Source organism: Lethenteron reissneri, chromosome 39, assembly GCF_015708825.2.
Source record: "Lethenteron reissneri isolate LAM-NWPU_2019-01 chromosome 39, ASM1570882v1, whole genome shotgun sequence".
In the NCBI taxonomy this organism is placed as follows: domain Eukaryota; kingdom Metazoa; phylum Chordata; class Hyperoartia; order Petromyzontiformes; family Petromyzontidae; genus Lethenteron; species Lethenteron reissneri.
Window position 1 is genome coordinate 1,744,884 of NC_083817.1, and position 288,358 is coordinate 2,033,241.

Genomic DNA, 288,358 nt, shown 5'->3' on the forward strand with positions numbered 1-288,358 from the left:
TATATATTTGTATACACTACAATGTTACACGTTATCCTCTGCAACAATGCAGAATGAATATTTGGCACTGAACGGGTCCCGATGGAGGCTCTTGCCAATGACATCTGGCAATACAGTGGCTTTTACTTGACAGGCTCGAATCTCTTGATGAGAGCCTGAATGTTGAGCTCTTGTCCAGAGATAATTACTGAAATCACTGCTGCTGATCCTAATGGCGCAGAAGTCCATTGGCTGATGAAACTCAACCCTGGACTGCTGCCCACGACGCTTTCACGAATACATTTCCTCGCTCACTTATGCCGCTGCCAGACTTGTCACACTGCAAACAACACCAACAAACTAAAAGCTAATTGTAATGACGCTAGTTGTGATGACTTGCGAAACGTCGTACTCGAATTGTAAATGTTGTGGGTTTTACTCTCCAACACACCAGCGCGTGCTGTATTCGTAACTAATTGGCATGTGTTGTTTACGTGACAAACCTTGCTAATGGGCTGCGTCGGGTTGAACGACGCATTTTTATTTACGCGATCTCACCCAAACAAAAACCTCCATTGTGATTTAATGTCGGTCGCGAAAGCCCTCCAACTCCCCCGTGTCAAACTAAAACTTCGCATTGATAAGGCCACGTGCAAGCGGCCACGCGCCACGCGCTCCACGTGCCCACGCTCGACCAATGAGAGCCGCGATGCGACTCCTGCCCCCAGCCGGGGAGGGGGGGGGTCACCGCTGAGCCAATGGGAGGCGCGTGGGGGTGGAGCCAGAGACGGTGTTGGTGGGGGGGGCTGCTACCCCCCCCCCCCCACTTCGCCACTGTGCGTTAAGCGCTCGAGTCAAGCAGCAGCAGCAGCGGCTGGCGTGGTGACCACCCCGGCTTTATAAACATCATCATCATCTACAGCATCCCGAGTCTACAACATCGACTACAGCAACACAGCAGCAGCAGCGAGGTGAGTCAACTTTGGTTGGGCGCGTGGATTTCATTCAAAAGATCGAGTTTGAAAATCGGCCCCTGTGCGGCTGATGGGATGTGTCGAGAGAGAGAGACAAAAGAAGGCTGCGAATGACTGTGTGTGGCTGCGCATCGTTTCAGGTTGTGTATCGTCAGCTGAGTTTGTTTATTTGTTATTTAGATTCTACGCGGCGGGGCGAATTGGTTGTTTAGTGGGGAGTTGTTTTATCGTTTTGACTCGAACCCCCCCCCCCATCTCGTTCAGGGAGGGGTCATTGGGGTCAAGCGAGGCTGGCCCTGCGGCTGATGAGACACTCAATGTCGAAACCCGGACCTGTTGCTCTGCATTGAGACAATGCTGCTGGAATGATGCGCTCTCAGAAGACCGTGCGGGCTGATGGGATGTGTTGACAGAATAGTGTTGTTCTTTGTTATGCGGAGGGACAGGTGTATGTATTAGTATTCTCTGCTTATTTAATGTGTCGGTTTTGTAAGAGTGCACTTGAGTATCTTCTTGGTTCTTTAGGTAAAGTCACGTAGAATGGAAATAATAAAATAAAACATAATAAAATAATTCTCACGACGTTTCGGCCACAACGCAAGCAGCCGTCCTCAGGTGAAGACCAGGTCTGTCGGGGAGACAGCGTCTGAAAAAATGCACTTGAGTAGTTGAATGGCAGTGCTGCAATGTACTCGAAGCATGCAATTCGTTACAGCAGCTGCCGCTAAGACGTAGAGGTACAGCCCTGCAATTCCCTGCCCATGCCTCTTGCATTCAGGCTTGCACGACTGGTAAGCAGTAGTAGCCATAGAGAGAATATGCCCTCTCCGGGCGGGGTATTTGGGCTACTCTTTCACGCTGGCCAGAAAGATGTTGGAAAAGGGTGCCAAGAACATTTCATTGAGTCTGTTATTTATTTCAATCCATGGCTGTGCTCACTCTCAGCTTGCTTAGCGCTACACGCACGTGTCAAGTGCCACGCTATTGACCAAGTTGTGAGTGTGGAGTTCCTGTCCTGTACCCCACATTATTATTCTGTTTAACCGATGGTAATAAAAAGGCATCTTGCAAACGTGTTTGTTGCTAAAGTCTTTCAAGAGAGTGATTATCTCAAAAGGTTGGGGTTGTCTTGAAGAAATGAAAGACGTTTCTTAGAAACTGGTGTAAAATAATAAGCAATGGTTGAGTCACGCAATTTTATATATATAGCAATGTACAGCTTTCCCCATGCCACATGAGGGTTGTTCGACCATACTTCACCACGCCGGTCAGTGCGGACTGGTCAAAGGTCGTGGGATTCTGGACCGGTTCAGAGTATCGCTCGCCACTGATGTCCGCCACGGCTGGGAATCAAGAGAGAAAGGCAATTAATTCTAGATTTGAAGCTTTCGTGACTGCAAGGATTCATACTCTTAGGTTTTTTCGGTACAGTCACGTAGATAAAAAAATTAAATTATAATAATGATATATAAAAATAAATCAATTAAATCACGACGTTTCGGAGGCAACACAAGCTTCCTTCATCAGGTGTTGTGCCTTTTTACATGTGACTTTACCGAAAAAACCTAAGAGTAGGCAGGCAATTGTTATAAGAACGTTGCATAACATCGCCTGTGTGGCATTTCCGCTACCCTTATTTGGGGAGGCCTTCATCCAGCAGTGGCTGATGACGCTGATGGTGACAAGTAATATTTTTAGGGGGGGGGAAATTTGACTTAACCTGGGCTTTAATAACATCCTGGACTCACATGCTCGTGTCGGGAAAACACATTCAGGAGGTGTAATTGTGCGTTATTGGGTAACGCGGGGTTGGGATGTGAGTGCGTGAATCACTCGCTTGATGATTGATTACATCTCTTGCACAGTAACCCCTGGCTCTACACCGTCACGTTAGGCAATCCCCAGTTTAACTTGTCTGACCCATACGCACGGAGATCATTGAACTTTAAGACGGACTGTCAGCGAGCACCTATTAAGGGCGTGGGCGACACAACGTGTTAGTTTGGGGGGTGTCGTCGCCTTTGTCTCTCGAATTCTGACGTTTACACGCCGTGCCTGGGAATAATGTAAGGCTGAGTCGACCTAGAGGAGGTCCAGGACAAGTTGAAAGTGGACACCACTTTCCACTGACTTTATCTGTGACCGGACAGGTTCAGAGTGCAATTTACAAACCATTGCCCAATGGCATTCCACAAGCTCTCTCACCTTTGCCTGTTTAACCCCCAGCTCTCCACTGGAACATATAATAATACAGAACTGTAGTCCGAATTGGTTGTGGGTTCTAACTTTTTATATGAAGGCTATGTACGTGCACACCAACTTTGACCCACACATACCTACAGGTGCATGCACACATTAAATAATACGTTCACAAAGACAAAGACCCCCCGTATAGCCTTAACATACTGTTGGGGCAAGTGCTGTTAGCGAGCAGCTATGAAGAAGGCTGGCACGGCACACGAGGGGGTGGCTGGCCAGCACCACGTGTACAGGCACACATAGCCACACATACATAGTCTGAGAAACAGTGGAGATTCATTCACGAACAACATCCTGTTTGTAGTGAGTTCTTGCATGGGTTTAGTATACAGTAAATACTATAATTTGTTGTTTTTGCTGGTGTAAGGGGCCGTCCATAAATGACGTCACGCACCTAGGGGGGAGGGTCAGACATTTGCGACGATGTGTGACGAGGGGGGGGGGGGGGTGAGAAATGTGACGTCACATCAAAATGCGCAACTTTAAATAAACAGACAACACGTTCTACTTAATTAAATAGACTTTTAGATCAATATTTTCTCCTACAACATCAGAGTGCAGCGCCACATTAAATACGCACTACAATGACAATAGTTTAAAGCGATTTGAAGCATATTTTATATATATTTTGGGGGGGGGGGCAGAGCTTTGTGACGTCATATTTGAGGGGGGGTCTGACTTTTTTTGGGGGGGGGGGGTCAAAAATCGTCCAAAATCGTGTGACGTCATTTATGGACGACCCCTAAGCACACCCCCCCCCCCCGCCACTCTACCCGCTGTGGTCTATGGATATTTATGTGACTCTGAAATGTTTATGAAACTAACGATCTCCAGTATATATAACAACTGTTAGATGGCTATGTACTGTAACTTTATGTAACGGCAATATCCTTTGACCGCCACCTCTGCCCACGGTCTAGGGCTGCGGTCGTCTCTGTAAAAGAGCTGCCAAACTCAACGGGGGCCTCTCTCTTGCCAGCAGTAGGTGCCAAGTCTTGTTGAGTCTGTGCTGAACTCTGCTGCAGACACTGGCGTGCTGGTGTCACAAGCACGAGCTTTAAACGCGGTGCCAGTTTCGTCACCGAGCTGAGTGTCAGCCTCCGTTGTGGAGGCAACCTCAGTCCCAGGTGTCAACATGCCATGTGCGACTGACCCTCACGACCTTTGACATGGTGAAACCACCAACGAATGACCCCGTGTCAAACAACGGGGCCTGGGTATTTTGCAAGGCACGTTACCGTCACTTTTGGCAGGTTAACAACTTGACGGCTTTGGAACGATGATACTGTACAGTACAAACTTGCATTCTGTTTGTTATTATTTACAACAACAAAAAACATCGGATGCAGTGACGTCACTGTCTTAAAGGCAAAGGTGCAGCCCTGCAATTGCTTCCACACGCCACTGCAGGTGAAAGAGTCGTCCACTCGAGGGAAGCTCTAGGGAAACCCACTACACAGTGTATTTGGCCTACTCTTCCACGCTGGCTAGATGTCTTGATAGAGATAGACTTACCCATAACTATACTCCACCACAGGCATGTGCATTGTCTTTGAAACTATCAGAGGATGTTTTTTGTTTGCATTCTGACCACAAGTATTGTGGTTAATGCAGACATGATTCCTTGTAAAAGGTTTCATTTGGGTGTTTTAACATCTTAAAGTCTGTTTTGTGGTCAGAAAAAATGGGAAAACCTGTTCTCATGCTTTGTTGAATTTGGGATTTTGGCAAAGACGGCCACAATGTTCTTCAGTGATATCTTTATCTTTACTTATTTCTCTATTCTGTCACACGATCTCGTATATTAGCCAGGGGGCAAACTTAGATAATCGTCCTTTCCGGATTAACGAAAAAAGGACTCTGTTGTTGTTATACCCTTTAGCCCGCTGTGGGAGTGAGCAATTTTCATAGTGGGGCAAGAAAAATGACCTCCGTTGGGGTTGCCCATGAGTCATCTGTGTTTGAAAACGACTTTGAATGCATGCCACGAGTTAAAAGTGTGGATTATCTGATTCAAATGCAATGGGTGGACGGGGTGGGGAGGCATTTGGCCAACCTGTTGTGATGAATCGGTTCTCGAATGTTAATTACGTTTTTTTTTGGAAGAACAAACGAGCTTGTACACTTTGTTCTTCATTCCTCTGAGCGTGAGTAGGGCTGCAGTGCAGTACAGGCTGCTATGTTTAGCTGGCGTTCATGCTAAATTGTCTAGACACACAGACACGGCATCTACCCCACACGTGATGACAAGTAGTACGTCTGTGACAGCAGCAGCATCCGGATTTTGCCACTCGGTGACATCTACATAAGTACATATGCCAGGCGATGTGTACTTAGAGGCCATGTGAATATCAAGGGTCATTGGAGAGATCCAGGTTTTCTAGGCCAGTTTAACAAATAGGCTTTCGCGACTAATATCATCCATAGTATAGGTTTTTTTGGGTTAGATCACGTAAATATATGAATGTGTCGTTAAACCCGCCACCACCCGACACAGCAAATCAGTAAGGTTTGTCACGTAAACAGAACGTGTCAATTAGTTACGAGTACAGCACACCGGTGTATTGGAGAGCAAATCCACAACATTTACAAACTGAGCACGAAGTCTCGCCAGTAATTACAAATAGCTTCATCCGGTGGACAACCAGATTTGATATTATAGGTCAACTGACTGTGACGCGCACACAGACTATGGATTTGCACTGGCGGAGAAGAAAATGCACGTTTTGTCGTTTGTCCGTGCGTGCATTTTATACCGTTCCAGGTAATTTGCCTGGCCGCCAACGTACTTTGTAGCATCACCACTTGTTTATAAACCAAGCCATGTAACTCGGACTAGGATGCGTTCCACCATGCTTTGAACTGTCCGCTCAGCACCTAGCCACAGCATAGCCCCAAGCGAAATGCGCTGTAAATCACAGTGCACAGAATTCGTTTCTCATTACCTGTCGAGTTATTATCCTCCTTGTTTGCATGTGTGAAAATATCTCATTTGCGTTGAAAAGTGTTGTGTGAGTAGGATTTTTGGTCAGATCTTTTTTTTTTTAAGGACGCATCTTAGATCATGTAGTGAGACCTTATGCGAAAATATGTTTCGGTTTATGATTTTGTCACTTTTACGTTCAGGTTTTTAAGAATGTCTGTGCGCGCGAGGTATTGCCCAATATTAGGGTCTAGCGAACGCACCCAGCACTCAAAGCCACAGCAGCACCGATTGAGGCTTCGTGCTGTGTATTGGTGCAGCGAGCCAAAATGAATGCAAGGCAGAGAGAATGTGCGTCAGAGGCAGCAGAGTGGCCGGTGTTGGGTTTCTAGCGTGGGTGTTTATTGCGTGCAGTACTGTAATGCATTCCAAAATCACAAACTTATCTATGCATGTATATATGTAGAGTTTGATTTTATTAGATACGTGTGTTTATCTGATGAAATCGCCCAATGATGCTGGATGTAATTACCAGCGAAACGTCACGGTACTGAAATTGAAAACGAAGTAGTCACTAATTGTCACGATTTGTTGAGTGACAAACTTTGCTGGTTTGTCACTTACTGTCGGGTGGTGGCGGGTTAACGACACGTGATATAACCCCCCCAAAAAAAACCTTTATTGTGAATCATATTGGTCGCGATTGCCTACGTGTCAAACTGACACGTGTTTTTATGAGACCCTTACACTGAGCGTTGAGGACAGGGCTACAAGTCGCACAGGGAATGGCTCTGGCTCCTGCCTGGATAGCTTTACTGGGGCCAGCCCATCATCAAGGATCTGGATCCTAATTTTCAGTTTAATCAGAAGAATCTGAAAGTTTCGGTACGGATGCGAAGCTTCGGATGCTCTGAAAAGTTGTCTGATACTCATTCAATTAAATAAATCGATTTATTTTTTAGACTAAAAACTCGCCCCTAATAAAAAGGGCATCGCAATACTTTACACTATAAATTTAAGAAAGGTCGTTCTACCTATAAAATCAAGACACGTATAAAAATATCAAATTGAGAGGACATACTTCAGGATTGATCCAAAAGTATGATGTCAAAGGAAATGACATCGCTTGCATTGCGTCACTGCCATGCTTTTCCCACCTAAAGTACTGTCACTTGGCATCGAGCAAGTAAGGGAATTGGTGAGTGTGGTGGGAGGTTCAATGGGGAAATTGGTGAGTAATTGGGTGGGGTAGAATGAGTGAATAAATAAATGGGTTTATCAGTTGTGTGAAGAAGCGAGTTGCGAGTAATTGTCAAAGAGAATGAATGATTGTGTGACAGAGCACGTGCCGAGATGAGAGACTGCGTTTGGGCACTCAATTTAAAGAGCCCGAATGACAATTCGTCTGTGAATAACGATGTAACAACACCTCGAGATAGAGTAACAGCCCTACCTAGGAGGCTACCACAAGATACAGGAAGATCAGCCTACTTAGCTCTTCCGTCTTCGGGACCTCTTCCTCCACTTCCTCTACCTCGCAAGTTCTCCAACTGCTCTTACAATTCCTCCACCTCAAACTGTACTGTATTGTGCAATTTATTTACGTATTGCTATGTTTTTGTTAACTATCTGAATGCGTTCATGCCTTCGTGTGGGATAATGTCTATATGAGTGGTTCTGTCAACGGGAGTGCTTCTTTACGTATGAATGACGATATCTCTGCGTGTGTTCTTACTTCTCTGTGTTCTTGTGTCTCTGCACGTGTTATTGTATGTACGTAGGCGCCAATTCCCCAAGCTATGTGGCTCTATACTTATTAATAAGGAAGAATTCGACATCTGTAAACAATATATCCGTGTTATACCTAATATACAAGCGTTTATTTTTGTTTGTCCAGCCCATTATGCCAGATAATCATTGCGTTTCTTTTCCAAACTTGTTCCGCAAAAAAAAACAACGGAACAAACCCAAACGGGGCACGCAGGGAAACTGGTCGGCGGCGTGGGCGATGATGATGATCACGACGGCGGTGGCGGCACGGCTCTCAAAATAAATATCAGCTGCCAGCTCGAATTGTTTCACAAGTGGAACACGATCTGCCTGGATCGCAGCACGGTACACACCCCTCGCCCGCCCGCCGGCCCGTCCGCCCGCCGACCCATCCGCGTGACCGCCACCTTGCCGAAATGTCCCAGTGTAACGTGCGCGGCGCAAACTTTCCACGGCGCACGGAGCCAAGCAACCACGAGGACCTCCCGCTTTTAGCAGCACCTCGGTTCACCCGCCGCTCACGGGTGAACCGTAGAAGCACCGGAGCACTCGACGGAACAGCTGCTGCCTGCCGTGTCTCTCTCCGCGTGCCTGCGTGCGATGTGTCTTCCACGTGCTTAGCTCCTTCACGTGCTCCGTCGTGCGCAAGCAGCTGATCCGCTGTGTTTATCAAGCGGTGGGCTTGGGTTGAGGTTTTCATATTCACGCTTTGGCTGCTGCGAGCAGTTTCAGTTTCTATCGGGAGGCAAGCGGGAAGCCAGCTGCCTCTCTATATATAAGCAGACGTTTGCCTCTGATTTAGTTTTTTCCTCTGCGACAATTGACGTCAGTCTGTGGAGCATTTTCATAATTCTCTTAAGAAAGGTGCAAGTCAAAATTTCGGCCGGATTTCAAAGCAGCGTCTTCAAAATAAAACAAGCCTCGAAGGAAAACGTTCACGTTGGAATACGAAGTAGCGCTGCTGGTAGCTTGGCTCAAGTTATTTATCTTTCGGTTTTAATTTATTTATTTGTTAAAACAATCTTCAAACCCGTGTTGGACAGCCGGGACCCACAACCCAGGTGTGTATCTTAGCGGATAAGACCTGTTAATTTTTTTGAGTCTTGTCTAAGCATTGATTATGTGAAGTTACTGTATATATATAAAAAACAAGACGCACTTTTAATCAACCTTGATTTGAAGCTTTCGTGACTGCAGGAATCCATACTCTTTGTTTCTTTCGGTAAAGTCACGTAGGTTTATGGATCTATTATTATCTATTATTGTTTATACCTAAGTGACTATACCGAAAGAACCAAAGAGTATACTCTTAATCAACGTTTGCTAAAGGAATGCTTGGCATTACCATTGGCTGGTGGGTTACGGCACACAAACGCAAAGCTTTTCCAGCCCCTGTTAAGCACGGATGAGCATGGTGGTGTTCAGCGCCACCGCCGCCGCCAGGACATCGTGTGTGCTTACAGAAGCAATGTTCCAGCAGCGGTGACAAAGGTGCCCTGTGTATTAACAAAGCCGCTTTTGTGTGGCCTGCCAATTAAACTCTGTTGCATTGTGGGGGTGCTTGCGACAGGAATGATGTCTTTAACACGGAGTAGGCTTTTGTCCTACAATTGAAGCTTTCGTGACTGCAAGGATTCATATTCTTAGGTTTTTTCGGTAAAGTCACGTAGGTAAAAAATTAAAATTAATAAAAGTAAAATAATAATCAAATAAAAATTCACGACGTTTAGGAGCCAAAACAAGCTTCCGTCTTCAGGTGGAACCGTCACAGCACGATAGCTGTATCAAGTGAGAGGCTTTTGTCGCTCATATTTTTGACTCGTAATACATTTTTGGGGTTCGGAAATGCACTGATCAGACAAAATGTGTGTGGCTGAGAACCCTCCACCACCCGACACAGCCAAACACGTTTATTGTCACGTGGTGTACAAGCGTTTAGTGTGCCAATTATTTTTGGATCGGTGAGATGTGATGACACCCTGGTCTTGGGGCGGTGGCGGCAGAGCGGTGGGGGGGGTCCCATGACCTAATGGAAACAAAGAAGCTGCGGTCTTGTGACTTATTCTGGGCACCTGATGTTTGGGTTTGACCAGGTGGATGCGAGCTTTCCACTTGTTTGCGTGGAGGGAGCGGTTCAAGTTCAAGTTCATTTATTAGGTATAGCCCTGTGAGCCATTCGGCTCTTGAATCGGATGCAACCGCAACAAACAAAAAACAAAAACATGAACAGAAAAACATCTTAAAGTGAATTTGTGACTGAGTGTAAACAGAAAATCCAAGAAAAGACAGCAAAATATTGCAGAAAAAAACACCGTACACCAGCGGTGATGCGGTGGTCAGTGCATTATTGCTCTATGAGCCCAGACACCAGGGTTCAATTCCCGGCCGTGACCATACCAGTGGGGAGTGATCTCTCAACCAGACCTGGGTGATCTCCCCGTCAAAATCCCGGTGCTGACCAAGTACGGCCGTACAACCCGCATGAGTGACGCAGCAATCGTTCATTCAGTTGTGCAGCTCGCTGACAATTTTCTCTCTCGACCAAAAGGTGCAGCGGCAATCGCTTTGCTCCGCGTTGTCGCGGGGTGTTTCAAATCGCCGTGGTTCCGGAGTGCAGATCTGGTGCTGTGTAGTTATCCATTTTAGTGCTGCACCACGTGCTGTACGGAGCTCCGCTCGAATTCCTGCAGAAGCTGCCCGCACGTGGAGCGAAAAACGTCGAACATCACACATCGGAGAGCTAGGAAGACAATGTCTTCAGACACAGAGCTAGACATCCTGACCATTGGCGTGGTTCATGAGACCAGCACAGGTGGTGTTTGTGCGTGCAAAGGGAGCGGTAGTGTCGTAGTTCATCCATTGCGCGAGGAACCCAGCAACCCAAGTTAAGTTCTCACCCACGGCTAACATCGGAGATGAATACCTGTACGGGTCCTGGGCTTACATGAGAACCTTGTGCAGTGTGTAAACATCACCAGCCACCCCCTCGTGTGCCGTGCCACTGACAGCACTTGCCCTGACAGTCTATTAAATAGTTAAACACGGGGGCTGGGGGGTGCTGGAGTGTGTGGTGGGGGGGATCTTTGTGCAGAGTGAGTCACCATGGCTGCTCCAGCAGCTGGGTGGGAATGGCGCGGGGGGGGGTGTCTGGGGTCGTAGTGCGATGCCCGCTGGTGGACTCTGCGTGTCCTTGCAGACCGGGCTCCATGCCATGTGGGCCACTGTCAACGGGTCGCAGCTCCGCGGGGTGATGGGCAGGTGGCCGCGAGTTTATCTCGGCCGTGTGTTTACCCGCAGGCCCGATTTGTACCACGGGTAACCCGGGTTAAGATACCGCTCCTCTGTTCACGTGTGCCCCCTGTCACACGTGCCGTGTGCACATTGAGCTAATAAGTTTCGAAAATGTTATTCCTGTTGGATAACATTTTCGAAACGTATTATGCCTCGAGCAGGTAATTCTACTCCGGCCCCTCTCTGTGCTTCTTGATCTCGACATTTCTCTGTAGTCACTGGTTGAGCAACAACGTCAATTGGAACCCAAGCCCGCTTTCCACATCCACGTTCACGTGGCCAGAGCCCTTTGTCCCATCGCGTGGCCCTGTAACCTGTTACGCTGTGTCATCCGCGCCCCCACGGCTCTCCGCGCTCTGCCACTGCCCTTATCCGCCCCCACCCGTTGTAACCCTCATGGCAAACCCTGGGAAATTGAATCGCGCGGAAGAATCTAGGTGATGGGATCAGCGTGGTGGGCGGAAGTGGTCGTGAAGTGGAGTTTTGTCAACTTTTATTGCGACGGAGCTGAACCAGAGGGGAGGATAGGCTCATGTATGGATGTATGTTGAGCGTCTTTCACACCGCACGTAGCCAACCGCGCTAATCGTCACCAGCCACTACTGGGCGAAGGCCTCTCTCAGCTGTCTCTGCGTTGTAATAATCCAAGTGGTGCTTGTAAACGAGTTGATTCATCGCCTCTCGGAGGTGTTCCATTTCTTAGCTTGCCACTCCGATCGTCATTCTCGACCGTCGGCCATCGTCTCTGCAATTGTCCTGCCCAAGTCCCACTTCTATTCACGGATATAAAGATCTACGGTGATTGTAACATAATTACAAACTTTGATTTAAAACTTTCGTGACTGCAGGGATTCATATTCTTGGTTCTTTCCGTAAAGTCGCGTAGAAGGGAAATAATAAAATAATACAAATATAAAACAAAAATTCTCACGACGTTTCCATTGCAACACAAGCAATCATCATCAGGTGTGATTGCTTGTGTTGTCGTTAGAATTTTTATTGTTTTATATTTGTATTATTTTATTATTTCCCTTCTACGTGACTCTACCGAAAGAACCAAGAATATAATTACAAACTATTTGGAAGAGTGGGGCTTGGGGCAGGGTACGTCACTCGAGAATGGATGATGGGCGATGGTCAAGAATAATAACCGAGTGTGGCAGCCACGAAACGGAACGCATCCAACGGGACGTCTACCTCGGAGATGGACTAATTAAATCAGTCCATGTGCAGGTGCTGGGTGGATTGTTGCTTCACATGATCGTGGAAGGTGGCAGTGGCCTTCACCCAGCAGTGGATTGATCACGGCTGACGATAATTATGTCATTTTCCTGCATATGTTGTCGAATCAACGTGCACCCCTTCCGTCTTTCAGTATAATTCTGAGCGCGTGCATCGTTCCATCCCTGCCTCTTTGCACACCTGTGAGTGTGTGTTCAGCTATCAGTGCAAGAGATGCATGCATTTGGCTTGCCACCATAACCTCTGTACGCAATGAGGGTGAACCGATAAGCTGTGCGACGATATCTCTTGACTCCAGGCCATCCGCGACAGTGGTGTGGCCCATCTCACGCAAGGTAATTTGGACGATTAAACCGCGCGTAGCTCGGGAACATCAGAGCGTAAAAGGGGGCAACCCCTTTCATCTGAGAGTGCTTGGGTGCAGCCGATGCCATCTTCATGCCACCACAAATGATTGTACAGCTGATTGTACCCACCATTGAGCCAGAGCAAAGTCCGAAGTCTGCTTGGGTTCAGAAAGAAGCAACTACCCAAGAGACACGGTGGTAATACTCGTGCCTCACACTAACAAGTCCCGAGGTTCAATTCCTGACTCGGGCCCCCTGTCTGTGGTGGAGGGTTTCCTCCCGGTTCTCTGCTTTCTCCCCATAGTTAAAAATAAACACAATGTAAGCCGTGTTGGGATTATACGAAGCGACATCGCCTCCTACTGAGAATTTTTGCTGTTGTCAGGATCCACTTGAAAATTAATCTTGAGACTCGGCGAGGTTCTTTCCATAATTCCGAAAACACCACAGCACCCCTGGCACTTTGCAATGTTGCATGGGACACCGGTTGCGAGGCACTCGTACAATGCACCTGATCTTACCAAATCTCACCAAATCTCACCAGATCTCGGAAGTTAAGCAGGTCGATAGCTCTCCGATGCGTTTTAAGGCTGCGCCCCACCTTGTGCGGTTGAGCATATATCGGTTACCGAAAAATGCAGTTCCTAAATAAACTCCTTGCACACGGATCAAAACCCCTTGACGCCGTGCCGACCAACGCGCGGTGCAACCCGAAACACATCGGGAGAGCCGTGCAGGACAACCGCAAAATCGTGCGCGGTCGTGTGAGCAGGGCTGAACCCGAATAGTGCTTGGATGGGCGCCAACCAATGCATAAAGTAGGTGTTGCCTGCTGCTGCTTGCTGCTTATGCTGGGCTATGTTGCTAGCACATGGCAGAGCAGCAAAATCATTGTTGTACTGTACCATATTTCTATGTCTTCCCTTCCCTGCTTTCTCACCGACCCGCATCGCCCAGTGTGGTGAAGTAGGATCATAGAGCCGCTCAGACCCGCACAACTGTTGGAGTGTTCTCGTCCGGCAATGGATTGAGTATAGTGCTGTGTGCGCGTGCACACCTATCCGTGCAGGCCGTTTCTGTGTGAAACGACTGAATATCACATTTCTGATTCCCCTCGTGGCTACTCCCACCTCTTCCAAGACGTCCTGGACAGTGTGGAAGAGCAGGCAAAAATTACCCACGAGTGGAGGTCCTTCCACCTGCAGTGGCATGAGCGGCAGTTGCAGGGCTGCCGCTCTGCCCACGTAACTCCCCTTATCTGCACTGCGATGGGTTCATTCTATTCGAGTGTTGTTCAATACCTCCGATGGATATGGTGATTATTAAAGATGGGAACAGTATGTACAACCACAAGGTTGCTTTTAAAGGTGTGGTTTGCTAGGCCTGATCACGTAACCTTGACAAACCAGTTGAGAGTAAATTTCAGCTTACTCCTCAGGCAAAGAAAGAGACACACTCACTGCGCAGATCGTCGCTGGTCGTTCGCAGCCGGCGGTTATTTGTAAGTCTTAACGATAATAACACCGATTAAAATTAATATCAACGTGCTGCATTATACTCGATGAAGCGATATGATGTAATGTCAAAGTCATCGTTTTGAAGTAGACACCGTTAAACTAGTGTGGGTTAAAGCATGTGCAGTAGATCCTAGCAAAATGACAAGCAACCCCCAGGGCTAACACAGCTAGGGAGGCATTCATCGAGCAGTGGATTTCCAGGAGAGCTCAAAAACAGTGCCGGCAAGCGATGCCAAGTAGTTGCGACAAGAACAGCTCTCTGATTATGCAAGAACGGGACTTTTGCCCCGCCTTTTGAGCAACCTTTGCCCAATTCCACGTAGGCTCCGAGAAGCCTTATTATTATATTATTATTAACGCGAAGGGCGCGTTCACGAAGTAATCGTTGCTCGCAATTATTTTCTCATGTCGGTCATTTTCATCAGAATGTCATCCCACCCCGGAGCACCGACTCCCATGGAGAACGGAGTGGACCCCGCGGGGGTTACGCCCAACACGCGGGACGGGGAGACGGAGGTTCTGGGCGAAGCGGAGGACTGCAGGAACCCCACGGAGGTGGAAATGACCCAGCTGGTCATGCCGTGTCACGCCAACCACCTCGGGGAACTGAGCACGGGTCAGATGCTCAAGTGGATGGACGTCACTGCCTGTCTATCTGGTGAGCAGTTTCACTTTTCTTGTCGCTGGACTGTCTTATCGCGACCACCATCCTGTCGCGACTCTTCCCGTGAACTTCACGCATCGATTCCTCCACCCGTGTGGAGGACTCGGTCTGCCAGACACTGTTTTGTCTCATCGACAACGTGTTGACGCGCCCACTCACTCACAACAACACTCACTCCTATACTCACTCATCCACTCACCCGCCCACTCGTCATGCTGCAGGTCACAACAACACTCATTCCCATACTCACCCATCCACTCACCCGCTCACTCACCATGCTGCAGGTCACAACAACACTCACTTCCATACTCACCCATCCACTCCACCGCCCACTCACTCACAACAACACCCACTCCTATACTCACTCATCCACTCACCCCCCACTCACTCACCATGCTGCAGGTCACAACAACACTCACTCCTATACTCACTCATCTACTCACCTGCCCACTCACTCACAATAACACTCACTCCTATACTCACTCATCCACTCACCCCCCACTCACTCACCATGCTGCAGGTCACAACAACACTCACTCCTATACTCACTCATCCACTCACCTGCCCACTCACTCACAATAACACTCACTCCTATACTCACTCGTCCACTCACTACCCCACTCACTCACCATGCTGCAGGTCACAACAACACTCACTCCTATACTCACTCATCCACTCACCTGCCCACTCACTCACAATAACACTCACTCCTATACTCACTCGTCCACTCACCCGCCCACTCACTCATCATACTGCAAGTCACAACAACACTCACTCCTATACTCACTCATCCACTCACCTGCCCACTCACTCACAATAACACTCACTCCTATACTCACTCGTCCACTCACCCGCCCACTCACTCACCATACTGCAAGTCACAACAACACTCACTCCTATACTCACTCATCCACTCACCCGCCCACTCACTCACCATGCTGCAGGTCACAACAACACTCACTCCTATACTCACCCATCCACTCACCCGCCCATTCACTCACCATGCTGCAGGTCACAACAGCACTCACTCCTATACTCACCCATCCACCCGCCCGCTCACTCACCATGCTGCAGGTCACAACAACACTCACTTCTATACTCACCCATCCACTCGCCCGCCCACTCACTCACCATGCTGCAGGACACAACAACAATCACTCTTATACTCACTCGTCCACTCACCCGCCCACTCACTCACCATACTGCAGGTCACAACAACACTCACTCCTATACTCACTCACCCGCCCACTCACTCACCATGCTGCAAGTCACAACAACACTCACTCCTATACTCACTCATCCACTCACCCGCCCACTCACTCACCATGCTGCAAGTCACAACAACAGTCACTCCTATACTCACCCATCCACTCACCCGCCCACTCACTCACCATGCTGCAGGTCACAACAACACTCACTCCTATACTCACTCATCTACTCACCTGCCCACTCACTCACAATAACACTCACTCCTATACTCACTCATCCACTCACCCCCCACTCACTCACCATGCTGCAGGTCACAACAACACTCACTCCTATACTCACTCATCCACTCATCTGCCCACTCACTCACAATAACACTCACTCCTATACTCACTCGTCCACTCACCCCCCACTCACTCACCATGCTGCAGGTCACAACAACACTCACTCCTATACTCACTCATCCACTCACCTGCCCACTCACTCACAATAACACTCACTCCTATACTCACTCGTCCACTCACCCGCCCACTCACTCACCATACTGCAAGTCACAACAACACTCACTCCTATACTCACTCATCCACTCACCTGCCCACTCACTCACAATAACACTCACTCCTATACTCACTCGTCCACTCACCCGCCCACTCACTCACCATACTGCAAGTCACAACAACACTCACTCCTATACTCACTCATCCACTCACCCGCCCACTCACTCACCATGCTGCAGGTCACAACAACACTCACTCCTATACTCACCCATCCACTCACCCGCCCACTCACTCACCATGCTGCAGGTCACAACAGCACTCACTCCTATACTCACCCATCCACTCGCCCGCCCACTCACTCACCATGCTGCAGGACACAACAACAATCACTCTTATACTCACTCGTCCACTCACCCGCCCACTCACTCACCATACTGCAGGTCACAACAACACTCACTCCTATACTCACTCACCCGCCCACTCACTCACCATGCTGCAAGTCACAACAACACTCACTCCTATACTCACTCATCCACTCACCCGCCCACTCACTCACCATGCTGCAAGTCACAACAACAGTCACTCCTATACTCACCCATCCACTCACCCGCCCACTCACTCACCATGCTGCAGGTCACAACAACACTCACTCCTATACTCACTCATCCACTCACCCGCCCACTCACTCACCATGCTGCAGGTCACAACAACACTCACTCCTATACTCACTCATCCACTCACCCGCCCACTCACTCACCATGCTGCAGGTCACAACAACACTCACTCCTATACTCACCCATCCACCCGCCCGCTCACTCACCATGTTGTCGGTCACGACAACGCTCACTCCTATACTCACCCATCCACTCACCCGCCCACTCACTCACCATGCTGCAGGTCACAACAACACTCACTCCTATATTCACTCACCCGCCCACTCATTCACCATACTGCAGGTCACAACAACACTCACTCCTATACTCACCCATCCACCCGCCCGCTCACTCACCATGCTGTCGGTCACGACAACGCTCACTCCTATACTCACCCATCCACTCACCTGCCCACTCACTCACCATACTGCAGGTCACAACAACACTCACTGTCGTACTCACCCATCCACTCACCCGCCCACTCACCATGCTGTCGAACACGACAACGCTCGCCACACTGCAAGGCCCAACACCTCTCTGTTTGCTTCTACCCTCGTGCTGTTCCGCTTGGGAATTCTCTCCCATCGTCTCTTTTCCTAAAATTGTAATAATCCTGCTAAATTCAAGAAAAGAGTTGACTGCACCTCCCGTGGTGCTGTTTGCTCCCGGCCTGTGCTCAGCGGCCGTAATGTAAATAAACAAAGCCACCACTGGACAGTTGAACAACCCCGGTGTGTACTGTGCACGATATGCCTCTTTACTTGCAGAGTCACACGGTGTTGCCACAGTGAAGTTGGACACGGGCGGCAGCTGTTCACGATTGCAGAGGAAGCCCCCTCCCTTCTGTCGCACGTTCACTTATCCGTGCGTCTGTCTGTGGCTTTGCGGTTCTGCAGCGGAGAGGCATGCAGGCCTGCTGTGCGTAACGGCCTCCATGGACGACTTTCAAGTAGAGGAAGCCATAAAGTAGGTGTCCTCTATACTCCACGCCTTGCATGTGTTTAGTCAAATACGTGTTCGCCTAGAACAAGCCTCCGCGGAATGTCAGGACTGTATCGTGGCGTTCTTTGGCGGTATTTGTGTTGTGTTTACGCTTGGGAGGGAGAGCATGCGCGGATGACGCACGAGAGTCGGTCGCGGCATCGCCACCGTATGTTGCCGCAGTGTGTTCACAAAAGTTACGAATCGCGTGTCTTCATTAATTCACGGTTTTGCACCTTGTAGGAATATTAACCGGGCAGGGGGAGCAGTGAAGCACGGGTTAGTTTCATTCCTGCTCACGGTAGTGGCGAGTTGGATCCAAACTCATCCCTCATTAACCAATACTAACCAGTGTGGTGAAGTATGGTAAAAAAGAACCCTCACGACTGACATAACACGGGAACGCCTAATTGTGATTGTGGATTTACAATGGATTGTAAATTACATAAGAAGAAAATATTTGTAAATTTTTGTTGTTGAATGCCTTTGATTTTTGTATGTGTATCTTGACTAATTGAATATTAGGCTTGCGGTTCACAATAAAATATTCATTTTGGAAAATTTTCGGATTTTTTGTAAATTTATGGACAATTTTGAATATATTTTTCAGATATCCCAGAGATTTGTATTTTACTGTAACTGGCAATGGCCCAAACATCCCAATGCTGAGAATGTGCCTGCAAATTACTCAACTTGGGATCTTACAAAGTGACATTGCCCCCTACTGCAGACATGTAAAGGACACTCCAGAAAATGAGTCTTGGGCAAAGTATAAAAAAGTAAAGTGTGTGTAAAACATTATATATAATGTGTATTATGTATAATGTATTATAACCATACTGTATAATGTGTTCCACGGTTGTGCAATTCTATCGTTTACAAAGTAACATGGCACCGGTCGGCTTCCGCTCCGCCAGTTTTCAGGCGTGAGGCCAACCGTGATTGAACCCAGGGCCGGCGCTAGGGGCGGTGCTGGGGTGGCACTGAAGCCACCAAAACGGCACTGGCGGCCCTGGGGGTGAATTACTGCCACGGTGGCTCCCCCCAGACGACCTCTCGACTGTCTTCCCCCCTCCCCCCGCTATCCTAGAGGAGCTGGAGCTCAGCCTGATTAAACGGTCTCATCATGGAAGTGACCTTAGCAAGATTCCAGTAGATGAAACAAAAAATAATTATAATTATCACTGTACTAAATGTCAACTTGAAACCAGTTTGACAAGGAGGACATGGTGTTTTGCCATTGCAGGGTTGGCCAGGCGGTGTACATCAAGGCCCAGGTGAACCGGGCGTTTAACACCAGCATGGAGGTGGGTGGAGTGAGACGCACGCTGGCCCCGTCCCGCTCGGTGTGAAACGTGGGCAAAGCGGCAGAGGGAAGTCAAAATAATAATAATAATAACGCTCACGTCAGGAAATTGAGCAATCGGGCTCGTCTAAAAGCATTGAAAGATGTGAACAAAGCGAAAACCAGTTGAACGCTACCCCGTTAGCAGCGGAGACGCATGTAACCCGTTATATTCGTACACTTATGTTTGCATCCTTTGCATAATAGACACTACGCGATGGCGTACTAGCGCTCCGATGTGTTTTCCGCATGCTATTCGGCACGAGAGCTCCCCGCGCACGGAGCGAAACGTTGGACATTGTGCTGAACAACACACGGCGCAACCCGAGAACATGTCGGAGAGCTGTGTAGCACAACCGTGAAAACCTACGCAGCAGTATCACCACGACGCACTCTCACGACGTGTTATAGTGGCGAACTATAACACGTGATCTTCAGCATCCTCGCAGAACCAATCAGACCATCTTAGTACAGCATTGTCTGAAAACCTGAAGTGGAATACTTGGAGAATGGTCATTTTTGCAGTTCATCTCACGTTCATCTCACGCATTGCGGCTAATGTACTGATTGGTGTTGTTGTTTGCAGGTGGGGATTGATGTTCGCGTTGAGGATCTGTCAACCGGCAACCAGAAGCTGGTGTGCATGGCCCACTCGACGTTCGTGGCTCGATCGCTGAGTGGCGAGAAGGTAAATCCTCTTGACACACCGCCCCTGCGATGCTTTGTGGATTACAGAACCAACCCTGTTTTACATTGTCGCGGCGACGGCGACGCACACGCTGACGCCATCGACGCGGGGCGCGCTTTGTGCGCGGGCAGGTGCAGCTGCAGGCGCTGATACCGCGCACGAGCGAGGAGAGGCTGCAGCACACGCTGGCGGCGGAGCGGCGCCGCATGCGCCTGGCCCACGCCGACACCATCCTCGAGCTGGTGCACAGCTGCCCCTTCCAGGACGGTGAGGCCCCCCCGCCCCGCGCTCGTGCTGTCCGCCGCTCAGACGGGCTCGTACCTCTCCCGCGTGGCTGCGCATACTCGGGAGTTTGTCGGGGAATTGGAATTGGACGGCAGAACACGCACCACGGCACTCGGCTCACGACGATGGTGTTGTTGTTGATGACGTGGGCCCCGCCGCCCTCTGCTGCGAAGTTGCCACTCTGCGGCCCATTGCGTACGGGAGTCCTCTACGCGATGCTTTAAGCGATCCTCCACCCCTTGCTTCCAGGGCGCTGGGGGACTAAAGCACCACCATGCCCTGGCTCGCGACGATGATGATGATGACGGTGGTATACCAACCTTTTCCGCCGTGTGTGAAGTGACACTGGGGCCGAACGTCGACTACGGGAAGGAGCTGGTGCCCGCGGCGCGTACGCGGGTGCACAGCGTGGAGCTAGTGCTGCCCCCTCACGCCAACCACCAGGGCAACACCTTCGGCGGGCAAATCATGGCGTGGATGGAAGCCGTCGCCACCATCTCCGCCAGGTGAGGCTGCCCCCTTGAGGTCGGATGCACAAAGTAATACGCACCCTGAACCTTGTGGTCAATTTGAAAATACAATTCTTGTTATGCGTGCAAACAAAGAGAGACGCAAGGCCGGTGAGGGCTCCCTTGTTTCAATTGCAGACAAACTTGAGATGTTTGCACATCAGCTATTTGGAAATCTGATTAATATGTGTTTCAGTAGTATTTGTTGTTGTTGTTTGTGTGTGTGTGTCGAAATATATATGTTTTAAAAGGGAACAGAACAAAACAATGAACAGGGAGTTGTGTGTCCTCTTTTATTTAGAAATTAGAAAAGTCAACAGAAAGTGGTGGTCTCATCTGGCCGTAGTTAATCTGGGTTCTGCAGTGCGGTGAATCTGTCACTCGGTCCAGTCAACAAGGATGGCACAATAACATCGTCGTGGTAAATTTGGCTTATCATGGCCGCTTAACCTTGTCCACGCAATCGGTGGCAAAAATAACCGTCAATGAAGGGATTTACATTTTTTTTTATATTAGTCAGCAATGACTGGGAGTGGATTCGAGCCATCAAGAGTGTGACGATGATTAGGACTCTACAGACCAAAGACCAAATCACGGCTGACTCTGACGAGCTGAAATTAAGTTGAATGAAGACACAGACCAAGGTGATTTCGGGCCTGACTTTGATTCTCGGATCGTGTGCCTCTGTGGGTAGACTGTGCATGTTCTCCCCTAAGTACTGCGGCGGTTTCCCTCGGGTCTGACCGTTCCTCCCATAGTTTGAAGAAGAAGAAAAAAGTTTAACACGTAGGAGGCTTTCGTCACCAATATCATCCAGAATAGAGGTGTTTTGGATTAGATTGCGTAAATATATAAAAGTGTTGTTAAACCCGCCATCACCCAACACAGCCAACCAGTAAGGTTTGTCACGTAAAACAGAACGTGCCAATTCGTTACTAGTACAGCACACCGGTGTGTTGGAGAGAAAAGCCACAACATTTACAATATTTAAGTGATCTAACCCAAAAAAAACCCTCTATTATGGAAGAAAATAGAAACATCCGATATTAGCCAAAACATCCAAATTCTAAAAAATTACTCAATTGGGATCACACGGCAGCAGCAGTAGCAGGACCCTCTTGAAAACAATTCTCAAGACTCGGTGAGGCTTCTCTGAGTAAACAAGTGTAGTAGTAATATGTATGTACGTATGTTTAACTTTTTCACCGTATGTAGCCAACCGTGCTAATCAAAGGTTCTTGGAAGGACAACAAACTAAACACAAAAAGCAGTTCTAAAGAAAAGAGTTTTTAATCTAGATGATTTAAACGCGCATAGCTCCAGTGGCTTCCTAATATCGGAAGGAAGAGCTTTCCAGTTGTTCGCAGAACCGCATCCGAAAGCGCGCGATGCTGTGACAGTCATTGTTCGACGGCCAGCCAATATCCGCTGCGTGATGATTTATGCTCCTTAACTCGATTACACGTCGCCAATGGCACGATTGGGGGGTAACGGACGCAGCGATGCGTCGTTTGCATGCCGAGCGGTGGCCGCCGGCGCGAGGATGACACTCTGCTCGCCCCGCTTGTGCAGCCGCCTGTGCCGCGCCCACGCCACCCTCCGGGACATCGACATGTTCCAGTTTCGTGGGCCGTCGCAGGTCGGCGATCGCCTCACCCTCAAGTCCATCGTCAACAACGCCTTCCGCAAGAGGTAAGCACATGGCGCGCGCGAATCATACGCTAACGCCGATTAAATACGTCCACCGAGGAGATGGAGCGGCGGACTCGGTTTGTGCGTGGGTGCTGGGTGGATTAATGCGTCGCAGGATCGTGAGAGGTGACGACGACGGCGGCTTGGGTGTCCCTTCATCCAGCAGCGGATTGATCATGGAACGATGATGATGAATAACAACGTTATTTGCGAAGTTGCATTTTCATTCCTATTTAATCAAGAATTCTCTTGTGCGGGGTGTGACCCGGTGTGATGTTGCGGCCTGTTACCGGTGTGGTGTCTAGGCAGTGTGGGGATGCAACGCGGTGTACTGTGTTGTTGCAGCATGGAGGTGGGGGTATGTGTGGAGGCGTACCGCCAGGGAGACTGCAGCCCCGCGTCTCTACGCCACATCAACAGCGCATTCATGACGTTCGTCGTGCTGGACGACAACGGCGATGCGCGCACGCTGCCACGCATCAAGCCCTACGCCGGGGTACGATCGCTCTTGCACTGCGTTTTTATAAAAAAAAATGGTGTTTTCCGTACGGTGCGAAAGAAGTGCAACATACATAATGAATCAGCCACTTGGAACTGAACTTTGCCAGCCCAGGAATGGCCCAGGGCCTGGGTCAGTTCAGGGCAATGTTACAAAACAAAAAATAGTTTTGAACAAAGTTAAGCAAAGGCCTAGACTATGTTAGCATAGTTGAGGTGTTTTTAACACAAACGTGGCCAAGAAGTAAAACGATGCGAGTGATTTCGATTTAAAGCTTTCGTGACTGCAGGGATTCATCTTCTTGGTTCTTTCGGTAAAGTCACGTAGAAGGGAAGTAATAAAATAATAAAAATAAAACATAATAAAACAATTCTCACGACGTTTCGGCCACAACGCAAGCAGCCGAGGCGACAGAGTCTGAATGAAACAGCACACGGGCTTGGAGCATATATATAAGCTGGGCGCATTGACAATGGAATTTGCATATCAACAGGAATTTAGCATATTTATTGGAAATGCAGGAATGTAATTAGTACTGCATATGCATGTGCATTATGCAGGATTAACAGCATCAAAGGGAGCTGTAGTTACTGCTGCTGCAGTAGTTGCTGCTGCTGCTGCAGTTTCTGCTGCTGCTGCAGTTGCTGCTGCTGCTGCAGTTGCTGCTGCTGCTGCACTTGCTGCTGCTGCTGCACTTGCTGCTGCTGCACTTGCTGCTGCTGCTGCAGTTGCTGCCTTATCCATTTTAATATAACACTATGTATTATTCTACCCACCCTAATGTGTATCATACTGCTATATGTTTACTGTACAATTACGACACCATGCGTTGTGGCCGAAACGTCGTGAGAATTGTTTTATTATGTTTTATTTTTATTATTTTATTACTTCCCTTCTACGTGACTTTACCGAAAGAACCAAGAAGATGCGAGTGATGTCGCGACGCTGCGTGACTCACCTGGGGAGGGCCGTTGTGGAGGCCCATGTCCAGCAGTGGATTGAACAAGGGCTGTGCATGCGCACGTACAAACAGGAAGGTGACGTTTGCTGCTCTCTGATGAATTGATGTGGTCCCACCTCGCAGGACGGTGAGCGGCGCTACAGAGAGGCCATCGCCCGCAAGAAGATTCGTCTTGACAGGTACGAGCTCTCCGGCCAGTCGATTGACATCAACTACATCATCAACTCTTTCGACATCCACGTGCACAAGTCCGCAGTGGAGGAGGTGGTTAGGCGGCTGAGAGGCCTGATTCTGCGTCAGAGCACCGAAGAGGCACTGCTGAGGTCCTGGTTTCGAATCCAGGGCAGCCGGTCGTGAAAAAAAGACGTTCTCCCCCATGTAGAGAGTTATATGGTCTTGACTGTAAAACAAATTGTGATGTTGAGTTTGGTTTTACGAACATTTTCGGTGGTGTTGTGCCACGATTGTCCTGCACTGACGCTTTACTCTTCTTACATCTATTTTTTTTTACTTAGTCCTCTGTGCCAGATAAGGATAACTATCAAGATACCTTTTATACCTGTAGAAATTATTTATCCAATTTTTTATGTAAAAATATTTTTTTTTCATTATTTTATTTGTTTCATTAAGAAAAATAGCCCCACCGCCTGATAACAAACTACGCACGGGCGCCATTTAGCGATGGCGGACAGAGCCCTGGGAAAATTGGCCGGGCTGAACTCTCAAGCTTCACCCCCACACAAGTGTCGCCTCCCGGAGGGTTCAGCAGCAAACACCTCCATCCATCTTCCATTCAGGACATCCGGGGAACTCCGAGCACCCAATCCATTATCCGACTATTCCCAGCGGAAAGGTCGCCCGGCTCCTTGCAAATCGGCTGAATGCTTTCGAAATCCTCGCCTCATACATCTATTGTTCCACTCGCTTGAACAAAGTAAGGCAAGGTCGAGGGAAGGGCCTTCTTGTCCACGCACGTCTCTCTCCCCGGACACTGGGACCTCGCCAGGACAGATGGAATCAAATCCCAGCCTCAAGGAAGCTGGGATTACCAGTAGGAGATGGGTGTCTGGAATTCCCTTCCCCCGAGGAAACGATGGATAATGAGAAGAAAAATATCCTCTAAGGTCAACGAGGTCATCTGGGGATACCACGAAGAGAGGGAAGCTGGGAAAGAGAGGAAACTAAGCAGACGGAGAAATAAACGCACCACAGGAGCTCGCCACCAGACGGCGCCACTTGCGTTTCTCCGAGAGAAACGTTGATGATAGAGCACTGCACCTTTCTAAACCTCATCGTCGTCGTCACGGCACTCACTTCCCGGGCTCGTGGCCCGGCTCGTAGAGGGCTCCGCCACGCGCCACACATCCCTCGGCCCCCTGCATCTGTGGACCCCCTCGATGCCGATGCCGTCCTCCTGTCCACGTCTCGGACACCCGGACACGGGAGAGCTCATGTTGAGAAAGAAATCTCCGCGAGACAAAGGGCACTTCCGGCGCCGAGCTTGTCCGGCTCGAGAGAGGAAGAAGAGAGAGAGGGCATCAAACGGAGCGAGCTAAACCACGGCTGCAAATCCCAGCCGGGGAGAGGACTCGCGCAGAACTCAATTCCCGAGTCGACTCGACGGGAGGACGTCCTCACGGGACGGCACGCTACGAGCAGTGCCCCCCCTCCGAACCTCACACACGACGACTCTCAACCCCAGACACCACCAAAACGCTCCTCACCAAATATACCATCACCTAACCCCCCACTTTAACCCCCCTTCCCACCACCGTGACCCAACCTCTGTAGACCCATCCTCAAAGATACTCCACCAGCAACCCAATGCGAACCGCCGCCCCTAACGATCACCAGACCCCCCCGATTCCAATCCCACCAATCGCTTCGCTCCTGTATCAGAGGTTGTCTGGCAACTTTTACTAATTATCAACGACACTCAACACCCATAATTATACATTTTTATTATGAATTATAATGGTACATTTTGTACCCGCGGCAAACGCCACACCTATGCCACACCTTTTCTGAGAAAGCCACTACAGCTATGCACTTTTCAATCTTTAGAACTGTTTTTTATCTTTAGTTTGTTTTCCTTCCCCAGCACCTCCGATTGGAGGCAGAATGTCAAGAGTAGAATTGTGTTACGTTTGTTGTGAGTTCGTCCTCTTACGATGATCATTATTTACCTTCATCACTCAATGAAAGATATATTTACGTAATATAATGTTCATCTTATTTGTTGTAAGTACATACCTTAAGCACCACTTTTGCAAATATGTATAAATTTGAAACGCAGTGAACAGCAATGAAAGAAACCTCACTTACAGTACCGCAGCACTGTTAAATCGGGTATTTAACAAAGGCCCCACCAATACAATTACGGGAGATTAAAATATTATTATAATTTATTATATTAAAATATTGTATGGAACAAACCCATGAGGCCTGTAGACTACTGCAACTGCAACTCCCTTTTTGACCACGCAATGGGATGGAATTTGGACACATGTATTGTGGCATTAGTGCAGCACCACTTGGCCTTTATAACAATTCTCCTACACGGATCCTATCTGCCTCACGGCAAAAAATGGTGAAATATGACCCTAATACATCCCCGTTTTGTGCAGGATGCCCGATATGATCCGAAAATTGGACTCCTAAATAATTACACTCTTAAATATAATTAACCCTACCACACTTTCACCTTCCAAGCAAGCTTGCCAGGCCTCAGACAACAGGGACTATCTTGGTATAAATTTAAACTATATTTTACACCATTGCCCAGAATATTTTTGTTACACCATTGGAATCTCCACGACCCCCTCCTCAAAAACCCCTCCAGGTCAATCCCCTTTGCCACCTTGCTATGCCAGAACACCTTGGCAACAAAATCAGAATCGAGATTATCAACAAATCACATTTTATTCTAAACATCCCCAATTTATTTTAAGCGTCCCAAACCACCCAACCCGAACTGTGTAACTTACACGAGCAGGATAACTGCTCACCAAATAAATATTCGTAAAAAAAATACGTGGATATAAAAGTACTTTTTTCCACATCCCATCCAGCCCACGTGGTCTTCTGGCAGTGCATCATCTCAATAGCCTTGGTTCAACACAAGCTAACTGTGGACTGGTTTCGACATCCATTGTCTCATCAGTAGTCAGAATAACTGGGATTGGGATGTGTTCAGGTCCTCATATCTTCCCCCCATATAAGTATACAAGTGAACCTTATGGCGGTAAAATTTTGACTTATGGCGGTACCCCAGGGTACCATAGTACCCCGGCTCTCGCATAATGTCCGTGAAGCAGTCATTTTTAGTCTGTTGATGGTCGGCGATGCGGCAATTGACTCATCTCGACGAGCTGTACTCACGATGCACTGTGGTGCGTACTGCGAGCGTTTAGGGTTTCAGCGCAATCGTCCTCGCTGCATTTCGACATTGCAGAGTAGCACTGATTCGGATTGATTGGTACCCCAGTCGCGGAGTTAAGTACACCCTTGGAAAAAATAGTGTCCCAGAAATACAATATTTAATTGCCTCGGCCATTTTGGATTATTTGGTACCCCGGAGTACCGCCATTAGGACACTGTAAACATATGTATTGAAGGATATCGCTTTGAACGCATGCACTTTAAAAATCTGCAATGTACACTGTTGTTTAGTCATAACGTATTTATTGCCGTGTCATTTTATTATTGAAATAAAGAAAGTACTACCTTTGGTTTTGCACTTAACTTGGCTAAATTCCAGCTCTCGGCATGAACAATGTCAGCTTGTCTCAGACAACCAGCGGGAAGTACCCGGCGTCGCCCGAGTCTTAAAAATATTTCAAAACTACTCTTAAAAATCTAACAGCAGTGCGTACTGACTGTGGTGGTACCTGCTATGATTACAGCAGTGCATACTGTGGTGAAACCTGCTTTCACTGCAGCAGTGCATACTGTGGTGGTACCTGCTATGATTACAGCAGTGCATACTGACTGTGGTGGCACCTGCTATGATTACAGCAGTGCATACTGACTGTGGTGGTACCTGCTATGATTACTTCAGTGCATACTGCTGTGGTGGTACCTGCTATCACTACAGTAGTACATGCTGACTCTGTAGCAGTATTTATCGACTCTATAGCACAAAGTACTCACCTGACAGTGTCGTGGTGAGGCCTAGTCCCGTGCAGAGCCTCCGGCCTCGCCTAGATTGTCCAGCCGGCCAAGGTGGCACCTTGGCAGGCTGGGGCTGGGCTGCTACCCCTGACCCCCCCCCCCCCCAGCCACGATCTCCCCGGCCGCTCTGCAGCAATATCTACGGCCTGTAGTGGTAGCATCTAGCGACTGTATATAGTAGTAACTGCGTGCATCGGGGTGGGGGGGACATCACACAGTGAAGATTTAAGCTCAGCGTTTAGTGTATTTCTATACCATTTTTTACGCGAAAGAAAATGTCCCCCTCACTCCCACTGAAGGTGTGCGACTTGGCATGGGCCGCCCCCCCCCACCAAAGGCTCGTGAGTTGGTATGGCCGGGTATACGTCATAAATAAATAGATAAGCGCACAAAAATTGCACTAAATCGCTACTTAAACAAATTTAAAGTTGACGGAAGTGAAAAAGGAATAGCGGAATAGCACTTGCTCACCGCGGGGCGTACGGTTTGGTACCTGGATATTTTTCTTTACATAAACCCCACCGTTGGAGAGGCAAATCGTTCGCAAGCGCGCGAACAGACACAAACCCACAAACAAAGCCACAAACAGACAATTTTTTACTTTAATATATATAGATTAACATGTGTGGCAAAAGCTCTGTTATCCGGCATCCATGGGGAATGGACGGTGCCGGTTAATCTGAGAGTTACACTCATGGTGCACCAAATTATCCAAGAACATGAAACGTTTCAAGAAAAAAAAAATACTCTTTTACAGAGGTACTCACCGGTCAATTGTAGAACATTCTAAGTTTATTGTAGAAAAGCGGAGCCTTTTGCTGCATATCACTGTCATGCAACAGCCTTCTCTTTAGCTGGTGACATGACGGAGTGTGGATAATTATAATCGGCATTTTAAGCGATCTCGGTTGTAGTTCTGTGATATCATCTTCCAGAGGATTATCTCGCGTGGAGGAAAAAATAATAATGATGTTGTAAATCATTTAAGTTACTATGAGCTATATCTCATAATAATAATATACATTTTAGCATTATGCATAACAAAATAGACGTTTGTCCATATAAAAGTTAGTATTTTATTTCATTAGAGCATTACTTAAATTTGCTGACAGTCCAAAAAAATCTGTGAATGTTTAGATGTGGCACCACCGTACATTATTCAGTGACCGCTCCGTGGATTTCCCCCACCCCCCCGCATCTCGGCCATGAATTTTACAAACAATTACCATAACAAAATCTTAGCCTTATCTATCGATATCTGAAGATTTTTTTACATACATTTGGTTGACTGAGATGGGAAGGAACTTAAGTTGCAGTGTTTCCACGCTGCGCTGTGGATTCCTGTGCAGTGCCAAAGAGTTTTAGGCCCCTTGGCAAAAGTGCCTTTTGGCACGTCTCCTAAATATGGAGCACTTCGTGTGGTTAAAAATAACTTGCTGATGGCACATCACCCACGTATATTCTGTCACAAGGGTGGATCTACGTGACTCTGTCCTGTAATTGAGCCGGGGCAGCAGTTATTCCACCTCGTGGCGTGTGGAGGGCGGTACGACGCAGCAAGTGTTAAGTTGTTAAAGGACGCTGAACGCTAAACAGAATGAGTAGCGATACGATCCGCCTTTCTCCCTCGTGCATTCTGCTGTCTCACCCCCTGGTGTAAACGAGGAAAGGCTGCGACACCCATCGCGTAATTGTACACTAATAAAGTAGACCATTGATACAAAAGAGATGCCGATTCTCAATGTGTTCTGTCTTGAGTAAATATTAGAGACGTCTCAATGAGTTGTAATCTGTCCCATTTGAATGTGCCCTTCATAGGAAGTACATCTTGTCGTGCAAGCAGAACGAAGTGCCGCTGTCTGTTCCCTGGGACCCCAGCAACCAGGTACACACCCCATACCGTTCAAGTCATGTAGAAGGGAAATAATAAAATAATAAAAATAAAACATGATAAAATAAAATTCTCAAGACGTTTCGGCCACAACGCAAGCGGCCGTCCTCAGGTGAAGAAACAGCTGAGGAAGAAACACATGAGGACGGCTGCTTGCATTGTGGCCGAAACGTCGTGAGAATTTTATTTATTTATTTTTTATTATTTTTTAATTATTTCCCTTCCACGTGACTTTACCAAAAGAACCAAGAATATGAATCTCTGCAGTCACTAGTATTCAGAAAAATAACTCAACACTTCGTCAATAACACTGTGGCATTAAAATAAAACATGTATGTTAGGCGACTATTCGGGAAATGTTCTTTCTGCCTAGCGTATTATGAGTAATTTTACCAGGTAAGGCCCACTCAGCTGTAGAACTTTTTTTCAGAAGTGACCTGGCCACAAATGGTAACTCAACGAAGTGGCTTATCACGTGGGAATTTATAGCAGCCAAATGTTCTAAAAATCCACGCGGCCACGGAGAGAACATGCAAACTCCAAATGTACAGGCGTCAGGGTCGGAATTGAACCCATGACCTCCTGTATACCAGGTGAGGGAAATAACATCTCGCCACCGCAGTTTCCCCATTACACAATGTGTAATGTAAATTATTTTCCGTCCTTTGTAAAGCCACTACTGGATGAAGGCCTCCTCATGCCATTCCAATTAAAGGGTGGTTATTTGACCCAAGGGGATGAGAGGGGGGGGGATTGTTTGACCACTCTTCACCACGCTGGTCAGTGTGAGTTGGTGAAGTTAGCAATGGCTGGGATTCCCAGGACAAGGTGCAGCCTCGCTATTTCACCACGGTACCGTTCCACCGCAAACACAAGGTGTGGTTTATTATTTAACTTAAGGCTCTTTCCGAGGTCAGCATGCCCTACAACAAGTGCCAGGTACATTGTGTTAAACAAGCAATGGGGAGACGTATCACCGGACAGATTGTGCTGTCCAAGCTGTCACGACACTTGCCCCACATAGGCTGTGCGGTTAAACAGAGGATCTTTATCTCTGCTCTTCATGTTCTTTTCAGAATGTTCTGGATTGGATTTAAACGGGCGGACTTGATCTTGACTGGATTCCACGGGCAGGCACAACTCATGGGGCATAATGGCCACATCACCCCTCCTGTGCGCGCGGGGTAACAGTGGTGGGCACATCTTCGTCCGCTCCTTATGCAGTTCCAGCGAACTCGATTTTTAAGGTAAGAGCCACTCAGGGAGTGGCTCTTACCTTCTGAAAGTGGCCGGTTCCAATCCTTTTTTTGTCCGATAAATAAAACTTTGTCCGAGTTGGCGGTTGTGGGTTTTGTTACTGTATACGAAAAAAAAACCGGTTTCCTTGATGTGTTCTGGATGTACTGAGTAATGTAAGCTTCTGTGTGTGCGCGTGTGTGTGTGTGTGTGTATGCGTTTACACATAGGTCTACTTGAGCTTCAACAACGTCTTGGCTCTGACGCTATTGGCCAGCCGAGGGGCATGGGAGCTCGTTTCCGTCCAGAATGGGGTAAGGTGCTCGTTTCGGATTTTTTGTCCTAAACACAAAGTAGTCATGGCTGATATATCGTGCCACGGCCGCTCATTCCACATCACACGCACCGAGGGCAACCCCTTCTATTGAACCACACGGATTGTTGCGTCTGGTGAGTGAGCGTCTGGTGAGTGAGCGTCTGGTGAGTGAGCGTCTGGTGAGTGAGCGTCTGGTGAGTGCGTGGTGCGTGGCCACCGGTGAGCAGCGAGTATTGGTGTCTGGTGGGTGAGCGGCGAGTGACGGCTTGTGTGATTTCTCACACGCTGTGCTGCGGCTCTGCCGTGACGGTGCAGATCAAGCTGTACAGCTGCGAGGAGGGCGGCCTGCTGTCGTTCCGTATCGAGATGCGTGCCTGCGTCTCTGCTGAGCAGGCCTTCCTCCTGCTCTCTGATCTGCAGCACCGCGCCGCCTGGGACAAGCACTACCAGTGAGCCCCACGCATGCATAGAGACAAAGAACCCCCGTGCAGCCTTAACAGACTGTCGGGGCAAGTGCTGTGAGCACGATGACAGCAAGGTGCACGAGGGGGTGGTCTGGCGAGCACCGCGCCCAACCAAATGTATTTCCCCATTTGCAATGTTTACACACGCCGTGCCAGGCGACTCACTTAAGGCTAAGTCGGCCTAGAGGAGGCCCAGGACCCGTTCAGATATATTCGTCACCATGTTGGCCGTGAGTGGGATTTGAACTCGGGTCACCGGGTTCGTAGCGCAGTGCGCTAACCACTCCGCCGCCGCTCCTCGTACATGCACGCTTAGAGAGATAAATGTATATTCTGAATCGAGTGCTGGAGAAAATTCCGTGCGCGAGAATCGACATCTAAATCTAAAACTGTTCGCGTTACAAACATGCGCGCGCGCATCTATTAGTAACAATCGTTTGCGTCCGTTGTACAGGAAATGCAGTCTGATCCAGGCGGCGGATGAAGATGATGCCATTTACAGCGTGGAGAGTCTGGCCATCCGCAAGGGCCTCAGGCCTCAGGACTTCGTGGTGCTCATGTCACGCCGCCAGCCCTGCCAGACCAGGTTAGCAACGTCGGCGTCGTCGTTGTCTGCGATGCAGCGAAATACAAATCCCTAATAACAGTGTTAGCTCAGTGGTCAGCGCGGTGGTCAGTGCAGTTGTTATCGCGGCGTTCTACGACCTCGGTTCGGAATTCCCAGCCACGGCTACCATCCGTGGCGACTGATATTTGAACGCTCACAGTCAGCACTGTCCAGCATGGTGAAGAATGTTTCAAAGAGCCCAACATGACCGATTGGGCATTGGGAGGCCTTCATCCAACAGTTGATTCATCATGGCCTTTTCTTATTCTTCTCGATTGTTCTGCTTCATGACAGGCCTTTGACCCAAACTCCCTCCATCCTTTTGTATGGTCTTGTTTGTATTCTTTGTTTCTTTTGTTTTGTTCCATTAGCTGAAGTAAAGATAACTTATTAAAATTAGGTACCATCTGTATAAATGGTAATTTATTCTTCCATATGTATTTTGATACGTGTGCTATTATGGTAGGTCGATTTTATTATAATTATCAATAATTGAATGGTCACGTGCCGAATAAACAACACAGTATCGCACACTCAAAACATCTTGAGTCCCTCATCATCATTAGACCCTTTTGGCGTCCTCTGGTCTAGCACCAATTGGGTCGAGGTTCAAGAGAAAGCCGTCCCTGGTGTGGACCAATCAGATTCAAGGACAATGCCAATATATTATCATAGTGTGTATTTGTTTGCATTTTGACCACAAGTTTTGTGGTTAATGCACACATGATTCCTTGGAAAAGGTTTCAGTTTTGTTGCCAGAAAAAAGGGGAAAAACCCTATTATTATATCTTGAGTCCCTCTCGCATCGCCGTGTGGGACTGAAAAGCGCCCATTTGTGGCTCATCCCGGCCACAATTCGCACAGCTGTGATCAGAATGTACAAACTGCAGCGTGGTGCAAGTTCTGCTCCGCGGCCTGTGAGGCGTTGCCTCCTGGGGGCGGCGGGGGGGGGGGGGGGCATTTGACGAGACCGCACGCGATCGCGGCTTCTTCTGCCGTGCGCCGAGGAGCTTCCTCGTTGCTCACCGTGTCCGGCGCTCTCTAGCAGGGACCCGTACGTGATCGCCTTCCGCTCCGTCACCCTCCCGGCGGCGCCGCCGTCCCCAAACTTCACGCGGAGCGAGGTTCTGTGCGCCGGCTTCATCGTGCAGCAGCTCAACAGCAGCGAGACTCGGGTACGCTCGCACACTCGTGCCGTTTGTTGCTGACCGTTTGACGTTAATGACATGGGGGGCTCGGCAATTATTAAAATACAAATCCAAAACCCAGCACGCACTCACAGGCTTCCTGTTCTAGTCCTGTGGCATTGTGGGCTGTTGGCACACAACCTTCTCCTTCGACGAAATCTCCTTGCAGTCGCTTTTCACCTGAGCTTCGATCCCATCCACTGTTTGTACTCCCCTCGGATCAAGGTCCTCCCCTTCCCCTAGCACCTTCGAGTGTTAGAGTCACCATTCACCCCATGTAACCTGACCAGAATATTGTAGCTTCCCATTCTTGACCTGACTCTGTGTCCTTGAGACTTTGTCCATGTCTATTCTTTCCAGGACTCCCTTGTCCACTGCACGCTGATTTATTCCAAATGTTAACATCTCTCCGGAAGTGATTCTCTTATTATATCATGAATATCATAATATCAATCAACCGTATGTAATTGTTATTCATTTAATAAATTGGCATTACACATGGCAATCATTGCCTCCTTACTGAGAAAAGTTGGCAGGACCCTACTAAAAAAAGAGACTAAAGTGAGGCTTTCCTGGGTAAAACAGGGGTGAATGTAATTTTTTTATTGAATAGAAATGAGCTTTGAAATTGATGTATTTATTTCTCCGTTCGTGTTGCAGATTTCTTATTACAACCAAGCCACACCGGCCGTGCTGCCGTACATTTCCAAGGACATCGCGGGCCTCTCGGTTGAGTCCCATGCACTTTTCCTGGCCTGCAAAACCTTCCTGGAGAACAACTCCAAACTGTGATCGGCGTGCGTCTGTCCGGGTCGGGGCGTGTGTGGGGCACGGCGGGTTGTAGGCCCCCGACTCCCAGCACCTCGCAGACACAGAAGTCACGACTCCACGGAGAGAGAACTTGTCGCTGGTCTTTGTCCAACGATGGCGACGGTGGGTGTTTTCAAACGTGGTTTGTGTGAATAGAATCGAGGAAGCGATTGCAGCCGGAAGTTGCAGTGGCACGGACTACTTAAGACCGGATCCTTCCACAACTCGTGGAATGTGATGCAGACAAATGCATGGTGCAATTTTTTTTTGGATGAACGTCATGCAGTTTGAAACAAGGGGAGTTTGGTGCCTCCAGTTCATATTTGCAACGAGTTCCACCTGCGGATTTAGTAATTGTTAGTGATGCGTGCTGGTGATAATTGGAGTTGAGCACGGTAGAAACCACGAGGTCAAGATGTGGGGCCTGAGTATAGAACGACTTAGGCAATTATATAATTTGCAGAAGATAAAACTTGACATAACTCCCGTTTCCATAAAACATTTATACAATTAAGCTTCGTAAAGTTAGGAGATAGTTTATGGGTGGTTAGGACTATCCGACGGTTGATTGTCATAGTGAAAAAAAGGAAACCAATAAATCACCGGGCGATGATGTCATGGCGACCACGTTGCAATGGGCGACGTTACGATGGCGATGTTGCATCTGGTTGCTTCCTGGCAACTGATTGGCTGGTGTAGTGGGAGTGATGATGCAATCGCTAGCAACCGCTGCCACACCCACATCATTGCTAACACTGGAGAACACCTGCATTTTCCTTAGATTTTGTAAATACATTTTCTCTGTCATTTCGGACCTTGCTACAATCGCAGCTTGCCGGATTTACTCAGGCACTTGCTGAGTCGAGCCCTTGTGTGCTGTATTACACATCATCTCTGTATGTCCTCAAAATGGAACGTAGGTTTTTAAAATGAAATAATCATAATAAAGTTAGCAATACTATGGCAATTTCTGTTCAGGTCAAAGGCAATAACTGGTGCTAGTTCTCTTGAAAGGCTTTGAAGTGTTTTGTCTGTTGGGCCCTTGACAATACAGTGTGGGATCCTGGCATCGTGTGTCATAGAAGGGCTTGTCAGATAATAGGATTCGTGGGGATTAGGGTCACGGATAAGAGGAGTTCTACTATAGCAATGCATAACCCAAATATTGAGAGGCCCCTGCTCGGCTCTCTGGCCCCTACATGAATGTATCCAGCAGAGGGCCACTTTCTTCCAGGGTCCCCTGCTCGTGCAACAATCGCACCGTTGTTGATACCCGGCCTCCACAGACGACACCGCATGCCGCGTGGCAATCACTGGTGAAAATACACACTTTGTAGTAATCGGTAAAGATAAACAAACATATTTTCACGTTTACAAAAGTAGAATGAAGGTGACTGAATAACAGTTTAGGGAATCTGTCAAGTTTTAACTGCCGATAGCTTCAGCGTTCACAATAAATAATGTTTTAATTTTTTATTTAGACTGTCCAAGCGAGACCATCACAGGCACTTTAGGTAACGTGATTAAGATTTCAGCGACGTGTTCATGGGTTCAGAGGCTGTGTTTATATTCACACACACACACAGCTACCTCCACGTCCATCCTCAATGACCGCTCCTATCGGCTTCCTGACCGGAAGACTTCGGACATATAATGTACACTTCTAATACTGAAATAGCTAAAGGTGCATCCCTGCAATGCCTCGCTCTCGCCACTGCTGCCGGATGGCCTTAATAATGTAATGTACTTTTAAGGCAGCAATTATTCACCCTAGGGAACGCGAGGCACCAGGCCACCTCATCCCGATGACAACCGCAGCCTTTAAACCAACTGTCTGTTAAGTGTACATAGCCTTGACTTAAAGCTTTCGTGACTGCAGGAATTCATATTCTTTGGGTCTTTCGGTAAAGCCACGTAGATAGAAAAACTAATACAAATATCACGACGTTTCGATCGCAACGCAAGCAATCGTTATCAGGTTTTTTGTAGGTTTTTCACCTGATGACGATTGTTTGTGTTGCGATTGAATCGTCGTGATATAAAGACCCAAAGAATATGAACATTGCCTTTTTTGCTAATGCCCATCGGTAGAGTCGAGAAATTACTTTTGCTTAATTGTTTTTTGTGTGTGTTTTTTATTGAGATGTTATAGGCGTGGGAATCCGGTGGATGCATTGTGTGTTCGTGTATTAAGTATATTGACGCCTTGTGGATTATTTTATGAAATCAGGCTTGTGCTTTGTCAAGGAAAATATGTTGCCACACACTGGATATTAAAATGTAAAAAAATGTTGAACGCACAACTTTGATGGAGCCAGATCTAGCCACTGATTGTAATGTGACCTTTTAAACGTATTCACTGTTACGTAACGTTATCCCTTATGAGGGAATCATCGCTTCAGTATTGCCTTGCTGTCACTAGCCACAGCAGTGCCCAGGGCTGTTGTACAGAAATTTGAGGTTTTGAAAATTTGCAACGGTGTAAAAAATATTCACGCTAATTTGTTATCGATGTCCTCCGTGCATCGTGTACACGTGCCTGCTTTCTTGATGCGGATCATTTTGCTGTTCTTGTAAATATGCATTCGGAGTGACGTGGAGAGGCGTGCTGCCTCTGTTTTCTGCACAAAATTCCACAAATGATGATGAGATTTATTGCGCATCTTTGTGAAATTTAAATCGCGTTATTAAAAGCAGGCACATTACCTCTAAGTCCTTCTAGATACATGGTACTTTATAATGACATCAGAAAATGTTGTGAACTTATTTTCAGCAAACACTAACATGAAATATATATTTCTCACACCATTGTGGAGAAATCCCCATATTCCCTTCAAAGATATTTTAACGAAGTCTCACAGATTATATTTTTCCAGAAGGGAATGAGACATTGTAACAGTTGAGTTTTTATGAACTCGTAAACACTTGCTTGCATCCCACACGTACACAACTGCCTAGTTCAGATGGACATCTTCAAAGACTTAATGACCTTTTTAATCTTCTTGGTTCTTTCGGTAAAGTCACATAGAAGGGAAGTAATAAAATAATAAAAATAAAACATAATAAAATAATTCTCACGACGTTTCGGCCACAACGCAAGCAGCCGTCCTCAGGTGAAACCCAGGTCTGTCGAGGCGACAGCGTCTGAATGAAACAGCACACGAGCTTGGAACATATATATCGTGTGCTGTTTCATTCAGACGCTGTCGCCTCGACAGACCTGGGTTTCACCTGAGGACGGCTGCTTGCGTTGTGGCCGAAACGTCGTGAGAATTATTTTATTATGTTTTATTTTTATTATTTTATTACTTCCCTTCTACGTGACTTTACCGAAAGAACCAAGAAGATGAATCCCTGCAGTCACGAAAGCTTTGTTTGCATCAGTAAAAGTCTCCTTTTGACAAGTTGATTCTGTGTTCTTGTAAATTGGGCTCTTGTGAATCTACTTGTTCAGTAACTTGGCGATTCTACCCTTGTATGTTTAGCTATCTCCGTACGGCGGAAGTGGAGGCGCACTGGCGAGACTTTGCGAGATATGGTTGCCGGTTTTTGATGTTCTCTTTCTCCTCGGTGTGTTATGTATCGGCGTGTTTTTCTCAAGTCGGCACACGGAGTCACAGCGTTGACTCCAGACCGCGTCAAACACTGGCATTGCCAACTTTCCCCATTTGCAAAACGTGGCCAAAAGGGTAGGGGGCAGGAGCTGATTGCTTAATGGAATGTGGCATAACGATTTGTGTGTTCATGAGTTGACTGTTATAGGGCATCGCTTAAATGCCTTGGCAACTCAAATGCGCCTTGGCATCACATCCCATCTCCACCATTCGAATGCCTTGTGGCAGTCCAGCCGAGGGGAGCCCCAAGTGGCAGCCGCCCTTACGTGGCCCAGGGTGCATGCAGTACCGGCATGCAATTGGGCAGGAGTCTTCCAGTAGGGGTTGACTCTATGGATGGACACGTCGCTTAGTTAGAGATGGCTTTGACTGCAGAGTGCGGCCGGATTCAATGCTGTATTATTATTGTTGTAAAAATGAAAATATTTCACGCTTAAGATGTCCGAGTGCAATAATCAACTTTTAGATACATATCACGAGAGGGTAGTGTGCTAACAAGTGTAACTGCTTCGACACCTGATGTGTGAGCATTGCAAGTCAATAGGCCATTGATGTAAATTGTAATGAAGTTGTATAAGGGATAGAAATAGTGCAATTTGACACAAAGTGAGGATTGTTGCATATTAACAATGGCTATATTGGTCAGGGAAAATGAAATTTTGGAAATACTACAGTCAAATGTTTAAGTAGAGATCAAAATAATGCTCCTTTACATTTTGATGACTTGATAATTGTTTTTTACCCTTTTATCTGGCAACAAAACTGACACCTTTTTTTTACGAGGAGTCATGTTTGCATAGAGCACAATACCTGCAGTCATAATGTGGACCAATCAACTTCAAGGACAGTGCATACATTATCAGAGTTATGTTTTTTGTTTGCATTATGACTGCAGGTATTGTGGTCTATGCAAACATGACTCCTCGTAAAAAAGGTGTCAGTTTTGTTGCCAGATAAAAGGGTAAAATAACAATTATATTTTTTACTGGCAAATGAGGTTCCAATGGTGTAAATTTTGATGACTTGTTGTTTTTATATAAATGGATATCTTGTAAATAGGGACGATGTATGTGCTGTATCGGTTCATGTTAGAATGTCTCCCTTGAGCCGCTGTGGAATGTCTGCTTAATAACCGCGTGTTTCATTGGATTAGAAAATGTGAAACCTAGCAACTTTATTGAATTTAGAAAGTTACGTCTTTAGAATAAAGGTAAGAACAAGAATTATGTTTACGAGACTTGAAACATGTCAGGATAACAGCAATAAAAAAAGTAAACATGGAACCCATGGAACTGCCGCCCGTTTTTGTTTTGTTTCACCTCATGCATGTGACCAAATCACCCGGAATGTGCCCAATCTCCTCAGACCTCGTAGGCTCAGCAGGGTCGAGCTTGGATCAGGGTTATCGTGGGTGGCTTGGGCAGACCACGATCCCCCCGTGAGGGACGATCGCCAATGGTCAAGAATAGTGATGGAGTGGCAGCCACGGTTCGGGGCACGCTCTAGAGGACGCGGCGTTCCGAGGAGACGGAGCGATGCAATCGGCTCCTGTGCGGCTGCCGGGTGGACAATTATATCGCGGGATCGTGAGAGGTGGCGGGGGCCTGGGGAAGCCTTCATCCAGCAGTGGATTGTGCAAGAATGATGATGAATGTTTGGATTGAAGCACTCCTCCCCCGAGACATCTGGCTGCACACGCACAATTAAAAACCGTGAGTTTGGGGTAATTGTTTGTTTACTGCAGGATTCGTGGAAATGCATACAACTGGGACCGCTTAAGTCTCTCCAGTAAGTGGAGGAACTTGCTATGCATAAACAAATATCCACAAGGGAGATGAGAGGCTGTGTGTGTGTGGGGCCATGCCGAGCACTGGCCATCACACGCAATGACCCTGGCCCTGCTTGGCCCCCGAACTACATTTGGTTTGTTTTGTGAGGCAACGTATCACGGTTTGGTTGTGAGGGCCCATGCCAGTGGAAAAGGGGGATATGAGGTGCCAAGGGGTGGTGCTCATGCACACGGGGTGCAGAACACTGCACTTTATTAATAACACGTGTGTTCTAAAGACGCCTACATAACCACACAGTGTGATCCAGCTGCACGGCTGTGGCTAGAAGAACATTATAATCGCGAGAAACAAAAGGTGTTCATAAAAACAAAAACACTTAAGAACTGCATTGGTGCAAAAACACAGCTATAAGAGAGTGTGATGAATAATTATAGATTTGAGGTTTTCGTGACTGCAAGGGTCCAATACTCTTTGGTTTTTTCGGTAAAGTCAGTAATTTTTCTGTGACGGTGCCACCTGAAGACGGAAGCTTGTGTTGCCTCCGAAACATCGTGATTAAATTTATTTTGGATGAATACTCTATGTAGCGGAGATACAGAACACATCATTGGTGAATGAAATTTGAACCAGTCCTGGCCCCCATTCACCAACCCGCACTGACCAGAATGGTGAAGTATGGTCAAAGAGGCCCCATGACTAGTGTCGTGGGGAGGAGGCCATCTGGCAGTGAATTGACAAAGGGCTGTATTTTAATATTGTTATATTTGACATTTCCCTTCAGAGTGGAGAGGGCAGCAATATTGTTGTATAGTTGGAATTTGCAAGTTATTTGAACCTTCCCTCATTGTCCTGTCTTACATCCTGCCTGGGAACAGTCTCATCCTGGAATGGTTCTATTTCCTCTAGGTAAATGTTATACAATAGAAGTATCATTCACTGACGTCTTCGGTTTGAGAGTGCACGACCTTCTAAACTCTGGCATCAATCACGCTGAAGTGTGTGTGACGCCTTGGACTTGTCATTTATCTCGGGCTTCCGTTCTCTTGACACAGGTATCACCTGTACAGGACCTCATTTCTCCATCAGTGGCAGGCCCAACTTAACTAATGCAAAGCTCTCCTCTACGGCCTCCCCAAATCCCTAATCTCCAGACGCCGGATGACGCAAATTCCACTGCCAAACTTCTCAACTGCACCCCTAAACGAGGCCACCTCACCCCAATACTCCGATCTTTGCCACGGCTCCCGATTAAATCCTGGAGCAATGTCAAGAGCGCATCTTTAAGATCATCCACGAAATTGCCCCTGCCTACCTCTCCCCTCTCACCTCAATCTGCTCGCACTCTCTGCTCCAGTCAACCTTCACTCAGTGGGAGATGGCTCTCTTTTTTTTCTGCTGCCCCAAGAGCCTGGAATTTCCTTTCCACAGCCATCCATTATGTAGACTCCCTGGCCCTGTTCAAACCGAGACTCAAGATAATTTTCATCCTCTGCCTCTGCCTATCGAATAAACATACCACACTGAATATTGACTTAAAGCTTTCGTGACTGCAGGAATTAATATTTTTTGGGTCTTTCGGCAAAGCTACGTGACTTTACCGAAAGACCCAACGAATATGCAAACCACACTGCTTTAGTAAAGTGTCAAAGATATATCCTCAGGGTTAGACGTTACATCAAACTTGATGATTCAAACTAGTTTATTATTTTTTATCTTACAAGGTAAGGTCCACTGAGCTACTGTATATAGCTATTTGTCAGAAGCGGACTGGCCACAAACGAAAGCTCAAGGAAGTGGCTTATCACCATGTGGAAATTCGTAGCAGCCTAATTCTTTAAACGCACGTTTCTTCATGTGGAGGGGAAAACCGGAGGACCCGGAGAAAAATCCACGCGATCACGGGGAAAGAGACACGCAAACTCCAAATATACCGGCGTCAGGATCGGGATCGAACCCACGACCTCTTGCATACCGGGTGAGGGAGTTAACATTTTGCCACGGTAGCGTCCCTGTATTAACTAACGGCAGGCTCGTGTGGTGGGGTAAAAAGTCGGCGTTCCCATCTCTTCCAAGACTTCTGGCTCGCGTGCAGTAGGAGGCCAAGTGCCCTCTAGAGGGGCTGCCTCGGACTCCCTCAAGTAGTTAGAGGCCTCTTCTGGCAGCAGTGGCATCAGCAAGGATATTTTGCATGGCTGCATCTGCCCAGGAATAGACATCACGGATTATTTTGCGAGGGATTAAAGAGTAAAGTCATTTATCTTGCTAACCAGTGCACCGTTTGTACAGTGCAACCTGTGATTGTGGTGAGCAAAGTTCATTTTATGGGATGTTTAGGATGTTTTAATTAAAGTCTATCACTTGTTTAAATTATGATTAGATACGTTGCTGCAAATATCTTAGGTTGGTCAGCCCCGGTTCTAAGGTCAGTAGAGGCTTCCCGCGATCCTATTAAATGTGCGCGTGTACACACAACCCCATCATATACCGGATACCTATACAGCACACAACACATGCAAGGACACAATTCTAGCCACAGCCTTCGAGACTGTTGGGGCAAGTTGTGTGATCACTGCTCACGATGGGTGAAACACTGGGACAAAATCGTGAGCGCTCACAGAATAACAACGACACAAACACCATCTTGACACTGTCGTTGTGAAGCAACTGCGTCGTGTCAGATGTGGTTGGGACGTCCCCCCGTTACCGAGGGACGAATTGGACATTCACACAACTTGTTGATGGGAAACCACTCAATAAACTGCATGGCTGGAGAACTCCCGTCCACCGCACGAGGCCCACGTAGTGACACAGAAGTGGCCGAGTGCAATGACAAAACGCGACATTGCCGAGTTCAAAGTGCCTTCGCCTCTCCGTGCGCCTCGATTAGTTCGGCTAACATTCTTCCAGGGATGGATACATGCCATTTGGGGGGCTGTTTCCAGGCTACCGGCAACCCTATCGCCTGTGTTATGAAATTAACCACAAAAATGATATCCAGGGTGGTTGTGGAAGTGCCTATACAGCTCGGCATGAATTCTGGAATTAACGCACAGGTAAAGAAAAGGGGGAATATCGTATTTTTTCGTGTACTTTGTTTACGAATTAAAAGCCAATGTTTCACTCTGAAGACCAGTCGGAAACGTTAGCCTGTGAATGTTTATGTTTTAGGGCGGTGGTTTACGTGTTCGTAACATAAGGATGTGGTATTGAATTTCTTCTGCTATTTTTAGTAAAACAATGCAGCGGTGTAAGTTTGTTATCTTAGTTGGTCAGTGCTGCTAATTGTTATTTTATTTGGCTCGTGCTGCTAATTTGTGTTACTTTGTGTTTGTTTAATGCGCCTGACTGCTGATGAGACCCCGGAAGGTCGAAACCTGTTTGCATGCGTAACAAATTCTGGTGGACAATGCTCTGGACAGCCACTAGATAAGGCTGATGAACTACAACTTAATAATTATACCACATGTTTGTATGTGGAGAGACAGAATGTAAGTAGTTCTGCTTAACTTTGATTTTGCTATCCAGGGTGCCTTACAATCTGGAGAATAGGGAAAGAGTGCAAATAATCACCGTAAACGAATTTTGAACGACTCTGTAACTATATATTGTTTTTACTCTGAATGATTGTTACAATTTGTCTGAGCCAACTTTAATTCCAGGATACACATGATTAGCATCGTTTTGTTTTTGCTAGTTCATCCTGTAATGTAGTTGTGTTTTTCTGTGATTGCTATTTGGCTGTTTTTTCATCTCTTCTCTGATGTCTAATTGCTTGATTGTTGTGATTTCGTTGTATGTTATTACTGTTGTCATTTTGATCCTGTTCAGGTCAAATTCAGAACCCAGAGCTCAAGAGAACTAAAAATGTATCACCTGGTTTAACAAAATACATTTCAAACGCATCAATAAATCCATTTGACCTTTGTGCACAATGCAAACAAAAACATCAGCGGCTCCTGATGAAGGGCATTTTAGTCACCGCAAGTATTGTGGTTAATGCAGACGCTATTACTTGCAAAGGGTTTCTGTTTGGTGTTTTAACATTTTAACACCTTTTTTTATTGCCACAATGGGTAAAACTGATTCTTACAAACCACCACCACCACCCCACCCCCACCATCATCACCCCCGTGCTGATGTAAAAACCAGCAATAAGTTCAAATGCGTGGCAGTCCTCGCATTAAAATCGTCTTGGTAAAGAACACCGCTCTCGTGTATATATAGAGAGAGATAGAGTGGGGACGTTGTCTTTCTTGTCTTTCTAGACCGTGAGTCGTTCCCAAGATTCCTGCGGGAGGTGGAGACGATTGTCCACCAACCCACCCGCTGCGTTGATTGTCGTCGATCGCTGCCTGGCGGTGGAGGGAGGAAGAGAGAGAGGAGGAGGGGGGAGCAAGAGGGAGGAGGAAGAGGGAGCAAGAGGGAGGAGCAAGAGGGAGCAAGAGGGAGGAGGAAGAGGGAGCAAGGGGGAGGAGGAAGAGGGAGCAAGAGGGAGGAGCAAGAGGGAGCAAGAGGGAGGAGCAAGAGGGAGCAAGGGGGAGGAGCAAGAGGGAGCAAGGGGGAGGAGGAAGAGGGAGCAAGAGGGAGGAGGAAGAGGGAGCAAGGGGGAGGAGGAAGAGGGAGCAAGAGGGAGGAGGAAGAGGGAGCAAGGGGGAGGAGGAAGAGGGAGCAAGAGGGAGGAGGAAGAGGGAGCAAGGGGGAGGAGCAAGGGGGAGGAGGAAGAAGAGGGAGCAAGGGGGAGGAGCAAGGGGGAGCAAGGAGGAGGAGGGAGCAAGGGGGAGGAGGAAGAGGGAGCAAGGGGGAGGAGCAAGGGGGAGGAGGAAGAAGAGGGAGCAAGGGGGAGGAGCAAGGGGGAGGAGGAGGAAGAGGGAGCAAGGGGGAGGAGGAAGAAGAGGGAGCAAGGGGGAGGAGCAAGGGGGAGCAAGGAGGAGGAGGGAGCAAGGGGGAGGAGGAAGAGGGAGCAAGGGGGAGGAGCAAGAGGGAGCAAGGGGGAGGAGGAAGAGGGAGCAAGAGGGAGGAGGAAGAGGGAGCAAGGGGGAGGAGCAAGAGGGAGCAAGGGGGAGGAGCAAGAGGGAGCAAGGGGGAGGAGCAAGAGGGAGGAGGAAGAAGAGGGAGCAAGGGGGAGGAGCAAGGGGGAGCAAGGAGGAGGAGGGAGCAAGGGGGAGGAGGAAGAGGGAGCAAGAGGGAGGAGGAAGAGGGAGCAAGAGGGAGGAGGGAGCAAGGGGGAGGAAGAAGAGGGAGCAAGGGGGAGGAGCAAGGGGGAGGAGCAAGAGGGAGGAGCAAGGGGGAGGAGCAAGAGGGAGCAGCAAGGGGGAGGAGCAAGGGGGAGGAGCAAGAGGGAGCAAGGGGGAGGAGCAAGAGGGAGCAGCAAGGGGGAGGAGCAAGGGGGAGCAAGGGGGAGGAGCAAGAGGGAGCAATGGGCGGATTTGTTGTTGTCGCTGCTGCTGCTGAGACCTATAAATAATGGCACGGTCAGGGTCCCCGCTGACAGACGCCGTCGCGTCCGCTGCCAGCCCCGCGGGGAGTCCGCATCAGCCATGAGCGTGGCCAGCAGCAAGGAGCTGGAGGCGAAGAGCGTGAAGGAGGAGGAGGAGGGCGAGTGGAGAGGAGGCGGCGGTGGTGGTGGCGGTGTGGGGAGGCGGCAGAGAGAGAAGTCGAGGCGACGGTTCGCCGCCATCGCGGCCCTCTGCGCACTCCTCCTGCTCATCGTGACCGCGCTCGTTCTCGTGCTGCTGCTGCTCCCTGGTGACGATGGGGGGGGGGGGGGGTGATGGGGGTGGTAGGAGGTGATGGTGATGGGAGATGATGATGGGGGTGATGGTGATGGGAGATGATGGGGGTGATGGGAGATGGGGGTGATGATGATGGGAGATGGTGATGGGAGATGATGGGGGTGGTGATGATGGTGATGGGAGATGATGATGATGGTGGGAGATGATGATGTGGGTGATGGGAGATGATGATGGGGGTGATGGGAGTGATGATGATGATGGTGATGATGGGGGTGGGAGATGATGGGGGTGATGATGATGGGGGTGATGGGAGTGATGATGATGGTGGTGGGAGATGATGGGGGTGATGGGAGTGATGATGATGATGGTGATGATGGGGGTGGTGATGATGGGGGTGGTGGTGAGGGAAGTGTTGTTGTGCGTTTCATTTTACACCTCTGTGTGTTTTTGGGTAAGGGCCCGACAACATTGGTGTTGTGATGGTGCGTGACCGAGTTTCTCAAACTGTGTCTCTGAACCGGTCCTGGGCCCTCCCCTAGGTCGACTCGGCCTCAAATGAGTACCTGGTGGCGATGTGTAAATGTGTCAGCATCGCCACTTGGGGAGACAAAGGCGGCCGGGCGTGGTGTTGGCCACCCACCCCCTCGTGTGTGTTAACAACACTCGCCCCTAGTGTGGTAAAGACTACACATCTTTGTATGAGTGGTGATGTGTGTGTGTCTAACCTCGTGTACAAAGTAACGAGGTCTTTCATGCTTTAGATTAAAGATTGGGCAATGTGTATTATTTTATTATTACACGCTTTCTATTAACTCACTCTGTTGTTGTATCCTCAAATCTTGTAACTCAATTTTAACCCACTTCCCAATGTGGTATCGACTGCAAACTTGGTATACTTATTTTTAAGTTAAGTAAAAAAAACGTATTTTAAAATATTACTTATTTTCTGCCTGAACTGGGCGATGTATAAACGGTATACTTATGTCATACTGATGACAAACTATATTCTATCATATAAAATGAAAAAATATATATTTTTACATTATTTTTTATATGTTATGTTTCGCCTTGGCTCTAATTGTCCACGCTCAACTCACGTTGGCTGTAAATCACCATGGCAAGCTTCGGGGCCACTTCCTGGAGTCGTGGAGTTCTCCCATTACTAGTAGGGTACATTTAATAAAAGCGTGTTTAGAAAAATAAGTATTTTTTAAAGTAAGTTAAAAAAAGCATTTTAAAATATTACTTATTTTCTGCCTGAACTGGGCGATGTATAAATAACTGGGGGTGGTGGTGGTGGTTGTGATGTCTTGGACAAGAGAGATGAGGGGGCTTGTGTGTCTGTGATTCTCTGCCATGGATTCCACATCGTGATGTGGACGTGTTTGCTAAACACTGCCACTCGCAGTGTTTAGTTCATCGAATCACGACCTGGGAACGATTCCCTCACCACGACCAACACGAGTGGCAAGCGATATCAGGGCCAGGTCATGAGCCTTCCCCTATGTCGAATCGGCCTTAAATGAGTCGATGGTGATGGGTGTAAAAATAAAATCGTCAACAACTTGGAAGACAAAGGCGGGTCGGGCATGGTAATGGCCACATCACCCTCAATCATCCTTGCTAGGAGTACTTGCCCCAACATGCTCTGACCAGTGCCGGATTAGGCTAGTGCGGGACTTGTACCATATGTGGTTATAAAGGGGCCCTAAATGTACAAAAAAAACTAATATTAAAACACACTTTTTTACTTGCACAGTAAAGTAATTGTATTTTTTCATTTGCTATACAGCCAGATAATACGACAAATCGCTAACCTTAATCACCCAGTCGTTCATAAGAGTTGAAGGCGGTATAGTACTATAGTAATAGAGCAAGTGCAGAATCACTGAACAGGAATTGATAGCTTGAAAGCATTGAGCGCGGGGCCCTTGATAGTGAGGGGTCCGTAGCACGTGTAGCTACTTTTGCTACTGGGATACTCCGGCACTGCTGCTGGGTCTGCCCCGTGACCTCCTGCCAGCGGACGTTCGACACTCTCACGTGGCCTTAACGTGCACATAGCCTGGCACAAGTGCTGTGGTGACGTCACCGCCACCTATTGGCGAATGGCGGTCGTTGTTGGCTCCCAATTGGCCCTCACGTGTTTTAGAACGGAGAAGACAGGGGCAGTGTGTGTTTGGTCTATGCTCATATTTCCCAGAGCCCCTAATCCAGAAGTGGATTAACAAACACAAAGAATCGATTGTAAAGTGCGCGTGTGTGTTTTAACGTGAGTTATAAAGCAGTGCCATCTAAAACTTTTCACTTGAAAGATAGGGCTGTGAGATTATGTATTAGTCTGGTCTTGGTTATATAGCATGGACCGATGTGGTGTTGTAGACAAAAATATAGGCAATCTGTGCCTATGATTTGGTGATAAAGTGCTGGACTATGATGTTTTAGAAGTTATATGACGATACTACGATATCGTACAATATAGGATCGATGATAATCGCATCAATTTTTCTAAATATTGGTATGTGGAGGTCATCGTTGCCTGTGATATTTGTCTTAAATATGTTATTCCCTTACAAAATATTTATCAAGTGAACAATTTTATTTGTAAATAAATAGCTATTATCCACTAAATTCATGCTTTGGAAAATGTTTTCCGGAGTAATTGATGGCATGGCGATAATATCACGACCCTAATTTTCGTAGTTAATTTTTTTTAATGTAACTAACAGCATGTGTGTTAGTGGATTGTAATTCGAAAAATCTCATGTTGGGTGAATTGCAGTTAAAATTACTTTGGAGTCATTTTGTTAATTAATGCTAGAAGTTCAGCAAAGCGCAAATAAAATAAAACGAAAAGGTGAAATACATTTACAACGATATTTTAAAAATCGACATCGTTTCATTTTCTGAAAAATAAACTTGGAGAAACCCCAAGTATTAAATACGAGAGATAGGGTGGCAGTGTGTTTGCGCCTGTTTCTGTCTGACAGAGGTATCTGACAGAGGTTATAAAGTGATGTTTTAAACAAGAGATGAAACGGTTTGTGTGTCTGAGCTGGGTTATTTATAAAACACTGGAGTCTCGTTTTTTTATGCGAGAGAAATGGGGTTGTGTGTGTATCTTATCCAAGATATAAAGCATTGAGGTTTGTTGTTTTACCCTAGACAGATATTAATGTTTTCGTGTGTAGTCGCCTTGCTTGAAGCGTACAAGTTTTGTTACGTACTAAAAGTTGTATTCCTGTATGTACCACTTTGAATGTGTTCTATTGCAGTTTCACAACACTCTTTAATTATCCCTGAAATACTGAAAATCCTACCTCCATGTGTGGATCATGTAATCATTGTATTATAGCACTATATATAGAATACAGAGTGATCCATTGATAGATTTCTCTCAAAAAGAATTTGCAGAAATAGTATAGAAAACGTTATTAATTCAAAGCCTCAACAGGTCTCCTCTCAATGGGACATCTTAAACTTTTAACACTCTTCAGTACATAATTGATCATGCTTGACGATCCACATTTGAATCTTGAGCCAGTTTTTTTTAGCTCTTTCCGAAGAAAATGAACATCAGGAACACATTTTGATGACAAACTAAGCCCATGCGATCTTCAAATACTCAAAAAGCCACATTCATGGAATAAATTTGCGGCGGTGCCTACGTGACTCTAATGGCTGGCATTGTTTGTGACGAGAAAGGCAAACTTAATATGGTGCGGGTTTTTGCGTGCAATCATTGATGACCAGCTGCACATGTAAACTTGGCACACTTGAGAACCAAGTTTAATCGCCCAGATTCGTATCTGTTGTCTCAGAGGTGTTGGCTGCATGCTTTGACGTAGTTCGTATCCAATATGACCACCAGACTACCCTTATCTCTTGTTTCATTTATCTCAGTTGGCTGGCAGGGTGATGCTTTGCTTCGAGACCTTAACTGACATCTATTGAGTTCAAATCTGAGTCCAGGGTCATTTCAGTCTGTTGTTCCTACAGGATTTGATACAAAGATTGGATAAGATGAGAAGTCAGCATTGATTACCCTATGGATGGACTGGTCCCTGCAATGCAAATGTGGAATTTATACTATTTGTTAAGGTCTGCCAAAGAAAATTAACATTGTCCCATGTTTGCATTGGCAGGAAGATTATGTTTTTTTAAACACAATTTCGAATTCCTGTATTATTTAAATATTTGTAAACTAAACAAGCATGCAATTTTCCTGCTTCTGGTCCCAAGAGGCCAAAGTGGCATGCTCACAGAAACAAGTTTAAAGTACATTTTCTGTAAACAGGTGAGAGCTGGCTGACCAAACTGGTTAAAGAAAAACGAGAAAACATCTTATGCCAATGAAACAAATATAATTCAGAACAAAATCCACTGTGACAGGCCCTAACACCTGCACGGTTGGTGTTGCCTTAGTAGAGCAAAAGCATCCAGATTCTATGGAAAAGCAAACACTCTGAATACAGTATTTTTTTTGGGAAATCTCAATTATTCAAATTGTAAGAAGAAAGTCAGTGGGCTTGGTCCGCACACTTTGCTAGAAGAGACGATGGCCCATCGTCAAGAATAATAACGGAGTGGCAGTGAAGGAATGGAATGCATGCGAGAGGATGTCCACTGAGCAATGAAATCAGTCCTTCTGCAGGTTCTGGATTGATTGTTACAACGCAGGATTGTGAAAGGTGGCAGTGACTTAGGGAGCTCTTCATCCAGCAGTGGATTGACCATAGCTGATGTTGATTATTCAAAAAATCTTGGATCGAATGTTTGCCCCAAATTATAGAAATGTATTGAATCCAGGAGTGGAGAGTATTTATGTCAAACGGAAATACTAAAACGAATGACTTATGAACTCTTCTCTTCCAGATAAACCACGGTTCGATTCAGGCGGAGACATGCTGGACTACTTGGTCGAGCGGGGTGTTCTGCAGACACGCGATGGCCTCCACGTGGGATGGGCACACGCTGCCAACAACAAAGAGGAAATGAACGCTGCGCTCAGCAACAGTGAGGATTGTTCACTTTCACCTTTTTATTGACATCTTTTTAACACATTCCTGCGGAGGGTGCTGGTAGGAACGTTGGGTTGCTCGGTCAATGGCCAGGGTCAACGGCGGCGTGGTGTATTCCGCAAATATGCCTGACTGTGAGGGCGGGCACAAGCCGGCGTGAGTAGGTTAAACGTTGAGTTTTATAAGGGCACCACGGGGTGACCAGCCAGACTTTACCGAAAGAACCAAGAAGAAAATTATTATCCCCGTCCTGGCCTTGTTTGGCCCAGAGCCAGATGATGATGATGTCTTGGAAGTCGGGAGTTTATATGGTTTGGTTCTTTCTTGGCTTGGCAAATAAGCAGTGGAAAAGCACCCGTGCTGTGAGGGTCACAAGCTGGCGTGGCTCCGATGTGCTGGTGGGCGAGGGGCACTGGCTCGCCTCGCCAGATACTCCTGGCCTTGACGAAAAGGCCCCGGGCCTGGACCTCAGCCTCGGTCTCCCTCCTGGGTCACGGTGATGACGTTGGACTGGTTTACCAGCAGATAAAAACTGACCACATGTGCATCAGTGGACAGAGTTTGCTTACTATTGGCAAACTTTGCACCGTTTTCGACACGTGGATTTGGGTCGGTTTGGTTGCCAGGTGAAACGTTACAGTTATATGTCCTGCAGTATAGTGAGAAATCAAAGGGCTTGTTTTGGTGAAACAACTGGTATCTGCAATATCTTAGTCGGTAAAGTTCAAACTCTTAGGGGATAAAGAAACATTGATAAGATAAAGAATATAATAAGGCAAAGTTCAGATCTAATCATTGGTTTACCACTTGGGGTGTGTACTCGCATATCCATCGAGCTTCTCGTATCCACACATTGTACACAGGCGTCCTGTTTTTGGACACTGACCAGTAGTGTGTTCGCTGTAGATTTGGTTAGTCCACGATGCTATGGAAGCCCCCCGCCAGGTGTTTTTTTTTATGTTGGTGCATTATTTGTGGCCTAAGTTGTGAGCTGCAGAGGGCAGTGCAGCAGAATCTGTTTTAGTGCTCTGTGCGTGCTATGCTCACCCGTCTAACTGGTTGTTTTCCCCAACCCACACTGGTCAGCGTGGGTAAGTGTGGTCCGTTAAACCCCACGACCCGCACCGCGTGGAGAGGCCCTCATCTAGCAGTGGATTGTCAAAAGGGCTGCACACGTGTGTTGGAAAATTGTGCCCTGGCATTTCTATGTGACCACCTACTGCTGAACAAAACTCCAGCTCAGCATTGCCATCTTTATTGCCTCCCACTGATAATAAGAGCAGTAGCTTTGACTGCATCTCTGTGCAGGGTTTTCCCTGGCACAGTATTATCTCAAGCGACATTTCTCCTTGAGTTAAACGGGCCCATTCAGTATCCAACTATCTACAAGATAACGCTGCCCTTGTGTAATGATTAGCGCAGTGGAGCCTAGCGGTTGCCGGTACGAATTCGATTCCCAGGCTGGGCCAACATCGCTGGTGAATAATCGGAACCGGTTCTAGCTCCCACTGCCTTCACCAACCCTCACTTACCAACGTGATGAAGTATAGCTCAACACCCCCAGTGACGGACACGGGGGGTGGGGGGGCGTGTAGAGGCCTTCATCCAGGTGTGGATTGATAAATGCCTGTGAATTATTTTACAATATGCATGGAAAGTTTTTTTGTTGTGCAGTAGCAAACTACGTATTTTACTCGATTTGGAGACACGCCAATCATCACCCCTACTGCCAGCCTAATGTCTGTTTGCATGCCAGATTCTGGAGTTACCTTGTACCCACAGGGACAGTTGCCACTGGGGGTGCCCTTTTAAATTCTTTGACATGAGATGTGATGCAAGTTGCTCGTCGTGTGTAGAGTGCCCTGAGATACCGCCGGTGTAAAGGGCGCTCAAACAAAAACAAATCATTCCTTCAATTAACTTCCTTGCCGTTGGCCGTGTCGCTGTTTTGCACCACATCCGCGCGTGCGCCCCTAGGAGAGGTGATGGTGCTGGAGGCAGACGTGAACATTGAAGGATTGGGCACGGCCAGTGAGACCGGGCGACCCATCATGGCGCATCCACCCGACGTCACGAGCGACAACAGCCTCTCCGACTGGCTCTCCGCCGTGCTGAAGAGCAATAAGGGTAGGGGCCGCTCGTGTGGTATTTGGGGCGCTGGCATGGCCCGGCGGTAGCGCATTCGTGGTTCGAATCCGGCTGGCCGCCCTGGTTATTGCTGCGGGTGTATTAGCCTTAGAAGTGCGTGCCCTCCGTTTCGCAGTGGATATTAAAGATCCCCGAAACGAATCGGCCATCTTGTGCCAGCGTCACGATCCAATTTTGCCAAATTTGAAAAATAATCCCCACATTACCGAGTTGAGATTACACATAGTAACATCGCCTACTGCAGACTGTCTGTTAAACGTTGCACCTTTCTTTAAGATAGCTTTGCGCTGAGGATGGCGTGAATACCATATGTACTAGATTATTATTGGAGACTCCTTTAATGATGCACAGTCAATTCAATACAATGTAAAGGCATCTAGCGTCTTAGTGCGACTACATCTTAAGACACTGTACAGAAATAGTAGGCATATTTATTTCTAGAGGCAGTCAGGCAGATGTAAAGATCAAGGTCTGGAGCCTGAACTTGAACGGGCAGGAAGTCGACAGCACAGATGGCAGGGAGGAGCTTTCCAGACTGATTTATATCTTTGTCAATAAAAGTGTCCTTTTAAATTTCGTGGTAGCAAAGCGACATGCTAATTTATATTGGTGCCCCCATTCTTGTAGGTCTTCAGTACAATATAGATGTCTGCCCCTATTATCAGCGGGGGTTCTTTAACCCTACTTGCCCTACTTCACCATGCAAGTAATTTCGTGTTGGTGGAAGTGAGGAACATAGGCATGGGAGAGTGGCAGTAAGCATCCTTGGTCTTCGGAAGAACAAGATCTTAACAGCGCAACATTAGCATGAGACCATCATTCGCTAAAAGTGCGTCTGTGTCTAATTCCATAACGTTTCTCTCAATGGACCATCACAAGGCTTTAAGCGTCATGTGCAAGTGAAGGTGTTTTCTACAACTCCAGGCAATGTTTAACCATATCCGACGTGTATGTCTTATGGTTGTTCAGGAATCAAACTGGACTTTAAGAGCCTCAAGGCGTTGGGGCCTTCGTTGGACATCCTGCTCGAGCGGGTCGCTCGGGCGCCCCTTGACCGCCCGATCTGGCTCAACGCAGATATCATCCGGGGGCCCAACGTCCCGGCATTCGTCGATCCCATCGACGCCACGGGGTGAGTAGCAGTGCCACGGTCACGCAAAGCTCCAGTCGCCCGTGTCGCCAGTTACGATGCCCATAGGGTTGCCACCAAATATGCACTCGATTGATGATCCAGCACTCACTGATTCACTCAAGTCAATCGCTCACTGGTGGCCAGTCGCCTTCCTATCACTCTCCTGTTGCTACTACCCTGGTTAACGGTCGCCGTGAACTTCACTCGCTAATTTCTCCACCCGTTCCACGAGGCTGACTGTTTTGTCTCATCCACATGGTTATCACTCGCCACACTGCAGCTCACAACAACCTTTAGTTCTGCTTCTTCCCTCGCACTGCTGCACTTCGGAATTCCCTCCTCCCATGGTCTCTCATAATAATAACCTTTTTCGATTTAAAGCTTTCGTGACTGCAGGGATTCATCTTCTTGGTTCTTTCGGTAAAGTCACGTAGAAGGGAAATAATAAAATAATAAAACGAAAACATAGTAAAATATCAATTCTCACGACGTTTCGGCCACAACACAAGCAGCCTTCCTCAGGTGGAGAAACAGAGCTGTCGGAAAGACAGCGTCCCAAATAATAACCTTTCTCAATTACACAAGCCTACGTGCTAAACTAACCTTGCCCAATTACACCGCATCTATTACAACTTTGATAGGGCTCCTGGTTACTGTCCCCAACTTGTTTTGCGCCTTTGGGCCTGTGCTCACAAACTGTGTGTCTCACAACTTTGTAATTGAATTAATGATGTTCTGTTTATGTTGGGTCTTTCGGTAAAGCACTTAGATAGGTTCAACGAAAATAACAAAAAGTTACGACTTTTCGATCACAATATAAGTGGTCGTCATCAGGAGGAAAAAAGATGACAATCGCTTGTGTTGCGATCAAAACGTCATAGTTTTTTGTTATTTTCCCTTTAGCTTCGCAACATAAATCCTCCGCTATTGGTAGCATGCCAATCGGTGTCGTAAACCTCCTGAGCCTCGGCCTCCTCATTCGTTCTCGGCCGTGAGATGTGGATGGGCTTCACATTGCTCACGTTGGGAACCACTGCGAAATATCTAAAGGGAGGCATGAAACAAATCTTCTGCACATGAGCTAAAGCCATTGCCCGACGCCATGCGAAAAATAGTCGGCCCCGTGTGCCCCTGTCACGATCCAAGTGTGCCGTTTTTAAAGAGTGCTTGCAAATTGCTTAATTGGGTAAAACTATCAAAGCACCATTGCCCCCTACTGGCAGAAGACACTCATCTGTGAAACATAGCACCTCCGATTAGCATGATTGTCCGAAAGAAGTTCAACTCATGTATACAGCGCATTTTCATTTAAAGAATGACACCGAGACCAAACGTAGTCTGGTATTATTACCATGAAGATGAGCTGGTAATTTCAGAACACTTGCACCTCAGGGTACAGCTGGGGCTAGAGCTTCAGAAGCACTGGGCTGTTAGACCACTCCGCCATTTAATGACCATGGCCCAAACACAAGTCCGACTCCTTGGCACAGGTCTGACCCCATGTTGCTCTCTCTCTTTTGGTATCGCGCTCCCGCAGGTTTCTGTCACTGATCACGAAACGCTTCCCCAACGTGACGCTGTCGCCCGGCTGGCTGGTGGCGTTCGTTCCGGCGCTGGGCCTGAACGCGACGTACACGGCGGCGATGGTGCGCGACATGCACGGGCTGGTGGCGGCGCTGCCCCAGCGCGTCACGTTCCCCGTGCGGGCCCCGCTGCTGCGTCGCGCCTGGACGCACTTCCGCTGGCTGCTCGACCAGAGCGACAGGTCAAAAGTCAAAAAGTTATTTCCTGCTTACCGCCCTCAATGCCAAATTCGTAAGCTATTTGTGTTTATTGAACAACGGTCGCTCGGATTACCACAGTTGCATGATTTTTAAATAAAGGGATTTGAGTTGGTGGTCTCATACCAGTCACCAATGAATGACTGCATAGAAATCCATGTAATAAAAATTTATTTTGTGCAGTTAATTTGGCTAAATTTTAGCTCCGATAATTAACATCACGTTGACTGCCATGTGACGAACATTACTCTCGTGGGCAGAGCAGATGGGAAGTGCTGCCCGTTCTCCTGCGTGGACCAAAGGGAACTCGAAGGTAGCTGCGGTATCCGATTCTGTCTCAAACGTTGATAATTGTGTTGTGGGTGGGGTGCGTCCAGGTTCTCGCTCACGCTCTGGCAGGGCAAGTCGGATGTCATTGCGCTGGAAGACATGCTGTTTGTTCGTGACGGCACTGACCCCAACGAGGTCTACTATGACATCTACGATCCGCTGCTCTCCGAACTGCGCGACGCTGACAGTGAGTAAAGTAACATTCGCAGAGGCTGTCGGCGAATTAACAGAAAGTCTCACCCAAAGAACAACGCTTTGTCCTTTTTATAGAGGCTGTCCATCGCGGGTTTTAAGCATCTGTCATATAGTTGTTAAATAGCTTTTGTGTGTTATTGATAATCGCGTGAAAATAACGCAATAGACATTGATTATCGGTTTGTGGCACGTATTGAAATGTCTTTGTGTAAAGAAGGCTGCTAAATTGGGTGCAGAAAAATTTAGAGTAGAAAAAAGGTCATGAACAAGCAGCAGTTTGAGTCATCTGTCAGAGGGACACAAATGGAGAACACAGCAGGCGTGTGTACCTAGGATGGCGATTGAAGGCGTGGTTGTCCTCCTGCATGTGCTGTTATTCCTTCTCCTTTGTTCAGAGAACGCTGAACGGCCCAAGCTGTTCCACACGGCGGTGAGTCTACTGCGCTATTTTGGCACGCGCGATGGACTGGATGTCCTGTGGCACCAGGAGCCCAGCTCTCTGGGTGAGTGGCACTCAGGGTTGGGTTGACTTACCACGTGCTTTTACTCACTGGTGCCATCTGTAGAATTCTTCTCCAGGATACGGGACAAGGGTTGGCTACGTATGTATGTTATACTTCTTTCGCACCGTACGTAAGAAGTTTAACATACACATCAATGCGTATCGCACGGTCACACACAGCTTGGTATCTACCCACAGTCGCACTATAGAGCCCCTTACTACCATGGGCAGAACAAGAGAAAGAGACAGCCTTTAACGCTTAGATCATGACGTTTGAGAAGCCAGGTGTGGTGACACGGTTGTTCTGACTTCCTGGTATTTTAATTCTGATCATGTCCTGGTGAGATTTGACGTAGTTTCAACTGGAATTGTCGCATCTGCTATATTTGTTTGTTAGAATTGTTCTTCAACTCCCCGGTGAGATGAATCGGCGACAATAATTGTTGCATTAAACGCTCGTACACGTGTTTAGCTGCATGAGTTGGTGGTGGCTCGTTACGGCACGAATTTGGCTAGATCATTACTTGGCCGAGGCTAAAAATCAATTGATAAAATGAGGGTCACCGGTTCAACAATTTGACTTGTGTCACGGTTCTTTTATGAGCGGGCTCTGCCCTCTGTGGTGCTGGCGATGCGTGTCCCGTCGTGTGTCCCCACCCACGCAGGTCGTGGCCCGGGTGGCATGCTGGTGCTGAACGTGCTGCTGGGCCCTGGCGATGCCGGCGGCGACCGTGCCACGGCCGTGCCCCGGGTTGTGTTTGGCAACGCCAACAGCAACGCAGATTCGGCAGCAGCTCCGATAACCCTGAGCGGCTACCTGGACTACATTGACACTTTGGTATGAGTCTCAAGGATAGTTTTTCTAGAAGTGCCTGCCACGGAGTGTTTGGCAAGTACCACTATGCACGAGTGAATCGTAATTTATTCTTTAGTTTGGGCTACGTCACAATCTGGCCAAATGTATGTCCTTAAGAACCCTGCACAACTCGACACAGCCGAACGAATTGATTGTCACGTGTACAAGCGTTTCACACCCCATTTGCTATTGTTTCAGCTCCGGAATAAGCTGAAGAACATCTCTCACAACCAAATTTAGCAATTGGATACACTGCTATGAGTAATACAAGTGTGCAGTAGGTTTTTGCTTGGCACGATGTCCGACGTTTGGCTCCGCGTGCTGGCAGCTTCCTCGGGAACCGATTTCCATTCCGAACTAACTTCAGTTCCTGTAACCGCACCGGAGAGCTGTAACCCGCACCACCTCGAAAGTCCCCGCAGTCGTACCGAAGAATCCATGCTCTTGCCCACGACTTGACGATTTTGTCGTTGTCTCTTGTTTTGTCCTCCGACCTACAAAATCCTCGTCACGCAGGCTGCCGGCTCTCAAAAAACTGCCCTCTTCCTGCGGATCCTGAGCCGCGACGCCCTGCGTCCCACGCTTCAGGTGCTGCGCGACCGCGCTCGCCCGCTCGCCCGCCCCGTCTGGCTCTCGGCTACCGTCGCTCCCGGCGGCGGCGGCGGTGGTGCCGCCGGCGTTCTCGGCGCCACCGAGCTGCTGAGCGCCGTCGCGGAAATTTTTCCCGACGTGACTCTCGCGCCGGCCTGGCCCGAGGCGGACGTGGCGGCGACTTCGGCGGTCGTCGGCGGTGGCGGACAGCGATACGGCGAGGCGTCGCTTGCGGCTATGCGGGACGCGTTTGCCGACGTCACGCAGCCGGTGTCCTATCAGCTGGATGCGGCGGGGGGGGAGCTGGCCCGCGGCGGTTACCGCCTGGCGAGGTCGTTGCTGCTGGATGGCACGCCGACCCGCTCGGTCACGATCAGCGTGCCGAGCTACGAGGAAGCGTTCGAGGTCCTCACCAAGGTCCGCAATCATTTTCCGGCCAGCGCCGTGTTTTACAACGTGTCGCCGGACACGCATAACAAATTTGCGATCAGTGTCTTCTCGTCGTAGGATTAAAAGGCGGAGGGTTGTGCGCATGTCGGCTACTGTTTTGCACCAAACTTGCTATGCATTGCTGTAGATGCTGTAGAGCATTATGGGTAAGGGCACTTATGAGGAGATGTAAGTTCCGTGTCTCCACATATTAAAATATTTTTGAGTGCCATTCGCTTATCTTACACCGAGCATTACGCTGTCAAGAAAGGAACCGCCACTGATACCTAATTTCTACCTTTGCATGGGGCTGCCAAAGACCTGCATTCATTGCAAGGACAAAATGTTTATTTTTTTATCGGATGTAACAAATCGATGGTCTTGTCTGTCACCAATGAATGGGCCAATGAATGCAGGCTAAATAAAAACCAACGTATCAATTCGGTTTTGCACTTGATTTGGCCAAATTTCAGGTCTGAGAATTAACAATAATAATAATACAGGTCTGACAGTTGGGCAACACAATCTCATAGCAGAGTTCGTGGGGAATGTGTGCCCCCTAGCGTCTGAAGGGTAAACAATCCCCCTTCTCCAGAGAAGTCCTGTGACAGATGTCTTCCATGGACCGTTGTGATACTGCTATGAGATTTCTTTATATAAACAGTAGGAGGATGCTCGATCTGTGTCCAGCCTTTGAACTGCAGTATTCTCTGGATTATAGGGTGCACTTTTTCCCCTCTGTTTTACAACACAAGTTGGTTGATGCATCTTATAATCCAGTAGGTGTGTGCGTGTGTGCACGAGAGAACAGATTTGCATAACACTACTGATATCATCGGGTAAAAGTTTACTTTCCGGAGCGTCTTATAATCCAGATCATACGGTAGAAATTCCCAACGTGCCGTCTTGGTCGTCGGTGCTGTCACACAGCATCATGCAAATGTTATTGAAAGTAAAAAAGGAAAACTTTTAGTAAACTTGCAACAATTACAACTGTCTATTGGTTTATAAAATGTAAAAATACCCGGTGGGCGATTTTGTAAAAAAAAACTATAGGTTTGCAGGATAAAATGTTTATTTGGATGTACTTTTTGCACTTTTATATTGGCAAAAGTATTTCTAAACATTTTGTAAACGTTTAAAAGCTGTATCCGAATACAGTGCACTGTTAATTTGGACGTTATTTCTTTTACTGATGTAGTTCATGTATTGCATATTGTATTGGTATTAACATGAATAAAATCTGCATGTGATATGTAACAGACAAACATGAGAAAGTCATATAAAATGTTATAATACAACAGCACAGAGACAAATACATATGCATTCAAACCTGTGCAGCATATTGGACTTGTATATACCATAAATTAATCGGAACATGCCGATATTGCCACATTGGCACAGCCAAGGTAAGTGCATGTATGTCTGTGACCACTTGTTAGAACAGCCTGATGTGCCTCGCCCCGTTGGTGGGCAGCAGAGGGCAGTGCAGCCAAATCCATCATTGTACGGTACAAGGTTTTCCTTGCTCTGTGCGGGGTTGGTTTGTACAATTCCGCGTATATGCCGCTAACATTTCTTCCCCAAAATCGCTTCGTGCGGTTTGAATTCACGAATATGTGGCTTCAGACGGTCGAATGTGGGACAGCATTGTGTGGTGTACTGTGGGCGCTCCTCGGCGGGCAGCTGTCTCGCGCGGTGCATTGTGCGGTGCATTGTGGGTAGGTTGACTGCTCCGTGCTACTGCAATTTCGCTTTGCGTGCCCCCTGTTTTTGGAACCCATCTACCGCATAAAGGCGAGACAAACCTGCATTGCACATCTATATTGCCAAAGCTATGCTACCATTACCCCCATTGACACAACACCGAGTGGCACGAAGAGGGCTATAACCATCACCATAAATAACCAATGTCTCTTTTTGTCCCTTCACAAATAAATAAAAAAGAGTTTTTTTTACACATCCCATCGGTGATGTGGCCTTTTGGGGAGCGCATAGAAATTCGGCAGCATTAGTTCAACGCAAGCAAATGATGCACTGGTCTCATCGGCAGAGATTCTGTGGAAATTATGCAGTCCTGGAAGGTCGTGTGGCTGATGGGATGTGTGAAGGAGGCAAATTTTGTCTGTTAAATTGATTGCGTGACTTCTGTTTGCCACAAGGAGGCTCGTGGTTTGTGTTGCGAGCACAGCGCGGGGTGCGGGCCGAGTTGGTTGCACGGCAGGCTCGCGTTGACCGCCACGCTTTTCGGTACCTTGTGCGACACTTGTTCTGAACAAAACAGAATATGTATTCATAGTGGAGGAATGCGATGAGCTATACTGCTCTTTTTCACAGATGTCCAGTAGGCAGTAAAACAACAAAGCAGCGCGATTTTCAACGTGTTTTATTTACTTGGGTTACATGAGCGTGAGCGTTACGTTGTTGACATTGTAGCGGTTAGTCTGTACGAGTCTGCAGAGCTATCGTGGAGTTGAACTCTTCAAGAACGGTGGCGATTGCTCTTCACTCAGGTGGACTCCAGCAAAGTGAAACTCTCAACTAACTTTTTGTTTTAGATGTTTGCCGTGTGCAGAGTACCTGCCCGATGGTGCGTACATTTTTAAAATGTAACTTTTCTCATCGATTTCGTTTTTTAAGCTTTCGTGACTGCAGGGATTCATCTTCTTGGTTCTTTCGGTAAAGTCACGTAGCAGCCGTCCTCAGGTGAAAACCAGGTCTGTCGAGACGACGTTTCGGCCACAACGCAAGCAGCCGTCCTCAGGTGAAAACCAGGTCTGTCGAGGCGACCTGGTTTTCACCTGAGGACGGCTGCTTGCGTTGTGGCCGAAACGTCGTGAGAATTGTTTTATGTTTTATTTTTATTATTTTATTACTTCCCTTCTACGTGACTTTACCGAAAGAACCAAGAAGATTTTCTCATCGATGTTGAACATTTGCTCGACTTGGTCCCTGCGCTCGCTCTCTGACCAGGTGGTAAAGCGGCAGAGTTGGGGTGACCGGCACCAACCGGGAATAATTCTGACGAATATGAAGAATCCCCACTCCCATTTCCTACGCTGTGGAGTAATGTGCCGCCAATGGTAAAACGGTTAAAGGTGCAGCCCTGCAATGTCTTGCTCGGGCCCCTGCTGGCGGGGAAGGGCCTCCACTCAAGAGAGGTCTAGAGATGTTCTCTCGAGGGTGTGTGGCCGACTTTCTTCACGCTGGCCAAATGCTTTAGAAAAGGTGTGAGCACCCACACGTTACCCCGACACACGTGACCTGCCAATCGCTGCTGCTGCTGCGTGGACCTGCGGGGAGATTTACAAAACCTTGATGCCCATTGTCTCAAGTGCCGGGCCAAGACGGCGGCGATCTGGCGACATCTGGATTGCACGTCGAGTGATGAGCAAACCATCACAGTACGGCAGCTTCCTACTAGCAATGGGGCAGATGAACAATTTAGATGTTCATTGTGCGTCAGTTATTCCTTTCAAAGGTCAGAATCTCCAACTGGTCTTTGGGTAATTTCTTCGGTGGTCAAATCCGCAATGAAAGGGAACAACACGGCTAACAAGTTTATTCTCCCTAATGAGTGTGTTGATCTGAGAATCCAGTAACATGGTTTCTCCTCCAAAGTATTTAACTTAAGACTTTTTTGAAGTGAGATTTCACATGGATTCGAGTGCATATAATGTGCACTCTTAGGATAGTGAAAGTCCACAAAATCACCTGGAGCGATGACGCGAGTGCATCTGCAAGAGCTTTGGGCTTGTTGCATTGCGAGGCCACGAGAGATGGTGGCATCCTGGGGAGGCCTTCATCCAGCAGTGGATTGGTCATGGTTGACGAGGATGCTGATGATCTTTACCATGGCCCGGCTACTACACAACGAACACCGTAGACTACAAAACGTAACCATTTGTTGTGCGTATATAATATTAAATCATTTGTTAGTCATCACGAGTTCCTAATAATTGTTATACAGACATTCAATATAAATATATGCAATGAGGCAGTCTATCATCTTGCATTGAACACTGTGCACGCATATGTAAAGGTGCAATCGATATATATATAAAAGGGGCAACGCAACAAGATGTAAGAAGACGTGATGAGCAGGGCTAAGGAGAGACCACCGGTGCAGGGAGGAGGGAGTCGTGGAGGGCGAGGCTGGAGTTTGGATCCAGATGTGAGCGCGGAACGTGCGACTGGAGTAGAAGAGGCGCGGTCTAGAAGCTCCGTGGGGAGAGAGAGAAAGCGCGAGCAGCCGACCGCGTGCGACGATGGAACCTCGTGGCTTAAGAGGAGGATGAGGAGGGGGGGGGGAAGAAGCAAGAGGAGGATAATCACAGCGGTGGGCACTGCCGTCATGGCCAGGAGCTCTGGGAAACGTTGCAGCGTGGCTTGGCACCATCCCCACCACGCTCAGGGTCCCTCCGGTGCCGGCTGCTTCCTCTGACCCTTGCGCCCTCTGCGCCGTCCTCCCCGGTTCAGTCGTCTCTTTGGGTGCGGAAATAAATGAAAACAAAATGCAATGTGACAGTGCGTTGTGTTCGGCGCCGAAGTGATCATCGGATTACTTAAAATGTATGCAACTGTACTCTGGTTCTTTCGGTAAAGTCACGTAGGTACCGAAAGAACCAAAGAGTATGGATCCCTGCAGTCACGAAAACTTCAAATCTAGATTGCATGCAACTTTCTTAAGAAGCCAAGGTGCAGCCCTGTAAATTCTTGCCCACGCCACTGTTGGCGGAAAGGACCTCCACCCTCGGGGGCTGTCGAGATGTTCCCTCGTGGGAATTTGCCCTCCACGCTTTCCAAGCTAATGACGAATGCGTTCTGATAGGTTACCCTGTCTGGAAATAAATCAGGTGGAAATATGTTCAAAAACCAAATACATTCCTTTTGCAAAAGGTATATATTTCGTGTTTGAATGTCTTAACACGTTCTGTTTTATTGCCAGAAAGGGTAAAACATTATTCTTAGACTTCATAATTTTTGACGCTGGCAAAAAGGTCCCGCAGATACTAATGACTTCGTGCCGAGTCCACAGCGAGTGTGCTTCTGTGCACTAAACAAGTTCCGTCGTCAGCATTCATGTCACCTTTTAGAAGGTGGAGAAAATAATGCAGACTCGAGAAAACCACGATTTGCTTTTCTTCTGAAACTCTGCGGCCGTTTCTTAGCCAAATCTAAACACAAACCCTCGCTTTGGCTGCACTGCCGCCGCCACGAGCCACGTCTAAGACTCCCTGGCATAGCAACACCTCGAGGCGGAGCGGTAGCCCAGTGGTTGACGCCCTGCTCTTTGAGCCCGGTGACCCGAGTTTGATGCCTGGCCACGGCTCTCTGCATGTGCCGCGTAGGCGTGGGGAGACAAAGGCGGCCTGGCGCGGCGCTTTGGCCACGTCACCCTCTCGTGCGCCGTGCCAGCCTTCATAGGTGCTACTCGCCAACAGCACTTGGCCCAACAGTCTGTTCAGACTACACGGGGGAACTTTGTCTCGGTGTCTGCGTGGGGAGCAGTGCTGAGTGGTTCACGCGCCGTGCTCCCGTAGCTCACCCACGAGTGGGGGCTGGAGGGGGAGCGATCGCCCCTCCCCCTCGGGGCCCCGAATATTGGTATTGATATTTAGCAGAGAAAGACAAGTAATTATATACTTACCTATTGACGTAGGGCTCCATTACAAAGCTTGAAATTTCTGGACCACTATCCCCTCCCCCACCTTGGAAAATGTCTGTATCAGATTATGTTGTACTACGAACAATGGCCACTTGAATTCGAGTCCCAGCCACGGTTAACGTCAATGGCGCTCATTATCCCCTTGATCTTAGTAGCTACCTTCCGTCTCTTTATGGCGCTTATTGGGTTTTACCATAATCGAAGTCCCATGGATCGGGAGCATTTTGCGCTGCTTCAGGGGCATCTGCTGAGACTTCTGCTTGAGTGCTGGGGGAGAGAAACGGAGAGAGCGGCAGGAGGATTTGGCTAAGAGGCAACTGGTTTTGCGAACAGCGATGAAGAGATGTGTAGATGCTTCACGGCGAAGTGGGAAACAATTTTCTCCGACTCTATTTCAGCAGTGGCGGCTCTCGGCATAAGCAACCAAGTAAAATATAACGGCCCCAAGTAGCTAAAGGGGGGCTCAGGACTCGTGACAACATCCGGTTGCACCAATATCAACTCAATTACACATCCGAATGAACACAAGCCAATTCACATAAAACGGTACATTTATCTGTCTCCACGTCACTCAATCTCTGTCTCCTGTCCATCGCTTGTTGTCTCGTTTGAGTCTCTCCCCTCCCATTACCACCTCTCTAACTTTGGTCCTAATATTAATCGTCTCTGCTACAACTCTATCACTTACAACTCTATAGTTATCATCTCGCCAGGAGTTCACGAATTGAAAGGGAGGGCCCTCGAAATTAATTAATTATTTGTGTGGAGGGCTCCCAATGGCAGTGCCACCAATGCTGCACAGGACCTGAATGAGATGTCACACGCGGGGCATCGGCTCGGCTGATTTCAACCACAGCGCAGCTCTTGACGAAGGTTTGTACATTTTTCAAAAGTGCTACAAATAGCCGTCGGTTTCCTCTGCTGGCGATATCAAAACAACGATCGCGAGCAACACTCCACAAAGGCCGACGACGGTGATTGTGCGAGCTTCCGTCGTTGGCGTGTTGCGGGCATGCCGACGATTCCCACGTGTGCCCGATTGTGTAGAAAGCCTGCCTGATGTGTGCGTCGTATTTATAATGAATGTTTTTGTTTATGTTGTGCATTCGCAGGTCGATGAGTTTTGTTCATTTCGATGCCCATTCGTTAATTTACGATGTGGGCTGCAGTGGGGAACCGCAGAAAACAATCACAGTTGTACTCTACTTCTATGATCCCCACATAATACGCTGCCCGCCCTCAACAGTTCGCACTGGCCAGTGTGGTGAAGTATGGCCAAATGACCGCCACGTCCCGCACGCGGCACGAGCAGGCGCTCATCCAGCAGTAGATGATCAAATCGAGTCATCTGCTGCAGGCCAGGTGTTAATAACCTTCGAGTATAATTGTCAAGATTCGGCCGTTCTGTGCTGACATCAAAGCCGGATATAGAGCTCTGCAACGACCTGCGGTTCGCGGGACGTGTGTGATAATGCCAATTGCGGTGGCTGGGACCCTTTCAAAGGTCCCCCTTTAGAGAAAGGATAATAAATCTCACGGGGCTTACGGCTTCAAAAGGTTACCGAATTCAAGTTGAATCGTAATGCTTTCATAAAAAGTGTGAGTAAATCTGCTTCTACCTACAGCACAGTAATTGTATTTGGGGCGCATGGCGTTTTTTCCCAAAATGAATTTCCACTTCTTGCGTCGTGTGGGCACAATTCCCCCATTTGCTCGCGGGCCACTGCCGGCAAACGAGAGGAGACCTCTGAGGGCCCCTGGCCTCCCTCTCCCACGCCTGTCGACCACGTTGGAAGAGGTCGGAGTTGACCCACCCTCTCTACCCCAAAGATCCCCCGTATCGCCTGAACAGACTGTTGGGGCAAGTGTTGTTAGCGGGTAGCGCCTATGAAGGCCAGAACGGCACACGAGGGGGTGGGTGGCCAGCACCATGACAGGCCGCCTTTGTCTCCCCAGTGGCGACGTTTTTACGCACCGCACCAGGTACTCATTTGGGGCTGAGTCGACCTAGGGGAGGACCAGGACCGGATCAGATAATCGTCGCTGATGTTGGCCGTGAGCGGGAATTGAACTCGGGTCACCAGGTTCGTAGCGCAGCGTAGCGCTAACCGCTACACCACCGCTCCCCCACTACCCACCCTTTACCCCACCACACATCCTGCCGATCGACTGACAGTGATGTACCCTTTTTAAATGACTGCGTTGTCTCTCTCTCTGCTTGTGTGTATGTCTATGTGTCTCCGTGTCTGTGTTTTGTCTCTATCAAATTTAGCAATCTTTGGAAGAACGTAATCAACCAGGTAGGGTGTTGACTGTTGTGTTAGCCGACTCTCTGTGTTGTATTGCATTGTATTTCTAAGTTTACTAGGTTTGTTTTCTCACGCATTCCTACCTGATGACGATTGCTTGTGTTGCAATCGAAACGTCGTAGTCTATTATTTAATTTATTTTCTTTCGACGGGACTTTACCGAAAGAACCAAAGAGTAATTCCTGCAGTCACGAAAGCTTAAAATCATACTTGTTCCGTGTTTAATTGTGTCGTCCTTGCCCCGCACCTCCGATCAGCGCGTTTGGCTACGTGCGGCGCGAGAGAATCCCAACACGCAGCACATACATCTCAACAACAACTGCGAGATAAATTTCGATTTAAAGCTTTCGTGACTGTAGGAATTCATCTTCTTGGTTCTTTCGGTAAAGTCACAAAGAAGGGAAATAATAAAATAATAAAAATACAACATAATAAAATAATCCTCACGACGTTTCGGCCACAACGCAAGCAGCCGTCCACAGGTGAAGAACAGGTCTGTCGGAAAGACAGACCTGTAAAGTCACGTAGAAAGCTGTCTTTCCGACAGACCTGTTCTTCACCTGAGTTCGGCTGCTTGCGTTGTGGCCGAAACGTCGTCAGAATTATTTTATCATGTTTTACTTTTATTATTTTATTATTTCCCTTCTACGTGACTTTACCGAAAGAAGGCGCCCTTCCCCCCCTTCCAACCCAGCTTTAATATACGCTCCAAGCATGGTGCTGTTTCATTCAGACGCTGTCTCCCCGACAGACCTGGTCTTCACCTGAGGACGGCTGCTTGCATTGTGGCCGAAACGTTGTGAGAATTATTTTATAATGTTTTATTTTTATTATTTTATTATTTCCCTTCTACGTGACTTTACCGAAAGAACCAAGAAGATGAACCAATAACAACTGCGAGATATTTGACGCGGACGAGCTCGGGCGACGATTCCGCGGCGCGTGCATGCGCGCGCTACCGGGCGCGGTGCTTGCTGTGACGGTGCGGCTCCACTCGCTCCAGTGGCCCCTGCCCCCCGAGGAGGAGGAGGAGTGGCGGCAGCGCAGCTCCACGTGGTGGCGCGTCCCGGCACGCAGCCCGTACAGGCCGTACGTCACCTGCGTGCCCACCTCCTTCGTCTGTCCACGCACGCACGAAAGACAAAGACGCCACCCCCCGTGTAGCCTTAATAGGCTGTTGGGGCAAGTGCTGTTAGCGAGTAGCACCTATGAAGGCCGGAACGGCACACGACGGGGTGGGTGGCCAGCATCACGCCCGACCGCCTTTGTCTCCCTAGTGGCGATGTTTACACACCGCGCCAGGTACTCATTGTGAGGCTGAGTCGACACTGCAACACACACACGACCCATCCACCACACACACAAACACCCCCCCGTGTAGCCTTTCTCAGACTGCCGGGGCAAGTTCTGTTCACGAGTAGCACGGTTGGCTGCAGTACGGTGGCGATATAAGTTCAATCTACGTACGGCACACCTGGGGGGGGAGGGTGGGTGTCCCGGCCGCTTTTGTCTCCCCAGTGGCGATGTTTACTACACACCGCACCAGGCACTCATTTAAGGCTGAGTCGACCTAGGGGAGGCCCAGGACCGGTTCAGATAATCGTCACTGGTGTTGGCCGGGAGCGGGAGTCGAACTGGGGTCGCCGGGTTCATAGCGCAGCATAGCGCTAACCACTCCACCACCGCTCCCCTAAGACGCGCACGCAGGTCGTGGTGACACATTGGCGTCGTCGTCAGCCCTGGTCAATCCGCTGCAGCCACCACCTCGTTGTGAGCTTGCGAAACGACGATCCGCCTTGCAGCGGCACATCGCTCCATCTCCTCGAAGGAGGCACTCTAAGGCACGTTCCCTCCTTTGGCTGCCGCTATGTCGTTAGTCTCAACCACAGCGTCATTATCCCTCCCTGCGAGTGACGGTGTCCCGCCCACGTTGTTTTATTGCGACAACCTTTCCAATGCCACTTTCGTATCATCATTTTAAATGTTGGTCGACTTCTTCAGCCCCTGTGGTTCACGGCAGGACAATCACAGACCTGTCAACCCCGTTTCAGTGCCTACCTTATAACAGACCAATTCAGAACTTATTGGTCATCCCGTGACCTTATAAATCTCAACGTTCACCCGACAAAGCCTCATCACAAGGGGGAAACACAAACAAATAAAAATGTTTGTCCGTATTGCAACGGCTGTATGCCGTGTCGACCTACAAACTCAATTTTCCTGCACAAGAATACGGGGTAAACCGTACGGGTTTACAACTGTGCGATCAAATTTCGATTTAAAGCTTTCGGGACTGCAGGGATTTATCTTCTTGGTTCTTTCGGTAAAGTCACGTAGAATGGAAATAATAAAATAATACAAATAAAACATAATATACTATTTGATTATTAATAAAAATAAAACATAATAAAATAATATAAAAAAAAATTGTATTTTTATTATTTTATTATTTCCATTCTACGTGACCTTACCGAAAGAACCAAGAAGAAGCTGTGCGATCATCTCACCTGCCAATCAGAAGTGCCGTGCCTGCGGTAGCGCAGCTGGAACTGCAGGGGGTAGAAGGAGGGGTCAGCGGCAGAAGGGTACGTCCAGCTCACGTCCAGCTGCTTGGGGTATTTGGGAGGCCCAACCACAAGCACGTTGGCTGGCGGAGGCGGCTGCGCTGCAAGAACACACGGGCACGACGATTGTCACTTCACCCGTAGAGACGACCAGGTAAAGCCCACTGGAGCTATAGAGCTCTTTTTCAGAAGCAACCTGGCCACAAATGTTTCGTGTTTTTCTGAACTATCAGGAAGGTTATGCCCTACAAATATTTGTTTACCCATGTCTGCCTTTCAAGAAACTTCCTGTCTCTATGGGCATGAAGCAGCTTCCATAGAATGAAGCCGAACTACCCATGACCACTGCCGTGTTTGGTCCGTGCGAGCAAAGGCGCAGCCCTGCAATTGCCTGCTCACGCCACTGCTGGTGGAAGGAACACTGGAGGTGGAACACGAGAAAGCCCCTCGAGAGTGGTACAGGATCAGATGCTGGCCAGGATTCTTAGAAGAGGTGGGAAACCCCCCACACTTTACCCCACGACCCACGACATACCCATTATTCACGGTGACGGTGATGCACCCCTGTGCACTGCTGGGTCGTCAGAGGTGGCAGGGGGGGGGGGGTTAAGAAATGGTCTCGTTGTTACAACTTCCACGCCAGGCTATTGGACCGGCGACAGCGTCCAGTGTGCTGACCATTACAGTCCAGTGTGTTAACCAATCCAGTCCAGTGTGTTAACTAATCCAGTCCAGTGTGTTAACCAATCCAGTCCAGTGTGTTAACCAATCCAGTCCAGTGTGCTGACCATTAACACAGCGGCCAAGGCTGTAAACGTCAGTCTGACGATGACGATCGTCGGCGAGCGAAGGTCACTCGCGCCCTCGTATGTTTCACCAAACGACGGCAAGACCGACCGACGTTCATGGGGTCGACGGACAGCACCGCCGAGGTGGCGTTGCCCAGCAGGTTGTGGGCGACCACCCAGATCCTGTACGTCACGAACAGGTAGAGGTTTTCCCGTCGGAAGAAGCACGAGTTGGCCCCGCTCGTCTCGTAGTCCTCGCACTCGGCCTCCGTGCCGTCTCTGCCGTGAGATGAATGCAGAAGAGTTCACCATTGGAACCTCATTTGCCAGTAGAAAATATGATACTTGGTTTTTTACCCTTCTATCTGCTGTCTCGGGTGTGGACCAATCAACTTCAAGGACAGTGCAAACATTATCAGAGTTATGTTTTTTGTTTTCATTATGACTGCAGGTATTGTGGTCTATGCAAACATGACTCCTTGTAAAAAAAAGGTGTCAGTTTTGTCGCCAGATAGAAGGGTAAAAAAACAATTATCAAAGAAGAGTTTGTTGAGGCCCTTCGAGGGAGGGGGCATCGCAAGGCCAACATTTATTTGGCAGATTTGGAATCGTGTGCATTTACGTTCTGATGCACTGCATTTGTTTCGTTGCCAGTGATCCTCCGAGACAACACTTGATGATGCGTTAGTTTGTTTCTGCACTGTCAAGAGCCCCGTAGTTTACATGGAGTGCTCTTGCCAATAACACCCACTGGCTCGGCAGTATTTGTTTAACAAGACCGACTGCCTTCGTAGATGATTAGCATTGCACACGTAGTGGGATTGCATTGGAACTAATGGTTAAAAAACATCATGGGCGAATATACAACTCATAATAATAATAATTTGCAGCCATTAATAAATAAAATACTGGATGAAGCCCTCCCCCAATATCGTGTCAGCCGTGGGTGTTGTTATAACCATACTTCCCCACACTTTTCATTGGTGGTATTTCTCTCCACTGATGCTCGTGGCTGGGAATCAAACCTAGGTCACAGGACTCAAAGCGCAGCGCGCTATACACCGCACCAGGACCGCAAATATACCACTGGACAGGGAGTATGTGATGTGCTGTTGGTGCCAATCTGGTCGGTGATCTGCCCCGGTGGGCCGTAATGGGGTAACGGGCAGAGACAGATCCGAGGAGGGTTAAGCTCCAGATTTAGGGTCGCACACAAATCGATCCAGAGAGGGGGGAGATGGACCAAGGGTGTTTAGCGAGGCGTCCGCAGTAAACAACCGGGACGAACGGTCCCTGCCAGCGCCAGAGAGAGAGAGCAGCTTCGCCCTAAATATGTGATCAGGAAGTCACAATTTACATTCCGCTGCTGTTGATGCGGAACCGTGAGAGGCAGTGGCATTGGTCAACGAACTGCGCTTTGAACGTCTGGGTCCAGCCACCCCCGCCACCCCCACCACCCACACACCCCTCTACCAACACGCATAGCGCAGCGTGAAGCATGGTGGAGCAACCCCCGCGCCCAACGCGGTGGCCGTGTGGCTCTACAAAGACCCTCAAGGGGAAGGGGGTGTATGTACTCTTAGTTTTTTCGGTAAAGTCACGTAGGTAAAAAAATTAAATTAAAATTATTTTTTATTATTTTATTTTTTATTAATTTTAATTTCATTTTTTTACCTACGTGACTTTACGGAAAATTAATTTTAATTATTTTATTTTTTATTAATTTTAATTTAATTTTTTTACCTACGTGACTTTACCGAAAAAACTAAGAGTATGAATCCTTGCAGTCACGAAAGCTTCAAATCTAGAAGGGGGTGTAATTATCATCCACCCGCACGGGCGATTCGATGAAATTCCGCGATTGAGGGTTCGCATTAGTTATTTGTTTGTTTTGGTTTACGCTGCGGGTGGAGGCAGCAGGCCACCGCCGGCTTCTTGGCTGTGGCGAAGGTCATCGCAGTGAACCTGCTGGTATCAAACTGCTTCACCCGTCGCCGAGCCAGGCGCGCATCACGATCTCGAGGGTCGATGGAAGAGGGGAGCTCGTTTTGGGGGGCCTCGTTTGGGTGCTCGGGGTCAAGGTTGGGTTGCCGAGGAGTGGGTGCTCGAGGTGCTGTCTTGGCGTTGCGCCCTCACACCTCGCTTGATACTCTCGGCAAAATGAGTCACAAGAGATACGCGAACAATGCCTCCTTCGCCTCTCTCTATCTCTCCACGTGGGTGTTTTTTTTACACAAATCCAATCAACCACGCGGCCTTCGGGGAATGTATAAAATGAGCAGCATTGATCCAGTACTGCACTACAAGCAAACTCTGGATAAAGTTCTCAACTTCCAGAGTCTCAGGAGCTGAGTCAGGCTTACTACAAAATCAATGATCGGGAACTGCCAAATCTCAAATTATCAACGCTAAATTCTTACGTTAAAAAAAACAATTCGAAAGACATTGGTTATATATTCCTTGAGTTTTTCGGTAAAGTCACGTAGATAGGTTTCTTTGAACCTATCTACGTGACGTAGAAGGGAAATAATAAAATAAAAAAAATAAAAAAAAAAATTTCTCACGACGTTTCGGCCACAACACAGCCGAAACGTCGTGAGAATTTTATTGTTTATTTTTTATTATTTTATTACTTTCCTTCTACGTTACTTTAAAGAAAGACCCAAATAATATGAATTCCTGCAGTCACGAAAGCTTTAAGTCAACATTGGTTCTATGTCATTTACATCCTCCACGAGGACGCTTATGCTTGTTTTGTAATTATACAATTATTGCGTCAAACGATAGAATCGATATCTTAAACAGAGGCTCCTTGCCAGCAAGATCTGGTAGTTCACTCGCATTGATTCAAGTGAGCCTGCCTGCTGATGAGTCAAACGCCGTTCCGCAGTGTTGTTTGCGCTGATTCATTGCTGCTCAAGTTGTGTGCCCCTCGAAGACGACTGTGGGTGCTGATGGGATGAGTCAAGCAGACTTGTGCTTATTTGTTGTTGTGTGGTGGGAGACCGCTACGTGAACTGGAGACACTGCTCGTTAACTTGGTCTCTTGGGAGAATAAAACAAATATACGACCCTTTGACATTATTATTCATTGTGAGTTTAAGCATGAAAATCCAGCTTGAGAATATGAAATTGGATTATTTTTCCTTCTCGGCACGCAGTTTGCTGGGCGGTGACTCCCACGCCTCTGGGCCCGCGTTGGAGAAGGCGCCCTGCCCACTCTGGTCCTGTGGACGTCTGCAGGGCGAACAGCGGCCAGGCCGTGATATTTGAGGTCCGCTCTGGGCGTGAGGGTGTGAGGGTCTCGCGTGATGCGTTATGCCAGGGTGTGCGTGGTGTGGGTCTCCCGTGATGCGTTATGCCAGGGTGTGCGTGGGGTGGGTCTCCCGTGATGCGTTATGCCAGGGTGTGCGTGGTGTGGGTGTGGGTCTCACGTGAGACGGTACGCCAGGGTGTGCGTGGTGTTGGTCTCACGTGATGCGTTATGCCAGGGTGTGCGTGGTGTGCGTGGTGTGGGTCTCACGTGAGACGGTACGCCAGGGTGTGCGTGGTGTTGGTGTGGGTCTCACGTGAGACGGTACGCCAGGGTGTGCGTGGTGTGGGTCTCACGTGAGACGGTACGCCAGGGTGTGCCTGGTGTGGATGTGGGTCTCGGCCGAGGGTCTCCACGTGCACGTCATGTCCTCCGACAGCTTCGAGCGGCACTGCAGCTCCGTCGGAGCCGTGGGGGGCTCTGCGGGCGGCACGTCGCGACGTGAACAACGTTCCCAAAACAAAACATTGAACCGCGTTACTTTGGCCGAGTCTCAATCCCGCGCCACCCGGCAGGCGCTTGGCTCCATCGGCTTCTCGCTGCATTCGCCATTCTCTCACGCGCTGCGAAGAAGTGGCACTGTGCCCCAAAAATGTCGCCCGTTGTCTCTCTCTCTGTAGAGAGAGCCACGGAGAGAGACTCTCTTCGTGGCCACGCGGAGTTACCGACGCGTGGCCACGAAGTGTTTTCGCGCTCGAGTGGAATGCAAAGTTTTTATTTAAAATTTGTAATCGCCGGCGCGATCTCGCACCTTCCCCCGGCCGGTGCGATGGCTCCGGCGGGCGGCGCCACACCAAGTCGGCGGCAGTGCCTCCTGGCGCAGCGCGCCCTGCCACAGCCAGTGGCAGCGGCTGTGGGTCACTCGCAGCCAGCGGTAACTCAATCCTGAATGCGTTTGTGTTAAAGGCAGACCCTTGACTGTCTCTGTACATTGTACCTTGATGGCCATTGTGTGTGTGTCGTAGCCCCGCCACTCTTTATCTGTGCCGGTCGCTCTCCGCGCCTCTTTGCTTATGCGTCTATCTCCACGTCTTGATGTCTCTTTGTGTATCAATGTCTCTCTGCCGTCCCCCCTTTGTCTGTCTGTGTGTGTCTCTCTATCCACGTCTCCGCCTGTCTTTCTACCGTGGCTCTCCGCGGCTGCCTCTGGCTCCCCGCCGTTCTCTATATCGTATCACCCCAATCCACAGAACACTCCACAATCATCCTATTCCAATCTTGGGAACCATTACAATATCGCCACACGGTCTCCAACAGCGAATGGGGTTATCCATGCCGAACCTTCCCATCTCAACTCATTACAGTCTCCGTGCTCCCCCCCATTGCCCCCTACTTTAGCAGCCAAGGCCTTTTCTTGACACGATACAATTTGGATTTATGGAGCGTGTAAACGCACCTGGAGATAACCGCGCGATGCAGCGGGACTCGTGTGCTCGGGCCCCTCTCTTCTTCTCTCCCCCGTGTGCTTCCTTTGTCAGACTCCCGCCAGCCAGCCAGCCACCCACCCACCCACTCACCTTCTGCCCGCGCGAATGTCTTCACCCCTGTAAAGCGTCTTGCGATGCAGTTGCATTTAGACACGGCGTGCATTGGAATTGTTTGTTGTTGTTCATCAGGAGGGGACATGGTGGGGTGTGTGTGTGAGTGTGCGGTACACGTGTGCTCGTGTAATAGATTTGACGGTCAGTCCGAGGCAGAGGAGGAGAGGGAGGACTTAAACCCGAACTTTAACAGGGGCAGGGAGTCAAGTGCTCTGATGGCCCGGGGTTAGAGTTCAAACTATGGGACCACGAGACAGGCCCAATGCCCCCCACCCCCAAGCCCGCTCCCGATATCACGGAAAATCTACCGAATGGCAACGGAACCGCTTTTAAAAAAAATCCACCGACGGCGACACAAAAGTTGTGGCGAGCACGGCTCACCACACCAACCACGGACTTCACAACGCACAGCGACCTGGAGACGTTTAAATCACCAGCATGCGGAGGAAGTGGGGCTACTCTAGCAACCCACTCACTCACTCCCACTCACCCAGTCACACACTCACCCACCCACCCACTCACTCACACTCCCACTCACCCAGTCACACACTCACCCATCCACCCACTCACTCACACTCCCACTCACCCAGTCACACACTCACCCACCCACCCACTCACTCCCACTCCCACTCACCCAGTCACACACTCACCCACCCACCCACTCACTCACACTCCCACTCACCCAGTCACACACTCACCCACCCACCCACTCACTCACTCCCACTCACCCAGTCACACACCCACCCACCCACTCACTCACACTCCCACTCACCCAGTCACACACCCACCCACTCACTCACTCACACTCCCACTCACCCAGTCACCCACCCACCCACTCACTCACACTCCCACTCACCCAGTCACACACCCACCCACTCACTCACACTCCCACTCACCCAGTCACACACTCACCCACCCACCCACTCACTCACACTCCCACTCACCCAGTCACACACTCACTCACCCACCCACCCACTCACTCCCACTCACGCAGTCACACACTCACCCACCCACTCACTCACACTCCCACTCACCCAGTCACACACTCACCCACCCACCCACGCATTAATGCAACTCACGTGGAGCGAGAGTGGGCAGGTCAGAAGTCAACGTGCACAAGGGCGCACGTTGACAGGGGCCAGGGGGCGTCTCTGACCCAGCCGCCTCCTGCATTGAGGAGGCCCTCTTCGGGGCTACGGACCGAGCCACGTCAACGTCATCATCATGAGCCCGATACTAAATCAACATATATGACTGTGGTGACAGGACGCGAAAACAAGAAGATTGTAATTAATTGGTCATGAAAAGCAACCCGTCCACCCGAGATCGATTCCCGTTCACGGCCAACACCGGTGACGATTATCTGAACCGGTCCTGGGCTTCTCCTAGGTCGACTCGGTCTCAAATGAGCACCTGGTGCGGTGTGCAAACATCGCCGCTGGGGAGACAGAGGAGGCCGGGCGTGGTGTTGGCCACCAACCCCCTCGCGTGCCGTGCCGGCCTTCATAGGTGCTACTCGCTAACGACACTTGCCCCAACAGTCTGTTGAGGCTACACGGGGGATCTTTGTCTTTGTGTGGGGGGAGGGGGCGGTGTGGGGGGGACAGCTGAAACGGCTCGACGTCATTTCTGGGATTACCGCAGGATGTTGCGAGCTCGTCGCGAGACGCCTTTGTGTCTCTCGCCGCTCAGCAGCAGCAGCAGAACAGAGAGAAACAAACGACAGCGCCTCTCGCAGCAGCAGCAGCAGCAGAGAAGCAGAGAGCAGCAGCAGAGAGGAGCAGCAAAGAAGCAGAGAGCTGCAGCAGCAGAGATGTAGAGAGCTGCAGTAGCAGCAGCAGCAGAGAAGTAGAGAGCAGCTGCAGCAGAGAAGCAAAGAGCAGCAGCAGAGAAGTAGAGATCAGCAGCAGCAGACCAGCAGCAGCAGAGAAGCAGAGAGCTGCAGCAGCAGAGAAGTAGAGAGCAGCAGCAGAGAGGAGCAGCAGAGAAGCAGAGAGCAGCAGCAGCAGAGATCATCATCAGCAGCAGCAGAGATCATCATCATCAGCAGCAGCAGAGAAGCAGAGATCTGCAGTCCCGCTGCTGGGTGCTCGTGCAGCGGCCCTTGGGGGTGCAGCTGCAGCGCCCTGCGCTACGAACCCGGCGCTGTGAGTTCCGCTTCCCGGCCACGGCTAACATCAGTGGCGGTTGACCTTGACCGGTTATGGGTTAACTGCGGTCTTATAAATGAGTATCTGATGCGATGCGTAAACATATAACTATTGGGAAAGACAAAGGTGGCACGGGCGTGGTGCTGGCCACAGCACTCTCCTGTGCGTCGTCGTTCCGGCCTTAATAGGTGCTCGCCAACAGCACTTTCCCCAACAGTGTGTACGACTATAAGGGGGATCTATAAGGGTGCCACGTTCATGAGATGTTAACTACCTCTCCTGGTATACAGGAGGCCGTGGGTTCGAATCCCGACCCTGACGCCTGCTGTATATTTTGAGTTTGCATGTTCTCCCCGTGGTCACGTAGAATTTTCTCCAGGTCCTCCGGTTTTCTCCTCCACATTGAGAAACGTGCGTTTAGAGTATTTTTTTCGATAAATGTCCACATGTTGATAAGCTACTTCATTGAGCTATCATTTGTGATAGTCAGGTCGCTTCTGAAGAAGAGCTATACAGCTCAGTGGGCCTTACCTGGTAAAATAAAAAAAATACTTTAATAGTTTCGCTTGTCTTTGTTCTAAGGGTTCGTGTTGTCCTCACCATTGTTACTTTGCACGAATTCTGGCCCTAGGCCAGGTGCGGAGGGGATTGCATCGTTTCAAGTGGGCGAGCCGCGGAGTTTTGTGTCGAGTTCTGGTAATGACAACAATATCCTTTATTTATGCTCGGATGAAAGTCCATTGCAACTGGAAGCCTCCTTTCTTTTTTAATGGAGCTTTGGGACTAACAAGCACCAGCATTAACTATGATGAGTTGCCACTGATTCCTTACGGGGCACATTGAACAAGAACAACAACAACCGTGTAACAAGAAAAAAGTGCAACAGAAAACTTTACAGCAATGCGGCAAACAGGGTTACATCAAAACGACGCAGAGGTTGAGCCAAATAAATTACGGGCAATTGAAAGTACACAATCGGGTGTTCAACAGCAGAGAGTGAAACTCGGAGAAGACACAAACAGTCCTGTATTTGGGAATAATAATCAGAAGTTTATTATCCGAGTAAATTACCTATTGAGCTATAGAGCTATGTTTCAAGGGTGATTCGGCCTGCAGACGGACACGGCAGCAAGAGTTAATGAACACAATAAGCCACGAGGTATTAGTGCGCAAAGCACAAGTCCCTGGGCGTCAGCGTTGGACGAGCGAAATTTAAAAGACCTCTCTTCATGAAGCCCAAGCAACGAGTCTGATAACTCATCCAAGCGATACGGCAGCCTTAACCCTGCCTGGTTTCAGAGACTCGCCGAATGGATTCCGTCGAATCGTGGGTGATTTGGTCATGGACCGATCCATGAATGTTTTTTGTAAACATATTCACATTCGCATGATTAACATTTGCAGCATTTTCAAATTTGACGATTGCGTCCCAATTGTATTGTTCGTATCTGGGCACACACCCAAAGCAACCCGATCCACTGTGGTTCGCCCTCCTTCCACCATCAACTGTGAGACTGCACCCAGACACATCACCCACTCTGGGGCACTCACTCAACAAATGCATCTCTCAGCCTCATTGCCCCAACCGTGAACCCCCACCGCACATTTCCCAACATCCTCTTTCCGATTAACTACGCAATTCATTTCGGCCCCATCGCCACCTCGTGAACTTCCAGTTTTATTTTATGACGGTCTATTGTATTTTTACCAGATTAAGTCCATGGAGCAAGTATGGCTCTTTTTCAGTAGCGACCCGGCCACAAATGATACCCTTTTACAGCAGCACAATACTCTAAACGCATGTTGATTCTAACTGTGGGGGGGCGGGGGACTGGAGGACCCGGAGAAAAATCCTCGCGACCACTGCGAGAGAAAGAGAGAGAGAGAGAAAAACATGCAAACTCCAAATATACAACAGGCGTCATGGGGTCGGGATCGAACGCACGACCTCCTGCATACCAGGCGAGGTAGTTAACGTCTCGGGCGGGCCTGACTCACCGCCCACGTAGACCACGGAGCCTGCGAGCAAGACGTCTCCGTCGCGGTGCACGCACAGGAGGTTGTGTCCGCTGGGCAGCGAGGGCGCGAGCGCCGTCAGGGTCACCTCGGAGCGCCGCGCGTCCAGCACGCGGACTGCCGGCGCGCCCAGCGGCGTGGCGTTCAGAACCCAGCGCAGATCCGCGGCCCCCAGGCCCGCGCCGTCACGCACCTCGCACACGGCCGTGAGGTCGTGGCCCACGCGCACCGCGCTGTCCTGCGGCGAGACGCTGGCCTGCGTTCTTGTACCTCGCTACGTTTGGGGGAGGTGGAGGTGGGGGGGAGTGTGAAGGAGTGGGGGGGGGCAGTGTTAATGAGGCGGAAAGGGTAAAGGTGCAGCCCTGCAATTTCTCGCTCGCACCACTGCTGGTGGAATGGCCTCCGATTTGGCACGGTTGGCTACGTACGGTGCGAAAGAAGTTCAACATACATACACGAGCGCGAGCTCCGTATTAGAAGCCCTTGCGGAGTGTGGCCTCGTCTTCCACGGTGACTTTACGTCTTAGAGGAGGTGGGGTTGGCCACGCTTTACCCCACCAGCGCGACCTGCTGATCAACCACGGTCTGTCTACTCGGTGATGCTCTTGCTAAGTGGACATGCGATGCGAGATGGAGTTGTACCCTGCGACTTCTGCTTTGCAAAGTCCAGTGTGACACGACCCATTATACCGTGGCAGCATCCCTTCATGTCACGCCATGAGTTAAAACAATATCTTGATTTGAAGCTTTCGTGACTGCAGGAATCCATACTCTTTGGTTCTTTCGGTAAAGTCACGTGGGTAGAAAATAATATAAATCACGACGTTTCGATCGCAACGCAAGCGGTCGTCTCTCTCACCTGAAGACGGCCGCTGGCGTTGCGATCGAAACGTCGTGATGTATTATTCTGTCTACCTACGTGACTTTACCGAAAGAACCAAAGAGTATTACAACAATATGTACGTGTATTTATATTGGGTTGCTATTATAATTAATAATAATTTTAAGCCCACTGCTTTCCACTGCTGGATGAAAGCCTCCCCATTTCGTGCTGGTCATAGGAGTTGTTTGACCATACTTTACCACGCTCGTCAGCGTGGGTTGGTGAAGGGTGCGCGCAGGACTGATTCAGGTATCACTCGCTACTGATGTCAGCTGTGGCAGGGAATCGAACTTTGGTCGCTGGTTTCGCGTGAACCACTCAGGCACCGCTCGACACCCCTGATTATGCTTTGTCTGAATTGTTCATCTAACAGCATTTTAATGCTTTTATTGCTCAGCGCTAGCAAGTCAACTGAGTGCCATCCTTATTAAAATAAAGCTTTTTAAATTATAATAATAAGCATGACATTTGTGTGACTTCATCTGTTAAATTATCAAAAAAGTGACCTTACAAATAATTGAGGCTACATGGAGGCATTTATTAGTTTATATATATATGCACAGTATGTATACTCTATTTTAGTTGTTTTACCACATAATTGACTCACGATTCAAAGAAAAAAATCCAAAATACTTGGTGGATTATTCTAAGAAATGCGACTATGTTTGGACACGTCCTGCTCTTGCGAAAGAGGCAAAAGAAGGCTTTTAAGACCACTTCAAAACAGCTGACATCGCTGCCTTAATTCCAACGAACCAATGGGGGGGGGGGGGGGGGGGGTGACGTTGCAGATGTTCGCGGTTCGAGCCTGGCCGGCCACCCTGGTCAATACTGCGGGTGTAAAAAACTATACAACTATTTATTCTTCTAATTTTACCAGGTAAGGCCCACTGAGCTACGTAGCTCTTTTTCAGAAGCGACCTGGCCACAAATTACAGCTCAATGAAGTGACTGATCATCACGTGGACATTTCTAGCAGCCCAAATTCTCGAAACGCGTGGTGATGTCGATTCTAAATGTGGAGGGGAAAACCCTGAGGACTCAGAGAAAAATCCACGCGACCACGGAGAGAGAGACGTGCAAACTCCAAATATACAGCAGGCGTCAGGGTCTGGCTCGAACCTACTACCTCCTGCAAACCAGGCGAGGTAGTCAACATCTCGCCGCTATAATAACCGTAGATAGTCCAGGCGCCGTCTGCTTCATAGTTGACCTCAAATATCCAGTGACGTCTTTCTGAACGAGTGGGCCACCGGCTGCCGGCATCAAGGTTTTCCCGTTTGCAAAAATAAAAAAACCGCAAATGACTCAGCTGGGATTACGCACAGCAGTAATCATCGTTCCCGTACTGGCAGTCGAATGTCCACCTGCAGGCGAGCCGCCTTGTGCTGCACGTTCTGTGTACGTGACAAACCTTACTAATTGGACGTGTCGGGTGGTGGCGGGTTTAACGACACATTCATATTTTTACGCGATCTAACCCCACCAAAAGAACCTGTATTATGGATGATATTGGTCGCGAAAGCCTCCTCCTCGTACTCGGCGTTCAACTTTACCAACCATTATTCGATTTAAAGCTTTCGTGACTGCAGGGATTCATCTTCTTGGTTCTTTCGGTAAAGTCACGTAGAAGGGAAGTAATAAAATAATAAAAATAAAATAAAAAAATAGTATATAATTATAATATTTAATATTTTATTATGTTTAAATTGTATTATTTAAAATAAAACAATATAACATAATTATTATATTCAGATTCCAAAGAACACAGGATGAGATGTTACTATCCTTTGTGCAAGCACTTCCAAGAGTTCATGAACAGTGAGCCTGGTGAAATTTGGGGAGCGCATCGTCAGTAGTGACCCTTTGGTTCCTAGGGTGTTTCGGCCTTTCATACTATACACCCTCCCCAAAGGCGGCCAGCGACAGGGTGATCAATCCTACGCTTGCGTCCCATTCCCAATTAGTCATAGGAGTTGCCTTGTTGTTGATAGCCAACATATACTTATTATATTATTTTATTATGTTTTATTTTTATTATTTTATTACTTCCCTTCTACGTGACTTTACCGAAAGAATCAAGAAGATTTACCGACCATCTCACCGTAAGCGTTGGCCGACGCTCTTCCGTGCAGGTGCAAGACGACGAGGGCCCATGCCGCCAGCTGCAGTCCGCTCTGCATGGCTGCCCTCTCCTTCACACAAACAAGACAAAGATCCCCCGTGTAGCCTTAACAGACTGCTGGGGCAAGTGCTGTTAGCGAGCACATGTGAAGGCAGGAACGGTACACGAGGGGGTGGGTGGCCAGCACCACGCCCGAGCGCCTTTGTCCCCCCCGTGGCGATGTTTACACACCGCACCAGGTACTCATTTGAGGCCGAGTCGACCTAGGGGAGGCCCAGGACCGGTTCAGATAATCGTCACCGGTGTTGGCCGTGAGCGGGAATCGAACCCGGGTGGCCGGGTTCGTAGCGCAGCGTAGCGCTAACCGCTGCACCACCGCTCCCCACTCCTTCACAAGACACTCGCACACGTGGGCGGGCGTCACATTTCTCACACAATGATTTTGTCAACGTGCTCTGTGAAAAAAACAGCGCAGATCAAACTGGTCGCGGTGTAATCTCAGAATCGAAATGGCACCGAATAGCAAAATGTCAAACTCCGTTTGTGCCCCAATGTTCTTGTTATTATAATAATTAGTGATGTATATTTTTTATTTTATTTATTTTTCTACCTACCTGTACTTTACCGAAAGAACCAAAGAGGATAATAATTGCGGTACATAATATGTTAACTCATGGAGGAAGGCTACCCGATGTGATGTCGGTCATGGGAGTTGTATGAGCAGACACCACCACGTTGGGCCGTGTTGGTGGGCGAAGGGGAAAATCCCCAAGACTGGTTCTATATAATCATTCGCCACTGATGTCAGCCATGGCTAAGAAATGAAACTCGGGTTTCCGCTTTCATAGCGCATGTGCCATGAATTGGACGACCACGCCGCTACAATTAGCTTGAGAATAATTCAAATGTCTAATGCGAATTACATCCTCGGTTCCCCGTGTGCAATGCATGAGAAGCAGGGAACAAATATAGATCCCATGGGCAACCGACCAAACTAAAGAGGGGAGGCCACTTTAGAGAGATGAGCTTTCAAAGCAGACTTAAACATTTCGATTTAAAGCTTTCGTGACTGCAGGGATTCATCTTCTTGGTTCTTTCGGTAAAGTCACGTAGAAGGGAAGTAATACAATAATAAAAATAAAACATAGTAAAATAAAATATTTCTCACGACGTTTGCGTTGTAGCCGAAACGTCGTGAGAATTATTTTATTTTATTATGTTTTATTTTTATTATTTTATTACTTCCCTTCTACGTGACTTTACCGAAAGAACCAAGAAGACAGACTTACACATATCTCGTGGGCGCTGCGAGACGACTGCGCACGAGAGGGGACGGGTGATAGACGATACGAACGGGACGGCGAAATCGAGACGGATATATTGTGTCGTAGAATCGCGACTCAGGATCATCAATTCATCATCGCCCGGTGGCAAATAGGAGCGCGGTGAGTTCACCACTCGCCAAATAGCAACTAAGGTGACGGTGCCATTTGTTCAGTGGTGGCTACGCTGACATCGCCAGCATCCTACAACGCAGTGGGAGACACGTCCCCGTTGTCATCGGACTGGAGGTTCAATTTGTGCTCGTCATTTTCGCTCTCACAAATACACCTGTGATCATGGGCTAAAGGCTAAAACGAATTTAAAAAGAGAAGCGCGAATAACGAATTATGTTTTTATTATTTCATTTTATAACGACGCTGTCGGAGCGAGTTAAGACCACCATCATTATGCCAACGATGGAGAAATTGGTTTGTAGTGGTGAGCACCCGTCTCGATTCTAATACGTAATTATTTTACATCAAGGATTACGATTGCGCTGATGTGGCGATGCTAAGACCCATGGTGCGATAAGAGATCCACGACACTCGATTCGTCCCCTTAATAAAATATCCTTGTATCTTGATTATCATTTTTTTTGTTAAACATTTTATTCACTCATAATGTCTGTGTGATACAATTACATTTCACAAAAGTAATAAAATTCCGAAAGAAAGAGCAATTTGTCCCCCATTCAATTAGTGCTAATTATTCAAAATTTTCCGGATAAGTTGACCGTACCATATTTGTGTGACGTGCATTTCGTAAATCAATTAATTATGCGCTGTGTAACTGACAATGTGAGTTACACAGGATATATAGGTTATAAAGGTCCACCTGTTATCGGACTTTCAGCGAGCTGCAGTTGGAAAACTATTGAACAATCTCCACGTCTACTCGAAGTCCATCAAATCACAAAATAGGGAATACACAAAATCACAACGGTGAGAGGAAACTATAACGTTGATAATCGTCATGTCGTCACATCGAATATCGTTACGTACCATGTCGTGATCGTCGATTAGCACGGTTGGCTACGTACGGTGCGACAGACGTTTGACATACTTTACGTACATACAAGTGACATTGCGGCAATCCCACGACAACTCACATTGTAAGAACACGCGGTAACATTGCCCACCGCCAGTGCAGAGACGGACCTTCAAACGACCGATGTATTCAATTGTCCAACGCAAAACGATACTCACGGCGGAGCGGTGGTGGCTTGGGTGGTGAGAAAGCCGGCACGCCGAAACTCGACGTGACCTGGGGTATATATTGCCTCACCAGGACGCCCAGAACGACGAGATTATTTCCTTGTTTTACAATGAGTAGAACGCTTTCGCTTTCGGTTCAGCTTGTAAGAGCCACTGAACTTCACGAAACACGCAGTGGCGAGTGATATCCGAACTGTGACCCGGCGTGGTGAAGTATAGACCAAACAATCCCCCCTCCACCCCCACCCCGTGACCGACACAGCATAAAGAGACTTTCAATCAGCAGTTGATTCACAAAAGGCCGCACAAAAACTAAACTGGTAGTATCACTGGACAGTAAGTTCATGAGTATTGAATTCCGAGCGAGTAAGCGCTGACTTAATAATACACATACTCTATACCTACCGACCATGCATTCCAATAACATCATTGACCTATGTGACAGTTGTATCGATTTCTTCGCAGTTGATAAAACACGCGGCTTACAATGGGAGGTAAAGGTGGAGCCCTTCAATTGCTTTCTCTCGCCACTGCTGGGGGAATGACCTCTCCTAGCTGAAGCTCTAGAAGCCGTGTTCTTCACTTCAAGGCCTCCGGGGGCCTCTGACAGCCCCTGGTGGCCTTTCGCGCGGCCCCTGATGTGCAGCCCCCGAAAATACACAACATGTGGAACACCCCCGATGATTATCTTGCTGTCAAACACACCGATGTCTTATTGGCGAAAGTGGCCCTCCTGTGAGAATTAGTGAAGAACACTGCTCTAATTCTAGATTTGACGTTTTCGTGACTGCAAGGATTCATACTCTTTGTTTTTTTCGGTAAAGTCACGTAGGTAAAAAATAAAATAATATAAATAAAGGTGGATGACGGAAGCTTGTGTTGCCTCCGAAACGTCGTGATTTAATTTAGTTGTTTTCATTGATTTTATTTTTACCTACGTAACTTTACCGAAAAAAACAAAGAGTATGAACACTGCTCTACTATTTCATGCTGACCGGACGTCTCGAAAGAAGTGGTAGAACCCACACTTGACCTGTCCACGCATCACCTCGTTTATTCTCATGGGTGAGCAGGAAGCACGGCGTGTATAATTTGTGATGTATTAAGAATTTACAAATGGAGTATTGGACCGCTGGAACATACCCCCTGTATTTCAGTTAATTCTCATGGGAAGTAGCTGATCAGTTAACGTCGCATCCGTTTTTAAGTCGTGTTATCCAGGAACGTAAGCGCGACTTAAACCGATCTTCCTGTTATCCGTTACGAGTCTGGGCAGGGTGCCGTGGGTGCCAATGACGGACGCGGCAATGCTCTCCACCATGCGGCTATGGCCGAAGCAGCAGCGGCAGCGGTATTGACGGGCGATGAGGTTGCGGCATTAGCGACAGCAGCAGCGACGATGGCAACAACAATCATCAATATCGTCATCCGTCATTGTCAATTTGTATCTGGTGACAGGCAAGTGGCGTCAGCAGCAAGTACGATTAGCCACCCTCCATAATCCATTATTGGCATTGCCGTCAGCCACCACCACCACCACCGACATCGTCCATCAACATTGCATTGGCAGGGGTGACGATGGCTGTTGTATTCGGCGGATCGCCGTCTTGGCTAAAGATCAGTGTCAGAATCAGAATATGTATTTAAACTAGAGGAATCCGATGAGCTATAAAGCTCTTTTTCCACAAATGTCCAATGAGAAGTGGCTCACCGTGGCCATTCCGTCGATGCCGCTGAGTCGTCCTGATTCTACGGCAGCTGCTGCAGATTATGGAGCAGTTTTGAAATGTCTGCTTGTGCAATGTCCCACGATGTGGACTCGCGTCACATCGACTGTCGACCTGTGGTAGCAAACGCAAGCAGAGGTCATCACTTCCATTGATAGTCATCATAATCATCATCATTATCATTGCCATCCATTACCAACACCATCATCATCATCTATTTATTTTTCCCCTGTGGAGAGGAACTCATGGTAGAACTCAGATGATTCGTTCCATGTCATCCTTTAATATATCAGGGGTCTGGGATAATAAGTTTAACCTCCCAGGGAATATGTGCATTTAGAAACGTGCGTTTAGATTATTTGGCTGCTGTGCATTTCTACATGATAAACTACTTCGATTGAGCTATCATTTGTGGCCAGGTTGCTTCTGAAAAGTAACGAATAGCTCAGTAGACATTACCTGATAAAATAAAAAGTGTAGTTTTAGTTTACATTATTGTAACACGTAGGCTTTCGCGACCAATATCATCCATAATATAGGTTTGTTTTGGGGGTAAATCGCGTAAATATAAGCGTGTCGTTATACCCGCCACCACCCGACACAGCCAATTAGTAAGGCTTGTCACGCAAACAGAACGTGACAATTCGTCACTCGTGCAGCACACCGGTGTGTTGGAGAGCCAAGCCACAACATTTACAATCCGAGTACGACGTTTCGCCAGTAATTACAACTAGCTTCATCAGGCGACAGACAGATTTGTGGAGAAATATTCCTGTTTCGGTCCTTAAATAGAGGGCTAGATGTGATGATTAATGATTGTATATACGTTTTCAATGGGTATCCATTGCCGGTTGGGTTATTCATATTGTAATAATCAATGTCCATGATGCATGCACACTGAACTTGTACCTCCTGTCGTTTGCCTGCAGTAAGACAGCAGTTCCTGTTATTGTCCTCGAATAGGTAATCCCCATTGACGTATGATGGCCTGTATAGGGATGTATTTAAACAATGCATTGTTTGATGATTCGCTTCCAAGCAGCACGAAGCCTGTAGCTCTCCGAACGGTTTAAACAATTAGAATTTCTCTCAATTTCGATAGATTAGCTCATTAGTCTTAGCCAGTAGTAACTAGTTTTTCACAGAACTTCAACAACTGAGTGTCCTTGTTGGCACGCGTGTTCTGCCACTGCCGACAGTTGTGTCTGGGAGTGTTTAATATTTCTTTGGTGTTCTTTTAGTCTCGCGCTCATCATTCATCATGTGTGCCCAACATTTCATTTGCAACAAGTGCAATTAATCCTGTAGCTTCGGTAATACATATTCAGTGCCATATAACAGTTTCTATATTTTATGTACCGTGTCACATCTGACTCGGATGTTTTGTTTTTCCCAAAATCTGACTATTTTATCAGTTACTCCCGCAATGTACGGTATTTTAATAGCTGTAATTACTTGGTTAGTTTATACTCTCGTATTATTTTATTTCGTTTTAGTTTACAAATTTTTTTTTTTGAGATGTGCTTACATTTCCTATACTTTTCACTCCAATCTTTTTTTTGTATTGCTGTAACTTTCTGGCCAGCCCCTACTGGACATCTGTGAAAAAGAGCTTCATAGCTCCTCGGATTTCTCCATGATAAATACATATTCTGATTTTGACACCTAATGCACACATGGGGCATCAGAGACTATCTGACTGTGTGCGACTGTGGCTACGAAGACCAAACCATGGGCCATGCACCATCGCTCTGCCCCAATATACATGTCAAGGTTCGTGGGTGTGTGAGCGAGTATGTGGGCAAGTGGGCGAGTGGTTGAGCGGGTAATGGAGTGAGTGCGTGGATGTGTGAATCTGCAATTCACCCACTCTAGAATTGAATGGCTTTGTCAAATAGGAGTTAATCTCTAAAAGTTGCTCTTCGCTGGCCACATGAAAGAAAGAAGTTTGTCTTTTTTATTCGCCAAATGTTCATCTCCCTTGCGAATCTACACACACCAGATGGAAGTCGGGCATAACCTCATGTCCCATTGGGACTGCATTTTTTTCCACCGAGGACTTAACACCCTCTCTCAGTTTAAACAAAAAAAGCTTCCCGAGAGCAAAAGAGGTTTTAATCGCCGTCTGTGATTTCCAGAACATTGTGGGGAAAAGGAGAGGTCGGTTTGGAGATGATGGCGGATAATTTCTGGACAAGTTCTCACAGATAAGGAAGGGAGCCAGGGACACGAGCTTGTTCATATGGTTGCCACCTTTCCCATTTTCCCCAAGATCTCATTGAAGTGGCTATGCTGGGAAATCTATAAGCGTTCCCGCAACATGAAGAGCCCTGGCCTTTGACGGTTGCATAACAACACTCCGCTCCAGACAATGCGATTACACGCAGTTCTTCCCCTCTTCCGCTCTTGTGAGATTCTTTTTGCTCTCATGAAATGTTCCGTTTTCTTTGTTTTACTCCGGCTCTTTCCGGTATAAAACACAAACCAGGGGTTAGAGAGCCTAATGCACTTTAGTAGCCCCTGCAGCCAGCGTCTGAGAATACATGTATGTGTGTTGAAATTGTTTCGCACCGTACATAACCAACCGTGCTAATCGGACGACAAACTAAACGCCAAAAGCTGTTTTCAATCTATTGGAAGAGCGTTCCAGACTGGCCGCGGAAGCGCATCTGAAAGCACGTGATGTCGTGACCGTCTTTGAGGCTGAGTCGACCTAAGGGGGGACCAGAACCGATTCAGATACTCGTCGTCACTGGTGTTGAACTCGGGTCCAGGTTATCGCTACAATTGGCATCACCATCACCAATACCAATATCTGCCATTCGCCACGAAGTGACGGTGACGTCACCATGGCGCCTGTACCAGGCTAGGTGCACTTCGAGGCCACGTGAAGTGTCGAAGGCTCGCTGACAGGAGGTCTCGGGACAGACCCAACAGGTGCCGTGGGGTAGACTCACTGAGACGACCTGTAGATGCACACCAGCTGTACCTCCCGACTGTGACAACTTGCCGCATTTTAACCCCCAGACGCTCCGCTCGTTGATGTGAGCGTCGCTCCTCTACCCTCCGTTGTTGCTGGAGGGCGACTGCCTCCAACTGCCCAGCAGCAACGGCGTCCTTCACGAGCCTCCTCCACAGAGGCCGATCTTGACACCATCACCGTCACCACCACCGTCAATCGTCCATCAAAGTCATTGCATTGGCAGCGATCACCGCTCGGGCTCCACTAGAGGGCGCGATTCTGCACTCAGAGCCCGGGTATGGCAACGCAGCCAGAGAGCGCAATGCGGTTCCGTTGAGCTCCCTCTGTCACAGCGCGGAGATAATTCGATGAACGCTTGAGGCACGCGTGGTGCTTATACAGCATTAGGGGGGAGTAGATGGAAGATGCCAAAAGGAGGTTGTTGGGGTGCGGGCAGGCAGGAATATCACCCCCCCCCCCTCTCAACTTGATACTACAATTGGGAAGACAATGGAGCGGTTAGGACGCCACTTTTAAATCTAGATTATAAAATCGTGTTGTTATCACAGTTTTTTGCTGTTTAGTTTGTTGTCCTTCCCCCCGCACCTCCGATTAGCACGGTTGGCTACGTGCGGCGCGAAAGAAGTTCAGCGTACTTACGTACATACTGAACCCCCAACAATTGGTCGATCATGTTGTTGATATTCATTGAATGCGTTTCGTATTCATGAATGGCCAGATTTAAAAAAAATGTTTTGACATTGTGGGTCCGTCTCCGTGGTGATCCCTGTCTCGCGAATGTCCCCGATTCGCCATCTGAGCGGGGATCAGGCAGCGCTGTCACACCGGGCCATGCCGTTGCGTCTCGGGCCATGCGCATTCGTTTGCGAGAAGCCTTGTCACGCAACTGTTGTGCATCGATAATCATTGGAATGTCACAGACTCTTCCAGATGATCGCGACCGGCGTCGGGACCCCAATAGAGGGGGGGTGGGGGGATACACGTGGAGGGATGACGAGCCAAAGAAATGGCGAGATGACAGAAAAAAACCCCCATTGGAGTGCGATAATAAACGGGACGAGTGGTGTTTTTATTTTTATTTTGTACGCACCGCAGTGGAGTGTGCGAGATGAAATCAAATAGACGCAGGTGCCCGCTACTGGAGAGGAGAGAGAGGGGGTGAGAGAGGCCATTTCCCAGCAGTGGGAAGTTTACAGGCTGCTGACAACAGCAGCAGCAGCACGATTTATCAACAGGACCGCCTGGCTGTAGCTCTACCATGCCTGCACCACTGATGTCGTTAGCTGTGGTTTCTCAAAGTCCACGTCCAACGGCAAGACGGCCAAGTCTTTGAAAACGTCGGAATGCATGAAACGCCACTCACCGTAACACAAGGGGCTTAACAATAGCATTGTAACTACCTCCACTGTAGATAAAACCCGGACATGCAGTACATCTCGGTCAGCTAAGGTCTAACCCAGTGGATCTTAACCTGGGGTGCGAGATGCCCTTTCTGGGGGTGCTGGATATCGTCAGATTTCTTTAGAAGGTAGATTATAGAAAAGACAAATGAAAGAAATCTATCTGTGGCCTGATGAAGCTAGTTGTAATTACTGGCGAAACGTCGTACTCAGATTGTAATTGTTGTGGTTTGGCTCTCCAACACACCGGTGTGCTGTACTAGTGACGAATTGGCACGTTCTGTTTACATGACAACCCTTACTAATTGGCTGTGTCGGTTGGTGGTGGGTTTAACGACACGTTTATATATTTACGCGATCTAACCCAAAAAAACCTGTATTGTGCGTTGTTTTTAACGATTGAGTATCAAAGGGTTTAGGTCAACACAACGCCACCAGTTCTCGGTACAAATAAATTCCTGCCACCCGAAGCAACAAAACGCGCCACGGGTGTGTCCGGGTTGCACCCGGACAGTTGGCAACCCTCGGTATGGTCTGATTGAGGGATGTCAATTTGTAATTGTAATTGCCTGAAACGTCACCTATTGTGTATTTTCCTTTTAAGCCCACTATTTTAGTGACGAATGTGGAGAGTTATTTTGCTGTTTCGATATTTTTTTGCCTCTACACCGCTGCCAACGCAGCAGCATCGCCAAATAACTCATCCAGACAGTTCTGTTTTAACTCCGTGACTAAAGCCTCTTGTATGCTGGAAATTAACGATGGCTGGGGCAACACGCATACTCACACCTTCGTTTTGAACGGTCTGCCACGTTTACCCCCCTCTTGTTCGCTGTTCTAACTCCAAACATTCTCTGCGGCCGCACAGATGCATGATGCTTCCCCTTGGACGGTTATTGTATGTTTGCTATCCATGCAATGCAGTGTCAATATGATTGTATCTCATCAATCTCACCGAAATGACATCGAGTATCTTAGGCCTTCAGAGGTGTGAAGATTCAGGAATCTCAGCCGACTCCAGTCTACCAGCGACACGGTGAATATCGAATTATCACTTCATCTAAGTGAATCGACGAATTGATGCATTGGCACACCAAACATAGATCTTCCTCGACATCAAAGACCAAGACGTCATCGTGGCCAAAGCCCTTGATGGCCACCATCCCTTGCCAGCGCTTTTCTGCCCTCTGCTGGTTCTCTGCCACACAAGAGACAGGCAGCAAACTCCAAAATCTGCCCTCAAAAGCTTCTCAACATTTCGTCTTAGGCCATCTCTTCCCCTTGGTTGCCGGCTTCAAGGAGCCATCGTGTGCACGTGTCCCCTCCCCCAATACTCACCTGCCGCGTTCCTTTCTGGACTTCCGCGTTGCTTAACACGTCTTGCCATGACGTTCCAAGCATCCGTCTCAAGACGCAAGTGCTTCAAAATGCCAGCAACGTCTTTGTTGTTGTTGACAAGCGATAATTCTCAAGCCGCATCGTCACGCCACACAGGCCAAGTTTGCCGGACTCTCTGTTGACTCGAGAACAACATCTCAAACGCTTGTCACATGGAACAATGCAATGCCCGCGTCGGTCGTGCACGCGGGGCACGCACGCACAGAGGACCTGCAGCTCACGCTTGTCGCGTTTACGTCTGGGAGGACGGTGGTGACCTTTTAGCGGAAAAACCGTGGCATTTTCTCCGCTTGAGATTCACCCAGGTTGGTCTTCCTCCTTTCGGGGAAAGGGCTCCCATTGTTTGGGCGCTGTGCACAACAGGGCCGAGAAATGCTGAAGAATTTCCCCGCAACTCATGGGGGTGGTGGTGGGGTTCTGCATCAATGTCTGTGGCTGCTAGAGTGAGCGACGGGAGGGAAATGTTGACTTGGTCGCCCGCTGTGCACGTGGCTTTCTCATCAAGTCGAATGCATTTTGACAATCTGTACCCAAACTAGACAATGGGGGTCTTAAGGTGAACGTGTGTATAAATAGAGGCGGTGACAGTTGGTGATGGATGTGCCTCTGGAAGCTTCGTCACATGAATGGCAATTAATTATATTTAATAGCATATATGCCATCTGTCTCTTACCTGTGATTGTTAAACACGTGATTGTTCGTTCTAATGTTAGTTTAGAAACATTTAGTCTGCGTTGCTCTCCAGTTGCCTGAGTATAAAGTGAGATAGGATTTGCCCAATCTTGATAGCTGGCTCAAAAACGTAATAAACTGACAATCCACGGATAATTATGTATAATAAATAGGGAACGTGGCGGCACAGTGGTTAGCACGTTGTGCTATGAAGCCGGCTACCTGAGTTCGATTCCCAGTCAGGGCTAACAGTGGTGAACGATATGGGCTTCCCACTTCACTAACCCGCACTGAAACCAGCCTGATGAAGTATGGTCAAACAATCCCATGAACGACACGGCATGTGGAGGCCATCATCCAACAGTGGATTGACAGAGGAAGGGCTGCACATTTTTATAAATTTTTAAGTAAAGATGACCGTCACTTTCTGATCTAGATTCCAGTCCTGTTCTATATAGATGACCACCATAAAAAAAACATAAACTAAATGTTTCGATTTTGGGCCACCAAATATCAACACTCTGGGTTTTATTGGGTTTACTCGTGCGGTCGGCCTGACGTTCTAAATAGTTTCAAGTCTCGTGTGAAAACAATTATTGATTCGTTGACTTTTGTTTTACCAGGTGAGAACTTAAAAAATATAAATATGATCACCAATATCCGTGACCCAATGAATGTTGTGTCTCACATTGCATGTGACACCGACGAGAGGGGTGGGCAGTCTGCGGCTCTTTCAGCAATGCTGCTTTGCGACGTTTTTCACAATGCATCGCGGCTCTTGAAATACAGTATTGAGTGTTTTTGTTTTAACCTAATTCGACAAAAATGGCAAAATTATTAGATTGGTTACCGACCCATGTACTAACGCCAAGACAAAGCAGTTACGGGCACAGGATTGTCTACAAATGATATGAGGTGTGCAATAAAAAGGCGTAACAGCAAATCTTTCAGTGGGTTTAATCACTTGAAAACATGTAATATTGGTTTTACATAAACTACGCTACAGATTTCGGCATAAACTACATTGTAAAACCCCTAAACACACCTACATCCTACGGGCAAAACGTAAGCATGTTCAGCAGCATTGTGGATTAGTAAAGAAATGTGATATTTTTAATTTAAAAAAATCACATTGTGGTGAATGTAACGCCCCTAGTGGCTGGAGGGATTCCCTGTACCCATTACATACAACGTATACGAATCAAACAGCTGAGTGGTGAGCGTCTGGTGAGAATCATCTGAGTGCTGAGTGTGTCTGGTGAGTGCTTGGTGAGTATCTGGTTATGATCAGGTGTCGCATCACTCCACGTGTAGGACGGACTGCCCTCTTGATAATACTATCAGCACAATCACAAACACAACAACTCACAGCCGTCAACCCATACGGTTTACCCGTATTCTTCTTGTTACAGGGACATTGCGTTTTCAGGTTCATACGGCGTACATCCGTTTCAATACGGACAAAACCCCGCATGAGGTTTGTCTATTTGTTTGTGTTTCTCCCTTGTGGTGGTACTTTGTAGGATGCACGTTGAGGTTTATTATGGGCACGGGTTGACCAATAAGGTCTGTATTAGTCTCTAATAGGGGATAGGACACTGATAAGGAGTTGACAGCTATGATGACAACGTTGCTGTAGTGGCATCATCATCATCAACCATTCAGCAAAATCAACGGAGCCTCATCCTCCTCCTCCTCCTGCTCCTCAAATATCGCGATAACCGCCTTCCCCCCTCCCTCCGCAGCGGCTCACAACGAGAGGAGGGAGGGGAGGGAGGGGAGGGAGGGGAGGAGGGGAGGGAGGGGAGGGAGGGGAGGAGGGGAGGGAGGGGAGGAGGGAGGGGGGGAGGGGAGAGGAGGGAGGGAGGGGAGGGAGAGGAGGGGAGGGGAGGGAGGGGAGGGAGAGGAGGGAGGGGAGGGGAGGGAGGGGAGGGAGGGGAGGGAGAGGAGGGAGGGGAGGGAGAGGAGGGGAGGAGAGGGGAGGGAGAGGGGAGGGAGAGGAGGGTAGGGGAGAGGGGGGAGAGCAGGGGAGGGAGGGGAGAGGGAGGGGGCCGCCTGAGATCTCGCGAGACTTGCGGGGGCCACAGCTCGTCAGGGTCTGGAACGCGAACAGCAACGCGGGCAGCAGCAGCAGCAGGAAGAGGAAGCGGAGCGCACGGAGCGTGTGGCGTGTAAACAAAACACAGCGACAGCAACAACAACGACGACAACAACTACGACGACTACTTCCAACAACACCAGCGGCGAGCGTCGTTCGTGCAAGTGCAGCGACTTTAAGCGGCGGGGATGGACCGCAAGGACGCGCCGCTGTGGCTGTGGCTGTGCGTGGCGGCGGCGCTGAGCGGCGCCTCGGCGGCGGACGTCTTCGACGCCGTCCTGGGCGACGCGGGCCCCTGCCAGCGAGCCTGCGGGGACCGCTACGGGGACAGCTACGGGGCACTAGGCGCCGGGGACGGACACGCGAGCGAGAACCTCACCAGAGGCGGGGGGGCGGAGGCGGCAGGGGGGGTGGAGGAGCGCGTGAGTAGCAACACCACAAGCCTGTACCACCACTACCCTGTACCACTACTACCACTACTACCACCAGCCTGTACCACTACCCTGTACCACCATCACTACCATCACTACCAGCACTCTGTACCACTACCCTGTACCACCATCACTACCAGCACCACCACCACCACTTTATACCACCACTACCCTGTCCCACCACTACCCTGTACCACCATCACTACCACCCTGTACCACCATCACCACCACCCTGTACCACCATCACCACCACCCTGTACCACCATCACTACCACCCTGTACCATCACCACCACCACCCTGTACCACTACTACCAGCACCCTGTACCACTACTACCAGCACCCTGTACCACTACTACCAGCACCCTGTACCACCACCAACCTGTACCACCACCACTACCAGCACCACCACCACTACCAGCACCACCACCACCACCACTCTATACCACCACCACCACTACCCTGTACCACCACTACCCTGTACCACCACTACCCTGTACTATCACTACCACCACCACCATGTACCACCACCACCATGTACCACCACCACCATGTACCACCACCACCACCCTGTACCACCACCACCACCCTGTACCACCATCACCACCCTGTACCACTACCACCAGCCCGTGCCACCACCACCAGCCTGTACCACCACCACCCTGTACCACCACCAGCCCCTGTATCACCACCACTACCACCCTGTACCACCACCACCAGCCCCTGTACCACCACCACCCTGTACCACCACCAGCCCCTGTACCACCACCACCAGCCCCTGTACCACCACCACCCTGTACCACCACCAGCCCCTGTACCACCACCACCAGCCCCTGTACCACCACCACCAGCCCCTGTACCACCACCACCCTGTACCACCACCAGCCCCTGTCAGCCCCTGTCAGGCACGGGGGCACGCGTGCTGTTGGGACCCCGCGGGCGATGAGAGAGGGGCACGGGGGAGTTTTGGGGTTCGGCACGGGGGGGAGGAGGATTTCGCATGACGCGGATTTGCGATGCGGGATTGTTGGACGTGGGGCACGGGGGCAGGAGGTCGTGGGACGTCGGGACGTGGGGTGGGATAGGGGGCACGGCTGTGGGTCTTCGGGGTGGGGTGGTAGTTGGTGTGGGGGAACCGGGGATGAGGTTGGACGTTGGGCGTATTTGTGTGTTTTGAGGCGGGAGGCAATGGGATCGGTTAAAAGGATTGGGGTATGGGAGGTGGGACAGGTGTTTGGGATATGATACACATGGCATGGGACGAAGGGCAGTCGTGTATTGGTCAATCTATGATGTTGGCACGGAGGTCACTCAGGTCACATAAATCGTGAATTTTAATGAAGTACATGGAATCTTTAAAATGGCTGTACGTGGTTGGGGGAGTGGAGGGGGGCGTTGATTGGGAGGTACCACCCCATGCCGTGACCTTTCCCTGAATTGGTTTTTCTCTGCACCTTGGCCGTGACTTGTACGAACAAAAATGACCGTAGCCTTAAGCCACGGGGCATTGAGTACGGGACATTGTAGAGTGCGATATGGGACAATGGCCATGGTATGTGAGGGACATTAGGTCCTTAATTAGAAAAATGAGACATTGCCATATTGTACATGTTCGTATAATAAAACGAATTTCTTTATTCTTATTCAAAGGATTATCAGTGAGATGCAGGATTAATTATGCTCACTGGGTTGCTAATTAGAGGTTTGGGAAATCACTATACTCCCCTCGCTCAAATCATGTTATACGTTTATAGGCTTTCGCCTGGCTTCCAGTCAGGTAGGAGGAACTGGTGCAGAGTAGGCCGGCCACCCTCTGGTTTCTGTTCACGAGGAGGGGGTTGGGGAGGGATTTCTGGAGTGCTCACGTAGCAAAGAATATAGGGTTCTCGTCATTCACCGTGTCCTACATTTGAAAAAGGATATGTTGGATGTCACGGGGGTGGGGGGGGGGGTGTTCTGATTTAAAGTAGGACGAATCGGTCGACTAATTCGAGAACAAAAAAAATACTTTATAATTTCACGTAAGTGCTGTTAATTTGAGTAAATTAGTATTTGTCAAATAAACGAGGCACGCAAAAATACGCCTCCTATAAAATGTGATCTTGCTTAAGAGATATTATGTGTATATATCCTCAATTTAAATGTAATATAGTTGCATTTTAAATGGATGCGAGTGACGATAAATAATTTTGTCGTATAAGTGGAGTAATTTCTTCTGCCTCCTAATGAAAAGCCCAGTGATGTATAAAATAAAATATTTAATTTAATATGCCCTAAATGCATTTAATAGAGAAAATATATGGACTTGTCGAGGATGCTGTGGCCTTGATTGATACACTTGGTAAGAGGGTATAATTTTTATCCATCATATCGATTTTCCCAATCCTTTTTAGCGGAATAAATAGCACTTACTGGCAAAAAGAAATGCTATTTGACACTGGGTGCATCACTGCCTTCTGAATGTGTTAATTTGAAAAAAAAAGGATATTTAAATATATGGCCTGTGACTGGAACCATAAGACACCTTAAGTGAAATCACTCCTTGTTTATGATTGCATTGTTTAGTGTAAAGGACCAATGGGGTCTTAATGTGATACGTTTTTTGTATCCGCCCAATTTCGTGAATAGTTGACGTTGGAATCTCACCTCCTCACATAGGGACATTCTCTTTTCTTGAAGGGTTGGCAGTGTTTCACCTCTGTCCTCTGCCAATCTCACTGTAGTATTGTTAATCTCCATCCCACAATATTAGAATACATTTTAATCGAGCAAAAGAGAAATCGCAAACCCAGTGTCGAAAATAATGATAAACATGGTTTAATTTCGTTCAAATCTGCCCGAGGTCGAGCTGTGGAAGATATTACCTCTGGCTGTGTCGAGGCAGGAGCAGGTTCCCAGTCAGGGTCTTAGGGAGTTGGTGAGCTCCAGAAAATATTCCATGAGAAATTAAGCCCCGGTGATAATGATGGATTGAGAGAGTGCCAAAGGTGAGAAGGATAGCACGGGGAGAAGAGAGGGGGATAGAGGGGCACATTGCAAGACAATAAAGGGATGGTATGGATTAGTGAGTGGGGTACAGACGATGGCAGCGAGAGGGATGGAGACAAACGTTGACAAGGTAAGTGGAGGATAAATGTAGAGGAAGAGCACTATAGTCTTAGAGGGCCAGGGAGAAAGAGAGAGAGAAAGGAATATGGAGCCCAAATCTTTAGAAGGACGGTGATATGCTAACGAATGTGTGGGACCGGGGCACGGATAGGATCGGAGACTGTGGGACTCGAGGTGGGACGTGTAAGGTGGGGAGTTCTGCATGCGAAGGGGGGGGGACATGCCTGTGACCCAGGTCACCAAGAATGTCCCAAATCTCACTCGACCTCGAAAGGAAAGCAGGTTTGAGGCTGTATTGCTTTTGGATGGGTAGCAGAGGAGGGCGGTTCAGAAAAATCCATTGTTGCACTCTACTTCTACGTTCGCACATCAATGCAGACCGACTGCACCAACCCGCACTGACCAGCGTGATGCATCACGCTCAAATAGCCCCCATCACTGCCAAGGTGTGACGAAGCCCTCATCCGGCAGTGGATTGATAGAGGGTTGTGCATGTACACAAAGACAAAGACCCCCCCAGTATAGCCTTAACAGACTGTTAGGGGAAGTGCTGGTAACAAGCACCTATGAAGGCCGGCACGGCACACGAAAGGGTGGGTGGCCAGCGCCACACCGGGCCGCCTTTGTCACCCCAGTGGTGATATCTTTATGCACCGCACTAGGTACTCATTTTGAGGCTGAGTCGACCTAGGGGAGGCCCAGGACCGGTTAAGATAATCGTCACTGGGGTTGGCCGTGAGCATGAATCGAATGCGGGTCGCCAGGTTCGTAGCGCAGCGCGCTAACCGCTACACCACCGCTCCTCACACACACACACACGTACATACATGCACACACCTTTACACCTATTTATAGTGGGAGATGGTGGATGTGCGGGGCCTTTCACGTAAACACATGCAGGTGGGGGATAGCGAAACGGTGGGGGAGAGAAGCCGTTGATTGACACCAGCGATATGAATATGTAGAGTGAGACGGAACACGATAAATTGAGATCAGGCGAGGTGGGGCGTGTGAGGGGGGACGGTGCAATACGGGGCCCGTGTTGCCCGTGTTTTCTCCACAGTACGGTACATGTAAAGACATCTCGTGTACATGTGCGCCTAGCGCAGTGTGCTGTAATCATGGGTGATCTGGCTTCGACGTGTGGCCATGTACACCACGGCAAGTGGATTGTGAACCTGCTGACCACCGACTACTCCTCAAATGATTACCTGGGATGGTTGTGGGAAAATAATCGCTTGAGAGAGACAAAGGCGGCCGGGTATTGCAATGGGCTCTGGCTCCACGTTTTGGGCTGCGTGCAGGATGTAGCCGCGAATAACTGCGATCGCTGTACACGTGGCTTTGTGTTCGCGTGTGTGTGTACAATGAATAGTATTACATTTTTGCCACTTGTTTTTATCTTGATATTTAACAACAGCAGGTTAAACTCGGATGCAAACAGAGATTTGTCGTCACCGATAAATATTGACGGTCTGGCTAACTCAGGTGTGTGTTTTTTTTACTTGTACTGTACTGCTATTGTGTTAAGTAAATACGCGCGTGACCGTGCACAGTTGACTGGCGATTGACATTTGAACCTGGCCCCTTCTGGTGTCACGGCGTCGTTGGCAGTGGAGAGAAAATGTGCACGCCGTGGCCTATATGGGCAGCATCCCGAAGTTTGGAATGTAAACTTAAAAATATTACGGGATAAAAATTGCGTTCCTAAACGTACGATCGGTGTGTGCGCGATTTGACTCGTACATATCCGGGTAATTTAAAGGTGGGGTTGCAAGACGCGCGTTAATCGTTCCCTATCCAAGTGGATAAATCACTCGCGAATGAGCACATTGACCAAACGTGCATGCTCTTCATCATCCACGTATATGCTTTGCTCAAATGAGCCACAAATGGTCCTCATATGATTGCCCACTCATGCTTCAAACCCTCCCTCGCATCTCGGCCGCTGTCAAAAAAACGCGAGCGTTGTGTGTGCGCGCGCGCGTGTGTGTGTGTCCGTCCAGAATGTCCACCTCCACACTGGTGCTGTAATGTCCACTGTTGATGTGTGTGGGCGCGTGCGACGATTCTCTCCACGTCGTCGCTGCCTGCATCTGATACTTATGCCGAAAGTACACAGCGTGCGTCATTATTAATACCGATCGGCGGCACACAAGCCGTGCAGTGTACCTGATGTTTGCGTGGACTAGCATACGAGAAAGATTAACATCCTTGTGACATATATTTCCAACAAGCTCTGCGCGCAGCGACGCTTTTTGGAGTCTCGCAATTAACGTTTATTTTTACAATGACATTAATATTGCATTTTTGTGAAAGAATAAAAAGCCAATTCAAACTTTAATGGTTTTTACTGAATAAATTGAACGCTGTTGGGGACCTTTGTATGGGTTTTTTTTCTACAATAGCGCATTCATAATTGGAATGAAGGATCCGTGAAAAGGTTAATTTTTCTGCGCGTGTGTGAAGCTCCAAGCATCTGAATCCATGCTGTTAGAGCATCGCGTGCGGTCCACTTTGTTTTCAAAGCGGAGGTGACATCTTGCCTCGACGAAGCTTCGCATGAGCATTGTGATCGAGCATTGTGATCACCTGCTATAATTAGTCCCACACCTGCCTTAACCTCTCTTTCGTCAGTCACTGCTTTCTTTGAGAAATGCAATTCCCATATTCATGGTTTTACCAATTCCCTCTGCTGAGAAATTTATATATATAACACAAAATTCTCGCTGCTGCAGCTCGGCTTGTGACCCGACAGGAATCAACATCGCCCTCAAACATCAGATCCGGGTACTGGTACTTAATCTGCTTGGAGATCAACGGCAAAAATTGCTATTGCTGCTCTGAAAAATCCTGCCTTCCTACCCATCTGACCTCATTTTTTCCCCCCCACGCCTCTCGGAGCCCTCGCTGTGCCGTTAAACCACTTCCACTATAATTGTCGTCGTCGTCGCCTAGCGGCAGTTGCTGCTCTTCTGCTGTTCCTACTGTCTGAAACGTGTTCCCTCTTTGTCCACGCTTCATTTTTGAGAAAGCAGATGTTGGTGGCCCTTGTTGAATTGTAAGAGCTGGGTAGCTTTGCGTTTGGAGTCTGGACTAAACACCTCTCCAGTTTAACTGCCTAATGTTTGCACAGACTCATAAATGTAACACTGCCTAAAGACACGCAAATGTGTTTATGTGTTTATGTTACGATTACAATATTAAATGTTTTATGTAAATTAGAAGGCTTATTTATGCTAAATTAAGAGATGATTGCCACTCATCAACCTGCTATTTGCTGCTTTCATGCTTCGATTGCTTGCTGTGACATCTTCAGTGATGTTTGCGCGTTATTTTCTGATTTATTTCCTTGTTATGTTGTTCCTAATTGCTCTACAGAGTTCTGTGTTTTCAATCTTCAGCCTCGCATCTCCCTCTTTCATTTCTCCTCCTTGGGTTCGCTGCTCTCCAAAGGGATTTTGGATTATTACATCACAGGACCGCGAGAGATGGCATGATACTTGAAGAGGCCTTCATCCACTGCTGGATGATAAAAAGATAATGACTTTAATGTCATTAGAATTTTTACAATTACTGTATTGATGTGGTTTTTATATTTCAAGTTGGTCTTTTTTTATAAAAAACTATTTAAACTTCAGCATTTTAATTAAATTTCTCTGTATTAAAGTGTGAATGCATTCATAAGAAATGGATATCTAACGTGTTTGCATTTAAAATGGTTTTCATTTATTCCTTAATCTGATTTTAAATGGGATCAAGGTGTATGTCGATGTACTCCACTTCCCCCAGTTCATATCCAAAGTCAATATTCGCTCACTTCTTACCCATTTGAGATGCACCTCAGCATTCTACCTGGTTCTGCCCAAGGTGAAATGCAGCCAGGTCATGATCGGAGCAAAGCTGATTAGAGCTTTATTCTATTTAATCTGTTAAATACGTTTGATAAGATATTAAACGCACGTATTAAGGGACATGGGAGGGACGACATTATAATGGTAATGATCTTATTATTTATTTATCTGAACAAAAATACATTATTTATTCAGATGGCAGATGTAAATTTTTTACCCTCCATCTAATGCAGTCTGACGAGATGAAGAGAGCCATTTTCTCAAACACCGCTGTGATTTTGTGCGCCCATTCATCTGCGTGGCACATGAAACTCTCTGTCTAAATTGGTTCCTCGCTCCACTATTTCGCCTCCACAGGCCAAACTGAAATTTCGGTGCGTTATTGGATTTGTCACGTGGAAGAAAAAAAAGATAGACATTTGCAACTTTCGCAAACGAAGAAAAAGCTAAAAAAAGGGGTGCGCCAAATTTCAGCTCAAACTCCGTTCGTTTTAAAATAAAAATGCTCATAAGTCTAACAACGCTATTAAACGCATTTTAACTGTAATCAGTCTATTTGTCAATGTGATCAAATTAATATTGAATTAATATCAATATTCAGCAGGATGGGAAAAAGTGCCATTTAAGCCAATCAGTAATTATAATTATTGTATAAAATTAGGTTCAGTCCTTTGTAAATCCAATCCTGGAAGAGGGCCTTCCCATGCCTTGTCAATCACGGGCATTGTTTTACCATGCATCACCACTCCGGTAAGTGCGGGCTGGTGACGGGGGTCTGTACCAGGACTGTTTCAGATATCATTCGCCACCGATGTTTAGCCGTGGCCGAGAAATTAGCTCTGGGAGCCGGGTACGGAGACCACTTTCCCCATTAATAATTTTCACAATAAATCCTCGCTTACAGAACCAGACTAAGGCACGCATGATTTCTAGCACTGTGCATTTAGCAATTTGAAAAACTCAAAGAGCCAGACTGATGCATCATTGCCATGGCCACTCTTAAACCTATTTGGCCACAGAACAGTCTGTCTCCATGGTATCCCATTTTAACAGACCTTTTTGCAATTGTTTCTCTCTGGTCCCAGTGACAGAAAAGTGCCACTCTATTTTAACTGGGCCACCTGCATAACCATTTGTTAAGTCATGAAGCCAGCTTAGCAACAAGACATGAATTCATGCTCTGACATTGCTTCTCTCAACGTTAAATGTTGTCTTTAACGAAGTTTGATTTTTACATTACTTCTTGGCCACTGCCCCTTGACTTAAAGTCAATTCCTGCCCAGTAAAGCACATCCTGCTGGGCTAACTTCTAAAGTTTCTGGGCTGCTGTGGTTAGGGGCTTGGCAGGGTGGCATTTAAAGTTGAACCAGAATGGAGAGTATGTAGCAGAAAGGGCTGAGCCCACTGAGGGCTCAGGTATGGTGATGGTGGTTCCTTTTTGGAGTTTGTTTTTCGGCTATTATTGGACCATCAGAGCCTGGTTTTTGAATAGCAGTAAAAAAACTGGAATAATGCTTTCTCACGATTCTTATCAATATTACTATTTACCAGAAACAGCTTTTGATAACAAAGTAAGCCCACCGTTATGTGCGCCTTGCCCAGAAGACCAAAATACAGCCCATGCGGAGAGTGGCATCACCCTGCTAAAAATCAATATTTCCAGATTGGGAGGATAAACACTAATAGACCAGTGGGCAAAATGCCACGGATTTTGTGAGTAAAAAAACATTCGATTGTTTTTTTGTGGGGAAGGAAAAAAAACTGTTTGGTTTGGTTATTGATTGTAACATCATATTTTCTTTGTGCAATTCCAACTTGTCACTAAAAGTTTATAATATTCCATTCCATTTTTTGTTCCAGCCTTCTTTCAATTATATTTCTATTCCTCATCCCGTTTGTTGAATTTCAATGTTGTCAGTGTGTCTAGCTGTTACGTTTGTTATTCCGTACTCCTTGCCTGCTTGCTACACTCGAACGTGGATATAATCTTGGGTGGCAGCCCAGACTCAAATCCAGGACCTGGCACTGTTAACCATTTTGTCTTGATGGTCTCATCACACGAAGTCTGGTCATCCTCGTGGCGTCTTGCCGAGCCATCGAACAAAGAAGATCACTGCATCGAGCTGCACTTTCAGGGATGTGCTTCTGTGGCCATCTGGAACACTCTTCTTTCCGATATTAGGAAACCACTTGAGCTATGCACTTTTAAATCATCTAGATTGACAAACTAATTTCTCTAAAACTGATTTTGGTGTTTAGTTTGTTGTCCTTCCCCCGCACCTCCAATTCCCACGGTTGGCTACGTACGGTGCGAAAGAAGCTAAACCTACAAACAAGTTCTCTCACGTGGACTCGAGCCTCTTCCACCTTCATTACATCCCTTTTAACCATGCGTCACCATCCAAATGTGACAGTTGATCGCGCGGACACCTTGGTGGCGTATGAAAACCTCAAATGAAATGGATGGTAGTCTCAACCGCAGTTTAGCTTTTGAATCTAGTTTATGCTCATTTGCTGTGGATTTTTTGCTTATGCTGCATTGCCTTTGAACATCACAATTGGTTTGCAATCACCTTCTTGAGCAATTTATTCATATGCCCCTTTGGTTTGGCACCTTGAGGTAGCAATGCATGGGAGGGCGTAATATAAATAATAACTGATGATGAATTTGATTGTATTGTACCTTTTACCTACTATTTCTACCTTGCAATTTTTAAAATTATTCGTGTATGCGGTTACCCTTGGAAAGGGAGCATCTTGTCTTGATGGGCTAGTTGAAAACAGTAGATTTTTAGATTTAAATGCAGCGTACACGTTTCCGTAAAGGATGATGTTGTTAAGTATATATGTGTGTCTGAAATTTGTCACTATGCAGCCAGGAGTGGCTCACTAGATTGGTTTGTAGAGGCCTGATGGTGAAACTATCGATTTATATGGAACAATCACTTATGGGTCTGCAAAAATGCCTGACCTGTTTAGTTAAGTGGGTGAAGCTGAGTTCACACGACATAATGACATTCAGTAACAAGTCTATACATTTCGGTCATGGGATTAGGCAGCATGGCAGGTGGTCTGAAAGAGCCATCTGCAAGGTGTGATTTACCAAAAACAAGATTGCAAGCTACCAGGGTGTTTGTGTTTAGTGTCGAAACGTGTTTGTCTGTCTGCAGGTCACGCGTGGTGGGAATCGGTGTGGGTACTCCAACCCCTTTCAGGATGTCCGGTCAGCGTTGAAAAGTAGGCCAAAATTTCCCTCTAGAGCTGGGTTCTTCATTGCAAGGCCCGCGGGCCACTGGCGGTCCCTGGTGGCCTCTAGTGCGGTCCTTGACGTGCGGCCCCTTGCAAATGTGACAACACCTTTCACGGGCGGTGTGGCAGCTCTCACACTGATGTGAAGCGCTGATGCAGTGTTGGTGGTTGCCCAGTGTCCGTGAGTGTCGAGAGGCTGGTGATTTTTGGCGTGTTGTGGGTGATGGCGAGAGGTAAGCGTCGCTGAGTGTTGGTCAGTAAGCGATGATGGGTGGTGGTGCGTGTGTGAATAGTGTGTCATGTAGAATCGTTGCCGAGTGTATGTTGAATGATTTGTCTGTTACAGGATGCTAGTAGGTAACTATTTGTATGTAAAGTTGAACACTGGCCTCAAGGACATATTTAGAAATGTAATTCTAATATATATGTATGTTGAACTTCTTTCGCACAGTACGTAGCCAACTGCCAATGGGAGGTGCAGGCCCCATGGTGTAACAGTGCAGTCTCCATCTCCTATTTAAGTGCTACGACAAAGGGCCATTGCTCAAAATATCGCCTGACATATCTCTTTTTTCCTTTTAAGGCCACAGCGTTATTGACGAAGGTGTTGAGTCGTTAATTAGCGCCTGTTGTACCACCGCCTACGCAGCATCGCCACATGACTTGAGTGTACGTAGAGCGCTGTTGTCAGTCTGCTGCTGGACGAGTTCCTCCCCCACGCTGTGTGCGTCGTGGTGGCTATTTAACCGTACTTCACCACGCTGGTCGGCGTATCGGGATCCCGTATCCTGAGTCGTGCTGCGGGGCAGGTACTCAAAAGGTGTGTCCGCTGCATGAGTGATGAGAGACAAACACATTTCTACGGTAAAAAAACAGGACCAGGCAAAAAATGTGAATGTTCGGCAAGTTTTTAAGGCACCATACCCGACGTGCCACAAGCGTGGCTAACTTCCAATGCGAGATACGGGCCAGGTTTTATCGCAACGCCAGGATAAGCTGGTGTTGTATGTGTCGGAATTATGAAATTTTGATGAAAATAATAAAAATTAATAATTTTCCGAAAAATGCGCAAATCGCATTAATTATGATAGTGTGTGTATTAATACGCATGAAGTATGATAATGCGTGTGATTATATGCATAAATTATGATAATGCGTGTGATTATATGCATAAATTATGATAATCGTAGTATTTTATGCTGAGGCTTGCGATTATGTTAATGTGTGCAGTTACGATAATTTGCTTAGTTTCGTTTATCCAGGGTTATCAATCAGGATAACACGATTATCATAGATTCATTTACCGATTATCCTAGTGTGTGTTATAATATTTTAATTCTCCAGGTTCAGATCTCATCACAGGATACAGTTGTCAAGAATAAGACAGTTTTGCATGGACTTGGAAAGAAGCACTCGAACAGTTGGTGTTAAGCAATTTTAATTCTAAACAAGCACATGACACTCTAGTATGCGAAAGCGAGTATACGTCAATAAATTCATGGGCAATCTTATGCAATTAACGAAATTGAATGACTAAAAATACTTCATCATTGGCGAAATTATGCAGTTAACGAAAATGAATGACTAAACATTTCTTATTCATGCAGCTCGACGGCAGCAACTGCTTTGCACGATCAGTTGATATTGAACGCACCACCTCGAAATGGCAACCCTTTTTGAAACGCAAAGACAGTTTTTCTTTTAAAGTCTTATTCGTGTGCGTGCTGTGTGTGCGTTGTCCCCTCGTAATATTAATTGTGTCGTTAGCTTGTGTGGTGTAGGAGGATACAAACAGCGGCCAGGTGTTCCTCTCGATTGGGCGTGGCCGCCGCAAGCTCCTGCTGCTCCCTCGCTCGGCGTGTCGCTCGGCTTTTGCTCTCTCTCTCTCTCTCCACTGCTGGATTGAGCGGCGTTGGCACGATGTTCTCCTTGAAGATGCTCGGTCGCTCGTGTCGCTCGGTGTCGCTCGGTGTCGCTCGGTGGCGCACGGTGGCGCCCGGTGGCGCAGGGTGGCGCAGGGTGGCGCACGGTGGCGCAAGGTGGCGCACGCGCTTTCTTGGTGGCAGCCCCCGGCTTCTCCACTGCTCGATTGATTGTTGAGTCGGCACGATGCTCGCTTGGTCGATCTGGACGTCTTGTGTGTTCACACTGGTCGTTGGTCGGTGTGCCCTCAGGCACACGGCGCATTCGATGGCGCTGTCCTCTCCCTCGCAGCCGTTTGACCAGGCTTCCTCCACTGCTTCGCGCTCTCTGCTTTGCTCGCTTGGTCGACGCTTGGCGATCTCCGCCCTTTTACAGGTTGATTGCTTGTCGTCACTCGTCACTCTCTCTCTGCTCCGTGCTTCCCCTTGTTCGTGCGGCTGCCAGCTTTACTCGCACTTAACTTCGTTCTGCGAGAAGCGACATCTGCTATCAGCATCGGTGTTTCGTTTCCTCACGACGCTCCGCCAGCCGGAGCACGGCTGAAACCCAGCCCCGACCCAGGTTGAACTCAGACTTCTGCGACTCGAACGACCCCTCCTCGTTCCATCTCTCCTCGAGGCACGATCTGCCCCAACTCTCTTGCGAGCCCCGTCGCAACGCTGCGTCGCACGCCGAGTTGCGAGACTGAGCACGACTCAACCCAGACTGCCCGTTCGCTGTGTGTGTGCCTAACTTAAACGTGACTCCCTTCTCTCTCTCCGCGTCTCTTGCGAGAGAAAACAAACAACAAAACAGATGTCTTTGGAATGTCAGGCACCGATTCCCCCCTGTGACCTTTTTGATCCCTCCTTGCTTGCCCTGCGTGGGTCATTCTGAGGTCAGACACCGCTGGAAGACAAAGGTGGTCGAGGAGATGTATGCAATACATTATGTGGTCCTGTATGTTACATTTATTCTTGAGTTATATTTTAATGTCCTGAGGTTAAGTGCAACTAAGTTTCCACTTATGCTTCCTTAACTGTTGGAATTCGTAATTATTATTTTTTTGGTCAGGTAGATAGAAACATACAATACAAAAATAATATATATACGGTGAATACGAGAAATACAAGGGAATTACTAATAAAAAAAGCCCCTATTGTTTGTTGGTTCATTCTTTCTGTTAAGTTTCTACTTTTCGGTTAGGAAAACGCCAAGAAAACGCGAAGCTTCAACCGTCATTCACTCTGCACCTTATCTGTACATCTCCAGATGTCTCGGGAGGTTTAGTCCATACATCTTTTTGTCCGTCTGGATGTCTATGACCTTTTTGTGACCGAATTCCTATCATTTCAACCGCCCTCCATGTCTCATGGACTCCCGGTGTGCCCGTGAGTTGTTTTCATTATTTAATTTTAAAAAAAAATAGATGTTAAAAAAAAATATTTTTTTCTTAATTATTCTTAATATTAATAACGGAAAACAGGGCATAGATACAACAGTCCGCCCTTTTGAAAATTATCAGTGGTTGATTCGGCCACTGGCGAATTTTCAAACAAAGTAAATGCCCTGTTTTTTTTTGTTATAAATCCATCAGCCGCCCTCACTCTCGGCGGTTATTTCTTACGACGCGCGTGCACGTATTACAGTCTTGATATGGTTACATTTGAATTGAGTAAAGAAAATTAAACAAACGTTAAACATCGATATTGCGTTACATCGGTTCTCATACATCATAACTCTGACGAATGTTCATTTTTGTTTTTGCTTAACATGGTTACATTTGAATTGAGCAAAGAAAATTAAACAAACGTTAAACATCGATATCACCAGTTACATGGTTCTCATACATCATAACTCCGACGAATATTCATTTTTGTTTTTGTTAAATCCTGGGAAACGCTAGGTAGCGGTTTCGAACGCATTTATGCGTTACCTTCCTCATGTTGCCTCGTTTACCACTTATCACTTTGATAATTCGATCACGGTTTTCGGGTTCGTTTTTGTAGTTTCCTCTCTCACTCTCTCGCGTCGTGGGAGTGTGTGGTGAAAAATTGTGCTGCACATAACCAGAATTCGCGCACACGACCCACTTTGACACTTGGTTCGAGGCATTCGCTCTCTCTGCGATTACATGCACATTTGCCGAGTCAGTGTGTCGATTTAATTCTGTCCCTCGTAATGTTGCCCTCTTTGTTTTTACGAGTGTGTTAGATTTCAACACCATTCCCGATATGTCATGAACATTCGTCTCCATTTTAGCACTCCGATCCACATAATTTTTGGTTTCCCTTGGATATTTTCCATTCTAAGGCTCATGCCTGCGCTCCTCAGGGCGTGTCCCTGCTGTCTGTTTTTGTACTGTCCGATCACGCTTCAATGCAACCCTGTCCTTGTATTCGATCCGCGCGTCATTTACGGGAGCACTGTCCACGTTTTTGCCCGCCCTGTCACTTGCAGCTTGCCTGTATTTCCCATTGAGCTCCGGGTTTAACACCTCGGCGGGTGGGGCGCGTGTTGGCCGCTCGCTCGCGCTCCCTGTGGGTTGTTTATCATGTATTTGGACCGCATTCTGTGTTATTCCTCTATTCCCTCCTGGTATAGCCGGTGGAGGAATTGGTCGGAATTGGATCGATTGTGGTTGACCTCCCATCCTGCGATTCTCCTGAATGTTCGCATCCATACCTCCGCGGTCTGTGTAACACCTTCCCGCTAGGTGGTTATCTTGCCATCTCTGTGCGTAATTTGAACCTTGCGTGTGTCGTGGGATGGGGTGTTGATATGGTTCTGTTCTGAACCTCTGCCTCCTACGATTCTCGTACACCCTTGGCCCAGTGTTTTTCCCATTTGGGTGCCAAATTTTTCCTGGATTGTTACTTCGCCATCCCTGTGGGTAATCTTGACCTTGCGCATGTCGGGGCATGGGGTGTTGATATGGTTCTGCTCTGAACCTCTCCCTCCTGCGATTCTCGTGCATTTTTAGCCCAGTATTTCTCCCATTTGGGTGCCAAATTTTTCCTGGATTGTTACCTCGCCATCTTTGTGGGTAATTTTGATCTTGTGTGTGTCGTGGCATGGGGTGTTGGTATGGTTCTATTCTGAACCTCCCCCTCCTGCGATTCTCCTGAATGTTCGGCTTTGTGCCGCTCTCATTCTCGTGCCAACCTCTCTCTGGGTTATTTTGCCATGGGTGCGTGCGTTTCTGCTCTGTCCTGCATTGTGGGACTGCTCGGTGATTTTTATTCCTCTCTGAGAGGCTGGGTTCCTCATCCCTCTCCCTGTGTTCTGGATCCGAATTATGATTCTTAGCTCTGTACAACCATGCCATGTACGCCTTGCTCTCTATGCGGCGTAAGGATGCGGTTTCTGGATTCAAAACCATCCTCACCCTTTCTGTAATCTCTGGGCTCAAGGATTCAAAAAACATAATTTTGAACATTTTATCTCCTTCGTGGTATTGATTCACATCGCCTGCATAATACGCTCTTTTAAATTGGACGAGGTAGTCACGTGGATCTTGGTCCATGCCCTGGGTCATCGATTTTACAGCATAAAACCCCTCAGTGAGTGTCGAATATTCTCCAAACTTCCGAATCACTGCCAGGCTCAATTGTTTAAAATCATTTCTAACCTTGTGTGGTAGTGACTTTACCCATGGAATAGATTCTTTATGTAAGGTCCGTTTCAACAAACTCGCTTTTTCATCCCGTCTCCTCAGCCCTCTAATCATTGCCTCCTCTTCTACGGTTGCGATATGTGTGTGGATATCCATAGTCTTATTGTGGGGGTCAAAATCGGGAATTCTGACTAGAGCCTTGTCCATCAATTTAAGGGTTTTACTGGTGAATAGGTATTCCGAAAGTTGATTGCCGACAGCGTCATCATCAAACAAGTTATCATCAGGCAATCTGTCACTTTGGTCTGTGCTGTGTCGCTTGTGTTTAAGTGGTGTGCATTTTCTGTGTGCGCGCCCAGTGCCGTGTCGCTCGTGTTGCCATTTCCCTTCAGTTTTTGCCTCTGCCCTTAGTGTACCATGTCCTGGCGATTTTACTTTAACATTTTTCCTCCCTCTATCTGTGAAGTTGTCAGTCTCACATGTTTTTGTTTGCATATGTATCTCTCCATCCCTTCTCTCGAATTGTGAGGGTTTCCCTTTGTCAATGATTTTTTGTTCGATATCCATAATTTTTGTGCGATTAGTCCCTGGACTCTGTCCACGTACCCAAGAGTGTGATTTAATGTTACTTCCATATTTATTCTGTGGATCAACGTCTGTGAGTTTCGCTGGTGTCGCGAGCACTGATTTCTCTCCCGTTTCCTTTCCAAATTTTCCCTCATTCCACAATCCCTGTCTGTATGCCTGTGTGAGAAGGCATGAGTCCTGTCCTGCCTTTCCTGCAGTTTTTACATCGTGTTCGCCTTCGTTACCTTTTATCCAGTCAATTAGTTTCCCCCGAGGTGTGTTCGTGTTATCGATACAGCTCCCTTCCCATATGTCTCTCTGACTGTACTGCTTTGTAACAGATTGGTCGGTACGTTTAAATACGAGCTCCCCGTTTCCCGTAACCCATTCAAAAATTATTCTTAATCCTAGCATCTTAGGTATGGCGGAAGTTACTTTGACATTTCTTTTCAGAGTGCATATAAACAATTATCTCACAGAGTGTAGTCAATTCGACTCGAGCTATCTGTTATTTTCCGATTCAGAGTGCGTACCTCTAACACCATTTATCACAGGATGCAATTGGTTTGATACGATATTATCTTAATTCCACTGTCTCTGTTTTAACCTGCTATTCTGGGTTTTAACCTTAGAGGGCGGTTTTTTGTTTTCCGCCCGTTCACAATTACCATGCAATGTTCGATCCTGATATTCTGGTTAACACGAAGTGATTCATTCCATCATCCATGCAAAACACTGTCTGCGAGAGATCCCGGACGACGCCACCCATTATGTTGTATGTGTCGGAATTATGAAATTTTGATGAAAATAATAAAAATTAATAATTTTCCGAAAAATGCGCAAATCGCATTAATTATGATAGTGTGTGTATTAATACGCATGAAGTATGATAATGCGTGTGATTATATGCATAAATTATGATAATGCGTGTGATTATATGCATAAATTATGATAATCGTAGTATTTTATGCTGAGGCTTGCGATTATGTTAATGTGTGCAGTTACGATAATTTGCTTAGTTTCGTTTATCCAGGGTTATCAATCAGGATAACACGATTATCATAGATTCATTTACCGATTATCCTAGTGTGTGTTATAATATTTTAATTCTCCAGGTTCAGATCTCATCACAGGATACAGTTGTCAAGAATAAGACAGTTTTGCATGGACTTGGAAAGAAGCACTCGAACAGTTGGTGTTAAGCAATTTTAATTCTAAACAAGCACATGACACTCTAGTATGCGAAAGCGAGTATACGTCAATAAATTCATGGGCAATCTTATGCAATTAACGAAATTGAATGACTAAAAATACTTCATCATTGGCGAAATTATGCAGTTAACGAAAATGAATGACTAAACATTTCTTATTCATGCAGCTCGACGGCAGCAACTGCTTTGCACGATCAGTTGATATTGAACGCACCACCTCGAAATGGCAACCCTTTTTGAAACGCAAAGACAGTTTTTCTTTTAAAGTCTTATTCGTGTGCGTGCTGTGTGTGCGTTGTCCCCTCGTAATATTAATTGTGTCGTTAGCTTGTGTGGTGTAGGAGGATACAAACAGCGGCCAGGTGTTCCTCTCGATTGGGCGTGGCCGCCGCAAGCTCCTGCTGCTCCCTCGCTCGGCGTGTCGCTCGGCTTTTGCTCTCTCTCTCTCTCTCCACTGCTGGATTGAGCGGCGTTGGCACGATGTTCTCCTTGAAGATGCTCGGTCGCTCGTGTCGCTCGGTGTCGCTCGGTGTCGCTCGGTGGCGCACGGTGGCGCCCGGTGGCGCAGGGTGGCGCAGGGTGGCGCACGGTGGCGCAAGGTGGCGCACGCGCTTTCTTGGTGGCAGCCCCCGGCTTCTCCACTGCTCGATTGATTGTTGAGTCGGCACGATGCTCGCTTGGTCGATCTGGACGTCTTGTGTGTTCACACTGGTCGTTGGTCGGTGTGCCCTCAGGCACACGGCGCATTCGATGGCGCTGTCCTCTCCCTCGCAGCCGTTTGACCAGGCTTCCTCCACTGCTTCGCGCTCTCTGCTTTGCTCGCTTGGTCGACGCTTGGCGATCTCCGCCCTTTTACAGGTTGATTGCTTGTCGTCACTCGTCACTCTCTCTCTGCTCCGTGCTTCCCCTTGTTCGTGCGGCTGCCAGCTTTACTCGCACTTAACTTCGTTCTGCGAGAAGCGACATCTGCTATCAGCATCGGTGTTTCGTTTCCTCACGACGCTCCGCCAGCCGGAGCACGGCTGAAACCCAGCCCCGACCCAGGTTGAACTCAGACTTCTGCGACTCGAACGACCCCTCCTCGTTCCATCTCTCCTCGAGGCACGATCTGCCCCAACTCTCTTGCGAGCCCCGTCGCAACGCTGCGTCGCACGCCGAGTTGCGAGACTGAGCACGACTCAACCCAGACTGCCCGTTCGCTGTGTGTGTGCCTAACTTAAACGTGACTCCCTTCTCTCTCTCCGCGTCTCTTGCGAGAGAAAACAAACAACAAAACAGATGTCTTTGGAATGTCAGGCACCGATTCCCCCCTGTGACCTTTTTGATCCCTCCTTGCTTGCCCTGCGTGGGTCATTCTGAGGTCAGACACCGCTGGAAGACAAAGGTGGTCGAGGAGATGTATGCAATACATTATGTGGTCCTGTATGTTACATTTATTCTTGAGTTATATTTTAATGTCCTGAGGTTAAGTGCAACTAAGTTTCCACTTATGCTTCCTTAACTGTTGGAATTCGTAATTATTATTTTTTTGGTCAGGTAGATAGAAACATACAATACAAAAATAATATATATACGGTGAATACGAGAAATACAAGGGAATTACTAATAAAAAAAGCCCCTATTGTTTGTTGGTTCATTCTTTCTGTTAAGTTTCTACTTTTCGGTTAGGAAAACGCCAAGAAAACGCGAAGCTTCAACCGTCATTCACTCTGCACCTTATCTGTACATCTCCAGATGTCTCGGGAGGTTTAGTCCATACATCTTTTTGTCCGTCTGGATGTCTATGACCTTTTTGTGACCGAATTCCTATCATTTCAACCGCCCTCCATGTCTCATGGACTCCCGGTGTGCCCGTGAGTTGTTTTCATTATTTAATTTTAAAAAAAAATAGATGTTAAAAAAAAATATTTTTTTCTTAATTATTCTTAATATTAATAACGGAAAACAGGGCATAGATACAACACTGGATACAAGCACTCCCAAGAGGTGTGCTTATATCTAAAAGTAAGGTTCTTGTACCAGAAGTCACCATCTGCTCCCCCCCCCCACCTGTGTAATGTAAGCATGTGTTACTTATATCAGAACTGTAGTTATAAGGTCTTCCCAACATCCATCGACTACTGTGTAAGCACACCTTATATAAGCAGAGCTATGATAAATAACACATCTTTACACAACTGGCGTCTGTGGTGCAACCCAAACTAGCATCGGAGTGCTATATTATATTTGCGTTTCATTTCATTTTAAATGTTCGATTCGATGGCCATGCAGTGAACATGCTACCACGTAGGACGTATTATACGTGTGCCTCTTCGTATGGTTAAAGGGGGCCTGTTGACGGGACTTGAAGTGGTGTGGATCTCCAGGTCCAGTCTGGCAGAACTATGGTTCACAGTGCCCAACGATAGGTGAACCTTAGTCGAGCTTTATTTACCTTTCGGTTTAGTGCACCGAACAGGTCTAACTGTGTCTGTGGACTGCCCTTGTCTGTGCGACCAGGAGACTCGGCAGAGTTTGTTTAACAAAGCCACACATTGCTTTTGCTGATGAGACTCAGAAAGTCGATATTGGGCCCGGCGTGTTCCTGCTTAAATAAACACTGCTTGGGAGAGACATTGCTCTGGGAGACTTGCAGTCTGTTGGTCATAAATATATCTACGTATTTATTTTTGTGATGAAACACTCGTACCCATTTCTTTTATTGATTTTAAAATATTTAGCACATTATAGTCGGGAGATGCGGTGTAGATAATTGAAGGAGGTGGTGTGAGAGAGAAGTGGAGAGAATTTAAAGAGATTGGGAGAGATTGGGGGGACAAAATATTTTTTAAACAGGACAGTGCGAGCTTTAAAATAAATAAATGTTGAGAAGTAAGACGAGAAAATGTTTTGAGAAAAGAGAGTGGAGAGAAACGTTTAAGAAGAAGAGAGACGACCAAGGAATAACAAAGAGAGATGGGGAGGAAAACAAAGGGAGTGGTACGAGGAGAGAATTAAAAAGAGATGGGGAAGGAAACAATTAGAGAGAGAGAGTGAGAGATGGGGACAGAATGAGAATGAGAGGGAAGAGGTGGCCCGGTGGCTGGGAGGTCAGAGCGCCAAGACGGCACCGCTGAGGGCCTGGGTTCGATTCCTGGGTTCGAATCCTGGGTTCAAATCTGAGTTACAGCCCCGCCCTTGGTTAAGCTCGGTTCTCAAGAGTCGTGCAGTTGGAAGTCTCAGCCTGGTCAACAATTGCTGCACAGAATACACAATTGAACGTGGATTTGTCACTCAGTTTGGCTTATTTCACTCCTGAGGCTTAAATGTTTTAAGTTTGATTGACGTGTGACGAACGGTCTTTGCAGGGTATATAAAAGGCGGATATGCATGTGGCTTGAGAAGTAGTTCTTTGACGTCAACTTCTGGAGCAGTTCTCCGACACAGTATGATGCACTTCTAGCTGCGGTTGTTTGGAACAATTGAAATGTGTTCGTCTCATCACGTGGCGCTCCGATAGCACAGTCGGAGTATAATTGTGGGGAAAAAGGCGGCGACGATGGAGGCTCTTGGAGTTGCATACAAAATAACAAGTCGGGGAACACGCGTGCGCTTGGAAGTGTGTAGGGAATCTGTACCCGTGCCGTGTGCCCCCCCCCATACTGCGTGTCTTGATGCTGCCGCAATCTCCTTTAGCAGACACAAAGAGGATGCGGCGCAGACGCTGCTCACCCGTAGTGTGGATTTTACGCACGTGATTGATTGCATGCAAAATACTGAAATGGGCCACTTGATGCAGGGTGTATAAGCTGATTATATTGATTGTCTGGATTTGAATATTCTTTGCATTAACCCAGCTGGTGTTGGCAACAACAACAAAAAACCCCCACAAAGTATTTGTCTGGAATCAATTATGAAGGCGGTATGCGATCCACCCTGTTGTAAATGCCACTACGGTAGGCTGGCTGATCACTTGTATTGGTGGGGTAGAGGACATGGCAGATCTATCATCACGTGAAATATACTCCCAGATTTTGCAAAATCACCCCAAGTGCACCGGATCTCGGAAGCTAAGCAGGGTTTAAGCCTGGTTCGTAACTCGTATTGGACACTGCCAGGGAATACTGGGTGCTGTAGGTTTGATCTGCAAGGTGGCTATGAAATGGCAATACAGGAGGAATTGATTCCTATATCTATTGATGTGGAGTTGAGTGTTATCTCCCTCGTACGCATGAGTTTTTCTCCACGTATTCTGGTTTCATCCCACATGCAACAACACTCGTTGAATGCATTTGGCCCCACATCCTATTTGTGAGGGTCCTCCTGAAGGAGCCATACTGCCACGTAAGGCTTTTGTGGGTCAGGCGGCTTTTGCATGTTAAAATAATGAACCAGGTGAAAAACAGACCTGGTTTATTATCTCTGTGTGTCTTTCTCTCTGTGTGTCTCTCTGTGTGTCTTTCTCTCTATCGCTGTGGTTGTCTTTCTATTTGTGTGTATCTCTATCTGTGTCTCTCTCTCTCTCTCTCTCTGTGTATCTCTGTGCATGTCTCTCTCTATGTGCTTGTGTCTCTCTGTGTGTGTTTCTCTGTCTCTCTCTGTGTGTCTCTCTGTGTTGAGTTTCTGTGTGTGTCTCCGTATGTGTCTTTCTCTGTGTGTTCTCTCTCTCTATGTGTGTGTCTCTCTAGGTTCTCTCTCTCTGCGTCTGTGTGTGTCTCTCTATGTGCGTGTCTCTCTTTATGTGTCTCTCTGTGGTTGTCTCTGTGTGTGTCTTCGTGTGTGTCTCTCTCTATGTGGATGTCTCTCTCTGTGCGTGTTTCTTTGTGTGTGTCTCTCTCTCCATGTGTATCTCTCTCGTTGACATGCTGGTCTCTCCTTGTAGTTGCTCTTGCGGTATTTTTGTTCCTGTTGCCCGGCTCTCTGACATTGACATGCTAATCTTGTCATTGGCACAGCCCCCTGGTTGCTGGAGCCGTCTCACATTGACATGCTAATCTCTTACATTTACGTACAAATTCCATCTCTAACTCCGCCCCTTACCCTTGGGTTGATCCCACCTAAAGCCTAAATAACCTCTTGTTGCAGCAGCAGCAGCTCTTTCTCCTGCCTCGGCAGTTCTCCTGCTGTGTTTGTCTCACCAGGTGACGGTTGCTTGTGTTGCGATCGAAACGTCGTAATCTATTAATTTTCTATCTCCGTGACTTTACCGTAAGAAGCAAAGAGTATGGATTCCTGCAGTCACGAAAGCTTAAAATCAAGGTTACAATTTAAACGTTAGCTCGCATCACATCGCTCGCCATTGCTATAACCCAGTGAATTGCACATTGCAATTTTTTAAATGTTTGTTTCCTTGAGCTTAACATTATTATTTTTCTCTCATATGTTTGGAAGAAGGCAATTTGTCATATCCTTTGTTTGCTCACAAAAATGAGGCGAGTTTTCTTCAGTTGGAGTGTTCTTTTAACAGGCCAGTGAGCCGACACGAACGGCATCTTTACAAAGTTGCTGCAATTGGCTGTTTTGAATTTGAAGTTATGAATCTGCTCATTAGATGTCTTGGAAACTTATTTCGTGGTGGTGCTCTTAATTGTGATGTCCATGCAGTGTTTTTGAGTCTGTGAGTTACATTTGACGTGAGCTTATGTCAAAATGTGCCGCGTTTAGGACCGAACACTCAATAACATAAATGATCTTCACAGCTTCCACGGTGCCTACTCCATTTCACAGATACTAATTCAAATGTTTGTGCATAAACGATGGGGTTTATTGCTATGTTCTCAAAGAGTCCACGAGGCCAGTTTACACAGGGAGTGAAGTCTAATCTTCCCACGACTGTCTCGGGTAATGTTTGCAGCGCGGCGTTGTCCGACGTCACTCACGACTGTGAAGTGACCGATCGAGGTTGGTTCAATAAATTGCGATGCTAAACCACTTCAATACTTTGTGTCGCAGCCAGAAATCAAAGTTGAATAGAATCGAAATACTTTTGTTTGTTTGTTATCATTTCTCATATTTGCAAATAATATTTTTAGCCAGGGCCAGCAGGTGCATATTTTGTGTATTTGTGAATTCAGTGCCCGTCCAGTTCATGAGAACCAATGAGATAGGTATTCGTGTGTCTCAGTGGATGATGCATCACGAGAGTAGGAAGTGATTTTCATTGGTACATCGATGCATTGTTGCATCACCACTGCTGGTGGCTTTTCACCGTACAGGGACTCCTCTACTTAAGAACAAGTTAGGTTCCAGAGGTCTGTTGGCAAGTCCAACTTTACTCCTTTCGATTCCAAACATGTTGTACGGCATGCACACTAAACATGGGGAATGGCTTTAATAGTTGTATAATCTTCTGTAGATGTGGATGCCGCTGGTTTTTCATGTACTGCAGATGTAGATTCCACCACCGCCATCTATTGCGCGGCGGTTGAACTTACGACTCTCGGTCCGAAAGGGCAACTGGACACACGGACAGGTTTGTTCGGGTCTCTTTAAGTTCGTAAGTGGAATATTTGTAAGTAGAAGAGAAGTCCCTGTACGTAACAGTTACTATCACAACAATTCGAGCAAGAGCCAGTCGTTAATTTCTTCAAGAGCGCTGCTGCTATGGTGCAATGGGTCACGCACTGGACTTGCAGTTTAGAGGTCGCCGCTTCAATTCCATGTCCGGGCGCGGGAGTTGAAACCGTGGGAAAAGTTTCTGAAACCCCCCCCCACCTGCACATCTGTCCAACCAGCGGTAGGTAGAATTGGGTACACAACAGTTAGGCGGTTTCTTAACAAGTGAGAGCTCTGTTAAAGGGTAAAAATATCAGTGGCAGGTGCTCTTTCTTTCTCTCGTCGGAATTCGGGTGTGAAGTCAAATGCAGTTGTGAATGCCTAATATATCCATACGAGCAATTATCAACTCCATTTGCTGTGCTCACTTCTAGTACGGAACCACTGACACCGTGCAATTTGGCTCGGGCGGCGAGCAATGTTGACCTGTGTGCTGTCAACACACTTATTGGATTGTGTCCATCATCCCTGCACCATCCAGACATCCATTACTCCTGTATTAGACGGCAACAGAAAACCAGGTGCGCGAGACATCGCCCGCGTGTGGAGCGCATCTTGACATTCTGCTGGTGTAGCCGTGACATCGTTGCTCCGAGGACAGCGCTGTTTTGTGCGATTTCTTCTCCTTATCTGTAAACACACACGTGGGTTGCGCGCCGAGTTAAAAAAGTCATTTAGTAGCCAAATGTTGACGTTGCGTGCATGTGTTTATGGTGGGATTTAATCTGGTGCTGCTAGTCCACGCGGCACGTTCGGCGCGAAGTGAATATCTTATTATTGTTAACGTTGTGAAAATATTTCACCCGGATAAATGCTTGAGATGAAACGTCCAGATTGCAAGGGCATCCAGGGTTTCAACTGACACGTACATAGCAAACGTATACCGACGCGTAGATAAACATTTGGAATCTATAACTTACACGGTTTGTATTTATACAATGTACGTGCGTTGAACTTCTATCGCACCGTACGTAGCGAACCGTGCTAATCACCCCCAGTCAAAGGCAATGTCGTTATTAGTCTTGACATTGTTTTTATTTACAGTGCGTTTGATTACCGGAGTGTACGAGGACATAAGCACTTGTGTGTGTTGGCTTTGAGTGAATTCAAATCTGAAACGATTTTAATCGGCCCAAATAAAAAAAAACTTAACGAAACAATTTTTTATTTTACCTGGTAAGGCCCACTGAACTGTATAGTTATTTGTCAGAAGCGACTTGGCCACAAATGAGAGCTCGTGTGGAAATTTATTGTGTGGAAATTTACAGCAGCCGAATACTCTAAATGCATGCTTGTAAATGTAGAGAAAAATCCACGTAACCACGGGGAAAACACACAAACTCCAAATATACAGCAGGCAGCAGAGTTTTTATGTCTTTCTGTGCTCTCCTTTTCTGCTGGACTTTGGCAAAAGGACTGTTACATCAGCAGAACTTGGCATTGATTTGCCAGTTTTTCCCCACAATAAAATTTTGGCTGAAATCTTTCAACAAATACACGATTTGTCCACTGTGTACTCTACAGTGGACGTTATCCTTTGGCGGTGATATTTCTCACACGTTACGAGGATTGCAACTTTCACTGCTGTTCCCGATGAGGTCGGTTTACAGCTCCTCCGTGGGCAGCGGCAATGGAGCCGATGGATTCTCTACAGCCTCTCACTGTCTCTTCGTAGTTAAAATGGAGATTTCACGAATACCGATTTAATCGAAACATTTTTAAGGTGCAAATGGGCCAAACAACGCCTCAAATGTACGCAAAGGATTTGTGAAAACACCGCATACGTTTCGCGCGAAACCCAATTTGCTGGCGTTGGGGAGTTCTCGGCTCGTGATGCACACGGCTAATGAGCTCTGCGCGGAGGTACGGCGCTCCCGAGTCAAGCCCGCGTGCCCAGAGAGAAGCCGACGCATTGCACGCTCCGATAGGGTGATCTCACCTGTCTTCATTAAAGCATTACCAAAGCTTTCCCAGAGGTCTCTCTGGTGGTGTCTCCTACGATCACAAACCGCTCTTGAATTCCATCAAAAAGTAACCTGCAGCGCCAAACCTATTACCATCATTAGGGGAAAGAACGGTGATCCAATCTCTGACCCCCAGGAACAGGTTTGCAGATTTTCTGAGCATTTCTGTGAGATCCTGGGTGAGGGGATATCCCTCGGCCAGGAAAACAACGTGGAACAAGCTACCTGGTCTGTCGCTCCGCACGAAGCTTCAGGTCTTCTCAGCCGCGGTCATTCCCTCCCTTCTTTACGCTTGCGAAACGTGGACCCCCTTAATGGAACATCTTCGCTGGTTAGAAACATTTAGGTTGGCCTGCCTACAATCCATCCTGGGTTTAACCAGGCTGAATTGTGTGAGGAGCTCACAAATCCTTGAAAGATCTGGACAAAGTCCCACAGGTGAGCTCCTCCGGCAGGCAAGGCTGCGTTGGCTGGGTCATGTAGCCCGCATGCCCAGCCACCGCATGCCTAAACAGCTTTTGTTCGGCCGGATCGAGGGGGCTAAACGGGCGCGGCACGGGCTAGAGAAGAGATGGAGTGATGTGGTACAGGAGGATGTGGAGCTGAGTGGACTTGCCGATGACTGGAACCAGCGGTGTCAAGATCGGTCTCTGGAGGAGGCTCGTGAAGGACGCTACCGGGTAGTTGGAGGCAGTCGCCCTCCCACAACAATGGAGGGCGGACGAGCGACGCTCACAACAACGAGCGGAGCGCCGGGTGGCTAAAGCACAGCAAGTTGGCACAGTTGGGGGCACAGGTGGTGCATCAGCCAGTCGTCTCAGTTGACCTGTGGCATCTGCTGGGTCTGCCCCGTGACCTCCTGCCAGCGGGCGTTCGACACTTCACGTGGCCTCAAGGTGCACAGCCTGGCGTTGTGGTGATGTCACCGCCACTTAGTGGCGAATGGCGGTTGTTGTTGTTGTCTCCTACTGGGCAGCTGCCCTCCCCCCGTTCACGGTGCAACCCTTTGAACGTATTTGTTCACTTTTTACTGTTTTTACATCTTTCATTTGCCGAACTCGTTTGTCACAACAGACTATTGTGGCGAAATACAAAAACACGTGTCGGTCTGTCACCCCTAAACATTTTTGTGCTTGCAAGGGGGGTGTCACTTTACAATGCTGAGCCCATTCACCTTTCTGCCATACCTCTTTTTTTTTTTCCACTGGCACAACTGAGCTGTGCCAGGGTCGGTGCCGGACCAGCCTGGCGTGGCTGCGGAGATACCAGGTTATGTCGTTACCGCAGAAATCGGGCTGTGCCCTTGATGTACTGTGCAAGAGAAAACATTATTAACCTCACGCCATGGCCCTGCTTGGCCCCGAGCAAGATTTGGATGTCGTCTTACAGGACTCATGTGGCAAGATGTTAACTACCTCCCCTGGTATCCAGGAGGTCGTGGGTTCGATCCCGAACCTGACCACTGTATATTTGGAGTTTGTGCGCGTGTCTTTCCCTGTGGTCGCGTAGATTTTTCTCCGGATCCAGTTTTTCCATCGCATTTTTGAAACACGCGTTAAAGAGTATTTGGCTGCTATAAATTTCCCCGTGGTAAGCCGCTTCGTTGAGCTATCATTTGTGGCCAGGTCGATTCTGAAAAAAAGCCGAATAGCTCAATGGGCCATACCTCGTAAAATATTTTTTTATTTAGGTTCTCGCTTGGCATAGTAAATAGACATTGGACAAAAGACACCACCCGTACCGTGAGGGCACCGCGCTGGCACGGAAGGTGGTGGTGTTCAGATTGCGCAGCGTTCAATGCAAGCCTGTGCTGAACAAACGGGTTAAATGAATTGTGCCATGGTAAATGAGCGTGGCACCCCGCTCTTGAGCGCAACTGTGAGCCTTCGTCTAGGAAGCACGCAGCATTTGCGCGGTCGTCAATTGCAACGCGCTTTCACATCGCAGCAGCTGAGCACTTGTACTGTCGCAATTAGAAATTGTGAAGTTTAAACGATAAAGGAGAGCGTGTTTTCAATTCACAACAAAGGAAGTTAGCCGTACGTATCAAGCAATACAATGTTCACAACAAAGGCAATTAGCCGGCCATATAAAGCATTCCAGTGTGTGGCCCTTGTACATTTCTACTGATGCACTGTCATCATGATCAGCATACAGTACCTACATCATTATACTGGACTTGGTGGCACATGCCTGGAATCCAGAATCAGAATATTTAGATTGGAAGAATCCGATGGGCTATGAAGCTCTTTTTCACAGATGGCTATAGCACGTGGCAAGCAAGCCTTCGTGGGTCGCACAGATTGGTGGAACTCCCTAACCTGCTGGGCTGCGGGCTGCCTAGGAGATGACCTGACAGCAAATGGGTGATTAAACCCATCGGTGCAGTGTTTTTTGTCTAATTCCCTCGTAATTATGTGGGGTTTTTTTCGTCGGCATGTGGTTTCCTTCCGCATGCCAATAGTCATTCGTGGAATTTGGCAAAAACATCCAAAAGCAGAATGCTCCTAGAAGGGAGAAGCCTTGAGACTCGATGGGGCTTCCATGGGCGAACGGCAAAATGTTCCTGCAGTTGTCATTGACAGAGTGTCTTTCCGTTGTTTTATCCTTTCAGAAATTATCTTTGAACCACACGGTAGCATATCTTGGCCAAATCATAGAAACACAGAGCCATGGTACACTGCGTTTTTTTCCTCCACTCATTGGTAGCTGTGCTTGTGGCTGGATAGCCGAGTGGTCAGAGTGCTCGACACAGAACTAGTTTGCAAGATGTCAGCGGTTGAATTGCCTTTCATCATCAGCCATATTTTATCCACTGCTGGATGAAGGCCCCGCCCGACACCATCGCCGTCCCGCACGGCCGTGATGCCACAATTCACCTCCTCCGCGTGAACTGACTCCGTCACTCCATCTCGGCGTGTGTCATCCTCTCTGACTTTCTCTCATTTTGGCTGACATTCTCACTCGTCTTGCTCTTCAGCTTGTTCATTGCCAATTACAGCCCATTTTAATCTCACCGTTTCTGCCTCCAGTCCAATGAGGTTTTGATTCATCTAACAGGGGCCTGCGTGTTGTATCTAGCAAAGGTCAGGTCCAAAGCATCTCGTGTTATTAAAATCAGAATGTACACACCCTTTGTCAACCCATTGCTGGATGAGGGCCTCCCTCACCGCCCGATGGCCGTGAGGATTGTTATGATCGTAATTCACTACGCCGGTCAATGCGGGCTGTTAAAGGGGGGCTGGGGGGCCAGTACCAGTCGGATATCACTCACGACTGGTGTTTGCCATGACCGGGAATCAACTCAAGCCACAGGTTGTGGTGCAGTGAAATCACCACTGCACCATCACTAATCCCACTCTCCCGCCCCCCCCCCCATGTTAATACACAGTGATCATCAGCGTCTTCTAATTCTATCAGTATCTCACCTTCGAGCTGTGTGAACGGAGCACGCTTTGCAGCACCTTTACACAGTGCCTGACTGGTATGGGTTCCACTATCCAGCGTCTTTGCTCAGGTTTTCGAAGATTCTTCTTCAACAATAGCCTCTCTTTAAGTATTTTTTTTGTGGTGCAATTTTGGGAAGATGTCATTTTGCACTGATTCATCATCATCATCATCATCGCCCGTCATTATCAATCCATTGCTAGATGGAGACCTCTCTGAGGTTTGAAAAAGAGCTTTATAGCTCATCGGATTCTTCCGGTATAAATCAATATTCTGATTCTGTTTACCATCTCTCACGGTCTCGCCCACCACTGTACTGGGTTAAAAATGTAAAATTTTGATTAGAGAAAAAAAAATGTTAACGCTACGAAATAACAACTGTGTCCCACGCCGTGGGAGCGTGGGTGGAATTGCTTTCAGCAAGCGCGGTGAATGTCACAGTAAAATCGTTCCACATTCTGTCAGATGTGCAATTCGTACCCTTGACAAGATGATAGTAATCCCTTTTAATGAGAGGCTTCTAATTTATAAACATAAGCCTCCAGGGTGGCGCTGCCATCACTGTCGACGCTCTCCACTCGGAACTGTCGAAAGCAGAAGTCCAGCATGTGTAGTGTCCACAAACAGTCCTTGACCCCAACTCCGCACCTTAATTGTATGCCTGCCAAACAAGAATAGTCAATTGGTTCTTTCAACATTTGCTTTAATAATGATAATAAATGGCATCCCATTATTACAGCGCGTTTTCAAGTGGAGCGAGTTGATTGTTTCAACCCTTGTCACAAATGACTGCGCAAAAAGCCTATTGTATTAAATGTCCCCTTTTTTAAACTTAATTAGGTTAATAAATCCATAGAATAACTGATATGGCTGCTGCAGGAATCAAAACTGTTGGCGAATTTGAGCATGCTGACTGGCCGTGCTAATCGAGCCGGCTGCCTAGACGCACGCTGCTATCTGGGGCCCAGGCAATCCCTTCTCTCTGACACCACCGCACCTTTGTTCAACGATGTTGTTGGCAGTTATTTGTGCGCGGCGGAGGCGAGGAAACGTAACGAATGTATCGCCTGCCGTATTCCTCCGGGGTGCTTCCACGATAATTAGTTGTTCCAAGGGGTAGCAAGCCCAATGTAATTTATCAGTGCTGCGCTTAATAATATCCATGTTCACACGTGCGCAGACTTAACCCAAGGCCAGGCCTTCGCTTTTGATTCAGAAGTGTGCCGTTTGTGCTGGCTGTTTTCACAGCCACTTCTGGCCTCATTCAGGCTGCTTCTCCAGAGAGGCAAGGGAGCTTGATCTGCTTGTGCAGCCCTGCATATGCTGTTTCCTTTGCGTTGGACTAGGATTGCTTAATACGTGAAGGGAGCAGCTGGGCCTGGCACACATGGCGAAACTAAATGGAATTCCGCGTGCGTGTCTGTTGGTGTCATTGCACCTTGTCCATTCTGCTTCTTTTCTGTGAGCTCTCGAGAGAAGCTGGCCTTAGAGCTCTCATGGCTGAATTGGGTGTTTTTTTTGGTGTGTGTGTTTGTGTGTGGGGAGCGGTAGTGTAGCGGTTAGCGCGCTATGCTACTAACCCGGCGACCCGAGTTCGATTCCCGCTCACGGCCAACACCAGTGACGATTATCTGAACCGGTCCTGGGCCTCCCCTAGGTCGACTCAGCCTGAAATGAGTACCTGGTGTGGTGTGTAAACATCGCCACTGGGGAGACAAAGGCGGTCGGGCGTGGTGCTGGCGTGGTGCTGGCCACCCACCCCCTCGTGTACCATTCCGGTCTTCATAGGTGCTCGCTAACAGCACTTGCCCCTACAGTCTGTTAAGGCTATACGGGGGATCTTTTATCTTTGTGTATGCGAGGCCGGTCTTCATAGGTGCTCGCTAACAGCACTTGCCCCTACAGTCTGTTAAGGCTATACGGGGGATTTTTTATTTTTGAGGCCATGCACAATGCTGCAATACCAGCAACTTGGGGTTTCATTTATCACATGATTGGAACACATTTGGAACTTCGTGTCCAGTCTGTTTTTAAGACTTTTTAAAGATTCACTTTCTAAAGATCTGCTTGATCCGAGGTGGCCATATGGCTCACAGACCACAGCGTCGAGCTGAGCTTGCATGTTACAGATGATGTAGGAATTTCCCCAAAAACCTGCGATTTACAAATCATCCTTTAATTTCGTGCAAAAAAGTAACTCGCAACACCATCTCATTACTGTCCCAAATGGGAAGAATGGAGATCCTATCTCTGGCCCCTCGGATCAGGTCTGCAGATTTAATAAGTATTTTTTTTTATCATGTCTTGGGGGAGGGAGAGCCACTCGGCCCAAACAACATCATGGGACAGGTGATGGATAACCCTGCAGAGGTTGAGGATTTTCAAAGGTTGGAGGATGCATCCCCCTCCCCCCCATTGACAGTGGCTGTCTGATCTCCATGAGTGATGGGGTGGATGCGGAGCAGGTGGATGAGTTCCCATACAGGACAGTGTGCTAATGGCCAGCTCCATTGAGTGGCACGTGTCTCACGCTGATTGGTCGAGTGGCATTTGCTTTTCATCGTCTGTCTTAATGCTGTGTTGAATCTGCCTGGTTTGTCACCCGAAAAATCCATGTCCTCTCAATCAAAATAATGCCTTTTACAGAAACACCTGTGCTAGCTTGAAATAGTCAGGGTACTTTGTCTACGATCCATCCTGGTTTAACCAAGCTGGATTGTGTGAAGAGCTTAGAAAGAGCCTTGAAAGATCTGGACATGATTCCATCAATGGGCTCCTACAGTCTACAATGACACATTGGCTGGGTCGTGTAGCCTGCATACCCAGCCACCACGTTACAGCAGATTTTGTTTGGCCGGATAGGGGGGCTAAACAGGCATGGCACAGGCTAGAGCAAAGATGGGCTGATGTGGTACAGGAGGACTTGGAGATGAGTTAACTCACCAACAACTGATACCAGCGGTGGCACGATCAGCCGCTGTGGAGAAGCTTCATGAGAGGCACTGCTTGGCAGTTGGAGGCAGTCTCCCTCCGGCAAAAATGAGAGGCGGAGGGGCGATGCAATAAGCAGAGCGCCGGGCGGCTAAAATGCATCAAGTTGGCGTAGTGGCAGAGCGCAGGTGGTGCATCCGCCAGTCATCTCACTCATTTAACCCATAACCATAACACCTGTGTCTGCTCCGTGACCTTCTACCAGCTCGCCTACAACTGTTGATGTGGCTTCAAGAGTGCACCAAGCCCCCAATCCAAGCATCGTGCTCATGTAACCACCAATTTGTGGTCAATGGCGGTTTATGTTGCTTTCTTGAAAATGTATTTGTGTTGTATTGCGTGTGTTGCATGCGTTTTCATGTGTGTTTGATTGTGTTTGTTTGTATGTATTTTGTTACAATGGGAACCCAATTTCCGAACCTTTGTTCTAAAAACATGGAAAACCTGGGTTTGATGCCCAGCAATTAACAACGTTCGTGACAAATGGTATCTGACACTTTTTTTTAGTCTTCCCTAGGTCAACTAAGCCTTAAATGAGTACCTTGTTACAATGTGTAAACAATGTGCACTAGGCCAGGCTTGTTGCTGGCCACATTACCCCATCCTATGCCATGCTCTCCTCAATCACTGGTTTCTAACAACACTTTCCAGAGCAGTCTTTATGGCTATACGAGTGATTCTTGTGGCTTTGCTTCACGTGTGTGTCGTCTATTGGGTTTATGTTGCATGTGAGCGTCTATTCAATTGTGCTTGTTATTTACGTCTTGCGAATGTGTGCGTGTGCGCGCGCTATGTGCGGATCGGTCGTGTAAGTGGTTAGTGCACTGATAGACCGGGTCATCAACGAGTGGAGGAAGGGGATTGCCCTCTGAGCAGACTGGAGGGTAGCATTGAGAGCACCGAACACTGGAGATGTCGACGCTGATGTTGACGCTGTCGTCTGGCTGGGCCAAGTGGCGCATGCACCGGAATACAAAGAATTGCTCCTGAAACAAAAAATACTTTTTTCTAGATTTGAAGCTTTCGTGACTGCAAGGATTCATACTCATTTTTTCGGTAAAGTCACGTAGGTAAAAAATGAAATTAAAATGAATAAAAATGAAATTAGAAAAAATCACGACGTTTCGGAGGCAACACAAGTCTCCGTCATCAGGTGGGACCGTCACAGCCAGATTTGCTGTATCAAGTGAGGCAGGGATTCCAAGATGCAAGTTCTTAAATACAAGTTAAGGGGGAGGAGAGGGGGGGAGCTTATCAGAATGTGGTAGCCAATGAATGGAACGTATCGGGAGGGGGGTGGGATAAAAGAGAGCACGAAAAACGACTTTGCACTGTTTGCAGCGATGTGCAGTCCCTACAGGATATTGTGAAGTGTCCGAATAAATGATTGTGGCGATATCTTTTTTGTGTTCTGCTTTTATACTCGTTGACCTTAATTGGGCTGTCACCTGGTATTTAATCCATGACGAGTTGACCTCAAACATGCCCCCGCAATGTAGCGAGTCGATATAAATGAAGCCCTCGGTGGGAGATTTATGTTTAGTTAAGTTGGGTAACTTCTCACTCGCTGATAGTTCCATGCTGGTCTTCATGTTGTGTTCATTAGGTTTTTAGCTCGGGTTTTGATTATTGTCTTGAGCAAATTATTTGTTGGTGGTGGCTCTTTGCTGTGTGTGCCCTTTCCATGGTTTTCCTGAAGATGAACTCAAGTGCGTTATTGCGTTAAATGAAGTGGGTGACAAAATGCTTCTGTAAGATGCTGTTGCACAGCTAAAACCTGAGATGAGTGCTCAATTCAGATTTTCTGATTTGATACTGGGAACTCTATCAATACTGCCCTCGGATTTTCCAAGTATCCGTACTTCAAACCGATTAAATCTTTCCCGGACATGAATGAATACAATGTGCAGAAAAAGAGGCCACTGGAATGGACAAAAACATTTCTTCTCGTTGTGGTGGGCGCGTCTCATCTCTTCATCCTTAGCTGCGTGGTGTGTGCGTTTGTGCTTTATTTCCTTGTGTTTATGTCAGGATCCACGCTGGTCCACATCCATTACTCCCCCCCCCCCCCCCCCCCCGGCATCAGCTGCCATGGAAGAGGAGGGCTATTGGCCGAAACGTCGCCTATAATATGCTTCTCCTTTCACGGCCACAGTGTTATGGAAATGCGTTGAGTTTTTGTTGTTTGTACTTGTGCATCGCTGCCAATGCAGCGGCGTTGCCAACTAATTTGTTGCATTTCAATGAAGAGTTTGCCGTGGCGGAATCCTCTTTACAGGAAAGGTCGCCTCGTCTAATCGTTTTTGCTTTGAGCTGCACGCTTGTCTGTGGCTGTGTGCGCATTGTTATACGAGTGGGGAGCGGTCGTATCGTGGTCAGTGTGCCGCGCTACGAACCCGGTGACCCCAAGTTCGATTGCCACTCACTGCCAACAGCAGTGACGATTATGTGAACTGGTCCTGGGCCTCCCTTAGGTCAACTTGGCCTCAAATGAGTACCTGGTGCAGTGTGTAAAACATCGGCACGAGGGAGACAACGGCGGCCGGGCGTGGTTGCTGGCCACCCACCCCCTCGTGTGCCATTCTGGCCTTAATAGGGGCTCGCTAACAGCACACGCCCCAACAGACTGTTAAGGCTATGAGGGGGGATTTTTGTCTTTGCATTGTTATATTGGGGATCGTTGTCTTTACGTGCATTGTTTGTATGTGTTCTCCCTGCAGGAGAGGCTCACCCTGGCCTGTGAGCGGGGATGCCGTCTGTTCTCCATCTGCCAGTTTGTGGATGATGGCGTGGATCTGAACGGCACACGCTACGAGTGTCTGGCTGGTGAGTCTTGCTGCTGTGCACGCACACGCATAACATTTCCTACCTCCCTACTCTCGTCCCTTGGGAGCAGGGGCACGGAGCTGACAGCTCTTGGACCCTATCTAGCCCCTGGGCCATTTCATATGGGCCACGAGAGGCCTGTCACTTCGAAATGGCCAGAAAATTATGTATTCATCATCACCGGAAGCATCGTTGCTGCTTGTATAAATCCTGAACTGCGATAGTAATCCGACATCCATGTGTTGGTGAAAGGGAAGCCGTTGCAGCATCGCAGTACGGGCCCTAATTATATTTTGCGTTATTATTAGATAATGCCAAAGGGGTGTGGTAATGTGTAGCCTGCCAAAGGTTCTTGAAAATCCTATTGGACCCTGAGATGGGAACCGGTTTCCCTACCCTGATTTAGAACATGGGTATCAGAGTTATTGGAGCTGCAAGGCACTCCAGCTGACTCTGCAAGTTGGTCGACTGCATCTTTAATGCGTGGTCGAGGAACGGTTTGCAGCACTTGCGGCATAACCAGCAGGCAGGGGGAGGTTGGGGGGTAGATTGGTGTGCACGGGAACCAAATAGCGGGGCTGTGGGCCACGCGGAAAAGCATTTGTATTTTGCCGTGGGTCGTACGCATGGTAATGCGGCCCAGCGGCACGCGAGTACGACACCCCGCGATACAATAAACCTACCCCCCCCCCAAAGTAATGAAGGGTTGAGATGTGGGAATAGAATTTGGCGTCTAATGATCGTAAAGCCGCCACTCTCCACGCCTGAGCTACCTTGGCAGTGAATGCGGCTGATGTGTAGGGCGCGTGTTTTATGCCGCCATATGTTTCCGTTGGCGCTATTGGCTCTTCCGAAGTGAATATTACAAATGAGTTGATAGGTTCTAATTTTAATAAAAACAAACTGAATCGTTGCACAGCCGTCACGGTGGATTGTTTCTAATTCAATAATAAACGCGGCGGCGTCTTTATCATTGCCAAAAGAAATAACGGGCGACGTCTAATTTTAGAAGCGAAACCCTGGTCTGATTATTATTTTATTAACCACGATCCATATCGACATAGCAATGCTTTTTTTTTACGCGCTTTTGCTGCGCTGCACTGAATGTTCCCGAAGTGTTCATTGTCAGCGTTTAACAATCGTGCCGGGCAACTTGGTGGCATCTGTTGGACAGGTTCACCACACACTGCTGGTGAGCAACATGAAGTTGAAATCGTGGTTGAGGACCCCCCTCCCCATGCCGTGCAGGCAGTGAGCGTTGTATGACTTCACCGCGATGGTTTGTGCAGTTGGGGGGGGACTACAGAACAACGCTGTATTTTGCTGCATTGCCCTCTGCTGCCCGCAACGCCTACTGCACATGTTTAAGGGGCAGGGTGGTGACCCATCCAAGGACCATCCAGCCTTAACCCAGCTTAGCTTCTGATATCTGATGAGTCCAGTAATAAAGTGTAAAGCGTGTTCCAAGGCAGATGTAAACAAATATATTTTTCTTTCAGAATGTGTGACGAATGTTGCTCTGGGAAGTGATCCGATAGTTCTGAGCCTAATAACAACGAAATTCTTGATGTGTGTTGAGATCGGCTTGTGGCAATAAACGTTTGGTGTCGTAAGTTGTTGATATCAGGTCAGAGCCAACAGTGAATATGCAGCATACAGTAAAGTACAGGCATAGCATCAAACTAACGTGAATATCATCCGCTAAAATGTAATAAGCTGAAATTTATATTTTTTGTTGTTAGGTAAAAGTGCTCGTTAGTAAACCTGAAAGAGTGATCCTCAAAATGCAGCTTAAAGCTCTCTACAACGCCGCGAGAGCGCTCGCGACGACGCCACGTTGACCACTAGGGAGGGGGGAGGTCGGCCTGTTCCAAGACGCTTTGCATCGCTGCGCGTGGCCTCGGAGTGCTCGAGCGCCGCTGTCACGAGTAACGGTCACCCTCTAGCCCCTTGCCTCTCAACGAACATGGGGGAGGTGGGGTTGAGAGTTCAGTGCGCGGGTAGAAACAAAAAGAAACAGACTCGTTTGTGGTCAACTTGGATTTCCGCGGTGTGCGACATGTGCGATCGAATCGCGTTGGTTGCTTATCGTCGGTCGTGTAGGTTTCTGTTCTAAGTGGGACCCATTCACTTGGTTTGGATGGTGACCGTCAAATAATTCTCAATCCACAAGCCTGCAGATTTAATCGTGATGGATTCGCATCGGATTTTAACGTATTGTATCATAATGTATCGTGCAATACTGCACTTTTAGACTTCAATAACAAGAGAGTAGTGTTAAGTTACTTTGTTGTTTACGGAGTACAAAAACATAATTTATGCAGTGAAGGCTTACTTAATCTCAATCAAACAGTGTTATATAAGGGTCTTGCATTTACATGTTTTGCCAATTCCATTTTAAGAACTTAATTTAACATGTGGGTGGAAACCAGAGTACCTAGAGAAACCCCACAAATACAAATTGCTAACACTTAGAGGTCTGCACAGACAGCGATCTGTGAATCCACATTCATACTGACGTGGCCTGGTGCCGTCAAGCAGCCCTTAGTGAGTCTAAATGGTTTTGTATTGTGTTTTTGATGGATCCGGTAATTAAGATGAATAGACTCGGGTAAATAAGTGATAGATGGCTACACCCATTGGTAGAGTGGGAGAGAAGGTTGGGCTCCAGAAACTCAATAATAGGGGTATCCCTAAGTGATGACGTTGAGAAGAGCATTACCAAAGTGTGTTAGAGAATGCATTACCATTGAACGTGGGCATCGTTTTATTCACATGGAAGTGTAAGCATTGCGGTTTCGTATTACTCGAAGCCTGTATGCCAACCCATGTGGCAAAAGATGATGCTCAAGAAGATCATCGTGTTCACACACAGCACTGCCACAGCACTGCCACTATAGCTGTGTGATATAACTCTTCCTGTGAAGCACTGACAACGAAATCGCACAATTAAACTTACTGTTATTGGCACTGTTAAGCTGATTGTAGTGGATTCCATTAATATGCACATGGGTGTAATGAGGGTCTGGCATCTTAAACTTTGGTGTAACGCATCGAGTGCAACGTTGCATATCCGACCGTCACATATCTGCCATGACCAATTAACTGCCCATACCCAGTGCAGTGTTTGTGCACGGTGTAATTGTCATTTGCTATAGGCGATCACAAATATGTCCTTGTTGCATACTGATTATTCGGCTCGTTTAAATTCGCTTACTTATAAGGTGCAGTGAAGTGTTTTCCCAGGTGTAAAGCAGTTGGTGCTTTTTTTTACCAAGTCACCGTTTTTTTCCCTAAGTCACAATTTTTCCCACGTCATCAATTTAGTTCGAGTCTCCCCCGGTGTGACTGTCATTCCCTGGAGGTGCTCGCGCATCCGCCTTGACCTCGGTCCCCAGCGAGTTGGATACGCGACGTCATGCTGGCGGTTCTTCGAATAGCCAACCCCCTCCAACGACTGCAGATGGTTCAGTCCAAACCGCTGGGGTCAGGTGATATCAATCTGTCAGATCTCACTTCCTTATGTATTCACTTGATCAGCCAGACTGCACAGTCTGGCGCCTTTTCTCAATTTACTTAGCCATGAGCGGAAAACCTAATTTTCCCCAACATTAGCATTAGACATTAGCTTCATACATTAGCATTATACATTAGCCTTTGCATGTTTTTTAAACGTAATTAATTTGGTCAAGTTTTGGCCTCTTACTTTTTTACGTGGTCCGTTATATTCGGCGTTATTTCATCACTATCATTCCAGTTCCAATATCTTCAATTTTTATTTTTTTACACTCTCATTTTATGCCACTGTTTACGGTACAACCTCAGACCAGCCGATGTTGATGGCGCTTGGCACACCAGCACCTGCACTGGCGCTTGGCACAGCAGCACCCGCACGGCGCTGTTGTTTAAAGCTCTGTGCAGATCCCAAGTTGGTTCTGTGTCGCCTTCTTGGCCACACGTCAGAATCAAAATCTTTATTTAGACGGGAGGAGATCCGATGAGCTATGTAGCTCTCTTCTTTTTTTTTTTACAGATGTCCAGTAGGGGTGGGTCAGCAAGTTGTAACAAAATATTGAAGTACAAATTGCATAAGTACGTACATTCATGCCGATTTTTCATGAAAAAATGCAAGCTCGGGCAAGGCAACAACATAACAACAATAACAGTCTCATACCACATCACGACAACACGCCTCCCTCAATAAAATTGCACATTAAAATGTAACTATCCATACACTGTTGACAACGATCAGAGTTACAAATCACATTGGCAAATGTGGTTGGATCCAGCACTGACTCATCTTCTGCTTCAAAGATATGTTTTTTTTAAGTAAGATTTTACGATGTCAAGGGAGGAAAGAACGCGTGCTGCCCGGCCGCCTCGTTATATGAAACCGCAGCTGTCTTGGCGGAAGGTGTTGTGGGAACAGCCGCGCACCACAAGGACCGCAGAAGTTCAAGGAGAAGGCCCGGCATCGTCGCCACCTCGGGGCAACGAGGGAAAGGCATTGAACGCTGTTCCTCTAGCAACGTCCACATCCCAAAGGGGGCGGGGGGGGGGAAATCTATAAATAAATCCATCGCGCGGCAATTCTGCTTGCGTTTGCAGCGTCATTGGCACTTAACGATGCGTTGTGTCAGCGTTCGATATAAAATCGATTCTCACGCTTACGTTGCACGCGTAGAATCGTGCGTGTAGGGATACATTGTTGCTTCTTTGCATGTGTTGACTTTAATCGCTCCGTCTGCATTCCATCAGCCACTACCGGTGCTGCATTCACCGCTGTCAGAAAAACACATTTTCGTCAATGCAGACGATGGAATTGAACGAATGGAATGAGACCCTGACCACCTCTGAAAACCAGATTGAATGGAATGAGACCTTGAATTGTGAAAGGTTCATTTAATTGTGACGAGTCGCATAATTGCGAGGGGGTGGGGGGGGGCTAATCGTTAAGTGTCTATAAAGGACTCAGCCGCAGATCGATGTGAGAGTTGCAGGGTGGGTTGGGGGGCCAGGGGGCTTTTGGCCAGGAGGGGGGATGGCCACCCCCCTAACGATTCCTCCGTACGAGTGCGGAATACACGAGCAACAGATGCCTGGACGTTGTGCCACATTACCATCCTTGGAGAGGAAATTCGTGTTGTCCAGATGGCTTGGCCTGGAGCACACTTCGCATCCACAGCGGGTCGGTACCATGAAGGAGACCCGAGTACGGACACCAGAGCTTCGGGTGGCTGACCCTCGGCTGCGGTGGCTGTTACGGCAGCCTAGGCCAAGCCTGCGCCCTCGGCGTCTCCTGCGTTGGACCCGGCGCTGGCACGCTCCGGCTATTTTTGTTTATCAATTGCCAGGCACAGGTGCAAAGGCACAAAATGCCAAGCAGCCATCAACAAGCATTCGTATTATTGAAGGTATATTCCATGATAGTGCGTGTTTCTTAAGTTTAGCAAAGGTATAAGGAATTGGGCACACATCTAATTCTGCCAAATGCAACCGACTGAGACCCCAGAAGTGCGTGTTACGGTCGATGTCCTCGCAGGCGTTGCAGATGTATCTTCAAGCAAGCTAATCATTGTCTTCCTGCAGGAGAGACCTACAAACCCAAGTACAGTTACTCCTGTGGAAGACATAATCCATCTCGCAGCGCTTCACTTCCTCAATAAATGACATAAAATTATGCAAATTAAAAGTGTCCACCACAGATAATGATCTGTGTTTAGTGCACGAAAAAAGCCCAATTTGTATAATTTCACGGTTTGCATTCCGTGCGGAGTTGGTGAGTGTGCTCGTCTGTTTACGGCCATTGTGGGACTTGGGCGCTTGCAATAATTGTTTAGCATTTTCTCCGCTTGAGGGACAGATGGCTTCACTCCACAGAGCAGAGGCGGTGGTGACGGCGGCGGCGGTGTGTTTGAGATGTGGGCGGCGAGTGGGATCGCTGACGGCGGCAGCAGCGGTGGTGGTGGGGCATGGATTGCAGCTTGTGTGTGCTCAGCAGCCTGGCTGGGAACAAGCCAGCGGCGTTAAGCCCACCTCTTTAATATGCGTACGTTGCCTGTTGTGTGAATGTGAGGCCAAGGAGGGAGATTCAATTCGGTGTCCTTAATGAGTTGCCGAGTAAGAGCCCGGGTAAATGCAAATCACGACCGTTGTTTGTGTGCACGTGCGTGCCGGTGTGTGTGTGCGTGCGTGTCTGAACGCGTGCATGTGTGCAGCTCGGGCGCTCGCTTGGCAGCACTTGCCCCCAACAATTTGTTAAAGGTTATATGGGGGGGGGGGGGGGGGGGATCTTTGTCTTTGTGTGCAGCTTGCATGGAGGCGTACAAGCGAGTGGAGGAGCAGGTGGCATGCAGCACCGGCTGCGACAGCCAGCAGCCCCTGGCTGTCCTCCGCCAAAAACAGGTAGAGACATCTCTGTGCAGCTCTCGTGTGGGTCAGGACGTTTGGTCAGTAGGTCAGAAGGGTACCCTGGAGAGAGAGAGAGGTCAGACCGTGAACGTTGAGGAGACGAGAAAGAGGGGGGGGGGGGCGGCGGTGGAGACTGAAGATGACGTGGCGAGATGATTGCCATGGAGGTGGCGTCGTTCTAACGCTCGGGCCTCACAGCAGGAAGCGCCTGTGTTCGATTCCTGACTTGGGTACCTTTCTGTTCTGCATGGGTTCCTCCAGGTTCTCTGGTTCCCTCCCATAGCTAAAAAAATAATAATCGTAAAATGTAACTGGTATTGGCCAAACATCCCAACGTTTAATTATTACCTGCTACTCAATTGGGATTGCACGTTGTTACATCGCTCCCTACAGCGAAAACTGAAGAGGCTTGAGACTCAGTGAGGCTTGTCTGAGTATGAAAACCAAATGATAGTCATATAAAAACCAAAATAAAGCACTGATGATCGCGATGGATGATCGAAGATTCGTGGAGAGGGCTCGGAAAGCAGGACGCTCGCGAGTGGGAGAAACGTTCGCAAGAAGAAGATGATTTGGGTTGGGAAATAAACTCCTGTTTACGGTCAGCTGGGCAGCCTAATGGGTATTGCACTCTCCTCTCTCATGCAGGGTTCACTGATTGATATAACGCCGCAGAGATATTATTAGCAAGGAAGTGTTCCGTCTCATAAATTATGTGGGTGGTATATACATACACACAAACTCTAGCAATTAAATTGCTTGCTCGCGGCCAGATACTTATCATCAGCGGCGGATGATGCCAAAACATTTGCTGTTGTTTCAGAAAGCCTTTGAGACATTAAGTCCATGTTTAAATGGAAACATCGTGGAAATGCAAGGAAAAGTAATTGGACGGCGATGACGAGGTGCAAAAAACAAGCGGTGCCAAGAAAGCGAGCGTTGCCGAATGTACAGTTCGTGTTGTTTCACGTTCAAAGAAGGAGCCTGAGCAAGACACTTGGTGGTGTCACCCACCGCTGGTTGGGGAAGAGTGGCGTGCGTGCGTGCGTGCGCACGAGGGGAGCGGTGGCACAGTGGCAGCACGCCGCGCTTTGAACCCGGCGAGCCAAGTTCGATTCCCACTCACGGTCAACATCGGTGACGAGTATCTGAACCGGTCCTGAGCCTACCCCTGGGTCGACTCGGCTTTAAATGAGTACCTGGTGCGATGTGGAAACATTTCCGCGAGGGATATAAAGGCAGCCCCCTGCACCTGCCACATCGGCCTTCGTAGGCGCTCGCGAACAGCACTTGCCCCAACAGTCTGTTGAAGACTATACGGGCGGCGGGACCTTTGTCGTTGTGTGCACAGCTGATGTCGATGGTGCCACGCATCCACTTCCTCTACCCACTAACGCTGGTGTCCAGTCTCTGCGGGAACCTCATGAGCTCGGCGCAGTCCTTCATCTCCTCCTCTTGGACATTTTACCTGCAGGCCGATGACGGAAAAGTCGTTGTCTTTCAGGTGAGATCGGCACCACTTGAGGTGAGTTTTATTTTTGTTCGCGCAGTCTGTGACGGAAGTACCTGTCGGTGGAGGTCACCGACACGGCCCGCATCATTAAATTACCCGGAGCGTGGCGGTGACCACCTCTGAAAAGCAGACTGAATACAAGTACTTACGTGTAATTTATCTTGGTCGGCGGACACTATCTATGGATTGTAATTATAAAGCGTGATGGTGATTACTTTACCCACCGAAGACCGAGGCATGACTCACCGTGACGAGACAAAATTAATTGGCCTGATTGAAGATGCAGGCTAAGATATTTTAGGGACGTCATCAGAGACAGCGGTGTACTTAGGGAGACCAAGCATGGTAAGTGGCTACGTATGTACATTAAACAAACGATTGAATTCACCGATTGACTAACCTCATAATTTTGGGGAGGTGCGATGAAATGCATGCACCTCACACCAATATTTAATAGCTTGAGAGTGGACTAATTGAACGCTGAGGTTTTCACAGCCAATGCGGGCGCCTTCAGGAGATGAATATCCGATTGAAGATGCCGGCAGTAGTGCGTGGCGAAAGCTCGAGAGTAGAAATACACGATGTGAAACCCAACCCAGACAATCACGTTTGGGAGAGTAGACTGAAGTATTTTGACTGCTCTCGTCGACGACTACATGAGAGCCACAGACCAGGACATGCCTAGAACCCCCCACAGGTTGTTGTCGTCGACCCGACAGAGACTTCAAATGAAATTGTAAAATGCTGATGAGATTTGTCACCGGTCCTGCGTGACCTGTGCATGGGCCAAGCACTTCCACAGTTCAGAGAAGTCGATGTCCAACAGAATCCTTGAAACTTGAGGCTGTCTGTTCAGGGGACTTTACCTGAAAGTGCTATTGCGGGAGACTACGAACACGGAGTTTTAATCTGCGTTCAACGGTTTAGAATTTTTGCCCATATTGCCCGTCGTCTTTGTCTCGTTCAACGGTGGATATTCCAGCATTTAATAACGTCTGGAGATTTAGTAAAGGTTTCAGAATTTAATTGGCTTCTCTTTTGCCCTCGAGGCTGGTGTGAAAAGGGACATCAAAACCAAATATCAGTTTCAAACGTATAGGATTTATAAAATTACTGAAATATAAATAATTAATGGGGATGTATATTTATTTCTTAAAACTTGATTATAATTAGTTTAGGACACTATACTGTCAGCTATCATTTCTCACTTTGCTCTGTGAAAAACATTACACTTGAAATGGCTCATTACCGTTTTGGATGATGTTTTCCCATAAAAGCTGTATACTTTGTCAGCTGACTGTGACAGGTCTACCAGTGATGGTACGAAATATAGCTCTGGTTAGGGTTAAGGTTAAAGTAATTGTGAGTGCAAGGGCTGTTGTACAGGGCTTGGGTTAATATTGGAGTTGGTGTGTAAGGATAGAATTAAGAAAAGCCATTTGAAGGCTCGGATTAGAGAAAGGCCTGGAGTTACATTGGTTATGGCCAACAAAAATTGGGGTTGCGGCTCGGATTAAGGTTCTAGTTAAGCGTTAGGGATTAAATTAAAGTTCAGCTGGGATGAATAAAGTGTCAAAATGTAACCTTATCTGAACGGAATATAGAAGCGTGGGTGTAACGTGTGTATCTCGAGGGCTGGTCGGTAAAAGGGAGGAGTTTATGTTGTTGGTTAGTTGAGGTATGTTTAGTTTCAGCGGTGGAGCTCTGGCTGTGGTTAGTGTTAACGTTATTGAGCTTAAAGCCAGTCGTGAGGTCATGCCGTCTGTGTCGCCTCCTTCGGCGGCTGAAACGAACCGGCAACAACTGCGGAACCCTGGGCTCTGTTGTTTTGCCCTTTGAAATGTCTTGTGTGGGTGGCAGGCATTAATGCACGAGGCAGCGTTTGCAACCAGAGGTGTTGCTGTTCATAGAGCGTTTGCTGCTGCTGCAGCATGCTTCCAGAGTAGCTGGCTTCCCTTGAACTGCAGAAAAAAATGACCTCGTCGCACTGCATTTAATATCGAGTCCTTCGTTAATTATTAAAATGCAATTATTGAGAACGGCAATAAATCTCCAGCTATCCATAACTGCGCTGCTTTTTTGGCTGGCAGGTGTGTTTATTAATAGACTAACCTGGACACGTATTATGTACATTACTCAGCATATGCATACTTAAAACGGATTACAATTACAATAAATTAGAGTTATACAGATGGGAGACTCAACGCAGGCATTGCGTGTGCAGTCCCTTATTTTATTGTTGTGTTTGCCCCATTTGTATGTGAACATTATCCGTGTTAATCATCATGTTTTGTAGCTCAATATATTCTACCCTGCATTTTTGTTTGTCTCTCTGTTTTGTACGTCTCGGTGTGTCTGTTTTGAGCTCGTTTCTGCACCATCACCTGTACCCCCACCGACACTCACACACGTCACCTACCTCATTACCCATTCACTATTCTGCTCCATCACCCCCACCATCAAAGACAAATATCCCCCATACAGCCGTCACAGACTTTTGGGGCAAGTGCTGTAGCGAGCACCTATGAAGGCCGGCACGGCATAAGAAGGGGTGGGTGGCCACTACCACACCCGGCCACCTTTATCTCCCCAGCTGATGCTTATACACTACCCTAGGTACCAGTGCTCCCCGGCAACCTAGGGAGAGCACTGGTGTTGGCCGTGAGCGGGAATAAAATGTCAGTCGTCAGGTTCGTAGCGCAGTGCACTAACCACTACAGTACCGCTCCCCACCCCAACACCACCACTCTATCACCATCATCAACTACATTGAACACGTATCTTGCAGGTCTCCGCAATTGGCTGGACTGCCATGTGATCAATTAAGAATACTTAGGAATGCATCAGCGAGTCATCTACACACACGATGTGTTGATGTTTGTGTCTCCATGCCTCCTATTGTGTTGTGTTTGCGTTCTTATCACTGTCCGGTCTTTATGCGCGTTAAACCGCTGTGGCCATGTGTGTGTCAGTCCCAACCGGAGCTGGAGCTGGAGATCCCGAACCTGCACTTGGCTTTTGGAGGGCTGATGGCCGCTTCCCAGCAGAGGGAAAAGCTCGACCAGGATTTCCTGCCCCGTGAGTAGCGACCTACCCACTCAATATTTAATTCATTGCGTCTACGTTTTCAACAAAACCAAGCGGAGAAAAACAACCGGGATACCGAAGGTTGCCACGTCCTGGTAAGAATTGATCTAAGCATCGGCCGAGTTGCGATCTAAGGCAGGAAAGAGAAGCGGAGGAAAGAGAGAAAAGAACAAAGAAAGAATAGCGAGTAACGGGTGGCAGCGTGGTGGCACGGTGGTGACACTCGTGCCTCAAGGCACAAAGGACCTGGGTTTGAATACCAACTCGGGTGCCTTTCTGTGTGGCGTTTGTAAATTCTCCCCCTCTTCCGCATCGGTTTCCTCGAGTGTTCTCCGTTTTTTCTCCCATAGCTAAGAAAAAAAATCCCACACAATGCACCTGGCATCGGCCAAACATTCCCATGCTGAGAAACAACCTCTTAAAAAGTACTCACTTTGGATCACACACAGCAGCAGTTCCAGCAACACAGCTGCGTATTGTGAATTAAATTTGGCAGGATCCTCCTGAAAAAGGTCTTGAGACTCAGTGAGGCTCTCCTGGGTAAACGAACGTGATCACGTTAACAAAGCACACATTGGGGGTGAGATGATGAATCCAGCATTGGCGGGGAAAGAAAGGGGAGAGTACACCTCGGGTTGGCTTGAGCTCTGCGCAAAAAGCGCCAAAGCTCCTTCCCAATCGTTAGGTTGCCACGGACGATGATGTGTAAAGTGCCATTGCAGCTTGAACCTTATCTCAGAATACCAGGTTTTCATGCCACAGCATGGGCACACATTTGGCAGGCTGCGTTGACATTCAAGACAATAACAAGAGATACATTCTCCTCTTGCTAAAATGGTTCCCTGGGAAAAGCGGCCCTAAATTTCAAAGCAAATTTTTGCAAATGCATTAGCAGCATGAATTCACAATGAGTTTAAATATTGCATACATCAATCTGCATGTTAAACCTGCAAACAAATGTTTTGAAAAACGACTTTCCTGGAAACGTTCTATAGTTACACTTCAGTTGGGTACAATACAGTTGACATGATCGGCAGGTCACCTGTGCTGGGGTAAAATGTTACCTTCCAAGTGTGGAAGAGTAGGCCAATATCCTATAGAGAAGTTCCCTTGAGCTCCCTCGAGTGGAGGGCCCTTCCGCCAGCAGCGGTGTGAGCGTGACATTGCAGGGCTGCACCTTTGCCTCTTCACTCTTTCCACTTAACCTGCGTTTCCCTCGCTTCCATTTTCGTACCTATCTTGAGTATTGTTCACATTTCCTAACCAAAATGAAATTGTTCTTTGTGTTATTTAGATCTTTTCGTTATTATCTCTCATGAAACCGTGGCTCACCTATACCAACTTTGTGGAAAATTGCCACACGTGATGTATTTGAGCACTTTTGTAGAATGTATGAATGTGGCCTCGTGTCACGGAGCTTCAAATAACATTCAGGACAGATTTTAGGGGAGCCCAGGAGAGCTGAGAGAACAGTGATAGGAAACCAGACGAACTGTCTCTGCATACGACTGATAAATAGGACAAAAAACCTGTGGAGCAAAGGAAGGAAAGAGAAACACGGAGCATAGAGTGATGGAAAGCATTCAGCATTTAGACTGCAGAAATCCGATGAGCTATGAAGCTCTTTTTCAAAGATGTCAATTAGACCGAGCAGTGGCACACCGTTTTCAGAGAAGGAAGGTTTTGTGAGGCTGCTTTGACAGCTCTGCTGCCAGCTTTGTACCAATGACATTGGGATCGGCATTGACGCAACTGAGGCTCATCGCGATTACCGATGAACGCCGGGATATCTAAGCCTCAGCGCAGGGTCGTGTACGCACTCAACCGTGCATTGGGTTCATCGGTTATCATGAATGGTTGCGCTCGTGATGCAGGCATTGAAGATGTGAGTGTAAGAATCAATTTATGTAGCATTTTTGTAAATCTTACACAAACGACGCGCTAATGTGACGTTTGGGCTAATGGAGTGAAATAACACTAAAAATGAGACCAACATAAAAAAATAAGGTGGTAAAAACTAGACAAAAGAACATCTTGGATTTTTTTTAGTGATATCACCACTCGGAATTGTGCGAATTCTTAGAATTTGTGGGGAGGTTTTGGAGTTAGGTGAATCATTAACTGTCTGGTAGGTAGCTTGTGTGCCAGCCATCCCACTCGGTTAACCCATGACACCCTCGGTGGGTTCTGTGAGCCCCCATGAGCTTTCGGCATTCCACATGGCCTCAAGTACAACTGAGTTTGCGGAATTTCCTGGGTGACGTAGCTGCTGTTGTTGCTGCCCTTATTGATCATGGGAGTATTGATAATGATGATGATGCCAAGAAAGCATTGCAAACTGGCTCTGGCTTTATTGATATTTTCTTGGTTAATATCAGTAGGGAGAATGCTGTATTGATCCATAATGTTTTTTGGGGTATTGCCACTGAGAATTATTTATGCCAAAATTCATTTTACATTGAGCCCTTCACCACCTGACAAGATTGTCATGTTTACACAGATATTATTTATACGTGGCCGATGTGTTGACCAAATTCTGCCCGATCAAGCTCCAGCTCACCCGGTGGCTTAGGATATTCTCACGGCTAAATTTAACTAGAACTTACGGCAGCGATTTTCGCTGAAATTGCTTTGGTCTTCTTCGGATAGTGGCACTCCGAAATCAGGTGGTAGAGGGGTAACGGTAAGAATGTCGGCCTATCCTTTAAACAAATATGGATCATTGTATTGGTTACTAAACCTCCATTTCGTAGCCAATAATTGCTATATCACAAACCCTGAAAATTAACCATTTGCATTTACATTCCTTATGCCAGTCCATTGTTGAATGAGGGCCCCCAACACCATTCAATTCATGGGGGGGTTATTTGACCATACCTCGCCAGCATAGTCAGTGCAAGTTGCTTAAAGTGGGGAGCGTGGAAGTGGGAGCATAGTGCAATACAACGATGGATGTTGCTGCACTTCCCTCTGTGGTCCACCCACGGAGCCCTACAGCCCTATGGCCGTCTGCTTGTGCGTGGGGTCGATCATCCAAGCACCTTGTCAAGCTCAACCCTACTTGGATGAGAACTGAGTGCATTCCAGCCAATTTTATCAGAGGCCATTCACGGACACGCATGCATTATTTCTAACGTGAATGATGTTTATACAGTTTGTCGCGTTTCAGCTGATGCAACCAAACGGGTGGTGGGGGGGGGCACGCCCAAACTGAACACAAATGTGGTGGTGGTGGTGGTAGGAAAAATTGTTGTCGGTGGAGGTGGCAGCCGGGCGGCTTCTGTGTAGGGACAGCGGGGGTGGGGTGGTGGTGGGGTGGTTGTGTTAATGCGCTCAGGCATGTGGGGAGGCGTATTTCAGTGGAGAAGCCCCTTGAGTGATGCCCGCTGCAGCCATTTGGAAATATTGGCTTTTCCAGATGATTGACGTTGAGGTAGTGTTCGCTGCGGCCACGTGGCCCATAGCTCGTCATCTCATCGCGCCGGGCACTGCGAGCAGATCCTCCCCAGGGCCGCTGTCGACGCACGCCGCCAGAAAAAGAGGTCATGTGCGTTTTTTTATTTCTTTGCTTTTTTAATGCCACCATTTTTTTTCAAAGCCCCCTGACAACTTCCAAGAGTAGCGTTTCATATTTTTTTTTTTTTTACACTGAATTACAAAAAAATTACCGATTTGGTTTTTATGAATTTCTAGAAAATATATTTGTCTGGGGATTTTTTTTCTTCTTCCCTTTTTTATTTGAACCAATCAATCTGTCTACTGGTTTTGTAATTGTAACGCTTCTTGTCTGGGCCAGGGTTTAATTTCAGCTGGGTCTGTCTATGCCGGCGGCCAATCGGAGGTTATGGGGGAAGGATGGTGAGGGAAGCTATATTCAGAAGAAAGAGATGTAATTACAAGCGATGTGAGAAATAGCGATAGGAAAAGGATATGATTCAAAGTGATATACGAATTATAAGCAAAAGAGAATTATCAGAGAAAATCGATAGATGTATTCAAATTAGAGACGTAAAAGAAAGACTAGAGATGTTGTATGAGAGTGGGAAAGTAGAAAGATGTAATCAGAAGTGATCGGAGAGATGTAGAGCCGCATGGTGAATCACGTGTACAGCAGCACTGCTGTCATCACTGCTCAGGCCAGCACCTCTCCACCGTCTCGCATCACTGCAGAGCTCACATACTGCTAAAGAAGGCCAACTTATTTTTTTACAGAGCGATGAGAAATAATTAAATTCGTTAATTTAATATCAAAGCTTTGGGTGCCGTGAGCCAGATTAAATGAGTTGGCGGGCCGTATTTTTTCCGCGGGCTATAGTTCAGACGGTTCTGACCTGACCTGCGACAGACACAGTGGAGAAATTACTTCCAATTTTTCGGTGACTGACAGCTGCTGTGTGAACGCATGAGCGAGTGGGGAATTTGTGTGTTTGTGTGAGTCTGTCTTAAGCCTTCTGGGTTCAACCACAGGGCCACGCAACTGTGCGTGCCCGGGCGTACGTCCACTAAGACGAGTGTGCTTGCGTGGGATTTCACTCGGCAGCAATCATCGTCCCCCACCGGCAGACTGGCAGTTTGCAGGCCAGGCACTCGGTCGCCTTGTGCCCACAGGGACAACTGCCACTGGGGGAGTCCTCTAAATCCTTTGTGTTTAGTTTGCGGTCCTTCCCCCGCACCTCCGATTAGCGTGGTTGGCTACGTACGGTGCGAAAGAAGTTCAACATACATGCATAAGGTGTCATGTAAAAGGCTCTGAAACACCCCTGGCATAAAGGAGGGCGCTCTGTCAAAAACATGGTGAGAGAGTGCATGTGCACACACTGATGTTGAATTGTTAAATGATGTTAATATTTACCATGCATGTATTAATCACGTACACATTTCTGTACGAAGCTATGTACCCGAGTAGCCAGGCACACAGGCACATCTAAATATGTACGTACGTGTGAATGCGTGTGTGCGAGCGCACGTGAAGCAGCGGTTAGCTCACAGTGCAACGAACCCGGCGACCCGAGTTCCATTTCCAGCTGGGGCTCGCATCAGTGACGAGTGATATCTGAACCACCCCTGGGCCTCCCCTATTTCGACTCTGCCCTAAACGAGTACAGCACATGGTGCAGTTCGTAAACTTCAAATACTGGAGAGACAAAGGCGGCCGGACGTGGTCCTTTCCACAGTATCCCACTTGGTGCACCCTCGCCGAGTTTCATAGCAGAGGTCGCAATTGGGTACCCGATACCCATACCCTATCCGATACCCGGATATCCGTACCCGTTTGCGACCCTGGTGCGGACGGGTACGGGTAGGCCGTGAGTCACTGGTGAGTAACCGTTTGTCACTCATTTCCCAACGTCTTGTCTCTTCTCACAATTCAAGTTCCTAGAATCAACTCACCCGCGCCTGCAAAATGGCTTCATCCCAGAGGTCGCGATCGGGTACCCGATACCCGTACCCTACCCGATACCCGGCTACCCGTACACGTTTGCGACCTCTGCTTCATAGGCGCTCGCTGACGGCGCTCGTCCCAGCGGGCTGTGCAGGATGGGTGCAGGGGTGGGGTGATGGGGGGGTGGGGGGGATCTGCGTCGCTGTATGTGTAAGGTGGTGATGCGCGTGGCTGACGGCGTGGCGCGGTGCGGTGTTGCCAGGCCTGCAGCGGGTCGCTTCCTCCGAGGAGGACGTGCGTCAGTTTGCTGCCGAGCACGAGGCGAAGCGCGAGGAGAGGAGCAACTCGGGCGAGTCGAGCTTCCAGCTGCTGTACGAGGAGCACGCCAAGCACGACTTCCTCTCGTGCATGTCCAGGTGTGGCCACAGGCGCAGCGCAGAACCCCGCCACGCACGCGCACACGGCCCTGTTGACGAGACGCGCGTCGGCAAATCGGTGACCAGGCTTGGACCTGTCCATACCGTGCGTGTTACGGGCGTTTTTTTTTTTTACAATGCTTCACTGTGCTGGCCAGTAGTCTGTATTTAAAAATCAGAAGCTTCCTACTGGAGGAATCCGACGAGCTATAAAGCTCTTTTTCACATGTCCAGTAGGGGGTGAATGTGGGAAGCATATACAATGGAGCATAGTACAGCATAACAATGGGTTTTGCTGCACTGCCATTTGTTAACGACGTTTTATGCATGGTGATTGCCCATCCAGGCACTATCCAGACTTAGAATCCTGGTTCGCTTCAGAGATCTGATTTAGATTGAGCGCAGTGCGGGTGATCTTGTCTTCGGCCAGAGAAACATCCAGACGTGGATGCAGGAACATGGACAGACGTTCATGCGTATTTTGTATTCTTCATGTGATTCAGTGTTTGTTTTTTGTGTTGTTTGTGTCCTGATGACTTTACTTCACCGCCGTACTTCATTGAATTTGTTTTGCAATTTGTAGGTTTGGTGGCTCGACTCTTGTGTCCTGGCCTCTAGAGTTCTCACCTGGTCACACAAAGTAAAATTGAACTTCAACAGGCACACACGCAGGCTAATACACACAGGCACACACAGGCTCATAATATACACAGGTAGGCATGTGCTCAGGGGGGGGGGGGGTGCGTAGGCTTGTAAGTGCACGTACGTATGCGCAGTGCCGTGCATGTACAAGTTCAATTAGGAAAACACTGGAGGCTATGCAATTTAAAATCTAGTTTGAAAACTCATTTCTTCGCGACTGCTTTTTGTGTTTAGTTTGTTGTCCTTCTCCCGTACCTCCGATTAGCACGGTTGGATACATACGGTGCAAAAGAGGTTCAACATACATATACATACACGGGAGTGGACTGGCATGTGTACAGGTGTGCGTGCAGGTACATGTGTATGTAGCTATGGTCATCAGGAAGCGGGCACACGTGTAATCATGGTACGTCAGCATAAAGATACACGTGCTGCTCGGAATGCAGGGGTGTAGAAAATCGAGTATCCTTACGGGGCACATGCTAAGGCAGGCACGGGCTAGAATGTTCACAGTCGGATGTACGCGTTCGTACGCTCGTAACCTCAAAGGAGAGCGATATCACAGGGCGTCGTTAGGAGAAGCTTTGCCTCCAAAGCCCCCTTTGATTGTGAACACACAATTGAAATTCTGCTATAGGATTGCCCAATTTGACCCAAAGGAATTTTCCCGCAGCCTGATAATGGGTCCCCAGTGTCTGCTCCTTGAAGGCAGGGAAGTGAGGAACAATGCGGCCTTCCCTGGGCCACTGGCAGTGCGGCAAATTAGTAGACATTATGCAGCTTAGCCCACCGCTAAGTGCTGCGGCATTGTTGATGGTCGCATCTCTTGGGCACAGCGAGAGGGAGAAAGTGAAAAAGCGATCGTTGTGTGCTCGCTGCTGCCGTGACCTTCGCCTGACCTCCGAATCGGCGCTGAACTTCACCTACCAATCCGTCAGCTGCCCATCATTGTATAAAAGCAAAATGTATTATGTTATAATTGCATGTCTTGTAGTTTTAAGTATGAAACACCATTCGAATGTAATTGCTGTTAAAGTATTTGTTTTGAATATGGCTGTGATGGTAGTATTGTGAGGTCTGGTCTAAATGACTTCCCTCACATTGTGAAGTGCATAGATATAAGTGTTTGTTTTTGTAGCATGTGCAGTGTTTATGCATGATTGCAAGTGCTGTACGTACTTTAGCCTACATTTATTTTGCATAAGTTTAAGTTTGCTTCATTTATGTGTATTTATTTACAGAATTTGCATATAAAATGCTTGTGGTGTTTTGCACATTAATGCACATGGCGTGTGTCCTTATATCTCCGTGTATGCCTTAGTGGCCATGCGTGTGTGTGCGTGTGTCTATATGTTTCTGTACATGTGCGGGCAGCGGTAGTGTGGCGGTTGACGCGCTGCGCTACGAACCCGGTGAACCGAGTTTTATTCCCGCTCACGGCCAACACCAGTGACGATTATTTGAACCGCTTGTGGGCCTCCCCTAGGTCGACACAGCCTCAAATGAGTACCTGGTGCGGCGTGTAAACGACACCACCGGGGAGACAAAGGCGGCCGGGCGTGGTGCTGGCCACCCACCCCCTCGTGTGCCGGCTTTCACAGGCTATAAGGTGGGGCGGTGATCTTTGTCTGTGCCATACATGCCTATACGTGTGACGCGCGCTCCGCAGACGCTCCGGGCTGCCCCGCTGGATCCTGGCCTTCACCCTCATCCTCTCCATCGTCGTGCTGCTCTGGCTGTGCTGCGCGACGACCGCCACTGCGCCCGACCAGTATATCCGCCTGCCCCAGGTGCCACGCTCCCTCCACAGCAGCGGCAGGGCCCCACCTGCGCGCCCCGCCCTGTCTCGCGCGCACCGCTCCGCGTGTCGCTCGGACCCCGCTGCGGTGCCGGATGATTCTCGCTCGTGCCGAGTGGGGGGGGGCGGTGGTGGTGGAGAGGGTTTTGGACCCGCGTAATGACGTTCCGCTCCACATGCCGGACGTTTTTCGGTTCCCGCCGGCTTGCCTTGCTCGTATGAATGTAAACGGTAGGGCATATATTACATTAAGTTAGTCTTTGGGTCTCTGTCTAATTTGATGGGTTCTATTTAATTCTGAGGGTCTCCATGCCGGTCTATGCTCCTTTTGTCATTTATATAAATCCTCTGTGACTCTACGAGTCCTACGTGTGTCGATGGGTCTCTGTGTAGGTCGCATATATTAGTTCTGCTTTGTAATGAGAATAATAAGTGTTTTTAAGTTATGTCATTCATGCAGGCTGATTCTGGGAATGCTGCAAAATCCACAAACATGGAGGTGCATGTAATATGTTAAGTTGTTTTAAACCGATGAGAGGGTGTTTTTCCATGTTCACGTTTCTTTTGGACTGAACAAGATCAACATCGAACGGCCATATCATAACTCTCATTAGCTTGATCTGTATTTGCAAAATCTGCTTCGAAACCTAACTTCTGCTAAAGCCGTGGGCACATTGTGCCATTACGTAACGCGCATTGTGAACAGCGAGCGTTGCTTTTCTCCCTTTAGTACATTCTGCAGTTTTTGTTCAGTTATGTCTCCGAATTTAAAATATGCCCTGAAAGTGCGTTTCTAACCCAAAAGGAATGAGCAAGCAACCCAGCAGTCGTTCAGGCTGACAGGAGCAGACAGATATTCACCGTTATTGTCATGCACAGGCCTTGGGAAAGAAGGTTAGTCAATGATAATTTCATATCACTGCTCGCAGCCAAAGACGCATTACAAAAGAGAAAAATGTTAAATAAAAATCCTGCTAAGTCGTGCTGTACGAGAGGCAACATAGAACCGGGCTACCTTCATCTCTGGGGTAGCAATTTTGTGGCACAGTGGCAACACTCGCGCCTCACAGCAAAAAGGGTCCTGGGTTTCATTCCAGACCCGGGCGCTCCTCTGTGTGGAGATTCTCTCTCTGTTCTCCCCTTGTTCTGCATGGGTTTCCTCCAGGTTCTCCAGCCAGTTTCCTCCCATAGCTTAAAACAACCTGCAAATTACTCAAGTTTAATCACACATAGCAACATCCCCCCGTCCGCCACTGACAACTTGGCAGGACCCTCCTGAAAAAAAGAGCTTTAAGACTTGGTGAACCTTTCGTGGGTGAACAAGCATAATTTTTTTGTTAAATAAATCTCCCCATGCACACCACACACACCAAGGATGTATTTCTGGCTGAGCCCACATAAGGGGGGCCCAGGCCGTGCTACGATTTCCGTTTCTGTCAAGTTTGCCATAGACGTGCAGAGATTGAGAAGTCTGGACCCAAGCAGATATTTTCGTTTAATTACCTCTCATTTACATTCCGTTTGTGCGATCCAGTCCGGTGTCTTGCTATGAAATGAATGGACTTCCAGTTGGAACTATAGCCGTGAGCTATGCACACCACCCATTGTTAGAGATGGACCCACAACGTGATAGCAGAGAACGACTTCTAAAGTAACTTCAATAGATATCTTTGCCCACAAGAAGGGCACATCTATCATATGCCGTGCAAGGAACATTTATTGCACGAGAAACGCTCTTAAGAAGCTGCTCTTTGGGGATGGCTGTGGAGAGCATTGCTGCTCATTTCTCCTCTGTGACGTTTCACCTCGCACGGTGGAGGCATGCTCGTGCACCGAGCCGTGAAAGCCGACATCAATACATTCATGGAATGTCGGTGGAACGAAACAAAATAAATATCTTAATTCTCAGAGCTGGAATAAGTCAAAGTTAGTGACAAGATTCATTTCATGTGGTGGCTTTTGTGCGCTATCATTCCTGACCAGATTGGTACTCTCAACTTGCTACACTAGAAAGCCCACTCTAAATGTTTTGTAGATTAAAAATACTTTTCATTGTTTTACGCAGAGACAGATGTGGGGAAAAAGGCATTATGTATTGTATCATGTAAGTTTTGTTTAATTTTTTTGACATATACTCGCCACTACCCAAAGCAGTAGCCTTTTATGCTATAAAAAATAAATTAGATTTATATAGCATCTTAACACTTAGAGCATCTCTAGATGCTGCTCGTAAATAATTATTTCCATAAAATAATATCGAGAAAACATTAAATGACAGAGACTGGTAAAGCATACCACCACGGTGACTGCACACACATAACAGCGCCATGTAAAATTAAAATATGGTTAAAATCGGATAAAACATTAAGCCTAAAGCAAACGATCCAAACAGACTTGTAAAATATCACCCTGTGATGCAACTGTTAATTGCGAGGTGCGGTTAATTTAGATGTTCTGTGCTTTTACACAACCATCACGTGCGTTCCCTCCACTCTCGTTCATCCGGTGAACGAAGGTGGATTGTGGGGAGATGGCGAACTGCCCCATGGGTTATTTGCATCTGGACAAAAAACTTGCTGAGGTATGCAGATGATGCCCCATTGACCCGAACCTGATTCATTGGACCCATCCGGGGGTGGGAGGCGGGAGGGAGATGTATGCGTCGCGATGCGTAGAGAAGGAGCCGTCCATCCCCTGCCTCCGCGATTGGCACTCTCTCTTGCCAAGGAAATGGGGTCGACCCATGAAGGTGTAAATGATTAATGCATTAGCCTAATGGGCGTGAAGCGAGCGGTCAACGTAGACATGAGATCATTGTATAATACCATTCAGCCATTGTTTAATACACCAATGTACCACTCAATCAATATTCGCTTGCCGCATTAGTCTTATAAATGTATATTTTACGGCACTGTTAATGACTAATGTAGAGCGTTATTTGTGTTTGGTACAAAAAATCTGGAATATTTGGCAATCGTCTGTGCCACTGTGCTTGCTGCAGCTTGCTCTAGAGGCTTGGCCATTTTATACATTTCTTTAACGGGGCGCAGCAGACCTTACAATCTGTACCTTACTGTTCTCATATTTAACAACCTATAAAACAGACGTAAACTTATTTTTACGTGGAGAGGCACAGATATTATTATTGTGTTACCCATAATGCCTCGCAAGAACAGATGCGTTTTTTTGTTGTTGCTCGGTTGTTGCACTCGGCACAGTACTGGCACGTGCTGTATTTCGACCGCTTAATAATTCAATCATCGTTAGGGCAATTACTGTTGTGGCTGGAGGGCTGCCACCTTCTGCACAGTGGCATCGTTACGCACAGCTCCTCCCTCCGCAGACGCCAGTCTTGACATCGCTGGTACTAATCATTAGCTCATACAGTCGTCATCGCCACGCGTTCCTGCACCTTGCCATGTAGAGCTTGGCGAGTCGCAAGATTGCGAGTCCCCGGAAGGCAGATATCATGCTTAGAATTGTATACAATTTTCCAAATGGAACGTGAGATCAGTGGTATCATTGGGGGGGTGGGTGCGGGATTGCATGGAGCCTGTCGTGGCCTGAATCCTTGGCCTCAACGTTGACTTCAGGACTCTCAGTTCTCATCCTGGACCTTGCCAGGTGTGGCCTCAATCAATGACTTGCCTTAGAGGCAGCCAGCCCTTGGCACACTGGCCTCGCTCCCGTTCTCAACCTCGCAATTGCGGCTCTTACCTTAGGGGGCAACAAATATGACTTTGTTGAGATTTTTGTTCTTGTATCTGTGTAGCTAAATCCTGTCTGGGAAAGTGGAAGCAGGGCGACCTGAATGTCTCAAGCCGTGGCAGGTCTTATCCAAGTTCGCACGTTTTCAAAGCGTGGAAATCGCTTGACCATGGCTGAGAAATCAGAGCCCTGTGTGGCGTGACAAGTCGTGCAGTGTCCGCATAGCTTTAGACGGCTGATCATGCTGTCGCTCTTCTGAATCTGAGCGAGACCTTCAATGACAACCCAGAACTCTACATAAGCACACCGTCCAGTGTTTGTCACGATGCATTCCATCAAATTGCTTCGTTTCAGTGGCACTGCATTCACATCGGCAGCGGCAGAGATAATTCGCCACTCGTTAATTGCAGCATCTCCGCAGCACTTGGGCCAGGCCTGATGCATTTTGAGGAGGCCCACGCGTGAATGGTGAAATCTCGCTAGCAGATGGTCACGGGACAGAGCGAGGTGTTCCGGTTAACATTACGGGACAGTTGGCACATGCGCCACCTGTGCTTCCTGCTGTGCCACCTTGCTGGGTTTTTGGCTTGTCCAACGCTCCTCCCCTTGTTACCGACAGGGATGCTGCCGCGTAGCATTTATGACGGTGACGAAGCTCCGCTGGCAAGGCCAGTGCTGATGTCGCTGGCACAGGATAGCGGCAACGCTGTCAAAGCCAGCACCGTTGTTATACCTACATTGCTTCTTCCTTCTATGGATATTCATTCTCATTGTTAGATGTAATTGGTTCAAAGCCTAACTAGCATCTTACAATTCTTCTTACCTCTAAGTCTGTTTTTCTAAAGAGAATATTACTTTTTTGGATTCCTACATCTTAACCCCTGCCCCCCCCCCCTCACATTATTCCCCTTATTGCTGATGTTGACACCAACACGAGTGTGCAGAGTGTATGTAGGCGTCACTGTAAACTCGGCACAGGAGAGAATGCACTCGACCAGGATGACCGCCATGGAGATGGAGCGATGAGAGCGATTCATGTGCATGACCGAGATTGATTGTGGCTTCCCACAGCCTGCGAGGGACGATGACGCTAATGTGGGGAGGCGTTCGCCCACCAGCGGATAGATAATTATAATTGATGACGCTGACATAGCTGAACATAGCTGAAAATTGTAAAAAAAAAAAAGCTCAAATCACTAGGAAACCAACTTCCGAAGCTCTGGCTGCCATATGCTGTTAGCTGGCAGGTGGGCAACACTAAAACGCACGCTGTTCTGGAGAAGCTTACGCACAATACAACCGCGGACAAAACATCGCGTGGGTTCTTAGGCATCCCAGTCATCTGTTCGTGGGATTGAGGAGCGACAGCCTTTTTTTTCTTTTTTTTCTGCAAAAGAGGTGACAAGAGGGAGTTATTTGCCGCATCAATTGAAGTCCCGGCTGACTATCGACAAGGCTGTCCCGGGAAAATTGACGACGCACTTTGTTTATCTGCTTTCTGCTGAGCGTGGCATCGTTAGTGGCGTGATGAATGTGTGTCGGTTTTGAGGCAGTGTCTGCGTTGTTATATATTTATTTATTTCCACCGCAAACTGAAAAAGCGCGTGCACCTTTTCAGCTGCTTGAATGGCCGCATCGTTATTGTGTCACGGGTTAATCAAACTAAATTACTGAAGATAGCCCGATAAAGGATCCAACGATGTATGGCATAACGTCATCATTAGAGCTCACACCGTTGTCAAGCCCATCGATAAACCGCTTGCATCCTGAAACCCGACTCGGCAAATTTACGCGACAAAAGTTAAATGCAACATTTCATGTGGATCGTCGAAAAAAAAAAATTCGTAAAAAATTGGTCGCAGCTCTCAGGTCTGCCGATGGACATCTTTCCAAACACAAGTTCTAAAAACTTTAGCAGCCAGCCAGCCAGCGCGTTTGTGTCCCCCCCAAAGAATGTACTGCCTGCTCAATCTCATGCCTTCTGATGCGTTTGCATAGCAACCTCAGCTGGGCCTCTCCCCATTAGCAGCTGCTGTGCTCTGTCGCTCGGGCTACAGAGAGCTGCAAATAGAGCACAGATGGGTCCTTGAATTTCCATATTACAGATGGCTGCCACAACACCAAGCAGATTCACCTTGGGAGCAGAGTTCTCGCTTGTGCCAAAAGAGAGCGGGCGAGTCCCCGGGAAGACGCGAAGCCCTGCGTGCGATCGTGTCGACGCTCTTGCAATAAGAAGGAGCGTTCGCCAGGAAGCTACCGATAGCCCTTGGCTTCCATGTGGCGCTGATGGAGATGGAGCTGCTAACAACGGCCCAGGTTTCGCTTGAGACGTGCGCGGTGGGCGGTTATGGTGACATGACGTGCTCCCCGTGCAGGGAGCCACTTCACGTATGGATGAGTGTCTCACCCGCAGGTGACGTGAGCTTCATTGGTGGCCATTTGCCACAAACATCCTTGGGTTGGGGGGGGGGGTTGCCAGGAACCCACCCGGAGGTGGAGCTGGAGACCGATGCCAGCTGTGGGGGTGGGAGCCACGCCACTGGGAGGACTCCGTGTGCAGAGTAGCTGCGGAGAGCGAGAGACCGTGCTCGGCATGAGTGCGCTGAATTTGAGGGCCATCTCAACCAGCTCGGGGAGAGCGTTTGGAGCAGAGTTGAAGGGACGAGATGTGACAACCGCGGCGATGATCATCATCAGCCATGATCAGTCCACTGCTAGATTAAGGCCTCCCCAATAGCCCGCATATCCCACGGTTATACAATACAATAATCTGCCTAACACTGCGCACGAGCCGATGTCATCACTCCCTCTCCTCGGTGGACGTCCTCTCGGATGGATTCCGTTCCTTGGCTGCCACTCTAAATATTTTTGACAGTGTGCCATCATGCCCATGTTTTGTATTTACATTGTGTTTGATTTAGCACTAAATTCTCTATCTTCTATTGTATTCCCCACATCTATCATAAAAAGGGCTTGCTGTCTTGATGGGCTTTCACCTTGCTTCATTGATTTCACCTGGGTTATTCATTGATTGATTTAAAGTGTGTGTGTGTGTGTGTTGGCAGGAAGCGGAGGCAGTATAGTACAATAATGATTTTTTTTTATCTGAACCTGGCGTGAACCTCTCCTAGGTTCACTTGGCCTAAAAATACCTCCACTGTCAGCATTGGGGAGATTAAGGCAGCCACGTGAGATGTGGGTCCCACCACTATATTTTGTGCTGTGCCAGCTTTAATAAGTGCTTGCTGACAGCACGTGCACCAACAGCCTCTGCAGAAAATGAGGAATGATCGTTATCTTTGTATATCTCTAAATGTGCATGCTGGCGCATGATTACGTACTTATACGTACACATAATACCCACAAATGTACGTGAGTTTACACTTCTGTGAGTACGCATATACTCATGCATACGTATACACCCATACATTTTGTCTAATTTAGGTCTAAAAATGGGTCATACAGGACCCCTTTAAATGTTTTGTCCCATGACTCTCCACCACTCACAATATTAGGCTTGGTGCAAAAATGTTACTGCTATGGGTGTTATTATTTTCCATCAGTCCCATTCCTCATCCGTTATACATTTTTTATGAATGCCACTCCCCCCATGCCTCGCTATGTAACCTACCAACTCGGCGAAAGAAGAGCATTTTTTTTATCAGAGCTGCACTCCCTGCTGTGACAAATGGCTCGGGAACACAGTCGTTATAGGACAATGCACGTGACCAAAACTGAGAAGGGCACAAAGAAGCGGGGGAGAGACGCTTGCTTGGAAGTACGTTCAGAGAGCGAAAAAATAACACGTGGATTAGAGAACATACGCATGTTAATGATATTAAATCTGTTGGGGAAAACGAGTGGGGTTCATAACTAATGTTTAAGTTGGATCATGTGGGTATTATGTCTCATTAATAATTTACACAAATTATAAAAATAAGTTTACTTGTTTATCCAGGATAGCCACAATGAGTTGTACGACTTTTTAAAGAGGGTTTTGCATTGGGTTTTTATTTAAAGATTTTTTTCAGCCAATTAACGAATGTTTATACTAGTGGGGGGGAAACCGGAGAAAACCAACGCCTTGTAGTGAGGAGGTAACACTGGATCCGTGTACAGATGGAAACACATGGTGATTAGTCCACTTGCTGTACTGCCTTCTTCTAGCGAGTTGGGGTATGGCACCTCCACGTACATGGGAAGGGAGTTTCGCAACGTTTTCGCCTCACAGTGCTGAACTACAGGACACGTTCATAGCCACCACTGCCCGGCACCGTTAGAGATATGCACCCTCCAGCAAAGTCGGTTATGTTGAAGAGCAAGCAATATTTGACAATTGCAAGTCTCCGCATGAAATTAAAATGAGTGGCCTCAGGCAGGGACACGTAGCAAGAAGGGGATTGCCGACGGTGAGATTAATAACCGAGCGGCAAACCAACGGAACGTGACGTGTCTCTGAGGACATCCACCGAGTTGGAGCTATGAAATCGGCTCGTGCAGTAAGTGCCGGGTGGAATCTTCCATCGCGGGAGTATGGAGAGACGGCCACAGCTTGGGGTGGGAGGCCTTTGTCCAGCGACCGTGGTTGATGATGGAGACGTCCGGCTGTGTACCGTTTTGTTTCTGACGCCGCCGACTTTGCTGCTGCTGTTGTTGTTGTGCAGAAGCTGAGCATCAACGGGGACCTGCAGTACCTGAAGGAGCTGTACCTCAAGATGCCGCTTGACTCCACAGTGCCGTTGGTGAGCGTGGCCATGGAGGACGATGGGGACGAGGGAGGACCTCTGCCGGCCAAAGTTTCCATGTTGCATGCCACGCTGTGACAGAGTCGCCAGGGGGGAAAAACATTCTGGGGGTCCGATTCCTGTCCTGACAGAGGGTGGGGGGGGGGACTCTTTGGGATAGATTGCGGGAATGAGAAAGGGCAACTTTTTTCGATAGTTTTTTTTTTTAGCTGTTAAGGTAAAAAAGTAAAGTGACACCGCAAAAATAAGTGACTCCATTTAATCTGAGTGCATGTTATTGAGTCGGAGCCTCAAGGGATCCGTGTGCTTCTAAACCATTAACATTCAAATGGGATCTGTGTTTCTCTTGGGGGTCGTCTATGAGTTACAGCTGCACTGCACGTAACGAAGGCCTTTTTGCCACGACTGGAGTTGGACCCCCGCAATCTTAGGTCATCGAATCAAAATTACTCTCTTCTCAATGTTTTCACAGAAATTGATGCAGGTGAAATGACTTATTCCCTTCCCACGTGTTTCTTTTTCTCTTTAAGTTAGCGTATTTTGTCGCTCCATTTTTGGGGTAGGTGTAGGTGGACTGATATAGTTTGAGGAAAACGAAAGTATGTTAAGAGGGAAGAAAGTAAACAAATGCTTGACTGCATTTTATCACAACCTAATACATTTAATGGATTGAGAACTCGGTAATTTTAGTAATGGCCTCTGGTGTGTTGTTTTTATTTTTCGTCCTGCTGGGAAATGTGTTGGCTCTGAATCTTGGAGGCTCTGTCCTGGACTGAACCTTGTTGGCTTAAGGGGAGTGCAGGTTTTTCCTTCCTTGAAAATGTCACTGGCGTGGGAGAGAGAAAACCCCGCCCGGTTTATTTACTTCCTGATGCTCAAAACTAAATTTGATTTTCCCTCTGTCAACAGAGAGCATTGCTTGTTATCTTTTGCGCCCAATCTTTTTGTACTGATGTAAACAAAACAAACCCCCCCCCCAATCTCACAGCACAAATCCTTTGCTGAATTTAACTTTGGGATAATTGGACAGTAAATTCAAGACGTTAACTTCAAGATGGCGCATTCAAGTGTGCATACGGACATGCTATGTAAAATGTTTTCCTTAATTGGCCGCGCTACGATATTGTCACTTTCTGACATTCGTGCAATTTCTGGTAGAAGTGTTCCCGTTGTGACCCATTTCTGCACTCCACCATATGATAAACAACCTTGTTTTCAGTTTTGAGCATCTCAAATGGGTTAGTATTTAAAGAAGATGGAACCGATGAAAACCTGGCAAGTGGTGAAATTTAAACATTGGAAAATGACTTGATGCGCTAGGTTGACATCAAAGACTTTGGTAGTGGTGACCTCTATAATAATGTGTCTTGCTGCAGTCACGGAAGCTTCAGAAGTGACATTCAAACGGTGAATTGTTTTTGCATTGCCGCAAGCAGCGGTTCAGCTGGACACTGTAACAACAGCGATATAAATATCTGTGAAGCATGTAATGTAACCTCACGATAAAGAAGAACCCCTGGATTAATGCACCTGTGTTGTACAATGCAATACTTGTAGAGCCGAATTAACACTGATATATTAAATGTAATGGTCTACTTATAAATTCTGTTTGAAGTTGGCTAAAAATCGGTGACTAGCAAATCAATATTAGGTGAATTGTAAAAAAAAAAATCCTCTTCGGATCGAACACATGGAGGGCACTTATTTCGGAGGATTCAATCCTATGGTGGTGGTGTTAATGGGTTGCTGTGTAATTCATGGAACAGACCATATCCTTCTTTGGACATAGGAAATTAAATTAAACAAGCATCTTCGTTAAATTGTATTATTTATGAAACCTAATTTTTCATGGAGCAAGAAAAAAGTGATACATTTTAAAGCCATAGAAAAATTTAACAATATACAGTGTAAAGTGTGGAAGAGTAGGCCAAAAACCCTCTAAACAGGCTCGAGGGCTTTCTCCAGTGGAGCTTCGTCCACCAGCATTGGTATAAGCAGGGAATTGCAGCCCTGCACCATTACCACTGCATGAATCCAGAGCATTCCTCATTTTCTGATAAACACAGCCCTGGATTAATGGCCAAATAATGCGTTACATTCTTCTGAATATTTATTTTCTCTCTCTCCTCGTCAGCCGATTCATAGATTATAGAAACCTCTCGCTAAACCCATGGCAGTGCTCTTGATATATGTGTACCGGCGACATTTATTCCCACAGCATTCACCAGTGGTGGGCTTGATTAGCCCTGTTCCATGTGGGTGGCTCTTAAGGTGTCTTTGTTTTCGAGAATCTGTTATTTTTTCCGGAGTTTCTAAAGACGTGGGACATTTGAATTGCTTAAAATGTGTAAGCAGCCGTTTTTGCGAATGTTTGTTCTGGCATCAGATGGATATAAACAACAGCAGAAAGAGACAAGGTTTTAATGTTCTATTAGGTCTCGTCTTTTCCTACGGTATTTGCATTTGTTTAAATGTCCATGTGCAGTCACACCTCTATAATCTGACTGGTTCTCTCTCGCAGGCTTTGGGTTGCAATGCATTATTCTTAAGGTTTTGCTTAATTTGGCAGCGGGATTGTTAGTGCAGGTTGTTATAAAGTAAAGTAATCCATTCCACAAAATGTAATTAGAAACGTAACATTGTTTCTAAACTCCGCTTGATTGTAGGAGTGCGACTGCATCAGAGTAACGAGCTTGCGATGTGTGTGGGGAAAATAAGGTACTGTTAATTCAATACAAGATCAATTGTGTAGCTAGATTGCAAGTGGTTAATGGATTAAACTCTTTACTGAAACTCAAATGCAATGCTTTTTTTTTCCGCTACTTTTGCCGTGGGCCATGGAATCAAGACTGAGACGCATCCTTTGCATGCTGCAGATCGCTTGACATCGACACTCGAATTATTTGGTGAAAAGCTACAGCCAGGTGGCTCTGGTGGAGCAAGCGGGCCACGCGTTCGGAAGGTTGTGAGCAAATCCTGGTTTGGGAGTGGACTCAGTACATCAATTCGCGGATAGTTTGCGCAGTGGTTGCACCTATAGATAGACTCACTCCAATATGAATGTGGAATTTCCACCACAGGGCCTAGGGCTGCATACCGGGCACGTGCACACTGCCTTCACTGCTGATTTGAGCAGAAAATCACGTTGATTTGGTGAAATGTCAGTTGAAGAGCATCACAAAACTGCCCCATGGTTTCCTAGCTGAAGCTGGACTGCCTTAACCAGTTGGATATTATAATGTAATTATCTGCTATCTTGTCACATCTTGTTACACGTCTTTTGATAGCTGCCATATGCTAAAGTCTTCATCGGCCAACCCACAGCAAGCTGAAGTGTAAATGACCAACTCTGTCATGTTCACTTCTGATTGGAATGCCGCTAATTGGCAATTATCGGTGATTGTTTCTAAACCTAAATGGTCAGCTCACAGTAAGAGCATATTGAATAGCTTCGTATTGGGTTGGATTTAGTCCTAATAAACATAGCACATGGTATAATGTGATAATTCTGTATTGTTTGACCATAATTATCTAAATGATGAACATTTTAAGTAATATATATTATTATGAAATTAGTTCACATTGTGGCAGCATTGACACTCTTAAATCTCACTTATGATTCACGCAATCCCCAAGCTGTAGTCCGATTTATTTTAATGATTGTGTAAAATTGTATTATGGCATATATGGTTACCAGAGGCTGAAACGTGGGCACATGTTGTTGACATGTCCCCTATTCACTGGTGGCTCTGAGCACGGTAAGCCGCTCGCTCTCGTGCACTGTCATTGCTCGTCTAAAGATCAAGGTCAAGGCGAGTTCTGCGAATGCCACCACACCGAAATTCCATGAAGCTTTGTCTACGGCTGTCGATAGCCGATCTCCAACGTTTCCACTTTTATCATCCACCACAACCATATCGACTCAATTTGTACCTACATCGCGATCACGCCCCCCCCCCCCCCCCCTGCGAAAACTTGGCAGGACCCCCCCCCCCCCTCCCACCTAAAAGCGAGTCGCGAGACTCGGTTTAGCAATGCAACAACCACCGCCTGACTGGCAGAAGAACGTCGCTTGGCAGCAGCGGTGACGCGTGGTTGGCATGGACCCCCTAGTGCAGGAAATGAAGTAGAGGACCCCTGTCCAATTTCTCACCCTCCCCACCACTTTGTAGATCGGTACCAGGGCCACTTTCCCTGTGGGTTCCGGCGCAGTTGCACCGCCTGCACACCCGATAGCAACGCCACCGCTCGGTGCACCTGATCCACGCCACCGCCATCGGCGGTGCCACAGACGGGAGCCATAAATAACGGGACGCAGGTGGGGACTGTAAACACGGACGTTGAAGGGGCCGCTGAAGACTTGACTTGAGTTTCCGTGCACGTCTAACATCGGTGGCACGCGACATCGAAACTGGTCCGGAGCCTCTCATTTCATTGACCCGCTCTCACCAATATGGTAAATTACGATCAAACGGTGCAAAAAAAAGTCTTGCTTCCCATTACACATTATTTAGAGTTGTGGCCGCTTTTAAAGCCACTGCTGGATGAGGTCCTTCCCGTGCCGTGTGGGTCACGGTGGTTTTGTGCTATCATAGTGCCGATTTGTGAAAGGGGCGCCTCGGTATCAGGTCAGATATCACTGGCAACTGATGTTGGCTGTGACCTCGGATCGCCGGGTTCTTAGTGCACTGCGCTAAATCTCTTGTGCCGCCGCTCCCACACTCCCTATGGTCTGTGTGGAAAATAAAACGTTCGCTTAATAGGGATAATAAGATTTATCGTGAAACTCAATTAGATGATAACAGTAACGTGTCGTTGCGCGGATCGTGTTACCTTGCACGCGTCTCGCTGCATCCTGGATCGTGCGCGTGCAGAATAATGCAGATTTGAAAATGTGTGAAAAGCTGTGGCACCTTGGCCCGAGTGAAGCGTACAATGTGGCGGTAATTTGCATTCATATATGCTCGACCACACGGATGCTAAAAGGGCACAAACTAGACACTTTGAGTTCTTGCCAAATCCATTATCCTCTAAAGCCCACTCCTTGCCACTAAAACTGAGAATGCGCTCTCCTCGAATACAGATGTCAAGTTTGCCAGAGGCACCCCCAAGCATGCATTTGCTACACACATCGGCCCTTGGAGATAAAAAGGCCCAATATAAAATTATGACTTTTTGAGTAACTCTCATTTAACAAAATTATGATGTGTGTTTATATTTTTTTGGGTTAGGCCACGCAAATCTGAACAAATGTGTCGTTATCCCCTCCACCAGCCGACGTAACCAATTTTAGTGTCACGTGTACATGCGTTTAACACGCCAATTATTATTTTCTGGTCGCCCACCGGTAAGTTGAGCAATTCTCACAACAAAAATTGAGCATTTGTGCGAATTAATTGGGGAAATGTTCAGTGTTTAATAATGACACATTCATAGATGTTTTATATACATAAAAACAATCTCTGAAAATGTACTTCACAAATTTGACAAAGAAGGCATTCATAGTTGGGCTCGAGATAAATGAGCAAACCTAAAGTCACGTGCAACTATTTTTTTTACGTGAGAAAATGTTAATAATGTTTGTTCTAGGATGAGTAAGTTAAGCGTTCTTAACGTAATCCTTTGGAAGGCTGTTGACAAGCCTATGCATCTATCTTTAGCACCGAGGCCCCTGCTCTTGGTCTGAGCTCAGGCTTGGCTCTGGCAGAAGGAGAGCCGGCTCAAAGCCATACCGTGCTTTCGTTGAGCCGACTCTGGGCATGGTCTGGGCCACGCTCAGGATTTCCATGAGGCTCAACCCCCGAGTCCCAAGCCATGGCTGAGCCGCTCAATCATGGGCCTTTGAAATCAAGTGAGCGCCTCGAGCCTGAGCTAAGTCTGAGTGTTAGTGGCCGAACCCAGTGCCGGATTATCCTAGTAGCAAAAGTAGCGTCATATGTAGTAGCTACGGGCCCTGCACTTTCAAAGGCCCCGCGCTAAATAATTTCAAGTTATCAATTCCGGTAAAGTCACGTAGAAGGGAAGTAATAAAATAATAAAAAACAAAACATAATATTTTATTACTTCCCTTCTACGTGACTTTACCGAAAGAACCAAGAAGATGAATCCCTGCAGTCACGAAAGCTTTAAATCGAAATGTATCAATTCCGGTTCAGTGAATCTGCACTTGCTCTATTACTATAGTACTATACCGCCTTCAACTTTTATGAACGACTGGGTGTTTAAGGTTAGCGATTTGTCCTATTATCTGGTTGTATAGCAAATGAACAAATACAATGACTTTACTGCGCAACTAAAAAAATTGTGTTTTAATATTTGTGTTTTTTATTTATTTATGGCCCCTTTATAACATACTAGCGGGAAGTACCCAGCGTTGCCCGGGGGAAATATATTTCAAAGCTTCTCTTAAAAACATAACATATACATACACAAATACTAAGCTATTGCGAAAGCCCGGCGTGCCCGTTTGTCCATTTGTCCGTCAACAAAATTATAAGAGGCTTGCAGAAGTCCAAAAAGTTATAGAAAGTGGGGGGTTAATAGATTATCTAAAAGGTTTCTGAAAATTGTCGACCCCCCCCCTCAAAAAATATTCCCCCCATATAGGCATATATACCTACACACCCTGCATACAATAGAGTAGTTACTAGTGACTATAGTAGTATCTTACTCTACAGTAGTATCTACTGACTCTATAGTATCTATTGACTATAGTAGTACCTGCTGACTCTGTAGTTGATATACTAACTCTACAGTAGTATCTACTGACTCTATAGTAGTATCCACTGACTATAGTAGTAACTACTAATTCTACAGTAGTAACTACTGACTCTATAGTAGTATCTACTGACTGTTGAAGTATTTACTGACCATAGTAACATCTACTAACTCTACAGTAGTATCTACTGACTATAGTAGTATCCACTGACTATAGTAGTAACTACTAATTCTACAGTAGTAACTACTGACTCTATAGTAGTATCTACTGACTGTTGAAGTATTTACTGACCATAGTAGTATCTACTAACTCTACAGTAGTATCTACTGACCGTATAGTAGTATCTTCTGTCTGTAGGTGGAAAATCATCTTCTTTCGCGTGGCTGCTGATGTAGATGGAGAGCAACAACTACAATTTCACATTCAGGTGGTCAAGCAAGATAACCGCGTCAGGAAGTAGCTGAGTGTATCGCTGTGATGTCTCCTTCGTATTTGTGGATTGGGCATTGTCTTGATGGAGTAAAAAAATTAGCACGGCTGACAAGTTGAAGCGGAAATTTGCATCGAATGTTAACGAACGCATGACAGTGATGGTGATGATACACTTAAGTGTTATTACCTATTGTGACAGGACAATGCCACACGCCGCTGGTGTGTCGAGATTGTACGTGGTGTAATTATTACATTATTAATACTATGCATAGCCGAGGAAAGCCTCACGGAATCTAAAGACTTTATACGTATATGTGTATATGTTGAACTTCTTTCGCACCGTACGCAGCCAACCGTTCAGGAGGCTCCTGCCACATGTTTTGTAGGGGAGGGGTTGGTATTGATGCTATGTGTAACTGGCAGGTAATATATGGGCATTGGGATATTTGTAACCGATGTAACAGAACAGTGGTGGGGGGGGGGGGGAACATACGAAATCCACAGTGAAAGATGCCCGAGTTGGACATTGAACCCAGGCCCTCCTTGCTGTGAACACGACTGTTACCAGCCTGCCAACCTCATCTTCAGCATTGCCCCTGCTATGATTTATCGCGTGGCAATAACATCGCCGCGCTTGTGTAGCGTCGGCTCGAGCAGAAGATGCATTTGGAGATGAGTGACATAAAATAATTATGGCTCGCCGTCATAAATAAATTGTGTACACGCACATGAATAACACGGGGGGGGGGGGGGGCGGGGTATTATGATAGCCTACCAACGGGTCTTCAATTATTAAGACGATTTGATTTGTTATTATGCTCGAGTCCTGGTAGGTTACGACAGGTCTCCCTTGGAAAGAGACGATGTATCACAATGGGCTCTGACCCTGATGAAAGGATCTCTAAACGAAGCTTTAATTACAACAGTATCAAAGAAAATCAGGAGTAATAAATTGGCCAAACACACAAACGGCACTTTTAATTGATTTAGTGTCCCAATGTAATCGGATCCCGAGACGCTTGAGAACTAACCCCCCCCCCCCTCCTACATTCGGAGATAACGAAGGGGGCAGGGGGGCTCCATGGGACAGACGAGAAAGAGAAACGCAGCTCGGGCTCAAGCAACTTGGGGTGCCAACGAGTCCCAGGGCGTTGCTCGTTATAAACTATCCAAAGACGGCCACTGCATCGCGCTGCGCTTTCAGATGTGCTTCTGCGGCCGTCTGGAACGTTCTTCCTTCCAACATTAGGAAGCCACTGGAGCTATGCACTTTTAAATCATCATCTAGTTTTACACACTAATTTATATTAAACTGCCTTGTTTGTGCTGAGTGTTGTCCCCCCCCCCTCCGCACCTCCGATTAGTACGGTTGGTTACGTACGGTGTGAAAGAATATAGTAATAGGTTTTTACCCTTTTAACTGGCAATAAAACTGACACCTTTATACAAGGGATCATGTTTGCATTAACCACAACACTTGCGGTCAAAATACAAACAAAAACACAACTCTGATAATGTATGCACTGTCCTTGCAATTGATTGGTCCACACCCGAGACAGCTTTTCTTAGAGCCTAGTCCCACATGGTGTTGGACCAGATGACGCCAAAAGGCGCACAACTCAAAGACAACGCACCATCAGAGTATTGAGAGCTCGAGGTAAGCATTTACATTATGAGACTTCCTTTGCCAGTAGGAAGATATAGTAATAGGGTTTTACCTTTTTAACTGGCATAATGGTGTGAAAGAAGTTAAATATACCCACAGATCCATGGAGGGCCGGGGTGCGAACAGGAGGCGGCAGTAGTGAGAGTGAGGAGCAAGGCAGTGGAGGAGAGGTCGGGCAAGGATGAGGAGGTCAGTAGCAGGCAGTTACCGGGGGGTTAACTCAAGGGCATTTGGGTGGAAACGAAATGAGGGAAGACGTTAAAACAAAACGGTGAAGCAGCAGATAGGAATGAGGAGATGAGCAGGGAAAGTTTGTGTTGGGGGCCCTCCATAAATGACGTCACGCACCTAGGGAGGGGGGGGGTCAGACATTTGTGACGATGTATGACGGGGGGTGAGAAATGTGACGTCACATCAAAAATGCGCAACTTTAAATAAATACTGAGAACACGTTCTACTTAATTAAATAGACTTTTTAATACATATTTTCTCCTACAACATCAGAGTGCAGCGCCACATTAAATACGCACTACAATGACAATAGTTTAAAGCGATTTGAAGCATGTTTTATTTGGGGGGGGGGGGGCAGAACTTTGTGACGTCATATTTGAGGGGGGGGGGTCTGACTTTTTGTGACGCCGTGTGACGAAGGGGGGGGGGGGCAAAAATCGTCCAAAATCGCGTGACGTTATTTATGGACGGTCCCTTGGGGAAGGTAGACAGCCGCATCGAACCTAGAAGCCAGGAGCGAGGGAATGGCACACTCAGAAGGTGGACATCTTACCCACCGTATGGCCCCAGATGGCTCAGTGCAGCAAATACAATGCTATAACGATTTGTCGTAAGTCTGCCAGGTACGACATCACAAGAACAAAAAAAACGTATCGTAACTTAGATTTAGTAACTCGCTTACCATTTCCTCAAATTTTAGTTTCACTCCTCAAAGAGCTTCATAACTCATCGGATTCCTCCCGCGGGTCTCAGTGAAGTAATTCTGAAACGTGGTTGCCCTAGTAACGAGATCCTAACCGGGACCTCCTCCTGTAAACGAGCCGTCGCTAAGGACCAAAGGTCATGAACTCGCACCGCTCCAGCCAATCAGCTGCCGGGAAGACTACCCCCGCCCCCCTCCCCCCCCAGGTGTGCAGGCGCCACGTGCTGCCAGACCGTCCTGCGGCGTAGCGCATCGCCTCGCCACTTTGTTTCAGAGTCACTAAAAACGCCTCTGTGTGTGTTGAACACGTCTTTCTCTCGCTCTAGGTGGTTTTCAAACGTCTTTCTCAGCGCTTCTTTCCTTGGTCGATGTTGAACTATTTCCGCCTTGACATGCATAGCGCAACTGAGAACGAGTGTTGAAAACATTTATATATATAAACATGTGATTATCCCATGCTGCGCGCAGGTTGACATTGCCCGTCGAGTTTATTGCGGATGAGAGAATTCGACTCTTTGGTTCTTTCGGTAAAGTCACGTAGGTATAAAGTAAAATAAATCACGACCTTTCGGGCGCAACACAAGCGTCCATCATCAGGTGGTGATTTATTTTCTACCTACGTGACTTTACCGAAAGAACCAAGAGTATGGATTCCTGCAGTCACGAAAGCTTCACATCAAGAGAGAATTATAGTCCCAAAACAATGCTCCCGCCACTGCACCTTGGCCACCCGCTGCGTATGAAGAAGGGTTCTTGTTGGTGGCAGGCGAAAGCCGAGGTCTCACTCGGAGCGGCGTGACGCGCCCATTGACTCCGTCACGCTGTTGTGGCCAGCTGCCCGGGCAGAATCGCTTCCACAAGTCACTCCCACAGCCGTCAACCCATGCGGCTTACCCCGTGTTGCTGTACAGGGGAATTGAGTTTTCAGGTCCATACGGCGTTGTTACAGCCGTTTCAATAGGGGCAACAACACAATTTGTTTGTGTGTTTGTGTTTCTCCTTTGTGACGGGACTTTGTAAGATGAACGTCGAGATTTGTAAGGGCACGGGTTGACCAATAAGGTCCGAATTGGTCTGTAATAAGGTAGGGCGCTGCTAAGGATGTTTGACAGCTTTGTAGTAGCGGGGTCTCTTCCCCAGGCCATCGTTTGCCCCCCTCCACCCCTTCGTGACGCTTACAAGACGCGGGGCCGCTTTTGAGCAGCACCTGCGCCCGGCTTGTGACGGGCATGCTCGAGCCTGCGCACGATGATCGACCCTGGGCGTTTGCGTCTTGCCGCTTGTCTACGAGACTCGCTCGCCCCCCACCCACAGACCGCGTGTTTATATACCAGCAGCGTGGGGGGGGGGGGGGCCTTGGCTTCTACCGTCCCCTGGTGGCCACAGCTACGAGTTGGGCCCCCCCCCCCCACCTTGACAACCATCATGGGATTTGTATTCAACAACGGTGTCAAAAGAACACGAACACTTACGTAACGATGTGATTAGGCAAGAGGAGCGGCGATATCTAATAATACGTTAGGTGCGACCGTGCGAGACAAATCAAACCATGGGGCCAGCACTCTGACCGATTCCTGCACCTCGCTGGCCTGACAATGTAAGTCACGACGCCACTGATAACGTCGTCACTACGTCACGGTGTCTAACCACTTATTACCACGCTTATTGAGCCAGAAAAAAAACTCCTCTGAGTCTCGTGACACGTTTTTTGTTCTTCAGGAGGGTCTTGCCAAGATTGCTTGGCGTGGGGTAGATGGCAAATTTGGACCGTGACTCGGGCGCGCGAGATGACGTCTCGGGCATCTTTTAATGGCCACTGCGAAGGGTAATTGTTGTCTGTGGTTATTATGACACCCCCAGGAATAACCAGGGCGGCCACTTGAATTGAACCATGCACCACTGCCACAAGGTGCTCCTGCAAGGCCATGTCACCGCCCCTGCTGTTCAGGGCCATCACGGTGGGGGAGGAGGGGAGGGCTAGGCGATATTTTGTCTTAGTGCAGTGTGACGTGCGCAGTGGTTCGTGCATTGTGCCACATTCCCCTGAGCGTCATTTACAGCCACGCGAGCTGCCGAGCGGCTCGCTGTGCCGGACCCATTTGTACTGCTGGTGGCTGGGCAGAGGCAATGAGGCGGGGGATGAATAAACTCTTGACCCCGCCGCTTCAACTGCCGCAACGGGCGATCAAATGGACCTGGCGACCATCGGGATTCTCAGTGTGCTGACCGTTACACCACAGGCAGCATCCCCCGTTGCTGTCACACGCGGACTAAGGGGCCGTCCATAAATGACGTCACGCGATTTTGGACGATTTTTTACCCCCCCCCCTTCGTCACACGGCGTCACAAAATGTCAGACCCCCCCCCCCTTAAATATGACGTCACAAAGCTCTGCCCCCCCCCCCCAAAACCATATTTCCATTTTGAAATAAAACATGCTTCAAATCGCTTTAAGCTATTGTCATTGTAGTGCGTATTTAATGTGGCGCTGCACTCTGATGTCGTAGGAGAAAACATTTATTAGAAAGTATATTTAATTAAGGTGAACGTGTTGTCTATATTTATTTAAAGTTGCGCATTTTTTATGTGACGTCACATTTCTCACCCATCCCCCCTCGTCACACATCGTCACAAATGTCTGACCCCCCCCCGCCCCTAGATGCTTGACGTAATTTATGGACGGCCCCTAAATCCAGATTTTTGCCCTAATTTATTTACTACCTGGCACCGAAGAATTGCTATTGGGCCTATAAAAGCATTCTCATCTCCCGATGAGCTAGTACCTCGATTAAAAGCCCCAATACTCTCACTGTACTCCCACAGAGGTCAACCCAAGGGAAACAACACACACAAATGGGCATCACAGCACTACACACATTTTTTTTTATTGCCGTAACAAAAACCACGTACAGAATTTATTACTTTACAATTTTATAGACTAGTACTGTACTTGCATATTCCAGCTTTGACACTCGGAAGATGTTATACAATATATAACGTATGAAGAAACAAGCAAGAATGGACTGTGACATTTATGACCTCGCTTCCTGGTCTAAATATAAAGTGGTGAGAGTTGGGGTGTTTTTGCCACTGGCATTCCTTGTGGAAACGTATCTCAATAACAGTGGTGTACATCTCTTATCCTCGATTAAGTGGTGGCGGATATCGCGGATCCTGTAGTATCTCTGCAAATGTGCTCCACGTATCCGCGATAAACATCTGTAGATAACCACAGATAATTATAGGATACATTTGCCAATGAACTCTTCTCATCCCCAAACAAATATGAAGTGTTTCCCTGAAGTGCATGCCGTGAAACAGGGCTGGTCCAGTAGCTGTGGGTAACGCACATAATTCGCGGGTAATTATGTCTTGCTTGACTCCACTTATGCGTGAAACATTGGCAGATAATTGGAAGCCGTTCCACAGAGAATGGGACAACCCCCGGATAACTGCAGATAGTACGAAAAACGAGGCCTTGGATAATCGGAGTTTTGTTTGCGGGTATTACAGGTTGTGAATAAGAGTTATGTAAATCAGACAAAATAAAGGAAACGTTTGTAACCACATGTTTGTGCACATATGATGGTTCCAGTAGGTGTTGTGAACATGCAATCCACACCACTGGGTTAGATCACATCTCCTGTAAAGTGCTATCATCGTTAATCATCGTCCACAACCTATCGACTGTTGGATGAAGGCATCCATCCCAATGCTATCGGCATTCTCTCTACGGTCACACGATGCAACCGTCTTGCTCCTGCATTCCACGATCTCATTCGCTCCATCTCCACGGTGGCCATCGCCGTCGGGCACGTGTGTTGCCTCCTTCGGCTACGACTGCACCATTCGTCTGGGCCTCTTACCATCACGGTGCTGTAAAATGCTTTCTTGCACTACCAACTCTTGCGAGCCTTCACTGAAAACCCAACAGCCAACAAATAGTATTGGCGCATTTTCCCTATTCATTCAGCTTTTCTTAAACTGTCCGATTATAATCGTAAATACAGCATAGTTTTAGTACACACACGTAAAATACAAAAAAATGTCAAATCTATAGACAGCAGTGACGGTGTATCTGTGGCACCGATGGCAGCATGCATGCCAGGCACATCAGCGATAATATCCAGCTCATTATAATTCAGAGGCAATACAGTTCGAGGGTGGAGAAAGTAAAGTTCTGTGTGACATCCCCAGACGTATCTGCGTCGCCTCGCACCGCGTGGGTTTCCACCGGCTGCTCTGCTTTCCTCCCACACGCACAAACACTCATTAATTGGCTGAAAACATCTTAATATATAGAGGACTAAAATCAACCAGGTAGGGTGTTGACTGTTGTGTTAGCCGACTCTCTGTGTTGTATTGCATTACATTTCTAAGTTTACTATGGTTTCATACTCTTTGGTTCTTTCTGTAAAGTCACGTAGCTATAAAATGAAATAAATTGTGATTGAATTTAATTTATTTAATTTTCTACCTACGTGACTTTACCGAAAGAACCAAAGAGTATGGATCCCTGCAGTCACGAAAACTTCAAATATCGATTTACTAGCTTTGTTTTCTCATTCATTCTTACCTGATGACGATTGCTTGTGTTGCAATCGAAACGTCGTATTCTATTATTAAATGTATTTTCTTTCCATGTGACTTTACCGAAAGAGCCAAAGAGCAATATAGAGGACTGCACAGCTGGGGCGATTGTTGATAACGCCGGCTCAGCATCGCCTGACTGTCGGTGCCTCTTCAGCGATTGCGAGAAGACGTTTGCATGAACGACAATGATCTAAAACGAAAACGTTCTTATGAGAGCTACAGATCTATAATACTGTATTGAAAACACTGGCGCAGTGGTTTGAACCTGGTCACCTCACTTCTACTTAAGTGGCGAGTAACATCTGACCTGGCGCTGCATTGACCAGTACGGTGAAGCATGGTCAAACAACCCACGTGACCGACACGGTGCGGGGATGCATTTCGTCCAACAGCGGATTGACAGAGGGATGTAAACTTCGCGCTTTATTACCATATGGATGTTCACCTATTTCTTACCCAGTGGAGCTTGGCATATAATTCAAATTGATGGACACTTGGCACACCGCTCAGGGAGCAGCGAGCTGCGGTTGTCGTTAATGAGATCATATTTAACGGTCATTACAAGGAGCCTGGTGGTATCTTCTAATTCTTCTTTCAAAGTCGGTCCAAGGAAAATGTGACAGAGTGCTCTCTCCATCGCTGTCGTCTCAGGAATGCACATTACCGTTGGACTTGCTACCATTGCACTCGGGTGGCACAATGGGTGGGATCTCGTTGAAGACACAAAGCCAGGCAGACTCCCCCAGAGTTTTTGCTGGAAGCGCAACTCACTAACGCAGCGGAGCTGCAGGCTGGGTTTTAACGAGAGGCTGAGCCATCCCTAGTGTCGATCGCCCCGGGCCCCGCACTTTTGGGGGGCCTCCACGCTTTGACGTCACGGGTGTCAGATATAACATTTTCGCTTTAGTTTTAAGAGTCGGTTGTGATTTGCCCCGGGCCCTGCACCCACCTAGGGACGGCCCTGATGACAGGAATAGTGTACAACGTGCTTGAACAAGAGCAGGTGATGCGGTATAACCAACGTGACCTCCAGTTGGGGCGCAACCACACAAGAATACGGACAAAAACAACCCGTGACATTTAATAAAAAAATTGTGTTTTTTTTTAGTCCGGGTTTTTCGCCTTTCAACAAGGCGAAATAAATGCCAATTATGCTGATGACAGACCCTTTCTATTGCACAGTAGTGCACGGACATTAGGCTCGATACTGTAGTCAGCAGCTTGTCGTTGGCATATATTTAATTTGTAATTAAAGTGCAGTAGAACTCCGAAGTGGGGGAGCAATTGCCAGGGATCCCATCTGTAATCTCACCCTTCGCTGAACACCACCCAACTTCTAAGGTAGTGGTTCTCAACCTTGTTTGGCGACTGCACCCCCCCCCCCACCCGCCTTGTTGAATTTTGTTTCAACCCAGTACTCCCCCGTGCCTGACCCCAACATGGTTCTGAGAAAAGAATGTATGAATAAGGAACATCAATATTTTCATCAATTTTCCATTTTGTGAGGTATTATAACTAGGCTAGTAGTTGCAAGCGAATAAAAAAAAATTCAACGGGCAATCCGCATGCATGACGTAATTTGTTCGCGCTCGCTGGAAACTCGCGCATTGTTTACGATCTATGAGTTTCTAAAGGTCGTTTTTATCGTTCTCGGTTACCATACGAATTTCAATTTGATCGTAGTTATTTCATATTGGCAGATTCATACATGATTATTCACCAATGACTCTAACGTGTGACATCGATTCACACAGTTCAACTCACTTACCCCCCTGGGACATTGACACGTAACCCCCAGGGGTCCCCATGCCCCCGGTTGAGAACCACCGTTCTAAGATATGGCTGTGCCCCTGACCTCCTAAATGACCTTTGGTGAGACACGTTGACCTCGCAGCTGGCTGTGGCCACAGCGACTCCACCGTGGGGTGCCGCCCTCAGCATTTGAACTCATCGCTCCAGTTCACGCAGTCCTGCACCGAGTCATTGCAGCGCGTGGTTGGGATGCAGTCGCAGTCCTGAAAGAAGACGGTGGCGCAGCGCCACCCGCCACACACGGGGCACTGCGACGCTGTGGGAGACACACGACAGCGTAGACGGGCGTCAGAGAGAGGACGACTCAAAACTGTCACGTGGTGTCTGGGCTGCTCAGAGGTCGCAGCGCCGAGATCCCATGGCATTGAGTCGACGCAGCTGCCTGCGATTGAACCGGGCTCTCATGTGGTGTGGGTCGAGGTGGTCGGTCACCAGTGACTGCACGACATTGTATATCCATATTAAATACACGCACACGGTTGTTTAAGCCTAATTTATAATTCGTGTAGAGTGCTACGTTCGGAAAATGACATGCTAATGTTCCATTAGGTAAATCAAACGAGACCAACTAAACAACGAGACGGTACAAACAACACGAAAGCTACAAATCAAGTTTAAAAACAAGCAATTATGGATTCTTAATTGAAATCGTGACACCCAAACTGTGTGTACAAAAACTGCTGTGACGTGTTTCCACCTCGCGAAAATTAGTTTCGCTCCACGACCTGGGAGCTTCTTCAGGAACTGAAGTTGGCATCTGTAGAAATTGAATTCAGTACCTGGAAAAGGTCCCACGCATGTGTCGGGAAACGTCGGACATCGTGCCAAACGGTGCTTGGGTACACCCCGAACGCACACTGGAGAGCTTCACGGGAGAAACCGCGAAAACCTCTCCAGCGGGGTTCAGCGATTTCCAATTACGAGCGGACAACTTGATTTGTGACTCTGCACTCTGATGATTGATCGTGATGACACCGAAAAGTGATGGAGATGACGTTTGCTGGGGATGAGTCAAAGGGAGGTGATGATGTGACTGTGAGAGCACAGAGAGAGAGAGCGCGAGAGAGAGAGCGGCGCTCCTGCACCTGTTTCGTCGGAGCAGTCCCCGCAGTCGTTGTGCATGTCGCACAGCTTGTCCGTGTACGTCCACGTCTTCCCGTCCCCGCACAGGAATATGATGGAACTCGGGAGGGTGTTGGCTGGGTCAGCTGCTCACGCCGACAGTCAAATTAGAGGCGGTTACGCAGTGTGGCAACGCAGGTTGGAACAGGGGAACAGGGGTATAGCAAATGCATTTAAAAAAACGTGCGTTTTTATTACTTGGGAAAAATGTTTCTTAGACCGATGCTGCCACATTGGTGTAACGGTCAGCACAATGGACTTTCAATCCAGAGGTTGCTGATTCGATTTTATCTCAAGGTGCGGCAGTTGACACAACAATAATTCACGTTTATATAGCTCCTTTCATCAAAAGATCACAAAGCGCTGCACAGTGATGCAAATTCCTTAACCCCCCCCCCCCGACGCCTCTGTCCACCCAGCGGCAGTATGAGGTCACTAGTCAGTCAATCAGAAGGTCACGTATGGTATGGTGAAGTGTGGGTACTCCTGCCTCTTCCAAGATGGGGCCTTCGAGAGCTCCCTGCAGACGATGCCCTGCCACAAGAAGTCACGTGGCCAAGCAGGCTGCACTTCCATCGCTCACCTTTACGGGATTATGCATATGCATCTCAGTGGTTTGGTGTTTTTGTTGTTGCGGTTGTTATCATGAATGAATATTTCTTACACTGCATAAACGAACAACAAAAAATGCCAACGTTTGAAGGCAGGAAAGAGCACAATGAGGTCTAGGATATGATTTGTGTGTTGGCAGAAAGCCACTTAAGCTGGCGGAGCTCTCCGCTGTGGCGGCACTAATGGAAAAGCACACAGAGCGAGTGCTCTAGCAGGATTAAATGGCCCCATGCCAACCCGTGAATCATGCCCACATGCCCTAAAAATGACCAAACTTGCGGAAAAAAATATTTCGCGGAAATGCATCAAAAGTTTTCCCGCTGCTCGTCCGGATGGCGTCCTGCGCACGGAAAATGTTTTCCTCCGAGTCCGGTTTCTCCGCAAACGGGGGACCGACTTGCGCATGATTAACGATTCGCCTTCGCACATTGCCATGAATATTTATTTACACCTCGAGCAAGTTGTGGCCAGCGAGTGGCGAGGGGTTCCGTGTGTGTTCATCATGTTGTTATGTTAGGCAGGAAAGTCCTTCTGGCCTTTCACGGTAGGCGGCAATGACTGCTGTCTAGATTCCAATTGAGTCATTTGCCTGCCACTTTTCTAATATGCAGCGTGACGCGAGCACGCAACAGCCTACTCTTCCGAACGACGTCACGGGATCTTTAACGTCCGCTGTGAAGCAGGCGGCCGCGTACTTCTACGGTTAATGCACCAGGCGGGGCGCTAGGAGGTGCGTCCGGGGGTGGGCGCTGTACCACCTCATGTCCCCTTTCCCCACCCACACAACATCTCCACTGGCTCCCCCATCCAAGAGCAGGCGGGGCTGGACCAGGACATCCACAGTAATAAACTAAAACGAAACTATTTTTTTTTATTTTACCAGGTAATGCCCACTGAGCAATATCGATCTTTCTCAGAAGCGACCTGGCCACAAATGATAGCACAACGAAGCTCTCATTATGTGAACATTTATAGCAGCCAAATTTTCTAAACGCATGTCGCTTCTAAACATGGAGAGGAAACCCGGAATACCCGGAGAAAAATACACCCGACCACGGGGAGAGAGACACGCAAACTCCACATATGCAGGCGTTAGGGTCGGTTCTTGAACCCACGACCTCCTGCAGACCAGGCGAGGAAGTTAACATCTCGCCACTGTGGTGCCGTAATAACCGGGGCGGCATGCCGGATTCGAACCGCGAACCTTTGGCACGAGCGTCGCCGCGACCGACTGTGGCGCGGCGTCCGAAGTGCACTCACAGCAGTACTGCGTGCTCTCGTCAGCGCCCCCGGTGCAGTCGGAGCGCTGGTTGCAGACCTTGGAGGGCGAGATGCAGGTGATGCGGTCGTCGCAGAGGAATCCCGATTGGTTGAGCGTCGTCTGACACTCGCGGTTCACTGAGGGAGCACACGCGGAGCACAGCGGCGGCACAAGTCTCGAGGAGCACGTGGTGCGCAGGGACGATCGCGGTGCGTGAGACGGATGTCGCAGCGTTTCGCCTTGCCACCCACCCGTTCCTGGTTTTCCAGGAGCATCTTTCTGTCCAGGGAAATCTTTAAAGTCTTCCCCGATGCATTAAAAGTCCCAGTTTTGTGGTAGTTGCGTAATAATAATAACAACAATAATTCACCACTCAAGGCAATTTACTTTCGTGAAGTTTTTTCCGAATTGCGGTTATTTTGAGATACTCAACTTCCCATGTCAGTCAGCAAACAAACTCCTGCTTGCTGTGCAGGCGAACGCTATGCTCTGGTCCGTGGAGGTGAAGGATTCTAAGACGCGTTGTATGAATGCGTGTGTGGTGTTATATAGTTGGAGCTACGGTGTAGTATTTTTAGTGCCAACCAACTAAAATTTGACCCCCCCCCCTCATTCCCACTGGCACGTCTCAGCCGAGCCAGCACGAGGCGCTTACAAAAGAGCAAATAAAAATCTGATTTAAAAACAACTGTCACTTGAGAAATCGAAAATATTGCACAAACACAAATCGGACTTTATTGTATTGATAAAATATATGGGTACATGTGTGTGGGTATGTGTCGAGTGGTATCATAACAATCGGCATGATGCTCTTTGAACCTTTTCGTAACGGGTTAGATTCCCACTCACGGCCAACACCGGTGACGATTATCTGCACCAGCCCTTGGTCGACTCAGCTTCAAATGAGTACCTGGTGCAATGTGTAAACAGCACCACTAAGGAGACAAAGGCGGCCGAACAGTGCTGGCCACCCACCCCCTCTGTGTGCTGTACTGGCCTTCCATAGGTCCTACTCACTAACAGCACTTGCCCCAAAAGTTTGCTAAGGTGAACGCGGGAGGGGGTAGGGGGGGGTTACCTCCGCTGATTTTCGGCACCCCAAACACCACCCCAAGCGCCACGGCCACCGCCACCACCGCCACCACCAGCAGGCAGATGAGGAGCAGGCACACACAGCGCTGTGTGCACCAGCGCTGACAGCCGCCCTCGCAGCACCCTGCAGTCAGTCACCAGCAGCCACCAGCAACACCGATGTCAGCAGTAAACCAAATAATAAGGTAGAGGTTCAGCTCTGCAATGTCTTGCTCACGCCCCTGCTGGCAGATGGGGCTTCCGTGACAAAACGAATGTTGTGGTACCGTCTCGCGCCCTTTGTCAATCCACTGCTGGATGACAAAGGGCGCTCTAGAGGCTACTTGGTCGACTCTTCCACAGTGGCTAGAAATGGGAGTAGGTACCCCACCACACACGACGTGCCGATTAACGAACTTGTGGTGTACACATTCACACTGCGGGGTGAACCTAGGCGTGGTGAGTGGGGGGGGGTTAACAAACTTGCCCCACTGCCTTGCCAGGAGATGGAATCGAACCGGTGATCTCTGGATTGCTAGGGACCTCACCTCACATGTGGATTCAGCAGTAGGGGGAGAGGGTGGTGGGGCGTAATCCTCCCCCTCCCCCCCGACACTCTAAAACTTGCTCTATTGATGTTTGGTATTCACGTGGGAATCGATTTAAAGAACTTGACATTTCGTCACCGCCGCGTCAATCCTCCCCCCCGTGAATTTTCCGATAGGGTCGCGGATTTGAGCGATTCTCCTGCCATGTCAGGCGCCACAGTTGCGAGATGTTGACTACCTCGTCTGGTATACAGAATATCGTGGGTTCGATCCTGACCCTGACGCCTGCTGCTTCTGTATATTTAGAGTTTGCGTATCTCTCTCCCCGTCGTCACGTGGATTTTTCTCCGGGCCCTCCAGGTTTTCCCCTCCACATTTATAATCAACATCACGCGTTCAGAGTATTTGGCTGCTATAAATACCCAATGTGATAAGCCACACTTCGTTGAGCCATCATCTGTGGCCAGGTCGCTTCTGAAAAAGAGCCGTATAGCTCAGTGGGCTTTTACCTGGTAAAGTAAGATAATGCGTTTATGGTTTGATATTAACAGCTGGCAGCGCAGACGCATTGACGGCCGCAGCAAGCGCGGGAGGCCTCGCCTGTCTCTCTGTCGAACGTGAGGGTGGAGTCGAAGGACTCCTGGGATGGCGAGCGGCTGCGCTGTGGGAAGAAAACCACAAGCACGAGAGAGCGCATGAATAAATCCCTGGTCAACAAAAAAAAAACATTTTTTTCTGGCCTGGACTTTTGCAGCTGTTTTAGACTAATTTCAGGGTGCTGATTCCAAATCTTATCTCAGATTTGCTCTATCACATCTCATTTTATGCTATCGGCATACCCCATTTTCATTGATTTTACCCGAAATTAACTCTGTCACTTATGATTGCAAGTTGTTGCGAGTCAGTGACTGCTTTAGTGTTAGAATATGGTGCTGTATTTTTAGGATAGTTGACATTTATAAGGGCACGGGGTGACCCAATAAGATCTGAATTGGTCTGTAATTAGGCACTGATGACGGGCTGCGATTGCCTCTCGATACAGGCCTCCTGTCTTCAAGATCCCATTGTCCAGTGGTCACGCGACTCTGGCAATTGAGTCACTTGCCTGCCTAACGCGCGTTTGACGAAGGGCCTGGCATCTATCCGAAGCCAATCGTGGCCCAGGAACATTCGCAAAGGTTTAACACCCACCAATTTACACCCTCCCTAATACGGTAGTGAGAATATATGCACCATTTATTAGTAACACAACCACACTGGTGACACTATGAAGAAGGATCATTGCCCAAAGCGTCGCCTCACATATGTTTCCTTGTTAAAGGTCACACGGGTTTTTTTTATTTTATCGACAGAGTGCTTTTTTTGCCCGTGGGGTCACGAGGGAGTGACGTCAGCGTGTGCGCGACTCTGCCCCAGCAAGTGTTTACATTGACAACGCATTCTCACTCCGGCAATCAAAAACAACAACAACAACAACGAAGCGAAGCAGACGTGTTGACATTCGTTTGTTTGCACGCTCACCGCAAGTGTGTGTTGTTAATGCAGTAACTTGATTCTTTTTGGAAAAGGTTTCTATTTGGTGTTTAAACATCTTAACACAATTGTGTTATTGCGAGAAAGGGTGAAACATATTCTTGTTTTTTTATACTTTGATACTGGCAAAAAGGTCCAATTTTGTGTTGACATTCGTTTTATAATGCAAAGCAAGCGATGTGTCAATTATTGCGGCGTATCGGTTCTTGACATATGCATTGTTGGCAACAGTGGAAGTTAACAAACTGATTAATGTATACTCTTTGATTAATACTCTTAGGTTTTTGTTTCTACAGTTATTTTGCTGTGCCTTTTTTACACCTGATGAAGGAAGCTTGTGTTGCCTCCGAAACGTCGTGATTTATTATTTTATTTCTATTTTTTTTACCTACGTGAGTACGTGACTTTACCGAAAAAAACCTATAAGTATGAATCCTTGCAGTCACGAAAGCTTCAAATCTAGAACTCTTTGATTAATGTAGTAACAGTCCGGAATGTATCCAATGCACCATATTTAATGTTTACAATCCTCGCCAATTGTTCAGGTATTTTGTTTGTCGCCCAGCATGTCTGTTGGGAAATGGTGTCGTGACTTCGTTTAATTTAGATGCGTGCAGTCTGGCGGTATGACCCGTTGCTCGTATTTACACATTCACTTCCTTTCTGTAAATTATTTGTATTGATCTAACCGGTAAGTGGGGGGTGGGTGTACAGCTTCCGTGACAGGTGAGTGGCGCATAACGGGATAGGCGGTTCGGACAGACAACCAACGTGGACGTGTAGGGCCGTAGCGTCATGTGGTGCGCGGTGTGTCACATCCCTTTTCTTCGGGAAGGAAGGGGGGAAGAGGGGGGGGGGGTCAGTCTCATTTCAAGTTCCATCAAGTCAACTTAGGGTATCTGGAGTGGCATTCACGAGAGGGCTCCAGATCTGGGCGAACTCCAACTTCCAGATTCCTCAGTTTCACACTCGGGTGTTCTAAAGCTGCAAGGGCGAGCCGGGAGTTGTGCCAGATGGTGAATGAGGGGCCCCATGATTCTTCCAGGAGCTCAGGATGGTCTTTCTAATCGAAATGTGAAATGCTTGGAGAAAGGTGTGTTGATGCCTGGTGATACTTTGGGGTTTAAGGTGCAGGAGTGAGGATTCAATGCTGGGCAGTATCTCGGTGCCAGCCATCATGTTGACAGATCGGTTATTTTATCATAGAATGTCCTAATAGTCCCAGAAGGCGTCATTGTACGTTTGCATATTCACTTTAATATCACCCATACCACACGATCCTGCACCTCCGATAAACGCGGTTGGCTACATACGGTGCGAAAGAAGTTCAGCATACATACAGTAGTATACAGTAGTACGTACACAAGCCTCGCCAATGTGATTGGCGCCGTGAAGCCTGTTCACTCAAAGACATTCAATCCTAACTGCATGGTCAGACATCCAATCCCAATTACATGGTCACCCATTCAGCGGTGTCCTCTCGTCAAGGCACACTATTCAAATACATTTTGCCTTTTTATAAGTCCATCGCAGTGTGCAAAAAAGGGGTGGGGGGGGGGGATTGCTTTGGTTTCCAGGTCTCGCTTCGTGTGTGGTGTGCGCGTGTGAGTCGACGCGCGTGGAGCCGAGTGTTGTTTTCACTGGGATTCAGAAGGAGGGTTTCCTAATCGCGTGTTTAAAGGCACGCCGAGCGAATTGTGTGACTTTGCCAATGGCTATCAAAACAGTTTCCCCACCCTACCCCCCCCCGTCAGTTAGCTTTGTCAGCGGGTATTGATTTTACTGAAAAATTAAAGGATAATAACAAAGTAGGATGAGCATAAAATTATTAATTCAATCACACATTGATTCATCATTGACTCCCCCCGTCCCCCAGGGAAAATCGACTATTTGTCACGATTCAAGTTCGTTATTCCACAACGGACTTTTAAAAATGTGTGGTAACTGTAGCGGCCTCTCGTGGAGGCAGCGATCAAGTGAACACATCACGTACAACATCCAGCAGAGGGATGACGAAACATTTCTATAGGCTATGACCCACACCATCATGAATCACGAGCGTAACAATCAATAAATCAGTGCATTGTTACACCTCTAATGTTTGAGTTCAGAACGGTGCTGGGGGCCGTCCATAAATGACGTCACGCACCTGGGGGAGGGGGGTCAGACATTTGTGACGATTTGTGACAATGGGGGGGGGGGGGGGTGAGAAATGTGACGTCACATCAAAATGCGCAACTTTAAATAAATATAGACAACACGTTCTACTTAATGAAATAAACATCAGAGTGCAGCACCACATTAAATACGCACTACAATGACAATAGTTTAAAGCGATTTGAAGCATGTTTTATTTGGGGGGGGGGGGGGGGGGCAGAAGTTTGTGACGTCATATTTGAGGGGGGGTCTGACTTTTTGTGACGCCGTGTGACGAAGGGGGGGGGGGGGGGTAAAAAATCGTCCAAAATCGCGTGACGTCATTTATGGACGGCCCCTTAACTACCAGGGAGAACTGTCATGGTGAGTCACGTGTTTACAAGTGTCTCCTTTTAACAACGGAATGTGCAATTTACTGCGGACTAAGTTAGTAAAAAGGCTAATCACTAGGCTATCTGGTACATTTCTACCTGAATGGTAACTATAACTGTAGCCTTATCCACTGCAATCTTCACCTTAACCCTGCCTCCAACCCACATAGTAAGTCAACGTCTTAACAATAACTCTAATCCCAAGTACAAGCCTTGTCTCTAACCTGCCGTAAACCTGACATTGACTCTAACCACAACTTAACGTAGAACGCGACCTCTCTCCCACATTTAAACAACATGCCAGGCCGTAATATCCTCTAACCATAACCCTAATCCCTAATGATATCCCTAATCCCTAAAACGAGGTCGGGTTGGGCTGGACCATCGAGTATCAATCAGGCTTTGTGCAGGCAGCTAGACCTGGTGTTGGGCCATCACTTGGCCAGTCCTGAATGTGAATGTCTCCGAGCCGGCAAGCCATTGAAGTGGCGTCAGAGGTGGAAGTGCCCCCCACTAAGAGACACACACAGGGCTGTGAAAAGAGACCCCGAAAGTAAATGCAAAACTATTCAGCGCAGTGCAACCACAGTTGACTTGCAAGACGAGGAGATTTACTCAGCCAGACAAAACACCAGAACTCATACGCAGGGGAAATGAGCAAATATTACCCCGGAAGGAAGAATAAGAAGAGCTGAGCTGACAATAATTTAAAGTTGGAGGAAATCAACGGGAGCTCCATCACAAGGGTGGCCAACCTTCCAGATTCTACTCGCGGTCACTCACCAAACATCCTCGTTTGGTCGAGAGCCACGAGGCACACAACATTCAACATTACATGCCGTAACAAAGTCAATCTTTCTTTGCATTCTAGTGTACGCGTGCATTTTTAACTAAAATCCCGTAAAGTTGAAGACTTCTTTCCCAACGTATTTGCAGTTGCTGAATATGCTTTGAGAAGAGCGTTATTAGTTCGTTCCATATATATGCCCCTAACCTTCTCCTAACCCATGTAGGGCCTGATGTAAACCTTAACCTCTGTACGTACGTATCTGCAACTTCTTTCGCACAGTACGTAGCCAACTGTGCTAATCGGAGGTGCGAAAACTCCTTAACCCAGGGGTCTAAATATGTCCGGGAGGAAAGCAAATGTTCGCTGGCGGGAACCGATATTCGGGGGAACCAAGATTCGATCCGACGAGGCCTCTTCGTTCCCTGAACCAACGAGAAGAAGCTTCTACGGGGCGGACACGTGGCACAGCGGTGGCACACACGCCACATTTTGCACATATTGCGGTTCGAGCCCAGTAGCAGCCATGGTTAATACTGCGAGTGTACCTGCCATAAATAGACGCTGTCTGCTTCACAGTGGACGTTAAGGGTCGTTGGGATATGAGGATGCAATGTGTGCAGCAACAACAACAAAAATGTCCCTAAATAATTTCTCACAAATAAGCTCAGTGGGTGAAAGCACGGAGCGACATCGTCCCCCTACCATCGGAGATTTAATCGGTCTGTGACACACAGCGCCTTCGGAAGAATAACACGAACACCAAATGAACGTAATTTTCATGAATTATTTAACGATGTCTTGCGCACCGCGACTACAAAGCTCTCCACCCCCGCCGTGTCTTCTCCACACCGCACTACGCCACCATCCACCCATCTTCTGTATCCGGTGAACTCTCAGAGCAATTACTCTGGACGCAAATTGGGACACTATATCGCGCAGGCACTTCATAGCCGTGGCCGCTTGTGTTTAAACAGAGGTGCTATTTCTTCTTTTAATTTGCTTGTCTGTGTTTAGTGGTTTTGCTCGAGATGTCTGTCCCGTGTCGGCACGGCTCGTTACGGGACTAACACTGCCGCGTTACCGGGTGATTTATCTTCAGATTCTGTTTTATGTCGCCGTCTTCGTTTCGTTACCTGGCAGGCAACAGCTGATAAACGTCACGAGTCACGAGTGTGGCAATAAACACCCGCGTGCGTTTCATTCGCCATCTCGAGTTCATGAAAGTTGTCAATTCTCTTGATCATTAAAAGCAGACTCGGCCTAAATTATCGACGTGCGACAACAATGCTCTCAAAACCGGCCGCTTGTCTCTGAATTGGTCCACATCTGCGGCACACTCTCACCGCCACACTCCTGGCCCTTGCTGGAAGCAACACGAAAGGACAACGCCAGATCTGTGCACTCGGCGTTAGGCCGGCAGAACAGGCAGTGCCGGATGATCCTCGTAGCAAAAGTAGCTACACGTGCTACGGGCCCCAAACTTTCAAGGGCCACGCGCTAAATGCTTTCAAGCTATCAATTCCTGGTTCAGTGATTCTGCACTTGCTTTACTACTATAGTACTATACCGCCTTTAACTTTTATGAACGACTGGGTGTTTAAGGTTAGCGATTTGTCGTATTATCTGGCTTCATGGCAAATGAAAATATACCATTACTCTACAATGCAAGTAAAAAATTGGTGTTTAAATGTTTTTAAATTTAGGGCCCCTTTATAACAACATATGCTACAGGCCCCGCATTAGTTTGATCCGGCACCAAGCAGAGGCCTCAAGTTTTGAGGACTGCCGACACCTCGCGGTTCTTAATGGTTACCCTGCGCTTTTGCTCATTGTCCGGAAAGTTGCCCCCCCCGCTATAATTAATTGATAGATACGATCCATTATCGTCATCGTCAGCCATGGTACTGTCGACCACGACACGTAGCCATGCAAAAGCAGTCGGGCACCTACTGCACCGCTTCCCCACGTGACTCGCACTCAAGATCGAAGTAACGCTCACGATAGCAGCGAGAAGTCGAGATAATGATAATAACGATTCGAGCGATGGTCTGATCACAACTCTGGATAACAATGTTAAACTCACATACGACGCGTGGTGCGCTGTAGGTAATAGAAGTTGAGCGTGCGATACTGTGGCTGCTTCACGTGGGAGTGAGCCTTCTCTCGTGGCTGGTAAAATTTCGTCGTCAAAAAAGAATGTCCCCATGTCTCCGTCACCAACAACGGGGAAAAGGCAAAAGGACAAATTTGCCAAGAAGACACTCAGTCCCTGTTGGTCCCAACACCCTCAATGCACCCGATCTTGTCCTATCTTGGGCTGAGCGAGGTTAGTACTTGGATGTGAGACATGCTCAGTAATTGGATCAGATAATACGAGGTGCCGGAGGCCTGCGCTGTGTGGTGGCAGGATGAATGCTGTACAGCAGTAGATTTAATTCATCTGTACAGAGGTGTCAGTGTAATCCTTTCGTATAGGAGAGTGTTTTTCTAGATACTCTTTTTTTCCTCCCACACGAAGCGACTTATTCATGCCATCAGTAAAACATGCCAATGCAGGACCATTATTACACATAGTTGAGACTCGGTGAGGCTTTCCTGGATAAGGGCCATTGATTGTATGACACACTCGGCACGACCTCCCAAAATCACTGTAATTCTCTCGTCTCGGCACTATTCTTTGACAAGGATTCTGCTGTTTTCCAGTCGCGTCCCTCCCACAGACATCGCGACCTGTTCAGCGAACGCGCACGTCAACTTTCCTTTGCTCACGGTTTTACAGAGGCCAACTTCGAGCCTTGAACATCCATAATACAGGTTTGTTTTTTGGGGGTTAGATCGCGTAAATATGTAAATGTGTCGTTAAACCCGCCACCACCGATACAGACAATTAGTAAGGTTTTTCACGTAAACAGAACATGCCAATTCGTTACGAGTACAGCAACACCGGTGTGTTGGAGAGCCAAGCCATTCTTCTCGCATCTAACATTTCCTGGTAATATTACATTTGTGTGAATTGTGCATGATTAATAGTATGTAAGATGATGATGACAGTGATGGTGATCGTCCTCTGTGCCACAATTCATGAACCACAATATTATACTTAATTACTCGCCGAACGCGGGGTGGTTACGTTCCTGGAAAATACCGTGTTGGGCAAAACCGCGTTCAACAAATAGGATACCTTAATGGGGAAAATGTTTGCGTTCCTGGGTCTGAAATGATCACCCCTTCATCTTTTGCGATGCCACGATGTTGTGTAGCTGTAAATTAATGACTACCCTTTTATTTTGCGAGCGTTTGATGCACCTCCCCGGTCTCTGTAGTCACCATAATCATGACGGCGGTGTGTGCGTGTGTGGTTCCTTGAGGTTAACTTAAGAACTCACCTTGCTCCGCGAGGGATGAACTCGATTGGATTTCATCTCTCCGTGCGGTCACCCCAAGGGCTCTACTACTACAGCACCAGCCGCACTCTATCAGTCCCAAAAGTACTTTTGATTATCAAAAAAAACCACGATTTTTTTTTACCAACACACTCGAGAACATAAACCAATTTGAATTTTAAATCGCACCTCAGGATCGCCTGTTATTCATTAAACGCGAGGTAAGATTTGAGAGCCGATTTGCAAAAAACTGATTTCGAGCACACACGCCACACACAGAAATGACGCGACTGTTTGGTTTGAAGGTTACTCTTGGTTTCTAAGGAACTGCAGCACAAAGGCAGTCTTGCACAAGTTCCTGACATTGTTGATTTAAAGGTCTCCCCCCCCCCCCAACACCACCTGCAGTGCTTCCCCCACCCCATACTCCAACAGTTGGCAGGCATACTGATAGGACGTAGTGGGTCTACGCCGACACACAATCGTCCCGACGCGCTGTGCGTGTGTGGGAGCCACTGCCTTTGCGGGTGAGTCACCGGGTGTAAAAGCTGCCCCCCCATTCAAGCCTCTCTCATCTCTGTGCATCCAGCACGTGGAATATTCCAGCAATACAATCACACGGGGAGGAAGAGCGCACGCGTTCATCTCGCGCAATCTTCCGTGCGCGGGATCCACATGAGCAAAGCCGTCCCGAGGGTACAGCGACTCGGGAGGGCTTTGGCACCCCCCCGCCTCCCACGCTTCTACATCACGGTGTCAGATGTCAATGCAGTTTGTGTTGAAGGGGTCTGGAGACCCACATGGTGGGATTTGCTCCGAGCCCCATTACCCGCCCCCTCCTATGGTTGGCCCTGCACATGGGAGTGTGTGTGTATTATTATGGATGTCAGTTTAACACGCGACTAATAACCTCCGTTATACAGGTTTTGTTTTGGGTTAGATCGCGTAAATATGTGTCGTTCAACCCACTACCACCCACGTAAACAGAACATGCCAATTCCTTACGAGTCCAGCACACCGGTGCGTTGGAGAATAAATCCACATTTACAATTTGAGTACGACGTTTCGCCAGTAATTACAACTAGCTTCATCAGGCGACAGCCAGATCTGGATGTCGCATTTAAATATTTACGCGATCTAACCTAAAAAAAAAACCCTGTATTATGGATATTATGGATGTGTTTCCGAGTTTCAAGTTCATCTGGAAAATCCATACATCAGGCCAACAACATACGACAATTTTGGATAATCCGGAGAGAGGAAAAATAAGACAGTTTCGAATTTATCCGAACAAGTGACATCACTTTAATGTCATCACATCCGTGCTTTTGTTCATGCGATGCCACGTTAAATAATGACGCAATGTAAAGGATCTGACATTGCCCTCTAAAATCTGAAATATTGAAGTCTTAAACTCATCCTCGCGTATTTAAGAACATGAAGTGTCCCCTTTGTATCTCCTCGGCCTAAAGATGCAGCAGCATAACCGTGCATTTGCTTTAAAGGCTGAAATGTGGTTGCACATGCTGTTGTGTAATTAATTGGCACATCTCTAAAGCATGGATGAGGGGCTCTTTCATTGCCGAGGTCTTAATAGCACTTTTAAATACAAGTGGCAATTACCCAACAACAACCGCCGTTCACTACTAAGTAGCGTTGACACCACCACGGCACTTTGTGCCATGCTAGGTGCACTTGGATGCCACGTGAAGTATCGAAGGCCCGCTGGCGGGAGATCAAGGTACCATGAGTTGAGTGAGATGACTGCCAGATGCAACACCTGTGCCCCCTACTGTGCCAACTTTCTTCGTTTTAGCTGCCCGGTGCTCCGCTCGTTGTTGTGAGCATCACGCCTCCGCCCTCCGTCGTTGTTGGAGGGCGACTGCCTCCCAACTGCCCAGTCGCGTCCTTCACGAGTCTCCTCCAATCGAGGCCAATCTTGGCATAATAACAAACACACACACATCAGTACACAGAAAACTGAAGGAAAACAATGGGAGAGACGAAATCACAGCATTAGGCTATGTTCTACTCGTGTATGGATAGCCAGTGCTGTCGTGTTTACAAAATATATATTTGACCATGAGCCCAGACCAAACATTTCACTTCTCCGGTACCACTTGAGGTGGCATAACTTTAGTAATTCCAATGTCCTTATGTGGGCCAATCTCAATGAAATACGTGATAACCATTTGAAAGATTGGGTTATCAAGTAATTCACTCGTATTGGCCATACAATTACATGGCTGCAACGAGGGATGTTGCTATCTTAAGTGGTTCCAATGTATGCCGCGGCTCACAGACCAATACTCAGACAGGGATAGAGACCCAAAGCCAGCGTCAGGTCCCAACACCTAAAACAGGGGGAACAAGAACCCAATATTGACACGGGAAGAAGTAATTGGCGTCTAGGAAAGGCCCCCCCCCCAGGTGTGTTTGTGTTTATCCTCATTCACTCATGAATGAAATTGCCCAGATGTTCAACTTTCATATTTTACATCCTCCACTCTATCATTTGAGAGCACATCGGGGAATTGTGTTTGTATTTACATTTTTGTCAATAAATCAGTTGTGTGCCGATGCAAGACTTTCTCATTTTTTACCGCGGCACTGTAGCTTGTAACCCATCTGTGCAGACTTGTGCAAATTGATGAACGATTCTCCCTCGTGTGTGGATTGTCCTCAAGTCTCGAAGTCTGCTTTCCACCCTCATTCAAAATCTAATCATTAAAACGGGACGTGGCCAAATTAAGTAAATTCAGCACTCTGAGGATGAAGTCTTAAAACTCATACTCTTTGGTTCTTTCGGTAAAGTCACGTTGGTATAAAATAAAATAGATCACGACGTTTCGGGCGCAACACAAACGTCGTGATCTGTTTTATTTTCTACCTACGTGACTTTACCGAAAGAACCAAAGAGTATGGATTCCTGCAGTCACGAAAGCTTCAAATCAAAATCTTAAAACTCAGTTGTGGATTTATAGTTCTGCTTTTCCTTTGCGTTATTTTACGAACAATGCTGTTGTGATTTTTCCCAAAAAAATGTCAAAAGTATGTTTTCATATGGATTTATTTCGGATGTATGTTGGACTTCTTTCGCACCGTACGTAGCCAACCGCACTCATCGGAGGTGCGAGAAGCCCTTCCACGCCAGGGGTCGACAACTTGTGGCTCAAATTTCGATTTGAAGCTTTCGTGACTGCAGGGATTCATCTTCTTGGTTCTTTCGGTAAAGTCACGTAGAATGGAAAAATTAAATAATACAAATAAACATAATAAAATAATTCTCACGACGTTTTGGCCACAACGCAAGCAGCCGTCCTCAGGTGTTCTTCAGAAGACAGAGTCATTCAGACTCTGTCTTCTCATTCAGACTTTGTCTTCTCGACAGACCTGTTCTTCACCTGAGGACGGCTGCTTGCGTTGTGGCCGAAACGTCGTGAGAATTATTTTATTATGTTTAATTTGTATTATTTTATTTTTCCATTCTACGTGACTTTACCGAAAGAACCAAGAAGATGAATCTGTGGCTCTTCAAGGACTGCTTCGTGACGTTCTTTACCAAGGGCCACCGTCTCGTCTCCACCACTCGCAGCTCTTGATAAACACTGAGTTGTCTTTACAGACCCCTGGGCTCAAGCCCCAACCACGAACCCTTACCTGGTAAGATAACAAAAACACGGTTTAGTTTAATTTGTAAATAGTAAGTAAAACTCTGTTTTATATAGAGCCGTTCATACAAGGCCTCACAGCTATTTATATATAACACAATACGAGTAAAACACATTTCTACATAGAGATATAAATGTTTAAGTGATTTGTTTACCTTTCATATACTTTGCACTCCTATCGTATTTTTTTGCATTGTTCATAATACAGTTTTTTTGGATTAGATCGCGTAAATATATAAATGTGTCGTTAAACCCGCCACCACCCGACACAGCCAACTAGTGAGGGTTGTCACGTAAACAGAACGTGGCCAATTCGTCACTAGTACAGCACACCGGTGTATAGTGTAGTAGTGTAGTGTATAGTAGTGTAGTATATAGTAGTGTATAGTGTAGTATATAGTAGTGTAGTGTATAGTGTAGTATATAGAGTATTGTATAGTCGTGTAGTATATAGTGTAGTGTATAGTAGTGTTGTGTATAGTAGTGTAGTGTATAGTGTTGTGTATAGTCGTGTAGTGTATAGTGTATAGTAGTGTTGTGTATAGTGTAGTGTATAGTGTAGTATATAGTGTATAGTGTATTGTATAGTGTAGTATATAGTGTATAGTGTAGTGTATAGTGTAGTATACTAGTACAGCACACCGCTGTGTTGGAGAGCCAAGCCACAACATTAACAATCTAAGTACGACGTTTCGCCAGTAATCACGCGACAGCCAGATTTTGCATTGTTGTTGTAACGTTCTGCCCGCCACCCGGAGTAGACATCTGTGTGAAAGAGCTTCACAGCTCATCGGATTCCTCCCTGCAGTAGAAATATTCAGAAATGAACGATTCCGATTCCGGCAAAATTGGAACCTTCGAGAATCGAGGAAGGAATCGATCCATCACCATGGCAACGCGCGACTCAGAGACAGTAGGTACAGTAGCTGCGTCGCCTCGACTCGTGGAGTAGCGGCGAGAACGATGCAAAGACAAAGAGATAATTCAGTGCAAATAGATCGATAGGGTGACGTTTCAATAGAGCAATAGACTCACGGGCTGACGAACATACCGGCCGTGCGTTCGACGAATCGAGCAAGAGTTGATGCGTAATCGAGTGGGATAAGTCTTGGGCGCTGCGTTCATACTCGAGGCGGTGATTCTCAGCGGCGTGACCACACGGGCACAGCGAGCGGTAGGCCAAGGGTGGTGGTGGTGGTGGAGGGCCTCTTGCCTCCTTCTCCGTGTGCGCGATGGAGGACGTGGCGCTGAGCTCCGCGGGAGCCCGGGTCTCCCTGGCCACGAGCAGCGACGAGCGACACCCCGCGGAGAACGTGACGGACGGGTGAGAGACCCCGGGAGGAAGAGTCCCGAGTACACTTCAGTTCCACTGTGGTGGGCACCGGCGTGGTGAAGTATGGTCAGACTACCCCCCCCCCCCAAACCGTGGTGAACACTTTCATCCAGCAGTGGATTGAATGATTGAATGACAGCTGAGTGGACTTGGTTGGGGAGCGGTGGGGCAGTGGTGTGCGCAGCGCGTGATCGACCGCTGGGGAGACCCGGTCACGAGTTCACTTCATTTTCACTGTCGTGGTAACCGGCGTGGTGAAGTATGGTCAACCAGACTACCCCCCCCCCCCCACCGTGGTCAACACGACGTGAGCACGCTTTCATCCAGCAGTGGATTGAATGGCAGATGGCTGAGTGGACTTGGTTGGGGAGCGGTGGGGCAGTGGTGTGCGCAGCGCGTGATCGACTCCCGGGAAGACACGGCCACGGCTAACATCAGTGGCGATTGATATCAACACTGGTGGTCTTGGGTTATCCTCCCCACCTTCACCAGCTTGTACTGACGGCTGCTTACTTTGTTACGTGGCCCACCAGAACAGATCGTTGAAGTACTCTAATATATCCGGGTTTTGGGAGACATGTGGTTCAAGAGTGCTTAGCTTTGTGAGATTGACCAAAATAGTTTTTTTGTGGAGGAAATAGTTCATATTTATCTGTGGACCCAAAACAGTTTTGGTAGTTTTTTCCCATGGGAGAAACCAAACGCATGTAAATTTGGAAACGGTACAATAACAATGTGTTTCATTAAAATACATTGCACGTTCTAATTAATTGCTAATTTCTCACGGAATATATTATACTCTTGGTGTAAAGGCTCCGGGGGAGATAGCGTGATTATCACTGGAATAAAGAATCATGTTTGTAGTTTGTGTGTGTTTTTATTTTCTTTCCCTGCAGGAGCAGTTCCACATTCTGGATGAGTACAGGCACATTCCCGCAAGAGTTTATTATCACCTTGGCAGATGTCACCAGCATCCAGTCCATGAGGATCGAGTGCTACAATGGTAACCCTCTTCCACTGATGACACGTGTAGCACGTGCTGCCCGCACAGTCAAAGATCGTGACGCCAAGGACCTTGCGCTGCAAAACTCCAGATAACTGCAAAAACTACTTCTTTTTGCGCAGCTCGAAGCTGCGGTGGCAACACTCTGAGCGAACGAGAGGGTCGCTCAAAGAACTAGTGGGAAAACGGCCTTTGGTGTGTCGAGCAGGATCCAGTTACATTCACGATGCTTCAAGGGGGTGTCTCATGAAAGAGGGTTCAGTCATAAGTTCTGTTATTGCCATACAGTTCAAGTAATCACATGAGTGCATTAGATGATGCGACAGTAATTTTGGCATAGATGTATCGTTTGTTCGATCCAAGTACCTTTATGAAAGACACTGTCACATTTCATGTTGGGTATGTGAAGACGGGGCAGCAAAGGATGTAATCTGTGGCTTGCTTTAAAATGCGTCACTTTTTTTTATTTAGCTATAATACTGGCACTAATGGTTCACTCTAAAGCTCTGCACAGCTTTTCGTAATTTGAAAACGGTAATGATGCGTTAATGTAAATGTGTGCTATTTTTCAGTGCGCAAGTTAGCTGTGGAGCACAGCATCTCATCCGAGCCAATCAATTTCGAGCCACTGTCTGAGATGGGTATGCCTGGAGACATTTGGCAGCATTGCATATCATGAAGCAAAATGTTCCGGTTATCACGCCGTGTATGTATATAGATATAAAATTGTAAGTTGTCTGTCTACCTGCTATTTTTCTCTATGGCGGTCAGTATTTTCTTTTGCTTGCACCTTTACCTGTGGCAATACTCAATCAACGATTCCAGTGAGCCATCCACAATCTGTATTCCATTGAAAGTAACCTGCACGTCAAAGTTTCATTAAGGCGAATGACCAAATCACCCTGACTGCTGCGTGATCTAAGCAGGTTTGAGCCTGGATCACCAAGCATGTTAACCGACAGCTCACAAAGTTAACCTCTGCGGGGTTAAGTACAGGCGGAATTGTGAGCACTGATATGTTAACATTTATCGAAAACGACAGTCACACAGTGGACGAATACTGCACTGGTCAGATACGCAATGTAACATGTCATAAAATAATGGGACCTAAGTATTAGAGTGGGAAAGTGAGCAGTGGGGGTCTTGTAATGGAAGCTGAAGGTCAAAGGGCGCGGGGGGATTTTTACATTCGGGGAAGGGGGCTTGCGCTGTGACATGTCACAGCACAATCTATTTGTTAAAATAAAGCGTTTTCCATTGCATGCATCATTGCAAAATTAACACATTCATACATGCACGAAGCTTAAATGCCAAAGGTACCTTTGGTAGTCGGAGGATTAAGGGTTGGTGGTAATCGACTGTTGTATTTAATCGAATAAAAATGCATTACTTGTTTTCCCTACCAGAGCTTGAACACAATGAAAGCAATCTGCAGACTGAAGACATCAATGTGAGTTAATATGAATTAATATACATTGGTTTCTATGAAGCACCAGCTAATTTTCAACACTTTACATCCATTCTGGGTGGCTGAATGGCTGAGTGACTAATCACAGCTATCCACTTCTGCATGCAGCCAATGTGTTCATGCTGCTTTGCAGTACGTTCTGCGAATTACCAAAAGCGTTGCAGAGCTTTAGTGGACCCATTAGCGCCAGTATTATAGCTAAGTAAAAAAAATCACAAATTTTAAAGCAATCTGCAAGGATTACAGAAAATTTCCCTTGGGAACTTAAGATTAGGATTTCCAGATTTCATATGGGGCAAAACTACAGATCCACAGTATGTTCGGTCCACCCAGCAGTATAAATGGGTACATCGCAAGCCATCCGGCAGGTCGCGTATGGTGGGGTAGAAGTTAGAGAATTCTCGCCTTTACAAGGACTCTGTAAATCAAGAAATTGCAGGGTTGCACCGTGAGCATCCTTTAATCCATCGGTGTCAGCTCGGTGGGTTCAGAAGTGGATGGTCAACGTGTCAGCACTTCCTCGTGTTCCTCTCCCGTGCTTAGTTGGGTGCACTCCGTAGTGATTATAATCATAACACTTAAGTGTGGTACTTTCAAAATAATAACGTGCATTTTAATTGACCTCATGATATTGTTTGCCACTCTGGGAAGATGAAACACGATAGCCTAACTACTTTGACCTTTTCTTCCAGGTAAAAATAGTTCAAGCTCAGCATCTGCGATTTATCATTCGCTCCGCGTACGACCACTTCACGTCCGTTCATCGCGTGTCTGTGGCAGGAAACATCCAGCACAGATAAACATATACATTTTATCACCCTTATGTATGCCAGCTGAATTCAATTTCACACACACGCAATATCTGACTGTGACCAAATCGCCCAGAACGAGAAGGTCAAAACAGAAGCGAATCCTATCATTCAACGATCCCTATCATTCAACATTTTACACATTTTAAACGCGGGTCATTTATAACAGGTGTTTATTATATAACATGTTACAATACTGAATCTAAAATATACATTCAATCAATATACAACACCGGTGCTCTGAAGGCAATTGTACAAAATATATTATGATTTGGGTAAATTTCAGCTTGATGAACGTGTTTCAATTACCATACAAACCGCGTCATAAAAGTACTTAAGATAAGAAAGTTAGTGTTTCTATTAAAACAGACATGTATAATTAAATCAACAGTGAAATCCATCTAGACAACTTACACACATTTTTCATAAAAAATATCCAGTGTAGGATGCCAGGGAAATATAGAAATGCTTTGTTGAATGGTTGTCCTTCGTTTTCACAGAGGTATGCCGACTGCATAAATTAAGTCCACGTTCCGCATGCATATTCTGTTCATGTTGTACTTCGTGTCATTGACAAGATCAAAACATTAAGAGCTTAAAAGAGATGTTTCCTCTGTAGGGTCATGTGTACGATATTGCAGTTTTTGTTTATTGCTGTCTCTATATCTTAAGGCAAATAAACGTGCGTTAAAAAGGTAATTCATGAACGTATGTTGATTTTAAAATTAACTCTTCCAAACTGTAAACCATTGCATTTTTATTGTTTTTGAAGTATTTATGGAGATTTTAAAACAATAATGGATTGACACTGAAATTAAAATCTAGCATATTCCTATTTTAGGTAGCTCTTTTCAAATCTTACATATATTGCTTTTAAGGATTGTATATGCTCCATAAAAAAAAAACCCTGAAATTAATATTAACATATCTTATTGAAATTCTTGAAAATGTTAAGACACTGAAGTTGAGGATGCACAATCACAACTAAAAAGTTCATCACAATATTTACCAACAAGTCAAGGAATTGGAAGTTTTTCAAAATAAATTTGGGAAAATAATTCCAATGTTTTAGATAATTGCTTTCTTTAATAATGAATGAATAGTGGCAACTGATCAAACATAGTTATTTCCGAAATATATTTATAGGTTAACAACCATGATCATTGTTACTTGAATTTTTCTAAAAATGTATTATTGCTAAAATTGTGTTTTGGCTCCATTATAATTAATCCAACGTGTGAAAGAGTGGGCAAACATACCATCTCTTAAAGTGGCTCTTCTAGAGCTTCCCTCCAGTAAAGGCCCTTTCACTCTCAGTGCTGTGAGCGAACAATTGCAGAGATGCAGCTTTACCCTCTTATACTCCCAACGTGCACCATTCGGGGTCCAGTTTACATCACACGTTCGCGAGATGTTTAAGTTCACCTGACAAAAACCTGAAGAACCTTGGCATCAGAACCTGGAGGACAAGTTGCCCTCTGTTGGTGCAGTGTTGCGCAGCGACATTGCTGGGTTGCGTAGCGGGGTGGCCGGGTTAGCCAGGAAGCTCTGTGGTGTGCGACGTGACACGCTGCGCTGGCGAGACAGGAAGGAGCACTCCGTACCGCCCATGGCCGCCAGCCTCTCCTGCACAGACTGACGTTGCAGCCCCATGCCCTGTCACCAGAAAAAAACCCACATCACATCAGATCAACAATCATTACCAGCAGCTGGGCGCTGCTGCAACACGCCTGTAAACCGGAACTTTCGACGGGAGGGTTGGTGGGTCACGCAAACTACGCGTGGGGCATTGAACACGCCATCACCTGGCTTGCTAGGGTATTTTTTTTTTATTCAGAGCAGCTGGATTCATTTCTATTTGTAAATCCAGCTGTACGGGGACTGGATGCACACGCCTTCAGATGTGTGCGTTTTCTCCCACATGTATAAACACTCATTAATGGAGTTGGCCAAACATTCCAATATCGGATCACAGAGCTTGGCGCCGGTTCTGGCTGCCTTCCTGCGCTTATGAATCCTTCCCTTGTTGAGAGTAAACAAAAACTGTGTTACAAATGATAAATTACTGTTGTAATAAAATCAAAATCATCACATCACCATCATTGTTTGATATCAACTTAATAGACCACAGATCTTGGGCAATACTGTGCATATTACAAGTTGAAATGTATTTATCAACACTGATCAGAGCAACATTGTGTCATCACTAAGGACCCTGCACTCGCTCTCTGCAATACCGACGTTTTTGTCTTGTTTTTGCGGTTGCTTCTACGCTCACGAAACTGCGAATATCCGGTGTAAAACAGCCAGGCAACCGGCTAAACGGGATCATCATCTGTGGAACAAACCAAACTCCAAAGTTCCACAGTTATTTTTCGGGGTGTAATGCGGTGTCTCGGATCAATCCGTCGCGAATGAAGCGCTTGATTTGGGGAGCTATTTTAAACACGTCCAATATACTCGCGAGGGATCAAGCGAACAACAGGGACGAGACAGCGGGAGACTCACCATGCTGTACCAAGCAGTCGTCATCAGCTTTTCCTCCTCCTGCTTTTGAGCCAGAATCTGCTCATTTTCCTTCTGAAAAGTCAAAAGGCCAAAAGGTCATCAGATCCTGCTGACATTGAAACTAGAATTGGCATTTAAGCGATATTGTGAAAGAAGGCTCCAATGTAATTCCCTTGACTTTTATTGCAGGCCAACGAGGGCATGGCAACAACAGGAATAACTCATGATGGTGAGACCTTAGACAATAAGACCATAATGCATTCTTTCAGGAAGTAATTTTTTTGCATAATACACAAAGGCCCAAGTGAGATTTCTGTTGCTTGAAACATAAGGGGGTAACAAATTAACTTTTATTTTATTATAACTTATAAAATAGCTGATAAGACAACTGAGCGGCCGTGCTCTCACCTGCAGTTGGTTCAACTGCCGCTCGCGCTCAAGAAGCTGCCCTCGGAGCGCTGCCATTTCTGGGCTCTGCTTGGGATCCATGGTGCGGATCACCTGATGCACACACACACATGCACAGACACACAGGTCCTTACAGCACACACACGTGCACAGGCAGGCATTGGGCATGGCTCCGGTGCCTCTTGGATGGGGGGGGGGGGGCCAGTAGAGCAACTGTAATTGGCATACGATCAGCCAACTTTATCTGCACGGAATTAATTAACGTTGATTAAATTGTGTTTGTGAAATCGTTTGTCTTTCTCATGGGACAGTTGTTTTTGCTCTGATTTATATTTGCTTCATTGCAGTACTTTAATTAGTTTTTGCACGTGTCATTTTGGTGCCCCAGGCCAATCTTGCGAATAATACTCTTGAGTTCTCGCCCTGGTTACGCAAAATAAACCTTGAAACGTGTACAGAGCGCAACTGTGTAAGGTGGCTTCTGGCGAAGCGTCATGCTGGAGGGCACTCACCAGCTTGGCCTTCTCCAGGTATCTCTTGTAGCGCTCCTCCATGGAGCGCATGTCCTCGGTCTTCTTTCGCAGCAACGACTCCAACTCCTCTTCACGCTCAGCTGAAGCACACAATGATGCCGATCACCACCACCGTACCAAAGAGCCACGACCCACCGCAGTTGCTTGATTACCAACGGTAAATAGCAACCGCACGTGGAGGTGGTGGCCTGGCAGCCGAAAGACCAGAATAATGAAGCCGGTACCGCTGAGATCCCAGTGACGAACCGGACTCTAGCACCGTGTTAGTACCAGACTCGTACTCTAAGTAGCCCCAATCCAAAATAACAAGGCAAGCTCATGAGACCGATGCCCCATCAACTTGAGACCACTAGAAGCACCGACACTTGCGGTTGCGAGTTTAATGATATTATGGTGATGTCATAATCGTGGTGAGGACGAGGGGTTGTCACCCGTGTCACGATCCTGTGTGATCTGCGTCACCCCAGCATTGCCACTGGCGTAACGAGAGACGACACATGCAGCGCCGTGTATATAAGGTCAGATTGGTTCAGCGCGCCACTATTAACGTTGATTAAATTAGTGTCATATTAAAGCAAATCTGACATTTTTAATTTCGGCTGCTTGTACTACCCTGGCATCCCCTGAAGATGCCCTGGACCGAGCCAAATGGAGAAGACAATGCCGAAAAGCGGACCCTGCGCCACAGCGGGAAAAACGCTAGGAAGAAGTACTACCCTGGCAGACAACCGTCTACCCTTGCCAAAGAAGTGGAGGGATCTTGTAGGCCTCATTTGCAAGACCACTCTAAACTGCACTGGACCCAGGTCAGTTAGACAAGACACTCTACAAATCACACTTCCTGCATAATGCACAGGCATATGACTTTGAAACCCCCCCGCCCACCTCCTACGCATTTCACAAGTAGTACTAATTCCATATCTGCATTTCCCATAAATATGCTAAATTCCTCTTGATATGCAACTTATTTTGTCAAGGCGCTCTTCCCCTTCCAACCCAGCTTAAATATATGCTCCAAGCCTGGGGTGTTTCATTCAGACGCTGTCTCCCCGACAGACCTGTTCTTCACCTGAGGACGGCTGCTTGCGTTGTGGCCGAAACGTCGTGATAATTATTTTATTACGTTTTATTTTTATTATTTCCCTTCTACGTGACTTTACAGAAAGAACCAAGAAGATGATTCCCTGCAGTCACGAAAGCTTTAAATCGAAATTGGACCCAGGTCGTTCTGTGTAGAGTGCCAAAGGGAGTTTTATTTTTTTATTTCAGCCCATAATAGGGTGCCCCGGTGGGCTGAGCGGCGTACAGGTTTTAGGGACCGGTGGCTGCTGGGGCTGCTCCTCTTGCGGCTCCTTGCGCCTCGACTCCTGCAACGTCTCCCTACACAGAGCAACGGGCGGGAAGGGGCACAAGGAAGCCACAGGGTCGTTTTAAATCGAGGGCATTTGTCACGATTGCAAATATTCAGTCGTAATGTGTGATGAAAAAAATCACGTGAAGTAGATTTGACCAAATATTTGTTTTTTTACCAGTGCACTTGTCAAAGGTTTGCAATTATTGACTTATTGTGCCCCATGGGGCCAAGATGAGATCTTTCCAGTGGTGGTTTGGCATTTATTAATATTGAAGTTAAAGTTCACCTACAATGGCCTTTGACCTATAAGCCCCAAATAAGTCTTTTAATAACATTTCAGAATTATCATCGTTTAGTCCACATAACCACAATTTGTGAAGCAAATTTGAAAGAGGAATAATGATGGGTCACCATCATCAGACATCGTCCTTCTACTGCTTGATTGAGGCCTCTCCATCCCAAGACCCAGTAATGCCACAATCAAACCTTCTTATGCAAACAAGGTGATCTCATGACTATATGAGCAGTCATCACTCACTGTCCAGAGCTCCACATTGGCTCTCATTCTGTCACCCATCTCGTCCATCGGCCAGTCAAAATTACGTCTCAAATTTTTTTGGTTCAAAAATTGCAATTTAGGCTTAAGATTCCAGAAAAAAATCAACAGCTTCAAATGATTGCATCGGTTATAAGACCAGAGTGCTTTGGGAATGTTCTACAGAAGCTGGCTATTATTGTAGGCCTCCTTTGGGTGTTACAACCTACCGATGTGCCCAGATTGGAAGCACATTCAGAGCTCTTTTGCCAATACACCACTGCTCATAGCGGATGTGTGCTGTATCAATGACAAAGACTCCCACAGCTGGTACACGTGGCAGGGGCAGTCGTTGTTTTACTCACCAAGAGCCAATGCAGCTCATTTTGGCTTCACTCAAAGAGCCGTGACAATATTTAAACTGGGCTAAACAGGATGGGGCTTCTTTAATGTCAATATTAACTTGTCCACAAGCTAGAACACAAACTTACAACCAACTAGGGCATCGCACCCCATCGCGTGTATTGTGGATCTGCGCTGAGCGACTCCAGCAGCGGTGATCGGTGGACTAGCGTCCACCGTACGAGTGTGGCAAGGGTTTTGCAGTATTCAGGCAAGATGTGCATGTTCATAAGCATTTTGGGGGGATTAGGTCGAGAAAATGTAAATGTGTTGTAAACTTACCTCCACCCGACAAGGCCAATTAGTGAGGTTTGTCACGTTAACAAAACGTCCCAATTAGTTCATACTTCAGCATCCGGTCGTGTGTACGAGAGTAAGCACACAAACATAACATTTGTAGATGGCTCTGGACATGCAATCTCACATTCTTGGTTCTTTCGGTAAAGTCACGTAGAAGGGAAATAATAAAATAAAAATAAAACAATAACATTTTCAGCAAATTCCTGTGGTTTTCACACCTGATGATGATTGCTTGTGTTGCAATCGAAACGTTGTGAATAATTTAATTGGTTTATTTTTATTATTTTATTATTTCCCTTATACGTGACTTTACCGAAAGAACCAAGAATATGAATCCCTGCAGTCACACGAAAGCTTTAAATCGAAATGCAATCTCAGTTAAATTATATGAAAAAGCCTAGGGCCTATACTTACACAATGGATGAGGCTATGCATTCACCGACTGTTATCTACTGTTTTCAGCAGTATTGGTGTGTGGCCGATGGGATGTCTCAAAAAAACTACTTACAATGTTTGTGTCGAGGGAGAGGGATAAGTGAAGGAGGCACATTGCCTGATGGCTTATTTTGTTACATTCTCTACAACGACCAAAATTATTAAGTTGTGTTCTGTATGATATAGCTTGCATATCAACACCTGGCAGTTCACCAGCATTGGTTGAAGCAAAGCCACTCTTGTACTGGTATGATATATATAAGTACACCGTGTAAATTCAAACTCACAGTTGATGGTCCAGTTTCTTGTTGAGAGCAGTGGCCTAAGGGAAACAATCAGGCAGGTGAGACGTGGAGATTGTATTGAACACAACGGTTCAGTTTCAACAGCATGTAAGTGGCACCACATTTGTATATAGCAAGGAAACCCCCCTCCCCCTTTATTATGGATAACATTGGTCGCGAAAGCCTACGTGTTAGACTAATATATAGCACGGAATGTGTGAGCAGGTCACTTTAGTTTGGTTCCCATTTGGCTGCCACTCCTTCATTAGTCTCGGCCTGATTTCACCACTCCCATCTCCCTCGGTGGATGGCCTCTCCTTGCGTTCCACTCCTTGGCTACCATTCCCATCGTTGTCCTTGACCATCGGCTGCCGTCATCCCTCCTAGCGACGTGTCCTGCCCAAGCCCACTCACTCTTCTCAGCGGTCAAGATGACGTTTCTAACCGGCGTACGTTTACGTTTCTCCAATCCGCGTGCTCCCCTTTCTGTCTCAAAGTGTAATACCAAACGCGTAACTCTCCCATGCTTCTTGGACCGCTTTTCAACCTTTGTTCCATATTACGTCAACTTACACGTTTTTAATCCACATAGCAAAAAAAGGACAAAGATTCCCCATATAGCCTTGAACAGACTGTTGGGGCAAGTGCTGTTAACGAGTACCAGCACCTATGAAGGCCGGAATGGTACACAAGGGGGTGGGTGGCCAGTACCACGCCCGACTGACTTCGTCTCCCCAGTGGCGATGTTTACATACCGCACCAGGTACTCATTTGAGGCCGAGTTGACCTAGGGGACGCCCAGGACTGGTTCAGATATTCGTCACCGGTGTTGGCCGTGAGCGGCAAATCCAACCCAGGTCGCCGGGTTCGTAGCGTAGCGTGCTAACCACTACACTACCGCTCCCCCGATCCACATAGCACAGCAAGTTGCACACCCACACACAGATGACAAATCTTTGATCTAATCGTTGTATATGGGCTGCTGTGGGCCCCGCCATTACGTAGTCAGTTTCAAAGACAATGCATATATTATAATATATAATACAATAATTATCAGAGCATATTTGTTTGCCCGTTCACCACAAGTACTGTGTGTGATTAATGCAGACTTGATGCCTTGCAAAAGGGTTTCTATTTTCTGTTTGAACATCTTAACACCTCCTGTTTTATTGCCAGAAAGGGTAAAACCTAAACTTTCATTATGTAGTCAGTCTGAGCGCTCGACAGCCCGGCCAGTCTGCCCCCTATGTTGCTTCTGTTTGCGTTTGGCTTCTCAACATTAATTTAAAGCCACGTCTGAAACTATTCCGAAGCGTCACAAAAACATTATTATAAAAATATATAAATATATAGTTCGTATGATGTTTGAATGTTTTTGCAAAACAAGATGCACGTAAACTTACGTTCATATTAAAATGGCCTAGACCCTTGTTGGTTGCGGTTAACAGCGATTGGAGCACAACGTTTTCACTGCATGTGTTGTCATTGTGCGGGCACCACACCGCGCGTGCAACGTTAAACATCGTCAACTCCCACGTGTGGCTGGGCGATTCTACTCTCACGTACACGATGGCAACGTGTCGAGGAGCTCAATGCCAATGTCTGCTAGCCGTAACGAGGGGCTTCACGAGAGTGTGCATGGAGGAGTCTTTCTCTTCCTCCTCTGCTGAAGGAGCGCTGACTATGGTGGTAAACTATCATGGCTCATAGTTTGGGTTGCATGGCCACAATCGCACTACTTTGGCTTGTCTTCAGTTTTCAATTTATGAAGGGGACGTGCGCATCGGCCTGGTGATGTTTCGGTGTGGTTGATGGTTACACCACCGGTGTCTTCGAGGAGGAATGTCAAAGCCAGGAGGTGCGATGTTTGGGTCTCGTATGATGCGTTTGTTTATTCTGGATGTTGGCATTGATAAAAGCAAGTAGATGGATGATATAGTTATTTTGTAAGAGGCTGAGCGAATGAGTGACTTACAGTGTGGCCGCAGAGCACGAAGAGCTCTATAGATAACCAACATCCCGATATTAGCGAGTGACCTCTGCGAGTCTGCTGTGCGGGTGAATAAGTAGCGAAGAGGGCGCTATGTTGCAAAGTCCAAGAGGCTCACGTTGTCGGCGCGTTCCACCTGCTCTGCCAGCGACGACTGGAGCTCTTCCACACGCGCCTGCAGTGCGCTCACCTGCTCCCCTTGCAGCCTGTTCCAAGCACGCCGCAAGCGCACGGGCTCAGGAAAACCATCCGGCCGGGCGCCGCACACGCAGCCATGCAGGACCGCACACAGTCAAGCGCACGCATCTAGCTATGCGGATGCGCGTATTTAGCTATGCGTGTAGAGCAGTGGTGGGGAAGCCTTTTAATTTATTTCGAGGGTCGTATAGGACTTTCAAATAAACACGCACATTTCGGTTTCTCCTGTTGCTGCAAGAGGTTAAGATCAGAAAACACAGCCGTGTTGCCAGGTCGAAAAGGTCCACCCTCTTGCGCCTGACTCACGGGACGTAGGTACCCCAACCTCAGTGGATTGAGTTAACGTCAGATGGTTGAATGATCAATGAGGCCACGCGATTTCCCAACCTCTAAGCCCTCGCACGCCACCACGATTCACATTTTGACATCTAACAAATCTCTGCCAGGTAAAAAATATCCCCCCTCCAGTACCCGATTAGTGCCGCCAAGATGCTTGCAGTGACGGATAATTATCGTTTTGAGTTTTGAGGGCCGTTTTGAAGCGGTGGGCCTCACGCGTCGACGGGCCGTACGAGACGATGTCATGGGGCCGCATCTGACCCACGGGCCCTTTCTGACCCGGGGGCCATTGGCTTTTTCCCCACCCCTGGCGTGGAGCCCCGTGGCGGACCCCCACCTGTTGTCGGCCTCCAGCTGGGCGTGCCGGCACGCCGAGTCGGTGGCGAGGGCGCTCAGCGCGTCCGCCTGCTTCCTCTCCAGCTCCTCCAGCCGGCGCGTCAACGCACGCTTCTCGCTCTGCAGCCCTGCCACCTGCTCCCTGCGCGCGAGGCAAGCGATTGGATGAGAGGCTGAGAGGCTGAGAGCAAGAGAGCGAGAGAGAGTACGTGCACTACTTTTCCTTTTTCATTGCTCATCATAATCATCATCAGCGTCCACTGCTGGGTGAAGGCCTCCCCAAGAGATTTTATAAACACAACAATCCATCGAGCGCCCGCACACGGGCCCAGCCACTGCCACCTCCGTGGCGGTGGCTGTGCCCTCTCCATTGGCTACTCGTTACACTCTAGAACTTGTATGGGGGCAGCAGGGCAAAGAGCAAAAAAAATTTCCTCCGGATCTCCCTTCAGACAGCACACACGGCAACAATGAACGAGTTAAAACTGCACCCCCATCTCGTGGAACTCCCTCCTCCCAGGCAACTCCTCCTGGTTCCCTCCCTCTGCTTATAAGCCTCTCCTCAAAACCTCTTTCTTCAACCTCGCGCCTTCGGATCCCCCATCGTTGCCTCTTTTCTCTCCCCCCCACGTTTTGCCCTCTGAGATTTTCGTTACATGATGGGACGCATTACAAATGCACGTTGTTGTTGTTTTGCTTTTGTTGACTCGAGTTACGTCGCAAGCTTTCACCTATAACTCTGCAAGAGCCCAGGCTTGGGCAACAATTAAAAAGGCACTCTCGTCTGCGGTGCGATTTAATTATGTGTGCTCTGCGCTGGTCAACTGCATAGACCATCAACGCCCACGCTCGTTAGCAGTGATGCGCTTTTTGTTTTTGTTTCCGATTTCTGCTGGATTCGCCTTTGTCATTTTGGCGACCCAGGTCACTCTTGCAAATTGCACTGTCGTGGACTATCTAGATCTCTCACTTAACCAAAATAAATGTGAAACTTTAACGGTTCCTCAAGAAGCTCCTGGGCAAGTGGAGCGGAATGTCGGACACCGCTCCAAACGACACGGAACTCATCAAAGCTTGGCTGGGAAGGTCTCTCACCGACAAACTGCAGCGAGGACATTTTATTATTAAACAGCGTAGAAAGGAAAATAAAGAACGTGTGACATAAGAGAGGCAATCAATCAAACTCACTGGACATCGAGTGGCAGGATTTCCCCAGCGAGACTGTCCCCAGGACCCATGGAACTGGCTGAGAAAGACAAAAAAAGTTACAGTAAACACGTTACATCTGGAAAGCTAAGCAGAGTTTGCACCTGGACAGTGCTTGGATGGGCAACCACCATGCGTGAGAGGTGCTACAGGCTGCGGCGCTACGTGGTGGGCAGCAGAGGGCAGCGCAGCTAAATACATTGTTGTGCCATACTCCTATGTTCCCACATCTATGCTCACCTACTTCACAAACCCACACTAACAGCGTGGCGAAGTCGATGTATTTTTGGTAAGGCCCATTAAGCGATTTCATGGGCGACCCGTACATAGCCTTTAAAGTAAGGTCAAGTAACTCCCATGACCCACACAGTGTGGTGAATCGCTCATTCAGCAGTGGATTTACCAAGGGCTGTACATGTACTTAATCTTCAAGATGTTTAATCAGAGCACACAGAGAGACGGTTGTTTCTCCACAGGCAAGTTGAAAAGATAATTACGATGACTGTGCAGTAAGCTTAAAATGATTCACTCCCACAGAGATTTTATTAATTGACATAATTTGGGCATCATATTTATTCAAGTATGAATGCCATTTCGTTTCATTCTTACAATAATTTTTCGTCTCAATTGTATTTTAATTTGTTCCATCTCATTTAAATGTTTTGTTCTCCCCATTACTATAAATGTAACATCATCATCAGCCGCCCTGGAGTGGAGGTTTGCTAACAAAACTCTCCCGGTCTCCTGATTGCTTGCCGTTCTGAAACATTTGTTTGTAGGCATTTGGGAACCAACCCCCCACTCGGGGGTTTAACCCCAGGGGACCGCGTGTCAAGCCCTTTCCGTCCAAACGCCCTGCGAGTGCCACCAAGGTTGGCGGAGCTCACAGGAGAGGCCCGGGTAAGGCTACAAACAGGCAACTTTACACCGACACACAGTTTAAACATATTATTTTGGTCGTTATTTCCAGGAAATGGGATACTGGCCCGTTCTAACGAGAGTTCCACGCCACTCACCGGCCTGCGAGTTCAGCTGCGAGCAGTGCAGCTCGTCGTTCTCCTCCCGTAGAGCGTCCCGCTCCAGAACGAGGCGCTGCCCAGAGCGGAATAACAAAAAGCAATGAGCACTCGCGGGCTCCCCTCCCCCTCACGGCCACTCGTGATCCACGCGTGACCTTCCGGACGAGGCCCGCGTGCCGAGCGGTTCCCTCTGTCTCACTCTCGCTGCATCTCCGCAAACTTGCCTCTTAAAGGATCTCATTTTTTTGAAGAGGTCAACATCATTAGAGCAAATGCGGCGAGATGGAGGAGGCCGCGCGGTCGCTGTCAGCGATGTGTCGATGTGGAAGGAGACTGCTTTGATTGGGACTCGCATTAAAAATGAATAGAGTCCAATGCCTCTTTTTCAGGAGGGTCCTGCAATTTGTTTTTTATTTAAATATGTTTTCAGCCGATTAATGACGAGTGTTTATTTTATGAGTGGGAGGAAACCGCAGCATCCGGAGAAAACGCACTCGTGCGAGAGGGCAACACGATCCCCGTACAGATGGAAATACATGGCGATTAGTCCACGTGCTGTACTGCCTTCTCCTGGCAAGTCAGGGCATGACACTGACGCCCACGGGAATGGAGTTTCACAACATTTGTGTGATCCGGCAACTGTCGCTGCCTCCAAAGGCCACGTGCATAGCCACAACCACCCTGCCAATATAATTACGGACAAAATATAATTAACTCATTTAACTTCCTGGTCAGACCTCCTACATTTGGATGACCAGTGTGAAACGGTGCTGCCACCGTTTGCCATGAACAAGCGTCGACCCTCTGAGCAGAGGTGCAATGGCATCGTTCTGGTACTATGTGGATCCAACACAAAATAGAGACGTCAACAATTCACTTGAAAGATGGTCACTGTATCGCGCGCTTTCGGATGCGCTTCTGCGGCCATCTGGAATGCTCTTCATTCCGATATTAGGGAGCCAAAGGAGCTATGCATTTTTTTATCTAGATTGAAAACTTATTTTTTTAAACTGCTTTACGTGTTTAGTTTGTTGTCCTTCCCCTGCACCTCCAATTAGCACGGTTGGCTAAGTATGGTGCAAAATAAATTCAACATACGTACATATAAACCAAGGCAATATCAGCAGAAATCGGACGAACATTTTTGCATCCTTTTATATCAAAGGCCTTCAACAGGCGTTGCGCGACCGTGTCTGCTCGGGGCCTTCCCAGCGGAGTGCGAGGGAGGGGGCCTTACCCCCTTCTCCTGCAGCAGGGCGTCATGCTTCTCGCTCAGGCTCTTCAGCTCCAGCTCCGCTTGGTCAACGCGCCTCACCGCAATCTGCAGCTGAGACTGGAGCTCCATGGCCTAGGGGGCGGGAGTCGGGGGTCGGGGGTCAGGGGTCGTAGCGACCGCAGGCCGGCAGCACGGAGTTGTGAGCAGGCCGCATAGAGACCGTGCCACGCTACAATACGAGCACGCTTGGTACAACGATGCCATGCAAATGTAATTTTTTTTCCAATGAACAAAAAACACACGTATTTATGTTCTTGCATAGGGCAATAAGTGCTATAAATAGTGAAATAATCAGATATTTACCACATATTGCAGGGAACAACCTCCCCCCACAGATGTGGTCACAAAACAATTTAGTTCTCATGGCTCTAAGTGAAAAACCAAACTTTAGGATTTTTTTGTGCAGTTATTGGTGACCAAGCAGAGACCAGCAGACTCGATACGCTTTCAAATTTGATGCAATCACAAAAAGCTGCCCAAATCCCAACCCATAATCTCCAGGGCGTCGGTTCCATGCTACGGCAAGGGCATCGATCCCGCGCGAGTCATTCTGCCACTTTGAAAAGACCTTCAGGTGCAATCGCCGCATTTCTGTAAAGGTCTGATTCTGTGGGGTTCTCTCGAGACGACTAAAACCATAAAACAAAACCGCGAATGATGGAGCGCTGTGCCGGCTGCATCATCAGTCACAGCGCCTCATCATCGATAATTTCGTTTCACGTTCGTAGTCTCCGAAGCATTATGAGCGATGATGCGGCTATAGAAACTGTACAACAGCAGGAGACTAAAATGTGGGGTCGATGGTGCACGTAGCCCAGAGACGATCGTCGAATGGTTGCGTTGTTTGACAATCCGGTAACCAGAGGTGACCCGGTGGCTCAGAGGTCAGGGCGCCGGGTTGCCACTGATGAGTCTCCGGGGTTTAAATCCAGGCAGCTGCCTGTGATTAAACCGCGTTTCTCACGTGTAGTGAGTTGATTGGTTTCAGCACCGGTCACCAATCACACCACAACAATCGCATCAAATTAATGTTTTAATTTAATTTGGCTTAATTCCAGCCCTGATAATTGAACATATGCGTTTCATTGCCATGTTACAAATATTACTGTCAGTGGCAGGGCAAAGGTTACCTCTGCTGTGTGGACCAAAGATAATATTAAGGGATCTCGGAGGTAGTGCTGTGATATCAACTTCCACAGCCCATTCTCTACCACAGGGTTGTACTTTTTGCGCGAGCGATTCAGATTCTTGGCCTCGTAATGTGACACGCTGGAAGCGCAAACGCCGGTGAACTTGAGGAACGACAATTGACTTCTTTCCTCGTCTTCTACCAAACACTTGGATGGACATCACAAGTAGTTCTGTGATATCTGCTTTGAAGGACCATTATTTAAAACAATCAGCCGTCAGAGGCATTAGCTGCATGGAGGATATTTCGATTTAAAGCTTTTGTGACTGCAGGAATTCATCTTCTTGGTTCTTTCGGTAAAGTCACGTAGAAGGGAAGCCGTCCTCAGGTGAGGACGGCTGCTTGCGTTGTGGCCGAAACGTCGTTAGAATTATTTTATTATGTTTTATTTTTATTATTTTATTACTTCCCTTCTACGTGACTTTACCGAAAGAACCAAGAAGATGCGTGGAGGACAGTTGAGGACTGCAGAAGATGAGGAGGAGGAGGACGTTAACGGACGATGACGACGCGAGGATGAGCGAGCGATGACCCAGGGGACGGCTCACCTGTGTGCGCGAGATCTCGAGCTGGGCACGCGTCGCGTTGGCCCGACGCAGCTCTTCCTCCAGGCCTATCGCGCGCGTCAGCGACACCTCGTTCCTCTCCTCCAGCAGTCGCACCTGGCGCCTCAGCTCCCCCAGCTCCTCCAGGCGGCGCCTGTACGACTCCACCGTGCCCTCGAGCTGCGCCACACGGCTGGACGAGTGCCTGTCACGTGCGGAGAGAGAGAGCGAGGATGAGCGACGGAGGAGAGATGGCAGAACCAGACGTGGCGCTGTAATTTTAAGATAGTTTCTGGTGCAAATTTGTAAACGCGAGCGGTGTGAACGATTTCCGTTGGTGCTGCGCACTTCAGGATGTCCATCTCGTCCTTGAGTATCTGCGTTTCCTCCACCAGCGAGGACATCTCCACGTTCTTCTCCTGTGCGTCCAGCAGCTCCCTGTGCAGCTGCTCGTTCTGTATGCGACACTCGTCCTTGGCAGCCTCGAGCCTGAAACGCGAGAGGGTTGTCGATTAAGAGCTGGTGGAACACCTGGGTCGTTAAAGTAGGTTTCCTTTTGCATTCACCATTAATGGCATTAACCATATCCTCAAGTCAGCCACTACACACGTGCGCCGCAGACGTCACACGTTGGACGCGTGTGATAGTCGGCGACACGCAGCTCGGGTTCTGCAGCGGGACAAAACCCCCTGGCGCCTCCTGAATCGTGCCAAGCTTTTACTCGGCACAGCTCGGTTGTAACGTGGGAAACGATAGTATGGGAGACACGCCAGGCTGCGCGTCCAAACACGCACACGAGGCACCCCGGACGGCAAACGCACCGGAAGTTCTCCTCTCGCAGCTCCTCCAGCTGGGCCTGCACGTGGAGGAGGCCCCGGCGGCTGGAGCTGCCCGGGCCCCCGTCGACGCAGTCCTCCCCGGCCTCCAGCATGTGCAGCCGTTCAACCAGCGCCTCGTTCTCGGCCAGCAGGGCGTTGCGTTCCTCCAGCAGAGCGGACGCCTGCGAAGGGGACGGCCCCAGATTTTAAACTGGAGAGCGTTGTCGCAGAGCGAAGAAAATCGTCGGCACGTTCGTGCGGAAATCGGCGCAGTTCTCGCAGCACGAGGCTAATCTCACGAAGGTGCCACCGTTTTCACAGACGTGAGTCGTCTCAGTAATTTCAGAGCATGCAGGGCTATGCTGCTTGGCGATTTTAAAACAAAGAAATAAATGTGTGAGTACACTCCAACCTGAACAAACCGTGGACAGTAAGAACGGCACACGTGGCCCACTCTTTTTCGCGTTTACGTTACGGGACGTTTAATGTCCGCTCGTGGATTTCCAGGCGTGCGCTACCAGTGCCCGGATGCGGAGACATGAGCTTGAACACTTGTTATCAAGGGCCGGCGTGCGCCCGGAGAATTTGTTATTTTTCTTCATTCAGACCTGCTGATCGAGCACGTGGCAGCGTTGCGTAATCTCCGCCTTCTCCGCTTCCGTCTCCTGCAGAGCGTCCATTGACCTTTTCAGCTGCGAGGTCATGCGCAGAAAACGGGGGAAGCGCAGCATCTCCAGTCAACCGCTCATATTTCAGCAGCACCAGGCAAAAAAATAAAGAAATGGAACTTGACGAATAATGTAACACGTTTAAACTGACAATTTAATTTGTCAAGGTTTGTTTAGTGGCGTTTTAAAAGGCAGTCTTGAGGTTTGAATTATTAGATACTTAATTCCATAAATAAAACTGTGGCAGAAAAGTTAATCACAAGCGTAAGAATTAATAACACTGACAATTCCTACGATAATGAAAACAAAGCTTACGGATGCAACGTTCATGAGATTACAATGATGCGTATCTCAGCCTGTCACGATTCAGCATTGCATGTGAAGTAGCAGGATGCTGCAGTGATGTAATGATTAGCACACCAGACTTGCAATCCAGAGGTCTGTTATAATTCAATCTCTTGGCACGGCAGTTGAAACGACTGTGCAAGTTTTTTTTTGTTATTCCATTCGATGCTCTGGCCACCCAGCAGTATGAATGGGTTCGCCAAAGTGAGGCGATCACCAGATCGCGTGTGGAGGGATTCAAGTGCAGCTACTGCTCACCATTAGTGCTGCCTCTACCGAAGACCCTTCTGCCAGCAGAAGCATGACCAAGAAATTTCACGACTTCACCTTTAGCCAGTGTATGGTTTGGATAACAGCCGCTTGGGCAACAAAGTCAAAGCAGTGGTTCACTACGCTCGCTCGCTCGCTCACTCACTCACTCGCTCACTCGTGCCATACCTCGTTCTCCAGGGCTTCCAGATCCGCAGCAGACATTGAAACCGACGGCCCCATTCCTTCTCGACTCAACAGCTGTTGAAACACAGCACGCTCACTTCAACACTACCACGGTCATCATAACCACACTTCATCTTACTTCACATTACTTGAATAACACTTGCACGGCCCACCACCATGTACAGCACAGGTGCTATATAGACTGCTGTGACGCTACGTAGTGGGACGCAGACGGCGTTGCTCCCCATGTTCGCAACCCGCACCATGACATGTACAGCATGTGGGGGGGCGGGGGGCCGATGGGGCCTTCATCAAGTAGTGGATAGACAAAGGGTGGAAATTTTTAAGTATTTTTTAAGCGTGTGTTTTATAATGTACCATGCAGGGCATTGCTTCTGCTGCAAGTTGCCACAAACGGGTGGCGAAACGATCGGCACACGCATTCGCTATGGAGCCGACGCGCCCACGGTGATCGCATCATCTCCCCGTTAACCAAGCGCTCACCTCCTGTATCGCAGCCATCACCACGTGCTGAACCGACTCTTCCAGCTGCATTATGTTCTCAATGTGCTCTGTAAACAAAAGATCAAGATTACCGATGAAGGTTGGGACGGCACACTTATGAGGGAGTGGTGTGGCTGGCACCCACGCCCGCCCGCCCGGCTGCTTTTGTCTCCTCAGTGCTGATGTTTACACACCGCACCAGGTACTCATTTAAGATTGAGTGGACCTAGGGGAGGTCCAGGACCGGTTGAGATATTCATGACCCATGTTGGCTACGAGCGGGAATCGAACTCGGGTCGCCATGTTCGTAGCGCAGGGCGCTAACCACTGCACCACCACTCTCCACACACATACACACAACGTAGGAGGCTAAGAGTTCCCAGTAGCCCATTGTCAGTAACACTGTGGCCTTAAAAGGAAAGATACATAATAGGTGACTTTTGGGCAAGAGAAGGGCCATTGCTTGAAATGTCACCCATTGTATATTTTTCCTTTTAAGGCCGCAGTGTTCGTTATTTTTTAATTACGCACCACTGCCAACTCAGCGTCACCAAATAATGCATCACTTGAGGATTCGATTCAACAATCCAGACAGGAGCTGCTGCTTTGCAGCCTCCATATTAACTATTCAGCCACTGCACTGTTGTCCCGATTCCCATTTCCCTACTAAGCTTTCACGAGCTCTGCGAGTCCACCCGTAACGGGGGGTGGGGGGGGGACGAAACTCCATGAAAGATGATCCAATAAGAACGAACCAGACGTGTTGGAGATGTGTTGCTATTACGGAACTTGCCCTATTGACGGACCGGCCACAATGATCAACCACGGGTGGCTGGTTAACCCGACGGTCACTCGGAACGCGCGCGAACGCAAAGCACCTTGCTTGTTCTCGCAGTTGATGGCGCAGCCCAGCACCAGCTGCAGGAGCCTGCCCATCTCCGCGTGGTCGGCATGCTCCCCCACCGCCGCCACGTCTGGTACGCACGCCGGAGACACCTGCACGCCGAGCACCTGCGCGCACACACACGCGCACACAGTCGCACAGACACAGAAACCTCCCGTTTAGTCTTTGACAGACTGTTGGGGCCAGTGATTTTAGTGAGTAGCACCGACGATGGTCGGCACGGCGCACGAGACGGTAGGTGGCCAGCAATGTGCCCGACCGCCTTTGTCTTACCAGTGCTGATGCGCACTCCACACCTTTCCAGGTATTCATTTAAGGCGGAGTCGACCTAAGGGAGTCCCAGTTTAAATATTCGCCACTGTTATTGGTCGTGAATTGAATGCGGGTAGCCGAGTTCGTAGAGCAGTGCTCTAACCACAGCGCCACGCTCCTCCCAAAACACACAGCCACTCAAACGTACACACACACGTACGTACACACACACACAATTCTGCGGCTGTCCAGTTGTATGCATTCGTGAAACTAAATTGAAGTGAGGAGGGTGGCATGTGAGCAAGTATCGAGTATTCCAAGGTTGTCAGATAAAGACTTTTTTCCAGTAAAGTTCCACAAACTGAGAGTTCAATCCCGTGTTTTTACGATGGGTGTGTGTGTCTGTCTTTATTCTTCGGCCCTCATCGCCTCACCTCGCTGTAATAGTCCTGAATGCCTTGCAGAACTTTTTTCAGGTTGCTGACCTAGGGATTCAATATAAAACGCATTAGTACAGTCTAGTGTAGCAATACCACTATATATGCATACATACCACAATGTATAGGCATGATACATCATATGCAAACTACAAATGGTGTTGCAACTTCATGCATGTATTTTATGTTCTTACTAAAAGTTAAGTGACGTTCATTTTCCCATATAAAGGGGGCAATATGCCTCATGACCGATTTGCCCATTGCAACCGAACATTGGCTTGAACAAGAATGTCTGGAGTACGCTTTCTCAACTGAGCATTACCTTGAAACTATAACTTGTGATTTAATAACGTTTTAAACTCAAACTGCACGTTCATCTCTTTTGTGCAATGGTGAACATTACATGGGCACACGCGCAGTCAGTCAGTCGGCAGATCGCATGTGACGGAGTACAGTGTGGGTAACTCCAAACGCTTCCACGACATCTGGCCTGCATGGAAGAGTAGGCCTAAAACACCCACTAGAAGGGCTCTCTCTCTAGAGCTCCATCCAGTGGAGGCCCTTCTGTTAGCAGTGGCGTGAGCAAGACAAAAATAATCACAAATAACTAATTTTATGTTCTTGTCCTTCGGCTACGCAGTCCGACGTCTCCACACCTTTAGCCGCCAGCTGTCCCCAACGTCCTTCCGCACGCGGGTGACCCAGGTGGCGTCAAACCACCCGGGGTCTCTGTGGAATCACAGGCATCGCAGCTCATTAATAATGAACTCCACTCTTGCTGCACGTTCACAAACACACATGCATCATAGTGCATGCTGCTTCCGGGCGCCGCAGAAGCAGCAGATGCCAGTCTCCGACTTTCTCTCCCCGACTGAGTTCCAGATTTCATCGGAAGCCAGTGGGAGGAAACGGAGGATTGGCGAGACGTGGACACGTGTACTGCAGCGGGGTGACAAGTCTGACAGCGGCATTCGGAATCCGTCCGGAGGTGTGGGGTGCAGGATGCATCGAGCAGAGAGAGTAGTCAATGTGAAGAGTCTTCAAAGCAAGGAACATCATTTAAATTTCCGGCGCTTTCTCTCTCTCTCGTTCTCAAATTGTTTCAGATACGGTACTGTCGATTCCTTCTCTCCAATCGAGAAATCTGGCAGAGGCAATTTGAGGAAGCTTTCATGCCAGAGTGACACTGCCCATATTCTGAATAATAACGAGCCATGCGATGGGATCGTTGTGTTTGGGGAAAGCTGGTGAATTTAACGTCCTCACTTTAGCTCAAGGTCGTTTAAGAGTGGGGGGGGGGGGGGAGATTCCCCATCACTGAATGGAGGATTTGTAATGACTGCGGTTACCATTTCAATTGCATCTGTTATTTTGTGACTGGCAAACATAATTTAGCAAAAAGGCATGCCAAGCTAAATGTGTTGTCAGTTTACCACTTTCCTAAAGTCAATGGACTAGATCTGTAATTAATTATGCCTCTTTCATGCAGGTTCGCTCGAGATGGCAGTAACTTTAGTAGGCCTTCATCCAAACAGGGGATTGACCGTGACTGACGATGATAATCCACGCACACATGCCACGTAAAACAAACGATCCCATTCACACAACAGAGAGACTTTTGATTTGAAAAGTATTACTACGTGCGGTGCACAGCCCATGAAATGGTGGTTTACAAAGCACTTAGCACACTTTAGTAATCCGATGAGACCAATTCATTTTCCCCCTACATATGTCAATATGTTCAGGCACTAAATGCCAATGTTGAGGTCTGCTGGCCACGGGAGAGCTTCGGAAGAGAGTTCATGTAGTTTTGTTATTCCTCCTCCATTGAACGAGTGCAGACTCCAGTGGTTTACTGTACGGTCGGGTCGATAGTTTGGGTTGCATGGCCAACAATGGCACTGTGGCTTGTCAAGTCTGGTGGGTCGCAGGCTGGCCACTCAGCCACTTTGAACAAATCTCACACAGTCAAGCAATTTGCAAAGCGACACGCGGCGCAAGCAGAGAAGCTTACATTTTCTGGAGAACGTCGGACAGGACCACTCCATCGGCGAGATCCTCGACAGTGAGACATTGTTGGTTGTCGGTGAATGTTGTCACCTGCGGCAAAACAAAATGTCTTGACCGACGATCGAGTTTGCATGCCGCACGTTGCCGTCAACTCAACGGGATGACAAAAATTCACGAAATGACATTTCATCGCAGGATTCCCAACTCTAGCCCAGGCTCAATAATTCCACCAGTTGACTTACTCCAGTACATCCCCTTTTCTTGTACCAGAAGATAACTTCAAGACATGTTGTTGTTGTAACGTTTTAATAAACATATTGATTTTATTATTCTGTCTTTTGTGTCGTTCCTGTGCTCACGCACCCACGGATCTCCCTTGTAAAATAGCCAAGAAACTGGATAAACGGGACCACATATATGACAAATAAAATAAACGGATTATTTCTAGTTACGTTCATTTATGCAGCAAAGCCCGAGTCACAAGACTCCTTTTCAGCAGGGGGAGACATTGCTGCCATGTGCGATGCCAGTAATTTGTTGTTTGCATCGAGATGCTTGGCCAATAGCACGACAACTGGGGCTTTTTTTAGCTATGGGAGGAATCTGCAGGACCCGGAGGAAACCCATGGAGAACAGAGGGAGAACATACAAACTCAACAGAGAAAGGCACCCGAGACAGGAATCAAACCCTGGTCCCTTCTTGCTGTGAGGAACAAGTGTTACCACTACACCACCCTGCCTCGTCACCACTACACCATCCTGCCTCGCTACCACTACACCACCCTGCCTCGTCACCACTACACCACCCTGCCTCGTCACCACTACACCACCCTGCCTCGTCACCACTACACCACCCTGCCTCGTCACCACTACACCACCCTGCCTCGTCACCACTACACCACCCTGCCTCGCTACCACTACACCACCCTGCCTCGTTACCACTACACCATCCTGCCTCGTTACCACTACACCACCCTGCCTCGTTACCACTACACCACCCTGCCTCGTTACCACTACACCACCCTGCCTCGCTACCACTACACCACCCTGCCTCGTTACCACTACACCACCCTGCCTCGTCACCACTACACCACCCTGCCTCGCTACCACTACACCACCCTGCCTCGTCACCACTACACCATCCTGCCTCGTCACCACTACACCATCCTGCCTCGTCACCACTACACCACCCTGCCTCGTCACCACTACACCACCCTGCCTCGTTACCACTACACCACCCTGCCTCGCTACCACTACACCACCCTGCCTCGTTACCACTACACCACCCTGCCTCGTTACCACTACACCACCCTGCCTCGTTACCACTACACCACCCTGCCTCGTCACCACTACACCACCCTGCCTCGTCACCACTACACCACCCTGCCTCGTCACCACTACACCACCCTGCCTCGTCACCACTACACCACCCTGCCTCGTCACCACTACACCACCCTGCCTCGTCACCACTACACCACCCTGCCTCGTCACCACTACACCACCCTGCCTCGTCACCACTACACCACCCTGCCTCGCTACCACTACACCACCCTGCCTCGTCACCACTACACCACCCTGCCTCGTCACCACTACACCACCCTGCCTCGTCACCACTACACCACCCTGCCTCGTCACCACTACACCACCCTGCCTCGTTACCACTACACCACCCTGCCTCGTTACCACTACACCACCCTGCCTCGCTACCACTACACCATCCTGCCTCGCTACCACTACACCACCCTGCCTCGTCACCACTACACCACCCTGCCTCGTTACCACTACACCATCCTGCCTCGTTACCACTACACCACCCTGCCTCGATAGTTGAACCTGCAAAATATGTAGCTGGTTTGGGACATCACACTAGAGTTTAAAAGCAGCAAGAGTACTTTGAGACCCCCCCCCCCCCCATAACCTACGCATTCCACAAGTAGTGACTAATCCCATATCTGCATTTTCCATAAATATGCTAAATTATTGTTGATATGCAAATTAATTAGTCAAGGCGCCCTCCTCCTCTAACCCAGATTAAATATACGCTGCCAAGCTTGGTGGTGTTCATTCAGACGCTGTCTTTCCGACAGCCCTCTTCTTCACCTGAGGACGGCTGCTTGCGTTGTGGCCGAAACGTCGTGAGAATTGTATTTTATTATGTTTAATTTGTATTAATTTATTATTTCCCTTCTACGTGACTTTACCGAAAGAACCAAGAAGATGACAGCAAGAGTATATGTGGTGAGAATATCATACATATACCTCCCTGTCACACTCATTGTTTTATTGCTTGCATTTATAAACTAGCACATTCATTCCCAAGATGATTTTCCATTTAATATCTGACAAAATGTAACAAAAATTGCTTTGTTCAATTTCCCATCTTGGCATTAATAACCAATTTCAAAGGGTGTCAAGATGGAGATACACCAGCAACGTTGCCTTAAGCAAAGAAGACCGACTTCAACTTGTTTAAAAATAAAACGGACTTCAAGCAGGATGAGTTATTAGCAGTGACGTTACTCAGAGGAAAAATGAATCACAGATGGAATAAAAATGAATATATTAAATTGGGTCGGGGTTAGATCCAGATAATCAGCATTTTATGATTTGATGAATAAACAGGATTCATGTCAGTCATGGACCCGAGCCCCTACGTAGATGAGGAAGAGAAACGAGTGGAGAAGGGTAGACAATGGCATTGCAACGAAGCTGCCTCGTATGCAGAGGGGATTAATGCGTGTATGTGTGTGTACACAGTACTGTATTATGCATATGTACATATTACTGCGTCAATATGCATTTACGTATGTATTGGCCTCGAATGTGCCGGTGGCAATGCCTGGGTAAGGGTTAATTGACATCATCTTGACAGGCTTGCTGAGAACCGTGTGGAACCCCCAGTGTGGCTTCAGGCAGGGGTGGTCCCAGATTCACGTTATTCTTGCTACAGCAGCAGAGATCAGAACCAGAATATGTATTTATACTCTAGGAGGAATCCGAATAGCTATAAAGCTCTTTTGTACAGATGTCCAGTAGGGGCTAGTCAGAGCGTGACAACAACAGATGTAGTAAGGGATTTCCTAAGACCTACCTCTCCGCTGCACAGACCCCAGTCAGATCCCCTACTAATTAAGGACCTTCATTGATGAGCAGATGTGTGTAAAGCTGCGCATCCATAAGTGAAAGCCAATTTCGATGCATGTGGACTTCTGTGTAAGGAAAGTACTCTAGCTCCCACACTATTTTTGTTGTCTAATTCCTTGATTATGTTCTGTGCTTGTGGAATATTTTTTTATTTTTTATTTGCAACCCTCATTAGAAGACAGTCAACACCCTGAGCCAAAGAAAGTTCTCTTGAAGATGATACCCCAGAACTACTTCTGAGATTCCTCTAAACGCCTCTGATTTACGCGAGAAACACCGCATTTTCTAATGCTCCCTTCTAAAGAGAAGTTCATCTCGTGGGAGTCAACGTGATATTTATTAGTCCTCAGAACTTATAATATTCCAAATTAATTGAACCAAATTGAATATGAAACACACGATAATAATTCCCGTCGTTGTGAAGAATATACGCAACAAAATAAACAAGCAGGCAATGCATCTCCTTCACATGTCCGTCCCTCCACGAGAGGAACAAGCGCTTGTTTTGTTTACCCCTTTTTGGAATGTAACATCACCACCATTTGCCATCGGCAGCAGCAGCAAGTGGCAGCGTCAGCAGCAAAGACGGACGGTGACAAGAGGCGGTGGTGACCAAGACAGACACCGTCGTAGCGATGCGGCAAGGTGCTCTACGAGTTGCGACTGAGGAGGCCCCGGGGTTGGGGAGAGACAGAGCACGCAGGGCTCAGCGTCATCCCCGCCCGCTCTGCCACGAAGGGCAATCATGATGGCCAAACCCGATGTTGTTGTGGTTGTTTTTACATTCCGAGAACCGGGAACAACACACGCGGGTTAGTTTGTCGGCAGGGAGGTAAAGTGTGGGTACCCCCCCCCCCCATCACGACAAGAATGAATTTCCCCCGAGCGCCCTCGAGTCGAGGCCCCTCCGTGCGGGGTACGCCCCGACGACCGGCGTGGTGAAGTATGGTCGAACACCGACTGCGTCGTTCGCGAACCCGCGCAAGACCTAGGGAGGAGGGGGTGTCCTCATCATCCAGCAGTGGATTGGCGAATGTCAGCGAGCTCTAATCGGTTCCCCGTCCACACGACCGTGGCCCTAATCGCCAGCGATGGGCACCGCCGTCTCGTCAGATGAGCGACCAGCACCACCACCACGAGCATCATCATCAGCATCATCATCAGCATCATCAGCAGCAGCAGAGGGGGAGTGGTGCAGCGCCGTCTGTCGTTGTGCTGCACTTCCTATGCTCCCCGCCATCACCAAACCCACACTGGGCCAGCGTGGTGAAGTATGGGCAAGTGACGACCCACGCGGCGCGGGGATTGAGGCCCCCTTCGTCCAGCAGTGGAGAGACCACGGGCGGTGACGCGATTGTGGTGAATTACAAAGACAAGGACGGACATGAGTTTGAGGGAGCAGAATGACGATGAATGGCAAGGGGGTGAGGGAGACTGATGAGGACCACATTAGGGTGAAGATGGACACTGATGAGGTCCAAGTGAGGGTGAGGATAATAAATGATGAGCTGTAGGGTGAGCAAGATGATGAAGAGGTTGGCGATGAGCGTGAGAATGAGGAGATTGTGGAGGTGAGAATGAGGAGATTGTGGAGGTGAGAATGAGGAGATTGTGGAGGTGACGATGAGGCCGAGCGGCAGGTGTTGGAGCAGCAGTGCGCTGCTGCTGCGTCTCTCACCCAGACGAGGAGGCTGCAGCACAGCTCCGGGTTGGCGGCCTCCATGAGTGGCGCGGTGCCTCCTCCTCCTCGCACTCCGCTGGGACTCGGGCTGGAGCAGGAGCCGTGGTGAGGGAGGTGAGGCGAGGTGAGGGAGGTGAGGCGAGCGAGGCGAGGTGAGAGACACGGCGATCCAGGGACCACCGACTCTATCGCTCCGCACCTGGCGCACACGGGGGGAGGAAGGTGATGGTGGTGATGAGGATGAGGAGGAGGGACTCACCTGCGCGTAGGTTAGTTCACCTGTGCGCAACTTCCTCAAGAGCGCAGCACTGCGCATGCGCCAAGGTGCGCGCGGCGCCAGGTGGAGGCACGTGGGGGGGGGGGGGGGGGGGTGTGGGCGAGCGGTGGTGCAGTGGTTGGCGCACTTGCACGCGTTTTGATCCTGGAACTCGCCAACTACTCGAGCAAGTTTTGCCTGTGTGCTGTAAAAGAAGGATAGCCATTGCCCGAAACGTCGTCTGTTATAATGTTTTTATTTTAAGGCCACTGTGTTGGTGACGTATGTTTTGAGTTAATGTTTAAATATTTGGCTCAACTGCTTTTATAGACAGTTTCCACATTGGCCTGACCAATTCATCCTGGACGTTCCATCGTACGTCTTCCCTCGTCGTGTTTGCTCATCACAGGACAACCTTGCAGGTGTCCAACCCTGATTAATCAACGGAGGAGACGGGGGCCCCCACCTGTTTACAAAGTACAGGGAGCCAGGGGACTGATGTAGTTGAAACAATGCGACAGGTTTCTCTTGAATCCCACCACCTCTGTCCACCCACGAGTTAATAACCATCGTGCCACGTGCGGTGGGGTGAAGTGTGGGGCGCCTGAGTGGAAGAGTAGGCGTAAATACACTCCCACGGGTGGACGCCCTCACCGCCACGGCAGTGGCGTGAGCAAATGATTGCAGGCGGTGCCGGATTAAGCTAGTGCGGGGCCTGTAGCACATGGCGTTATAAAAGGGCCCTAAATAAAAAAAAATTGAAGCACTAATTATTAAGTAACAAAATATGAGAATTGTTTTTTCCCTTTTTTCTGGCAACAAAACAGCTGTGTTAAGATGTTAAAACACCAAACTGAAACTGTTTACAAGGAATCATGTCTGCATTAACCACAATGCTTGTGGTCAGAATGCAAACAAAAAACATACCCTGATAATATATGCATTGATAGCTTGAAAGCATTTAGCGCGGGGCCCTTGAAAGTGCGGGGCCCGTGGCACATGTAGCTACTTTTGCTACGAGGATAATCCGAAACCGATTGCAGGGCATCGCGCCTGTACCTCTTAAACTCGCCTTCTGGGCGATGGGAAATTACTGGAGAATTTCGATTTAAAGCTTTCGTGACTGCAGGGATTCATCTTCATGGTTCGTTCGGTAAAGTCACGTAGAATGGAAATAAAAAAATAAAAAAATAAGACTCTGTCTCCTCGACAGACCTGTTCTCCACCTGAGGACGGCTACTTGCGTTGTGGCTGAAACGTTGTGAGAATAATTTATTTTATTTTATTATTTCCATTTTACTGGAGAATGTTAGGGCCTCTAGCGACCCCTCGTGGCAACAACAAGAAATACACCGGCATCGTTCGAAAGCCAAACACGTGGAGCAACCTCCTCGTGGCTTTGACGTTTCATTGTGCGAATGAGACTCATCCCTGAGCGTTCTCGACGTCTCTCACCTTGGTCAAACAAAATACAAACCGGAACACTTGAAACGTGGCTCGCGGAGCCCAACACAACTGAACGAATGTTACTAATAAATGTTGCTTTTACAGGAACGTCTGTCTATAATACGATATATTAAAAAAGAAAGTTTTGCTGGCTGGCTGGAGGGACGGATGGCCGGACGATCACGTCCAAAGGACATGCGGGCTGTAATTGGATAAAAAATAAAAATCAGACATCGGTTCAATCGTCTCAATGACGATGTAATCGTTGAACACCTGCACCTAGAATATTTGGAGTTTGCATGTCTCTCTCCCCGTGGTCGCGTGGATTTTTTCTCCAGGTCCTCCGGGTTTTCCCTCCACATTTAGAAACATGCGTTTCGACTATTTAGATAATTTTGCTGCTATAAATGTCCAAAGGATAGACCACTTTGTTGAGCTATCATTCGTGGCCAGGTCGCTTTTAAACAATAAGTTCATACCTTAGTGGGCTTTGTCTGGTAGGATGGTTTCGTTTTATTTGTTCGTGTTTGGGTGATTTGCTTACCTTTCCTGTACTTTGCAATCCTATCGTGTTGTTTCTATTGTTTGTTGTTGTAACGTTCTTACCTGCCCCGACTGAACATCTGTGAAAAAAAACTTTATAGTTCATCGGATTCCTCCAGTATAAATACTGATTCTGATTCTGATATCGCTCATGTGAAGTGCGGTAGGGCATGCCGGGCGGACCGACTGCCCACGTGTAGGAGGATGAGGCGGCTGTGTGGGCTGACGTCCACTCATCAAAGGACATCTCGTCTTGTCTGTTGTTATCCTGATGATGATGACGATGCTTGGAAAGCCGAATGGAGCTCACAAGAAGTAACAAACAAAGAGCCGATGATGCAGAAGATCTCGATTCTTCTGGGCCGCAACAAATCTGAGAACGTATCCCTGGTGTCCAGATGCCACAGCCGTAACGAGGAGGGCATCTCCACCAAGAGTTCCAGGGCCACACTTTTTTGCATTACACTCTGATGGGATCGGCCAAACATGTAAGGGCAGGAACCTCCTGAAAAAGGAGTTTGGGAGTCGGTGAGGCCGAATTTCTTGGACGAACAAAATGGCAATAATTTGAAATGCCTGCTTCAATAAGTTAGAAGCCGCCTAATTTGAGTAACATCGTGCAACATAAAACCAAATATTAAAAGTGTTGTGCCAATATGTGTGTAGACGATCTCCCATCTTTCCCCCACCACCTCTCTCCTCCCCACCCGATCCCCCACTCCGCACGTCCTCAACTGGAAACGGAGAATGAAACAAGTCAAGCGGGATTGAAATCGAGCTGGACACGTGGGCGTGCTGTGTGTACCTTCATTGTTGTCCATGGATATAAATAGACGCCCGTCCAATGAACACGCGGGCCGTTGAGAAGCGTCGCTTCATTCACCCGTTCTGTTTAAATTACAAGAGCACGCGTTCTGTTAGGATGTTACAACAGCACACGTTTAACATTTTATTCCATTCTATTGCCTCGGGCAGCAATTGTGTTCAGGGGCTCAGTTGGCCACGACGAGAGGGCTTCAAGAGAGAGAGAGAGAGAGAGTTCGCGTGCCTTTGCTGTCTCACCATGGAAGAAGCGCAGACTTGAGTGGTGCGCAGGGCTACATTGTCCACGTAGATTTGAAGCTTTCGTGACTGCAAGGATTCATATTCTTAGGGTTTTTCGGTAAAGTCACGTACGTAAAAAATGTAAATTAATAAAGTAAAATAAAAATCACGACGTTTCGGAGGCAACACAAGCTTCCGTCTTCAGGTGGAACCGTCACAGCACGATAGCTGTATCAAGTGAGATACAGCTATCGTGCTGTGACGGTTCCACGGAAGCTTATGTTGCCTCCGAAACGTCGTGATTTTTATTTTATTTTAATTTTACTTTTATTAATTAATTTTTTTTTCCTACGTGACTTTACCGAAAAAACCTAAATATACATTGGCCACGGTTTGAGTTGCGAGGCTTCACGAGTTACTCTCGGATGCCGCAGCTCCCCCCCATTGCGACACGGGCGTGAGCGTCGGGCACAATCTAGGCAGAGAGTTTAAAAATGGAAAATACGATTTTTTGCAGCGTTGTTTGGTGTTAAACAAGGGCTGAGATACCGTTAGGTCGACCATAATCAGCATCGCTCTTTAACGTCAAGTCGCAGCCGTATTCTCCGGGCTATAAGACGCATTACCCCCTCTGTTATATATCAAAAGTTGGGGGTGCGTCGTATCATCTGGTGGGTGTGTCTGTCTGTGTGATCAGGTTTGTGTAATTTTATTGACACCAGGCACAAGCTTTAAGGGAGGGTGCGCGTCTTACTTTCTGGAACATCTTATAATCCTGAGAAGTTGGTGTATAGAAAGCCAACATTTCATAAAAAAAACGACTCTTAATCCAAACGGAGAACATTGTGGATCTTCTTGGTTCTTTCGGTAAAGTCACGTAGAATGGAAATAATAAAATAATAAAAATTAAACATAATTAAATAATTCTCACGACGTTTCGGCCACAACGCAAGCAGCCGTCCTCAGGTGAAGAACAGGTATGTCGGAAAGACAGCGTCTAAATGACGCTGTTCTGTACCCGAGGACGGCTGCTTGCGTTGTGGCCGAAATGTCGTGAGAATTATTTTATTATGTTTAATTTATATTTTTTTATTATTTCACATTCTACGTGACTTTACCGAAAGAACCAAGAAGATGAATCCCTGCAGTCACGAAAGCTTTAAATCGAAACATTGTGGATATTTCACATTGATATACAGTGGGGTCATATTCGTTGTTATTAGACTTTTTGCGAGTAACTTGTAGGAGGATGAGGATGATGGTTGTTGGGAATACTTGGTGATAGCCCAAGCCAGTATTTTCCAATGGCTCTGTGCACACTGGATCGTATTGCAGAGCCGCGTCCATCCTGTTTCCAAAGCCAATATCACGCTACTGCTGCTGCTAAGATGAGTCTGTGTGTCTGTGTGTTAGTGTGGGCTGGAGCGGTAGTGTAGCGGTTCGGGGGATTCCAGCTCACGGCCACCTACACAACTAACGACTATCTGAACCGCTACTGGGCCTCCCCTATTTTGACTCAGCCTCAAATGAGTAGCTGGTGCGGTGTGTAAACATTGCCACTGGGAGACAAAGGCGGTCGGGCGTGGTGCTGGCCACCCACCGCCTCGTGTACCGTGGTGCAAACTGCACTTGCCCCAAGAGTGTGGTGAGGCTGTACGGGGGACCTTCGGCTTGTGTGCCGCCGTCTCTGTGGATGTGGGTGTGAGATTGAGTGTCTCTAATTATAGCCCAATTGAATGTGGATTGTTTGCTTAAAGAATAAAGCAGAGATTTACACCGGCACAACATTAGACGCATTAGTTTGTGGTGATGCTACTGCTGCGATGGCAGTGGTTAACAAACCACAATATTCGTAAATAACAACTGTGACCTTAAAGAAACTAAATAATATGCTGACATTTCGGGCAATTATTTCTTTGCTTTATTTTTGCGCCATGTTACAGTTTAAAAATCAGTCTTTTTAGAATGTCGGGATCCTCCTGGCCTGGCGTCGTAGCGAGGGATTTCACGCTGGAGTTGTTGAAATCCCGTTGCAGGGTTGACGTTAATGAAGAAAGGCGCAAGCAGAAGCTCTGTCAATGCCTCCATCAAGTTAACAATGAGCAGAGGCAGTAGACCAAGACGGGCAAACAGTTACGAACTATTTGCTTCCTCCGGGGAGTGTAGGAAAGTGAGCTGTCGCGTTGCGCTGTTGGTATTTCTGGAGTACTTTTGGAGTGCTGGCCCGGGGCACCGCGGTGGCGGGATGTGAATTACCTCGCCTGGTATGCAGGAGATCGTGGGTTCGATTCCAGCGCTGAGGCCTGTTGTGTATTTGTAGTTTGCGTGTCTCTCTCTCCCCGTGGTCGCGTGGATTTTTCTCCGGGTCCTCCGGTTTTCCCTGCATATTTAGAATCAACATCTAAATGTGCGGCTTATCGCGTGGAAATTTACAGCACATTTAGAATCAACATCTAAATGTGCTGTAAATTTCCACGCGATAAGCCGCTTCGTTGAGCAATCATTTATGGTCAGTTCGCTTCTGAAAAAGAGCTACATAGCTCAGTGGGCCTTACCTGGTAAAATAAAAATGGGTTCGTTTTGTCTTCTTCTTGGTTCTTTCGGTAAAGTCACGTAGAAGGGAAGTAATACAATAATAAAAATAAAACAATAAAATAAAATAATTCTCACGACGTTTCGGCTACAACGCAAGCAGCCGTCTTCAGGTGAAGAATGAGACAATGCCAAGCTAGGAGCTTATATATAAGCTGCGTTGGAGGTGGAAGAAAGAGCGCCTTAACAAAAGAATGTGATTAGAAAAAGTTACAGCAGCAGATGTTAGTGTAAATGCATTTGGTATTACCTTAGAGTCGCGGCATCTCTTCAGAAAGGTGAGAGACTCAATTAGCTGAGCCTTCTTATCACGGAGCTTGTTGAAGGATCTCAAAGTTATGTGGAAACCCTCCCCGTAGAGGCGGTTAAATTTCGATTTAAAGCTTTCGTGACTGCAGGGATTCATCTTCTTGGTTCTTTCGGTAAAGTCACGTAGAAGGGAAGTAATAAAATAATAAAAATAAAACATAATAAAATAAAATAATTCTCACGACGTTTCGGCTACAACGCAAGCAGCCGTCTTCAGGTGAAGAATGATACAATGCCAAGCTAGGAGCTTATATATAAGCTGCGTTGGAGGTGGAAGAAAGAGCGCGTTTTGTGTTTGTTTGATGAAAAGGAACAGAACCACAGAACTCTTGGTTTGTGTGCGCTCACTTGCAGTGATGATGTGCGGTTCTGAAACACGGCCAGTAAGACATTTATTTTTTCTATCAAAATCTAAAAAGTGAGCAAAGCAAGTCATGGGGTGATGCATGCTTCGAATTTATCGGCTCTAAATTAGGGTCATCGCCCAAAACGTCGTATTTTTCAAGGCCACTTATTGACGAATTTGTTAATTTTGTATTGCTATTAATTGTGCTTGTAGCATCACCGAGTCATTTTCCTGGCATTCCTCTCAAAGAGGGGCACGTGAATTAGAGACCAAACGCAGGCTAACGAATCGTTCACACTGAGGAGCGAGTGCGGCTTGGGCAGGACGCGTCGCGAGGAGGGTGACGATGGCCGAGCGTGGTGACGGAATGGCAGCCAATGGATGCAACGCGTCCGATAGGACATCCACCAACATTGCCCAAATAGCGCCGAAGAATCGCGTGAAGAGATGCGCGCTTGCAATTACATCGAGGGACAGGAAGAGGAGGAACACGTGGATTAGAAAACACACGCAGGTTCGAGACGTCGTTGCAACGGTTCATTAAACCTAAGCGGGCCTGGGCAGGATGCGTCACCAGAAGGGATGGATGGTGGTGGTTGATGGTCCAGAATAATTATGGAGTGGCAACCCAGCAATGGGACGCTTGGAGAGGACATCCAACGCGGAGATGGAGCGATGAAATCAGCTTTTGTGCAAGTGCTTGGTGGATTACTACGTCGCAGAACCGTGAGATATGATGATGGCTAGGGGAGGCCTCCATCCAGTCGTGACTTCATCGTGGCTGATGACGACGATGATGATGAGGGACCTGCAATTTTTGTCAAATCTGTCCTTGAGAGACGAAATAGGCAACAACTGTCTTGACCCCTCTTCTTGGTTCTTTCGGTAAAGTAACGTAGAAGGGAAGTAATAAAATAATAAAAATAAAACATAATAAAATAATAATATAATAATATAATAAAATCATATTTATTATGTTTTATTTTTATTATTTTATTACTTACCTTCTACGTGACTTTACCGAAAGAACCAAGAAGATGAATCCCTGCAGTCACGAAAGCTTTAAATCGAAATTTAACTGTCTTGACGTACGGTACAGTCTGCTCATCGTTGAAATGAATACACGCACGTGCACACACACACACATATATACTCGTATATGCCATTCGCAATAGACCACAAGAACCTTGAGCTCTGAAAAGGTCTAAATGTAATTAAGTTGAGCTAATTTAATCCAAAATTCCAATTGGATGAATTAGATGCAAATACCGTTCCGTGATTAAACGCCAGGAGGGGCTGCCCGCATTGTGAACGCGGCGCGCTGCGCCTGCTGTGTTGACGGTCGCTTTCTTCCAACTGCGGTGCAAGGAATTTTGCCAAGAAAAACAATAGGCAAGTGTCGATTGTAAAAATAACAAAACACGAGAAACACACGCACATACGTAACTATAAATATATACTTAACACACAATATAAACAATCCTACACATATCACCGCCCATGTAATTGTACCAGGGATGACTTTAGATGAATAATTTTTGGTATACACTGTACTGGATTTTTTTTACACCAAAATTGTTATTTTTACTCCCTATTTTCAGATGTAAATATATGTTCTCTGTGCCACGTCCTTTCTCGAAGACGTTTGCAAGAATGACCTTCCTTCCACTAAACTCTGTCCGTAATATTACTCCACAACTTGGCATTGGATATTCCCCCAAAGAGCATCCAATTGTTCAAATTGTTCATCGTCGTCTTCTTCCCTGGCTTCTTTACAAGTTGATATTATTGTTGCTGTTGTTATTACAATGTTAAGGTTGTGAAACTGCCTTAGCGTAGCCGTCGAGGAGTAAGGCGGCATAGCACGACGTGGACTCCATCTGTCCCGACCCGATTCACCCCTCGCACGCGTTGACTTTTCTCCGGCGTCCACACTCAACGAATTGGCTGAAAACATCGTTTGCCACGTGGAGGACCGCAGATCTTGGACAATCGTTGGCGCTGCCTCAGCGCGCGGCAGCTACTGGGGCCTTCCCGCTTGTCTGCGGGTTCCATCTCTCGCCTCTTGAGTCGCTGTGTCTTTACGAGGACGGGGAGCGAATATCCTGCAGCGCGTTACAAGTTCATAGTAATATCCAAATGAATATATTTAAGGGACTGGTGTGACAGTATCTTATAAAAAATAAATCACCCCTCCCCCCTTGTGAGTCTGTATTTACATACTTGTCTAGGAGATGATGTTGTTGCTCATAAATTGAAATATGACTCTTAACGATCGGACACAAATGGCCGGACATGCACGGGTGACGATTGATATCCAAACCTGCACTGGATATGGCCTGGGTCAGACCTTCCAAAAATAAAGACTTCAAATAAAACCTGACGGTTTGCAACTGCGGCGATGTTGCGCGCAGACCCGCGGTAGCACTTCCATCATTAATGCCTATAGCACAGACTTTGGGGTTATCAATTGTAGTCAAATGAACTCAATAGCCAGCGATAGCTTGCGACTTGTGACCGGCAAAAGCTGACGACGAGACAGCAGCGAGACGTTAGAAGGCGAGATGCATTCAGACGAGTAGATAGAAAATACTCGGGCGAGACGCGTTCACAGATGACATACGAGGGATTATAGGAGATGGAGCCAGACTCGTGGAAGAGTCGATGGGGATGGCACCAATTGGGTCTCACGATTAACAATCGGAGAGAAGCGGGCGCGAGAGATCAGAGGAGGCGCAGATAACTCAGCGCGTGAAGAAAGGCATCGCGCTGTCCCTGCGACAACACCGAACCATGCGGTCACACACAACAAGAGAAGGGCAACTGACAGCAGCGAGGACAAATACCTTGAAGAGAGAGGGTCCTTGCCAACAACATCGGGCAGCTTAGCGGCATTAGTTGTTTACATTGAACATTTATTTCTTCAGAACTGATTTTTGTGTTTCGTTGTCCTTTCCCGGCACCTCCGAAAGAAATTCAACGTACATACGATGGACACATCGCTGCCTCTGCCCTCCTGTGCTGGCCACAGAATAGTCGAGCAGCAGCCTACAGCCGCAACTGTGCTCGGGTCGCTTTGATTCCGCCCGCAATGGACTGTATTTTCCGGTGGCAAATGACGGTGTAGATGGTTCAAGCCGGCCGGACTCTGCCGATGGGACACTGCGTGTCGAAACCAATGCTGTTGAAATGATGCACTCACCAGAAGACTGTGTGTGGGGTTGATGGGAAGTATAATTTGTTTTACTCGGAGGGACGTAAATGAAAGACATTGTCTGCTCATTTATGTTGATATAGGAGAGACACGTGTATGTATTCAGATGGCATGTAATGAATACAGGAACATAGATGAGGTTTCTACTCAACGAGAGTAAAACCTCAAAGATTGACACCACGCCGCAAATCATCTTCTCTGCGAAGAGGAGGCGGCGTTCCACCGTGGGTAAACATCATCACTCATGAGTGGAGCGTCATCCTGCGATCCGAAATGACAACAGTCTCTCGTATCAAAATCCTGTTATCTGGCACACAATGGGTAATTGGATGAATTTGCCACGTGACTCGGCCACGGTGTCATTCCCCGCTGCCTGGGCAAAGTTCCGCTGCACAGAAATGCGAGAAACTGGAGCTGACAACCGCGCCCGCTTGCGGATCGCAACTCCAGCGGCGGTGCCAAACCTACCGGGGGCTCCGAGCTGAACATTATTTTTGGGCGAGTCACGTGACATCTTCTTCTCGTGTCCTGCCACCACAGTCATGGGGGGCTGGGGGGGGTTGTTTTCTTCTTTCCCCATTTCGGGGCACGTGATACGGCCAGCAGTGGATAGACCATGGCACAGCGATACGGCCAGCAGTGGATCTCCCGCCGCAGCAGTTGAGACAACGGGGCGAGTTAATCTAAAAAAAAACCCATTCCCACCCCGCCACTTGGCCGCTGTCCACCCAGCAGCATAAATGGGTAGTGGTGAGGCAATGTGTGGGTAAGCCCATCTCTTTCAAGAAGTCTGGTTAGCGTGGAAGAGTAGGCCAAATATTCCCTCTGGAGCGCCGCCTTGTGTAGGCCCTTTCTGCAGCAGTGGCGCGAGCAAGCAGTTGCAGGGCCACACCTTTACCTTTTATTCAAACGAAATAAGTAACATCTACATCTGTTACAAAAAATGATGTGCGTGTTTATTCGGGGTTAACATGAATAAGAATTCAATCTTTTTGAGATTAGCGCCCTTCACAGCAGGGCCTCTCAGAGAGCTTGACACGTGACCAGCAACTGACATCGCATCTCACATGGGCGCCACGGTGGAAAGATGTTAACTACCTCGCCTGGTATACAGAATGGTGGTGGGTTCGATCCCAACCTTGACGCCTGCTGTATATTTGGAGTTTAGATGTCTCTCTCTCTCTCCCCGTGGTCGGGTAGATTTTTCCCCGGGTCCTCCGGTTTATCCCTCCACATTTAGAATAAACATCACGTGTTTAGAGTATTCGGCCATTATAAATGTCCACGTGATAAGCTAACTCGTTAAGCTGTCATTCGTGGCCAGGTCGCGTCTGAAAATGGACTATACAGCTCAGTGGGCCTCACCTCGTCAAAGACATGAAATAAAAACATCGTATCTGATCTGAAGGCATTTAAAAGGACACCCCCAGTGGCAGCCCTGCACTTGGCCTGCACGTTTTTCCTTTGGAGCCGATGACGTTCTTTGCTGTCGTTTCTTTCATCGCATGTGTCTACCTGTAAGATGGTCAAAACATGTAGGATGAACAACAACGGCGACATGAAACGTGTGTTGTTTGGACAAATGGAAGGAACCGGAGAGAAAAGAAGAAAAAGACCCAACGGGGAATGGCTTGACGACGACTTGAGAGATTGCTGCCAGCAAGATGTGGCCACGACTTGAGCGTATTGGCACAAGACGGAGGTAAAGTGGAGACAAATGACGAAATGTGCAGCGGACACCCACGTGGTTATCCACCCACGGGGTCGTGATGACGATGACGTTGTTACTTTTTCATCATCAGGTCTCAAATCCACAGCAAGACATTTTGAAACATCTGTTATGGTTCACGTTGTAGGGTCGTGTGCGCACCACGTGATATTGAACTCCCCCCCCCTCCCCCCCGTTTGTAAGTGGTGCCAAGCCGGGCCACGTTTTCAACGCGTGCCGATGGTCGGGCACGCCTCTTGTGTGTTGGCACGGCCGAAGACGTCGGTGTCATCTGTTGACAGCTGTGAGTGCGCTTAACCAAACCACACCGACGATTTCTCGCAAATACTAAAAACTAATAAATCCTCTCATGCAACCGCAATTGCTCCTAAAAAATCAATTTCAAGAGGCTCTTAACTGCTTACAAGAAGGACGTTTTGATACAGCAACAACAACAGGCAAATAAGAATGTTGGATGCTGCCGTGTGGGAGTGGACAGAGCACTGGGCTTGCAACCCACAAGTCGCCCGTTTAGTTCCATCTCCCGGCGCGCCAGCTGAGTAACGAAGGGCGTGGAAATTAACTCCCATCCCCCCACCCCCCGTCGCCTCTCTCCACCTAGCAGGAGAAATGTGACCCAGTACGCAGTACCAGGTATACCACGTGTTTTTAAGGAACAGGAAAACATACCCGTTTAAAGCCCCAATTTTCCATTAAAAATTATTCAAATAAGGTTACAAGACTGGGTGAATGTTCTCTCCGCAATTTATAAATAAGGTATGCGTATCATGTTCGTATACAATACATCCATTTTCATTACGTAAAAAATGTGAATAAAATTGCTTTAGGGAATTCCATTTCCCACGAGCGGTCAAAAACGACGCTGAGCCCTTCGGACTGACAAGGGTAGCGATGGGAGGAGGTGCCGACCTATCTGCCCGCCACATCGCGGCACCGAACACTGCGTCACATTTCGATTTAAAGCTTTCGTGACTGCAGGGATTCATCTTCTTGGTTCTTTCGGTAAAGTCACGTAGAAGGGAAGTAATAAAATAATAAAAATAAAACATAATAAAATAATTCTCACGACGTTTCGGCCACAACGCAAGCAGCCGTCCTCAGGTGAAGACTAGGTCTGGCGGGGAGACAGCGTCAGACGCTACGTGACTTTACCGAAAGAACCAAGAACACTGCGTCACATTGTTTCGGAGACTCATCCACTGCAGCCAGACGAAGACCAGATTCCGGGAAGCCAAAGTAATTCTGCTCATAAGTAAATTGCGCGCAGCGCGCTTCCAAGTGGTCGGCAGATGGCAGTACAGGACACGGATTGAGTCCATGCGTTCTGAGAGTCGAGTGTCATCCACTCGAAATGTTCGTGGGTCCTCTGTGTTCACTCTCTTCCTTCCACTTACGCGAACGCTCACTCGTGGCATCGGGCGACGCAAACACAGCACGCGACCAGAGGTTACACAGCACGCGATCTTCCACCAACCCTGCCCTTGGCTCGTGTGCCCCGTGTCCACCACCCCACCCGCGAATCGCGTCGCGAAATCTTCCAGAGCGTGCGGATCACAGCAGCGCATCAACGGGGGATCACCACTGTACACGTTGAACTTCTTTCGCACCGTACGTAGCCAACCGTGCTAATCGGACACAACTGCCCCATGTTTGCCAGCTCCAGGCTGCCCTCGATTCGCCTCTCGATTCATCACCAACCCACCCCCCCCCCCAGGCGAGGCTGAGGATGCGGCGGTGAGCGGCAATTGCCAACGCAGCCCGGGATCGGCTCTGTCGGGGATGGTGGTGAGCAGGTGTGATTGATGTGAACACGGGGATCTGACGATGCCATTCCCCACACTTTGCACTTACTCCGAGTAGCACGTTTGGCTACGTACGGTGCGTAAGAAGTTCCACAAACACACATACTGTTCTGGCTGAGTGGCACTCGCTTTTCCCACCAGGTAGGAAGGGCCACTTCACGAACTGGTAATGGGGCAGGTGAATTCTTCCTAATAGGCCTAATGGCCATACCAACATGGGCATTAGGCATTCAAGTGGAGATGTTTGGCTAATTTATTGTTAAAAAAGACAATCCCCCATGTACAGGGTGCTTCAAACAAATGTGAACACTTTGGAGAATTTGCAACAATACCACAAGAAATGTGCCTCCGGGCTCTGGACACCACCTGGAGAAGATTCCAGGCAATGCGTTGACAATGATGGCGAACAAGTGGAGACTTTTTGATGACTTTTTGAAGTCATTAACATACATTTGTTATCATGTTGCAGTGTATTATCCGTTCTTTTTCCACTAAAAACGATAGGCCCTCTAGTAGCTGACGACACTAGAGGGCCTAATTTGAGAAGGATAAACGATCGATCCTGGGAAGAGCAATGTTGTATATGTATTTGTATATATACATGTATTTTTAATCAGACAAAAATATATCCTGTATCTCCTAATTACACACATGTGTCATGAGCATTACAGTATTCCCTCATTGTTGGCGAGGGATACGTTCTGGAGATGACTCGTGAAAAGCAAACTTTGTGGCTAATATTGGCCTACAAAAACCTATCCTCTTAATGAATTACCTTAAATAAATACACAAACAAGATATTGCATGTGTGACACAAAAATGGTTGTAATAAACATAAAGCAAATAAATATAAATATGAAAGTATTAAATAATACCCTTGAGACTCCGATCAAAAGCATTACGTTGCCATACATAGCAGGCGTTACCAAAAATATTTCCAAAATTCTAAACAAACACAAGATCCGTGATCTGATCCCATCCGTAAAGGATGTCATTCCTGACTTACAGTACCCTGGTGTCTACAAACTGAGTTGCACATGTGGTGATTGTTATATCGGGGAAACAAAACGACATATTTCTGACCGCATTCGCGAGCACAAGTCGGATTTGAAGCACATCAGGACGAATTCTTCGGTCGTAGCTGACCACTGCTATCATACTGCTGGTTCTCATGACATTGTGTTCTCAGATACCAAGGTACTCTGCAAGCCTCGTGGATACTACCAAAGATTTGTCCATGAAGCCATCCAGATTTACAAACATAGACATAACCTCAAACGAGAGGATGGATTCAAATTGAGCAATCGTCGGAAGGATGTAATTAACCATCGTGATTTAATTTAGTTCTTTTCATTAATTTAAATTTTTTTTTACATACGTGACTTTATCGAAAAAACCAAAGGGTATGAATCCTTGCAGTCACTAAAGCTTCAAATCTAGAATTATTAAATAAAAGTTTATAAATGAACGTACCTTACATTATGATAATGCTGCAGATGATCGCTTTTCTCCTCACTTTATCTCATCACTTTCTCGCATCACATTCTCTCTCGTGACTTAATCTCGTAACTTTCTTTCTCTCTCTCGATGCAGTCGTGTAGAGTTCCAGATGCGATTCGCGGATAGCAAGTTCGCGAATAACGAGGGAATCATTTTTTTTACAAAAACGTATATCGAAGGAGGCAGCAGGAACGTGCCACCACGCGCCCTGCAGCCTCTCACCTCGAAATCTGAACATCGGTTCCGTTTGGAGGTATTGCTGGAGCCACCACCTGATCTCCACGAACCCCACCAATTGCCCTAATAAACTGGATCCAAATTTCTTGATGGCTTTTTACGTTCAGCCGTATACGCCAGAATAAGATCAGAGCAAAAGCAACCGCGTCACATGACAAACCAAACCACTCGCATCCACATGGAGGCACTGCCCTTATCCCGCACCTCCGATTAGCACGGTTGGCTCAGAATAATGTCTTTATACTGGAGGAATCCGATGGGCATATGAGGATCTTTTTCACAGATTAAAGCTGTGATTGAAGTTCTCGGGAGGGAAGGAAGATGCCGTGTGAAGGCGAGATTACGGCAGCGTGCAAGCTGCGTATCCGGGCACCTGCGTTTGACAAAGCAAATGCAGAAACTCGTTCGGCATCCTCCAGGATGGCAGCGGCAGTGACAAAAATGGGAAGTGACATCATCAAACGCACAGAGTGGAGAACATGATTCAAGCCAACTGGGTGAGTTAGTGTTTGACACTTTGTGTGCGTGTGTGTTGCATGTTGACCATCATACTGTGCAGGAAATGCTGTCTGAATTATAATTCCCAAGGGTTAGCGCTGGGGTGGAGCGGAGGCATAGCGGTTAGCACACTGCATTTATGAATCTCGCGAAGTGAGTTTGATTTCCGGCCACAGCCACACGTCAGAGGCGAGTGATTATCTGAACTGGTTCTGAGCCCTCCCTCGTCAATAACACGAACTGACCAGCGTGGTGAAGTATGGTCGAAAGATCGCCAGGAACGAAAGGCGAGTTGACAAAGAGGGCTGCCAAGTTTTATATGCGGGTGTGCGCGCCACGGGTTGTTGCCTCGGGATGACCCTTCTCGAGACGCAAAGGGCATCATGCATCGCCGCTTGTTTATGTTGGCATCACTCCGCTGGGGATTGCATGGAGAAGTGTCGTGGTGAAGCGTCGCTCTGTTAGGCAATGCCCAACTCCTCCTATCAACAAGATGTTGTGAACAAAACATACTTTGAAACACGCATGAGCGTCGCCCCTCCTCTTTCAATTACGTGTCGAGTTTTAAAGACGCAACGAGCGTCTGAGAATTGACATTCAAAATACCCGTTTTTCTTTTTTTATAAACATCTACTTTCCAACGACTGGGAACGTTCACTTTGATGATGTCAACAGTGAAGCCACCTGATCCGCGAGATTTCCCTTTCTGAAGGGCGAGGAGTGTCCCCCTCCTTCAAGTGAGACACCTGGAACTCCAGTTCAGAAATGTCATTCTAGATTTGAAGCTTTCGTGACTGCAAGGATTCATACTCTTAGGTTTTTTCGGTAAAGTCACGTAGGTAAAAAATAAAATTAATAAAAGTAATAATAGAAATACAATAAAATAATATAATAAAAATATTATATAATAAAAATATTTTATTTTATTTCAATAATTACTTTAATTAATTTTAATTTTATTTTTTACCTACGTGATTTTACCGAAAAAACCTAAGAGTCAGAAATGTCACTTTGGACCTTGTGCGCGACGCGTCGCCACATGAAGGGATGGTGCCCCGGTGGTCGAGACTAGTCAAGGAGTGGCAGCCAAAGGAGGCCAACAACACTCCCCCTGAGATGAACATCCACCGCAGAGACATTCGATTGAATCAGCTCACGCGCGGAAGTGAGGTGGATTATCGCACCGCGAGACCACGGCGGCGTGTGAATGGGAGGGCATTCATCCAACAGCCGATAGATCACGGCACGACGACGATTACAATATCGAAGTTGCGCGCTTTGAATGTTGATGTTTAAATACGCTCACCGTCTTGCAAACAATCAAGAGATAACACCATGGGGGGGATATCGGGCAGCAATCGATGGCAAAACAAATTCACTCTCCGAAACCTCTTGCAGAGAGGGCTTCCTTCCGTCCCAGCGTGGCCCCGGCGTGAGATCCCAGCGCGTGATCCCAGCGCCGCGAGAGGCAACCTTGCACAGGGAGGGGTTGTTCAGGGGGAGGAGGGGGGGGGGGCATTGTGTGAGGTCAGAGACAGCTGTGAAGTACGGCTTGTGGGGGGGGGAGGGGGGAAATGGGCCAGACAGCCACGCGTGACTCAGTGCCGGTCTCGTGCCATCGCTGCTGTGTCAGGGCACCGCGGGCTGACTCACTGAGCCCGGCCCCCACCCCCACGCCTCCCCGGCGCGATCCTGGAGTCTGCGCGTGAGTTTGTCAAGAAAACAGTCTCACGTCGCCAGACACGCGCACGGTGTACAGTGGTACTGTACTGCAATGTTACAGAACTATTGCACAAAGATGAAAAACAATTATGCTTTAACGCGTAGGCTTTCGCGACCAATATTATTCGTAATAAAGTTTTTGGGTTTTGAATCGCGTTATTTATAAATTATAGTTGGTGCGTGTATTTATGTTGAACTTATTTCGCGTCGTACGCAGACAACCGCGTTAATCGGAGGTGCGGGAAAACAACTTAATACATAGAGGACCGCAGAGCTTGTGGGGGGTTGTGGTGGCTGCTTTCCAGCTGGCTGCTGTCTTTCTCGCTGGCGTGTGGTTCCTCCTCCTCCTTGTCGCGCCTCTTGTGAGTCGTTCTCTGTCTTTGAGAGCGAGCGAATACTGTGTGCATGGCGTTACAAGTTGAATTTAGAATTATTTTCTAATTTAGAAAAGTGTGGATCTCGGCGCCGGTACACAATGACCCCGCTCTTGCGAATGTCATCAGGGGAGATCTTGAACGTTCACTGTGAAGCAGACGGCCCGTAGCACGATTACGGTTCATACACCTCACCAGCAGCATTAACCAGGGCGGCCGCTGGACACGAACCGTGAACTCAACAAGAAGCGGCGAACGCTCTCCCGCTAGGCCGCGTCGCCGCCCCCTAATGATGATATGCCACGGGATGAGATGTTAAGGCACTTTGCGATGCCGGGGCATTAAAGCGCCCAATACATTCGATTCCTTAAGTCCTTCCTGAAAGGTAAGGCAAACAAGATCGCGATTGAACCAGCACCGTACACATCTGGCCATCTTTGTGTCTCCTGTGCTGATGCTGAATCATCAAGCGACCAAGTTCGTACGGGAACGGAGGGGTGGCATAGAAATCTAGACCACTGCGTTAAGGACCCGAGTTCGATTCCCTGCCAAGGTTAACATTACTGTGGTATCTGAACCGGTCCTGGCATCCCTCCCTTGACCATTCACTAACCCACACTGACCAGCGTGGTGAAGTATGGCCGACGCTAGGTTTACCACTTGTCCTGAATTGCTCAGGATTGTCCTCTTGATTTTGAAAATTTATTTTGAGGTCGCTGCTTTTCTGGGAAATCTTTAAGTTTTGCCGGTCGTTGTTGCCAGTTGCGTAACGAAGCAACCCTCAAGACAATACTCGAACACGCAGCACTCCCCTCTTCCCAAGATCCGTCCCAGATTGTTTGTACGTCAGCAGTGGAAATCCTTCCAGACAACTCCCATGACCGACCAGCGCAGGGAGGCGACTTCCAGAAGTAGATTGTCAAATGACTGAACATTATTATTAATATAATCATCGTTATTAATCACTTGGCACATAATTTGGGCTCATTCAACAGAGAACATACGGACTCAGGGCCACTACAATCAGATACCAATTGGCCATATTTCAGGTATCAACTGGTGCTCAAATCTCATCGTGGATGAGCAGCGCTCTGTCATTGGAGTGCGGGGTGGGGCCACCGCAACACTGCTCTCGCCATGCAACCCACAGGGACACAGAGATACATAGGGCCGTCCATAAATGACGTCACGCACCTGGGGGGGGGGGGGGTCAGACATTGTGACGACGTGTGACGAAGAGGGGGGTTTGAGAAATGTGACGCCACATCAAAATGCGCAACTTTAAATAAATTGGACAGCACATTCTACTTAATTAAATAGACTTTTTAATAAATGTTTTCTCCTGCAACATCAGAGTGCAGCGCCACATTAAATACGCACTACAATGACAATACTTTAAAGCGATTTGAAGCATGTTTTATTTGGGGGGGGGGGCAGAGCTTTGTGACGTCATCTTTTAGGGGGGGCGCTTGACTTTTTGTGACGCCGTGTGACGAAGGGGGGGGGGGGGTCAAAAATTGTCCAAAATTGCGTGACGTCATTTATGGACGGCCCCATAGAGACAGAGACACGTCGAGACACACTCAAGACAAGCCACACGAGTGCGACTGTGGCCACGCAACCCCAACTATGGACCACATCGTAAGCCACAGTAGTCTGCGCTAAATTAACGGAGCAGGGATATCAAAGCGACACGAATTCTCTCCTTGGATCCGTCTCGTGGCGAGCAGACCATGACGTTGGCGGCGTTCCGCAACTGAACAATATCGCCATCGTACGCAAGAAGCGAAACACTGCCCTCGGCACGCACACTCGACATGCGCAGCACCGTAATGATGACTAAACTGCTGGCTCGAGAGGGCCTGGTAAGAGCCCTCCGCGTCACGGGCGGGGGGGGGGGGGGGTCAGAGGTCGCGGGTTGGGGGGAGAGTGACAGAAGTGATTACAGTGAAAGTTGCCGGACAATTTTAGGGGCCATCTGGGGAGGGAACCACAGGAAAATGCAGTCGGTGGTGGTGGTGGTGGGGGAGGGCGGCGGTGATTGTGAGCCAAGTGGGTTTCTGGGGGTGGAGGATGGGGGGTGGAGTGACTCCCACCCCCACTCCACACCCACCCCCGGCGAAGCCAATGTGGACAACCAAAGGGGAGTTGTTACTCGGCCAGATTCTGCCAGCTCAGGGTTTTTTGGAGAGCTCCGTCGCTTGCAACATAATTGGGGAGAGGAGGAGGGGATTTTTGTTGTTTGTTTGGAGGCTGCATCGCCGAGTTAAGGTCAATCTTGCACACCGCGTAGTGCCCTTAGTGTAAAGGTCACTGAAGGGGTCAATCCACTGCTGGATGAAGGCCTCCCCAAGCCGCCGCCACCGCTCATAATCCGCCGAGCGCCTCCGCACGAGCCGATGTCATCGCCGCATCGCCGAAGTGGACGTCGTATCAAGGTGTAAAAAAAAGAACATTGAAAATTGTGAAAACAACTCTCAACGAAGCTACGATTAGGCACGTTTGCCATGTAACGTTTGCCATGTAACGTTTGCCATGTAACGTTTGCCATGTAACGTTTGCCATGTAACGTTTGCCATGTAACGTTTGCCATGTAACGTTTGCCATGTAACGTTTGCCATGTAACGTTTGCCATGCAACAAGGGGAAACGGCATCACACACACGGGTACAGGGGCATTGGATGGGTTTGACTCGATGTGTACTGTACGTAAAAAAACACGTTCTCTGGCACCGCTGTATCGTGTGCGTGTCAGAGCAGGTGATAAGCCTCAATAGATTACTGCATTCTCCTGCTCGTGAGTAGACGAGTTTTCTTTTCGGAACGACGAATAACTTTTGCATTTGCCCTATGGACACGGTAGAGTCCCATTGAATCAAAGTGACACTTTGAACGAACAAGGGGGTGAATTGGAACCCCAGTCAACGTGTTCGCAGGCCACCACTGTCAGACACTGGAGCCGGCTGCTGGCTGTGTTTTTTGTGGGTTTGCCCGCTATGGCGACGTCTTCTCGAGCCGCAAAATAAGTGAAACCTTGCAGCTGCTTTGGGCCACGTGTCAACTTACCTGGGAGCTGTTTGCCCAAAGTATATCCACAAGACTTCAGTCATGCTTATACACGCTAAACGCCAGTGCAGGGCTGGTCCAGATGTCTTGTGCCCCCCCCCCCCCAATTTAATTATCTTCAACTTCGTATTTTTTTCTTGAAGTAAAGTTCATTAAAAAAGAATATACATAAGGACAATGAATTATGTTAGGGGTCAGTCAATTGATTGTGCGTCCCAAGAGATCTGGACTATATTCTTAGGTTTTTTCGGTAAAGTCACGTAGGTAAAAACATCAAAATTAATGAAAATAAAATAAAATAAAACATAAAATCACGACGTTTCGGAGGCAACGTCGTGATTTTTTGTTTTATTTTATTTTCATTAATTTTGATGTTTTTACCTACGTGACTTTACCGAAAAAACCTAAGAATATGAATCCTTGCAGTCACGAAAACTTCTAATCTAGAATTAAGATCTGGACTACCCTACCTACTGACCACCCTGCGTGGCGGCCCCTTGCTTGCAGAGAGAGGCACATGCAGTTGGCCTGCTGCTGCGTATAAGAACGAAAAATAAGTATAACCCGTAAAACAAAGTTTTTCACTATAAATCCTTAATATGCGTGGCAGCGAACTTAAAATAAAGGATTTAAAAATATATTCGCCTGTGGAGGACGCAGAGATCGATCCCGCAACCTTTGGCATGGGAAGCGAGGGCGCTACCAACTGCGCTACTCCGCCACGGCCTGTGGAGGGGTTTTGCTCTGGGCTCTTATACTGTGACGTTCAGCCAAAGCGATGAATGAGTTATATTTGAATATATGTAAAATAATTTTTTTTTGTCTAAAAAGTGTAAAATTTTGGGAATTTTTTTTCACGAACATTAATTGTCTAGCACAACGAGTCTGTGTGGAAAATGTCAGCTCGATTGGATCACGGGAAGTGGGTTAAAAAACGACCGAAAGATTTGCACGGTCGTAAGCAAGCAAGCACGCAAGCATGCGAACTTAATATAAAGGATTTAAAAAAAGAACGAGTGATATGTAACCGAGCTGAGAGCCGAGGGCTGCTACCGCGACGCGATGTTCAGCAGCACGGTGGACTTTGCAAAGCATGAGGCCGCCTGCTCGCTCCGATGAAACAAATCGTTGCAAGTTTCTTGAATTCCCCCACTGCCTCTCCACCCGGTAGTGTGAAGGCGCTCGACACCGCCTACTGGCAGGCCACGCCGCTGGGTCGTGGAGCACAGTGTGGTTACCCCCACCTCTTCCACGACCTATTCACATCGTGGAAGATTAGGCCAAAGTAGCTTCGCGAAGAGCTGCCTAGAGATAGCGGTCGCAGCGGAGGCGTTTTCCGCCAGCGGTGGCCACGCCGAGCTATTGCAGGGCTGCGCCTATGCAGTTTGTAACGTTGCCAAATGACTTCAAAATCCCGGGATATACCTTCCTGGCACGCGTGATCACGCGGGTGACCCACGCAGCTAAGGCAATATCCCGTTTGATTTGACCACCTCCAGTTCTGGGGGGAAAAAACACTCCCCAGGACCACTGTAGGTGGCTGTCCATGCAGGCGGGGGTGTGGGCATTGGAGCTCTGACCACTGAGTCACCCACGTATTGATTACAGGAATGTGCCGCGTACGTTTTAAAATGTAAACAGTGCTGTATAATCATTGACGTTTACACGTCCCGCGAGGCACTCATTCGAGGCTGAGCCGACCGAAGGGGAGGCCTAGGACCGGTTCCGGTAATCATCGTCACCGGTGGTGGCCGTGAGCGGAAATCGAACTCGCGTTGCTTGGATCCGGAGCGCAGCGTAGCGCTAACCGCTGCACCACCGCTCCCCCGTTGGATTCTCAACACCGCCGCCACCCCCACCTCCTCGCACTGCGCCTCAGTTTGTGGGGCGCCCCGTGGGAGCCAGCCCTGACTCCCACCCCCCTCGGAATGGCCCTCACCAAACCAGCGGCTACCCTCCTCCTCCACACCCTCCCTGCCGCCCTCCCTCCCTCCCACCGCCGCAACGTCTCCCCCTGGCAATCACACGCAGCAGTATTCACACGCCGCAGTATTCACACGCCACAGTATTCACTCGCTCTCGTAGCGAGAGGACGACTCAAGTGGCACGAGACAGGGACCAAAGGCGAGCGGGAAAGGCAGCCAGGCGGTGAGGCGGCGCCACACCCATCACCCCCAAGCTCTGCGGCCCCCCACATATGAAGGTGTTATTGGCCAATGAATGAGTTCTAGATTTGAAGCTTTCGTGACTGCAAGGATTCATATTCTTAGGTTTTTTTCGGTAAAGTCACGTAGGTAAAAAATTAATAAAAGTAAAATTAATACAATTTTAATAATATTTTACTTTTATAAATTTTTATTTTTTACCTACGTGACTTTACCGAAAAAACCTAAGAATAACAATAAATGAGTGTTCATACGTGAGAGGAGACTGGAGCACCCGGAGGAAACCCACACGTGCGAGGGGGCAACACGCTCTCCCACACAGACGGAAGAGGTGGGGGTCCAGATTTGCTGTACCGCGTTCTTCTGGCGAGCCAGTGCCCAGCGCCTCCTCCACGCCCACGGGAAGAAGGGACTGTCATTTTTTTTCACAACACTTGGTGCGGTGATCCACCAACTCTCGCCGCTGCCTCCACACAGTGCCGGATGACAGGCAGCCACGCGCAGCTCTTGCGGTGAGCTTGCCTGCGAATCGCATTAAGATGATTGTGTCACGTCCGTCTGCATTGTTGATGGGCCAGCCCAGGGTTGGGGGCAATGAGTGCGAAACCACTTGGGAAGGCATGGCGACACGCGCCAGTAGCATTTTGTGGTTATTACAAAACTATATTTTGCAATAAAACCTCACTGTAGGGGAGAAATTTGAGTAATAAATTAATAACATTCAGTTCCTCGTTTCCACATACAAAAAATATGCTTAGGCTATCGACCTTCCACGCTGACGTTAACCAGCGGCACTGTTTAAGCTGGCAAACGGCGCGCTCGTTTCACCATTCTTGGGTATCGTCAGCAGAAGCAGGCATGTTAGTAATGTACCGCACTGATGGCTTTACCAGATGCCATTGGTGAGTGCCCCTCTCTCCCCACCCATGGGCCATCAGCTGAAAAAAACATGTATTGCGTGAACCCTCACTGAGAACATTGTCGTGCAGCATTCTGGGTAAAAATAATGGCAATGCGAGCAGACCTCGCTGAACGCGGGAGTTACGTTCCTGGACGATGCCTTTTGGCGTTGTTCTCGAGTCTAACACTGCTGACGATTGCTTGTGTGGCGATAGAAACGTCGTGATCTATTGTTATTTTTCTTCTACCTACGTGACTTTACCGAAAGAACCAAAGAGTACGTGGCCGACTTCCCAAAAATTCACGACGTCAACGACGCTGGCCGTCCTGTTGCGTCCGCACGCCGCTCCTGTCCCACCACTCATGTCCGAGCTCTCTCTCTCTTTGCACTCAGCCCCGCACAATGACTGCCCAGTTAATATTGATCATCATCGGCCAAGATCAATCCACTGCTGGATGAAAGCCTCTCCAAGCCTCCGTCGCTACCGCCACCGATGATCCTGCGTTTGTTGTCCTCCCCCCGCACCTCCGATTAGCACGGTTGGCTACGTACGGTGCGAAATAAGTCCGACGTACACACGTTCTTCAGATAGTAGCGCTCCGGCTCAGCCTGTCCATGATCTCTTCTCGTCCTTTGCGTTCCTTTTGTGTTGTTTGTTTCAAGCCACAGGGATCCAAAGGGACCCAACACACCAAGTGCCCAGTGACAAACAGGGTCGTCAGTGTGTGGGAGATCAGCGTGAATAGCTTCCTTGAATTTGAGCAAAGCCGTGAGAGTTTATAATTGCTTACCTTGCAGACAGAGTCTCTTGTACATATGCGTACCTTGTCGTCAGTCTCTATCGTCTAGATGCTTCTGATAATTCGGCACGACTGTATATACTCTCAATTTATTCGTATTTTTGTTTCATCAGCTCAGCAATTTTTTTCGTATCAATTCCTAATGCACAGAGGCCATTACTCTTCACACAATTAACCAGCTGTTCAACACAACGCTCTGCCATTTGTTTTCGGCTGGTGCTGCGTATTGTTTGATGTCCGACGTTTTGCGTGGGAGCTTCTTCAGGAAATGAATGTTCCTGTGAGGAAGCTCCCAGCGAAGCAATCAAAGGGCTATGAAAACCTGATATCGTGGTAGTCGGTACATTGTGAAATTGATAACGTGGTAATCGATACATCGTGAAACTGATATCGTGGTAGTCGGTACATCGTGAAATTGATAACGTGGTAATCGGTATATCGTGAAATCTCATATCGTGGTAGTCGGTATATCGTGAAACTGATATCTTGGTAGTCGGTACATCGTGAAATTGATAACGTGGTAATCGCTACATCGTGAAACTGATATCGTGGTAGTCGGTATATCGTGAAACTGATATCGTGGTCATCGCTACATCGTGAAATATAATATCGCACCGACAGCGACCAATTGCATTTGACTCTCGTACATCCGCGTCTGTTTACATTTGAGTTCAGTCACCCGACATCTGTGTCATGTTTCTGTAAGTGAATTTGTGATTGTACTCTGATTCGTCTAAAGATAATCTGTCTGCGCCGACTTGCGCTGCTGGGAAGTTATTACTTAACATCGATTTGTATTTGTGCAGCATTTGCGATTTTGAATGCGACGCAGTCATTCTGGCTCGGATTTCTATTTGGTTAATTGCTGTACTTTATTTCATTTTGTTTAGCTATATTGGTGACTCATCCTGGTTTCTTGAGTTATCACTTGGTTAAAGAAAATAACCTTGACACTTGAAACTCACTCACTCACGCCATCATTTACCCACGCATCCACCATGTCACTCACCCACTCTCTCACTCAACCCCACACCCACTCATTCACTCACTAACCGATGCCCTGCTTTCATTCATTCATTCTTAGCAAATGAAACTTACACGTGACCTCTTGAGTTATCATCCTAGTTAAACAGAGGAAATGTACATGTTGCAACTCGAACACACGGTAGAACCCCTAAACACACCGTTGAGCTATACAGCAAAGACACAAATCCCCCGAATAGCCTGAACAGTTGCAAGTGTTGTTAGCGAGCACCTATGAAGGTGAATATGGAACACGAGGGGGTGGGTGGCCAGCACCACGTCCTTCCGCTTTTGTCTCCCTCATACACACCGCACCAGGTATTAATTTGAGGCTGGGTTGACCTAGGAGATACCCAGGACCAGTTTATATAATCGTCACTGGTGTTGGCCGTGAGCGGGAATTGAACTCAGATCCCCGTGTTCGTAGCGCAGTGCGCTAACCGCTGCACCACCGCTCCCCACCACGAAAATTCACGCAGTGGTATGTCACAAAAAAAAACCCATCAACACAATACATTTGCAAACCCCTATACATTATCTGCAATAGTTGATTGTATACAACGACGTTGGTGAGAAGGGACAGAATGTAATGTTGCAATGTTGTGGACACGTAACGGATAGAAGTCAATATTTAGCGGTCTGTCCCTTTGTATGGGGGGGGGGGGGGCAACCAGGAACGTAGACGAAGCAGAGAAGCAAAGTGATTGACATCAGTGGGAGAAAGATCCGAAAGGGAGACGACAATTATCTGAAGTGACGATGATTTAGTAGAGGAGACAGGTGGATGGAGGTGGTGGGGGGGGAGGTCATTCCGTCCCTGCTGCCATCGGCGGGCAGCAGGCGAGACGGAACGGAACGTAGATCGGCATCCAGAAAGCAAAATACAAACGTTGCGTATGACCACTCTGCAGCACGAGTAATATGCAATCGTCCATCACAGTGCACACACGGCTGCCGGTATTAAAAAAGAGGGGACGCTGCCATAGGGCGATAACGGGATAAGTCGTACCACGTCACACCCACGATTATCGTATCGTCCGTTTTTTTAAAATCAATATTGACGTGCTATGATTATCATTGAGGACGTGATCAACCAGTTTAAGTCACAACTGGCTGTGATATTCCCATCCTACCACCTTCTGATGTTAGTTGTTATTTTCGGCTCTCCGATTTTACATGAACAGCTTAAATTTCTCACACCAACACAGCCTGCGATCTTACATTAACATGCTAAGCTCTTGCTGTGTTTTCATCGTTGTGCCGTGGAATCTTTAGGCTGGACGTCCGACGTTTCGCTCCAAGAACTGGGCAGCTTCTTCAGCAATTTAACGGAACAGCTCACGTTCTTGTGCCTCGATTATACTGTACAAATATGTATGTTGAGCTTCTTTCGCACCGTACGTATCCCACCGTGATATTCGGTGGTGTGTGGGGGCGAAGGACAACAAACTAAACACAAATAACATTTCTAAAGAAATGCTTTTTCAGTCAAGACGGTTTAAACTCGCATAGCTCCCCAGTGGCTCCCTATTATCGGAAAGAAGAGCATTCCAGACGGCCGCAGAAGCAGCACATCTGAAAGCGCAGCGCGATGCAGTGGCCGGCCTTTGTTCTGTGGCCAACCGAGCGGACGACAACATTCACAGCAGCAGTGGTGCATAAATGTTTTTTAAAAAAAAAGACTTCGCTTTTAACCTCCTGCAAGAAGTTGAAAAGGCGATTCCCGTAAACGCGTCCTTAACAACGAGACGTCAGATACGCAGCCCGTCTGGAAGACGGTAGTGGGTGGGTGGGAGGGGGAGGAAGAGGGGCGGGGGATGCCTCCCACCATCCCGCCGCCCCCCTAACGCAACATGAACCACGACTGCCGGGTCCAGACCGCCGCGGGTCACACTTAGGCAGCGAGAGGCGTTGGACTGCTGCCAGCCAGCGTGGCACTCGGCTGAACCCCCCCCCCTCTCCCCCCCATGAGGAGCTGGGACTTCATTCCACATATTTAATACAACGATTGTAGTAGCGACAACACCACCACCACCACCACCTTGCTCGAGTGCGCGCGTCTCACGGAGAAGGCGTGGGGAGTGGGGTGGAGGCCGTTATTTGATGGCGATCTCATCAATAACGCGCACGTGATTGATGTCGCTGCTGCTGCTGCTGTTGCCACTGCGATGCAATGCCAAGCAACACTCACTCGTCTTGTGCTCCAGAGGGGGTTCGCCCGTTCCGCTCGATCTCCCGTCGTGGCAGGTCGCGACATCCTCTCCGTGTTCCTCTCCACCCAGCAGCACACAGTGAGATGTTCCGCAGGCAGTCGATGTTCACGCAGGTCCGTGCGGGGTGGGGTCAAGTGTCGGTGCTCAGACGTCTCCCAAGACATCCGGCCGGCGTGGAAGACTAGGCCAAACGCACCATCTGGAGAGGGATGTCTCAAGGGCTCCCTCCCCTCTGGTAGAAGCCGTTACCTCGAGCAGGGGAGTGAGAGGGCAATTTCAGGGCTGCCCCCTGCACCTCTGTGGCAGTGTCGAGTTGCTACTCCCCGACGCTGCCGGCTTTCGGTTCGCCCGGCGCGGATTTTTTTGTTGATTTTCTGCTTGTTGAGGATTTTTATTCAACTCGGGCCCGTTGCGCGATGAGCTTCTCGGCACCGAGTGAATCATTTTCCTTTCTCTAACCCCTGACACCAGAACCACTCATCACGCTGGGGTGGTGACATCATCCTTTACGAACATCCTTCATCGGTGTGGTTTTGTATTTTTTTTTTATCGCAGTTTTCTGACCACGAATCCGCGAGGCCCAACATGCCAAGCGGCCAGCAACAAATAGCGCCATTCAAGTTGCAATCGATACTAATCGATGCTAATTTCACATAAATACACGTCTTGAAATGAGCAAAGTTATAAGAGCTTGGAAACAACGGACGATGGGAAGGAGTTCTAAAGTGGAGCAGTGGGAGTGTGGAAGCAGTAAGATAAGTGTTGTAACCATGTGTGGTGTGGTTGATTGGGTGAGCGAGTGGGTGGATGAGTGGGTGAGCGAGTGGGTGGATGAGCAAGTGGGTGGATGTGTGAGTGAGCGAGTGGGTTGATTAGTGGGTGAGCGAGTGGGTGGATGTGTGGGTGATCGAGTGGGTGGATGAGCAAATGGGTGGATGAGTGTGTGAGCGAGTGGGTTGATGAGTGGGTGAGCGAGTGGATGGATGGGTGGGTGATCGAGTGGGGGGACCAGTGGGTGAGCGAGTGGGTGAGCGAGTGGGTGAGCGAGTGGGTGGATGAATGGGTGAGCGAGTGGGTGAGCGAGTGGGTGGATGAGTGGGTGAGCGAGTGGGTGAGCGAGTGGGTGGATGAGTGGGTGAGCGATTGGGTGGATGAGTGAGTGAGCGAGTGGGTGGATGAGTGGATGAGCGATTGGGTGGATGAGTGAGTGAGCGATTGGTGGATGAGTGGGTGAGCGAGTGGGTGAGTATTGAGTTGTTGCTGATGTCATGTGCAATGTGGTAGTTGAGCACAGTAGGCATGATACAAGACTAGTCGACCGAATTCTCGACGTGAGTGGAGGAATCAAGAAGTGAAATTCATGTCACAGCAAGCTTAAACTATTTACCCGTGCAAACAATAACTGTATTGTTCACCTGTTTATTTATGAAGCAGTAGTAAATTCGCACCTGCGATTAGCACGGTTGGCTACGCACGGTGCGAAAGAAGTTCAACATACAAATCGTTCAACTTTAATTTCACCGGGCAATTAAAATCATTCCGTTCAGACAGTGTCATGGCAGGGGCGGGGCGCAGGCTGCGGCATGGATACCGTGCAGGATCAATGATAGAACGTGCCTGGAGAACGTCAAGGCGACAAAGCACGCAAATACGCATCACGAAACAGATGCCTTACTGACAAAGAGCACACTAACACACAACGTGAAACACAAACCTGACTCACACAAAGCACAGCGAGACACAACATTAAAGGCACGCCTCAGCAACGCATTGCACGCGAAGAGACGCGAAGCCAGCGGCGCTAATGACTCTCCCAGCTCATCAACGCGTCTGAGATGTGCGCCCCGAAATGCGACGCGCCGTAAAGAAAAGGGAAGTGAATTCATGCCTCCCGTAAAAGCTTCCAGCATTTCGGAGCGAAACGTCGGACTTCGCTCCGAACAACAACAACAAAAACCAGTAAACAAACACGGGCAGGGGGGGGGGGCACGACGAGACCACGGAGCAGCGGACAACAGCCTCCTACGTCTGTCCTCTGAACTTGAACTCGCAATGCGGCACCACGACGGTGGCTCTCATCCCCAGGTGGAACGCGGTTCAAATCGAGGGCGTTTGTGTTTCCTCCCCCCCCCCCACCTCATCCGACATCACGTTCCGGCAGGAAGAATGGGGTCCAACTGGAGAAACCGAGTCAATTAGCAGATGGCATGTGGGGGGGGGGGGGGGGGTAGTGAGTGGACGCGCGGGGAGAGCTCTTTCAATCAGCTCGGAGGGAGAAGCGGGAGGCGGCCCTCTGTCTAGCGAGTGCTGTGAGCACCGCGTGTACAAAGGGGGCACCTTTTTGTTGTATTCCCTTAGAGAACCACCACCCGTTACAGCTACTAAATCCCCGACGTCAAGTTTATTCGGTGTAAAACAGGGATGAGTCTCATTTTGCCGGAGTGAATTCTGTCTGCCAGTAGGGGGCGAGTATTTGCTGTGCGTTGCCCCGAATGATAGTCATTCGGCAGCAGCAGATGATGATAATCAATTAATGTTGGTCATCATAATGAATGGACATAAATGAGATGCATGCTCTGTCAAATGTACATGACTTCATTAAAGTCCCAGCCTGGGTGGAGCAATGGATTTCATTTACAACGTTATTCTCACCCGTACCACACCCTCGACCCCTTCACCGGCCCGCAATGACCAGCGTGGTGAAGTATGGTCACGCAACACCGAGGTGTGGGAAGCCCTTCATCCAGCAGTGGATTACCGAAGGGTTTTAAATAATCATCATCACTATAATCAGTCATGATCAATTCACTGCTGGATGAAGGCGTCCCGTCGTCATTGATCGCGATCCCGTGATGTAGGTACATCATCACCATCATCAGCTGTAAAATTGTGCTTTTCATATTCAATATTACCTGTTCGTGTTTACTCTGCGTGCGAACCACGATACAAGACAGCCAGAGCAGCTGCTCCAACCGCAGCCAGGAATAAATTCACCCTGCTGGTACCAACACGAAACGCATAACCATACAATAATTACACTTTTTCATATCCTCTATAAAGATTAACCACGGGTCTTGCAAGAATCACCGCCTCTCGTGGAGTATTAAAAAATCATCATCATAATAATATCGCTGATGTGAACACCGGCTCGCTCGGTGCTTCTGGAAAGCTGATCATTTAATTGAAGCTACCAACGGGGCACACGCGATGACATCATGCGCACAGAAAATAGCTCATGACTTCATGGGCGACCAATGTTTGACCGTCACGTATGCACACCATTACTCTTGCATATATTTATATATTTACTTTAGAGGGTTTTATTTCTTCCCCTTACCGTAAGTCGGAATGGAGGTTTGGCTCCATCCAACTGTTTGCGAATACCTCGTATATCTCGTGAAACCTGTCCCTGGTGAATCGTGGAGCGAGAGAGCGAACACACCGTTGATTCGATCGCAGTGGCCAGATTTGTAAATTATAAATATTAAATCCAGATATACTGTGCGCGCATGGCACAATGGAAAAGGGGGCTGCTACACGCAACTGTTGTTCGGACTGTCACGATCGTAGCAATGCATTCAACTGTGGCTAGAAGTGTGCCGCTCTCGAATCAATAAAAACGAATATTGTGAAGACCGATGCTGGCACGGCGCGGGGTGTGGCGGGCGTTGTGAGTGATTGGTGCAATTCTTGCGCTCCAACCACCGGCAGCCTAGGTTAACATCCTGTGCCGGGCGCACACAGACACACAGACACACACGTAGGTTGCACTGTAGACACAAGTTCAACTGTTGGATTATGCGCGCCTCCCCGCACCGCCACCACTGGTCAATGTGGCTTGGTGAAAATTGGCCAACATGGATGTGGGAGCATTGGCATTAGGGGCATCACCCGCTTTGATCTTTCCCCCCTCCCCTGCACTGCCCTTTGCTGCCCACCACGCAGCCCCGAGCCTGTACCAACCCCTGGAATGCACGCGATGGTCCCCAATCAATGCGAAGCGCCGTGCGGCCGCGCGCGACCCGGCTTGGCTTCCGAGATGAGACGCGGCCGGAGGGCTTCGTTCTGGGCTCCTCTGGCAGGAGGAGGCGCGCGCGCGCTGGCCACGTGCGCGTTCGGTGAGACCCGGCCGACAAACGCCGCTCACTCGGAGGCCACCGTCTGTCTATACTCTTAGGTTTTTCGGTAAAGTCACGTAAGTAAAAAATAAATAATAAAAAGTTATAGAAATAATAATAGAAATAAAATAAAATAATAAATCACGACGTTTCGGAGGCAACACAAGTCTCCGTCATCAGGTGGGACCGTCACAGCTAGATTTACTGTCTCCTACCGATCACGGGCGAAATGCGTCTTGATGCTCATTAGAATTGCATCGTCAATCAGATTTTTTCAATGCAAAATATAAATCCTGTTTTTGTTTTGCGGGCAAGGAGGTGCGTTATTATCTATATGACGATGGTGGCGGTGATGACGGTGAGGATGGTGGTGATGAAGATTATTGTGACGCTGTAGCGCTTGATAAATTATCCAACAAACCAACCCCTTTCCCATGGAGATCTTCCAACCCTTGCCTCCAAGGCGCCGACACATATGTGCTACACAGCACATTAACAACACGGGATTCCCTTGCCTCGTGCGGTAGATGCGTTCTAAAAAAGTGCGCACAAAGCGAAACCGCACAACACGAAGTCATACTTACATGTAACAGGGATACGTTCTAAAACCTCTGATGCCCCCACCCAGACGCACTGTTACCACTCGGTCGTGAGAATTTTACGGGGGAAATGCAAACAATAAAGACCTAACAAAATAGAATAAAATTGAGTTATAAGATGAAGTACAGTTGAACAAACCCCACACCACCCATAAAGCCCAGCACGAGACAGCTGCCTACCGAATAGAGCACACACAGTACACACACACAGTACACACATACAGTACATACAGTACACACATACAGTATACACATACAGTACACACAGTATACACACAGTACACACAGTATACATAGACAGTATACACAGAACACACAGCACACACACAATACACACAGTACACACACAGTACACACATTATACACACAGTACACACACAGTACACACATTATACACACAGTACACACATTATACACACAGTATACACACAGTACACACATACAGTACACACAGTACACACACAATACACACACATTGCACATAGTGCACACAGTGCACACACAGTACACCCAGTATACACAGTATACACAGACAGTAGACACACAGTACACACACAGAGTACACATACACACGTTGTACACATAGTACACACAGAGTACACACAGCACACAGTACACAGACAGTTCACACACAGGACACACACAGTACACACACAGTACACACACACAGTACACAAACAATATCACACTACCGACCGCATAGCTGCATATGCGTAGAGCGAATTTTGGGCAGAAATAGGTTAGCTGCATAGACAGTGCAAAATCGCACAAACCGAACCCACAAAGAGCGATGTAAATCTGTCTTCAGAATGTATGCGGTGTAATGAGTTCGCGCCAGGTACACGCGTGGCAATGGGGATGTTAATGACAGGGCGGGAGAAAAAAAAACATAATTTGCGAAGCGATTTTTACGGAAGAAACATCGATCCTCCAAAGTCTATTATATTTCTCCGTGAACGTCGGGCATCACAGCACCTACACTGCATCGATGCCAATGTTGTGACAATGCCATGGGACCTTTTTACCAGTATCAAAGTATTAAAAATAAGAACAGGTTTTACCCTTTCCGGCAATAAAACAGAATGTGTTCAATCACCAAATAGAAATCTTTTGCAAGGAATCAAAGTCTGAATTAACCACACGTACTCGTGGTGAACATGCAAACAAACATGCTCTGTCTTCTTGGTTCTTTCGGTAAAGTCACGTCTAATGGAAATAATAAAATAATAAAAATAAAACAGAGTCAGACTCTGTCTTCTCGACAGACCTGCTCTCCACCTGAGGACGGCTGCTTGCGTTGTGGCCGAAACGTCGTGAGAATTATTTTATTATGTTTTATTTTTATTATTTTATTATTTCCATTCTACGTGACTTTACCGAAAGAACCAAGAAGATGAATCCCTGCAGTCACGAAAGCTTTAAATCGAAACATGCTCTGATTATAAAATATTCTTCATTTTCTTTGAAACTGATTGTCCCTCACCAGGGACAGCCTTCTCGCTACGAGTGTCAGACCAGAGAACATCGCCAAAAGGCGGGCAGTACAAAGACAATGCCACGCGTATCAGAGCATGCATAGCTCGGGGTGAGCAGCTCCACCGTGGGGCCTTTGTGACATTATTCTCCAAGTCACCGAGCGGTGGTGCTGCCGAATCGGTAAATATCGACTGGCGCGTTTTCTTCACGGGCCACTTTCATGAACTGGTTCTGTGTGTCGGGTGGAGGAAGGGTTATGACACACGCTTCATTAACACGACCTCACCCAAGCGAAAGCATTTACAGGATGAATGATATTGGTCGTGAAAGACCATTTTTTTCTTTACTTAATTACAGTAATATAATTACATTTTGACAGCGGCCTACATTTGGCGCGGGGAGAGAGTAACCAGTTGAAGTCAAACTCTAAAAATGTAAAGCAAAACTTTTTTCAATGTAATGTTTGCCTCCTTTAAGTTATTTGCTGCATTTTGTGTGTACGTGTGTGTGTGTGAGGGGGGGTAAACAATATTGTGGTTGAAATTATGCAACAAAAAATGTAATCCTGGATTAAAAATAAAACGACACGTCAACACCGTATTCATCCGTGCGAGGTTTAAAGTTTTCCTCTCGTTGATTGTCGCCGCACGCGCCAGGCGTGAGGCACGTGGTGCCACAGATTTCTCCACACGGGGCACCGAGCGTCATTTCGCTCAAAATTGCCATTAATGGCATCTGATTACCCCACACGTGGTTGGCAATCTAAGCCACTTAATTGGTGGCAGCGATGCTTGCCAAACAAATCAGAGCGGCACCCACCCTTTCCCTGCGTACTCACACGTGTGCGCGTGCGTGTGGCCGTGTGCGTGGGTGGGTGGGTTGTGTGCGTGGGTGGGTGGGTGGGTTGTGTGCGTGGGTGGGTGGGTGGGTTGTGTGCGTGGGTGGGTGGGTTGTGTGCGTGGGTGGGTGGGTTGTGTGCGTGGGTGGGTGGGTTGTGTGCGTGTGCGTGCGTGTGTGGGTTGTGTATGTGTGCGTGGGTGTGCGTGGGTGGGTGGGTTGTGTGTGTGTGTGTGCGTGCGTGTGCGGGTTGTGTGTGTGTGCGCGAGTGGGTGGGTTGTGTGTGTGTGTGCGTGTGCCCATGTGTGTGCGTGCGTGGGTGGGTTATGTGTGTGCGCGCCCGTGGGTGTGTGTGCATGGGTGGTTTGTGTGTGTGTTTTTTTTTCTCTGAAGAAGATTTGCAACGCCTGGCCTCGGTCCACACCCACACAGGTGGCAACACTCCTCTGGTGGCTGATAGAGCCGTGCCAAGCCAGCCGAGTGTTATTTTTTTTTCGTTCCCCTCCCTTTTTATATTCACTTTGGCACCGAAGCCCCTACGCTGGGTTCGTGGTGGTTTAAAACCATCGTTACCCGAGACGGGTGACATACCGAGTCTTTCTGTGCTCAAAACGCACGCGTAGCCTCTCACAATTATACAAATGTACAGCCCTGGTAAATGCTCGGTCACGCCACCGTCGAATCTCCTCTCGAGGGCACGTGGTCCACTCTCTGGGAGTACCCACACGACACACGACCTGCTCATTCACTGAGGCGTACGCGTTTGTACATTTGTACCACTGGGTGGACAGAGGTCTGCGCATTTAAGAAACGTGTCCGATTAGATTTCGGAAAATCCACAGCAACCATCTGGTACTTGGCTGATTCACAAAGAGCGCACCATCTTTTTTTGGCCAATGATATCAAAGCAAGTTACAGGTCACAGGTCACAGCGAATCTACCGCTATACTTTTCGAGCCCTACTTTTGCAAACAAAATGCCTCGCAAATCGTGAGGACATTTCGCATTCATGCCATTCTTAATGTGCACAGCTATGACGAAGGCGTTGTCGGCTTCACAAGGTGTGAGCGTATCCAGCCAATAGGGCGACCTTGCTTCGTCGATTTACTCGAACCAGTAATTTGTTGGTGATATAAAAAAAGTAAAATTTGAACCGTGACGCCAGCACACGTGGCCATCCAATTTTTCAAGCAACATTACGCGATCCTTAACGGTTAATGCATCGCAGGTTACAGTGCCGAGATGTTTACTACATCGCCTGGTATACAGGAGGTTGTGGGTTCGATCCTCGACCTGACGACTATATCTGGAGCTTTCATGTTCTCCCCGTGGTACCGGATCCCTCGTGCGGATCCGGAATCCCAGAAATCCGCGAGATTTTTGGGCGCTGGTCACTTGGAAAGCGACGTTGGGAAACCCCAAGAGCTGCTGCGCTCTACATCTTAGTGAACAAAATTGCCAAAGTTGCCAACGGCGATGACCCAAAGCGGGAGATGTGGTTCGACACTGCGAGCCATTGAGAAGGCCACGGGATTCTTAAAGGACATTGGCATGCGGACGGCTTTGCATCGATGGACGAGAAGCAGTTTCCAATTCGAAGATGACGCGCGGTGAAGAAATCCTGAAAGTGCTACAAAAGGCGCCGTTGTTTGTTGGCTTCTTTACCCAGCGAAGCCTCGCTGAGTCTCAAGACTCTTATTGCAAGAGGTGGGTCCTGCCCAGTGGTTTTTATTGTTGTTTTAGCAGAGGGTGATGTTGCGATGCAGAAATCCCAATGGAGGTATTTTCGCAGGTAACGTTTCAGCGTGGGGACGTTTCGTCCAATACCGGGTCACAGCGTGAGTCCCTCTGAAGCTAAGGGAGGAAACCGGAGAACCCCCGCAGGAAAACCCCCGCAGGACTGGGAGAGATCGCACAAACTCTCCACAGAAAGGTGACCGAGTTGGGAATCGAACTTTGGTTGTGTGGCACCGAGGTTACCACCGCACCGGCCTGCCGCCCGCTATACCTTGCGACATAACTGCCGAGTTGGCAACGGCGCTTTTGGTTGTCCGGGTGGGGAGGAGAGCTGCATGTCGACGGGATGCGAGCCGGAGAGGGAAGCCGGGGGTGGAACAACTTCCCCGCGGGACCTCGCAGCGTCCGGGGGCAGCCAGGGAAACGCTTGGACCACAGGCCAGGTCTGTGGGGCGGAGACCACGCGTGTCGGTAAGGTCACGGTGACCCCGTCTTCTGAGCCTCAAGAGATAGGCAGATCCGGCGCAATGCTTCTACGACACCAGAAAGTTTCCCAGAAATGCGGGACTGCCTCGGACGACAAAAACAACGAACCGAAACACAGTCCAGAGCTTTAATTATGAAGAATTAATTATCGAGGCCTAACACTGGAGGACAATTTGACAATTCTGACAACTGCCTAATGATGCTGGTTGTTACGGCCAGCGAGGCGTCTGCACTGCCCAATTGTTGCACGTTGTGAGATTGCTGTCTGACAACAACAACAGCGGAGGCGGTGCTGCTGCTGCTGCGGAAGCAGAAATACACTGGCACGTTTGTTCATCACGTGACAACTTTATAAATTGGCTGTGTCGAGTGGAGGAGGGTTTACGACACACATGTTACCTACACGGCATATCTAACCCAACTATGAATCGTAATTATGTTATTGTTGAAAGCTGTCTCTGGTGTGGACCAATCAGTTTCAAAGACGATGCATATACTACCATAGCATGCTTTTTTGTTTGCATGTTCACCACAAGCATATGTGATTAATCCAGACATGATCCCTTACAAAATGCTTCAGTTTGGTGTTTTAACATCTTAACACAACTGCTATATTTACAGAAAGGGTATAACCTATTCTTAAACGTTATTGTTGTTGGTGTTGTTATCAGCCTTTTAACTCCCACTGCTGGGCCAAGGCCTCCTGTTTCCTTATTTGCTCTGGCCGTAACCTCCGAACCCTGCCGTGTCTTCTGCTCTACTCCTCTCCTCTGCTTCGCGGTTTCCACCCCGGAGCCCGTTTCGTCTTCCCGTCTCTCGTCGGCCGCGTTGACGACGCGTCCGGCCCACTCCCAACTCGACTTCTTTGGCTATAACGGCAGTGACCCTCGTTCTCTCCCTGAGATATAATCGATCCTTAACACAGATTCCTCTTCCACCTACTCCTTGTTAACATTACAGACGACCCGTCTATTCTTCCAATGCGGCTTGAAAACCTCACCCTGAAAACGCATTGCGTATTATTTTAAACCCCCACCACCACCACCACCCCTACACGATGCATATTCTGACCGAATCTAAATTCATTAAAGTCTCCTCTAAATCCAAGGCGACAGTGACATGTTGCTGGGTGAGGCGAATGCGAATGTGCCTTTCCGCCTATCGCTTTACATCTGCGGTTCGCATGCGGTTTTAAAGTACAAAGGCACACACCTTTACCTGGCGTACACATAGCTCCGCCAAGGAGAACAAGGCATCTGCGACGATGGTTACACGCCGTTTGCGTGTGTAAAACGGACGATGGTGGCAGCCCTGCAATGGCTTGCTCACGCCCCTGCTACAGAAGCCCCCACAAGACGGAGCTTTAGAGAGCCGCTCTAGAACAGTGGTGCACCTGAGGTGCACGCATCCCCTGGCGGTGCGAGACGTGGTAAATAATCGAAAACACAAATTAAGCCCGGGGCACGTAGGTACAATTACTTTGTTTCATCAAGCCTACGTATTTATTAACATTTGTTTCCCCTAACAATTGAGAACGAAAGGGGTGCAAGGCTGCAGTAAAGGTTAAGCACCACTGCTTTAGAGGGCGTTTGGCCTTCATCCAGCAGTGGACTGCCCAAGGCTGCTGCTGATGATGTTTAAAGAGAGGTGGCACAAAATGCAACAACAACAAAATACTTTACTCTCTTAAAACAGAAAATGCTGCCACGCACGCGTAACAACCCGTACAGGCGAATGCTGAGTCGAGGAGCTTGGAAACGGCCAAAGCGACGGATCAGGGCGTTGCTTCGTGTTCGCAGATGTGTCCGAACACGCCGGGCGTGCCGAAAACTAACACACCCCGGGCGGGGCCAGCTCACCGCACCAGTTGGAGGCCAGATGTCTCGTTCAATTAAAAGCCTACGGCCTCTCCCACCGTCCATGCAACAGATCACAGCTGAGCTCTGCCCCCCCCCCCTCCACGATTGTTTAAGCAATCGAGTCGACTGATGGATGGCACAACAGGAATATAATTGGGGTCAAAGTAACAAAATCACACCTCTGCTCCCACATGTGCCGCTGGACTGGAGGTGATGGGCGGCGGCTTGGTGACGTCTTCGGCATCATCCCCCAGGGGGTTTCCTGCCTTCGAGCAGGCAGGATGGCCGGGTGGCTACCAAGTTGCAAGAGACTCGAGCAACCGATCACCAATAAAGTAGTTGATTACAATTTTTTCATAATAATACGTAAACTTTTATGGAAAAAAAACACTCCTGTCATATGAATGTGGAATTCCACCTCTGGTTTAGGCTTGTAAACAACAGATAAGCACTGCCTCAGTACTCATTGAAGCCATCACTTTTACATGTGTCATGAGAGTTCGCTCATGAAACATCGCGGAGTACATTAAAAGTAAAGAACGTGATGATGGATTGTGTCGGTAAAACTGGAACGCTCCGGGCTCTTATTGAAACCCCACGGGTGTCATGAGTTGTCCAGAGCTGAAGGAAACTCTCATCCTCACAGAGCTGAAAAACCAAAGGCTGCGTGTTGTTCGACACTATGTCCGACGTTTCGCTCCATGTGCTGGAAGCTTCTTCAGCAACTTTGGATTCTGAATGCTTCATGAACTGGAGCGTTGGGACATCGCTGACACGCGGCACGACCAGAAAACCCCATCGGAGTGCAGCACAGCACAACCACGAAAGACTCGCCAACCGCGAGCCTTCCGTGGTTGGCTTACAACTTTATGTAACTTTATATATAACCCAGCGAAATTAAAACACGAACGCGAACACAGAGGCTCTGGTTTGGCTAGAACTCTCCGTACCCTCGGCCGAGTTTTAAACCTGAGATCTGTCGATAGGGCAACGCGTTTCCGAGTCGGGGCAGGCCGCTATATTTGGTCCACGTGAAAGGAACAGAACTTGCACCGAAATAAATTTTGGAGGCCTTGGCCCATCCGATACCCGAGTGGCATTTCTGCGCGAATGCCGTTCCCTTGGCCAACTCAATCAGACGCAAAGGAAACCCAGGCGCGTTTGTTGTGGCGAGCCACTGCACCGAAAGGTGCCACGCTCACGGCAACAGCCTCCCCTGTTCGCGACCTCACCGTGGTGCTTGTGCCAGGCTAGGTGGCACCTTGAGGCCACGTGACGTGTCGAAGGCTCACTGGCAGGAGGTCACAGGACAGACTTGGGTGCTGTGGGTCGACTAACCGAGATGAGAGACAGATACACCACCTGTGCTCTCACAAACAAAGGCAAAGATCCCCCGTATAGCCTTTAACGGACTGTTGGGACAAGTGCCATTAGCGAGCATCTATGAAGGCCGGCACTGCACACGAGGGGGTGGGTGGCCAGCATCACGCCCGGCCGCCTTTGTCTCTCTAGTGGCGATGTTTACACAAGGCACCCCTATTCATTTGAAGCAGAATCCACCTCGGGGAGGCCCAGAACCGGTTCAAATAATCGTCACCGGTGTTCGCTGTAAGCGGGGGGAATCTAACTCGAATCGCCGAGTTTTTACGCAGCGCGCTAACCGCTACACCACCGCTCCTCACTCACAAACACACAAACAAACATAAACACACACACACACGTTTAGGTGTCTGTCTTTGTAACCGCCAACCCAAATACCCGATGCTGTATCGGAGTTCGTCCCCGCCACCCCAGCTCTGTGCCCCCTTTCATCAGCTCCAATGGTCCTCCACATTTCTGACATCAGCAGGAGAGTTCTTTTAATAGCTACCGTATTCTCTGGATTATAAGACGCATCTTTTTTTGTGTCTCCTGTAGTTTCAAGAAAAAGTTTGGGGATGGGTGGGGTGGGGGTGCATCTCTTAACAAGGTAGATGTGGTGTGTGTGTCTTATCGGGGACCTGGGTTCGATTCCCGCTCACGGCCAACACCGGTGAAGATTATCTGAACCGGTCCTGGGCATCCCCTAGGTCGACTCAGCCTCAAATGAGTATCTGATGCGATGTGTAAAAATCGCCACGGGGGAGACAAAGGCGGCCGGGCGTGGTGTTGGCCACCCACCCCCTCGTGTGCCGTGCCGGCTTTTAGAGGTGCTCGCTAACAGCACTTGCCCCTACAGTCTGTTAAGGCTATACGGGGACTCTTTGTCTTACCAAATTTGTGCAACGTTATCGACACTGGGAATACCTTTGGGCGCGCATTCTGGAGCGTGTCGGCATGAAGAGACATTCTCTATCCTCACCGAGCAAGGGATTCTGTCATAAAATGTTCATCTGGAACGTCTTAATCATTTCTTTTTTTTCAAACAACAAACGAATAATCGCAGAGCTGTTCGACTCGGAAAGGTTTGTTAGCAATGCTGCATTTGCTGTTGGTTTGCTGAGTGGTCAGATTCATGAAGATGCTCACCCACTGCGCAGCACTCGACTTAAAAGCGCGCACAAAGGTTCCATTTATATCTTAAAATAGATGAAGGACGGCGTAGCCCTTAAACAGCGCTTGATGTGGTGAAATCAGAGAAATGACATTTTCTCTAAGAGGGGAATGGACACGTGCCGTCTATCGAAACGTGGTTATCAAAATAATGAATGAATATACAACCCACCAAACAAGGCCGTTGTTTCGCCATGTGAAATTAAATAACTTACAAAACCCATCAGGCTATTGGCCTCCTGAAATCAAAGCTGTCCGGCAGCGTGCGTTCTCGCAGGGAAACTCTGGCCTGGGTGAGCACATTGGTGAGGAGAGAGATCGCATGGGAGGGTTTAATGTGTGCTCATGATTCACAACATCAGTAGCAAGTGTTATCTGAGCCCGAACTGAGTCCACCCCTCCCCCCCCCCGAGGCTAACTCAGCCTTAAATGAGCACCTGGTGCAGTGTGTGATTAACATCGGCACTGGGAAGACGAAGACGGATGGCTGTAGTAGATTCGGCCACACCACTCATGAACACGACGTTGCTGCGTCAGCCTTAAGAGGTGCTCGCTAACAGAGCTCGCGCCAAGGAAAACACACACACATCGGTCTGTAACTTTCAAACGAAAGCAACTTTAGTCATATTCGTTACGGTTTTTAATTTGTGGATGTATCTTTTTTTTCGGGCAGCAATATATGTTGTGTTACGTAAGCACGCACGATGTTGTTTTTAGACAAATCACTCGCACCGTGCCCTGACCAGGCACGCCACTGGCAAGGGCCCCACACCATATCACGTTTCTCAATTAAAGTACAAAACACCACACGCGTTGTGTAAGAATAATTGTCCAAAGCCTGGGATTAAAGGATACGACGGTATTTTCCCAAACACCTTTTTCTTATTTTGACAGATTCTTGTTTTAAATTCCTCTTGGCTTATCAATGCCAGATTACCAAGGCGGAGGCGGCCAACAGTCTGTTTCTCTTGGCTGCAAAAATATAGCCCCCCCCCCTCCCCCCCAAACTTAGAACTCAGAACCAACGAGAAACTAAGCCAGGACTATTTTATGGAGAGGCACAGGAACAAATAAATAAATCAAACCGCGCCCGTTAGGACTGCGACAGATGCTGTAGCTGGTCTCCGACACGTACGAACCGTCACTTCTCCAGTCCCTACCAGCGGTGGTGCGTGTGGCTTGATGAAGGCAATACATGTTTCGCATTTGACCCGTGACACAGAACTAGTTTTGTCCACAAGGACGGAGTGTACAGGCGGGTGCACAAAATCCGAACAGACTCATCGCCATCGCGGTGGACATTGGGTGTCACGATCACAACGCCATAGACACAGAGGCCAGAGTATTGAGCACTGACACAGGTGTGATAGTTATTCACTTGGTTATGGGTCCCGTAGACGACACGAATCAATGTGCAATGCTTTGTGAGTTTCGTTATCAGCAGCACGCCAGGAGGAGCTGTCACTTGCCAACTTGTGCAGCTGACCGTCCGATACGAGACCCGCAGAAGAGCGCACGTGTTGTTCAGCAGCCAAACTCGTAAGGCCCACAGTCTTGGTAATGGCTCAAGCTTGGCTCTGGCTCCAGTGAGCCGGCTCACAGCCACGCTTAATTAGAGCTGGCTGAGTCCACGGTTCCAGCCGTGGCTCAGGATTCCCACCAGGCTGAGCCTGGGCCTGAGAGCCACGGCTAAGCCCTGCGCCAGAATCAGTATCTTTATTTTGACTGCAGGAATCCGATGAGCTATGAAGCTCTTTATTACACAGATGAACGACTCGATCTTGCGCTGACCGTGGGCGTTAGAGGCCGAGCCACAGCGGAGCCACGGGGGGGGGGGGGGGGCTTAGAGCAGCCTCCCCGCTGCGTGGGGACGATTTGGAGAAGCATTTTCCGCCAAGGGACAGCGCCCGCCAGCCATCACGTGACCCGAGTTTGTGTGGGAGAATCACGGAAACTTCGCCGATAGTGGAGCCACTGCTGCCCCGAGCAGGCAGAGACTTCCCACTCACGACTGCGGCATTTTCCAAATGTGACACAAAGGCAGCATTGTGACCCCCCCCCCCCCCCACCTCTTTCATGTCCCTTCAGATGTCGCTTACTCACTCTGTTTTTTAGCAAAGACTGCTTTTTGGTTCTGATGTTTTCGCGATGCTTTGCCATGTAGTTTGTTGTAAGTCTGCGGCAAAAACAAAATATATAACGTGTTCTCCGGATGATAAGACGATGCATAAGTTAAGAGGCACTCCCAAATGTTTAGGCTGGTGTCGATGAAGTTCCACAAAACAAGTTGTACAATGTGTTTATTTATCAGCGACTGTTCCTTTACACAATGTTTTACTCTGCTTACTGGGCATTGGGTTCAAATGTCTTCATTTAATAGTCAGTAAAAAGTAAGTAAAACTCAGTTTTATGTACGGTATAGCGCCATTCACACGAGGCCGCATACTGCTTTACAACACAATCCCAGTAAAAAAACCCAATAAACATTAAACCTAAGAGGATAACAGTATGCTGCCGGTAACACAATCAAGGTTTGTTTAGTGATCATTGTTTCTACCTTAGTCCGACCGATGCAGGTTTTGGTTTGACAATTTGATTAACGTTGAAATGCGACGACATCTCGACACATTCTACAGGAACACAGGGCCATATTTCGTTTCTTTAGAGAGATAGAGGGGGAGGGAGGGAGGGACGGTAAGTGACCAGTCTGAAACGAAAGTAAAACAAAAACACACAAAGTAATTCCAAGTAGCATTGAACTGATTACACAAACTGGGTACAGCATTGCAGCACGTGGCCTTGCGTCTTGAGGCTCTGCGCCATGTGCAACTCCCTGACACCGCACCACCAGGGTGGCAGCATCTCGCAAGACGCCGTCAATTACTATCGCTGCGAACACGTCGATTTGTTTGTGTCCAAGGGACGCCCCCCCCCCCCAACACCCCTCCCAAAAAAATGTAAGGCGCGTCCCGGGCTTGTGCTGCCATTCCTTGACTGAGATCATTCGCACCCCGACCGATCCCTGGGGGCAGGGAGCACACGAGACAGACTCGGTTCGGTGCCCCTCCAACGCGGTGCTTACGTGGCCCGCGCACATTCAAAATTTCGCCTGCACGGTATCCATGCCACAGCCTGCTACCACCTCTTCCCCGTTCCCCCCTGAACGCCAGGCCCCAAGGGTTGAGAACCGCTACCATCGTCATGTTACCCCTCCTCCCATCCTCCCTGCAAACAAAGACAAAGATTCCCCGTATAGCCTGAACAGACTGTCGTGGCAAGTGCTGTTAGCGAGCACCTATAAAGGCGGACACTGCTCACGAGGGAGAGTTGGGTGGCCAACAACACGCCCTGCCGCCTTTGTCTCTACAGTGGCGATGTTTCCACACCGCACCCGGAACTAATTTGAGGCTGAGTCGACCTAGGGGGAGGCCCAAGACCGATTCAGATACTCGTCACTGGTGTTGGCCGTGAGCGGGAATCAGAGTCGGGTCGCCGGGTTCATAGGGCAGCGCGCTAACCGCTACACCACCGCTCGCTTTGCGCACACACACACACACGTACACACACACACGTACACACACACACGTACACACACAAAGATAAAGACCCCCCTTATAGCCTTCACATACTGTAGGGGCAAGTGCTGTTAGCGAGCACCTATAAAGGCCGGCCCGGCACACAAGGGGGTGGGTGGCCAACACCACGCCCGGCCGCCTTTGTCTCCCCAGTGGCCTTGTTTACACATCGCACCAGGTGCTCATTTGGGGCTGAGTCGACCTAAGGGAGGCCCAGGACCGGTTCGGATAATCGTCACACACGTACACACACACACAGACACACGCACGGCCGTCTCGCTCCCCCAACGCATGTTGGCCATCTGTAAGTGATAGAGGTCCATCCGCACCTGTGGCCGCACCACACGGCATGTTCAGTTCCACCCACGCGCTACAGGTGTCCTGAATGTTCCAGCGACGGCGCCTCGCATTGTGTCAATCAGGCAGAGACAACAAAGCAAAAATGTAAACTTCTGCTGCCCACAGAGACGCGGCAGAGAGAGGGAGGGAGGAGAGACCTCTGCCACACGCGTGCCAGCTCTGACTCGGCGAGTCATGACCTTTGTTGTTGTTGTTGTTGCGATGGGGGTTTGTTTATTTCAGGTTAAGTTGACCCGGGGAAGAACCTTGACGAGTGCCGATTGAATTCCCAGTACATCGTCGTGGGGAGGGGGGGTAAAACCTAATCTTTTTCCCCTCCACACATTTCGAAATCAACGTCACGCGTTCGGAGTACGTGGCGACTGCTGCATATGCCCACGTGACAATAAGCCGCTTTGGCCAGGTAATTTCTGAAAACGAGCTTTACAACTCAGTGGGCCTTAACTGGTAAAATTTAAAATAATCTTTCGTTTAGTTTTTTTAAGTTTCGTGTTCAGCTACGACGAGACTGCAAGTGGGACTGTGAGTGGCTCACACCGTGTGCCACACAGACGCAGTGACTGTGGTATCTGCTGCGAGGGGAGTGCACACGTCCGCACGTGCATCGGACGTTCGTTACTTAAAACTAAAGCTTGCCATTGAAGCAGCTATCTCTGTAATTAGAGGGTTAATGTGCGCACGTTTGTGAATAACCGTATATAACCATCCGAGCGTCATTATAAACGTTACTCTACCACAACATGGTGCTGGTTGTGGGTGTTTTTACATACTTCACCACGCTGGTCAGCGCGGGTTGGTGAAGCCTGGAGCATAGATGAGTACTGTCCAACAATGGATGTTGCAGCACTGCCCCCTGCTGACGGTGTATCCCCGCGGGCCAGCCCACAACACCTGTGGATGCATTCGGTCATCCAGCCAGACACGACTCAGGCTCCAACCTGCTGAGCGGTCCAAGATGAGATCGGGCATATTCTGCGTGATATGGTCCCAGACCTGCACGTCCGCTTCTTTAGCACTGACCGCCCGCCAATTGACCAATTGGGCAATTAAAACTCAACACATTGGTCAATAACACTGCCTTAAAAAACCAAACCATAATCTACAAGTCGGACGTTTTGACAGTGGCTTTTCTTGAGAGCACATAAATGCGTGATGAGGAGAGGGGCAATCACTCATGCGCTCAGAAAGTGGCCATTGGCCGAAACGTCGCCTCGTATTTTCCCTTTTGAGGCCACGGTGTTACTGACGACGGTGTTGAGTCTATTTGTGTTGTTGTTGTTGTTATTCTCGTACCAATGTCAGCGCAGCAGCAGCAGCAGCGTCGCTCGATAATTTGTTTAATTAGCCACTTAGGTTGATGTGGTACGAAACGCGTCCAGCCGTTGTTGGTAAAGCGCTTAAAGGGCAGCGGCCAGAATTACTGCATAAAACAAACAAAACCCCCGTCACGGCAATGGACCAAGGAGCCAATCCAACGGCATGAAAATAAAACAAATTTACGAGAATTTTTGCAAACGAGCAATTAGGAAACAAAACTCTAATTAGATTCCGATAACCTTCAACGAGTTTTCAACGACAACACACGAATTATATTTCGAGAGCCAAGCCGCGTGGACTTTACTGGCGCCAGGGTGAGCGCAGCGATCCACCAAAACGTGGACCAAAGCGCGGTTCGGTGAGCGGTGCTGGCAGAGTCGCCAGCGATTCATAGCCCTCCCTCGATCCGTCCTCCAAAGCAAACAGAGCTGAGGAGGGAGGAGAAGAAGAAGGGAGGAGGAGGAGGAGGAACCGCACGCTGAGCAGCTTCCAAGATGTAAAGGAATCCGTGGGTCGAGCGAAACCGTGATCCTGTGTCAGTTTGACACAATCCGCCAGACGCGAGACCCTTCATGGGAAGTGTCTCCATGGCGCTGGTAGCCTGGCCGGTGATGGTAGAGGATCGGAGCCAGAGCAAGGTGACGTTCAGGGGTCGTGCTGGAGGGAAGAGTCCAATGAAACATGCTGCAGGAAACACGCGTCGCATGTAAACATGCGTTGAAAAATGCGTTGCGTGTTTACCGCAACAAAAACGAATCTGTGCAGGTTATAAACTCGACATGCAGTGCAGCATGTTGAGATGCAATTTGCGCGAGTGAAGTAATATGAAAGAAACAATATATTACTGGAAGAATGTCTCACAGTACTGGACAAGGGCAGAACCGTGTGTGAATGCCTTGTCATGAGTAGTCTGTTATTTTAAAACGTAGGCTTTCGTGACCAATATTATCGTGATTTTATTATGGTGCGTTATTATTGTTGTTGTTGTTGTCGTAGGTACGCAACTGGCAAACACCGGCGGACATGTAGCGCTCCGGGTGAGCAGCCGCCTTCCTCAACAAGAGGACGACCCTGGGAAACCCAGGACAGGGGGCAACTGACCCAGCGGAGTGTGTGAAGACAAGACGGCAGACCGGGTCGGCCACGCCGAGGCGCTCCCTGGCACTTTCATCGAATGAGAGGCTATCTCGAAAAATATCAAAGGAAAAAAATAAACGAACAGACAGGGACAGAAGTTGTATTTATCTACTTGCCGTAAAATATAAAAAACCTAAGATTGAATCTGCTTGGGCCGTTACATTCTATTCTTTTCTTTTGGCAGCAATAAGTCCAGGAGATAAATGCCCAGCATTGAGGTTTGAACGCCAGGAGAGAGTTGGTATGATTGTGCTACTCATCCTCCATTGGAGGAGTGCAGCAGACGACGTACGTACAGTATGCACAGTGTGTTGAACTTCTTTCGCACCGTACATAGCCATCCGTCCTAATCGGAGGTGCGACTCCAGCGGTTTACTGTTGTAATGTTCATCGGTTGAGTTGCATGGCCACAGTCGCAACACTGTGGCTCGTGTCTTTAGTTCACCACTTACGAAGAAGACGTGTGCATTGGCCTGCTGACGTTAGGCGAAATGGACGTCGCTAATTTGAATCCAGATATAATCGGTAGAGCGTGTTCCGTCGTTGCACGGCATTAGGTTTAATTAACCGCGACTTATTTGTGAGCGTAAAAAAAAGACCCCTCCACCCAGACTTTGTACGTTTTGCTTCCCGATTTCAGTTGAATGCGGCTCACCCCGCAGCAGAGTTCCACTTGCAGCTGTCGTCTCTCTTTCTCTCTCTCTCCCCGTTGTGAAACATCAGCGCTTGGAGAAGTGATCTCGCCGCGTCGTTTCACTTCCACGCAGGGATCCACTTTCTGGCCTGAAGACGCGGGGACGTGCACACATTCACACAGCACAAAGACAAAGATCCCCCGTATTGCCTTCACAAACTGTTGGGGCAAGTGCTGTTAGCGAGCAGCACCTAGACAAAGTCGGCCGGGCGTGGTGGCGAGCGATGTTTACTCACCGCACCCGGTACTAATTTGAAGCTGAGTCGACCTAGGGGGAGGCCCAAGACCGGTTCAGATAATCGTCACCGGTGTTGGCATTGAGCGGGAATCGAACCCGGGTCGCCGGGTTCGTAGCGCAGCGCGCTAACCACACCACCGCTCGGGAGCCGTGCACACATTCACACACACGTGTGCACACGCACACACACACGCGCGTGCACACACACACGCGTGCGCACACACACACGCGTGCACACACACACACGTATACAAAGATACAGATCTCCCATGTAGCCTTTAATTACAGCGCAAGAATGAGATGTGTCGCCGACACAGTCTGCAGCAGTCACGGCAGTTGCCTCCGGTCGCCGTGGATCATCCCAATTGAGCAATCTGCGGGTAATTTGAATCCAATTTCGCAAATGTTGGACCGTGACGCTGGCGCACGAGCGGCCTGCCCTCCCTTTGCGAACGACGTCAAGGCGACCTTCTGCGGCCGCTGTGAATGGGGCACGGCGCGCGGAGTTCGTCAGGGGGTAGCCTCCGTAGTCGGTGCACCGCGAGGGAGTTTGTGAACCGACTGCGCCGTCAACGACGCCGAGCGACTTCGTGAAGCCCGACCGATGAAGAGGCGCCGTTGCGCTCGGCAGCAGCTCCCCTCTCTCGCGGCAATCGGAAGCGCCGGCGCGAGTGGCTGGGTGGACCGAAAAGTCACGTGCTGTGACTGTTCCACCTGAAGACGGAAGCTTGTGTTGCCTCCGAAACGTCGTGATTTTTATTTTTATTTTACTTTAATTAATTTTAATTGTTTACCTACGTGACTTTACCAAATAAACCTAAGAATATGAATCATTGCAGTCACGAAAGCTTCAAATCTAGAATGGACCGAAAAGGTCGGGCAGCTCCACACCGACCCCCCCACCGCCCCCCACGTCTGCACGAAGGTCAGGGTTCAAGTCCCACCGCCGCAACCAGAGCCACGTGTGCGGTGAATCACGAAGCCGCCGGAGGGCTCCGGTGAAGCGGCGACTGACGGTCGAGTTAAGCCGATGGCGATTCGCTCCTCTTGCGATGTGATGAACCGTGACGGGCGTCCTGGATCACACTTGATAACCCACGCGGTCTCATTGTCCACAGCGGGGTGGTGCCGTTGTTGAGAGAGGGTATGAAAAAACACGTAAATTGTTAACTTCGTTGTGTGGCGGCTGCGTGTTTCGGGAGATGATACACTCACGTGTTGCATTATGAAGCGTCCCAATGAAGCTAGCGTGGGTCATCTAAAACTTGCGTTAAGTGGGTTAGCAACTCTTTGCAGGATATGCCTCGGTTGTTACAATCTGTGGTCACGATTCAACGCAACAGTTATTTACTTTTGGCATTGTGGAGTTTACAGAGTCTTTCTTGGCTAACGAAATTCGGTAAAACAAATACATACAACGTACACGCAGAAGCAAATAAATGATTTATGGTTTACACGTGGGAGGAAACCCAGAATGCTTTGGGGGGGGGGTGACCACCCATGCATACGAGGAAATAGAACTCGGAGATTTGCACAAACAAGTTCACAGACCCACTTGCCGCACTGGCCTACCACTAATTCCAGCGGACTTTGTAGGTTTACGAATCTACGTGATCCACAATGCCTTGTCTGCAGAGTGGCGGATCACTATGCTAGACCACGTAACACTCTGAATCGTTACATGGGCGGCGAAAGGCGACGTGTTAAGTGTACATCGCAACGTCGCGTATCCAACTCGCTGGGGGCACTGAAGGAACAAGCGGATATGTGATAAGGTCGGATAAGGGGACACATTCTGAAGAAAATGACAAGTTACACTGCGCGTGTATCTATGGACGTTGAATATCTTGCGCACCTGTACGTAGCCAGGCGCGGGGGAAGGATAACAAACTAAACACGAAAAAAGCACAAACAGGTTACTGGACATTATTGTGCATGGGAAGAATGCCTGACTGTGCTTCAGAAGTGAATGCACGCGAGAGTAAGAACGCATAACCGCCAGTGGCAAAAAAAAATGTTTAATTAGATTTGTGAATATCTGTAGAAAATATATATGGGACCGTTTTGCCAATATCAAAAATTATGAAAAATAAGAATAAGTTTTACCCTTTCTTGCAACAAACAGGTGTTAAGATGTTCCAACACCAAGGCATCACGTCTGCATGAATAACACATACTCGTGGCAAAACATGAAAACAAAGATGATCTGATAACATATGGCATTGTCCTTCAAACTGATTGGCCTACACCAGAGACAGCAGCCTTCTTCATGGCCTCGTCTCAGCATTGTTAGACCAGAGAACGCCAAAAGGCGAACAGCGCAAAGACAATGCAAGGTATCGATTTGCTGTTTCAATATCTGAACACTTGTTTCATTGCCAGAGAGGGTAGCCATCGATTCTTAATTTTCATCATCTATGGAAAATGACAGCCAGCCCAAAGGGCACATACTCCACTGGACGTGTGGGCGGCTAATTGGTCGGTTTATTGGTTGTTTAATTAACCGGTTTATTGGTCGTTTGATTAACCGATTAATTCGTGGGTTAATTGATCGGTTAATTTTTGGTTAATTTGTTATTTGGTCATTTAATTAATCAGTTAATTGTTCGGATAGTTGGTCGGTGAATTGGTCGTTTAGTTAATCGGTTAATTACTCGGTGAAATGGTCGGTGAATTTGTCGTTTCATTAATTGGTTAAATTGGTCGGTTAATTGGTCGCGGCCGACGTGGGACCGTCGGATATGTGACGCCGTGCCGATTGCAGCGCGTGCTATATTACACAAAGACAATACAATTGTAGGCAAACGAAAACAAATCCAAATACAACTTCTAAAAGTGAAGCAGTAGAAGAATAAGTAAAATATAAAAAAAACCCGGAGATTCAAATCGTTTGTCCTCTGGGACTTTAAAATAAACAGCGGGGTCCACACTTGGAAGCTTAAGTGTCGCTGTCCGTTGTGATGTACAACGTGGAAAGCGCCGCAAGAAAATTACTCTTCATGAGAAGGGAGTTTCTGGCCAAATCAAAGTTTGGAAAGTGAAAACACGGGATAAAGAAGTCGTGTACAGAGCTCCGCGTATTCCCATGGAAACTCATAACAAACACACTGACTTTAACGAGTAAGAATAATAAAAAAATAAGTTTACAGGAATAAGCAGAAATGAACATGTGCGCGCCAATACTTGTGCTGCGCAACGCGAAAAGAAAAACCCAAATCGTGGCGGCGACTCGAAAGAGCAGATGTTTGGTGCGTACAGTACAACGGTCAAGGCGCAGCCCTGCAACGGCTCGTTCAACACTGCTGGTGGGAAGAGGCCTCCACTCGAGAGATATCCACGGAGGCCCTCTAAAGAGAGAGAGAGACGGGTATTTGGTCTACTCTTGCACGCCGGGCAGATGTCCGGGAAGAGTTTGGCGGTGCCCACACTTTACCCCACCACACGTGGCCTTCCGATCAACGAATTGAGGTTAACCCATTTATACTTCTAGGTGGTCAGAAGCACGGAGGGTGGGGGGGAGGGAGTTTAATAAACTTGCCGCATTGTTTCAACCCCCGCGGCGAGAGATCGAACGGACGACCATTTGGATTGCAGGTTCAGCGTGACATTGACCATGAAACCACATCAGCACCATCCTTGCTTGTGCGGATACTGCGAGCGTGGCGTTCTGTACAAGCCCACGCGTGCAACGTACAGAACACACACACTGAGAAAAAAACTGAGTGAAGCCCAGCCCAATACAGTTAGCTGGGGGGGCTGGAGGGGGAATGAGCCCCCAGCTGACGGTTGAACCCCCCGAAATGTCCATGAGCAACTGCAATTTTGTGTTTAGCACTGAACGTCCTGTATAATCTCAGAACTCACAAGTAAGCTCTTGTTGCTGGGTGACACCTGGATTTAACAGCCAATGTGTAGGTTTGTCGCGGTTGTGCTGTCTGGCTCTATGGCTCCTCCGATGTGTTTCCGGGTTGTGCCAACGTTTTGTCTGGCATGGTGTCCCGACGTTTCGCGCCACATGCCGGGAGCATCTTCAGGAACAATGTGGTCCACCATCACCCACTCACAACTTACACAAATCCCACAGATAGCTTTTAAGAGGCTGTTAGGGCAAGTTCTGAGCAACACCACACCCGGCCGCCTTTGTCTCCCCAGTGGTGATTTTTACACATCGCACCAGGTAATCGTTTGAGGCTGAGTCGACCTAGGGGAGGCCGAGTACCGGTTCAGATAATCGTCACTGGTGTTGACCGTGAGTGGGAATTGAATTTGGGTTCTCGGGTTCGTAGCGTAGTGCGCTAACCACGACACTACCGCTCCACCATAACACACTATGCAGTGGGTCCAACACACACACATCATTCTTACAACGCAAGAATGATATTTAATAAGACACAAAACAAAGACTCCCTGTATAGCCTCAACAGACTGTTGGGGCAAGTGCTGTTAGCGAGCACTATGAAGGCCGGCACGACACTAGAGGGGGTAGGTGACCAGCACCACACCCGGCCGCCTTTGTCTCCCCAGTGCTGACATTTTACACATTGCACGAGTTACTCATTTGAGGCTGAGTCGCCCTAGAGGAGGCCCAGGACCGGTTCAGATAATTGTCACTGGTATTGGCCATGAGCGGGAATGGAATCCCGTGCCGTCAGGTTCGTAGCGCACTGATAAGACACAAAGACAAAAATCCCCCGTATAGCCTTAACAGACTGTTGGGGCAAGTGCTTGTCAGCATAGACACACGTACGCACACCCACACATGCGTGTGTGCGGCGTGTGTGTGCATACGCCGTACACACGCGTTGCCGGGGAGACTGATAAACATTGACACCCCTCGCAGTATTTACACAAGAAACTGAGGGGGACTTCCCTCGAGCAGGCGCGCAGAGTGGGCGACATTCTGAAGCGAAGTCTCCACGATGGTTCCGTCGAGCCGGGCAAGTGAGGATTCCAGCGGGCCACGGACGGGTCTCGTTTGGCAAGAGTGACCCCCCTGGCTGACTCTCCAAGGACGAGAGAGGCAAAGCCCCGTTTATAGTAAAAGTCACTCAGCCACGAAGGGGTGGTGGTAGGGGGACATTGGTGCAAGGGGCACTTCGTGAGAAGTTTGCTGGCTGCAGTTGCATCGCCCGAGCACAAGAAAAAAAGCTCTAACGTTTGTTTTTTACTCGTCTCCTCTCGCTGGCTTGGTTGCTGTTGTATTTGTTACAAGCCTTCAACATTTCTGATCATTGTTTTCTTAAGGGGCCGTCTATAAATGACGTCACGCGATTTTGGACAATTTTTTACCCCCCCCCCCCTCGTCACACGGCGTCACAAAAAGTCAGACCCCCCCCTCAAATTTGACGTCACAAAGCTCTGCCCCCCCCCCTCAAAAAATTAAAAAAACATGCTTCAAATCGCTTTAAACTATTGTCATTGTAGTGCGTATTTAATGTGCCGCTGCACTCTGATGTTGTAGGAGAAAACATTTATTAAACAGTATATTTAATTAAGTAGAACGTGTTGTCTATATTTATTTAAAATTGCGCATTTTGATGCGATATCACATTTCTCAAACCCCCCCCCCTCGTCACACATCGTCACAAATGTCTGACCCCCCTCCCTAGGTGCATGACGTCATTTATGAACGGCCCCTTACATTGAATTCAATGTTTACCTTTTTTTTTACCAATGTGGCTACATCAAGACGCTGAGAACAATGATCGATTTTGCCCTTTCTGGGAGGTGTTCAGATGTTTCCCACACCAAAGGGACACACCTATCACAAGGCATCGCCGAGTGTGCATCAACCACACATACTTGTGGTCAAACATGTAAACATGCGTTGATAATAATGCATACATTGTACTAGAAACGTATTGTCCTGCACCAGAGACAGCCTCCTTGTCCCGCCGGTGTTAGACCAGAGAATGCCAAAAGGCGAACAGCACAAAGGGAATGCAAACATTAAAGCATTCATGGCTTGGGTCGAGTAATTGATAATTGCCAGCCTAGGTCTATTATCAACAGTGTGCAGTCTACTGTAATAAAGTTTAACGCAATACCGGTTCCACGCCTCGGTACGAAATCAATCCCTGCCACCTGAACACGGAGTCGGGGTCCAACCCAAACGGCTACCATCGACGGGAGGGATGATGGTGATGGTGGTGATGATGGTGCCGAGTCAAACTCCTCCAAACCGCGAGCGGCACGCTCGGCCCACTGAACCACGTCGCTGCGTGGACGTCCGAGGACGATGACACGCGGAGCAAAGTTGTTAGCTGTCGCTGCCACCACGCGTAAATGGGAAGAGAAAAAGGGGGGGGGGGCTCTGCATGCTCGTGCGCTGAAGGGACGAGGAGTGGTGGGTGGGACGAGGGGGGGCTGGAGACATCCTACCGAGTGGCTCCCAAAGTCCTGACAGGAAAGACGAAACACCTGTTCCGACTTCATCTTCTTGGTTCTTTCGGTAAAGTCACGTAGAATGGAAATAATAAAATAATAAAAAGAAAAATATATTTTTTTATTATATTATACTATTTTATTATGTTTTCTTTTCATTAATTTAGTATCTCCTATTCTACGTGACTTTACCGAAAGAACCAAGAAGATGAATCCCTGCAGTCACGAAAGCTTTAAATCGAAATCTGTTCCGACTTGTTCCGACTTGAAGCCGCTCCAAGCTCAACTTTACGTCTCAATTAAACAGGGGGCAAAAAGAACACCGCGCGCACAGACCCCCCCGCCCATCCCCCAACACACGCACACCGCACACCCACGACGCATCGTGGGGTACAGGGCGGAACCTCCTTCTGCTACGTGGGGGTACAGGGGGGGGGGTACAGGGGGGGGTACAGGGGGGGGGGTACAGGCGACTCGGCACCATTCTCAGTTGTATCTTTAAGCAGGAAAAATGAATGGGCGAGTCTCAGTGCGGGCCCACACCCACCTCTACACTCGCGAACCTTTTTGACATTTTTTCTTGCAAATTTGTCTTGAGATGCGACTGCACTTAGATGCAAATTGTTGTTGATAATGTTGTTGTTGTTGCAGCCAAACGAGCCGGGGGTTAAAGGGTGTTAATTTTCAAGCTCCTGCTGGCATTTTAACACAACTTGAAAGTCAGCGTGTTTCGCTCGTGCATTGTGGTTCAACTCAACATGTTTTACAGCTTTTCATACAAAAGCATTTGCCTATACCGAATACAACAATTATTGGCTTGCATTGAACCAATGCTGCTGATAACGGTACACACACAGAAGGCCCCCGTGTGGCCGATGAGATGTGAACAAAATAAATTTAAATTTCGATTTAAAGCTTTCGTGACTGCAGGGATTCATCTTCTTGGTTCTTTCGGTAAAGTCACGTAGAAGGGAAATAATAAAATAAAAAAAATTAAACATAAAAAATAATTCTCACGACGTTTCGGCCACAACGCAAGCAGCCGTCCTCAGGTGAAGAACAGGTCTGTCGGGAAGAACAGGTCTGTCTTCTTTCTGCTGATGTGGCTGATGTGGCCGAAACGTCGTGAGAATTATTTTATTATGTTTTATTTGTATTATTTTATTATTTCCCTTCTACGTGACTTTACCGAAAGAACCAAGAAGAAAAATAAATTTACTTGAGTTTTTTTTTTCACGTGGCGAGAAAAATATTGGAAATTGGGGCGTTAGTCACCCCCATTCCCCGTAGTAATACCGTGTGCACTGCGTGTGATACAAGGCAGAGGACCACTAAACGTGGGATATATACAACGAGACATTAATAATTAACCCGTAGGCTTCATAGTGTGCCGCATTAAATATAGACGAGCTACATTACTCTTGCCACATCAGCAGAAAATGTAACTTATGAAAAACCATGAGGTGCATTTCTGGAATTTAACAAAAAAAACATGCATTATCAAAGTAGTTCCTCGGCTGTGTGTGTATCCATGAAGAGGCATTTCAATTATTCAGCAATACCAATTTCTCACCTACATTTACATGAAACGTTGATGTTACTATATCGGTTTCTGTCAATATGCGCCAGCCCATAAAAGTGCAGGCATCAATACATTGCAGTGACTCCCTTATGTCTACTTACGATGAACTGGGCAATATCTACATACAAGGGGCCAGTCTGTATACATGCGCGTCTGTGTGTGTGCGTGTCTGTACGTGTGTGGGGAGCGATTGGGTGGAGCGGTCGTGTAGTGGTTAGCGCCCTGCGCTACGAACCCAGCGACCCAAGTTCCATTCGCGCTCACAGTCACCAACACCAGTGACGATTATCTAAATCGGTCCTGGGCCTTCCCTAGGTCGACTCAGCCTTAAATGAGTACTGGTGCGGTGTGTAAAAATCGCCACTGGGGATACAAAGGCGGTCGGGCGTGGTGCTGGCCTCCCACTCGCTCGTGTACCGTTCCGGCCATCATAGGTGCTCGCTAACAGCACTTGCCTCTACAGTCTGTTAAGGCTACACGGGGGATCGTTGTGTGTGCGTTTGTCCTAAAAACTAAATGACCGCTCCGCCAGTTTCACTGAACGAGGTGTGAGTTGTAAGAGTTGTAAGATTGTGGTGTGTCGCTTATGACGGGGTCAAAATTAAGAACAATTTGACTCATTGACACAATAACGCGACCTACCATTTTCAGTCTACACCGAGGCCCAGTAAGTGACACGAGCATTGTAAAAAAAAAACACGTGAAAGTAAACTTTGTATTTGTTCTCATTTCTGTCGCATTCGTGCTGCTAGATAATTTTGGTGAAATGTCAAACAAATTCTTGAAATGTTGCGTGAAGAATTAGAACAGAGTTCTGCCCAAGGTAGCCTCTACCCGCATACGCGTTGACTTGTTTGGGAACGCCTGAGAAGCAGCTCCATATTCGACGTGCCATCTCCTTGCCTCGTGTCACCCTCGTCACCGAGGGCTGATGTCTTCAGCATCGGGTTTCTGACGTTTCCAGTGGAGGCCCAACGCCGACACAATCCTTCCCGGTCAGCCGAGGTCTAGCAACGCTGCGCTGCTGGTGCACTGTAATGCAGTTCACGATCTGGGTACAAATCAATGACGCCGGATTGTCCCGGGTCAAACATGGACAGGTGACAGCCCTTCTTCAGCGTCTCTCACGGAGAGTCCCATCCAAGTGCTCAAAGATTCCCACCCATCGCTCCGTTTCCTTCCTCTTCCCGTTCCTCCCTCATTCCATTTTCATTTGTAGAATCATCTTCTTCTTTTTCTTCATCATAACCAACATCACATCTCCAGATGTGATCCTCTTCAGCTATGGCCCACAGATGCCACCTTCCTTCTCATCAGACTGCTCGGCAATTGGCGATTGTAGCCATTCTCTCTCAGCACATCGCGGGTCATCTTCTTGTCACGCCAGCTGACACTTTCCATTTTACGTACGCACGCAAAAGCCCAGGCCGGTCAGATGACGTGTTTGTTGGAAAATTCATTTTTTCCGCGAGTCTCCCATGGCGTGGTCACTCTGTCTCCTCCATGACGATGTTCCCGTGCCGGCTTCTTTTAGCAAGGAATGTGCCCTCTTACTTGAAGGGGGCATCTCAGAAGTAGTCCTCTGGTTTCTACCTCGCGTGTGAGAGACCCAAATGGATTCTTCATTTTACGGCATTGCGCCGAGGGTACAACATCGGGAGGAAATTGGACCAAAATTATTTTGTAAAATAAATATATATTTACAACAAAAAATGCAGGCAATGCGCCTTTCAAGAGCTCAATTCACCTTAAATCGCAGAGCGAGAACTCAGTGTCTGTTCCCTTTTTCCCCACCACTGCGTTATGAAACACCTGCAGGGGGACCTTGAGGTAAGCGGTTTTCTCGCCGCGAGAAGAAGTCCTCGAGACAGTACCCGCGCTTCTTCTCGCGGAATGAATTCACGCCGAGCGGGGGAGGGGGGTAAGCGGAGGCGGGAGTTGGTGTTCTCTCATCCCACGTGATCTTCGAAGTGATTTTCTGCCCAAATGAGCACCAAGACGTTTGCTCATCTCCCATTTACAGCCCTGAACCCAGTGGTGGCCATTTCAGATTCCTATGACGGGGGCGAGTCTATCTAGAGGATAACCATTGACGACCGTCCAACAGCAGGCAGCCACACCAGCCTTGTTGCATGTGCAAAAAAACAACATTTACGGAATAAATGCACCGTGGTCCCTTTTGTCTGAAGTCGCCATCCTTATTGATCACCGTTATTGGTGGTCATCGTCATTGTTCGTTATCGTTATTCAGGGTGATCTAAGACAAGAGTACATAGGTTGTGTCATTTCTTTGTACAAACGTCTGCGTGTTGTTTTAAACTCATGGCTTTTCAGGACTGCACTACTATCTATGGTGGGTGTTTCTCATCATCCACAGATTCAGCCGCCGATGACTTCCCCCGCAAAGTGGTACTAATATTATTTACCCCGGAGGGATGATGAGCCGAGTCAACTCCGGTTGGACAATGGCTGATAATAATTGTGTCCTGGATTGAACGTTTCATGGGAGGTGCCACGCGCAGAGTTAGGAGGCCAGATATCCGCTGAAAAGTTACAAGAACGCCACTTTCTCAAGACCACATGGCGACACTCCTGTTTCAATCCCAAGTGCCAGAGTAAAAGGGCCCCTCCCCCCCGAGAGCCTCTGCCGGGTAGTAATAAAGGCGACGCTTGTACTGTATTCACAAGCCTGGGAATTGATAGCGCTCGGAAAAGCCGGCCGATCGGGTTTTTCCTCCTCGGTGGACTCATTACCCACCTTGTCATAACAATGCCGCTCGCAAGGTCTCCCGCCAGCCACGCCGCACTTTGTCGGATCGCCTTTCCCTGCAACCTCCGATAAGCACGGTTGGCTAGGTACGGTGCGAAAGAAGTTCGACACACATAGCTCCCCGGACTCACATCAGCAGCGGCAGCAGTGGGGACCGCACTCTTCACGCCCTGGCGTGGCAGAAGCGAGTAGCGAGAGACGCTTTCAAGAGCGGGCCACTGAAGCCGGTCCTGTCAGCAAGAGATCATTCATTGGTTTAGGACATTAATGTAGCAACTTGCTAAGCACGGAAGGTGTCGGGCAGTGGTTCTTAACCTTGACTGCAGCCTTGCACCCCTTTAGTTCTCAACCGTCGAACAATGTTATGACATACATAGGTTTCATTAAACAAAGTAGTTGTATACTTACGTGTTTGTGTTTCGATGATTTAGCGTCTAAAAAATCTGGCCACGTCTCGCACCCCCCCCCCAAAAGGGCATCTCGCACCCCCTAGGGGTGTACGTGCCCCCCAGGTTAAGAAGAAGAAGAACAACTGCTGTAGCGAATAGGGTCCACCACCACCATCACCAGTGGACCAAGTCGCGCCCTGCGTCTCCAAGGCGTTGCTTTGGGAGCCCACTGATGTCAAATGTGAACATTAAACGCGTACATGTCTGTAGCGCGCAGTATCTCGAGGTTGAAAGTCGCTCTCAGGAACGAGCTATCATCATCATTTTAGTTTGTTGTCATTATCAGCCACTTGTTTAGAGCTGAACATTAACTCTATCGTGTTCACCTCGTTGTATGCTCCCACCACCCCCCACTTCATACAAGATCACACCGCGGTTGTATGTGATCAGTGCGATGTTTACGAATCAATGATAACAATTTTTAACAAAACAATCCAACAAAGAGCGGCTCTGATCAGGCCACTCACAAATGTGGTTGACCTCACCGCTGCGTACGTAACAGGCATACAATCGTTTAAACGGCGGCGTTGGAGGATGAAAGCTTGCTGAGGTTTAATTGCCTTTACCGTTGGGCAATCAGAGCACATTACCCGCGGTGACGCGTGGACCAGCAGACACGTGGGGACAACCGACGAAGAGAGTGGAACGAGCGGTGAAGGATGCGTGGAGAAGCGCACGTGGCGGATGAGAGCAAACAAAGACAAAGATCACCCGTATAGGCCTGTCAGACTGTTGGGGCAAGTGCTGTTAGCGAGCACCAGTGAAGGCCGGCACGGCACACGAGGGGGTGGGTAGCCACCACCACGCCCGGCCGCCTTTGTCTCCCCAGTGGCGATGTTTACACCGCTACACCAGCTACTAATTTGAGGCTGAGTCGACCTAGGGGAGGAACATGACCGGTTCAGATAATCGTCACTGGTGTTGCTGGCCGTGAACGGTCATCGAACTCGGGTCGCCAGGTTCGTAGCGCAGCACGCTAACCATTGCACCACCGCTCCCCACACGTGGTGGCTGAGAACGCGCCATTGACCGCGCGACACATAAAATTGAGCGGACTTGAGTCGGACGGGATGGATATGTACGTGTGTTGAACTTCCTTTGCACCGTACATCGTCGACCGTGTTCATCGGAGGTGTGCGAGACGACGGCTGCTGGTTGAGGATGAAACGCGGCAGTGGGCAGCTCAGAGGAGGCAACAAGTCCGAAGAAGGCATACACTGAGGACATGGAGCAGAGGTCAGCCCTTGGGCAGCAGCGAGATGATGGATTGTGGCATCACGAAGCCGTGAGAGGTTGTTGACAGCTTGGGGAGACCTTCTCATTCGTGAAAACATGTGGAATGCTAACAAATACACAGGTTTGATAAACAAAGTAGTTGTATACTTACGTGCCCATGCTTTATTTGTTTTTCGATTATTTACCTTCTAAAAAAATATGGCCATCTCTCGCAACCCCAGAAAGGCCATCTCGCAACCGCAGGTGGTGTTTGCGCCCCGAGTCATAAGAACCACGGCCCTAGATTCACAGCACGGCGACATGCACAACGTACGGTGTCAACATCAAACGGTCTTCACGACTCGCAAGTTCGAGAATTTCGCCGCACGCAACGCTTCCTTCCTTCTGCCAGAGTTCCACAATGGCCGCACGGTCAAAGCTCAACCCTCAACGCTCAACCCTCTTACATATGTATCCCTTGCAGTGTCCCTTACAGTAATCCACCACATGGCCTTTGGGTTTTCTCAAATTTCGTGGTGTCTATTTAATTGACACCACGAATTACAACGGCAATTAAATAGAGGGTAGTGAGGCTCTGGGGAATCGTGGAATGTTTAGAGGCAAGTGAATGTCTGCTTGGTTAGTGACAAACACCAACACTGAGATGAACCTTCATCACTCTACGAATTCCCACGACATTTACAATTAAACACTTACAGGAAAGCGTATCTTATACGTGACCCTATTATGCATCACTTCCGTTATCTCTCGCATCTGCAGGGTTGTCCACAGCGCTGTTCTTCCAATTATCCGTGATTTGTTTACCAGGAGAAGTGGATAATATTCACGAATAGTAGGATCCGCGGTATGGGTTCCCCGGATCACCGCGGATAAGAGGAATTCTGTATTTAGTTATCATCGTAATCATCATCAATGATAAGAGATATCATCAGCCATGAAGATACAGCGATGAAATCAGCTCGAGTGCAGGCGCTAGATGGATTGCTCGGTATACATCACAAGACTGTGTTGAGAGATGATTCATGTGTAAGAGATGGCGTTGTCTTCGGGAAACCTTGATCCATCAGTGGATTCATTTAACATGTTCCTTTTTAATAATACTAATTATTAGAATCTTCATTGTTTCAATGCCAGATATGTGAGACAGAAACTTTAAAAACTGTATAGTGAGAAATGTCCTCATGAAAGCTCTGCCACAACAGGGCCAAAGCCTGCAAGGTAGGCCCGAGCGAATTATCGAATTGGCCACCCTTGCCAACACGCCCCAGCGTGCAGGCGAGGGGAACCGCGTCTACCACTCCACGCAGGCTGTAAAAACTCTGCACATTGAGGGATTGCAGAAAGCAAAACACAGCAACGAATAACGTGCCAATTGGCAGAAATGTAAAAATCTTCCTTTCTGCTTAGTGTCGGTATATAAAAAATAACCTGCCATTGTTAATTTAAACCTTATTTTCACGTATACATTCACTTAAGCAGCAACTTGATAACATAGAAGTTTATCCACTGCTGGATGAAGGTTACCTTATGCTGTGTTGGTCGTGGGGGTTGCTCGACCATATTTTACCACGTCGGTCATTTGGTGACTTTGGGGGTCCAACGACCGCTTCAGCTTTAATTGACCACTGATGTTAGCCGTGACTGGGAATCAAAGGTGGCCCGGTTGGTAGCGCAGTGCACTAACCACTCCTCCAAACCGCAACGTTTATAACTTCAATAAATATCAGAGCGATATCAGCATGGCTGTAAATCGTGTCCCAATGTTCTGCATAAGTGCTGCCTTCACTTTAACTGCTGGGAGTTGCCCTAAAGTTGCCCTGGAAGACCCGCGCGAAGGTTAGGGGTGCCAGAGCACTGCCCCGCTGCTGCGCTGCCCTCTGTAGCCTATATCACCTGCTTTCATCGTCTTCTCTCATCAAAACACCATCCAGACTTAAACCTGACGAGCTTCCAAGATCTGACAAGATCGTGTGCTTTTCGCGTGACTTGGGCAGTGGGTTAACACAGGAGGAGCTTCTGTCACTTCTCTCAAATCATACACCTCAACCTTCCACTCTCTCAGTGCGAAATCTGATCGTGCCCATTTTTTTGTTGAGAGGCCTCAAGCAATTGATGGTTCTGCCCCATGCAGTAACCACAGACGTGTGTTTTGTCCTCAACGAACCTGTTTGTGCGTCTGAACCTAGGCCAGGGAATATGTTAATAAAAAATATATTTCCCTGGCATACATTCTTACCGATTATACCGCACACACAAACCGCATTACGCGCCACTGTGGAGCATCATGGGTAAAATAAAACGTAAGTAGAGGTAGAACAATCGTTCTATACACTTACACATTCATAGCATTGTTAATAGCCGCTTCAAGGATTACTGCGAAAATATAACAGATACATATTACATTCGTGCATTATATTTATTTAAAATATTTCTGTTGGCAGGCTTTCAAGAACGACATTTGGCAGTCCAGGGCCCACAGACATTTATTTAGTTTGTAAGGACTCATCAGCTCGCTCCTTTTACAGACTGCGATGGGGTCGAAGAAGCAATGGGCCCAATTAGGAGTGGCATCAGATACAATGAGGCTTGAGCACACGTATGGAAATAAAACATATATCAAATGCTGCACCTGTTTCCCATAAAGAACCTGGTGCTTGTGAAATGCTTCACGGGATTGAAACCACAGGTTGTGTTCCGCAGATGCTCAGTGCCATCGGCCACGTCTGTTCAAACCACGATGCTGAATATAATTTGGCCATTGCATTTTGGTGCCATAGACTTAATCCCACATTTATCAGACTTCTTTTCAACTCGGGTATAAACGAGCATTCTAAGGATGGCCTACTCGTTGCATCTCACCCTTACTCACCCGTCTTGAGTCAGCTTGGATAAGCGACTCCTGTGACTGTAACAACAGATTTCCCTCTGATGTCCGCAGGCAGTAGAGAGGAGTTCCCACCATAATATATATCTATGTAGGTGAATGGTGGATCATGTTGATATTCAGCAGGTAGTCCTGTATTCATGTTACACATGGTGAGCAGTTTCGTAGCCCAGTCTGCTGTGCCCTGGTGCAGAGAATTAATGAAATGTATGTATGATTAACTTCTTTCGCACCATTATAGCCAACCGTGCTAATTGGAGGTACGTGGAAAGGACAATAATTTAAACACAAAAGGCAGTTCTAAAGAAATTACGTTTCAATCTAGGTTTTAAAGTGCATAGCTCCAGTGGCTTTCTAATATCGGAAGGAAGAGTGTTCCAGATGGCCGCCGAAGCGGATTTGAAAGTGTGCAATGTAGTGACCGTCTTTGTCCGATGGCCAGCCAAAAGCTGCTGCTGCTACTGCTGCTGTGAGGATGACCGGAGTTCGCGTGATGGTTTATGCTCCTTGACGAAATCAGCAAGGCATTGTGGTTCATTTGTGGCGAGCACTTTGTGTGTAATGAGTGCAACCATATAATGCCCCCCCACCAACTTGTCCATGCCCCTCTCCCGTGCCTGGGCAGTTGCACCGCCTGCACACTCAATGGTTACGCCGCGTTTAGTGGGAAACATTTTGTCCGATGTATTTGATGGATGAACCGTTGTTGCCTTTTGACACAACTCCGGTGCTGCAGACACAGTGGAGTTAAGTTATGCACACGGTGTGTTTCCAAAGCATACATGGACAAGCCGTTTGTAAGACTACACGGCCCACTCAGCGGCAAACAGCCACCCACTCACTACAACTGTGGTGACCTCACGCCACTTGGCCACTCTCTAACCACCACCTCCACCCACCAGCACGAGAAGCCTTCATCAGGCCTCATCACCAAGTAAACATGCAATGTTGGCGTGTGCATGGAAATTTTGGCCCAACGTTGGCGTAACGTTCCGTGTTAACTTGTAGTCCGATGACACGTGGCTTGCGGGAGAGAGTTTGCCTGTAGGCTGCACCACGAGATGTGAGGTCGCCGTAAAAAGGAGCACCGGTTGGTCGATTGGCAGGTCACGTGTGGCAGGGGGAAATGTGAATACGTCAACCTATTTCAAGACACCTAGCCAGCATGAAAGAGTACGCCAAAATCAGTATTATTACGCTAGATTACCCATGAAATGTTTACCACCTCGCCTCGTATGGAAGAGGTCCGTGGGTTCGATCCCGACCCTGACGCCTGCTGTATATTTGGAGTTTGCGTGTCTCTCTCCCCGTGGTCGTGTGCATTTTTCTCCGGGTCCTCCAGTTTTTCTCTCCACATTTAGAAACATGCGTTTAAAGAATTTGGCTGCGACTATAACATTTCCATGTGACAAGCCACTTCATTGAGCTATTATTTGTGGCCAGGTCGCTTCTGAAAAAGGGCCTTACCTGGTAAAAAAAAAAAATTCGTTTGATCAGCTTTAGCCCCGGAGACCAAGCCAATGTCCGATGTAAAAACGCGAACTCGAGTGAGACTGCTCTCCCTACACGCACCGCGTACTCTGGTGAACATGTGCTCGAGCTCCAACCACTTTGGAAAGTTATACAGAGCACCGTAAAGCATCTGTGCCTACCGAACTGGAGGCTTGCCTGGGCAGGCAGAGATTAAACAAACGCTGCGTGGCTTCCCACGCCTGTGGATGCAGCATGCCCCCTCCCCCCCCCTCAACAACGCAGCACAGAGGCTGCCGGGACGGGCGCAGGGTACGGGGGTCAGGGGTTAACTTTGTTTGTGAAGGTCACGGGTGTTTGCCACCCAAGTAAATTATACCAGATCGCCACAATAAGTAGGAGCGTTTGTTATTGCGCAACGCATACGAGTTCCTGTCCATCACGAGTGCGCATCGACCACACGTTGAAGCGGGCTCTCTGAAACAGCAACACCGTGTTGCGTCTCTCGCAGAACTGGCTCAGACTCACGAGGGATGGATCCCCAACATGAGCCGGTAGCACGCTCCGGGTCTTTGCGCCGGAGACGCGAGATTCACGCGCGGAGGATGCAGCGGAAAGTCGCCGCAAGCCCCCGGATCGTAGCCGGAGTCGATGGCCTCGTTTTCTTTAATCTCCAACGCGATCACCTTACACGGGGGCCGTTGAAGTCGTTGCGCGGATTTTATTTGACGATAATTACATGAGTGGTGGTGGTGGCGGTGTCATCTCCGCGCCACAGCGGCACTGCCCTCGCAATGCCAAGACGAGAACTGACCGGCACTTTGCAGAACCGTGCCC

The 288,358-nt window shown here is 48.0% G+C and overlaps 7 protein-coding genes and 1 long non-coding RNA gene across 15 annotated transcripts; 4 read left to right on the plus strand and 4 right to left on the minus strand.

Moving 5' to 3' along the window:
• Nucleotides 1-819: 819 nt before the first annotated feature.
• On the plus strand, nt 820-38,125 carry ACOT11 (acyl-CoA thioesterase 11). Of its 5 annotated transcripts, none has more exons than XM_061567837.1 (16): nt 820-950; nt 14,728-14,960; nt 18,219-18,288; nt 19,550-19,610; nt 20,235-20,336; nt 20,468-20,603; nt 20,962-21,127; nt 22,703-22,822; nt 23,168-23,318; nt 24,406-24,461; nt 30,274-30,340; nt 31,813-31,896; nt 32,214-32,347; nt 32,817-32,948; nt 34,015-34,144; nt 34,817-38,125. In XM_061567837.1, exons 2-16 carry the CDS (start codon nt 14,729-14,731, stop codon nt 34,946-34,948), a joined length of 1,773 nt encoding a protein of 590 aa, XP_061423821.1. In that variant the 5' UTR covers nt 820-950; nt 14,728; the 3' UTR covers nt 34,949-38,125. The 5 variants fall into 5 exon arrangements, with proteins under 5 accessions (XP_061423821.1, XP_061423820.1, XP_061423822.1 ...); XM_061567836.1 differs by lacking the exon at nt 820-950 and adding an exon at nt 8,374-8,966; XM_061567838.1 differs by lacking the exon at nt 820-950 and adding an exon at nt 14,235-14,286.
• A 7,723-nt stretch (nt 38,126-45,848) lies between these two features.
• Nucleotides 45,849-60,355, plus strand: FAM151A (family with sequence similarity 151 member A). The gene is made up of 9 exons (XM_061567441.1): nt 45,849-46,115; nt 50,978-51,118; nt 53,101-53,250; nt 54,241-54,403; nt 55,941-56,168; nt 56,562-56,701; nt 57,105-57,212; nt 57,877-58,049; nt 58,584-60,355. Exons 1-9 carry the CDS (start codon nt 45,908-45,910, stop codon nt 59,163-59,165), a joined length of 1,893 nt encoding a protein of 630 aa, XP_061423425.1. The 5' UTR covers nt 45,849-45,907; the 3' UTR covers nt 59,166-60,355.
• A 1,613-nt stretch (nt 60,356-61,968) lies between these two features.
• On the minus strand, nt 61,969-89,750 carry LOC133351997 (cytokine receptor-like factor 1). The gene is given in 11 exon segments (XM_061567671.1): nt 61,969-63,572; nt 64,949-65,022; nt 68,024-68,183; nt 69,572-69,729; nt 70,526-70,695; nt 74,026-74,149; nt 79,419-79,692; nt 79,694-79,710; nt 82,424-82,514; nt 86,693-86,822; nt 89,666-89,750. Coding segments are annotated over 10 exon segments (1,152 nt in total). The 5' UTR covers nt 86,702-86,822; nt 89,666-89,750; the 3' UTR covers nt 61,969-63,497.
• Nucleotides 89,751-95,244: 5,494 nt separating this feature from the next.
• Nucleotides 95,245-161,453, plus strand: TMEM59 (transmembrane protein 59). Of its 2 annotated transcripts, none has more exons than XM_061567748.1 (8): nt 95,245-95,681; nt 130,852-130,957; nt 137,268-137,362; nt 138,720-138,893; nt 141,854-141,959; nt 147,614-147,767; nt 150,079-150,199; nt 158,580-161,453. In XM_061567748.1, the coding sequence occupies exons 1-8, from the start codon at nt 95,448-95,450 to the stop codon at nt 158,736-158,738; spliced, it is 1,149 nt and encodes a 382-aa protein (XP_061423732.1). In that variant the 5' UTR covers nt 95,245-95,447; the 3' UTR covers nt 158,739-161,453. The 2 variants fall into 2 exon arrangements, with proteins under 2 accessions (XP_061423732.1, XP_061423733.1); XM_061567749.1 differs by having other exon boundaries at nt 138,720-138,872.
• Nucleotides 158,684-168,414, minus strand: LOC133352037 (uncharacterized). Its single transcript, XR_009756248.1, has 3 exons — nt 168,390-168,414; nt 165,710-165,764; nt 158,684-158,779 (listed from the first exon to the last, which is right to left on the minus strand). It is a non-coding gene; the product is annotated as an uncharacterized LOC133352037 (long non-coding RNA).
• Nucleotides 168,415-171,270: 2,856 nt separating this feature from the next.
• LDLRAD1 (low density lipoprotein receptor class A domain containing 1) lies at nt 171,271-187,940 on the minus strand. Of its 2 annotated transcripts, none has more exons than XM_061567658.1 (6): nt 187,667-187,940; nt 180,030-180,090; nt 178,889-179,026; nt 177,810-177,947; nt 175,901-176,023; nt 171,271-175,071 (listed from the first exon to the last, which is right to left on the minus strand). In XM_061567658.1, the coding sequence occupies exons 1-6, from the start codon at nt 187,700-187,702 to the stop codon at nt 174,938-174,940; spliced, it is 630 nt and encodes a 209-aa protein (XP_061423642.1). In that variant the 5' UTR covers nt 187,703-187,940; the 3' UTR covers nt 171,271-174,937. The 2 variants fall into 2 exon arrangements, with proteins under 2 accessions (XP_061423642.1, XP_061423641.1); XM_061567657.1 differs by having other exon boundaries at nt 177,754-177,947.
• A 4,293-nt stretch (nt 187,941-192,233) lies between these two features.
• On the plus strand, nt 192,234-196,646 carry IFT25 (intraflagellar transport 25). 2 transcript variants are annotated; one of them, XM_061567434.1, is made up of 5 exons: nt 192,234-192,658; nt 193,564-193,670; nt 194,243-194,311; nt 195,077-195,120; nt 195,831-196,646. In XM_061567434.1, exons 1-5 carry the CDS (start codon nt 192,567-192,569, stop codon nt 195,936-195,938), a joined length of 420 nt encoding a protein of 139 aa, XP_061423418.1. In that variant the 5' UTR covers nt 192,234-192,566; the 3' UTR covers nt 195,939-196,646. The 2 variants fall into 2 exon arrangements, with proteins under 2 accessions (XP_061423418.1, XP_061423419.1); XM_061567435.1 differs by lacking the exon at nt 194,243-194,311.
• LOC133351862 (protein Hook homolog 3-like) lies at nt 196,104-222,292 on the minus strand. Its single transcript, XM_061567433.1, has 22 exons — nt 222,000-222,292; nt 217,182-217,267; nt 215,824-215,896; nt 215,165-215,215; nt 214,453-214,585; nt 213,575-213,642; nt 213,074-213,145; nt 212,231-212,314; nt 211,626-211,804; nt 211,153-211,293; nt 210,808-211,009; nt 209,032-209,142; nt 207,792-207,867; nt 206,758-206,815; nt 205,571-205,711; nt 204,815-204,902; nt 202,710-202,744; nt 200,703-200,776; nt 199,376-199,476; nt 198,864-198,956; nt 198,456-198,527; nt 196,104-197,603 (listed from the first exon to the last, which is right to left on the minus strand). Exons 1-22 carry the CDS (start codon nt 222,042-222,044, stop codon nt 197,400-197,402), a joined length of 2,187 nt encoding a protein of 728 aa, XP_061423417.1. The 5' UTR covers nt 222,045-222,292; the 3' UTR covers nt 196,104-197,399.
• Nucleotides 222,293-288,358: the final 66,066 nt, after the last annotated feature.

Bases quoted from the DNA above. Each gene is read 5' to 3' on its own strand.
- ACOT11 (XM_061567833.1), top strand. From the start codon at position 14,708: ATGTCGGTCATTTTCATCAGAATGTCATCCCACCCCGGAGCACCGACT. The intron at 22,823-23,167 runs GTAAGCACATGG...GTGTTGTTGCAG, and splicing joins AACAACGCCTTCCGCAAGAG to CATGGAGGTGGGGGTATGTG. The intron at 34,145-34,816 runs GTACGCTCGCAC...TTCGTGTTGCAG, and splicing joins TCAACAGCAGCGAGACTCGG to ATTTCTTATTACAACCAAGC.
- IFT25 (XM_061567434.1), top strand. From the start codon at position 192,567: ATGGAGGACGTGGCGCTGAGCTCCGCGGGAGCCCGGGTCTCCCTGGCC. The intron at 193,671-194,242 runs GTAACCCTCTTC...GCTATTTTTCAG, and splicing joins GAGGATCGAGTGCTACAATG to TGCGCAAGTTAGCTGTGGAG. The intron at 195,121-195,830 runs GTGAGTTAATAT...CTTTTCTTCCAG, and splicing joins TGCAGACTGAAGACATCAAT to GTAAAAATAGTTCAAGCTCA.
- TMEM59 (XM_061567748.1), top strand. From the start codon at position 95,448: ATGGACCGCAAGGACGCGCCGCTGTGGCTGTGGCTGTGCGTGGCGGCG. The intron at 141,960-147,613 runs GTGAGTAGCGAC...CGGTGTTGCCAG, and splicing joins CGACCAGGATTTCCTGCCCC to GCCTGCAGCGGGTCGCTTCC. The intron at 147,768-150,078 runs GTGTGGCCACAG...CGCGCTCCGCAG, and splicing joins TTCCTCTCGTGCATGTCCAG to ACGCTCCGGGCTGCCCCGCT.
- LDLRAD1 (XM_061567657.1), bottom strand. From the start codon at position 187,702: ATGAAATCCAATCGAGTTCATCCCTCGCGGAGCAAG. The intron at 180,091-187,666 runs GTGAGTTCTTAA...TTCTTCCCACAG, and splicing joins TTCATCCCTCGCGGAGCAAG to CGCAGCCGCTCGCCATCCCA. The intron at 179,027-180,029 runs GCGAGGCCTCCC...GACTGACTGCAG, and splicing joins CACGTTCGACAGAGAGACAG to GGTGCTGCGAGGGCGGCTGT.
- FAM151A (XM_061567441.1), top strand. From the start codon at position 45,908: ATGAGCGTGGCCAGCAGCAAGGAGCTGGAGGCGAAGAGCGTGAAGGAG. The intron at 56,702-57,104 runs GTGAGTAAAGTA...TCCTTTGTTCAG, and splicing joins CGAACTGCGCGACGCTGACA to AGAACGCTGAACGGCCCAAG. The intron at 58,050-58,583 runs GTATGAGTCTCA...CTCGTCACGCAG, and splicing joins TGGACTACATTGACACTTTG to GCTGCCGGCTCTCAAAAAAC.
- LOC133351862 (XM_061567433.1), bottom strand. From the start codon at position 222,044: ATGGAGGCCGCCAACCCGGAGCTGTGCTGCAGCCTCCTCGTCTGG. The intron at 215,216-215,823 runs GTGTGGAGACGT...TTGAATCCCTAG, and splicing joins GGGACAGCTGGCGGCTAAAG to GTCAGCAACCTGAAAAAAGT. The intron at 211,805-212,230 runs GTCTGAATGAAG...TCCCCTTCGCAG, and splicing joins GCCACGTGCTCGATCAGCAG to GCGTCCGCTCTGCTGGAGGA.